Below are 246,792 nucleotides of genomic sequence, written 5' to 3' on the forward strand. Positions count from 1 at the left end.
CCAAGTTTAGCTGAAAAAGTACTATTTAATGCATTCCACACTGTGTCATCTTTGGCAGTTTTCATGAATTGAGCTCAAGAAATGGGAAAAAAGATGTGTTTTTGTAACAATCTGACAGTAAAAAAAAAAAGGTGCATTCCCCTTTTTCTTTTGGGTGCTTGCTTTACTGGTCGCCACAGCAGATCATCTGCCTCCATCTTCCCTAGTCCCATTCTGTCACACCTCACTACAACCATGTTTTTGTTTTTTGTGTCTTTGTTTCTTTCTTTTTTTTTTTTACATTTCCTTTCTTTCATTCTGACTTTTTTTTGTTACTATGGTCTTCCTCTTTTCCTCCTTTCTGATAGCTTCATGCTCAACATCCTTTGTTCACTGTATCCACTGAACAAAGGGTGCACATGTCCAAAAAAAAAAAATTCTGCCTTGCCTCTCTAACTGTCTGTAAATCACTCAACCTGAGCTGTCTCTCCGATGTACTCATTTCTAATCTTATCCATTCTGGTCACTGCCAGTGAAATATTAACATCTTCAGCTCTGCCACCTCCAGCTCTGCCTCCTGTCTTTTTGTCAGTGCCACCATCTCCAAACCATACATCACAGAAGGTGCCTGAAGAAACACTTTAAAACTGATTCTTTGTTGTCTGTTAATATTTGTGTCATTTGAGGTAGGTGTCTTCATTATGCTTGAATGATTTGTAGATCAGTGTTAAGTGGCTTAACAACCAAAATAGATTCCTCTGAAATGTGTCAGGTATAAAGACTGGACTGAAAAAACAAAACAAAACAGCCAATGTCCAAATGAAAATTTAGAAATACCTTCAGAAAGTCTGGAGAACTATTGCTCAAGATCATGGTCACTCTTTTAAAGAATCCTCACATATTGGAAGCAATGGAAACTATAAAGAAATGAGTGATGGCTCAAGAGTTTTGCACAGCACTGTACACGCTACTCCCCTTTACATTGTATTAAAAATTCCCTTTTACCTTTTTAAAAACTGAATTGAACACCTTTATTGTTATTAAATGAATACAACAAAATTGATATCTCCCTAGAGCGCACAGTAGTTCATTAACAAATAAAACAAATAAGGAATTTCATGTCTTTTGTGTTATTTTGTTAAATTGTGTCTTTAAGTTTGTGCAAACCTGTGCGGAGTATCAATAAGATCAATTTTCTTGCCTTTAAATATGGGAGGAAAAAAATTAAACCATGTGCAACGGTGCCCTCTTGTGGTCTCACCCTCCCTTGTATGTTGATTTAAGAGAAGTCCCGCCCCTGAGCACCATCATAACCAATCACTACTCAGATGTTGAGTTGAAGCTTTCAAGCTTTGGGTGCGTATGTTAAAATTATGCTCCTCACTATTGCCTGTCAGGTTTTCACTGGTCGCAACAAACGCTTTTGTTCAACCACTGAGTTTAGGCTAGGGTGGAAAGCGTTATCATTGTCGTCAATATCACCTTTTAAAAATGGCCAAGTTATGCACGACGTGGTTAGAAGAGAATAAAATGCCTGAAGTATAAGCTCAGGGCTAATATTTCCCCATGTAGTTCGCCTCGAGTAACTGTTCTTCCAGCTAAATCAGTGCCACGCTCCTCCAACGTCCAAGGTTGATAATTAGCCCTATAATTATCAGAAAATTCAGCTTTTCTTTTTATTGGAGAAATGAGTGTAGCAGTGTAACTGCGTCGGAATTAACCTGTCAACATAATGTAGCTGAAAGTGGTCGGAGTGTGGGTTTTTTAGGTTTGCTTTAACTAGAGAATAAGGAGTTAGTGATAGTAACGATAACTAAGTTCTAAAACTGGCAGTGACTACTGTAGAACTAGCTTACATTTACTAACGGTTTACTCTCAACGTTACTCTAACAGCGACGAACCGTGAAGTGAGCTGTTTAACCGTTTTCTAAAACCCCCAGAACCCTGTTTACTGATGGCGGTTTGTTGTGGTGTGTGTGCCATGGTGACACAGGGGTGGGTCTTTTCTCCTCTTTAGTTTTGCTGTTTTCAAGGCAACCGACCCATGCTGTGAAATCTGCCCATCATGAAATCCCTCAAGTCTTTTTGGTCATCTCATCTCCAGTATCGACCCATTACTGTGTTTGTACGAGGTAAGTTGTAATGTAATGCTGTTAGATTTCTTCACAACGGTGGTTCTTGCTCTGTGGCTCCCACAGCCCACCAGACTGGCTGGTAGTACTTGGTTGTTTGTATATCTGAACAAGTTTTTTCTTTATAGTACTGGAAGTCCTTGTTGTAAAGCAGAGGTGGTTAGGGGGGAAAGGATATTGATGCTGCCTGAAACTGTGGATCAAAGGAAGACTGTAGATTTCTTACCTGGCTTTCCCAAGGCACGAAGTTATGTTTTTACAGTATCTCTACAGAATCAGCTCCTTTTGGCAGCACTGATATTTGGGATACAGTGAACAGCAAAGTGGGGTGATTCCATGCAAAATCAGTTGCTCCTCCCAGTTGAATTCTCACGATTAGCTGTTGTTTTTAACATCCACTAGAAGTGTCACCACCTGAACCCAAACTTTAGTTGTTTTTTTTCTGTAACTGTCATGGAATATATGATAGTGTTAATACTGAAAGTGCGTTCATTTAGTCTCATTGACATAGAGTAACAGAAACAAGGATTGGTACACTGGATGTTGTATTATCTGATAATTCAATCGTGGAAATTTTAAAAGTATATTTTGGGTAAACTTCCATAGATCATATCACCATGTGCACGGTGGCTGGTTCAAACATGTTTCATTTTTGCCTAGATTTTTAATGCAGGATTACGTTCTTGCTGTGTTTAGGCAATAGCAAATTCTTTGTTAGGTATATAAAGCCATAATCATGGTTAGGGTTCAAATACACTAATTGACTTTTCATTCAGAGCTCTGTTTTCCAGTTTGCCATGGTGACATGCCCCCTCTTTGTCCTCTCTCTGTCCCCTCTTTTGAATGAAAGAAGTGTTGATGCCGTGAAGTATACTTCCTATTGTTTGCTCTGAGGCCAGGCTGGAAGAAACCAATAAAAAAGGCAGTGGTTCCTCTCTGACCTCTTAGTACCATCTGCACCAGTATGTGCTTTAAGTTCTTTGGGGAGAGGTCTTTTGTCTGTTCCTGGGGTTAGACTGAAAACTAAAGAGGCCAGAGCATTTTTTTAATCAAGGCTATGAAATCAGTTGGTTCAGTCAGTTCTTTTAAGTCACATTTCAAAATATACTTGTATAAGAAAAGCCTTACCTGATTTTACTTGATCTTAAGTCCCTTAACATTTGAATTCTGTAATTATTGCTGTTATTATTATTAACATATACTGCTATACAGCTATACTGTACAGTTGGTTTTTAGCACTGCATATTATTATCATTTTGCAAACCTTAGAGACACTGAACAGCAAGTTAACAGCACTACTGGAGTGATGTGGCTTAGGCTGTAGAGTGGGCCGTCTACTAATTGGAAGGTCAGTTGTTCGCTCCGGGGCTATTCCAGTCTGCATCTAGATGTGTCCTTGAATCCCAAATTATGCACTCCTTTCAGAGTGTGTGTGTGTGTGTGTGTGTGTGTGTAATAAAAGTGTTTCAGTCTGTTCATGGGTTTAGCTTGTAGTGTAAAAAAGCCCTAAAAAAAAGTGTTTAGTAAGTGTAGATGAAAATTATACATGCACCAGTCTATTTACCCTTTTGTTCTGCCAGAGGAAGCTGAAAATGTTGTTAGTATGTCAATATTATTGAACTCAGAGTCCGCTGGGAGTATGAAGTAAGAAGGTGCATAAAGATGGAAAACATTGTAACGTACAGGTTACGTGCAGGTAAGGCAGAGTATTGAGGCTGGATAGTCAAAAGCACATGGTCAAAATTAGGTCCAGACTTGTTGCCAGTTCTGCCAAAAAAAATCGCCTTTTTGCTTACAAAAGTTGCCAATGTTTTGCTCAATGAATGACAGCGTATTTTGACACTGCACAATTTAGTCAACCAGTCAACAGTCATTGTGGGCAGTGTATTATAATCTCATAGGAAGAAGTTTCCTAGTTCAAACCCCAGCTGGTGTCCTTCTGCGTAGAGTTAGCCTGTTTTCCCTGCCTTTTTGAATTTCCTCTTGGTACTTTTGCTTCTTCCTACGGTCCAAAGACATGCTTTGGTTAGGTTAATTAGCACTTTTAAAGCACTGAATGAATGTATTGTTAAATATGGCTTGTAGTCTAAAGTCCAATGCCAGAGCATTCCAGTTCAGTAGTATTTAAAATAACAGTAAAAATATTAAATCACTCTCTTGAGCGGCTCCTTCTGCATATTCATCCTGTGTCCTCAGTGCTCCCTGTGCCTCCTAAGGAGATTAGCTGCCATATCTTATTCACTAGGTGTTCCTAAACAGATCGGTGCTCTGTGGGGCAGCTCCACCTACACTTCTGTTCACTGTGTGCTCAAAATTCAGCAAGTGTCACTCTGTGAAAACATATATATTCCCTGTTGATTTTATGACAGCTTTTCTTCTTCTATTCTCTCCTCTTCCTCCGTATCATCTATCCTTTTTTTCTCTCACGCTGTCATTCCTCATCTCTGTCCTTCCCGAACATCCAGCTTACCTGTGCATCATACATGTATTCTTGGCTTGCCTCACCATCTGGTTGTGATTAGTTTGTCTGTAGCACCGAGTTTTTTCAGTCTCGTGTTCTGCATGATGATTATTGTCTCTTTACAATCGGTGAAGCCCCCTGTCAGGGATTTAGAGCAGCTTACCCCATCCCCCCCCCCAAATCTGGCAGCTGAGTTAAATACTTAGTTCTCCTGGGCATGAACATGGAGTTATGAGCAGAGTAACAGGTGAGTTCTTTTTGTGCTTCTTTTTCCTCACCAAAATGAAGCTCCTATAGATACAGATAATGTAAAAGCTTCTGAATTTAGGAATTACATTTTATGCTGTCTTACCTCATTTTAATTTTATTATTATTTCCTCCCATTACATGGATAATTATCCTGGAAGCTCTGTATCTTTTTAGTTTACTTTTCTGGGCTGACTGCATGATTAGTTGAATTATTAAAATTCATAATAATTGTATTTCGACCTCAGTCCTCAGTAGGAAATGTGTTCTTTTAATAATATTCCCCACCTTCTATTTCTCCAAAATGGTTGTAACTAAAGATCTTTATCTGTTCATCGTCTCTCTACTGACATTTGTGATGAGGTAGCAGGTAAAGTTTTTTTGATGATTCTTTCATGTAGAACCTTTTTGTACATAAATGCTGCATGAAAGGAGAGCTGTTGCTACTGTGTCAGCTAAACCGTCCTCCAAGCACTTTGCAGTCACATCAGGGTTTTTGCTTTATCTTTCTTCCCAGTGAATGTGCAAATCTTTCTTGACATCCACAGTTTTATTTCTACATCACATTTCAGACACTTTAAACTGCAAGCTATTGCTAAAGCATCAGTAAGCTTGACTTTCACATACAGTTTTCTTAAAAAATGAACAAAAATGTAATTTGACCACATGTTTGCATGGATTAAATAATAGAATCTCATTTTGTGTGTAAAATCTTTGGTGAAGAAATTTTTATTATGGCTATGAATTAGAGCTGGGCGATAGAACGATAACGATATGTATCGCGATATAACTTTTACTCGATAGAGAAATTAAGCTATCGCGATAGACCTCGCCGCTCTTGTCCTCTTAAAATAAAAAAAATAAAAAATAAAAAAAAAAGGTCAGCCAATCCAAACTAAGTAGCGCAGAGCCGAACCAATCACAGCCGCAGCGTCACGTCGCGTGACTTGTTACGTACAGCACAAGTGCCAAGCCGCACTTGTGTTTGTTTGGGAAGCAGCCAGCGGGTAATGGAGGAAATGAGTGTGCCGACTAGAAAAATCAACCGAGCGTGACCGAAGAGAAAACAGATGATGGTTCCAACGCCGGAGAGATTGTCGAACGGAAGAGCCATAGAAGTTCCGTAGTGTGAAGGTATTTCGGCTATTTCAAGTCTGACAAAAAATAGAGTAGCGTGCACTGTAAATTGTGCCGAAAGCAAGTCTGGAAATACAATAAACTGGTGCATGCGTCACACTGTGCGCCACGTTATTGTTTCGGTGAAATGAATTTCTACAATACTGTTACTGTTAATTCTACTCTCTGCAGTGTTTAAATGCTTACATATACACACAGTTACTGTCCGTCCACACATACGACTCGGTTCTGCTTCTATGCCGCAGCTTTGTTTACTTTTTCCCACCGAGGCTTCTAGACTTCTGATTGGCCAACATTTCTGCACGGTTAGGAATCTAGCGCCACCTGCTGCTTTGGCATGTTCATAGCAGCGTTTTCCTTCATTTCTGCCTTTATGTGTGGACGGGATTATTTTTTAAAACGAAAACGGAAAATCTCCGTTTTCAAAAATACCCGTGTACGTGTGGACGTAGCCTCAGTCTCTGACTGGAAGCGCTAATTCGTCATTCGGCTTTTGTCAGACTAAAGTAACTGTTAAAACTGTTTGAAAAGCTCAGCTATACAACAAGGAGAGATTGAGAATTTCCTTTTAGTTCTCAGTTTATTTGATATTGACAAAAGTTAGTCAGTTTTGTCTGTTATTCTGTAAAACAAACTAAGATTTATTTTTAGAATTAATATTTTGTTTCTAAGTGGAATTGACAATTTAGTAGTCTGTTTCGTTTGTTCTCTTTTGAAACTTAAACGCTTTAGCGGCTGCCTTTTGTGTAGTTTGCAATATTTGCCTTTATTTATCTGAAAAAGTCTCATGTTCCTTAAGTACATCTACCCTGTTGAACTTATTATGGGAAATAAATATTTAAATAAAAACAAGCTGCTGATTATTTCACATTTTACTTGTGAGCAACGGCACATTTAAATCTTACAAATATAGTTATTTGGCTTATATCGTGATAGATATCGTTATCGCCTGAAATGAAAAAAACATATCGTGATATGAAAAAATCTCATATCGCCCAGCTCTACTATGAATCTATTAAAATAAAATGAGCACTAAACTGTCAGGTGATACATATATTTGCATCACATTAATTTGTGGCTTGTGCAGTTTCACTTCAACAGCCTGGTGGGGATTTGGTCCTCATTTGCCTGAAAATTCGTGTTTGTCCAAGAAGGAAGAAACCTTAGAAATAATACCATAATTACACTGTGCGCTCTAAGCAATTCTATTCTGAAATGACTGTTGTTGTAAACCTACCTCTCATGTTGTTTATGCGCAGAGCTGCGTGCTCTTGTTCCTTGTGGTCTAGTTTAAATGCATGGTGAGTTTGCCATGTTGGCCTGTGTGGAGAGTCGCCAGTGATTTGTGTATGAAAGGGCTCAGCGTGATGCGAGTCTGTGCATGCGCGTCTGTGGGTAAATCTGAGTGTGTTTGTGTGTAACGTTTGTATGTTAGTTAAGAGATGAAAGAAGCACCAGGCTTCATAATCTTCTTTTGGTAATCTGGGATATTGATGAAAGAAGCAACCAACCATGGTTACCACTTTTCTTAATGGAAATGTGAGTGCTGTAGAGTGTGTACTTTACTTGCGCTTTGTTTTAAAATGTTAATTGCAAGACTTTGCTTCTGTCATTGATGCATGTTAAAGTCCATGACCCGGTATGCAGTTGTTATTTCCTGACCTGCTGGCTCAAAACCAAAATAATCAAGCTACATCATCATTATGAAATAGCTGTTCTGTAAGTGGAAGTGGAAGTAAGTGATAATTACACAGTGTGACTTTGCTGCTCAAGCAATCAAATCCAAATAGCTTAAAGTTTAAATATGCATGGTCTTGATGTTCTTTGAGACCTGTTGGCAATTAGGAGGACTGCACCACCAAGTTGAACTCAGTTCTGCTCAGTATTAATTGTATCTTTTTATAAGCTTATTGTTTTGGACCTCCACAATGGTCCCAGTTTCTCACGTGGCCCCTTGGGAAAATTAATTGCCCACCCTTGCTCTAGCACATTGAAATGCAGCTTTGGGAGTGAGCCACTGGCTGTATAGCTGTCAGAGATGTTTAACTGCACACTCTGAAAACACAACTTGAGCTCATGTTGTGGAGTTGCCATAGTGAGTGTTGCAGCTCCAAGCTAATTCTTGGGAGACTTGCTATGTGACATTTTGAACTAGCAGACTAATCGAGGATCTGTTACCTGTATACTGTGTTTGTTTCCTGTGAGTTAAGCAACTGAGATGAATTCAGTAGTGTGTGTAAAAGCTGTACGGTGTGAGCAGATGGTACAGGATTTGAGCAGGGGGCAATAAAAAGAATTCTAAATCAGTGGTGTAAACACAAAGTTCATGTCGCCTTAGAAACCGGTCCATACGTGCTGCATTGTAAATATTCTCATGATATCCTAAAATATCACGAGTCAGTGTTTGAACTGCACATTTTCAAAGGAAATAGTCAGTCAACTAAGCTTTAAATAATCAGGAGCCTTTTCTTAAAGGTAGCAGCATCTAGCTGGTAGATTATATGTGTATTCCCATTCTGTCATCTATGATTACATTTATGAACATTTTTAATTATGTATATAGTAAAGGTATTAAGTTTTGAATTTACTGATTATTATTATCCTGGTCAAGTCTGTTTGTGTTTTATTGTCTCAGAGTTTGATCAGTGTTAAAACAGAGTAAAAAAAAGTCGTGTAGATGGCATTAAAAGCTCTCTCCAATGAGTTTGACTGTATTGTTTAGTACAATGCAAATAAAATAAAATACAAGCACTGATAAAGAGAACAGAAAAGCTTTTAGACTGAAGGATTAGACAATTTAGAACTTTAATTTTTGTTTTTTGTTTATTTTAATTGGAAATAATTGCCGTTACCTAAACCAAGCAAGTAAGCAAATAAAGAGTGTTGTAATTTCTTTCTTTTTTCATGGCTTTATTGTGTTTGTTATGTCTAGGATGTTTTTTGTTTGTTTTTTATCTGTGACATGATTTTTTTTTTTTTTTTGTTAAATTATTTCAATGGAAAATAGATTAGGAATTGGGGTTAGCCTCAAATCTTCTGCATTAACAAATCGTGCTACTCAAGGTGTGTTAACCTTGATTCATTGCAAAGTGTTACATGTAGTGAAATAAGTATCGGTTGCTTGTTTGTGTTTCAGGTATTGCATCCAAATGCTTCCTGTTCCTCAGCACTGAAGAGTAATCACTGAGTCTGTAGCTGTTACCTCTGGACTGCCACCAGCTCAATGACTTCTACCGCAATTTGTAAACTTCCTCCACCATGGTTTTGAAAGTGGCTACAGAGCCAAAGAAACTAAAAAAGATGCTAAAGGTTCCCAGGCCTGGCTGAAACAGTAACTGAAGTCAAAACAAAGAACTGAGGGAGGCTGCAAGGTGAATGGAAACAAGACAGAACACCACAGCAGGGGTTCTGTTCTGGACCCCTGCCCCGGTCCACTCCTCACCTAATAGCACTGCTATATCAGAGGATGAGTGGGATGAAGAGGATGAAGAACAGGCAGAAGAAGAGGATGACTTTTTTAGTCAAATGGATGAGAATGGTATCATTGGACTGTCAGAGGCACTTGAAAATGTGGAATTGGAGGAATGCAATTCAGATGGGTGCCCTGGATCCCTCACCCCAGAGGAGGCAGATTATAGTGTGGCTGAGAGGGACACACCGTCTGAGGAGATGATCTACAAGCTGAGTAAGCATCTGTCGCACCATAAACCAACAGAAGAAGATACAGGAAAACTGTCATCCTGTGAGCATTCATTTATAATTTATTAACTTTTTTCTTGACCTTCATTTCTTAGTTTCCACTCTAAAGCACTTGAATACACCTAATTCTGAGACCTGTTTGAATAACAATTGAATAATTGTTTTCATTTTTTTTGTTTTCTCATATTTTATATTTTCTAAAACCTAAAAATAATATGCTTAAGATGATAGAAAACAAACAAATCCTGACAACTGAAAAATGTAAATTCTGTCTTTGTTCTCGAGATACTAATTATTTTGTCATCAGGTGATTAAAAGAGGTCCCTGCTTGTTTGGTTCTACTGTAGAGAGTAATTTACAATTGTAAAATCTTTACAAATACACACAAAATTTTGCCTGTCTCCCCGTCATATTAGTCTCTTTGGGCAATTTTGAGAAGTCAAAACAAAACGGGATTTAGCCAAATCTAGTGAGTAGGATTGTGGTGAACACTGACATTGTTCAGAATATTTTCCTCACACACCTTGACACATAACAGTAACACTTTTAAAAGGTCATCGTGAACAACCAAGGGAATCTTGAATAATGGCATGGATCCCCTTGGTTCTACTCCTCACATTATGTGCCACCTTGGGCTTTAGACAATAAGGAACAAACAAGCAGTTTAGTACAGAGTTGTGGTCTGAGACAAAGCTCTCATCACTACTGATCCGTGAACCTGTCTAAAGCAGAGAAAGCTAAAAAATTGCAGAAGCGCTGGCGAGGTTTTTGGGGAGGAGGGGTCCCCAACATGATGACCTTAAGGGAAACTGCCAAATTTAAAATAAGTTTGGTTGTTGATGGCTGGAGTCATGGAACTGATTGCGCTTGAAGACCAAAGACGGTGCACATTTGTGTGATTCATTAAAACTACACAGTCCTTTGTTGCGCAACACATTTTTTGCTTCCTTATTATTTTTTCATGCCTTCTTCTTTCTGTAATTATAGATGAGTTAAAAACGTGGTCAGAGGATATGGAGGTGAGGCGGAGAATGGAGGAGCAGGTAGCAGAGCATCTTTCTGAGTGGAACAAACACCACGACACGACGAATGATGACAAAGATGGAGAAGAGAGAGGGAGGAGTGATTGGAGTAAAAAGAAATTTGAGCACACTAGAACATCAGGGGAGCTTGGAAGAAAGCTGGCAGGACTCGCTGAAGGATATCGTGATAAAGAAGAGAAAAAAGAGATCAGCTCAGGACAATCTTCTAGCGTTCAGCTGCATGCTGTGGACAGTGTCTCCTGTCCAGCCTCCCGTTCTGCCTTACCCCATCGTCTGCATTTCACTGCCGAGGAATTAAATACTGCCCCAGGAATTGAAGCTGAAACCTTTCCAGAAATAAGCTTTACAGAAAGTTTTCAAGAGTCTAACAGTAGCCACGTGAGCCTCAACTCCAGTCCTCGCTGTCCCGAGATAAAGCTCAGGGCTTCGCCTCAGCCAGCAGCATTGTTTTCTGAACAGGTCATCTCAAATCATTACAGGAGATTAAGTAATGGCCCTGGAAAAGAATCAGGAAAGAGAGATAAGGAGCATAGTCACCCCACTCCCACACCAAGAAAGATAAGGAAGCACTCTCCTGAGGCTGCATATTCAAGAACTCATTCCCCCGGCACAGTCAGGCCCAACAAACAACAGAACACACGTCGTGACAGGGACGTGGTAACGCCTAGAACCAGGAGCAATGCTGTTGCAGAGGACGAATCTAGGTAAAACACATTTTATTAACCATTTTATTTGGGCTTTCTTTTTGCTCTTTTCTATTTTCATACATCACAATTCTCTTTTTCCAGAAAGGGGCCTCTGAGTTACCACACACCAGACTTCTCGAAGGTCGAACCCAGAGTTCATTTTCCCAAAGGCGGTTACAAGCCCCCCAAGAGCAGGTCCTCGTTAACGAGGAAGTCCTTATCACCCGAGCCACCTATAGTCTTCAAATCCCCTGCTGATATAGTGAAAGAAGTCCTACTGAACACCGCTGGTGAGTCTCCTACCTCGCCAGATTCTGACGGACAGGCAACCAGTGCAATCAACGCTATTGTGCCTCAGGAGTTCAGATGCCACCAGCAGGCCACCACACTGGTCAATCAGCTTCAGGTACTAGTAGAGACTAAGAGGTATTTCAGTTTGGAAGAGTTCTCTGTAAAATTACTTTAAACCACTAAAGTTGATTGAGATGGACAGAAGATATCTAACTTGTCCCAGTATTAAAATCAAAGTTGTAGTAATGATGGCTGCATTCTGCTTAGGGGAGGTTCTATTTCTGTGAATACAGGTTCACTGACAGGGTCTGCTGGGACACGTAATTGAAGCTTCAGTAATAAGATCTGTGCTTTTTGTACTATAACAAGTCAAAATGTCATGAAGAAGTCTGAGTTTTTCCAGGTTAGTGTGAATGCCAATACTGACTGGACTTAAAGTACGAGCTTTCATTTCAAAAGGCGAAAACGTCACACAGGACGCACTTAGAATTTAATAATGTGTGAACATCAAACATGGATATGCCAGAAGGGACTAATATATTTAGAAAAAGTCTCATCTCAGCTCCCAGCTCAAGGTTTTAAAATGGGAAAAATAGGGGAAACGCATTTAAACACATGGCACATGAGACTCGTAGTTTTAGGGTGCCCCACTTTATTTCCTCTTTGTTTTAGTGTCACGGTTCAAATCAAACTCATCACAGTGGTGGAATCTGAATAATGGAGACATTTTGTTCATTTTTTTATTGAACGTGAAAATAAGACACCGATTTCTCTTCACTTAGTTTTAACTATAATATAACAACAATATACAAATACATTTTCTAGAATGAATTTTGTTTAATATTATTACCCAGAATGTCACTGTCTGCTGTAGCGTTTCAGTTACTATACTGAAACTGAGCATTAAGACATCCATCCATTTATTTGGACAGCCAACAAAAGCAACAAAAGCAAATCCAAAACCAAAGTACACAGAGATATTTTGCCTGGCTGTCCTCATATGTTCAGCTTTTGTTTACGTTTGACAGCCTCACAGGATGAATTAGACTAAACTGGACCTAAATTCCGCTCCAGTCTTTTAGTCCTCTCTTTTATCGCCACCCCCATTTTTGCTTTATTCCCTTTCATTTTCATTTGTCTCACTTTTTTTTCCTCATGTCACATTTCTTTTGCACTGCTTCTCCTCACTTCCTTCTCCTTTATTTCCTCTGGCTGCAGGAAGACTACGACAGACTGCTGACTAAGTACGCTGAGGCAGAGAACACCATTGATCGTCTGCGTCTGGAAGCCAAGGTAGTTAATCTAGAGATCCAGCTATAATTTATCACCTTTTAATGGTGTGGATTGAAAAACAGTACATCTCACTATCATATGTAATTATTAGTGGTCTAACCATTAAGCCACTATAAAATATTAAAGTTAATACCAAACTTCAAAGTGATATACAACTTATTTACTTAAATTTTAGGCATTTATTGAATTTTTCTTGTCAACAAAGAGTAATTATGTGGCTTTCGATAGTTGAACAGCTGTGAAAGTACTTTCAAAGTAGAGCTTAAAATTTGAATCATTAGAATTATGAAATAAATTCATTATGTCACAACATTTATATGTCTATATTTCATTTTTGCAGGACAGAAATTTAGAGAATCAGCATCCCAGGTCCAGGCAGGCTCAGCGCATCATAGACAGAGCAGTATGTCATACAAATGATTACAAATCTCAGAAAAGTGGGATTTGAAATAAATACAGAAGAGGCAGGAGTAGTGCTGAAGTGTTCGGAATTGGGTCATTTAAAGATTTGGTGGCTCATTTCTGTTTGTGCTGCAGCGCTTCACATTCAGCACTAATTGAAATCAGCTTACTGAACTCCTCACCTCCATTTTCTCCCATCTCATTCATTACAAACTGAAACACCATCTGTTCTATCCTCCCCTCACCCAGGCAGGGTGGGAGGAGTTCCTTTACAACAAAATTTGCAGATATTTGTTAGTAAGTATTTTTTTCTGATTAGACATATGTTCCAGTAGATTTACCTTTTGTAGCTGAGCTTATAACCAGTTTAATAAGAAATCTGACTGGTTCCAGTCTGATTGATGATCTGAATTTAGGTTTTAAGTGGGGTTTTTGTCTTTCTGATTAATCTCTGTTGTCTCTTAATTGTATATTAAAGTGTCCCTGTAGGTGCCATGCAGCTGTTTACTTTTGCAATATGTAGGCTGTGTATGTGTGGGGAAAGGGCCTTCTGAGAGCCGTTAAAGGTCATAAAGATTTACAGCTTTGAGTGACTGTCAAGCTCATTTTCACACTTTGGTTGGCTGATGACTGACTATGTTTAACTCATTTTTTTCCAAACTCTGTTATTCTCCCCTGCCCTTAATTACCTCAGTACCCTCCTTATGTGTTAGTCAGAATAGTTGTGAGGCCTTAGTGAAAGCTTACAACCTGTGGACACTAGATGGGAGTGTTTTCCTGCTGTGTGTATACTGTTTTTTAATCTGACTCGCTTCACATTTCTAGAATGAGAAATTAGAACAAACACTGATCAAAACCTGCTGAAGTCTCATTTTGTATGGGTAAAAGTACTATACAGTGAAACAGTGTGTCTCTTACAAAATGTAGAAGTCCACATACAGACAGGCTAGGTATTAATTATTGAGAACACGTTTGTTTTTGTTTTTCATGTTTCTTCCAGGTTAACCTGTACTCTGACCCACCAAATCCCGGCCACTGCGTGCAATCAGGACTAAACTGCGGTGCTTCAAAGTTGCTAAAATTTGATTTTCCTCGGGCTCAGAAACCCACGACAGATCAGGGTATCTTCGTTTTATTTAATGGTTACTTCTTTGCTGCTAAATCTTGTATTAGTCAGTATCTTTAAACCGGGCAGCTTGCACCACAATTATCTGAATGGAGAAACGACTCTGCAGATATTTAGAATTTTTGGGTGAACTGTCTCTGGCTTTGATGATTGTATACAACAGGCATTGTGTGCATTTTCCTTCTAATCTGTTTGTCCATGTAACAGGAAGTTCAGCTACCGGTCCTACCGAACCAGGCTCTAAGCTTGGACAGCAGCTAGCCAATATTCTGTTCAGCCAGGCCGAAACATTTCTGCAGCAGGTAACTGGCCAATTAAATCTTTAGAGATGAGAATGATCCGATTTGCTGGCTGGTAATAATGGTCATTTAGGAAGTTAATCAATGATAAACCTTTTGATTTTTCATTCAGCTGCAGACGTTTGAGGATCTCCGTAAAAGCAAAAAACTTCAACCTTTTGAACAAACTGAGGTAAAAGCAACAAAAGCACAGCAGAATTCTCTAGGTTTTTAAACATCACATCTAATGGGAACATATATTGAATGGAATACATAAAAGTTCTTTCTTTTAGGGTATGGCTCAGCTTGCCGAGGGGCTCGAATCTTTGGAGAGGGGATACTTGTTGGCGAGGGATGAGCACAAACTCCTGCAGCAGCGAGGCATAGAAATCAGCCAGTTTGACCCAGAACGGTAATGTTGATGTCCAGCATTACATCTGAATACATTTTATATTTTGCATTTATGTGTGCTCATTACTCAGTTGTTTTGATTCATTTTTCTTTTTTAACATGTATGTTATGCATCAGGGAGTTAGAGGGGCTGATCTTTCAGTGTGGGCTGCGTACGGACGAGCTGAAGGAGCAGGTGGAACAGATGCAACCGGATCAGCCCACCTGGATTACTCCCCCCTCTCCACCTCCTCAACCAACCACACCATCTGCCCTCTCTGTGGATGTTGTAACCTTCACTCACCCACAGGTAGCAACAGCATCATTTTATTCTGTGTATGGCCGGGATTATTATGACTCTGTGAGCAGCGTGGGAAAATTGTAATAAACCTAGTCTGTGTGGAGGAGGTATGTGTTTTTAGTGCCCTTGTAGCACAGTGAGTGTAGGGAATTGCATTCATTCACACTCTAGTTACAAGGCAGACATCTGCAGAGTGGTTGATTACCACAAATCAGAAGGTCAGTGGTTAGATCCCAGCTCCTCCAGTGTACTGTTATATGGAACTGTCCTTAGGCAAAATGGAAAAAGCTGAAATTGCACCTGTGAGTGCTGTGAGTGTGTTATACATAACGTGTTTAACTGCTTAATGTGGTTTGTAGTGGAAAACTTGCATTTTTATTTCACAAAATTGGACTATTTTTGGTTTATGATGAAATCCCTGTTCAGGACAGGATCACAGCTTTACCAGACTTTATCTTGTCAATTACTTTTCTCTTTTTCTCTTTTGAGGTCCTGCCTGTGCCTCTGCTCTCTGGGGCAGCGGAAGCAGAAGTGAGCTCAGCCTGTAAAGAGAACGATGAAGAGAAGTCCGAGGGAGAGGATGAAGAAACTCTCTACCTCAATCCTCTGAAGGGCAAAATTAAAAGTGTTGCAGAGGACTTTACCATGGCAGTGAATCAGTGAGTAGCTATATTTAAATGCATCAATATCATGAAATCTGATCAATAAGGAGCCCTGCAGCTGGGACTTTTTAATTATTTAACTGTTTCTCCTCCATCTGTTTAGCTACCGAAGCATCAAGGAGCTTCCCAAACTTCTAGAGCGTAGCCTGAATGAAGCAGTTCTCTCCTCTCCTGCTTTAAGAACTAACATGCAGTCTGAACACAAGGACAGACAGGAAACTGGAAACAATGAAGTCTGGAAAACTCTCTCTCAGAGGTTAGTCTCAAAGTAAAAGGCAAGATGGTCTGCATTTTCACCAGCAGCAGTTTGTTTTTTCTATTGGACAAAAAATTGAGTAAAAAAAAATACACAATTGGGAGGAAGCTAATTTCTCCGACCACTGGACTAAATTCTCTCCAATTATCTGTTAACAGGAATGCACAATCAGACCATCAGGGCTATTCTTCTGACGTGAACAAACAGCAAAACAGCAGGTCCAGTCCTCGCCCGGCCTCCAGCCGGCTCATGATGTTTCCTGTTTTTCGTCAGAGTAACATAAAGAGGGTAGAGGTGGGAAAGTCTCACAGCAGCAGTCTGAGTAGCCTCGGAGATGTAAAAGTGTCAGAGGTGAGGAGCTCCGAGGTTCAGGCTGGGGGCAGGAGAGTGTTTTCTCAGGTCAGTGATATTGATGGTCACTTATCCTGTATCAGTTCGAGTAAAACTGTTGCTTTATTATGGCCTGTATGGTGTATGGTTCTACCAAGCTTGAGTGAAAATGAGCTGATCATTTTTGGATTTGGAGCTGATAAATACTGAACAACAGTTAAATTTTACTAAAAGGAAGAACCTGGTTACATACACATATTGTTGGCACTATTAAAGCAACATACTGTCATATGTCTACACTGGCAGAATACTATTTATTGCATTAGCATTTTTAGCAAATTAGTTAGCTAGGTATAGCCTATTATATATTGTTTTACTCATGCATTTTCCTTGTGCTAATTAATATATTGTATATAATATTATTATTACTAACAAGCTGACAGATCAGCGCTAGTGATGTGCGATACCACTGATTTCCTTTCCGATCCGATACCAAGTAAAATTCAGGGTGGTATCGGCGATACTGATCCGATACCGATACTTTGTACAAAAACGTATTTTATTTATTGTATCTTTTATTGTATCTCAAATTACAGCTTCATAATGATTAAAGGGCATCAGATTACTTGTTCTTATCACTTAATAATGCACAATTATCATATAGAAATAAAAAAACTGAAGTTGTGCGCTATCGGAACATGTTGCCTGCCTGCAGCACTAAAGGACTCCGTGAGAGACGTCTGTCTCACCCTAGCAGCACCTGTCCCTCTCCTCCTCTTCACTTCGCCTCAACATAAGCTCGTCATATTCTGTGATTTGTTTTTGCATAGGCTTAGATTTAACAGTGTCAATTAATGACCAATCAGTGGTTTCTCTATGGGTGACTTCTTAAATACAGCTGATATATAAGTGCAAAATGCTCCCTATATCCTTGGACTAACTCAATCAGTGTATATGTGCACTATTTGAATTGCCTCTTTTTAACATGCCAAAGTTTAATTAGTTTCAAAGTAGCTAAAAAAATAAACTTTATTTAACAGCAGTCGCCTCAAGGTGGTTTATGCTATGAGATAAAGACCCTACAATAATACTAAAATATTTCTGTAATGATTAACAAAACACTTTATTTTACTAAAGATTTGACATATTCGTTGCAGCTGCCTAGTGTGATGATCAGTATTAATGTTGTATAACTTCTGTTTTGTAGGATGGTATCATCTCTCCAGAGACAGACAGCGGGTTTGTTGGTTCAGAGAGCAGCCGTCTAACTCCTGCAACTTCCAGTCCTCTCCACCAGAGGGCATTAGAGAGGTGAGTCCAACTCGGCCTCCCTTCCTCCATAGTGATTTACTGCACTAATAATTTCAGCTCAGGTGCCATCCCCCACCCCATAACACACACAACACATTCTGATGTGATTTTCTATTGTTTTAAAGTGATTGTTTTTTTTTCTTTGATTAAGTCTTCTGTGTTTTTGTTTTTGTCCATTATGGTGCAGCGGTGTTCCAGTGCCTCAGGAAGGAAGCACGAGTCTTCAGACAGGCCGAGTCTTTGCACCATCTCATTTTTCCTCACCGTTGCACAGTCATACAGCTAAAGACCTGATTATGAGCTCCCGACTTAGCCTCAGCCTCGACCAACCACAGAGATGCAGAAGGGCAGTGAGGAGACGCACCTCCTCCTGCTCTCCAAAGCGCTGTGTCAATCTGAGACAACAAAGGGTGGCGAGTGGCAGCAGTGAGTTTGGACTTGAAAGTGACGGCAGTGAGTTTCCAATTTGATTTACTTAGTAATCAGTAGTGCTCTCTCTCTCTTTTTGAGTATTTAAGCTGCTGACCTCCCCTTATTTCTACAGCTCGCATTGACTCTGAAGGTGAAAAGACTGACCAGTACAGCAAATCTATCAATTTCCTCGACAGCTCACACTCAAGCTCTTCCACCACTACTCAGCACCACCTTTGCGATTCTCCACGAGCAAGGAGTTCCAGTCAGAACTGCATGTGAGTGTCTGGATGGGACTTGAAGCAAACAAGTCAACAGTACAAGTGGAGAATGTCCCAGAAACACAAAGCTCTGAGAGTGAGGCAGTAGATAGTCACTCTACAGTGTCGCTGTGAATCCTAATGATTTCTGATGAATGACAATAACTGTTGCTACAATAATGCAGTAACATGATCACGCCAAAAACTAGTTGTAATGTTTTTATTATAATTTTCTTTTATGTATTTTATTACAGAATCGCCTGCTGTTGAATCAGGTTGTATATTAGGAGCTTCTGTTTCCTGCACGGTGTGGTGTTTCTTGTTTCTTTTCAGAATGCGAGTGCACCTACATCAATATTTGCCATCCATTTTTTACCAGCTGAATGGTTTAGTTGCATATTTTCCACAGTAAAGCATTTTAGAGGTCACGTCACAATATTTGGCCACAAAACTTGGTGTGGTATGATAGTGCATTAGTTCAAGCTTACATATGAACTGCAAAGGTGGATTATTTTGTAAAGATCCTTTTTCTGTTTTCCTCTAGTGATGCAGTCCAGATACTGCAGGCTGAGGTAACCAAACTGAAGGAGAGACTAGAAGATAGTCTGAGAAACAAGAAGCCTATCAGCTCTATTAGATCAGCTCCATCAACTCAGGATAACAGCTCTAATCAAAGCTCCTCTTCATCTTGCTTCAGGTTGTTTTTGTTTTTTTCTTTTCAATGCTCCACATAAAACCACAGAGTCAGTCTACTGTGATGGATTATACAGTCACTTGTCTTTGCTGCCAAGTAGGAGCACTAAAAACCTGATTTGTGTTTGCTTGCTTTGGGTGATATTCCCAAATTTTTCAAATTATTCCAGATGTCTAACAACATCTGGAATTTATGACTTTTTATCTGATGTGCTGCACTTTTGACTCTGTCTAGAAAGGTGCTGTATAAATAAAGTTTTATTTATTTATTTAATAATAATAATTGTGGATGCATAATGAACTATGTGATCTTATATTCTACGGCCTGATTTGGAAATTTCATAGTTATGTCACAAGTGAAGTTTTAAGCATTTATAGCAGACTTGCTTTTTGTTGCTTGCTGTTAATTTAGTTTTCTTCCACTTCTCAGGTCTAGAGAGCAGCGGAGTGATGTCAGTGCAGGGAAAAGAGAAACACAGATGGTGGACGAGGTTGCGGAGGAGTCCACACAGAGACGAATAGCCAGGAGAAAATCTGCTATAAACCAACAAGAGCCACAACATGATTACTGTGAGTTCATCGTGATTAACAAATGATCATTAAAATCAAGGAGGGAGACGGAGTGATACCAGTTTATTCATTTCATTTAGCCATTATGAAAGCTTGTATGGTCAAACCGAAGCATGTTCACTCACAGGGACTAACAGTGTCGTCTCCTTTAAGGTTCTCATCCTGTTTTTGATTCTGAAGCCTGTTATGCTCATTAACTCCTATTTTTAATGGCAAGCCCTATCACTTATTGAGTCAGTGTTTTATTTTCAGTGACAAGATCGGCGCTGCAGCCCTGTGCACCACAGCCTCAGGTGTCCAGATGCACTCAAACATCTGCAGCACTAGACAGCTGCTCTTCCCACACAACTACTGTCTACAGCAGGCGAACACAGCACAGTAAGAACACCTACCACACCACTGGAGACACAAAGACAAATTCAGTCAAATACAGCTTCAGAAATTTGAAATTGCAGTGGGACCTGTTCAGACATGTTAAATAAATCCATGTAGGTTCTCAGTCATCTACACTGCAGTCTTGAGGGTTTGAGCTGAGGGAAACCTCTCTCTGTATTGCAGGGAAGCATCCTGTTGTTTCTGTGTCTGAAAAAGGAGATGAACCTGACAGCAGAAGAAGTCAAGCTCCTGTTTGTTCTCAGTGTTTGTCATTTCACAGAGCATCCCCTGAACGTGAGAATGAATGCCTGGATAAACATGTTTGCTAGCAAAGAGGGCAGAATCCAAGTGTCTGAAGTGCACTTTGGTTAAAAACATCTTTAAATTAATGTTAAAGCTTTATCTGGATTAATTTTATGGTTTGAATGAGTCGATCAGCCTCCATAAAGCCTCTTCTATGATGTCTCTGTACTGTCAGGACCAGCTGGTGGCGGTAGAGAGATGCTCCATTCCTCCACTTGCTGCCATCAATGTCCTCTCTGCGGACGCCTCGAATCATACAAAGTCATTAAGCCAGGTTAGAGACCATGAGATGCGTTTCAGATGCACAGAGCACTGAGGTTTAAATCCTTATCAGAAGAAGGATGTACTGTTATCTTTGTGTGGCTAATCCATTATTTCACCACACAAAGACAAGAGTTTAGTTGTGTGGAAATTTATGCCCGATTTCCACTTGACTCATAAATTTAGTCTGCAGTAAATGAAATGAGTGCAATTATTTTAAGTGTTAATGGAGCTCCTGGCCTGCTCTGTGGTTCGCAGACAGTCACAGACTCTCCGACACTTCCACACACATAAAGTACCAGCCAGCCGAGTCCCCTGATGGAGCAGTGGGGAGCAGGTTCTTTGCATCTGCAGCTCCACCTGCACTGCTGCAGTGCATGCCAGTGTGCCCTCCACCACTCCTGTAAGTGCGCTGGTCTCATAGCTCACACACTCATCTGACACAGTATGCAAAAATCCTAAAAGCCTAAAATTTTCATTTTCTGCTTCTTTTTTTGTTTTGTTTCCCAGACTTTTAGATTAACATGCAAATAACAGATTTCATTTATATATCCTTATTTTCTATTTAATTTTAAATTTAAAGATGACAAACTGTGTCCAGAATCCACACAGCATTATCGCCTCAGTCTAAAAACACAGAAGGAAGATTTCGCTGGCTTGACTGGCCAGGTCGTTCCCTAAGTGCACATGGCTGCGCTGAAGGGAGGTTTTCCCTCTCAGCTGAGAGGTTTGCTGGATGAGGATTTGGGGCAAAATAGTGCAAGTTATGTGCAGTTTATTGAACAGTTTCTGATACATAACATTTTTCATATATAGTTTTGAGAGAATGTTACATAGAAACATCTTGTTCTGTCCTGATCCTTACTTACTTTTTACCATCTCCTCAGGTTGTACTCGTCCCCCCTCTACGTCTCTCCTAACAGAACTCCGATGTCTGCCGAGGTCACTGGTCCTGGGGAGGTGAGGAGGAGGACGAAAAGACGCTCACTGTCTGTTGACAGGGAGCGCTCGTTGGACAGCTCACTGAACAAAGCCATCAGAGCAGCTCGACACATGAAACACACCTCCAGGCACATGGCTGGCTCGTTGGCATCTGGACTGCAGTACCAGGAGCTGCTCACTCAGTCCTGCAGCTACTAGTGTGAACTGTCATCACAGGCACTAAGACTGAGAGTCATTAACTCAAAAGCAGCTGCAGAACGAGGCACGAGCCAAAAGAACTGAGTCGGACCAAAGTGAATATCTCAAATCCTCTTTGTAAGTTTTCTTTGCTGATGTTTTCAAAGATAGTTCTCTCCCCCGCCCTGCTCAGGTGGCCAAAGCATGTATTTTTATCTGCTGGTAAACATTACAATAACTCTGTTTACACTATTATGTCTTATAGATCATATTTATTTTCAAACCTATGACGTACTACAGAGACCTGTATATTCTCATGAATTAGTTCTGCACTTTGAGCCATTTCTTGATCATGCGACACTAGTTTTCAGAAATCTGAAATTAACCTCAGTCTTATTTTAGTCGCTGTAGAAATTCATTTTCTGATGATGTAGAAACTCTTTCTGCTGTAAATGAAATGCACTCATGAGCCATGAGCTCAGTTTTAGATGGTCATTCTTCAAACCATAATCATTTGATGTACCAAGGGCCTCAGATGCTGGATATCAAAGGTTTTTTTGTCTGTATAGATGATATATTTTAAAATGCGATGTTCTAGATATGCTTTTTGTACTTTGTTTTTTTTATTTATTGCTCATTTGTGCCGATGTCGATCCAACGTCATTTTCACTACTCCGTAATGAAAAAAAAAAAAAGAATGACTGTGTGTTGTTGTTTGTTTTAGAAATAATAGAAAAAAAGTTCAGTCTTTCAGTATAATGGAAGCCAATTTATTAGACAACCTTAGTACATATTAGGTACACATGGAAGTATTGTTTGTGCTTCAACACTCGCAAACATACAATCCCAATAAGTTAAACAGTTTTTTGGACAGACTAATGTTTCAATATTATCTTCTCTGATAAATAATTTTGATATAAATCAACTGATTTGACAGCGTAAACCCTATACAACAGCAAATTATAATAAAAAAGAAAAAATAAACACAAGCGTTTGCATCACAGAAAACGCATCATAGTGCAATATACAACTGTTTGGCCAGGAAAGAGGCAATAGAAGGAGGAAAGAAAAGTGGCGAGGGGTTTCCAGGGTTTTTCTTTGTTTTGTTTTTTAAACTTGCAAAGCCATTCACCATTGGAGGGTTTTACATTGCACCAGAGGAGGAAAACAGACAAAGAAAATATAGATCTTAGTTCTTTTTCCCAGTGGACCACTAAACAGCTACAGCTAAAACACCACAAACACGGCGGCTTCACATTGGCTTTTTTTTTGTTTTGTTTTTTCGTCAAAGGAAAAGTCACTACTTCACAGTCAGAAAAATCACCATTCAACAGTGAGACGCTAAAACAGCAACATATAGCATATACACAACACTACTCAGTGCATGGCCCAATTAAACATCGTTACTAACCAATGATAAGACTTAATCTGACAGGATACAATACTGAAATACAACTGGCCCTTTTTGGAGGATTATTTATTAAATATCAGCAAGCAACGGCCTTTTTGACATTGAAACGTGACGTCTCTGCAGAGGAAAGGAAAAAGATTGTGGCAAGTAAATACTTTACAGTCTCGGCAGCTGGAGGAGGGATGATTCTGGCTTCTAACAGAGCTCCCTCTTTTCCGACTGACTAAGTGGAGCTCTTAAAATGAATACTTAAAACCAACAGATCTTGTTTTGAGTATCAAAAACTCAAAAATCAATACATCCCTGAACACTTTCTACTTTCTTCTCTGCTAGCCTGTAAGCTCAGTAGCTGGGACCAAGTTTACTTGAGCATACAAACTCAGCGGCCACTTCATTAGTTACACCTTGCTGACACAGGTTTGGACCCCTTTTGCTGCCAGAATTTCAGCAGGCCGTCTTGACCATGCCTACATGCATCAAGCGTCTGCCATATGACCTACTAGCAATACATTTGTGTTAATAAGCAGTGAGAAAGGTATCCCTAATAAAGCGGCCAGTGAAATTGTCTCTTAAACTCTTAAAAATCCTTGAAGAATAGTTTCCTTTTTGTGATGCTCAAAACAAAAAGTTTTTTTTAAGCGCCATATTCAACCACAACATTTACATGCGGCTCTCGGAACATCCACACTGGATACAAACACAGTCGAAGCATGCTACTGAATACGAACATCTCAAATGGGTAAGGGAAGGGTGATAGGACAGACTCCTCTCTGATGAAATATATCTATGCATATATCTATAAATTGCATGGTGACTGATATATTTTTTACAATATGAACCCCTCAGGCTGCACATCCCTCCTCTATCTGCTAAAGGTAAAAGTCACACCATGGAGGTAACCGAAAGAAACGAACAAGAGAAATCATCTACCTTTTACACATCCTAGCAGGTTTCATAGCGTACAATATTACATTTTGGTAATTTCAATTTTAAATGGCCTTCTTTTCTGATATTTAATTAATTTTAAATACGTTTATTTAGTTGCATCCATTGTAAAATATGAGAATACTTGCAACAATTTTATTCTTTGATATAACGTATCTCTCTTTTTTTTTTTTAATTGTCTAAATTTTTTCTCTTCTCAAGCAAGATGCATACACAGTTAATGTGTAGGATTTGGTTGGGAATGATGTGCGGGGGGGGGGGGGGGGAGATGATGTAAGGGGGTGGGAGTAAGGTTAAGAGGAGAGAGACTGATTGGAGGATTTTTAGCTCGTCACTTCCTCGTCTGGTTTGTTCATGGCCTTGAGCTGCTCCAGCAGGCTGGTGGGAGTGAAGATGTGGGTCGATCCTGGAGACACGCACACGCATAAAGAGACACACAAACACAGCGTGTTAGATCTGCACGATTGGAAGGAAACTGATGAAAAATGTGTTTTCAGCTTATGTTATGAAGCCTACTTTTTAGACGAGGACAACCTTACATAACGTTGAAAGTAAAGATAGATCGTAAAGTTATGGAATCGTAATTTGTTAGTCAGCAAGTTAAAATGGATTATTAATATGTATTAAAAGAGTCTTAAAAGTGTTAGGGCGGGGGGGGGGGGGGGGGGGTATTTTCACTGTACTCAAGTGGAGGTTTAAGTGCTTTTGGGGGTTTCCGTTCCTTTTTTGTCTTGAGGAGATTCTTTGTATTCTTTTCTGACACACACATTAAATGCGAAGGGGAAAATAAAGCATTACGCTCACATCACATAAGTCAGAAAATGAATTAAAGGTTAAGTAACTATTTAAACCACTTCAAATTTTGTATACTGGCTATTTTAAGAATAGACTAAAACCTTTCTGGGTTTAGATTGTTTTGCACATTAAAGTGGAACTATTTTGCTTCTCTTTATTTTCTGTCATATATATATACATATATATATATATATATATATATATATATATATATATATATACACACACACACACACACACTGTTACAATTGACATTACATTGAACTGGACATGGACAAACTTTCAAATACTTCAGTATATGGACAAGTAATCCCTGTAATCTATCCTGGGATGTAGCAGATGTTAATTGGATGGTATTTCCAAATACAGTCACAGAAACAAGCTAATTTTGTTTAGCTTTCTAAAAGTACAAAACAGTGGAATTTGAGGCAAGTATGAAGCTGAATTTTCATTGTGGAGCCAGAGCTATAAAATAAAAGCTGTAATATTATATCACTGACACTGGATGTCTTGTATTGATGACTGCTCCAAAGGCTAATGCTAGGCTAATGTGGCTAAATTAGCTTTCTCAACAATTGTATTGTGTGTATCTAGGCAGGCACTTATCCTACCGATAGATCCCCAAAATTGTACTGGATGCTCAGCATCTTTGTGTCCATCAAAGTATGAATTTTGTTTTAAGAATCAGAAATTTAATTTGTAATATGTTTAAGAGATGAACTGAGGAGCTGCAAATAGTACCAGTATAAGATACAAAGATTTGTTTTTTTAAACTGTTAGTAACATAAAACTGTTCTTGCATAGTTCCAAAATAAAGTGGGAATGAGCACAATAGGTCCCCTTTAGTTTCTGGAATTTTTGTGACCTTGTGCAGGAGTATGTAATGCACTACTCTACTCTAATACACTCTCACTCCACAAGCATACAGTCAGATACCGAGTTATTAGGCTGTGTTATAAATCACATGCAGCTGAACACAATGGGAGCACACAGGCGCCACACAACTACTATGACTAAGTTAGCTTAAAGCAGCAGGTGGGCTAGTTGAAAACCTGCAACACCAAATCTGTATTGAGGTTTTGCAGACACGTGACCGCGAACCACACAACGTTAACTTGTCTGCCATTTTGGATGTGTGACAATCAAGGTGACAATGTAGGAGTAAGTGAAAAATGTCACACAGGCCTAGCCACCAGTTTGCAGCTATCTGGCAACCGAAAAAAAAGGAGTATTTCTCATCTGGTTCCGAGTGCTTGCTGGAGGTTAATGGCAGACATTGGGAAAATGATTGCTAAAGACTCAATCAAACAGGCCAACAACATGGGTGAGTAATCCCTGGGTAACCACCTACTAGCGGAAAAATGTGTATTCCCTAGCTAGTTACTAGCCTATTGCTACAGTTGTAGTTTGAATGGAAGCTAGCTACTACTCTTCTAGCTGTAGCAAAACTGTGACAAGTGTGATGCAAGAACAGCTTTTACTTTGAAGTGTAAATGTGAACCTTCTTCTGGCTTCCTTGTACTTTGTCAAAATGATCTGCCGCTAGGCTAGTAGTTAATGAGTATTTCCAGCCAAACTTGAAAAACTAAAGGTGACTGTGGGAACCTGCTAGCAAACAAAGTTTTTGTTGCAGCATTGTCTTTGCAACCAATTTCACCCAGCAAGCACCAGCAACCTCGAGAAACCATTGCCATCCAGTTGGTGGAATATGCATTTTCCCCTATCAGTCCATGACTGTATCACATCCAGTATGATAGACAACTCTCAAGCAATGTGTGCATGACATCATGTGACAAACCCCAATATGCACAATCATGAAAATGTGCAACCTTTATTAAAAGGGCATGCAGACAGCGGAAAAGGTTATAAGTATTTCAAGAAGTCAAGTCATGAAATCCAAAACCAGTGAGCTGACTCCGCTGTCTAACTTAGATTTGAATGGAAATGTGAAAATCAGTAATTCTAATGGCTCAAGGATGGACAGCTGAAGACACATTTCAGACATTGTAAAACTTGAAAGGTGCAGGACTGGAGCAAAGCAAACATTTACTTGTGTCTTAATTCCTGAACATAAGGAGGGTAAACATTTGATTTGATTTACTCCAGACACCAACAGTTTTTGACCTATATTGGTTTGTTTCTGTTGCAAAGCTGCATGTTTCTTCCAGTTTGGCTTGATTAGCTGCTTTACCTCTAACACGTTAACCTGATCCGACGTGGGGGCACGTGAAATGGAAGCAGTTAAAGGCAAAAAAATTGAACAAAATCCCCCAAATAAACAGAAGAGAAAGAGGCAAGTCCATTTCATATTGGGTTAAGGTGATGCGGTGGTTGCAGGAATCAGAGATCGTAAGTGGGGGTTCAAGGGGGTGAGTGGGTTAAAGTTGGGGTCAGGCTAGAATGTCGAATTGGCTTCGCCTGCTTCTCTGCTGTTCCCAAAACACACAGCTTGGTGGGCCATTTTTAGCCCCAGAAACAACACTGTGATGTTACGCTCCAACACCAAAAATTACTGGCATATAATAGCACAGTAAAACAAAAAGACTTGTTTTAGGAAGTAATGGCCATTTTTGCTCAGGAAGCTTTGAATGCAGCAGCATGTGGGGAGGGAGGCTTCATACCGCTTATGGTGAGAGCTGTGAGAGCTTACTGAGAAAACCTTAAAAAAAGCTTGGTTTGTAAATGATATTGCTTTAGCAGATTAGTCATGAGATGGATGTTCAACATTCTAGTCTAATAAAAAACTGCATTATATATTAGCTTTTTACTAATTAATAATCATGAAATAACCAGTCAAAGATATTAATAGAAAAGCATTATGGAGCCATGTTTTTTGGTGATCACTAAGGGATGTAGTCTTTTTATTAAAAGCTCGTTAAAGCATAAAATGTTTTCTTTTTTAACCCTTTGTTCAAAGCAAATCGAGCATCATCTTCTCTCAACAGCCCTGGTTTCACTTAAAAGTATAATGAAAAAGGTCACGACTCCACCCATATGAATACCAGAAGCCACACCTGGTTTAAGTTTGGTCAGTGTGCACTTCAAGGTCATCTCCTCGTGTACCTTTTGATCGCTTTCAGCACCGGTCCCATTTCATATCCCATCTGAGTCCCATCTGACCAGTTGCAATTTTATTACACAAATTTAAACTGGAGGGTTAAGATACAGTTATGTGAAAGAGAAACCGTTTACCAGACTCTATGTGGTGTTGTTAGGAGCAGCTCATGATTTAGCAGCAATAACTTGAAGTAATAATTTTCTGTATGACTTCATCAGTCTCTCATATCACTGTGGAAACATTTTGGACCACTCTTTACAACATTCATGTCACAGTGCTAAAGTAAAGTCCAGGACCCCAGACAACAACCCCAAATACAAATTAGAACAAATGGGTTTGTGGTGCAGGAAGGTATTTATAGAAGTATGACTGGAAGGGGTGTGGTCCAGCTGGAAAAATTCACATAAATTACTTTCAGTTCACTCGTAAGTTCCCAAACAAATGATGGAAGTCCACTGCTAATAACACTAGCTTGGCCAGAGGTTGCAATTAGAGAATAGGCAGTGACTCCTGGGCCTGGCAGATGCACTGAATAGTGATGGCTGAGCTTGGAAGGTAGACGGGAGGAATCGTTATCTAATGTAACAAAATCGATGCCACTGGGAACACCCTTTATGGTGTACAAGGATGGTGTGCAGGAGACGAGGTTGGCAGCTGCCTCTGCCTTCTGATGGTTATGTCAACCAAGGCTAGGTTATCTAGTTCAATGACAATGGATCTCTTGATCAATCACAGAAGAGCCACAGTTACTGCAGATTAGATTTAATAACAACTGAAACTGACTGGAAAGAGTTTGAAGATACTGACTGAGTACCTGAGTGGACCTGCAGCTGCAAAACAAGCCAAAATCATCACTCCTCCACCACTGTGCTTGATAATTGGAATGAGGTGGTTGTGTCAGTATGCCAAACATTGCACTGTGCATAGAGTCCGGTGAACTTTCTTTTTTCACATTACTGTATTAACACACTGGAAAATATCCCGATGCACCAAATAAAAGACAGAATGGAACTATCTCCGACCAATATCAACAGCGGAGTAGGAAATACTGTAACACTGCTCGAGGAGACCACCCTGAAGGGTAGACTCACCAAATTGAAATTAGGTATGGTATTTAATCTTTATTAAATACACCTGAGCTTTTGGCTAATTTTATGCAGCTAAACTTTTTTTTTTTAAATCTTTAATTCATTGTTTGGTTCTCCACACATGTAGGTAACAGGATTTCTGTTGATTGCTGAAAAGAGCAGACTCAAAAGCAAAGACTTTAAACTCACTAATTTATCCATCAGTGTGTGTGTCCAGGTATGATGTTGTCTGAAAGGAGCTGCTTTGAAAGCATTATCAGTTATTAATATATATGTGCTCACATAAACAAGGTGATGTGCTGAATACTAAGACAGAAGATGAGTATTTTGAAGATGTGGATAGTGCCCTATGTTAGGAGGTGTTTTTTTGGGATCTCTCTCTTTTTTTAGGTGGGTTGCTAAAGCATATCAGGTGGAACAATGCTACATTCTCAGACTGTCCGCACAGAGGAGTTGTGACGGTAATACAGAAGGCAAATATTCATATGAATGCATATGAACTTATTTTTGGTTGCTTGGTTTCCTCTGTCACCCAGCTGCCCTGCTTGTCAGCAGATCAACATCATCATGACAACATTCGCTTAAAGTCCAGCATCCTCTGCAGACAGGTCATGAGCCATGTGAGCATGTGATGGTGAGCTGAGTGGACAAAGTCAGGCGGTCAAAACAAAGAAAAAAAATACACAAGGATTAAAAAACAAAAACACACACACAAAAAAAAAACCCAGAAAAGAAATGATAAAGTGTGTCTCTGAAACCCAACATCAACTCAAGGACCAATCCGGAAAGAAACCAGTAACAAAAAAAGGTGTTTGTTTGGTGTATGTAAAGGGCAAATTATAAAAATAAATCAGAGGAACTGATAAAGATGTTGGGGCAGATTAAATCTGGAGTGAGTTTTAAACAAGATCAAAGGGCCTTTGGGTGCCCATCACGGGGCGATTTAATCCACCCTGCAGAGATGATGGGAGGAGGCAGCAGGGATGGGTTCACGACCTCCTCAGGCATGGCCGCTGATCAGCACAGAGTTCAGGATACAGGAAGTGTGATACGCATGCCATCATCACATCAGCGTTGTGAGGATGTGAGCTAAGACTGCTCCAACAAATCTTAGAGTTAATTTAAGTAGTTGAAATGTTAAATGTTTATTGCACTGGATTTGTGGATAAGCTGAGAGACTTTGCGAGAATACACCTGTTTGGAGTTATGGTTTCAGTCTGAAACACATGACGGAGTCGCGGTTGAGTTACTGATACATAGGGAGTCTGATGGAGCAGTCCATGCAGTGAGGAAATGTCGGGGGCATCCATCCCTGAGGAAGTGGGGAGGAGGAGGGTGGAGTTACATAAAACAGTACTGAGTGTTCAAAGAAGAAGGAACAAGGAAGAAAGCCCTTGTGCTGTGAAGGTTCAGAAAGGGCTTCTTTGCACGGCTGCCTTTACTTTTTTCTGTGTGATTTCTCTCTCCCTCCCTCCCAATCTGTCTCTGCCTCACTCGGCTGAGGGCTCAGGGTCCTCAAAGGACACCCTAGTGGACTCTCGGAAGTCGGGATGCTGCAGGTCCTTTAAGAATTTGGTGGGGGTGAGCATGTGGGTGGCACCTGTGGAGGAACAGAAGTGGCTTCACCACTCGTCTCACAGCACATGCCATGCCCCTGCCCTTCCTTCACTCGCTCTCTCCAGAAAACAAAAGGATCAAAAAACAAGCAACCTGTCATACAGAGCACACACACACACACACACACACACACACACACACACACACACACACACACACACACACACACACACACACACACACACACACACACCAAGTAGCACAAACACAAATAAACTGGGAACACAGACACAGAGAAAGACATGGCGTGGCTGCAATTTAAAGACAACAGTTGTTTTTAAAGACAACAGCAGAAGCAGAGCACAACAAAAGACACTTTCAGTTAACATAACAATATAACACAGACTGGCTGGCAAAGCTTCAGGACATCAAATAAACAGTACACAGGAACATGACACAAAGGGGCTACTTTAACACAAAATGCTGCACACAATAATCTACCTGCTATCTGTAATTGCATCCTGCAAAAAAAGCTGCTGCAGTGTAAACCTGTCGATGGGAAATTTCTGTGACAGCAATGTGTGACGTGGGATGTATGCCGCCCTGTATGTGTGTGATGAAATGAGGTCTGCTGCGTTTATAAAACTTGAGCCTATATTTCTAAATTTCCATTTTGTTTCCACAGGCTGAAAAAAGTAAAAATACTGAAATGAAGCCCAAAATATGAAACCGCATTTAATGTTTCAGAAAACTACGTTTATTAGTCTATTCCAGTCAGATTTCCCTCTATACTCCAGACTTTGTTTCTCCGCCTGCCCATCTTTAATGTTTTTTAGCCACGTCCCAGGTCACAAGTCATCTGTGCCCATCAAAGACCACACACTGAATCTTCAGCCTCTCTTTAATCTGAATTAGGACGCAGCTTTTCCCACCTCTCGTGAAAACATGCCCACTCAGAGTCACACCCACTTTGTTTTCAAGGCGATGGATGTGTCTCTAACTACCCACCCCAGCAGCCTACACTACCCTCTGCAACACTACTCACCAATGATGGCTTCCCACTTCCCATTGGCCTGTGTGACCTCATAGGCGCAGCGCATTTCGCTGAAAGACACGCCGCCGATAATGAATACCATGACACGTGGCCCAGTGCGGTACTCTCCGGGTGTCTTGTTCTTGTGCCAGTGGCCGTACCGAGCACTGCCGGAAAACAACAACACAACAATGAAAGTACAGTATTAATACATTCTTTTGTTACTTTATTTTTGTGAAAATGTACAAAAAGAGAAAAAAAAGACAAGAAATTATTCACACAGCAAAAGGACAAGGCCATCAGTCACTTTTAAGTATTAATCCCATAGTAAAGATAACAACAGAAAGCATAACTGAGTGGATCCCATCCTTATGCAAAGGGGGAGCAGTTCATTTTTGTCCACCATGTTTATTTAATCCTGCTCCTTTCTTTTTTAATACTCAGAAGGTCTTCATGAGTCTAATCCATAGATATAGCTCTCCAGGAAGCAGGGGAATCCAAAGTTTCATCCACAGACTGGTAGTTTATCCATTTTCCCCAGTACTTTTCAAACCTTACACTCACACGTGTCAGAGAAAAAGGTCAACTGTTCCATTTCACAGATTTCATGAACTATTTTTATCCTCTCAGGGGTTGTTGAAGATTCTTTATTTAACCAAGTCTTAGTTACTGCTTTCTTACTTGCACTTAATCATATGAACAAGTATCTGTCTTGTTTTTTGAGGTCAAGTGGAACATTCTGCTAATAAATAATACAAATATGTCTTTATCTCTGCTACCACATCCAACTAGTAAGAAAAAATCCCAGAAAATATGAACACGATCTGCACATATATTACCACACATTCGCCAACACTGCCCATTTTCAGGTATTTTACTCCATTTTATTCTTTTGGACAAAAAAAACTTGGTGTGCTCTTCGTTTCTTTATCCAGACCTCTTCTGATAGCTCTATGTTTGCTCCTTTCTCCCAGCTTGATTTAACACACATTGGACGAGACTTCTCTTCAATTATAAGATTAGGTAAATCCTAGATATTAGCTTTCTGGAAATATTATTTTCATTTATATCAAAAATGAATTTAATACTGTCCTTCCTCCCCTGTGGGCTTAATGTTTACAGAAAGTATTTGTATTTCAAATCAGGATAGGTAAATACTTCTGCTGTGAGGGAGGTGAAGAATAAGAAGTTATTCATAGTTAAAGAAAAGATAAGCGCTGGACTTTTACAATGTAGGACCAGAAAAGTTCTGGTAGTATTACTAGCATTAGTTAGGGTTGATTTGGATAAGCAGGAGTTGGTGGCCTGTAATTCAGCGTTAGGAGAGTGTTAGGAATGTGTTCACATGTTGGTGCCATAATCTACACGCCTCTGGCGGCCGTAAATAAACGCTGATTAGTGCATCAGATAGCTCAGGAACTATTTGGCATTTTGGCCAATTTAAACTCGAAGACATTCGAAGGATGGCTGAAGGGCAAAGGACCACAGTACCGTTTTGCCCTCCAGTGTCCCAGTCGCTCTCCACCTCGTGCAATACAGTGAAATTTTAGAGATTTTCCACAGCAGGCAGGAACCTAACCAGACTAAGAAGAACACCGTGAGAGGATAATATTACTAGCTAGAATAAGAAAAACAAGAGTTGAGGTTTTAGAGCGAAGGAAGGGAATGAGCTGCAGACAGGTGGCTCGGTTTGTACCTGCATCACATCACACATAGGCAATTTATGTTCAGAGCAAAAACCAAATAAGCAAGATGAAGTAAAATTTCACCTGCAAATACTTTCTGAACGTAACAGCTGTTATCTGATAGTACCCACAACAAGGTACTTGATGCTGGGTGTGTGTGCAGCTGTGGGGGAGGGACAGTAAAAGAGGCAAGAGAGCATGCAGGATATGTCATGGTCCTGCGACCATGACTCAGTGACTTTATGTTTATGTTCTTTATTGTTATTACTTTCATTATTATTCATGGCTGTTTTGGGATGGTTTGTGTTTGGGATTTTAGACACTGGGTTCTGGGTTTGTGCTCCCTCTGTTGGTCCCTGGTGTTAGTGTTCCCCTGTCTCGTCAGGTTAATCAGGTCCAGCTGTTTCCCCCACCTGTGTGTGATTTCCCAGTGTCTCTTTGTGTACTTATAGTGTGTGATTTCCTCTGCTCCTCGTCGCGTCGTCTGTGTTCATACCCGGTGAATCCCCTGCGTGCGCTCCCTGCTGTTCTCCCTGCTGTTCTCCCTTCATGTTCAGGTTTGCCACTCCCTTTGTGTAGTTTCTCCCAGTTTAGTTCGTCCTTAGTTCTGTTTTGCCATCTCCACTTTATGTTCAGTATTGTCAATAAATCACCTTCACATCTGAGTAAGTGCTGCATCTGAGTCCTCCTTTCCACTCTTCACACGGCCGCTGCCCCGGACCGTGACAGTACGACGCGACCACAAGATGGACCCAGCAGCGCTTAATCCGTCCAGGGAGCTACGGGAGACGCTCATCGATGCCACACAGGAGCTGATTGACCTGTGGCTGGAAAGCCCGGGTGGCACGTCCCAGCGCGCTATAGAGAGGCGGCTACAGCGTCTGGTGACCGGTCTCCCATGGCTGCTGGACTCGCTCTGTTCGTGGGAGCGGGAGTTTCTCCTTTTGGACCTTGGACTTCACCCCCCGTCTGCATTCACTTTCGAGCAGCCCGATGCGGTGAGTCAGCGGGATGCATTGCTTTCCCCAGTTTCCGGGACTTTGTTTTCTGGGGCTATTCAGAGCGGGATGGGAGACTGTATGGATCGCTTACCTACCTTCGTGGTAACGGATCCTTCCCAAGTGGGCGTGTACAAACCCGCTGCAAAACTGACAGACTGTGTCTCTGCCGCTCCTTCTGAGCCAGGACTTTATTGCCATTCTCCGGCTCAGTTCTGTGTCCAACCACAAGCTTCCCAGTCTGTAGCTCAACCATTAGCCTCCCTTAAGCCACAATTTTCACACTGTTTTTCCACCGCTGTTTCTGAGCAGGGAGACAAACTGTTTCACTACGGACCTGTTCCTCAAAAGCTGGCTACATTAGAGACTATTGCTCACTCCGGGGCTTCCCCAGAGGCTGGGTTACTGCCCTCAGCTTACTCTGGACCCCTGGAGGCCAAGATGCCAGCTGTGAACTGCACCGGGCTGTCACTGCCTGAGCAGGGTCAGTGCTCTGCGCAGCTGCAGCCCTCCTTATGTGTGCCGGAGGCCCACGTGCCTACTGGTTTTGTTTCATGTGTGCCAGAGGCCCACGTGCCTACTGGTTTTGTTTCATGTGTGCCGGGGGCCCCGGTGCCCACTGGTTCTGCGGCTGTTTTCGCTGGGGGGCCCGAGGAGCCCGTCCAGCCTCCTGCTTCGCCTGCTGGGGGGCCCGAGGAGCCCGTCCAGCCTCAAGACTCGCCTGCTGGAGGTTCAGGAGAACCTAGCCAGCCTCCTGTCTCGTCAGCTGGGGGGCCCGAGGAGCCTGTCCAGCCACCTGTGGCTGCTTCTCCACCTGTGGCTGCAGCGCCGCCTCCTGCAGTACCATCACCTGCAGCGCTACCACCTGCTACTGCCACGCCTCAGCCTGCAGCTTCAGCCTCGCCTGGTTCTGGTCCAGCTTCATCCTCGCCTGGCCCAGCTTCAGCTACAGCGTCAGCTTCGCCCGGCCCAGCTTCAGCTACAGCTTCGTCCTCGCCCGGCCCGGCTTCAGCTACAGCTTCTTCATCGCCTGGTCCGGCTTCATCCTCGCCTGGCCCGGTTTCATCCACGCCTGGTCCGGCTTCATCCTCGGCTTCATCCTCGCCTGATTCTGGTCCAGCTTCATCCTCACCTGGCCCAGCTTCAGCTACAGCGTCAGCTTCGCCTAGCCCAGCTTCAGCTACAGCTTCGTCCTCGCCCGGCCCAGCTTCAGCTACAGCTTCGTCCTCGCCCGGCCCGGCTTCAGCTACAGCTTCATCCACGCCTGGCCCGGCTTCATCCACGCCTGGCCCGGCTTCATCCACGCCTGGCCCGGTTTCATCTCCAGCTTCATCCACGCCTGGTCCGGCTTCATCCACGCCTGGCCCGGTTTCATCTCCAGCTTCATCCACGCCTGGCCCGGCTTCATCTCCAGCTTCATCCACGCCTGGCCCGGCTTCATCCACGCCTGGCCCGGCTTCATCCACGCCTGGCCCGGCTTCATCCACGCCTGGCCCGGTTTCATCTCCAGCTTCATCCACGCCTGGTCTGGCTTCGGCTTCTGCTTCAGCATCGCCTGGTCCAGCCTTCGTGTCTGCATCCTCGTCTGGTCCAGCCTTTGTGCCCGCATCCTCGGCCACAGCATCCTCGTCAGCATCGCCTGGTCCAGCCTCCGCTTCAGCATCCTCGTCAGCATCGCCTGGTCCAGCTTCAGCATCCTCATCAGCCTCGCCTGGTCCGGCCTTCGTGTCTGCATCCTCGTCTGGTCCGGCCTTCGTGTCTGCATCCTCGTCTGGTCCGGCCTTCGTGTCTGCGTCATCATCTCCGCCTGCTGCGGTCCCGGCTTCCGTGCCCTCAGCCTCGCCTGGCCCAGCCTCGTTTGGGTCTGGAGCTAAACGGCTGTTTTCTGGACCGCTGGCCGGGCTACTGGCCGGGCGCCGTTGCCTGAGCGGCCGCCGTTGCCTTCCGCACGGCCGGTCCCCGGACCGCCGTTGCCTGAGCGGCCGCCGTTGCCTTCCGCACGGCCGGCCCCCGGACCGCCGTTGCCTGAGCGGCCGCCGTTGCCTTCCGCACGGCCGGCCCCCGGACCCTCTTCGCCTGAGTGGCCGCCGTTGCCTTCCGCACGGCCGGCTGGCCTCCTGAACCTTTTGTGCGCCTCCACGGCCTTCTTCGTGGCCGGCCTCCTGAACTGTCCCATCCTGGCCTCCTGTGTTATCGGGCCCCTGGCCGGCCACCTGAACTGTGTTTTGGACTCTGCTCCCCTGTGAGTTTTTTTTTTTTTGTGAACATTTGTTTGGGACTCTGGGGCCTCCGTCTTTGGTCTTGGCCCGGTCCCTCCGTCCTGGGCCCCCTGCCTCCCGCCCGGATCTGGTGGTGTGTTTCTGTGGCTGTCGGGGGCCAGCCCTTGAGGGGGGGGTACTGTCATGGTCCTGCGACCATGACTCAGTGACTTTATGTTTATGTTCTTTATTGTTATTACTTTCATTATTATTCATGGCTGTTTTGGGATGGTTAGTGTTTGGGATTTTAGATACTGGGTTTTGGGTTTGTGCTCCCTCTATTGGTCTATTGCTCCCTGGTGTTAGTGTTCCCCTGTCTCGTCAGGTTAATCAGGTCCAGCTGTGTCTCCCACCTGTGTGTGATTTCCCAGTGTCTCTTTGTGTACTTATAGTGTGTGATTTCCTCTGCTCCTCGTCGCGTCGTCTGTGTTCATACCCGGTGAATCCCCTGCTCTCCCTGCTGTTCTCCCTTCATGTTCAGGTTTGCCACTCCCTTTGTGTAGTTTCTCCCAGTTTAGTTCGTCCTTAGTTCTGTTTTGCCATCTCCACTTTATGTTCAGTATTGTCAATAAATCACCTTCACATCTGAGTAAGTGCTGCATCTGAGTCCTCCTTTCCACTCTTCACACGGCCGCTGCCCCGGACCGTGACAGGATAAGCAGCATCCACACAGACTGGACCAGAGTATAAGGAGGTATTGCTGAATTTATACCATTTTCTACAAATCCAAGGCAGTGAAATAACATAATCAGGAAGTAACTGCAAGAAATGGTTGTTTCTCCATATTAAGGTAAAGCAGCAGCAGCACATCCCTGTTCTTGTTTCTTTTCAGTCCCATCAGACTCATCTTCTGATACAACACCTCCATTTCTCTCTTCATAATTTGAAAATGCTACAACCATGAAATGAGATGCTATGTTGTTTGAAAATACATTTGTGTGTGTGTATGTACCTGACTGCAGTGGTGCTGAAGGAGGCAGAGGAGCGGGTAGAGATGTAAGGATAGTGCTTGGTGTCCAGTTTATCGTCAATAGCATCCTGCAAGAGAACAAAAAAGAACAAAAATAAAACATATCCTTGTTAGCAATATTGTCTCTGTCTCTCACACGTACATGTACACACTTGAAATAGGCAAATTCACATCTCTTAGCAACTTCCACTGCAGAGGTCCACTGCAGAATTAGCTTTGCACAAATAAGATAAGATAGTGGGAAATTTGTTTTGTCACAGCAGGAAGTGGACAGTGCAAAAGTTATGAGGCAAAAATTAGAATACAATAAGAATAAATACAGTACACAACTGTACAGAATAGAATAAAATAAAATACAGTAGAATAAAATAAAATAAATATACAATAAGATAAAAATAGAATACAAATACAAATACTATATACAACTGAGTAAAATACAACGATGACAGAAAGGGGCTTAATATATTCAGGGGTGCACATAAGTGGTCCACAGGTGTGTCAAAATAAAAGCCGCGCACCAGATAAGAAGTTGCAATGCGCGGTTGCGTACATAAGATTTTCTGAGGAGGACAGACATTTGTTTAGAACTCTTAAAGATGTTGAAGAAGCTCCTTTAAGCAATTACTTTGGTGTTCCTCCACCTCCACAGAAGTGTCAGAAGGAGTCCGAACCGCAAAAGAAGCGCGTACTCTCGGAAAAGTGGTTCCAGGAGGTGAGCTGGGTTCAAACAAATGATGAACGCACAGAGATGTGGTGCAGAATATGCCGTGAAAATCCCACTCGAGTGGACAAAAACAGTGCCGTTTATATGTACGCAAACGCGCATTGCAACTTCTTATCTGGTGCGCGTCTTTTATTTTGACAGCGAACGCGCACCTGCGGACCACTTATGTGCACCCCTGAATATAGTAGATGACAACTAGGTGTTTGACTGAGACTGTTGTGGATATATGAGAAGTGAAAAGTATGTAACAGCTACTTTTTAATACATAATTTAGTAATGACTGCATCTATAGTTGAGATGTTTTTGAAACTAAAATACTAAGACACTTCAATGCATCTGCCAGACAGCAGGTTATATAAAGCTCTTTAGTTTTCTTAACACATAATAAAATAAAATGCCTAGAAACACACCTCCATGATGTCCTTGATCAGTGGTGTCCAGCGGGACAGCTGATAGGTCTGCTCGCTCACACGCTCCTTCCTGTCGACCTTTTTCCCTCTGCGGAGGGTGGACTGAGAAAAGAAAGAATAGATGAGGAAGTGGAAATAAAAGACGCTTTCCTTGAGCACTCATTAAAAACAGCACAAACTGATCTGCTAGACGTTAGATAACGAAAGCTTAATGTCCTGATGCTACATGCTAGTCATCTTTCACTTTCTCTCAGAGCTGATGTGAACAGATCTCCAAATGCGTTCATACATTCAGAGTAACGAATAGGTAACTAGTAGCTTTATTCTTGGATTGTATTAGAGTAGCTTTGCATGAGTCACAGGTCAGAATAATCTGCACTTATCTTAAAATGTCTACATTTAAAGACAGCTTTCATCTGATTGGCTACCCCCACAGAAACAGAGCTTAAATAGCAGGTTGGTGAGGCTTCTGTGCTCACAATCAAAACTTTGTGCTTGAGCTGACCATATTAGGAATATCTGCTCTCATCTGCTGAACAGCCAGAGGTGGAAGAACTGTATGAAACTGAGTGTTTAAAGCAGTCTGAAGCCTCAGCTATGAGCGATTCCTTGTACATATGTCGATCTCATTAAAACTTTAGCTACGTTTATTATGAGCATTCACACTTTAGGTAGCATTTATCTGACATAAAGTAGTGATAGCCCCTTTAAGCAATAAGCAACACATGCAGCAGCAGCAGACTAACCAGGCTATTCCAGACAACCTTCTCCCGAGCCACACTTTCCAGTTCCTCCTAGGGGATCTCAAGGCATTCAGAGGACAAACAAGATATATATTTTTCCAGTGTGTTCTGGGTCTGTCAGTTGAGCGTGCCCACCAAACCTCCACAGGGAGACGCCCAGGAGGCATCCTAACCAGGCCCAAACCACCTCAACCAGTTTCTTGGAACACACATGTGGCACAGAGCACAGCCTCTGCTCCACAATCCCTCCTGAGGTCTGAGCTTCTCAGCTGGGCTTATCTCAGTCACCCAGTGGAGGAAACTCAATCCACAATCTTACTCTTTCAATCATTACCCATACTTCATGACCACAGCTGAGGGTTGGATCTCTCAACACAGCAGGTCACTGCAAGCCCCATTACTGCTGACACAGCACCAACTCACATTCCACCTTCCCGTCATTCCTGCATAAAAGCCCATGATACTTGAATTCCCTTCCTGGAGGTAGCCCCCCGCTCCCAAACGACTGACGACACCTTGAGAGCTCCTCCATGAAAATCAAAAACAGGTTTGAAGATAAGGAGCAACCCTGATGTTGTCAAACACCTATTGAAAAGTGTACCGCCTGAAGCCCCATCAAACAGTGCTGCAGTACAGTGGAAATAACCTGGATTCAAAACGTGACAACATAAGAAATTGCATTTGAGATCTCCCCAAAATGTGTCACGCTGTGATTTCTGTGTTGGTTAAGGGTCAGTGATACAGATACAGATACAATGATACACAATCACCCACCAGTTATATAAGTAACCAAATTAACAATTTAATGTAAATAAAGAAAAGCCTAAATACAATATTTTCACAATTCTTTGTTAGCCTGCTTTATTTCACCCAACATCTATGAAGTGTGAAGTAGTTTGACTTCCAGCATCTTAGGCTTTTTTGTCCAAGGGTCAGACTGTCCAAATGAAAAACATCACACAGTTTGTGCTTTAAAGTGAAACGACACAGACAGCTTCTCTGATGGGAAGACTTGTGCTGTGACAGATTACATAATATAAGCAAATTTCCATTACATTCTATTGGCGTTAATATTAAAAGGCAAAAACTACAATACAATTACTTAAAAATTAATTTAAGGAAAGTATTCAAAGTTTAGTTTATAAGGAATTAGGAAAGGATGAGTAAGCTGATAATAAGGAGACACTCACATCTGTGATGATGGGGACGCCCAGGTGACCCATGTTGGTGATGATCTCACTGTCCTCGGGGGGAATCTGAGCATGCTGGATCAGCTTGTTGAGGTTCTCCTCCGTAATGCCTAAGCACACAAATATACACAAAATATTAACAAGATTTGTAAAACAAAGATTGTTTGTTTTGATATCACCAAGTTCCTGCATGTTGCTTCAATAAAACAACCCACAACATTGTTGCATTCATTTTTCTTTTGTATTTTAAATGTTAAATGACAATTAAAAATATTTAATAACGCCACATTTTCATGGCCCACTCACTCACATTAAGTAACACACAAGAATGAGCGTACTCTACTTCCCTTAGATTCAAAATTCAAACATCAGCTAAAGCAACGGCAATTTATACAGATGTATAAAAAATGTTTAAGACAATAATAATAACACTAACTTGTATAAACAGTTTACTAGAAAGTAAATAAATATTTCTGTCTTATTTTCATGTGATTTATATTCAGTCTGTCGCTTACCGTTCTTAAGGAAAATGTAAAGCAGGATGATGCGGATCTTGTCATATGTGCTGACATTGGCATCCAGCAGTATGGGCACAATGGCCCTCATGGGATCTTTGATCTTCTCTCCCTCAGCATCTGTGCCCATAGCCAGATCCTGCAACAGAAAACCTCTCGTTTACGTCTTACTTTAAAACCCCGATCGCTGCACTGTGCTCTTTGTCCTCGCCTCTGCTACTTCCACCTCCTATTCCCTCTGGTTTTCTCTCCTCGTCCCCTCTTTCTGCTTCCGTCTCACCTGTTCCACACGGCAAAGTTTGTCCACTGTTCCCTGGTAATGTTTCATGCAATCCTCAGCCAGCTGCAGGTGAGTGGAGTACTGAAAAAGACAAAACAGGTCAGCGTATACACACGCACACACAAAGAAAGGCATGCACAGACTCAAAAAACACACAAACCTTGCTGAGCTCCTTCTGGTACTGAGGCATCTTCTTCAGCATCTGGGAGAGATCCCTCATCGTGGTCTGTTGAAACAAAAACAACACTAAGTTACACGATTAATGTCCAATAAAGCGGCGATGACGTAAACCACAGGACACCCCTAATGTTTTCACAAAACTTTACATTCATACTCATAGCATCACCTCCCTCCACAGAGTCGGCTTTACCTTCTCTCCGGTGTTCATCCTCTTGCTGGAAGAAAAGTCTTTCAGCTGGCGTGTCACTTCCCTAGTGACAAGAAGACAGTAACATATGAGAATTATTTAATTTGATATCAAAAGCCTGAGTGGAAAATAAAGAACAGAATGAAAAGTACTCACTGGGACACCTCGGCTATGTGTTTGTGTCTCAGGCTCACCCACAGGTCATCGTCTTCATGCAGAAGGACCTCTTTCTCACGTGAGTCTCCGATGCCGCTGGTCTCATATCTGGAGAAGAATCAACCAAACAGCAATGGCCAAATTGACAATAAAAGCAAATGATGCTCAAGTAAAATTTAAACAGCAGCGTTTGCTCATACTTGTAGACGTCATTTTCAATGGGCAGCAGGTCGTAGCCCATAGCCTGAAAGGTGAGCTCGTGCAGGACAGGTGAGACGGGGTCAAATCCCCGATCCAGAATGATCAGCTGTGAGCGAGCCTTATCCGGACCCTACAGAGGGAGACGCACAACAATTAGATAATCATGCATCCGGTCTCGTGTAGAATTCAGCCGTGCAACTGCAACTGCATGCATGATTATTTTGCATTACACACAAGTTTTGTGTGTAAACCTTTATATTCAGCCATGTGTTTTAAAAGCTTCTTTGTCCATTAATTTAAAAAGATTATTCTTTTTGATACAGCTTGTATTATTGTATTATTCAATAACAAAAACTCTACACATGAAGGTTTTAGTTCTACTTTTAAATCTTTCAGATTTTCAGAATGCACTTCTTAAAGGAGTAAAGCCTGGAGAGGATATTTTAGTGCAGTGGTTTTACTGATTACAGCAAACGGAGATCAAGTTAAGCTGTAACCTGATCTCATGGACAGCCCTGATACAGGTTAAAACAACGAGAATATGATGTGCTAAGTGAAAACAATAATAAGCAGGATATTTAAAGTGACAACATTTTGATTTCTCGTGAGCTCACCTCTCCCATGGTGGGGTCATCAGCCTTGTATGCATCAAGTTTGTCCTGAACCAGCTGGGCCAGGGTGGCGTTGTCCTTGTACTCCCTGTCAGACACGGGAAAGTGGGAGGGAAGATAAATAAAGGAAAACAAAGCATGACAGATGTAAAGACATTTTACGTTTTACAACCGCCCCCTGTTTGCTCACCCTCGGTATCTGACAGCAGGATACTCTTTCAGGGTGGCACAGAGCGTCGCCAGCTGCTCGGCCAGCCTCTCCATCACTGGGTTCTTCAGCTGGGTCTTATGAGGGCTGTAGAAACTGTGAAAGGCATCTGGATTGTCCAGAGAATACACCTGCACACACAAATACAAGGAAATGTCGTTTTTTTTCTTCAGCTAACTGTGCTGACATGAGTGTTTCTAGCTTCTTGAACTAATTTGTCTGATATACTTTTTCCTAATGTGCATAAGAAGATTTTTTTTTCCTTCACTCCTAAGTGTGTCTTTGCTTCCCTCTCGGGCGTCTCTCCCTCACAGTGATGATGTGTGCAAGAGAGAGAGAGAGCAGCGAGGAAAAGCACAGCTGTGTTTCTTCATGCTAAGCTTCTCCAGAAACAACTTCCTTGAGAAGCATTAAACTGAACTGCATTTCCAAGACAGAGAGGGAGAAAGGACCCAAGGCTTTTAACATCTGCGTGTGTGTTAATGCGTTTCAGCTGTTACACAAATCGACTGTTTGATCTCAGTTATCGCTTTCATGTTTTCTCCCTCTCTTTTTTCAGTCTCTACCATTTCATCCCCCTGCACTTTAATGTCTTCTCGACTCGATCTTCACCACATCATCCTACACCCTCTCTTTTGTCTTTTACTGTTCCATTATTTCACCTCCTCCCTCTGTCTCTTTTCGTTTCTATCCTCTTCCTCCTCTCTTTTCTCCTCTCCTGCATCACTACCACTCCCTTCTCCCAACCCATCTGTCCACAGTCACATGACCACACTCCTGCGCTGCAGAAGGGCCCCTGCCTCAGAACGGCCACCATTGGCTGCAGCCCACTGTGTGGATGTGAATCGCCCAATTGGGCAAGTCTGTGGGCGGGACTATGAGGCAGCATTTTTGCCTGAAGCAGAAAACCACTGACTCTGAATTAATCATAGTAGACAAGAGGGAAGCAAAGCATTGTGGGCCAAGAAGCATCTTTAGATTGTGAGAGCAAAGGACAGACAGAAAGAGAGAGATGCAGTAAATAGAGGGGTGGTTGCTGGAGGGGAAAATGGGGTAAAATGGTTGGAGAAAAGGATGGAGTAAATGCAAATGAGAGGGAAAAAGCAAAGATAAGAACGTGCACCTGACTTTAAAAAAAGAATCTAGAAAACAGAGAGAGGCAGAGAAGAAGACAAGATGGAGGCAAAGGGTGGGGAAGCAGGTGGGAGGGAGAGAAATCAGTGTGATAAATGTGAGTCTTTCTGGAACAGTCTGGCAGTAAACAGAGAGTCTGGTGAGTCAGCAGCTTTGTGCCGAGTCTCCACCTGAGTGCGTTTCTCTGTCCTCTCGCTCTGCCTCTCTTTAGCCATCCTTGACTCTTCCGACCAATAACCTCGCTGTTACTATTCCTGCCCACATCCTTTGCAGCATTTCTCTCCTCCCACCTGTCTTAATCGATCTCTGCAGCTGCTCTTGCTCAAGCTTTCCATCTCTGGATCTTTCTCCCTCTCCTTCTCTCTCTCTCTGTTGTCACTAACAGACAATAAAACTCAGCTGGGTTTCAGTCATTGTGTAGGAAAGTGTGCTGTGAAATAGCACAAGAAGGCATTAATGGCACAAATCTTGATCTAAATTGATCGTTTATAAAGCCATGCATGTGCATGATTTCTTATATTATAACCTTAGTCACTGCAGATTTCAGTCCCTTTTGAAAAGCCTGATTTCTAGTCCTACACGTAGGTGTTAATGGATGCAGAGTCCCAGAACCATCTCTATAAATGGTAAACAAAAAGATTCATTAGCTATGTTGGACCAAAACCACTGGCTCTGGCGTTTTAGGCAATAGTTAAGGACAATAATGCATATTTATGGACTTTGAGTGGAAGTTTTTGTTCTGCACAGTTCTAAGAGTTTGAAAATGCAGATGTGCTTTAAAAAGCTAAACTGCAATTAGACAGCAGGATTGGGGATTTCTTTTCTTTTGCCCATCACATGGACTTTATTACCTGAACTGCATGCTCAGGTGTGGCTGGTCAGACTGCATGTTAAGTCTGACTTCATTAACCATTTTCATGTCAAAAATGCTCTTTTAAGTCCCAAAGGCATACAAGCACAGAAGATACAAGAAACCATCCAAACTGCTTCACGTCCAATAAACTGATGAGTTGACTGTTCTCCCGGGTGTTACAATAAAGCTTAACATCCAGGCATCCATTAAAGTATCTTAAGATAATATTTTGATGATGATGCCATCAACATTTTTAGGGTTAGTGAAGCTACATGATATATCGTAATCTGCTACCTCATGGTTAGAACTATGGATAGGTTCATTTAAACACATTAGCATAGAGAAGATGTCGGAAGAGGGTTCTTAAAAGACCATTCAGGGACAAGCACAGAGAAATGCTGTCATATTGCCCCAAGAAGTAACCAGAAATGGACAAAGCTTCAGCCAAGTGAACGTCTGAGATGATCACATCGCAACACGAGGTCAGTCATCAATATCTTGCTGCAACGTTTGAATTACTTGCTATGAAAAGCTCCTGATGAGCTGTCTGTATCCTTCAGAAGCAGAGAATGATGTCTTAATAGTTATTGATGCGATTGTGTCTATTCAAGACAAGAGGCTCCTCCAATGCAGGACACAGTTGAAGTTGAAATCAGGGTCATCATCATTTAACAAGTGGGCACAACTTTAATACTGATTATACGTATTGGTATGCAGAATCTTTTTGTAGGGATTAAACATGCTTTTCTGCATTTCATTATGCACCATCACCATGCAGGGCTGCACAGTATGTTTACCTGAGACTCGTAGGGCAAGAAGGCGATGTTGATCTCCGTCAGAGTCTTGACGACTTTGGAAGCCCGGCTCTTCACCAGCTCATTAAAGAGAGGATCGGGGCATGCTGGAAAATATCACATGATGCTTAGTTTCAGTCACATTCACAGACAAATACACTTAAACACCAGAGTTTGAATCGACCTATGATGTCTCTAAAAGATCATCTTTGACTAAACTTCTTCATATTACTTTGACAGAGTGCTTCAATGGAAGCTCGTCCTTCATTTAACATGATGCAGCTTTAGATTCTTCCACTATAAAGACACCTCTAAGGCCAAGGTGACTCTGTTAAAGGGAAACTGCAACATCGTAGCCACTCAGTCTCCTATTATGAAGCTGTAACCCCCTGTAATAGTGCAGGGATAAAGCATATTTAAAGAAAAATAACTACTTTTGTATAGTTCTACTTAATTTGTCTACAAAAAACTGTAAATTAGGGGAATATTTGATTATTAGTACAAAAAGATCCTCTCTTACTTGACCTAATAAAACAGGTTCACATGTGTTTCAAAACAAGAAGACAATAGGTAAGAACTTTGAGGAAACTGTGGGATTAGACGTTGTAACAACATCAACATCAAATTCGTTTTCGTATCTAGGAAAGAAAAAAATTACAACAATTAAAAACCCCTCAACATCCAAAACAGTCTTGTTTAGCAGCATCAACACTATATCAAATAGAAGGTTGTCTGTAAAGTCCTTGTGTGTACTCACAGTCAGTGAAGAAAACATGGGCTGCCTTGTATTTAGATGAATGAGGGTCTTTGAAGTCTGCAATGACGGTGTGGACAGACTGAAGAGAGAGAAACAGGTTAGATGTGTTGCGATGAAAGTTCTGTATTTTAATCTTCAAGATAAGGTGAAGCAAGGATAATCCTTACAATATGTGCATTTTATAATGTGAGCTTCTCTGATCAATATTTTGGTAGCTAGTCAAGCTGCAAGTGTCAGTCTTTCCCTTTCAAACCATGAGCTGCGTTTACATTCTCCAGCGTCCCAGAGTCCGCACTGGCCTGGCCTTCCTGCCTTGGAGAACCCTACCACATGTTACATTTTGAATATTCACTTTCATTTTCCCAAACCATTTGTTAATTTGTGAAGTTATTTTAGTGTAAAAGTATAAGATTGAAATTCATGAATCTAAGGAGCGTGGAAAGAAAAGCGACTGGACTTTTTTATGTTTCTTGAAGACGTTTCAGCTCTCATCCGAGAAGCTTCTTCACTTCTAAGAGAAATGAATGATTTTTTTTTCTCCAAGAAAAATTCATCCATCTATCGCTGCTAAAGTATGCTGATTCTGATTCCAATTATCCCAGTCCAGGTTGCAGGGGCAGCAGTCTGCGCCAAGATGCCTACATCTCCCTCCACCCAGCCACCACCTCTAGTTCTTCCAAGGGAACATCAGCCAGGTAAGACTCACAATCTCTCCAGAATGTCCCAGAGCTGCTCTGGGCACTAATGCTTGGTATTCAGGAGCATCCTAATCAGATACCAGAACTACCTTAACTGACACCTTTCAGTTGAGGGATAACCGTTACTCTGAGTCCCTCCCTGATGACCAAGCTCTGCAGCCTCTCTCTCTCGTGGTCTGCAACATTCAACTTGAGGTATACTGTAAACTCTGTACAACTTTCAACAAATAAAGGAAATTTGGATGTAAAGATAGATCATGGAAACTAAGAAGCATGAGCGATCTTTCTTGACTAAGTCAACAGCTTAATATGGCAGCTTGTCTGATCTCTCTTCTAAAAGTGCATACCTGTTGACAGGGATGTGCCTCTATAGGTAAAAGAAGGAGTATCCCTACCTTCTCTGTGGGTGTAATCAGGTAAATGGCCTCCAGGCTCGGCAGTGGCTCTCGTCGTTTCATGATGTCCTCCACAACTACAGAAACAGGCACAGACATGTTAAAGAGTCGCAGGTACGAACAAAATAAGCCTCGCAGTTCAAAGAAATAGTTAAATGTGATGGGCTCTTACTGGTGATGCCCTCTGTCATGATGTCTGTCATCTTGCAGCAGGATGACAACATCCTCATGCTCAGCTGGTCCACAATCAGAGCCTGGCAACACACGAAGGCAGGAACTACTTTTTATTACTCTCATTACATGTAGCTGACAATAAAACAGTCTTATTCGAATAATCCCTTACAGACACTGTGCAGTGATGACTCAGGTTTATTCACATCCAGGCTTCAAGGTCTTTTGTGTGTCTTAGTTGTTCTGGCTTATTTAATGTGCACCACTGTGATGAAAAACATTTTCCATTTGCATATTTACGCATCAAGATATATATTGTGTATAGGTTTTGTATCCATTTGATATTTTATTGTCTCCTGACCCAGCATGTTTACTTCTTTGTGATTTTTGTATTATTGTACTTGTGTGAGTTATTCGATGGTTTCTAGTTTCGATCCCTTGCCCTTCATGTTTCTCTGTGTCCCCTCTGTTCTGTGTAAGTCTGTGTCTGCATGTTTGAGTTTCCCTCTGTGTCTTTCGGTTCTTAGAGTCCTCTGCCTTATGGTTTATGTCTCTGTGTTTCTTAGTTGCTGTCTCCACCGTGTCAAGTTCGCGTCTCTGTGTTATACTTCCTGTTTTACTTTGAAGGTCCGTGTCTTATGTGAATGCGTCCTGCTTTTCTTGTCTCGTCAGTCCTGATTTCTCCCAGCTGTGCCCTCCTTCTGTGTCTCATTCCCCTCATTACTTCCCAGTGTATTTAAACCTTTTGTTTCTCTGAGTCAGTGTTGTGTCGTCCCTCTTGCTGTGTGGCGCTCCCTGTGAGTTTTGGTTTGTTGTTTCCCAGTTTAGTTTACTTTGTATGCCCGTTTTTCTGTGACCAGCAAATAAAGCTGTGGTTTTGAGTTCATTCCTTGAGTCTGTGAGTCGTGCACTTTGAGTCCTCATCTCCTGCCTGCCACACGGCGTTTCATGACATTTATTATATTTTCTACTGTTGTCTTCTAATCTCTTTGTGGAAAACATCTAAAAAAGAACTATTGAAAATGTAATCTCCTGGGATGGTGAGAATCATTCCTTCCATTGGTCTGCCCAAAAGCCTCTGTTAAATGACTAATAAAGACCGATTCTAGAGACATTCAAATATTTGACTAATAGATTATTTGGCTGGGTATTTCTGCACAGTCTTTACTCAGACACATTTAGCAAATGAGCAACATCTGAAATGGATCCATTTCATCCAATGAGCCAAAATAGTGCAGCTGCTCGAAAAGAACACATTTAGTTGTGTCTCCATCAAGAGTTGACGAAGAGTCTGGAAGGCCTCGTGGTATGGTAAATGCTGCTGCACGTCTTTTAACAGGTGTATGTATAAACACATCACTCCAGTTTTAGCAAATTTACACCAGCTCCCTGTAAAGTATCGTATTGATTTTAAGATTCTTTTACTTTTAAAGTTAAATAATATGGCACCCAGTTATTTAAACGAACTCCTCAACATGTATGACCCCAAAACAGCATTGAGATCGTCTAGCCAGATGCTCTTAGCACAACCAAGGTCTTGACTGAAGCGCAGAGGAGATCGGGCCTTCGCAGTAGCAGCACCCTGGAATAATCTGCCAGAGGAGATTCGTACTTCAGAGTCTATTCAGTCTTTTAAATCGCATCTTAAAACTCACTTTTTTACTTTGGCTTTTAATTCGAGTTCAGTATGAGTACCATCAGGTCTGTTTTATGTTTTTATTGTTAATTCATAGTCTTCTCATTTATCTGTATTTGTTTCTCTATTGTTTTCTCTTGTTTTTAACCGATTGTGAAGCACTTTGGTCAACACTGTTGTTTTTAAATGTGCTATACAAATACATTTTGAATAATCTATGACTATTAAACAGGATTAATGTTATTATTTTACACTAGGTAGTGAGGGCCAGTATTTTCTTTGTCTTTAGATTTTGTTAAAACCCAGTTACATCCAACACGTCTGTGCATGTAAGGCACGCAGTGGTTTTTGTTTTTCAATTTTTTTCCATTCCATCCTATTATTCATCCATTCATGAATAATATGTTTTTCTTGTCATAGGTGTTTGTCTGAGTAAAAAATGTAAAGCAATTATAAAAAGAAACAAACATTAACAAATAAATCTTCTACGGAGCCCCGCAGGGGACATGGGAGAAAAAAAAATTAGGGAGAAAAAAAAAATTAAGACGGACTTTTGCGAGATCTCGCAAAACAAACTCGGGATCTCGCAAAAGTTTTAGCCGCATTCTTCGGAGGCCGCAAGCTCGAAGCCGACCGGGAGGTCGAGGCACGATGTGCCGGGAAAGCGGTGTTCCTCCCGGCTGTAGTAGGTCTCGACCTCCCGTTAGCTTCGAGCTAGTGGGTGTCAGATCTCCAAAAACGTCGGAGCATTTTTGCAAATATGTGATGTCTTGTAAACCGAGCAGGTATCTGACGTTTACACAACTACATTCACGCCTCAAAATATCTTAAAAGTGTATTTTGTGACCCAGAAAGAGTAATATTACAACTAAGTAGCTGCCGCCATTGTTGGAATTCAACTTTTGCGAGATCCCGAGTTTGTTTTGCGAGATCTCGCAAAAGTCCGTCTTAATTTTTTTTTTCTCCCTAATTTTTTTTTTCTTCCATGTCCCCTGCGGGGCTCCGTAATCTTCTAACCCCAAGACATTAACTTTACCTATAAGTTTAAGCTAAACAGTTCATTTACTGCACATTAGAAAAGCTGGAACAAGACACTGTTTGGCAAACCCTATATTTAGTCCCACAAATTTCACCAGTACATTTTTTTCTTTCTTTTACTGACTCAGGTCTAATTTTGAAACATAAGCTACAGATTCAGAGCAAAGTCCAGTTATGCTTCTTTGAAGAGAACTGCTCAATGACTATATTAGCACTTTTTTTAAAGTAATGAACAGGTACAACCCATTCCCAAAAAAAGGTTGAGACACTATGTAAAACAGAATTTATAAGAATAAAATAATATATTTATATTTTACTAAAAAGAATAGGTCCCGCTGGCAGTCAGTTCTACAGCCGGAGTCTAGATAAAAGCTTTCTAATCATCTTGTTTGTTGTATATCAGGGCCCTACACGTGACCCAGAGTGCTGTCCTCTCACCTTCCATTCTCCCTTCTTCTTCACCTTCTTGATAACATCGTTCATAATCTCTGTAAAAGAAAGAAAGAAAAAGAATCATCACAAATCAGATGGGCTCGTTATCTAAGCATTCACCCATCATCCTCTTATACTTATCTCTATGACCTGAGCAGAGATGTTTTAATTCATTTTGTAAGTAAAGAATACACAATCATACAAAGAAAACACAACACACACATTCATGTACCATTTCATCACAGCAAGCTAATATTCACCCTCGGATCAGACAGACTGATGACCTGTCCAGTGTGTGAGACTGCAAATATGTAAAACTCTTAACTAACAGACTTTGGAAAGCACTGACAATAAGGCAGTGAATCTGGAGGTGGCAGATTTAAAGATGCTACGATTATTGTTTGTCAGCGACAACGAGGAACAGGATTAGAAACAAGTACGTTAGATGGAGAGTTCTGTTTGAGCGGTTTGGATACAAAGTTAGAGAGGCAAGGTTGAGTTGGTTTGGACATGTGCAGAGAAATGATTGTCAACGGATGTTGAAGATGGAGATGCCAGGCAGGAGTAAAAGAGGAAGACCTGAGAGGAGGTTTGTGGATGAAGGAGGACAGAGGGTTGGTGTCATGTGGGAGGATGCTAGAGATAGGGTGAGATGGAGGCAGATGATGTGCTAATGTGACAACGAGCAGCTAAAAGAAGATAAAGACAAAGAAGAAGCCAACTCACAGACTTTGAAAAACAGTAATTTATTGAACAAAAGTCAGATTTATTGAAAGTTTTCTCGGAAGAGAGGATTTTTGTACCTTAATTATAATTCAACGGAAACTATTAATTTCTGAAGCAAACCTCCTACAGCCTGGCAGAAAGTGCATCTAGGAAAGGGGTGCACTGAAAGACGAACCAAGAGCATCATAATAATTCAAAATGTTGCATTATGATCATTTTATCTCACGTTTTTTGAATTATTAATCGCTGAAAGTTACATTCGATTAGCCACACAGCCTTTAGTGTGTATCTGCCCAAAGTTAACATGAGAGGGAGAAACGGCAAGAAACAAAATGTTTGTATTATGACAGTAAATCAATCCCAACTTTAAAAATAGACATTTTACTACTACACAACAATTTTTATGATTAATAGAAATTGTGCAGATTGGGTATGAGTGTCAAACTCTTACACCGTGAGAATCACTGGAGTAAAAATCAAGTCTAAAAACAGGAAGTTTGAGTAACTCTTGCCGTATGCTGGGATAGGCTCCAGCTCCCTGGCAACCCTGATAAGGATAAGCAGAAGACAATGGATGTATGGATGGTTAACTAAATTAAACTAAGCCTAAAATAACTGAACCCTGAACTGTTTGATTCTACTCATATGTATTTTAAAATCCAATAATGCTACTATTACAATAACACGCACCATGCATTCATGCCTCCAGTGAGGTTAGCCACCACAGATCTACATCAGTGAATGAATTCTCTCAATGATGAGTGTCTACAAAGACGAGGAAACCCAATAAAGGAAAGCCAGTATCCACTGTGAGGTTATGGCACGATGGCCCTGTTTGTGCCACAATACTGATATTGGCTTGATCAGTATGCCAACCATCTGCCAGCCGTATTAGGATAAATCCATTAAGGGTGAATTACTGTTGAACATCATGTTGGATCACAGTGAATATAAACCGCTAAGCCCTCCCGGCCCCAGCTAAAACCTGCGACCACACAGATACTGATGGATTACCACAGATTAAAAAGGGCCTGAGCAAAAAAAAAAGATGAGGGATGCAAGTGTTTGCTGCCTCGAAAACAATAAGCAGTATGCTCCTCAGAGTCAGATGATGACGCTTTTCAGACAATTGGAGAAATATGCCAGAAGTAGGATGGAAGCATAAAAATTGGAAACTAAAACCAATTATAGTATAAAAGAAATCTAGAATGCATGCAAATAAAGGTCGACTAAAAGTAAATAAGTTATCGTATGTACTATAGCTGAAGCAGACAGAGCTCAGCCTGAACCTCCTGTGAGTGAGACGAACTGTATCTGACCTCCAGTGGGACAGATGGTCTTAATATAGTAGAAATATTCTTGCTAAATGAGAGATTCCCCAACTCAGCTTCAGTCTATTTCCAGCATTTCCTTTGTCCTGTTCTGTTAGCTGCTACGTCAGCCAAGAAGCACTGTGAGTACAAACTACAACCTAAAAAACCTTAAAAAACCTGTGACTTTTACACAGCTGGGGAACCGGGGCTGTCACTGTGCTGACTAATTGCTGTAAAACACTCCAAGTAACAGCTGCAAAATTAAAGCAGGCTCCTTTTCATTCCTGAAAAGTTGACTTGTGTTTCATCCAGCAGCGGCTCCAGGCCACAGGATGAGACACTTCAGAAAACAAAGCAGGACTGAGGATATCCGTGACTCGTCCTCCCTTTTCCTCTGCTAATCTGTTTCCTCTTTTTCCTCTGATAAATGAGCTCAGATAAAAGCAGCTCCAATTATTAAGATAAATTGAATTTTTAACTGTTCTTCGTTTTCTTCCAGGGTCTAAATTCTTTAGTCCATCGATCTCTTAAACATTAATGTCGATTCACAACAAAAGCTTTACTTCAGCTCGATGCTTTAACATTACACTTTCCATATGAACATCTCTTCCTTAGATGCGTCTCAAACCTCGTTGCTGCCATTTCTTAGAAGCCCCCATTGAACCCTTTTTTGGGAGCCCTAAATTTCATTCCTGGCATTTTCCCAATTACTGTCATTGCTTTTGAAGGTAACGTTTTAATATTTATCCAGTTGAATTTAGGTTTGTAAAGGTGAAAAGGTTTGAATATGTTTGCAAGCAGAATATTAGATTAACATTAACTGCAAGGCAGTATATTGATGACATTATGATTGGAGGTTGAGCCCCCTAAAGGTTTAAAGTAATCTCCCCTGGAAGCCCTTCAAGTCCAGTATGGAGGTAGAAGAGTTATAATAAAAGAACTGAACTGAATTACTAAGGGGTTAACAATCCATAGAGGCCAATGTATTTTTGTTACCGAACTATAAACATGCTTTTTAATGCTGAGAAACTGAACATTTTAACATGGGGCTCTATGGATCCAGCACAAGTCACCTCAGTACAACAGTGTCTGTACTATCAAATCAACATCTCTGTGGTTCTACTCAGTGAAATATAGAGCTGAAAATCAAGTACACAACTTTTTCTGGATTATGTTCTGTTAAAAATGATTATAATGTTGATAGATACTAAACAACAAATACACTAATTCAATTTATCTTCTCTTCTGTTAGCTTCAGTTTTGGTTCATTTTTTTTTTCAGTTAAAAGGATGACTAATGGGATTATCCTTCATAAGGTTGAGTGAACTGACCCAGGCAGTCAATAAAATAGAGAAGTTAACTTGATAGTGAATGGACTGCACTCTTTTCTAACTGAAGACTGAAAATAAGTTGGGGGGAGGCGTGACTGTGGATTCTTCCTTTCTGACCTCCTGATAAAGGCACAACAGGAACACACCGGTCAGAAAGAAGGGAAGGGACCTGAACAAACACAAGCAGCAGCTGTGTCAACCAAACATGCACAGAAACACATACACACACATCTCATCTCATATCCAGTTAAACAGGATACAATATAATCACGTCAGAGCAGGGACGAAAGTTCACAATTTCTTTGTCAAACTACTCAAATATAAATGAGACTATGAAGACTTTATTAAATATACAGTTAAGACATAAAACTAAAAAGACTACTAAAATATTACATCTTCAGCACCTCAGCAGACACTTGTTTATCTCAGCAGGTTGCAAGTTTTTAAGAGTTGTGGCATTTTCTTGCTCTCCTACGTCATTAACAGGATTCAAACCCCCCAAAATCTTCTGCTTTTCCGGTAAAGGCTCAGTTATCTTTTGTTTATATTATTAAGCACCCTTGTGGATCAAATGTAGTTTTGCAAATTATCATAATTTGTTTCTAATATTTTTGTAATCTTCAGAAATGATTGTAATCTTTTATAGAAATCACTTTTAAATGCTTAATATGCGTATTTTATTGTTTTTATTTTTTTGCCTTTGTGTTATGTTTTCCACAGTTTTGATCAACACCTGCTGCATTTATATTAGCTATGCACACAAACTGACTTCACTCCTCACTCTGTCTTTAATAAGCAAATTTTATAGAGACCACCGCTGGATATACTGTTGCTTATTTACACGTACATAGTTTCATTTTTAGACTGAACTAAAATCACTTTCACTTTTCTGATTGGTTGCCTCTCACAAACAGAAGGGTTAACAATTAACTATAAGAAATATGTGTTTCTTATAGTTAATTGCTTGATGGGGGGGGGGGGGGGGGTTCTTGAGGTTTTAGAGGCTAAAGGAAAAAAGTAAATTTTTGTTTCTTAAATCTTGAAATTAAAACAAAAAAGTAACAATTTCAACACCTTTTTCAGTAGAAAAAAACTGAAGTAGAACAAAGAAGAAGAAAATTAAAAACAAAAAAAATTCTAATGGAGCCATCTGATTGTTGAGGTTTTCTCTCCATTATTATTTATTTATAGATACATAGATAGATAGATGGGTGTGTGTGTGTGTGTGTGTGTGTGTGTGTGTATGTGTGTGTGTGTGTGTGTGTGTGTGTGTGTGCGTGCGCGCGCACTTGAGTACCTAGATCCTGAAGCCTGGTTTTGGCTCAGTGGGATTAGTTGTTTGTATTCTGACCTAATTTATAATTGTGTTTAGATGTTTAACATGTACAAAATAAGGGAAAGCATACGTCTTCTCTATAAACCCAGACAAACTGAACACAGTTAGCCATATCAAGGAGCAGTACTATGAGCAATGATATTGCCATTGTGTTGATGTACTCTCCAATCCCCTAAGCCTCGACTTGGGCTGACAGTTTCTCCCTTTGCCTCGTGGTTCTCCCCCCTTCAGGGACTTTCACCTATGAGTACATGACCCATTTTTTTTCTCTGGATCTCAGCTTCACAGCAGCATCATTCCCGAGGGAATGTGACACGCTTGATCTTAAAGAGACACGCAGACAAATCAGCACGACTCACACTGAAATGCAAGCAAAGCCTTCACCACAACCCAAACACACAAAAGAAAAAATGAAACAGAGCTTCATGGTCAGAGTCTCACCATGTCATAGGTTTTGTATTTTTAAAAATCAAAGAGTTTTTGTTTGTACATACACTTCAATAGATTACATTAACCAAAAGATTAAAATAACTCAATATTAATAAAAAAAATAGCTTTTCAATGAGGCTAAATGGTTTCTATGTTCCATCTCTTCCGTACACCTTAAGCACCGATATTAACCAGATTTAACAAAACCTAAAAACACTCCATGAGATAACTATTATCTGTAAATGGAAGGAGCTATCCTTCCATTTACAGCCTCTTCAGATTCATCTGCAGTTACGTAACACCCTAAACTGGCCCCAGCCGGCACAAAATGGCTGTAAGGAAAGCAGAAGAAGAGGATTTATGACCTTCAGTGGATAGCAAGTCAGAGGTCAGGAGTGCAGTTCACTGGAGCAAAATGGGGAAAAAAAGAAGGAATGCAGGAGAAAAAAATGAAACAAAAACACAAAGATACTCGACTGGAGGTCCACTGAGAAATCTCCAGAAATCCCCCCGCCACAAATGCTATCTCGGTGGACTGATCTCTAAAGACGTGTGTGGGCATTGATTCACTCTCATGTAGTCTACACACGTGCACCTCAAAGAGTTGTCTGTCACCTCTGTTCCCCTGACAGGAGGAGTGTCTTTGTGGGAAACTCAGCTAAAAGTTACTAATGCAGTAACAAGAACATGAAAGAACATACAAAGAACTCTTCACTGATACCCCGAATTCCTTCTCTGCACTGACGCTATTATAAGCATTGTAAGCTAGCTGCTGTGCAGCTTCCAGAAATCAAATGCAGCTCTAAGCTGATACTGTCATGGTCCTGCGACCATGACTCAGTGACTTTGTGTTTGTGTTCCTTATTGTTGTTATTCTCTTTATTATTCTTGGGCTGTTTTGGGATGGTTTGTGTTTGGGATTTTAGATACTGGGTTTTGGGTTTGTGCTCCCTCTATTGGTCCCTGGTGTTAGTGTTCCCCTGTCTCGTCAGGTTAATCAGGTCCAGCTGTGTCTCCCACCTGTGTGTGATTTCCCAGTGTCTCTTTGTGTACTTATAGTGTGTGATTTCCTCTGCTCCTCGTCGCGTCGTCTGTGTTCATACCTGGTGTAATCCCCTGCATGCTCTCCCTGCTGTTCTCTCTTCATGCTCAGGTTTGCTATTTCTTTGTGTAGTTTCTCCCAGTTAGTTCATCCTTAGTTCTGTTTTGCCATCTCCACTTTATGTTCAGTATTGTCAATAAATCACCTTCACATCTGAGTAAGTGCTGCATCTGAGTCCTCCTTTCCACTCTTCACACAGCCGCCGCCCCGGACCGTGACAGATACCTTGATCAAGGGCAAATGCACAAAACGCCACATCTGCAAAGATGTGGCACCAAATTTTTATCAGGCACTGCAGGTCAGCGAAAACCAGCTGTCCAACCAATGAATGGAATAAATGGAAAGATCGGAAAGGAAACACTACACACCTTTAATGAGAATCTGATATTACTAAACTGCTTTTGTGCAAACACACAGTGCTGACCTACTTAAGCCAGCATTTTTTCCAGTGCAGAAAAAGCAGCAGCTCTTTGTTTTCACGATCCTATAGAAAGAAAAAAAAAAAGCGTGACAAGCCCTAAGAGAACATCTCATACTGATTTTATTAGACTAAGCTAATCATGTCTTACCCGTACAATGTTAAAATGATCATTTTGTTATACAACATGTCAACACATACTTGGTTTTGTATTTTTATCATATTCCCCCTCTATTCTGTTCCTAAAAAATGAAACTGATGTCTCGTCCCTAATACAGCATCATCATTTCTATTATTGGATATTATATCAGCCTTTATTACTATAAATCTGTGGTTGAAATAACTGTTTTGCAATAATTTTCTCTTTTTGCATTTCCTTTCCTTTAGTCCAAGTTCAGTCAGTACAAGACTGTGGCAGGTTTAATTTGCTTTACATTAACTTATTGTATTTGAATCATAATTAAAGTTTAGGAAAATCAGCTTGAATAAAACAATACGATTTCTCTATTTTAATGTTTAACGTATTTTAACTTCTTTTTTTTTTTGCCATGATCAAATAGCCATAGTTAAAATGTGTCTGTTTCTCTGGGAAATTGTGAGATTTTTCTCTTGACCCATTTTGTGACTTCGTGCAACATTAATAATATTTAACCTAATTTCATCCAACCTTTGTCACAAGATATTAATTCTAGTTCTATTGCAGAAACACAAGTGCAAAAATTTAAGAGAGTAACAAGCAAGACAAATTAGGTTTCCTGCACTCACCAGAGAGAGAGCTAAGAAGATGGTATATATATATATATATATATATATATATATATATATATATATATATATATATATATACACACATATACACAATTTTTTTTTAATCCTCCTACAGTTAATTTAACAAATTGACAAATTATCATGAAGCCATGCCATCTATATTTCTTGTTTTTGTTTACATCGCTGGAAGAGGAGAGCATCCAGGCTCTGGTGCTGTGGCGATCTTCCATAAGAAGATATTTCTGTAACGTGGTGTTAAATATGTCTCCACTGTACGTGTGTATATGCATGTAAGAAAAGGACTGAGTGCTGCCGAGAAGAGTGGGAGGTAGAGGATGTCTGCCAGCTCTGACACAGCACTCATCCTCAGCAAAAGAGAACGGAATTCATTAAGATTAAGAGCCACTGTGACCCTGCATTACACAGCTCTATTTCAGCCAGCTCTTCATGCTCTATTACTGCAGTGACATGACATTTCAGAGTGTGTGTGTGTGTGTGTGTGTGTGTGTGTGTGTGTGTGTGTTTTACAGACGCCCAGGGGCTGCAGGCACTGCGTCAGACTGGATCCAGACGTGTGTGTGTGATGCTGTGGCTCAGTGATGCTTCCAAGGTCAATAGAAGGCGCGTGTGTGCAAATATGTGCATAAAAGTCCTTTTCTATTTCACCTTCCTCCTTCCTTTTATTCACACTACCCCAAACAGAGAAGAGTAAATACAACATGCTTCCAGAAACTTCCAAGGAAGAGTGAACTGACTCTGTTTGACATTTTGGGATGTGAGTATATTCGAACTGGAGACAAAACACTTCCTAGCTTTGCTTTGAAGTCTTTTAGCTCTCCATCACACCATTTCTGAACATATAGCTGGCGCAAAATTGATGTAACACAACTGATAAACATCAGCCACTGCCATCAGCATTGTCAACCTGGCATTATAATACATCTGTGCATCCCTACAGCACGCAGCCTCTTGAGTTACTTTTTAGTTTGTCTTAAAAAATAAAAGGCAACATCAGGGCTCATTTTTGTATCCATTTTGCACCCAGTGGAGCAACAAATTTTAGTACCGTTTCATTTCATTGAGCACAAACAGACGGAAGAAGTGACAAGTGAATGTTTTGAGTGGTAAAAGCAAGCAAACTGGCGAAACGTATATCAAAAATGGTTGCCTGGCTTGCTAATTACTTGATCAAATCTCACCAAAAACTACATTTTTTGATCAAAAACCAAAAACCATTTTGAGTTGTCACACCACTGAGCAGCACAATTTTATATCTTCTGACAATAAACAACCTGATAGCTAAAAAAAAAACTGCAGGGTCACCATTGTGACACACTGGAGGAGATCCTTGAAATGATCTAATAAGAGCAGCAGCAGCCCTGAAAACAGTCTGAAGGCAGACAAGAAGACTACTTTAAAAGGGAGTGTGGTTACCACAGACATAATAGAAAGATACTGAAGTAGCAAGTTTCATTAATTACCAAATTATTATTATTAAATCCTTTTTTTTTTAAATGAGACATGATAAATATCACATAATCACAAATTAAGAAAATGTGTGCATAACTAGTTGCAGACAAAGAACCTGTTAAAATATTCCAGTTAAATCCAAAATTGTAACTTTGTAATCTTTTTGTAGCTCGTTCTATTCATATCCAGTTAAGTATTTGAATACAGTTTTTCAAAAATCAGTCTGAACAAGACGTACAGTTAATGCTGAAGCGTCCTGACATTGTAAGTCCTGTGTTTAAATCAAAGGCTCAGATGTAGGCAGGCAATCTTTGCAGTAAATAAACATCATAAAATGCTGCTCTCTTCAGTTCGCTGAGGAGTACCACCCCACTTTTTCATATTAGATGCAATAGTGAGCAGATACAGAAGCATGCATATGACCAATGTCACCACAGTCAAGCACAGACTGAATTGTGGATTATACACCGATCTATTTGTATTTATTTCTATAAAAATATCCAATCTTTGGCATCAGTTTTCTTGAAAGGTGTTCCACATGATTTTTCAAAGTGAGTCTAGCTTCCAGACACAGTTCCAGAAGACTTGAGGTCTTATGCTACCTCAGTGTGCCACTTTCTCTTTTAAGGAGGCTGTCGCATTAATTAAACCTGAAATGGCTGCATGGCGATGACGAGTATGTATGCTGGTGCCAGTCAAACAAAGTGGTTCACAAACGTTTTCTGGTGCATGGTACTTCAGAAGGAAAAAGAAGTTTACATCACACATCCCGGAGATTTTATCCATTATAAACAATAAAAAATGTCTAATTTTGCTTTTGAAAGACTTTTCCGGTTCACATGTCAATATATTCCTAGTCAAGATACTGACCCCATATTGCTCCCATCCATCAGAGTGTGTGTGCGTGCCTGACAATGTTAGAAAAAGACCTGTATGAATTTGTATGTGCAACTGGGTGAATGGGACATATATTAGAAAAGGCACTGTATAGGTAACGTTTAACGTATTAGCTGCTAAAACTTTTGATCACTTTCCCTAACAAACTAAATCATTCAACTTCCCTTTTCATTTTTCACCTGGTTGTCTGTGTGCCACCTCTGGGGCCAGCCCCGCAGTTTGAAAACCACTGATTTAATAACTCTCCACATGCTTTACAAGCCAACTTTGAGCACAAATGCACAGGTAATGAGAGGTGAATAAATAATTGTAAAGCTGTCTATGGTTACAGAAATATTTCAAAATTAACTGGATTTAAAGGATTTAAACAGTCGTCTGGTGATGTAAATTGATTCCAAGGTCAGTTTCTCAGTATATTATGGTATTTATCATGTTACACAATAACATATAAAGTACAGCTATGAAGCATTTTAGCATCTGCTTGAATGACTGAATGAAAGGCGGAACATTATTTGTCTGGGTCAGCAGGTTTTCCTTGAAAACCTTCAAAACATAATAAAACCCACTGCATCTGACCCCATAGACATCACCATAAAGTATATAGCTCAAATACAGAACACCGCCTCGCTCTAAACACTGCGTTCCTTCAGTTTGAGCAGCTCATCTCTTTCTAAATGACTCAGGTCACTGCTGACTGATGAGGTCCTCGTCACTCAGCCTTATTCTCCTTCTGCTGCTCTCTGGCACTGATGTTCATATACAGCCATGAAACGGGGAGGGTGAAGCTCAGCTTGCTGCCCATCCCCCCCCCCCTCCCTTCATTCTGGCTGCTACATCAATTGCTGCAGAGAGAGAGAGAACGACAGAGAGCCCGCGATGGTGTCACCCTCCCTCTTTCACTCTCTGCCCCCACCAATCACAGCCCTCGCTTCACCTTAGCCAAACGTAGAGCAGGTGTTGCCTCCCTGCGTCCTTGTCTTTACTGGGAAACATGCACGCAGTGTTTACATTGCTCAGGAAAAAGATGATTCACTCGGCCTGCCTTCAGCTTTTCACAAACTGGGTTATGCAATAGCCAGTTACAGTGTTTAAATAATTAAAGAACGCGCGCAGATAATTGGCATATGAAGCTGCATTGTGTAATGTAGTAGGGCGTGCAGATGATATCATTTCTATCAAAACTCAGTCTTCTGGCCTTGTATTAAAAAAAATGTAGACTAACTTACAAAAATGCAGGTCTGGGCTGAGCTCAGCCACAGTGCAAACATCCAGCATCAGGCTCAGAATACTTTTTATAATTTAATACTGTACTCTTGGATTCAAAGTAGATGTGAAGTTACTGATGATCGAGGCTCCTCTTTGTGACAATGCACAAATCCTTTCACTTCATGTCAAAGAACAGAAAAATATACTAATATATATACACTAATATATATATATATATATATATATATATATATATATATATATATATATATATATATATAGAGAGAGAGAGAGAGAGAGAGAGAGAGAGAGAGAGAGAGAGTGTTTAATGAGATGGGGTGGGTGTGAGCCAGAATTCTGCAGCAGCACCAGTGAGGCAAATATACCTTAGAGCACAGCTGGGTGTAGCTTAAGAATTTTCAGATTCCAGCAATGTCATGACCAGAAAGTGACACATTAGCTCCTGGTACAGAGCAACTGTGTGGATTTGTATTAGTGAAATGTGACACCGAATCAATACTATGAACAACAGACGCCAAATGAAGCAAATCCTGCAGCCGGGGTAGGGCACGGTACCAAAAAAAAGAGGAGAGAGAGAGAATGAGCAGCTTGGTGTAAGAATTTAGGGACGAACTGGATACATGGCTTCACATTAAGACATCTCTATCAGGTTTTATGGGCTCGTTCCTGAGCCTTTCGACGACCACTAACACTTGCACCCAGTTGAACCTCCTGCGCCTCCACCATAGTCAGGCCTGTTTCATCACAGCACACCTACCGCTAGAGCACCAGCCCAAATGTAATGAGCCGAAATGACACAATCGGATACTGAACCTTGAGTTAACAGTGTCCTAATGATGCAGGGTTACACAGACTGCCGGTGCCGCACCGACTCTACTCAAAGGGCACGATGACTAAAAGCCGTCCGCGGAAAAATATACAAAAAATGCGGAATTTCTTGCGCAGCGCCAGTTTTAAGGCAACTTTCACGACTCTGGTGCACTCCGCCATTAACGTGAAGCGGAGCATAGGTGGTGCTCTCCGGCTGAGAAAGGGTGTTTTACGCAGCTGAATTATGCTCCATCGGATGGGGTGAGGCACTGCTGCAGTCGGGGAATCCCACGGATCGAGACCGCTAATCTTCATTCATTTTGCAATAAACAGCATCGCATTACATTGTGTTGGCTATTATTAGCTCGCCAGCGTGTGAACAGTACGTGCATCCTGCATGTTGTGGCACAATATTCAGGCAGAAACAGATCGGGATGCAGCTCACAGGCAGAGGCAGATTAGTCCTTAAATAAACGTAAATTGTGTCTAAAAGGGGCGCACACGGGCTTCATTACTCTGTGGCTTCTCATCCCACCGGAGGAGGATGCCAACATCTTCTATTAGTGGGCTAATCATCGCTTGTCAACAGCGTTTTATACGCTCTGTCGCTTGAAATGCAATTGCGCATCCGCGCCGCAGGAGACCAACGAGACGGAGCAGCCTCTGCAGGGCATCCAGTGCTTCCTCACTACACCTCTGCGGTTTACATCGGGATACAATGGAACATCACCTTCACCGTTATCATCGTCACCACTCAGATGCACTAGCAGCCACCCGCATCCTGTCCCCCCCGCTCCCCGGCCCTTTTCTTTTTAAATATATACTCGCTCTCTGGCATATACACAGCTGAATCGGGGTGCAGCAAGACCATATCCCGCACAAATTCTGAGCACCATAAATTAGGAGAAAAAAAAAGTCTTACTTTCGCCGACCACCGCCTTTAATCCGATAGGTGCCATGATGCTGCCTCTGAGTGCTGGACCGACTGATTACCCTCTGCTTACTCTCTCTCTCCTCCTCCTCCTCCTCCTCTCTGATCGTGTCACACCGCTGCGGAGGAGCCTCCACTTGGAAACGTCACTGCGTATCCTTCCGCATCATCCACACTGGTGATGTGCGGACGTTTGGCTACAGCTGTGTGTATTAGCTCAAACTAATTCCTACTAAAGACATTTATTTGTTAAGCCTTACCCGCTCATTTGTCCAAATAGAATTTAAAGATTCCTGCAAAATACCCTTGTTTTTCACAGAACCTGAAATAAATACATGATAAGAAAATAAAGTAACCCTTCATTTTTAAACAAGTTTTAATGCATATAACCTTAAGCAGATGGCACAATAATAGATTCATAGTTTTATATATATAATAATATAGTGAATCATTACATTTATACAGGAAGACAGTGATGTGCAAAAGTCTTGTGTCATTGATTTAGTGAAATGTGCAAACATAAATGGTAGTATAGTATAAGACAAAAACACAGTATACACAATTCTAACAAGCTTGAAAGTCAATATTTGCTATGACCTTGCAACTTTGTTCTTCATAGACTCTTAAAGATATTCAAAGAAAGCTTGCTTAAGTAGTCTTCAATAATAGTTCTCCAGGCTTCTTGAAGGGCATTCAAAGGTCTTCTTTGGATGTTGGCTGCCTTTTGACCCGTTCTCTGTCAAGATCATCCCACACTGCTTTAGTAATATTGGGGTACAGGTACCAAGCCAATCCATGACTGATAGAATCAATATTACTAGATACTCACTGTTTACCTTTGATGACTGCCTCGTACATACTAACGATGATTTGAACCAACAGTTTGAAATTTGGATTCATCACTCCATAATTTTCAGTTTAGTTCCTTTGCAGTTCATGCACAACTCAGCTTTTCCCCTTCTTTAGGAATGGCTTCTTGATAGCCACCCTTCAACTCTGGCCATGTCTAATGAGCTTTCAGTGAACGGTAAATGGATGAACTGAAGGACAAGAAGTATCTCTTATCGCCTGTGTCAGAACCTGAGAGCAAGAACAGGTCGCTAGTACCAAAGTGTCTAAAGATACTGTTTAAAATTGGTTCTTTGCCAAGCTGTCTGTTATGTGTAGACACTGGTTCATCCCCTTGAGTCGTGGGCCTTTTTTACGCTTAAATCATTCATGTTGATTCATCAAGTTAAAATTAACGTTTCAGAAATGAGGTATTTTTGTTTCTTTGTTCCTTTTCCCCTCAGAGTAGCCTATAAAAGTTGTAAAAATCAATGGGGACCACAGCAGACATAAGTTCTCAGCTGTTTGACAAACTGCATTCATAAACTGTACAGGTGAGATGCAAAGAAGACCAGACAGGTTTTTTTTATTAGAACTAATAAACATAATAGTCGAAGAAAAACTGGACCATAAATTTATCAAAAGTACCGGAACACTCAGCACATCCAGTAAGTTCTTAATAATTAAATTAAAACCTACAAAAAGACACAATCAGCACATATAGTTCATTCAGTTTAAGCAATGTTTTCACTAAAATGCATGCTCACAAAATGTTGTGTCTCACTCCCATTTCTTATTGTTGCATTTAAAGCTCTATTTGGAAGATCCAACCATGCAAAATATTAGTTTTTGCCATTTGTTAAGTGGTCTTAAACTTTTGATCAAATGGTCCAGTTTATTGACTCTAGTAAGCAGATGTGATGCATTGCAGTCTCCTTTTATGACACTTTTACTTCACTTTATTTTCAGCTAACTTTTGGAAGTTGCAGAGCTTAATTTTCAGCCTTCATTGCTGATAAAACCATAAATTCATAGACTGTTTCAGCAGCATTAGAGATCATTGCATAAACGTGAACAATTTAACATCCAGCATTTTAGATGGGTTTTTTTTAAAGGATCAACTCGCTTACTGAAATATTCAACATGTTTGGAAGAGCTGGTTTGGATACTGGCCTGCTTCAAAATTATAGTAAAGAAATATGTTTTCCACAAGGGGGCAGCATTTATCTGTGTGTGGCAAAATGCTACTGGGTCCAACCATAGACTCGCTTTCAACGTTGAGCCCAAAGCGCGCACTTCAAAGAGCCTTTAGTTAATTTCTCCTGATTTTTAATCACAATATAAATATCATGAAATCATTAAAAGAAACATTTTAAAGAAACTTACTAATAAACGCACTAAGGTTGTATTTAAAAATGACAGATGTTAAAACATCTGTCAAGTTTAACATTATTAAGTTTGCTGCTACAAGCAGACACTCTCGCGTACAGTACGCACTGTGATACTCTTAAGCTCCTGGTTCTGGCCACACCCTTAGCACAGCCGACTGAACACGTTGGACCAGTGATGACTCCCAGAGGGTGTGTCCCGCTGCTGTGAAACGCAGCACTGTTCACCAGCACGTCCTCCTCCTCCTCTTCCTCCACCGCCTCCTCCTCCTGTTTTTTAGAAAAAGCTGAAGGCGCCCACACTCAACGCACCAACGCCAGAACAGTGCTCCTCTCTAAGGGGGGAAAGTGAGAGAAATTCCCAGAGGGTTTGCCCGGAGACTGCTGGAAATTTTCCCCTGGAGTAAAACCTGCCGAGTTAGGATACTTAGAGGATATCAGAGGCTCTCCTGTAACCATGGGGGACGTGGTTTCCTCTCACCTGGATGAGGATAGGCGGGAGATGATTACAGGTAAGATGAGTACCGTTGCGCGTTATAACAATCTTATTACAGAGTTTTGACCATGTTGTTGCCTTTAAGAAAATCGATTTATATTACTTTTATCATCTAAACTGCAGAAATCAAGTATAGACGGTTACTTTTGTGCCACCGCCTTGTAGGTGTGCTTTACTTGAAGGCTTCCCATGAATCTCAACTCCACTGCAGCCCTGTTTCTTAACTGCGGTCAAGTGAGCCCTCACTTACGAAGTCGCAGTCAAGCTAGCCGCCCCGCCAGCCGCACCGAAAATGTGGTTGCACTACTCTTACGTATATTACGGTATGGGTGAAGACCGGCTTAGAAACGCAGTGTTTTGTGTCCTGACACTATTTTACTTCACAATCCACTCCCATTTTTAGTGTATCTCCACTTTCCCCCCTGTGATCCACAGCCCAAATTACTGTATGATTCAGAGAAAATTAACAATAAAATTTACCCAATTTACTCAACTATACTTTTAATGTCCTCATCTTTGACCTCAGATTACAGGAAAACTATAAGAGGTGACGCAGATATTTCACTGGATTCTGACTCTAGGCTGTCGCCACTCTTCACCCTGTGATCCACAGCCAAAATTACTGTATGGATTTTGAGAAAATTCATAGCAAAATCTTCCCATTATGCTTTACTGTACTCCACATATTGACATCTTTGAGCTCTGATTACAGGAAAACTGTAAGAGGTGACACAGATATTTCACTGGATTCTGACTCTGGGGGACCCCCACTCTGCACCCTGTGATCCACAGCCAAAATTACTGTACGGTTTTTGAGAAAATTGATAGTAAACTTTGCACAATTTACTCTACTGTACTCTATATATTCTCATCTTTGAGCTTAGATTAAAGGAAAACTGTAAGAGGTGACGCAGATATCTCACTGGATTATGACTCTGGGTGACCCCCACTCTGCACCCTGTGATCCACAGCCAAAATTACTGTACGGATTTCTGATAAAATTAAATTACATTTCTCAGATTACTGATTTCTCATATTACTACTACACAGTTTAGATACACTCAACAAAAATATAAACGCAACACCTTTGTTACTGCTCCCATTCCCCATGGGATGGACGTAGAGACCTAAAATTCATTCCAGATACACAATATAACCATCCCTCCCAAACAGTGGTCACAAATCAGTCCAAATGTGTGGTAGTGGGCACATCTGCCATATTGAGATAATCCATCCCACCTCACAGGTGTGCCACATCAGGATGCTGATCTGACATCATGAGTAGTGCACAGGTGTACCTCAGACTGCCCACAACAAAAGGCCACCCTGGAATGTGCAGTTTTGTCTCACAGCAAAATGCCACAGATGCCACAAGCAATGAGGGAGCGTGCAATTGGCATGCTGACAGCAGGAATGTCAACCAGATCTGTCGCCCGTGCATTGAATGTTCATTTCTCAACCATAAGCCGTCTCCACAGGCGTTTCAGAGAATATGGCAGCACATCCAACCGGCCTCACAACCGCAGACCTCGTGTAACCACACCAGCCCAGGACCTCCACATCCAGCAGGTTCACCTCCAAGATCGTCTGAGACCAACCACCCAGACAGCTGCTGGAACAATTGGTTTGCACAACCAAACAATTTCTGCACAAACTGTCAGAAACCGTCTCAGGGACGCTCAACTGCATGCCCGTCGTCCTCATCGGGGTCTTGACCTGACTCCAGCTCGTCGCCGTAACAGACTTGTGTGGGCAAATGCTCACATTCGATGGCGTCTGGCACGTTGGAGAGGTGTGCGCTTCACGGATGAATCATGGTTCACATTGTTCAGGGCAGATGGCAGCTGAGAATGTCCCAGTTCTTGCATGGCCAGCATACTCACCGGACATGTCACCCATTGAGCATGTTCGGGATGTGCTTGACCGGCGTATACGACAGCGTGTACCAGTTCCCACGAATATCCAACAACCTCGCACAGCCATTGAAGTGGAGTGGACCAACATTCCACAGGCCACAATTGACAATCTGATAGACTCCATGCGACGATGTGTTGCACTGCATGAGGCAAATGGTGGTCACACCAGATACTGACCGGTTCTGGGTCCCCAGACCCCCAATAGCGCAAAAAAACTGCACATTCCAGGGTGGCCTTTTGTTGTGGGCAGTCTGAGGTACACCTGTGCACTACTCATGATGTCAGATCAGCATCCTGATGTGGCACACCTGTGAGGTGGGATGGATTATCTCAATATGGCAGATGTGCCCACTACCACACATTTGGACTGATTTGTGACCACTGTTTGGGAGGGATGGTTATATTGTGTATCTGGAATGAATATTAGGTCTCTACGTCCATCCCATGGGGAATGGGAGCAGTAACAAAGGTGTTGCGTTTATATTTTTGTTGAGTGTATCTAAACTGTGTAGTAGTAATATGAGAAATCAGTAATCTGAGAAATGTAATTTCTCACCCTGACCGGTTGAGGCAGATGGCCGCCCCTCCCTGAGCCTGGTTCTGCCGGAGGTTTCTTCCTGTTAAAAGGGAGTTTTTCCTTCCCACTGTTGCTCATAGGGGGTCATATGATTGTTGGGTTTTTCTCTGTATGTATTATTGTAAGGTTTAACTTATTATGTAAGTGCCTTAAGTTGACTATTGTTGTGATTAAGCACTGAATAAATAATGTCTAAAACTGAAGTTGATACTTGAGGTGGTGTGTGAATGACATTTTGAAAAATTTAAATTGTGTGTGGAAAGACATTTCTTGTAGTTAAGCAAATACTTCAATGAACTCATTTTGTTTGGTAATGGAATAGGATTTAATTTTATCAGAAATCCGTACAGTAATTTTGGCTGTGGATCACAGGGTGCAGAGTGGGGGTCACCCAGAGTCATAATCCAGTGAAATATCTGCGTCACCTCTTACAGTTTTCCTGTAATCTGAGCTCAAAGATGTCAATATATAAAGTACAGTACAGTAAATTGTGCAAAGTTTACTATCAATTTTCTCAAAATCCGTACAGTAATTTTGGCTGTGGATCACAGGGTGCAGAGTGGAGACAGCCTAGATTCATAATCCAGTGAAATATCTGTGTCACCTCTTATAGTTTTCCTGTAATCTGAGCTCAAAGATGTCAATATGTAGAGTACAGTAAAGCAAAATGGGAAGATTTTACCATGAATTTTCTCAAAAACTGTACAGTAATTTTTGCTGTGGATCACAGGGTGCAGAGTGGGGGTCACCCAGAGTCATAATCCAGTGAGATATCTGCGTCACCTCTTACAGTTTTCCTGTAATCTAAGCTCAAAGATGAGAATATATAGAGTACAGTAGAGTAAATTGTGCAAAGTTTACTATCAATTTTCTCAAAATCCGTACAGTAATTTTGGCTGTGGATCACAGGGTGAAGAGTGGAGATGGCCTAGATTCATAATCCAGTGAAATATCTGCGTCACCTCTTACAGTTTTCCTGTAATCGGAGATCAAAGATGTCAATATGTAGAGTACAGTAAAGCAAAATGGGAAGATTTTACTATCAATTTTCTCAAAAACTGTACAGTAATTTTGGCTGTGGATCACAGCATGCAGAGTGGGGGTCACCCAGAGTCAGAATCCAGTGAGATATCTGCGTCACCTCTTATAGTTTTCCTGTAATCTGAGCTCAAAGATGAGGACATTAAAAGTATAGTTGAGTAAATTGGGTAAATTTTATTGTTAATTTTCTCTGAATCATACAGTAATTTGGGCTGTGGATCACAGGGGTGAAAGTGGAGATTAACCAAAACTGGGAGTGGATTGTGAAGTAAAATAGTGTCAGGACAGAAAACACTGCGTTTCTAAGACAGTCGGCACCTATACCGTAATATGCGTAAGAGTAGTGCAACCACATTTTAGGTGCGGCTGGCGGGGCGGCTAGCTTGACTGCGACTTCGTAAGTGAGGGCTCACTTGACCGCAGTGTTTCATAGAGATAATAAGTAGGTTTCCGATGTTGCAGCATGTTTGTATAAGTTATGGACTGACTGCTATTTAAGTCTCAGATTGCTCCACAGAGTGAGCTGGGCAGCAGGTCTGGGCGTCTATTAAAGTCATGCGAGTAGAAGAACAATACAAAGACTGAGATACTTCAATGGATATAACGTGATCCCTGTCCTAGAAGTAGCTTGGTGATGCGTTCGAGTATCAAAACCACTTCAGGAATTTGGGAAAAACTAGTGTTTTTTGTTTTTGTTTTAATGCATGGAGTTCAATCTTCCAGACTTGTCATTTCCTAAAACTTTTGTATCAGGGTCATTTCAGCCTCAGCTGGGATGCCCCTTTAGTTCAGGGTTGTAATCCTGTTTGTGTGCATACGCTGGCAGAAGTACTCCTATGAGGAAACCCAGAATTATTCTCTAGAGGCTCAGGCACCGAGTGTGTTTGTTGGATTTTCCTTTTGTGAGCAGAAATAGAAAAAAAGTGGGAAGAATCACCCTGTTAGAATCTGGCTGTTGTAAAAAAAAAAAAAAAAAGGTAGTTCACATATAAAAGGATAAATATCAAATGTAACTTCTCAAATATGAGGGGTTTTGTTTTTGCCTTTTGTGTGACTTTGGGGGTTCTGGCCAGAGAAATACATGTTTTCTGCTGTCTTATACTGATCCAAAGTTGATCCAAAGATGTGTGACATTCAGAATGAGCAGAAACTGGGCTTTAGAAAGTACAAGCAAGGTGTTCAATGTGAAAGTTCTTGACCTTAGGAACAAAGCAATCTGGTCTTACTGGCTTTTTGGAGCCCTTAGCCACATGTGCTGGTCTTCATTCTTGAAAGGCGCTCAGTCAGGTATCATCATGTGTCATAATGTAAGGCTTGTTAATGATAAAATATGTTAAAACTATAAAATGTAGGGTCCACATGACTGTGGAAAGCTGCGAAGGTAGAAAATATGACATTTAGCTACATGCAGGCCTTCATCGTTAAAATACGCGAGTACAGTATTTCCTGCTTATGAGTCCACTCAGAAAAAGATCCATATAAAGAGACTAGTCAGAGGGAGAGGGGAAGATAACAAGTGAAGCAGGTAGAAACATGTCACAGGCCGTCTGACTCTCACACACACCCCTCTCTGTGTTGTTCCTGCCAGTATCTTCTACAAATCAACACAGTAAAAACACCCACGTCAACAGAAGACAAGTGAACACCTGTGCATGTCTTTAAAGAAAAAAGAAAACTTTCTTTTTATCCAGGTCCCACTTGTCGATGTGTTTGCACCTTTTAAGTTCGTGTGTGAGACAGGGTAAAGACCAGTCAGCGTTTTTGAGTCAGGAATCTTGTTGTGTCTAACTCCCACAAAGGCAACTACTCAATGATCTCCTCCCCTATAGGACCCACACAGCAACCCCATGTGTGTGAGACACATGCAAATCATAACTGCCTGCTGACCCACATGTTCACCCATCTATGGTCTGCTTAAGGCAGAAATAACCAACAGACTCAAACCTTGGCCTAGATATGTGCTGCCTACTATCAAACCCTTGAAATATAAGCGATCATCCTCAAAGAATAAGTTAGTAGATTAATCGTTTCACAGCAGGTTTTAGATAAAAACAGCCAAAGAATTAGAGTCAAATCCAGTCAGCTGTTTCTGGTGATCAGCTGACTTTTCTGGATCGAGTCACAGTGTTCACCTTTGAGGAGCTGCACGTGTTGCTCTGAAATTTGCTACAAATGAAATGAAGATGGTAGCTTTGATGCTAAACATTAGCATGACAGCATTGTTACTTGGAACAAAAAAAAAAACTGTTCAAAAATAAAGTTAAAATAAAAAAAATGTATTTATATTAGAGATCAATAGAAAAAGAACTAACACTGCAGTAAAAAAGATAAGAAGCTAATAGTTAAATTCAGCAACAAAACATGAACTTTGCCATGTGAGTGACACCGCCCTCTTTTGCCAACATGACGCAAAACAGGTAATTATAAAAAGGGACAACATGCCTAACTCAGGCACACCTCAGACTGTTTGTGCACACGGTTTTATAAATCTGTTGAAAATAATGTTCACGCTCATGTCTGCCTTTTTTAGTTTTATTAGTATTTTACCATTTTTATTCATCTACTCACCTATCTGGCTAAGCCTTTTGATGTTAAACAGTGGATGATGATTGATGATGACGACGATGACTGATAATGATTGATAATGATAAGGATTGGTGCTTGATGACGACTGATTGTTATCAATCATCATCAGTTGCTGGCAATGATTGATGATAATGAGGGTTGGTAATTGATGACGACACTGATTGACAATGACGACTGATTAATGATAAGTGGTGATGATTGTTTTCTTTCTCTCCCTTCACAACAAAACTGTAAATCCACTCCTATAAAAAATGCACAATTTGGTTTTTAAGCACCGACAGAATTCATATCCAACTCATCTTTATTAATCATACATTTATTCCATAAATATTATATTTGCCTTAGGAAATTGTAATTATTCTAAGAGAGCCATGGTATTCAAAGAATCCTGAGCTCAAACCTTGGGCATACTAGCAGAGGAGAACTTCCAGTTGGGAAAAAACTTCATAAATCTTATTTTGGAACAAAGTCAGCAAACCTTTTAAGCCTTCTTAAATCATGTTTTAAGGGTTGTTGTATACACACAGTTGTTATGCCCCAGTGAGCCTGAGAATTTAAGTCAATTTAGATAATGCTCCAAAATAGCTGCAAAGAAGTGCATGAATGCATTTCAAGTTGGCTGCAGTTTCATTACTTATTGCCTGAAAGAATTTGTCACTGCAAACTGCTTTTCCTTTGCTGTTCTTCGGTTTTCCTACTTGGAAAGATTGTGGGCCCTGCTGTCCTTTGCTAATCTTAAGCCCACTTCAGTGTACATCTACTGAACAATGCCTTTTTGTCTGCAGTGTCCTTCTGCCATCAGTTCCTCCATGCTCTTGCCTACTGTTATTTGTTATTCATTACAAATGCACTTAAAAAATTGAAGGAATGAAACAAAGGTTTACATCAAGGTCATGAATCTGGGTTATGGGCTTAAGATTTTAAGTAAGCATAGGAAGCACTGATAGAGAGTCTGTAATTCTTATACAAGAAAAAAAAAAGAAAGCTAAAATATGTGGTTTTTTTGTTGGAGGTATTTGTGATAAATTACTTTCCAGCTCAGAGTCTGAAGCTAACCCTAACCATTTCCTGTTTCATTTAATCCTCTAAAAGGACATGCAAACACTGGAAAATACTTAAGTATGGCGTATAAAAAGTACCAAAAGTTCCATTTTTACTCTATTCCATGATGTCACATGTAAAGTAAATAGCAAACAAGAGATGGAGGAGGGTTGTAACAACTATAGCACATGGCTATACAGTTTGAATGAGAGAACCGAGTATGTATTTTATGATGTGGGCTTTGTTTTAATTTCTAAGTGCTCATTTACAGCTTCCTAGTCTGCTGATTTTGGCTCAGCAAGGCGAACGGTGGAAAGTACCAACTCTCTGCAAGTTTGCAGTGGAGGCCACAGTAACCGGAGCGTAATCTAGAGGAAATTTAGCCAGGATAAAGAGAGTTTCCATCCAAAATCAGATATCCTCTGCATTTTTTCTGAGACTAACTGTTCTGAAGGCAGACCCTGTCTGATAAACCCACCGAGGATGAAGAAAAAAATCCTTCAATAAAAGGAATGGAATGACAAACCTGACGAGAGATTCAAAGCCATCGTCTGGAACAATTTAAAGTACTTGCTGATGTTTAGTTTTTCCAGGTGCCTCGCTATCTTGCAGCCCCTTAACCTGCCCTCCCCTCTCATCCTGGTATGTCATGGTGTTTTTAAATGCGTGTCCCTGTCCCCAGTCTCCTCCGCATTCCCTCCATCTATCCTGTCCTGTCAGCTCTTTCCTTCCTGCTCTCCCACTGCAAGCTGGCTCCCTCCTTCCTGCGTCGTTCCTTCCATAAACAGATCATAGTCAACACTATATGCTGCTGAATGAGCCAAAGACACTGATCAGCTCGAACACCAACTCTTTTCCAGCATTAGAACGTGGGAAAAGCCTTTGTCCCCTCCAGCAGCTTCTCAGTCTATTTATTAGGAAGCTGAATGACGACAGATAACAAATCTCGAGGATATGTGGAACACAGAAAAGTCTTTCAGCAATACCAGGAGGCTTTGCTTTTATACAAACAAGGACTTACGCTAACAGATATATTCAGAACTTAATAATTTGATATATACAAACGATGAAGAGAAAGCAGCTGCCATTTACTGGCGCCTGAGCAAATGTTGTCAGGTTTTGGTTTGTCCAGAACCTCCAAACTGCATTAACAAATGTGCACTGTAGTCTGAAATGCTCAAAGAAGTTACAAATGGTTCGTTTGTGTAAACTTAAATATTCCTTTTAGAAATTCAAGTTTGAGTTTAAATATCAGATTTTGAGATGACTTAAAACAAGTTAAAGGATCATTTCAGAGTATTTTTTCTACTGTATTGTGCACTTACCTAATAGTATTTTTTCATGAGAGTTGGCATTATTTCAAGTTATTTGCATAATAAATTATGGACGTTGGCTGAAATATAATGCATGCTCTTTTTTTTTTTCTTTTTTTTTTTGGCCTGTCCCGTTTGGCTCTTTTGCCATCAGAATTGTTGTCTAAAGGCAAAGAAAGATGCCCAACGGATTTACTTTACCAAACTGACCATCCCAGCCTTGCCGTAATGGTCCATTTGATTCACCTTTTATTGTTTATTTTATTTTCACTTACTGAATACGGGACAGACTTGACTGGGGGAAAGAAGGGGAGAAAGAAAGAGGGAAAGAGAAACAGCTGAGAAGAGGGACGGGGGAGAAGGGCAAAAGACAAAAACCAACCGAACGGGCAGAGAAAAAAAAATGCATATATCAATCACCTGTTGAGAAAGAAAAAAGAAAGCAAGCAGAAGAGAACAAGAGTAATAGAATAAACAACATCACAATGATATATGGGAATATGACAGTAAATACTAAATATTAAACATTATTGTGCAGCACATAAGATCAACAGAACACAGTGTGCTTTGAGGTAGGAGCCAAAAAGGGTGTAGTTTGTGGGTGTGATCACCCGTATGTACACCTGTGAGCATGGACGCGCTTGTTTTTAAAAGGTTCCTTCATGTAATAATCTGCTAGAGGGTGTGGGGGGGCCACAGCCCCGTCCTCCAGGGCATGAAGCAGGTATGGAGATCAAAACTCCAGACATCCAGAGGCCCCCAGAACACAAGAGACCAAGGAAGACCAACAGAGGGGCAGCCGCGCCACTGTCCCGGAAAGAGCTGAGGAGAGTCCCAGATGAGGGCTCACTCAGCAGCCGCGGAGCAGAAGCCAGGGGGAGTTGCAGTGACGCGCCCGTGAGCTCCGCCGGCAGCCAGCTGTGCCTGAGTGACTGAGCCCCAGGCCGAGAGGCCGGGGGCACCCCACCTCCAAAGTGGCCCGAGCGAGCCCCAGGCTCCGATAAGCGGCCGCCAAGGAGTGAGCCGGTGTGTACCTGGACGCCCATCCCCGGACACAAAGAACCACCAACGCACCGATGTCTGAGGGGGTCCGCCACTGGCAGGGGAAGTGGTGGTAGGGGGAGATAGGCCTCCAAACCTTGGAGGGCCTGAGATGTCCCCAGAGAGGTGGCGCCTGACACCCAACCTGACATATAGACACAGACATACAGGCACACACAGATACAAACATCCATTCCCACCCTCATGCTCTCATATGCACTTACTCCACACTCAACCAACGTGGAGACAGACATAAAGAGACGCTGTACACACGATCACACTCCCCAAGCGTACTCTACAAACCGGGTCTAGGTGCCCCCGCCCCTGGAGGGGGGAACTGCACCCAGAGCCAGGTGGTGTTTCCCTTTTCCCTGCGGTGGGGGGAGGCAGACCTAGTCCTAGCCCCCTGCTCCAGCAGGTCGCAGAGAATGGGGGTGAGAGAAGACTCCAAACCTCCCTCCACCCGCTCATTGTAGTGTTGATGCATGTGTGTTCTAAGGTGCATTTAAAACCCAGGAGGGCTTGGAGCTACCTGCCAGAGAGCAGCAGGTAAGCGCATGGTCCCTCCTGCTAGCCCTCAATGTCTACGTGTATTTAACATTGAGAGGTGGGCAACGATGCCAGGGGTGGGGTGTACACCCTGATGGTACTTTGGACTCCGTGTATCGTGCCCACCCCCAAGATCCTATATGTATGTGTAATGAGAGTGTGAGTAATGTGAATGTCTAAGTTGTGGGATAAAATTGAGGCAGAGGCAGCCAGAAGGGGACAGAGGGGGGGGGTAGCCTCCTCTGCACCCTGGTGACATACCCCTACTCCAAGGCCCTGCATGTGTGGGTGGTTGTGGTGGAGCAGGAAGAGGGAGGCAGCTGGAGATGGGGAGGGAAGGAAGGGAGGGGCAAGTGACCCCTCCCTGGGGCCAGCTCCCCCGCTGACCCCAGTATAATGCATGCTCTAATATACAGTGCTGTTGCTACATTTTGCTCTCAAGTTACTCAGGTTGAGTCATATTTACATTTTGCAAAAGTTTTGATTCACCAATCATTTCTTCATAATTTGTTTACAGTGAGGCAGACTTTCTTGTAAATGAATGTGATCTTGAGCAATAGCTCCCCAGGTTCTCTGAAGGCCTTTCAAAGTTTTTCTTTGTTTTTTCACTCATTTTCAGCCCAGTCCTTGTACCTTATCATTGTCAGAGGAATTTCTTTCCTTTATTGTTGTTGATAACACTGATTGTTCAAGCACAAAAGCAGCTAACAGTGTTGTGTCTATATGTAACAGACAACTTCGTAAAGGACGAGTTTTAAATTGTATCTTTAGGCATTTTATTACTAGTAGCCTGTCGCAAAAAGAAAACAATCAAAATAATTTATTCCTATTTCTCTAGTTGAATCTATGAAAGATGCCGAAGATGACAGAGCAAAAGAAATAGTATTTTTCCACCAAGAAGGTGGTTCCCTAAGAACTGTAAGCCAAAATTCATAAGGAAGGGAAAGTGGGAGAAAAGGCTGAGAAACCAAGTTATGAATTCAAATTTGTCATCAATATGTGCAGAGGAGGTCAAAAGAGAGGTGCAACAGTGAGTTTCTACAGCCACCTGTAAAACACGGTGGAGGCTCTGTACTTTAGACAGTGTTGTTGTGGAATTATGAACACAGAAGAGTACCATCAGGTTTAGATCCACTATTCAACGCCACCTGGAAATCATCTAATCAACAGCAGCTTTGTTTTTCAGCATGACAATGACACACAGTGTCAATGCACTAAAAGCATATCTGGGTAGAAAAAGTGCAATGGAACATTATCAGTCATGCACTGACCTCCCAAGAGCCCATAATTAAATCCTTGCAATTAAAGCAATGTGGGAACATCTCGACAGAGGATGGAGCAAAGGGCAGCCAACATCCAAAGGAGAGCTTTAAATGACCTTCAAGAAGCCCGGAGAATTATTCCTGAAGACTACTTAAAGCATTTCAAAGGCAGCTTTCCTCAGACAGTTCAGGCTTTGTTGAAGAATAAAGGTGGTCGAACCAAATATTATGAAAGCTACATAGTGTAAACTAAAAATACTTTCATTTATTCATCATAACTGTAGCTCTTTGTTCGTGTTCCTCCTTTTAAAGGTTTGTGTGTGTAAAACCAATATTTCCAGCGATGCAGTCGTTCCATAAACTTTTCTTTTGATTGATTTGACTTTTCTTTTGTCTTTTGATTTAAATGTAACATAGTTTAAATTCAGTACGATTAAAATGAAATTGAACAAAGTGTTGCTTTAAAATGTATGTAATGACTGAAGTAATACTTCAGCTGTGAGTCTGTTAGAGCTTCACTTAATACAACGGTTTGTGCCGATCATACATGAGAGGTACCTCTTTGTTGAGCTTTGCCTGAGAATCGCTATCTCAAATGTCCACTTTACATTTTATTATATGGGAGTTTTCATAAAGAACCGATAGCAGGAGTAAAGGTTGAGGCCTTTAAATAAGCAAGTGAAAGAGACAGCGTGCCTTCACATGAGAACAGCAGCTCTTTATCTAACCCAGTTAATTTTTGACAATGAAATTTAAACTGCAGCACTGGTGACTTTTGAAAAACATGCTTGGAATAGAGTGAACCAGTCTGTCCTTTCAGGAATTTAATTTCTTTTCTCTCTGACTTGGGTTGCCAGATTCAAAATAAAGTATTAAGCATTTAAGTAGTATAATTAGGTCAATTTCTGACTTTATAAATCTCTAAAGTTACCTTGTGAAAGAAAACTGCAGAACTTATCTTTTGTCCTTCTACTATAAGACATAAGATAGATTGTGTTAATCATGCACTGGTGCAGAAGACGACGCTGATTTTGTGTGTGTGTGTGTGTGTGTGTGTGTGTGTGTGTGTCTCTCTCCCCCTGCAGCTCGGACCAGAGAATGGATGAAAGAGTTCAGCCAAGTGTACGAGCAGCAGTATGCAGTCGCCCTCTTCAACAGCGTCCGCTTTGAGATAGAAGGAGGAGGAGGGACGCAGTCTCAGCTGCTTCACAGAAAGGTATGACACTTGGTCATTCAATGGGAAAAAAACAAATAAAATAGTGGCCTCCACTGGCCCCCTCAGACCCCCTCTGTTTATATTTCTGAACATTTAATAAAGCCACAAGAGACAGCCTGGTGGAATAGAGCGTGGAGAGGTGGAGGTATGCTCTGGATAGGAGAGGAATAGAAGTCAGTAGAAGCAAGACAGAATGCATGTGTGTGAATGTGATGGAGACGCGTGAAACAGTGAGCCCTGTGGTCAACCATCCAAAGCAACAGACAGTGCTAAAGAGATGAAGAAGAGAGGAGAGCACAGGCATGGTGGAGCAGGTGGAAACGAGTGTCAGGAAGGATATCAGTAAAAGTGAAAGAGAGGTTTACAAGATGTTAGTGAGACCGGCCATGACGTGTGGTTTGGAGATGGTGGCACTGACAAAAAGACAGGAGTTAAAGGTTTTATTGGGAGTGAGCAGGATGGACAAAGTAAGAAATGAGTACATCAGAGTTTTGGCATTGTTTAAACATGCACACAGGTGGGACAGCCAACAGACTTTGATGATGCACACAGTGCATGAATGAGGTCATCTTTGGGAATGTACAAGGACATTACCTAATGAGCAAGCCCCCTGCTTTATTTCTCAGCGGTCTTTGTGTTCCCTATTATCTTTGTGGTCACTTGTTGAAGGCTGGATTTTTTTTTTTTTCTTTTAAATCCATGTTTTCTAACTCTGGAGGGAAAGTGGAGCACATTTTACACACGAGCAGAGGTGCTGTTTCTCTTATGCAGGTTCATCTTTTCTGGTCACTGTGTGGGAGTCAGCTGCTCGTGTGATCCAGCACACAGCAAGAAACTATCCTGTTTCAAAAGACTTTGAGTTATTAAAATACTGGACTAAATGTGTAAAAAAAACTTTAATATTTAACTGTAGTGGAATCTATTTGAACCCCCTTCCTATTTTTTAACTTATAGATAAATACTTGATTGGTTTCTGAGCTGATCGGGCACTTTTACCCTCCCACTCGCCACCACCAGTGACCCTGCCACAAAATCCACGTAAAAGTCTGCAGCTGTTAGCAAACAGAAGCCAAGCCATTTTATAATCATCATTATGTTTTGGGCCTATCGTTTCAGTCGCTCGGAAGCAGTAAGCCTTTGTTTTTTCTTCCTATCTGAGCAATTATTGTTTAATCCAAGACAGGAAAACAAAGTGGGTGGTGTATATCCTTTTGTAAACATGTTTCAGTAAAAAAACAAAAGAAAAACAAAATGAAAACTCCACCCTGTCACGTTTGGAAAAACCTGTTAAGCGTCAAGTTGATTAGTTATGGGAGATTGTAACAACACCCAGTTGTCTCAATAATGCACAGTATACACACCTGTTATCCTAAGGTACAGTAACGCATGCAATCTTTTGTGTGTGTGTTTGCATTTTTCAGGACCCTCTGGCAGGTTGCACCATCTTCTCAGGGAGTCTGTTTCAGTACCTGGAGGAGAATCGGAAATGGAGGAATCGTTTTGTCTTTGTGCCCAAGGACTACACCATAAACCTCTATGAGAGCAAAGCTGTGAGTAAAGCTACTTACGGCACTCGACCTATGTCCGGTTAGACAATTTGGTCACCTGCATGAAAACCATTTCACCACCAACAGGCACACGAACGGGGACTGCACCCAAAATTAACCATCAACTGCGCCGGGTACAAGGCCCTGACGTCAATGGAGGAGTACATGGAGCTGATTAATAAAAGTCTGCCAGGTTAGAAAATAACACACAATATACAGTTGTTAGTCATCAAATTCTGAAATGACTAAGCCCCTTTTAAGATGCAAAGGGCTCAAAATGACTCTCTCTTTGGGTTTTTGTGGTGCTATGCCCACATTGTTTAAGAGTTGTCCACCACATTGGACATAATAAAACTATGGCTTGTAGATATAAAAAAGAAAAAAGAAAAAAAGAAAGTGAATCCACCATCTGGTTGGTGAGTGCTTCCTGGAGGCTGCTGGCAGTCACTAGGTAAAATCAGTCTCAAGGAGCAGTGCTGTACCAAAAACCTCCTTATGATTGCTTTCGTCCCTAGCAGATTGTGACCATAGTTATTTCTAGTTTGCATTGCTCCATTCAGAGTTGCTGGTGAGCATTTGTAGGTGAGTCATCGTATTCAATGCAAACTAGCCAACTGCAGCAATCTGCTAGCAGCCAGAGCAAGTGCAAAGAGGTATTTCTAACTTGTTGGGGAATACACATTTTTGCCTAGCAACTGGGGTTTCCCAGGAGTCATTGACTCGACTATAAGTCTGTGGGACTGGGACCTTATTCGTTTAACCCTATAATGTGACCATGATTGTCCGTACATCTATAATGGTGGAAAGTTATGACACGATTAGCGTGTCTACAAAAATAAATACTTATGTCATTAGTATATTTCCCCCCCTCCACAGTTTGTCGGATTGTTATAGTAATATTAAACATCATTATTTCCCTCTCCTAAAGTGCTTTTGAAATCTCAATTCATCATCTGGTCCATTGCAGGTGTCAAGGCCAAAGTGGGCAGTAACCCATTCATCAAGTGTGCAACCGGGTTCCCCCTCATCCTGTGGCACCCATACGCCCGCCACCACTACTTCTGTGTGATGACCGAGAAGGAGCAGAAGAAGTGGCACGCTGTGCTGCAGGATTGCGTCAGAGACAGTAACAATGGTAACAATGCAAACACAAAGCAGCACATAAATCGGAAGTGACAGAAACGACTAGAAAGCCAGAGGCTGTGTGAAGTTAATGCAGTTCGGATCATATGTACATCTTCTGAGCATGAGCAGTGTTTCTCTCTCTCCACCTTGGCAAACCTCTCTTCCTCTGTACCTTTGTTGGCAGTTCCGATGAGGGTGTGTGTCACAGTGTGAAGCTTTTACATGCCATCTGAGTGAGCAGGTCGATCTGTGCACATGAAATGCTGAAGGAATGGGGTGTATTTGTTTTGTAAATGTTGTTGCCATTGGATCAGATCTACACTCTGTGCATCATTTACAGTCAAGATGAGCATCTGAAACGCTCAAATAGTAGACAACATTAGAAACACAAGAGAAACAATTCTATGTTTGAGAGAAAAGTAGCTTTCTGGTTTGTTTTCTAGGCTATTTTTGATGGTTGAAGTGCAGAGTATCACATAGTATTGCCATATCATTTTTTAGCACATTATCAAATTTCTACATTATGCTTTCTAAAGAATATTGCCAAATCATGCTTAAGCACAAGGTCAACCCCCAAAGTCCCATTCCAATTACTTTGTGCCTTAAGGAAATGGATAGGTACAACGTGTGTGTACAACTTGAGGGCTAACACGAAGCCACAAAAGACAGAAAAACACAACTACTGCCAGTTTAGAATAATTGGATGTCCTACGCCTCAACATGCATGTCAGAAGAATTTAGTACTCTGAGGAAACGCAGCTACAGGGAAGACTAGCTAACTAAAGCTAACCTATACCAACGTGCTGCTGCCCCAATTCATTTGTGAAATATTTGTAGTTAGCCTCAAGTTTCCAAACACTGTAACTCATATGTCACTATTTAGAATGAATTAATGAATAAGTTGAACTGAAACTCATTGTTAAATGAGAAATTTCCCCACTAAGACATTACAATACAGTTGCTGCCTTCACTGAGATCCTTTTCATAGCTTTTGTTTGAGCTTTATGGTGTTCTGGAGGATACAGCACTGTTGGCACTTTTAGCATTTCATTTCACAGTGAAAGGATTGTCTAATTAGGGTGGATGACTCCTCTTCATATTAGTTTCTTTCTTGCAAAAGTGTGACTCATGTGTCATTGTTATTAAGACAGAGATGAGACATCCTGGAGGATGTGCAAACAACAGTGTAATACATTTTTGTGTGTGTGTGTGTGTGTGTGTGTGTGTGTGTGTGTGTGTGTGTGTGTGTGTGTGTGTGTGTGTGTGTGTGTGTGTGTGTTGCAACACTTGGCTTTCCAGGACTATTTTGAGATTTACGTTTTGGAAGCACCGTGATATAAATGACCCGCCTTCTTCCAATAGTTAATTTGCACATTGGCTGCAAAGTCGAGCTCTGATTGGCAGGAGGAACACGGGCACCAGTTTCTGTGGTATGACTGCACATGCATGCAGTCTTACATTCAGCGTGCCTCACTTGAGATGAGATTGTATTTTTCATTTTTTTTCAAAAACAAACTTGAACGATTTGCTGCTGCACTGAAAGTGATCTAGCTTGTTTGGATCCTCTCGGTTGGCAGAGCATGCAGTTAAGTTGTCCCTACTTGTGTTTTAAGTAAGTGAGTGCATTGATCACATTAGGTGTCACTGTAATAATCAAGTCACTTGCATCAAATCACTCAGCAGAAAGATGCCAATCACCCGTGTGTATAGTTTGTACAGCTGTATCCAATGCAACTTAAGCAGTTCTGCGTCACGATTAATGCAACTAAACTTCGTTCACAGAATTTAAAATACTAAATAAATGGCGCCAAGATCCTCACCGGGCTGACAAAGTTGCTCAACCTGATTCAGTTTCTTTCAGGCTTGGCAGAAGAGCCAACCATTTTGCCAGCCAATCATGTTGCATGAATTCAAGCGTTGTGCTTAACCACACAGTACGATGCTCACAGCTGTTTGCATTTGTATTCATTTAAATACATCCAGCGTGTGATGTATTTAGTTTCTCTGTACCTTCTGTTCCAAAAAAAGGAATTAGAAGTCAGCAACTGACTTTTTTGATCAACTCTGTACCAACTCACCTGTTACTCCCAAACACTGCCTGTCTGGGCATGCTCAGTAAGTGTCAGAGTCTTTGCCGCACATTCCAAGGTTGGGCTTAGCGAATATGTTGTAAGCAGCACAGGGTCCCCGTGGCTGTTAAAGGTAACCTCGCTGCTCTTTGGGTGTGTGAACTTGTATTCATGTTTTTTCTGCTTTGTGCACACATACTGCTTCACTTCAGTGCTCTGAGGACAACCAGATGGCATAAAAGACTCTGCTTGGGAAGAAGGATATATGGTTTTCTGTCTTGACCTTTGCCCTTTTAGTTCTTAGTATTCTCATTCAGTCATACAAATAGACAGTAGTTAAATGTCTCTCTTTGACATATTTGAAGGTAGAGTTTACATGTATGTACTCAAGTTTGAAATTATGACCGATTTAGGCAATTAAGCATAAAACAGACCATATTAGTCACGGTACAGAGGATAAAATGGTATCAGCATAGATGCTACATGCAAAGCTGTCCTTAACGGAACACAGACACCATTCAGCTGGCTTTGATAAGCGGAAACCACAAGTTAAAATGTTCACGCTGACACACCAAAGGCATATTTAAATGCACTAAAGTTCTTGTTGCTTTAGCCCTAACAATTCTTCTATAAAACAATTGGGTACTGTTTTGCATCACCTTAACAGGGTGATTTGCAAAGCGCCCTGCTAATCAGCTCCTTTAACAGGTGACATCATCACCAGCACATGTCATTGGTCAGCATTTTAAGCTCAGTATTATACTACTATGCTGCTGAGAGATGGACCTACAGCAGCTGGATGTTCTCACTGTGTCAGAGAGGCTAGTGATGTAACGTGTGCATGCATGAAACCAAAAGCTGGTCTGAACATGTTAAAGTGACTACACACCAGTCACTTTGACACATTTTACACACCAGTTCTGCTACCAAGATGGGATGTGGCAATTCACCCTTATAATTGAGCTATCACTATAAGAAATCAGCAGCTAGGCATGCTTTCAGGCACGTTGTCAGTTCATTCATTTTAAATCACAGAGTTCCAAAGTTAAACGGGACCCACACCATGTAATTATGTTCCTGATTTTCTGTCATACATCTGTACTTTTAACAATGGTGGAGGCTGATGCTAAACATGGAACTAAGGCACACTGTGGCATTGCCACCTAGCTGTTGTTTAAACCTTCAGTGTATGAGGGGCAGCCAATAAGATGAGGTTGAAATTTGGTGCCATCACTGACATCCGGTTAAACTGCATAAAACTAAAACCTCAGGACTTAAAGATTTATTTTAAAGACACACTTAAATGTGAGAGTTTGGGCTTTTCTGGAAAGGAAACCAAGCCAACGTTTCAGTTAAGTGATAAAGGAATACAAAAAGAAATCTGTGATAAGGAAAAAAGGACAGGAAGTCAGGATGTAGAAAAGTGAGGAAAGGGTCAATTCAATCTTTACTTCAAAAGAGTATGAGAATAAAAATACAGGGATGGAAATGAGCATGAAAGGTCCACTTTAAGGTGTCACGTCATGCACTCAAATGTAGTGTGCAACCACAGTCTGGGTCCTCGAGTTTCAGGAAAGAACTGTCCCTGCCCCTACTCCACTGTAGTTATCCTCATAGAGAGTAAAATGTGGTAATGACTGAAAGTGGACCTGGTAGAAGACTACCCTGTGTAAATCCAGAATTTTATTTTTACTACACTAGTTAGAAGCAACTAAAAGCACTTTGATCTCATCACCATTGGTCTCAGTTTATAATTTTACATTATTTTTGCATCTCAATGATTTAAATGCAAATCAAGATATTTCCTGATGATTCAAATTATTATTTCATCCCCAAATTGGTTTAGTTTTGTTGCTGTTTGACCTGCAGAAAGCTGTCCATGCTGCAGGGAATCACAGTCATATAGTCAAAGCCTGCTTCAAGCTTCCCGCTAGAGAACCATCAATCGTGGCCAACTCTCCACACCCACAGCCTCCAAAACCAGTCAACCATCCTCTGCTCTGATCCACAGACCACAGACTAATTAACTGAACAAGAACAGACCTACAATGGGAAAATTCAGAGAACAATAAATCCAGGTTTATAACTAAAGTAGAAGTTAAAGTAGAAGAGCATGGCGCTTCTCTGCATGCAATGTAGTTCAAAATAGAGGCATAATGGATTACATGGCACTGTTACCATACATCATGCTGTGCCAACATGCAAAATGAACAAACGCAAGGCCTCCTGCATTCACTGCTGCTGGCCTCAAGAGTTTAAAATGGCAGGTTAGGACCTATTCAGTCATGGTTGTGAAGTCTGCAGCTGATGGTATGTTTCAGAGAGTGTTTACTGTACTGTGGGTTTGGCTGGTTCCACGGGTCTGCACCATATGGGGAAATCCTACTCATGCATGTCAGTGGAAGCAGCAGCAGCAGCAGCAGCAGCAGCAGCACTTTGACTCAAAGAAAGAAAGGAAATGTTGGAAAACCTCTTTATTCTGAAGCCAGGTGGTCTGAAGATGAAGTCTCAGATCCTCTTTGACTTGTCGAATAAATAAAAAGAGAGACACATTTGTCAAGATGAAGGCCTGGGAACTCAACTCCTGGCTTCTGCTACAGTCCCGTCAACCAGAGCATGGTGAGAAAGGCAGGGAGGGGAAATGCCTTAAATAAAAAGAGCGTGGTAAGTGCTGCCACATGTGCTATTTATACATAGTACACATACACACAGAGCAAAGAAACTCTAATCTACTCCTTGATCTAGCTTGGTTCAGACACATGGCGAATGTGTAGCGGTTTACTGGCCTGGCAGATTGTCCAGAAATATTTCTTCTTTCTCTTGGCACCAGCAGGACATTTCTCTTTAAAAGGGCAACAAACTGGGAATGCAGCAAATTTACTTTTCAAGAAAATCACACTGGTGATGTGGTCCCAGTGCATGCCTTTAAATATTAAGAATAATACTTAAGGGGGCAAAAAACCTGCCATCTATTCTTTAACTTCATCTGGTACGCATTTGTTTAGCTGCTCATCCTGAATGGGGTGCATTCTCATTACTGTTAGCAAGCTAAGAGGAGTTGACCAGAACGTCAGGGATGCATTAGCTCATCCAGTTCATGATCTATTGCAGTTCATGTGCAGTTTAATTCCCTGTAATGTGTGAAGAACAGAAAGAATGTTACAGGTTTTGTTGCCATCAGTTGGCTTTACAAACAAATTCAAATAGTTTGAAATTAGAATCACTGAGAAGTCAAGGCCCAGAACAAATGAATGTAATTTTACTAAAACCTTACCATTGCTCTTGAGGAGTGGTGGCTTTTGTGAATTGTGGAAGGACAGACTGATGACAGATGCCTCACATTCGCATGAGCTCATTGAATGATCTAAAAATAACGACATCATGACATATTTCAGATTTCTTGCTTTGAGGTAGGGCAGATAAGACTGTGTAGGATGTACTGAAATATCTAATGATCTGTGATACAGTAACATTAGGGACTGTATTGAGATGCAGCTTCTCCAATGTCCCAGTGAGGGAGCCATTTTATTATTGGTTTCTACCAATATTGTGACAACGCGTCTCATATAAGTGAACACTGGGGCAAGTTTTTAAACATAATTAACGAGGTACATTTTGCATTTACCACCTACAGAATTTAGGTAAAACTTTCACCAGCAGGGGCAGCATTTCACACATGGGTGGGTTGAGATGTTCTCAGCTGTGTGCTGCTATTTAACTGCCATTTCTTTGAGCTACCCCCATTTCCTCAAGGGGCTTGGTCTTTGGCCAGGGCATAGTTGTAGATAGGAATATGCTGGTTAAATAAAGGTTACCTTGACTCACTACACCATCTGGTGGTACAGATCAGTATTACACAAAAGTACAGCCCGGTTCAACCTCAGCTAATATCTCTTCGACGCAATACATAAACACTTTTGGCAAAGTTAAAGCAATCGTAGCTTTGTCAGTCATTCTTTTGGTAGTTTGTTACTCTGGATTTAAACAAAACACACGTACCTTTAAAAAAAAAAGAAGAAAAAAAAAAAAGCCCAAGGCAGCGGGTATGATGTCACCCGGTTGATGACTGAGTAACCACAAGTTGTGTGTCTTATACTTTTGAAGAGTTGCTCTAAGCTGAACTGGGGGACAGTTAAATATCAGGTGCAGCATAATAAACACCTGTGCGCGCTTATCTAACCATCACCCAGAAGGGAATGCAGCTTTATCTTTCAACAGCATGCTGGCTGTAGAAGAAAAACTGAAATGTGAAAGAAAAAAAGGACCCTACTTCATCTCTGGATCATGAACGCCATTTGTTGTTAATTACCTTCATTTAACCGTGATGTGAAAATGTTTGACATTAAAAATTACTGCTACGAGCATGGCCTGGGATCAGATGAGCAGAATGACCCTAGTCTGTTTTTAACAATGGGAAAAACTGGAGCTCGTGGGGGAAAAACCCACACATGTACATGAAGTCCACACAGAAGGGCCCTACATTTCAACCCTGGGCCCTCTCAATGGCTATTCACTGAGCTTTAAAAGGCCAAGTGGCTAGTTATTATCGCTACATTAACATTTTATGGGTATGATTACAGTTGCTGTATAAAATCTAGCAGTCTTTTTTACTAATTTAGGGTTGTCTATTTGAAAAATATCCATTTTGCTCTATCACATCATATTTTTTGCAATTGTAAACATGATCCAGATATTTTTTGCTTTATCTGTGAATGCTTTTTCACATCTAAACAACAACAAAACTTTACTGATTTTCTGAGAAAGGAATATTTGTATTATTTTGGTATGAAATTGTGACAAGGCAAGCGACGGGCACATCATTGAGTTTGTCGGGCGAGTGTTGAAAACTTCCAAGCATCAACTACGGAAAAAGAGGAGCTTGGGTTTCAGAGGGAGTCACTGAATCACTATGATGACTGCTACTTCTGTTTAGTCAATATTTCTGGATACAGTTACAAAACTAAATCATCTATCAGTTGCTCTAACTTGAGACCTGTGCTGCATTCAGATGAAATAACACCTCCCATATTTACCAGCTTAGTCTGACTGACTTTGAAGATCAGTATTCTAGTAGCCCATCTCCCTCCCAAAGTTATTCACTCAGCAGCTGGAAGCGACTGAGTTGCTGGAGTCAAGGCCATCCAAATGGTCTTTTTATGGACACCGTGAGAAGGATTTTATTCTGTTCTTATAAATGAATGACGACACCGTTATGTTGATGTTGAAGGTCTTTTGGGGTCAGTGGGTTGTGAGTGTAACGAAGGCGAGTGGAGGCTGTTCAATTATAGCTGAAACGCCAGCCTAACATGTGTCCTACTGCTCAATGGCAATTACTTTACATCCGAGGTTATTCTGTCCAGTTAAAATAAACCTTTTGTTTATCATTGAATCAACCACTTTCTTGAAAACAGCAGAAATTGTATTTTTCCACACGGCGACAGTTATCACCTGTCTGGTAAACCATAAAACAGCGTTTCATTGCATTTCACATCCTAATGACGGCTTACCACCTGTCAGCATCGCAGCCATCTTAACTTAGTGCCACCATTGTGCTTCTAGCTTCAGTGCCCAATGACTTCTCATTAAAAGGTGCCAAAACAAACCAGGGACCCCGGCCCTCAGCTTTTCATCAGAATTTGTTCGCTGAATGCTTCCTGTCTGGCTCTGCCCCTCCCCCTCCTCACTCCTTCTTGGTAACTTCCTGTCTTTGTCAACCTCGTCTGAGTCAGCCACGGAAGAAACACTCACATGGGGATGGTGGGCCTTGTGCACTGTAGACTTCACAGACAGCAGTTCACTACTCAGGAATGCTCGGGCTAACAAACCATTCATCCATTTGTAGAACAAGACACTTCGCTACTTCGGTTACCTCATTACTGACACTTCAAGACAAGTCAGCGTCACGGAAACAGTAGGAATAAACACTGAGAAAGATGTTTTGACAGGCTCGAGTACACAGACAGGTCTTGACAATGTTACACAGTAATACAGTTAAGACGTCACCTGATTTTTAATATATCAATGGTTGTAATGGCTGAGTTGGCACAACCTGCAATCATAAACATTATTGGTATAAATTCTACTGGCACATGTAAACATGAGGAAATTCTTGTATTTTTTCCTACCAGCTGATCTTTCTCTTAAGCTGAACACTGGTGTCAGCAAACAACATGGCCTTTAATGTACACCACCAAGTTTGTGCAGACTTAACAATGAATGTGATGAAACCTGATAGACTTTAAAATCCAATATATATTTTTTATAAAGTTTTTTTAGTTTCTTTGTTTCAAAAGGTGAAAAAACTTAAATATCAACACAGATATTTAGATATTTTATACAGTTAGTATGTGCATAGTTTTTAAAAAGTCATGGAGCATTTAGGGTTGATCATTTTATTAGAAAATTCTATATAACTGCAGTATATCTATTTCAAATAATGTGATAAATACTAGTTGATTTTGTCATAAATAATAGTACCAGACTTTGATCATGTTTAAATATTTAAAACTAAAACATAAAAAAGAACAAATTATACTTTTTTAAATGTATTTTTTTCCAATCTTGGCTCAATCAAGTAAAAGTGTTTACATGTTCTGAGTCAGGAAGCAGTACCTTGCAGGAATGGGGTCAGCTTAACCCACCACACCTTGGCCCTTGGCTCCACTGATGATGCAGAAGCAGCAGACAGCAGGCTTTGGATATTCTGGAAATAAAAGTTGTGCTTGGGCTAAAGGCCACATTGATTTTCTGCACCATGTTGTAGTACAAAGTGGTGTTGCTTGAAAGCAGAGCCAAGCTGTAGCACAACTTTAGCCGATATCTTGTCAACATAGGTGTTTTTGACAAAGTAACAGCAGTTGGTTCTTCACATTCTGTTTTAATGAAACATTCTGTGACATTTTGAATGTATTTTTAAAGACAGAAATTTACAATATGTAATTTTAATGGAAGCCTAGTTGGAAAAACAAACAAACTGTAAATCACTTCCTTAATTACAAAGGACTGCTTCTTTCTTGTTGGCAACAGAGAAAACACAACTGAAACATTGGTCACTTTTATTGAAAGGGAGAACTGCTCTGAATAACAAGCTGCTAATTACAGGGATGTTTTATTCCACACACCTGTTTATACTATTGTGTGGGATTCATGACTTTCCGCACTCAGTCCTTTTATGCTCCTTGACAATAAGTGAGAGAAGCCGCGCTTGACTTCAGCTCCGGGTGTATTTTCATCACACCAGCTACAAGATGAGAACAAACTTCCTAAAAAATGCACGCATGTGGCCGAGTGCTTTCTGAGCCGTTTCTATTGTCCTGTCAACTGCGAGTTGTAGTAACTATAGCAACCACATGAATCTGTCCTTCAACAAACCAGCTACTTCCTGTTTTGAGAGATGACACACTCCAGGAACCGTGACTGAATATACCGCTGACCAAAATTAGGCTCCCAGACTGTCCCACAGAGTGACTCAGATGTGATGGAAACAGTTTTTGTTGGTGTTGCAGAAACTGTTGCGATAAAGCAGCACCACACCCTTTATTCTGCACTACAAAGACATCATCCAGCACCCAATTACTAAGACACTTTTCAGTCTGCTGAGTATTCTCATGAATAGAGAAAGGATGATATCTTGTTTCTCAACTTTTGCCCATTTCTTCCCTGCCCCCGACAGGTCTGCCGGAGAACTGCACTGTTAAGACGCCGGCATTCACCGACGCTGTGAGACTCCACAGACAAGCCCGAGGACAATACGGGACCTGGGATATGATGTGTGGAACACCACCACAGGTTAATCACAAATAAATCGCAATACCATACACATTTCCACAGCACCTACAATGAGTTATAGATATTTTATATACTTTGTGACAGTAAATAGTGTGAGCAGATAGACTAAAGGCCTTGTTCTGCTCTGGAGAGTCACTTTGAACTGCGGTACCACTCTGACCAGAACCTTCAACACACAGAACTGGTTAATGTGCTGGGAAACAGAACAAGGACTACTGGCAGTCCAAGAAGCCTATAAGACTGTTTATGGAGAGGATGTGGAAGACTGGCACAAAAGTAACTAGCAGTAGGGAAAATATGTAGGCCTGAGGCTAACTGCTTAATCACTAGTAAGTGGATCGTGGGGATCCTTCTCTTAAATAGATTAAAAATGCTGAATGAGTCACAAAATGCAGTCGGGCAGCAGTCAATATACCTGGCTGACTTATCCAAGTCAGACATTATCCCACAGTTTTATTTGGCCCCCAAAAATCCGGTGTTTCGATGAGGGGGGTTTATTTTTTAAATCATTTCTGTTAAAATGGCTTTTGTCAAGTCAGGCAACACAGAAACTAACTGCTGAAAATGCTGACCTGTAATCATAAACTTTTTGTGCACTACATAATGCCACAACCTGGGTATCTAAACCCTTTACCAGTGGCTGACGTTGCTTGTGGATGTCAAATTAACATAAATACATGTGAAAAAAAACTCCAGAATGAATGATAAGCACCTCATTTCAGGAAGTTTAACTCTGCTCGCAGATTCTGTCAGGGAACAGTTTTCCGGGGCCACACCTTAATTTCTTTCTGTGCCGCTGCTCTGACACCAACTCAAAATATCAAGACTGCTGCAGGTTATGGTTAAAAGACATTTTCAGGAGCAATTCATCTTTCTCTGCGAGTAGCTCAGAGTGCAGGTCAGGGCTATAGGTGAAGCTGTTGAGAGGCCACGATGACGAATGAAACACACACCCTCTCCTCACATCAGAGAGCAAGAATGCACCTACACAAATCCTTCAAAGAGGCCAAAAACACCTCAACCCACATACCAGCAATTAAAAGGACCTAGTCTCAGTCTTTGCCAGAGCCGAGTACAGCCCTGTGTTTATGGCAGCCACCTTTTAGCTATAAACACTTTCAGTCTGAATGTCAGTTTAATATTTAGTTTTCCTGAACATTACAGTGTTTACTCCATGCCACATGGACACTGAATAGAAATGTGACATAGATGTAGGTTGGGCTTTTCTACTGTTAAGGGGCCAAATGTTCCTTTTATTTCAGTCTAACAGAGACGCTGGCATTAAGGCTCATGCACGTAATGCTACAAATACTTTGGATAAACATCTAGAGGGAATTAAGAGAGAAATACAGCCAGTTTATGCAACCACTTTTATCCTTTGCTACAAAAACCAACTAAAATAATTCTGAAAAAAACCTTTTGCAGAGTCAGTGCCTCCAGGTAAAATTTCCTCGTTGTTCCATTATGTAAAGTTCAATGTTTTCAGGCCTAATTTCCAAGTAGAGATGGAGCACCATGGGTAATACAAAGGAATCCTTTGTATGGGTTCAAATGTTTTCTTAATTGAAACAGATGGCAGGGTTATGTCTCCAGGGTATTTATTGAGATGTAGTCAATCATTTTTCTGATTCCCATTATATAGCTTGGCTTTTTACATTTATTATAAGGGAAAATATGAAGCAAACACTCACCAGTACCTCTGTGGTTAAGATTAACCTTCCACTAATAAAAGCCATGCACTGTGATGCTAAATGGGCTGTTTGAATTTTCTAAAGCAACTTAAAAACATTAACTTCTACTTAAGACCAGTGGTGTCACTGAGCCAGTAGGAAATGTCGGGGGGGGGGGTGACAAAATCTGCCCCAACACCCATTATATTCAAACAATCCAAGTGGCTGTGTGAAAACAACAAGCAGTGAATGCAGCACACAGGTAGCTGGAAGCGGCATTAACAGAGAACCATCAACAAGCCATAAAGCATGAAACAGGCTCACTGGGGAAATATAAGTTGACCATAACTAGGGTTGCCAACCGTCCCTTAAAAAACGGAATCGTCCCGTATTTCGAAACAAAAGTACACGTCCCGTATTGAGCTAATAAGGGACGCACTTTGTCCCGTAATACAGTGAGAATCAAAAGTAGTCTATAAATGTTAATGGAATTAACACTTTGTTTGAAAACATAATTCCCAGCCCCTCTCCTGCTTTGTGACCAATGAGCTGACAGCACACTTACGAGTATGACAATTCAGATTACCGCTCATCTCATTGGTCAAGGAAAGGTCGCTTACGGAGAAAATACCGGAAGACAACAGATGACCACAACAAGAAGCATGGCCAACAGGGAAACAAACGCCGACACTGCGGTGCAAGTCTCGGACGACAGTACACCTAAAGCTGGACATACACTGTGCGATTTTTTCAGTCACGTTATTCAGCTCCTGCTCAAACTGCACGATTGACTCGCAGGGGTTAAAAGTTGGTAGGTCACGATGCAGGTCTCACACTATACCGCCCGATGCTCTGATGCGACCTGAGTGCTCACACTGTGCCTCCATAACATGAAGGTTATAACAGAAAATCTGTCGCTCTCTCTCTCTCCGTCTTTCACTCACTCACACAGACACACCACCACCATCAACTTTGCTAAATTGCTAATGAAAAACATTGATCGGGCAGCTGTGACTGAGCAGCAATGTAAATCCAACTATTTTCACGGTTGTGTGCCTCCATTGCTTGTGTCCAGATCACACGCTGCACAGCCGTGCTGCTCCATCTTTTACACCAACGTTTACGTGTTTGCGCGCGAGCAGTGTGAACGGCTGTGGTGACACCCTCACGAGCGATTGATGATCGGGAGCTGGTCGTGAGGTGTTAATCACTTCTCGTTACCCCACGTATACTACACGATGCACGATGAAGGCCAAAATCGGTCCGATCACTCAAAAATCGGCTCAAAATGGGCCTAAAACCGCACAGTGTGAGCCCAGCATTAGAGCAGCAATGTTTGTTCAGAGAAAGGGAAGAATGGGAAAAGGAAAACACCTGGCTGGAAAAAGTTAATATGGGCATGTGCAGTGAATATCAGCGCTATGTGGCCAGAAGTGTGTTAATATAATTTATTTTGTGTAATAAACAACTGTAAGGATAGATGATTACAACAAATAGATGACTAATACATAAAAGTAATACATAGATGAATAATGATGATGAGTTAAGATGCCTAATCATGGGAACAAGCGGGTTTACAAACAGGAGCAGCTGATTAGCATTAAGCCAATTGTACTAAATGCACTAAATGAGCACTGTTACAAGAATGTTTTTCTTTCTATTGTTTTCTATAATTTTAAGTTAAGCAGGACAGAGTTCTTTTAAAGAAAGATTTACTTATATTCTCAAAAGTTAAGCATGACAGGCTTCTGTTTAAGAAGGAGACCTGTTTTATTGTGTTAATGTTGTCATTTTGAGCTAAAAATAAATGGCTAAATGATCATTTGTTTCACATGTGTTCATATCACAAAGAATACACATCTACTTAAATCAAATTCAAGTGAAATGGTTAAAAAAATAATTTCACACACAAAAAAAGAGCTAGAAAATTCACCACACTGGGAAGGGTGAAGACAACTGGGTCACCCGGCCCTGGCCACGAGGTGTCCCTTATTTATTTTTCAGGGAGTTGGCAACCCTAACCATAACTGAGCCATTGTCATTGTTATTAGTGGTGTGTGCTGTTAGCTTTATGGTTTACTTGCAGGCCTACAAACGCAAACAGAGGCAATGAATACAGTTTGCAAGCAAACATTTACTGACCTTGTTGAACTCATGGAGGCACAGAGAGCCTAAAAATCCCCTCCAGGTGTCGTTCAAACTTCACTGGTGATACAGCCAGAACATCAAACTCGTTCTCCCACAGAACAGGCCTCCAGCAGTATACTCATATTGCTGGTGGACTAACTCCTCAATGAAATGCTACGTTAGCAACAACAGATTAGCATGAAGGATCAAATCAGAGGGGCAGGGCTTTAGTGGTTTAAATTCAAGGCCTTTCACAAAAGGGCCAGAGTTACCATGGTAACTAATTGCAGGTATATGTCTAGGCTAGCTATGAGGGTTTTTATTTGTACTGTATTTCAAATATTTCTCTGGCAGTGTGCTAGTGCTAGTTTTTGGCAGTATCCCTTTAAAAATATCCAATTTTAACTTACTACAGTAAATATAGAGACAAACATGGAATAACACCCCAAATAGCATCAAATGTTTGGTCTAAATGTAGCTTTAGACCAAAATTTTGACTCTGACTGCCTCATCTCACTCTGGTGTATGAAATTCGGGCTACATCTGATCTGGTGTCGCACTTTATATGTGACTGCATTTGTATCCCACATTTTAACCAAAGACGCAGACAGAACAGCAGTTGAAATAACAGTTAACAGTTTGAACCGTTATTGCGACAGAAAAAGCAAAGACCTTTACTTTCCATTAATGCTTGCTGTAGGATGACTTCTTTCATTTTAATCTTGATATCAGTGAGCCTGTTTGAGGTTGAATAGGGTCGGCTTTTATGGCCATTTAAAGTCAAGTTATACAGTGAAGGATAACATATCAGCAATCAGTAGAGCAAATATACTACAGAAAGAAAACGCTGCTGGATTTCAGGCTACAACATATCTGTTATTTGTAAAGCCCGCTGCGTGGAAAATCTATGCTGCTTTTGTCTGGCTGTTCATTACCCAGCAACATAGCCATCACCAAATATTTAGTTTAGCTTAGTTAAAGCATCATGAAGGATCTGAGCTTCGTGAGTGTTTGTCAGTTGTGAGGGCAGTGCCAGTAAAAGCAGCCTTCCTGCCTCCCAGTGTCCCACTGTGTTCATGTAGCCATACAGGAAAGAGGAGCTTATTTTTAGGCTCTATTTTTTTGTTTTGCTTTAGCTGGTTGGCATATAGTAACTATATCATCCTGCTGGCTGTGGACAGGCAGATGATTTCATAATTCATAGTATGAAATTTTTGCAAGTCAATCTAATTATAAATCTAAAAGCGTTTATTCCACGTGTTGTGTGTGTGCAGATTTTGGCTAATCTGGTGATGGAGACCCTTCACCCTGACATAAGAAACATGATCGTCCCTCGCCTGAAGGGGAAGATGCAGCAGAGGCAGAAGAACTGGATGCTGGTGAGTTTCTGTCAATCTGTACAGTAAACTTTAAAAAAAAACACACAAGTCAACCAGTGCAATCCATTTATGCTCTTGAACTCCTCCAGATATCGGATGCCGTGTACAAGCAGGTGTTGACTCAGACCACCGGGCAGTACGAAGCTCTGGTTGAAGCCTGCGAGGCCCAGAGAGGCCCACTAGACGCCAGGCTGCGAACCGATATGGACCAGATCATCACGTCTAAAGAACATGTCAGCAGCAAGATCCGAGGTATCAGCAAGAAGATATTCCAGTTTCAGCTGCCACAGACATAAAAAGTACCCCAGCTAGATTTCCGTACACTGCCTCAGTTTACATCCTCACTCGTGTGTATGCAGGATGCTGTTGAAAATGGTTCACTCGGTACTCGCTGTGACTTGACACGTAACCCCCTCGATCACAGATGTGTGCTCTATTGTTCGCCCACTATTTGACTCAGTGACATGTAGCTGTGGATTCTCTGAATCAGCGGTTTTGGCAGAGAGGAGTGATTAGTCTGATCACCGCATGCTCAAAATTCTGAAAACCCTTTTTGGACATTTAGTAACAGGTCCTGTAACTCTGTAACTAAACCTCCCTCCTTAGCAGGCATTTTCCACTTCTTCTGGCGTTTGCACATTGTTGTCACAGCTTGTTTTGCCCACTGTAACTTACATATTGCTTGGCGTGCTGAGCTCTAAAGCAGCAGAGTACCCGGTCTTTGGCGCAGGCTGGTTGTTTCCTTCGTGTGTACCATTTCCCACTGAGCTCCCACTGAGTGGAGGAACTGCATTCCTTCACCAGCACTGCAAAGGCCATTTCTGACTTTGTAAATCAACTGAGCAAAATAACAAAGGGTTATGTAAGGGATGTGAGGCTTATGCATGGCTTCATCAGGTGTAACTGTAGCTATGATCTATTTTTATATTTATATTTTTTAGCATCTGCAGTTGCATTGCGTTACACTGGGTAGAAAACCATAAAAACAAAAGGTGTGGCCCTTCCATGGAAGCAGCATTAGTGTGTTTACTTAAATGTCACCACATGCATACCAACCATTTCAACGACCAAATAATATCTCTGATATTGTTGTGACTTTCTAGCACAGCTCATTTGAAGTCGGTGCCACACCTTTGTTTTTCTTGTCATCAGCATGCGTCGCTTGTTTACAAGCTTCAGTAACTAACTACTTTTTACCCCTTCTTCCATCCTTCTATTGCTTCTGTTGTGCAGCTCTAGTGCTGCCAAAAGCAGAGCAGATCCTGCGGACCAACATCCAGCCCTACATCAACTCCATTTTGGAGGCGCTGATGGACCCCACTAGCCGAGGTTTTGCCGAGGTCAGGGATGTTTTCTTCAGGGAGATGGTGGAGATAAGCAAGAACTCACTCAACGGAGGGGGCAAAGAAAAAATGGGAGAGGTTAGTGCCTGAAAAGGCATGTCCAACCTGCGTTATCCTAAATCAGAAGTCAGCCAAGTTGTTGTTAACTTTCCCTCTCCTTGGGTCAGTTGCACTCACCACATTGCTCTTCTCTTTCTTTCTTTCAGAACATGGAAAGGCTGTCAATGCTTGCCTTCCATCCAGTGAAAATGCAGAGCTGCTACGAGAAGGTGGAAGAGCTCAACCTGGAGGGACTGCAGCAGAGGTTCGACGTCTCCAGTCCATCTGTGTTCATCAGCAGGGCTCAGATCCTTATGAGGGAGGTAAGATGCAACAACCCTCCTCTGTAATATGATGGGAAATATTAGTTTTAATCACACACTCCTGTCAGGCTCTCTGACAACACTCCCTGCTCCTCAGTAAGCTATAATACAGCAGCATCCACACTACCTCTGCTGAATTGTCTACCGCCACCTGCTGGCCAAAAAAAAGAATATGCAATTTGAATCTGAGTTGTGGCACACCTAACCTTTTTATAATGATTTCATTTTGACAGCAAATGGACAATGCAGTGTACACATTTGAACAGCTGCTTAACCAGTCGTTAGAGGCCCAGGGAGACAGTGACATGTGCAAGCTCACCCAGAGATGCCAGGACAGAGTTCTCAAGGTAAAACACGAACACATGGAAAGATCAAAAGAGGAGACGGTCAAATACACATATATATATATATTTTAAAATGATTCTTATATTGCTCACAGTTTTCAGATTAGATATTCCAGGAAAAACCTGTTTGTGTTAATGATGTTTGAGTCCATCAAAGTTCAAATGAACTCAAAGCAGGTTAATTTGATGACTGTCTAAAGAGGAGAGGATTTTACAGCAGCACAGAATAAGTGTTGAAAGGTCTGAATCGCTAAAGGTAATTCATGTCCCTAAGCTATGTTTGTGTTTCTGGTTTTTCCTGTCAGAAATATGACTATGACAGCAGCACGGTGCGCAAGAAGTTCTTCAGGGAGGCTCTGCTGCAGATCATCATCCCCTACATGCTGCAGCAGCTCGCGCCATCCTGCTCACCTGTGAGTAACACTTGAAATAAAAGTGAATGAACTGTCTTACAAACTTTTCCTTACATATAATTACATATAATTTATGGGATTTGAAGGATAAAAACTGTAAATAATAAAACACAAGATGCCATACAATATATGAGTGGGTTGCAAAAGTAGAAAATTTAGTACCTATGAATCACCAAAGCAGCAAATGTACATTTGAGGGGGAAAAAAGGCATAAATATTGACTCAGAGGGAAAAAAACAAAAAGAAAAAAACCTGTTGTCATCCTGTTTCCCCATCCTATTTACTTCATCAATATGATGCTTGTGTCTAATCTAGAACCAGTCCCATGACTATCAAAAGAAATTCAGTGATTAATTTTTGTCTCACAATAGCGTTCAGTTTCCAAACTAGAAGACAAGTTCTCATAAATCACTTAAAGAACAGGTTTTGAACTGGCACCAGAACTAGCGACAATCACTGAATCACGTCGGTGGAAAAAGAGGTAGCGTAGTTAAATGGCTGCACAGTAGGCAGACGTGTTTCTAAAAGGAACTTTTGCCATGAGTAATGCTTGAAGCTTTTTTGTGAACTGAGAAGTTTTCAATCATATTTCAGCCCTGACCAGAGAACAAAAGGACTGTCTACTAGAAGTTAGAGAGGGGGATCTCCTCTTCTGCAAACATTTGGACTATCCCAAAAACTGCTGCAATGGTCATCAAAAGATGTCTTTACTGATAAAATACTGACTCGTCATTAAGGATACAGGGAGCACATAAATGTCGTCTTTATGAGGGGGAAAAAAAAAAAGAGTTGAGGATGCATTTAAAGAGCATTTTTGAGAGTTATGATTTCAGCCTCACCTGCTGACCAACTAAAAGGATTGGTGCTAGAAACGACATCCTGGTCTTATTTGAATTCTGTTTCCTTAGGAGCTGCCTCGTTTCAAGGAGCTAATCTTTGAGGACTTCTCGCGTTTTCTGTTGATAGAAAATATGTTTGAGGAAGTGGTGCTGCAGTCTGTCTCCAAAGACATAATGATGGGTAAGGGCCAGGATCAAGATTTAGAAACAGTTTTCATGATGATGGCATCAATGGATAGCTGCAGTAATAACATGCCTTACCTTTTTCCCCCGTGTCCAGCTGTAAAGGAAGCAGCTGTGCAGAGGAGGCATAACCTCTACAGGGACAGCATCATTCTGACCAACAGCGACCCCAACCTGCACCTGCTTGGGGAAAACCCCCAGGTGGACTGGGCCACCAAATTTGGCGGTGATGAGCCGGAGGGCTCTGTCAGCAGTGCAGATGAAGGAAGGGGTTTTGGGAGAAGACGCAAGCAGGTGGTGTCAATGATACAGCTGGACGGGGTGCCTCTGCCCTATGAGTCCTGCTTGGAGGTCCCAGGGGTGGAGCTGATCCCTGAGGAGGATGCTGAGAGCAAAGAGGAGGAGAATGAGGAGGACCAGTTGGGAAAAGCAGAGAACCTCAGCCCCAAGTCTCCTGATAGCGTGAATGAAATCAGGGACTTGATTAATCCGGTGGTTGAGGTGGCGGTGCCAGTGTCCAAGGAGCAGAGTGAAGTCACCAACAAAACAGAGGCGACCACTGGCAGCATCAGCGTGGAGGATGGGGTCGAGGAGGGCGTGACTCACGTCACCACTGTGGTGGAGACTGTTCCAAAGGGGTCTCTGGGAGAGAAGACGTCCCCACAAGCAATCCTCCAGCAGCTGGTAGCGAGCAAGAAGCAGGAAGTTGATAAGGAGGAAGCAGCCATCCAGAACGCCATCGAGGAGCTAGAGATAGCAGTGCAGGAAGATGAAAGTGAACAGATTACAGAGATCTCTGCAGCCGAATCAGATAATGAGTCCTCCCCACCACTGGTTACAGACTCCAGCTCACGTGAGGACAGCGGCTTCCAGTCACCCACCAGCGAGGGACCAGTTGACAGCGAGCCTCAGCCAATCACAAATGGTCTGAATGGAGAGGAAAAGATAGTCGACCCTGTAGAAGTGGAGGTTGTTTTATCATAAGAAGACATTCCACGAATAAACTGGAGAAACCTGCAGAGATGAATGGCAGCATGCATAAATATTGAGAAGCTGAATGAATATGGATTGTATTTAAGGGGTTAAAAATGCCTTTTCTTTGTTGCTGTTGATATTGCACACTCCAGAACCCAGTCCTCCAGTTTTTTGACACGTATATTTGGTGACTGGTGAGTGTAGACTTTCTTCATATTCCGCATGTGTCAGTAAAGTCATATCCAATCCAAGTTTTGTTTTTTTTGTTTTTTGTAATAGCAGGAAATAATTTGAATATCTGTAACATTAAATGCTCTTGTAATTACAACTTACACTTTACTACAGGTAATCGGAGCCTTGCCTAATGTTCTTAGCCTCTATCTGGTCAGCAGGGGGTGCTACAGCAATACTTTCTTCTTCATCCTGATCTGTATTTATCTATTTTTTTGTAAAATGTTACTTTACAAGCATGCAATTTGTTTACTTTATGGCCTTTATGTTTCAATGCATTTCAGTACAAACAGGCAGGGAATGTTAAACACAGCTACAGTAACTTTAAAACAATGGATTTGTTTTTATTTTTAAACATTTAAAAAATAAAGCTTCTTGAAGAACCATCAACAGCTCTGGAGGAAGCCCGCTTGATTATTAGAAGGAAAACTTGGCTTTAGTGATTCTAGATTATCACTTGCATCAAATATCACATCTTTTATTTAAAATCATCCATCTAACATCATACACACTGCTGTAGTGATCTCAAGCTGTAAATTTAGCTTGTGTTTTATGTGACAACAGATAATAGGTTTTAATTCCAGTCTGTTTGGCAACCCTACAGATAACCGTTTATTTTAGGGGGGTATAATTTGTTTATAGTTTCTATGAGTGGTTTTATGAAAAGAACTTGTTAATTTGGTACTAAAGGGGGGAAATTGAAGCTCTGTATGTGCACAACAGTATGAATGTTGTTGAATTTAATGTTTTTGCCTGATTCTGCCCTGATCAGACCTGCTATGTACTAACTGAAAGACTCAAGGTTAGACCTGCGTGCGATTTACATTTTAACACCCAATAACTTTTTTTTTTTTTTAATTCATAAGAGCAAAAGAACTTACACATTGTCAATCATTACTTTTCGAAAAGACAACACCTGTCTTTAGACCATCGATTCCCTTTGAAAGAAAAAAAAAAAAAAAAAAAAAAAAGGAAAACAGGGTAGAAGGAGGCAAAAGCAATTAGAAAAATGGGTTTTTAACTATGGTAAGAAATGATTAGACATTGGGTTGATAGTCCATGTATTACAGAGTGTCCATATTTAGCCCTTTTCTGTGTGTGAGACACTGACCAAGTCGTATTTTTCCATTAAATCCTGAGCAGTTAATTTAATATTAATGTAACCATTTTATCTAGTCAGGACCCAGATTCATTATTTCCAATGGAGGGCTACCTTGTTTTTATTTATTATAAAACCTGTGTGGATTATAACATTCAGGTGTAAACAGTTTTTTTCCTGTTTGTTGTACTTACGTTTACTTAAAATATGTATCGAAATGGATGAATAAAAAAACAAACAAAGCAAAACACTTTATCGGCTTCATTCTTTATCTCTTTATTCTTTTTTTCAAAGACAAAAAAAGAAGCCATCACCAGAAAAAATCTTATTGATATGCAACAGTAAATAAAGCAGTTGAACAAATCTGTATAAGCCTTTAGTGTCAGTGATTTTTTTAATCAGTTAAAAGAAAATATTACCAAAGATAGGAACTTCTGAAACGTCTCAACTGTCAGCTTCAAGGCACTTTGCTTTTCTGATTGTGGTTAAACAATTGCTACAGAACCACATGACCATGAATAATAACAACAAACCAAGATGACCTTTCACAAGGTTTTACAAGCGAGAATCACATGTATCAGTTCCTCATACGGACTCCAGCGCAATGCAATTCTGTCTCATGACCCGTGACTGTAAATGTCTGACTTAGCTGAAAGTCAGCTTTAAGATTTTAGTCCAAAACACTTGACAATCAAATATCAAGTTCCATCTTGAATCATTTGGCAGCAAATGGAAAAAAAGAGAAAAGAAAAAACCCAACCCTAAACAAAACAACAACAACAACAACATAGCTTCCTAACACACCACAATCTGTGCAGACTTCCCATCTCTGGGTTTTGTGTTATCATTCTGTGGGTGATTCCAGTGCATTTCTTCTTCTTTCTTTCTTTCTTTCAATTGTTTAGATTTTCAAGATAATTTAAAAAATAATAATAATTAAAAAAGCAGAATTGAACAACACTCCTACTTTTCCTGGAGATTTAAAAAAAAAAAAAAAAAAAAAAAAAAAAAAAAAAAAAAAAAAAAAATCATTTTTCCACAGGTATTACTCACACAGTCTGCTGACTTAAAAGTGAAGCAGAACTAATACTAGGACTGAAAAACTGAGTGTTTTCTTAACATTATGTACCTTTAACAGAAATGATCTATTTGTTAATTAGGGAAAAATGTTAAAATGTAGCATTTTCTGTTTTCTGGAAGCTTAAAATGATTTTCAGTTTCTATATCCAGATGAGGTTTAGGCAAAGTTTAGTGTCATGTGGCTCATTCTCCACCAATTTTTCCATCCTTCGAGATCCTCGGATAGTAAAAAGTAAACTTTTCTTTATTTCACTATTAAAATGTCTGTGCCATCACATCCGACCTAAGAGAGGAAATGAGATAAAATAACCGAGGACCGACCCCGTGATGACCCCGAGGAATATCCAGGTGTTATAGGACATGACGCACAGCATCAGCATGTAGGCCAGAGACACCTGCAGCATGTGGAGGACCGTCTGTATGATGTGCAACAACCAGCTGATGAAAAGAAGAGGGAGAGGGTTATTTACAAATAAACTAATAAGTCAAATACATCGTTCAGGTCTCGACATTCAGTCTGCCAATATGTGATGGTCTCAGTTTGCCACACACTTTTGTTTAATACCGCCCAAAAGATAATAATAGTTGTAATCTAGGATACACCAACAAAAAAAGGGTGTCACCATGCTATGGAGGTTACCACCATGCCACAACCATACAGTTCAAATAGATGCATTTCTGCATTTTATTCAGTGATTTGCATTTCACAGTACGATCCATGATAAAAAAAAAAAGTTACTAGAAATGACTTGCTTACCTGTTCCTGGTACTTTGAGGTGTAACGACTGATGCTATAGGGGTCAGTGAGGATTCAGAGGGGCTGCTGTCCAGGACAGAGATGCTGTCGCAGTGGGAAGATGGGGCGTCGTATGGAGACTGAGGCTGGGTCAGCTTGGAGGGATTCCCCAGCCACAATCTCCACACTTTAAGCACCTCGTAAAAGACAGTCAGAAGCAAGACCACCAGCACTGACACCACCATCCCTGTAGGTACAAAAATACAAAATGTTAACTCACAAAAAAGTCACTATTAAAAAGTACGTTTATGCAATATGATGATGATGATGAAGTGAAATTTATTTCGGTCAACAACAACAACACAGAATATCATTTTACATAAAAGTACTCAATCCTACAGTAACCGACAATGGAATAGGCTGAAGGCTTGTGGCTTATAATTATCCTGTCCTTTACCCCATAGGAATAATCAAATCCTTAACCAAGAAAATAAATAGCATTGATAAATAAGTTATATAACAGTTTGAAAAGAAATCAATGATAAATCAAGAAATTAAATCAACACGAAGTTATTCATCAAACCAAATTTCCGTAACCTTGAATGATACAAATTTTTAAATTCTTCCTGAAAAATGACAAAGAAAAACACATCTTCAGTTCATCATTAAGTCCATTCCATAATTTCACTGCCAAAACCGACACACATCTATACTTAACATTGAAATACCTAAAGTGAGAACCAAACTTATAAGACCCCCTCAAATCATATTTTCCATCTCTTAGTTGAAACATACTTAAAACACAAATTAGAACATTTTTCATCACTCGATATATCATTTCTAAAGTTTTAGAATGAATTTTAACATAGATGATCCTACAAAACACTGGTTGGTGGACTCCCTATATCCAACTTTATTATTCTAATAGCTCTTTTTTGCAATTTAAAAATTGAATCCAAATATGTTTTGTATGTGTTCCCCCAAATTTCTGCACAATAGATCATATAAGGCAAACAAAGGGAAGTATACAATACATAAACGCAGTTCTTATTCAAAAAAAATCTCTTGTTTTATAAAGAATAGAAACAGATTTGGATAATTTCCGTTTCACATGTTCTATGTGGGGCTTCCAACAAAGTTTATCATCAATAATTACTCCTAAAAATTTTGTCTCATATACTCTTTCAATTTCAACATTATTTAAAGTCAGTTTTACTTTAATATTACTTTTACTACCTCCAAATAACATAAATCTTGTTTTACTTTCATTCAATGATAGTTTATTAAATACAAACCATCTATTTAACTTCATGAGTTCTGTTTCCACTGTTTTCAGTAATTTCTTTATGTCCTTTCCAGAGCAAAATAAGTTTGAATCAACAGCAAACGCCACATATTTTAAAGTATCACTGGCTGTACAAATATCATTTATATCAAGTAAAAATAACTTAGGTCCCAAAACAGATCTTTGCGGAACTCCACAAGTTACTTTTCTAAGTTTAGATTTCATGTTATTAATACTCACATATTGGAACCTATTATTCAATAGGTTCCTTTGAATAATACATCATTATTTTTGCTACTTTCAGATTTAGACTAGATTGACACCAACATCTGTTCACTTAATGCGAAGCTCCAGCCAAAAGCAGGTTCATGAAAAATACAGAGGACTGGAAGCATTGAGAAAACAATACATTTTCTCTACATATAGCTTGAGAACATTTTCCCTGCTTCCCCTGGGATACATGAGGGGTATCTGTTCTGGCAACTCCTCTACAACCGTAATATTTTAGTATTAAAATTTTTTTTTTCACTTTAACAACTAATTATAACCCCTTAAACATCTCCTTAATGTAATTAAATCTAATCCAGATCCACTTCAAGGCTGGCATATTTGGACAAATGTAGAAAGGGGTTGGTGCACAGTCTTTCAAAGCTGTTTAAAAACTAACTTCAATTAATACATTTTTGGTTCCTGCGACAAGTTTAAAAAAAAAAAAAAAAAGAAACACTTGACAAAAAAAAAAGATAAATCTGAAGCAAATTTTATCAACCTGTTAAAAACAAGTTTGAACAGGTTTATTCAAGCTTCAGTTCATGAACATGGTAGATCAAGTTTGTATAGTAATGTCAGCAATATTACAGAAACACTCCACCGTCATCAGAAATAAGTATTTGAATTGCACCACACAATTTTTAAATCCAGATGAACTGATTCTAAGGCTTTTTCGCAAGACTTTAATACTCTGCAGCTTACCTGCAGGGCTGTGCACATCCCAGAAGTCAAACAGCAGCGTCACACTGCTCGAAACCCCAAAAGTCATCTAAAGAAAAATGAGAAGGGTATTAGGAGTTGTTCACTGGTAAAGTGGAGTTTAGGGCCAACATTTATACTGAATGCAGTGGTGTCCAATGTTCCAAGAACAGTCCGTACAATAGTACTCAAAATATTTCTGATTACAGAGTGAAAAACAAAGAATTTAATTTATACTACTTTGCACAAATATGCTGTATATACACACACACATGATTTTGTCTGACAATTAGAGGACATACTGCCCCACAAAGGCACACTTTGTTCAGCCTTGCTGCTGTGGATATGGGCTGACAGAGGAATGCACGGTCTGTGGCTCTTACTTGCTCAGCAGCACAGCTCTATCCCTGATAATTCACCACCTGTCTTGGCATAACTGCCTCTCACCAGCTGCAAACTAGCAGATCTCAGTTAGGCATCAGCCTAGCTGAGATCTGCTAGTTATAAAGTCTGGAAATGATAAAGTTCCAAATTTAACAGAGCTACACTGGCTTCCAGTGTCATACACACTGACCTAAAAATTCTCGCCTTAGATGGTCTTGGATCATTGTCTACCACTTTATCTCAGGGCACTCTGAAATCCTCCAATGACAAACTGTTAAGACATACGATATTTCTCTCAAAAAAAAAAAAAAAAAAAAAAAAAAAAAAAAAAAAAAAAAATCTGGGAGCAGCTTCGGCCCCTCATGCCCCCAAACCACCGTTTGGCTTCTTTCTCCGTGACTCCATATCTCTCTCTTTCTGCCTCTCTCCCTCTTATTGCTTCATCTTCCTCATAAATGTTTTTATGAATTTAGATTATCAAGCAAAGCACTGAATGGAGTACCTCACTCAACTTTAGGAAAGCCTTCAACTATTGAGGGGAAGACCACGAAAGCCTTTCTAAATATGGTCACACTGAAGTGCACAGCATAGCTGTACATTAGTTGCATGTAGAATTACACAAAGCTTTGTAGTTTGTCATCTACATATTGTAGTTGTGTGTCACTGATTGTTTAAAGCATTTTTAAAAGAAAAAAGTCTACTGCAGTTATTATTTGTGCCTTCTTTCTTTGTGAACAGTCTCCCTTTTCTGCCTAAGCTAACCAATGAACAATCAACCCACATACAGCTTTTTGGAGGACTGCACACAAGTACATTTTCATATCCTCTGCATATTCGAAGACCTACACAAACAGATACCAATGTGGGACCATAAACACTTCACAATGTCATTACGAAAGCGGCACCATTGTCAATGGGAAACTACCTGAAAGGTTCACTAAAAGGTGGAAAACAAGAACCGATCTGAGCCATCCACTGGAGCCAGTTTTCCCAGTTTTAGACTTTGCTGGTGATCTTGCGTAAAGTATAACCAACTGTAATAGAAAACTGATGCCCAACAGAAAACCGCGCATTTAAGCCTAAAGCCATGTGTGATGATGCAATTTCTGATATGTAAAGTAAATGGGGACAGTTAACTATGCAGATGAGTCTGGTTATCTTGGAACTCGTCCCAGCAAAGACAATGCAGTACAAAAGACTGTCGGAGCAAAGGATTATCTGCTTTATCCGGAGGCCAAATCAATAAGCTTAAGAACAAAGGTCCATCTGTCCAACAGTAACCAGAGTTGTTTTGTTTGGTATTGTGGCCACTGGCTGTGACGTAAAAACAATCGATGCCTTAATCCTCCTTATTTCCTGGACTTCTAAAATTTCAACTATACAGTCAGGCCAGATGACCAAGTTCAGAAGTGCAGTGCTGATAATCAAACATCCTCAAAGTTCTTCCCGAAACAACTTGGTGGACGAATGTGATGACCCCTTGTTAGAATATGGCCCTAACAAGGGAGAAAGCACAATATGAAGTACAAGACAAAGCATAGAGGGAAGGATTTTATTTTCTACTTTTTCCTCTTCTCTTTCCTGGTGGCAATAATGGTTTCCCCTCCTTGAGCCTTGTTCTGCTGATGGTCCCTTCTTGTTACAAAGGAGGCTTGTCCTCCCCACCATCCCCAAGCGCTTGCTCATCAGGGTTCCAGCTCACAAAAATTGTCGTTAAAATAAAAGCTCTTTGAGATGACCCTTGTTGTGAAGTGGCAATGTATAACTAAGACTGACTAGATGATGAACCCTAATTAATTCCATCATGTACATTCCTGTCTAGTTGTGACATTCGCAAAAAAAAAAAAAAAAAAAAAAAAAAAAAGACAAAGCACGGCAGGCATCCTGGAGGTCAGATATTTGGGCAATCACATCATGTAATGGGGCCATTATGCTTACTGTTCCATTCGACAAAAGTCATGTCATATCCTCTGGTGCCGGTCGTTCACCTCTCGATTAAGTGACTAATGTGACAGGTACAATGGAGGCCTAAGAAAAGAACCAAGTTGACTCTTCTTACAACTACTGTGCTATAGAAAACCAAGTAAAGGCCTCTCGGCCTGGGGCTCGGTCACTCAGGCACAGCTGGCGGCCGGCGGAGCTCACGGGCGCGTCACTGCAACTCCCCCTGGCTTCTGCTCCGCGGCTGCTGAGTGAGCCCTCATCTGGGACTCTCCTCAGCTCTTACTGGAACAGTGGCGCGGCTGCCCCTCTGTTGGTCTTCCATGGTCTCTTGTGTTCTGGGGGCCTCTGGATGTCTGGAGTTTTGATCTCCTCCATACCTGCTTCACACCCTGGAGGACGGGGCTGTGGCCCCCCCACACTCCCTAGCAGATCGTTACATGGAGAAACCTTTGGAATACAAGCGTGCTGATCCACACAGGTATGCACACGGGTGTTCACTGCTCGTAGACCCAAATTACACCTTTCTTGGCTGCTACTTCGAAGCACATCTGTCCTGCGTGCTGCACAACAACATTGAATATTTAGTATTTACTGCTGTTTACACTTAGCTAGATTAATGCGATGGTGTTGTGTTTAGTATGTTGCTTTGTTTTGGGGTTTTTTTGTCTTTTTTTGCTTGTTTTCTATTCTTCTCTCAACAGGTGATCCAGGAGATTTTTATTTTTTTTCTCCCCCCCTTTCTCACTGTCCCTCTCCCCTTCTGTTTTTCCTTTCCTTCCTCTTTCTTTCTCCCTTTCCTATCTCTCACTCATGTCTGTCCCGTCTGTAACATCTGAAAATAAAATATAATAAATAATAAAAACAAAGATCGACCAAATGGACCAATACGGCAATGCCACGATGATCCATTTGGCAAAGTAAATCCATTGGGTATCCTTGTTGGTCTTCAGACAACAATTCTGATGGCTAAAGAACCAAATGGGACAGGCGAAAAAAAAAAAAAAAAGGAGAAAACCAAGTAAAGCAGTCAAAGGATAATCCTATATTGGCTCTTAATCTACAAAACATTTTACTCAACATGGTAGTGGTCTATCACAACAACTAGAACCAGCAGAGTTACACCCATCCATCACTGACACCCTAGTCAGGCTGTCAAATACCCTACTGAACTGAAGTAACCTCACTCCACACCGAAAGGTCTCAAACACCCACAAGGTTCAAGCTAACCCAAGCACCACTTAACTTCCTATCCAAGTTTTCCTTCCTTTATGTTTTATCAAATTAAGGATTTTTGGAGGTAAAACGCAGTTCCACAGAGAAACAGTGTATAATCAGAGCCAAAACTGAACTATGAAGCCATCTGTACATGAATAATAACTCAAAATTATTTAGTTTGGGTTTTAACTTCAGAATTCACCTTCATTCTGAAGCCCTAACCACACGTGGTTTGTTTAAAACTGGTCTGATCAGCTACCCGACTGCTCTCCTTGTCATCTTTTTAGTGAGCTCACCTTAAGCTCAAATCTTAGTAATTATGGTACTGAGTGAACTGTACTCCGTTTAAATAATGAACTAGCCTACAAAAGCAGCATCCAATTTGTGATAAATGTAGTTATTATTTTAAAGGCAAAAAAAGAAGAGCTAGAAAGAGCTGGCTTTGCTGCACAGTGAGAAACATTAAATTTACGTCTTTATAACTTCTTTTAATGTGAAACGGATACATGGTGGCCAAAGTTTCCATTTAAAATGGCACAGGACAGCAGAGGTGATAAAAAAAAGTCGAAGTATTTGACACAATGAAAGAACGAGGGGAAAAATCAAATACAGACAGCTTGAGTCAACAATCCAACTGGGGGCTAGACTCGGAAAGCACTGTGAGCTTATCTTTCAAATACACTTTGGAAAAACCAGGTGTTTGTTTTCAAGGTGACAGTTGGGACTGAAAATGGTGTAATTAGTGCTGCTACTACAAGCACTCAAAATGACTGTATTCTGCACTTTTACACGAATACAGAACAATTTCCGAGTCTCAAAATGTGCTTTCACTATTTAGGTTTAACCGATAACTTTCATTTAAAGGTTATTTAGGGTAAAAATATCACAACTGCAATAATACTACTCGTTTTAGTGGACCTATAGTTAACAAAAGTCACTCGGGTTTTATTGGCATAAATGCACTAAAGACCCTAAAGCAATGATTGAGCTTATTTTAAATTCCAAGTGCATAAAGCAGCAGCACCTACATATGAATTCACATCTGCAACTTGCATACCTAAACTGATCTGACCCGAATTTATTTATTCTCAGAAATCGACACTTTAAAAAGAAAACAGCACAGGTGACATAATGTCCAGCTTTGGATGACACTGACAGCAAGGTATAAAGTTAATCATATGGTTACATAACACTGACGCTGTTGTTTTAGTGTTTTTGTAGTAGACTTTTAAAAAAGGGGTCTCAGTAAGCGTCCCTTCTCATTAGCTTAACTATAAACATGATTCAAAGTAAAGTTAACACATCTTAGTTTTTAAAAGATGAGTTATCTCCCAGACTTACGCCAGGTCAGACGGTAGTAGTTTGTAGTAGTAGTTTCACAGCAGATTATTTCATATTTTTTTAATGGCTTTATTAGATGCAGTGTGTCAGAAACCAGTAAGTACTGCTTACACCGACTCCCTGGGTTCCCTGAAGTGTGCATGACGTGTTTTCCTCACACTGAGTCAGTGCCACACATTAACCAGCAAAGAAACGTCTCAAATGCAAAACAGCTTATTAAAGTAGCACATATGGCGTATGCTAGACCGCTGAGTGACAAAACAAACACACACAAAGAGAACTCACTCGCATCCTGACGAGCTTGCTGCGCTAACGTTGACACCACACTTTCAGCGGTTATTGAGCGCAGCTTCCATCACAGATGAGTCTCGGTCCGGACATTCAAGCACGAGCCATTTCCACATCATCGGCGTGCATTTCTCAAATATGCCTCAACAGAAACAGCCAGTGTCCCACCTACTCAGCCCAAAGACGCTATGTATGTAGCCTGTGGTACCACGTGACTTCGCCTAACAAACCACGGTTGACGGTTAATGTAGTTTTTCAACATGTAGGGCGAAGGCAAACATCCTGAGTGCGACTGCGCAGCCGAAATAGAGAGTCCCGGATAAACAACCGTTACCCTTCAGATTAAAGAGGGCGGCTACAACCCCCAAATATTTGAGTTTAAAAACGAGTGAAATAAGACCGCTAACTGAGCAGAAATCGAAGCTTTTAAAGCGTTTAATGAATATGTATTATGCAGAACCAATGACTGTAGAACGCTGTGGTCATGTGACAGACGGAAGCAGCTCACACGAGGACACATCTAAAACCTGCAGAACATCGGCACTCGAGGCCTGTAGTTGCCCACCCCTGCTCTAGACCATCACTCTCATACACTTCTCTACCATTCCTGACTTCCTCATGCAGTCCCACACTTCCTCTCTTGGCACCCGTCATAGCCTTCCTCTAGAATCCACCAAGAGAGTGCATCACATCTGCAGTTCTTTTCCTCAGCATGACCCCGTACTGTTGATGTATACATGTTTGTCTGGAACAGTTGTCTCTTGCAGGGACCACCTGTGGTGGACGTTTCTGTCATTTCAATGTTTATCTATTATTTATTTACTTTAGTATGGATGGCAGTAGGGGAGGTCTTTATTAGTAGCCAAAGCTGTTAAATCATGTGAAAACACTATTAAAATGGAGATATTTATGCCCTTGTTCACATTTTTCAAAATTATTCAGTTGACCAGATTGCAGTCTTTGCTGGCCGTTTCTGGCCCCACACCTTATGTTTTGAAACCCCTTCCATAACATTAAGTCTGGCAAAATGTTCAGGTGTAATAGTAAACAGTCTATTTTTTATACAGCAGAAAACTTTGTTTTTTCACAGAAATGTGGGTGGATGTAGTGCCTTGCTTCCCCTTACCCCCTTACTTTGTCGTTCTATGCAGTACAGCTTTGATTCTGCACTGTAAGCTGAAACTGTACATGTAATGGTTGAGGTGCAACTATATCCACACTGCACCTGTAAACAGCTCATATAGTAGAAAAATACAAAACTGGACACCACTCATCAATATATGAGGGGAGGGGGGAGGGATGAAAAGATAACATAACGAGGGGTTTCATAAAGCTATAGTACCTTTTGGTGAAGAGGATTTGAACAGAATGAAGGCTGGTAAAGGCAGCATGAAATGGCTTCAGAAAAGGAATTGCTCAAGTTTTTTTCTCCTAAAACAAAGAGTTTAAAACAAAGTTCAGCAGGTCTACAAAGTCCAGTGTCTTACTGTTTTTGAAAGCTACATCTGTGTACATCAAGTGCACTTTGCACAGTCCCGCCAGACACAAAGCAGGAGGAGCATGTCCTGATGTCCTCATAGAGAAGAAGAAGGTAGTCCACCGCAGGCTCATGTAAATGTTGATGGGTATCCAGATTGTTTAAGGCATGCTTTCACAATAATGCAGAGCCACAAGATTTCTGTTATCAGAAACTCATGCTGTGATTTGAAGCGGAGTGGCAAGATAAGACGAAAACACACGAAGAGTCACACAAACATTCAGTGCAGATGTTGTGCTTCAGATTTTCAGGGACATTAGGCATTACTATGCCTGGAGGATGTGGATTAAATTTTTTGTCATCAATATATGACAAAACATGACAAATGTATGCAACTACGTGGAACTGTAGCACTGAAGTCTATTTTGCTGTTATGAATAAAATGAGAAAAGAGTTTTTATACGTGCAAAACAAAAGGTTTGGTGAACAAATATCTATACATACAACAGAAAATAGCAGACATTTGTGCAATGCTAAGATCATATTATGGTACAACAACATAAAATCAATACAAAATACAATAGTTAAACCCCACAAAAAAGGAAAATATCTCCACTTTTACAGATGTTCGATCAGAAATTGGCTTGAACTCAAGTTTGATTGAAGTTAAACTGCATTTTTCTCTCTCTCTCACACACACACACACACACACACACACACACACACACACACACACACACACACACACACACACACTAAATGAAGTGCTGAGATGCCCAGATGTGTTAACATCTGCACTGACTGACACACTCAAATCACCAGAAGAAATTTAAGGCAACAAAGGGGAAAAATAACATAAATCATCCTGATGCAAACCACATGCATCTTCAACCTCCGTTTATAAGTTCTGCTCAACAGAAAGGAAAGAAATACATTTCTAGAGCGGACTTCAGCTGGTGAATCACAGAAACAAGGACTAAGTTAGGTGGGTCAGTTAACATGGATGGTCGTTTTAGTCTCCAGTTTTAAGAGCAGGCTCAAAAGAGATAAAGCCTGTACCGGTATCACCCACAAGGGGGCAGAGTACGGCTTTCGGTACTGCAGACCTCATAACCAGCTACAGGGAAAATGAGGCTCACGAGACAAACTTCCTCTGAATACAAAAGTGGTACGGCAAGAAAAATATCTTAAGGAGCCAATGAAAGGGAGACGTAATGAAATAAAAAATATAATAAATAATAACAAAGTTTGACTGCACTGCTTTGTGGAAGCGTTTTTGATTAAAAGGCCTTTTCCTCTTAAAATCTAATTTGTATTTAATTTTCCTCTGGTCTGTAGTGCTGTTTATCCATCACTATTGATTCGGTGTGAGATTCCCAGTTTCCGACATATCAGCTCTGCAGCCGTCTGCTTACTCTTGGATTTAATGGAACTGAATGGCACGACACCTTTGGAGCTAAAAGACACACACACAAAAAGAAGAAGAAAAAAAAACATGAAAGAAGGAAAATATCCATCCATCCATTTTCTGCCGCTTATCTGGGTTCAGGTTACAGAGGCAGAGGTCTACCCAGAGGCACCCAGCCTCTCATTGGGTTCTTCATTGCATTTCCAACCAGCTGAGCAATGTAATCTCCCCAGCGTGTTCAGGTTCGCCATGGGGGCCTCTTCCCAGTAGGACATTGTGTAAAAAAATAAAATAAAATAAAAAATTCCAGAACTACCTCAACTGGCTCTTTGTGATGTGAGCTCCACATCCTACTGCTATGGGAGAGCGCAGACACCTTTCAAATATCTGTTATCTCATTCTTTGGCTTACTACCCACAGCTCATGACCACAGGCAAGGGTGAGAATATAGATTAACTGGTAAATCGACAGCTTAACTTTTATGCTCAGATCTCTCTTCTTCAAAGCATACTGGTACGGCCCGTACCACACCCATCCCTCTGTCAATCCCCCGCTCCTCTATTCCCTCACTTGTCGGTTCAAGACCCGGGACACTTACACCTGTCCCTGACCCAGAGTGCACACTCCACCCTTTTCCGGCTGAGAACCATGCCCTCAGTCCTGCAAAGTGCCTCACTGCCTCAAGACACATCATCTACCAACAGCAGAGAGGTGATCCTGAGGTCACCAAACAAGAAACCCTCCACCACTTGGATGGATTTATAAATTAATAAAAGTTATGAACAGAATCTGTGAAGAAGGGCAGCCAAAACCCATCGAGAACGCATCGGAATTACTGCCAACAGTGCAAACCACAGCCCATAACAGCCTGAAAGATAAGGAATAGCCACATCATGACCTGGTGACACAAAACAAATACCCCGTCATGAGCAGTTTCGTTTAGGAACAATTTTATTTTCTATTATCTACATCTGCAAAAGAAAAGAAGCAGCTTAGCTGTTGTGGAGGCTTTTAATGATTACATTGTGAGCCTCTCGTCATTTGTCGTTGGATGCTTACTTCTGCAGAGGGATATGGTTGGCAAACGTTGACAGAAGAATGATGGCAATAGACAGTAGAATAAAAGGTTTAGGACTTTGTTTGAGAAACTGGCTCATGATTGCTGATGACCTTTTGAAACGTATTATTTTAAACATTCCATGTAGCTCCATAATAAGGATATTTGAAATCGGGCAACTCACATCAAGATGATTTAGATAAAAAACAAACAAACAGCACAACAGACCAGAGGAAAACTACTGAATGAACTGAATTTGAATTTGCTCCTTGAATTATTTTAATCAGTTACTCAGCCGAGTGGTTTCCCTAAGGACCTACTTATCTTTATAACCATTCTGTGCATTTAAAAACAGATTTTGATGTGAAAAGAAGCTGTTATCACAGGCATCACCTGTGACTGTGTATTCCTCTTTTTATATCCATGATGGAGGCAGCTCTGCCTGCACGACGACGAGGACAGCAGAGACATGTACAAAGAGCAGCGGACCACACTAACAAGCGCATGTTTGGACCCCCGGACCCCCCCGCCCCACCACAAAAAGGCCAGACTGAAAGCTTTTAGTTTCAAGGCATCACAGATGCAACATCATGTTGGAAATAAAAACACAACAGACGTGTCCAACGACTGATTATTCTAAATGCTGTATAACAATCTGAAATACTTTTTTCTTTTTTTTTCTTTAGGCACAGTGATGTTCACCTGACATTATCTGCTGGGACATGAGGAAAAATTTAAATTCTTATATTCATTATAAGAAATTATCCCCTTTTTAAAAAAACAAACAAAACAAAACTCAATGCAGGACAAAGAATCAATCCTTGGGGAGTTTGAAGCATCCATCCTCTTTTCATCCACCTTGTCTCTGGATTCGTTTCGAGGCGAGTGCAAACAGGTGTAGGTGGGAGTGGTCACAATTCTTCATCCACCTGTTTCTTCTCTACTGTCTACTGTTGAAACTGGAGTTGGCACTACTGCAGCTTTCCTCATAACTAGGTGGGGGCTCTGGAACACACAGAGGCAAAGAAAAGTAAACGGGACTAGATAAGAGTTTAAGGTTATCTCGGAATTTTACTGTGATTTAATCTACTAGAGATTATAGGCCAGAAAATGCAAAACACATTGCTTAGTCATTTTGGGGAGTGGGGGGGGCGCTATCATGGCTTCCATGAGTAGTAGTGAAGTCGAACTCTGGAGCTGAAAATGTGGAAGTGCAAGAAACTGCAGACCCTTTAATGTCCACATTAAGGCTGGCTGCACATTTTAAATACCCAACTATACAGCATTACAACAGTTTCTTCCTAATCTGGAGTATTTTTATTGTTATTATCTGACAAATTATGTGGACTGCTGTGAATGGAGCCTGGCCGATACAGGACTTTATAAGACTGGTATGTACAGATATTTGGTGATTTAAAAAACAACAACCCAATATCGGCCAATATTTTTAAAACTTGAAGCATGATGATGATGCAACTCATAAATGCCTAATTAGCCATTACACCTTGCAGGTGATTGTCTGGGTGTGGTAGGTTTATTAAGTACTAACCATGAGGGTAGTCAGTAGTGCTGTACTCTGGAGGGAGAATGAGTGAACAGGAAGTGGGGGTTGGAGCAACATTTCCCTCAGTGAAGAAAGGTATGGTGGCTCCTGTGGACAAACAGAAGAGCGGAGCAGATGCATCGGGGGGATTGTGGCTAGGCGGCGCTGCCGCACCTGGTGCGTAGCTGAAGGCGCTGGGAGACATTGTGACTGCCTGGCCTGAGGGATCCTGCTGTGAGTGACTCTTTGTGGGAAGTTCCTCACTGGTAAAGCCTCCTGCACATATATCATCGCCTCGATCCTCCTCTGCTGGCGGAGCGCTGGGCATCACCCCTGCTGCACCTGCTGGACTGGTGGGTGTAGACCTCGTCGGAGACTGGTTTAAAGCGATGTTTCCGATATAGATAGGCAGAGTGACAGCTGCTTCAGGATATCTTAGTGACACCTGTAACACAAACAGAGATCCGTGAAGGGAGCAGCGGGATCAGTCCCTGTTAACTGTGCATTACTCACAGCTAATTTATTTTTTATATTCCCCCCACCCAAGTTGATCCTGTGTCTGTAGAATCTATTCTTTAAAAGTTACCACCCCTTTTGGGTACCCTTAGCAAAGACCCTTTGTTTGTGTAGAAAAGTGTCTGACACCAAGAATTAAAAGCACGTTTAATACATGCAGCCACCATTTTAACAGCTTAGAAATGACACGAGCAGATTACTTTAATAAGTTCCTCTTAAAGCAGCAGCACTCAAGAACACCAAGAAACTGCAACCTGGAAAGTTTTGCAAATTGCTTCCCCTGGCAAATCGAACCGTTTTGCCAAACTTGCAATCATACTTCAATGTAGCACTGAAAATGGTAAAAAAATATCTGAAATGATGAGTGGGGAAGAAAAAAAATATCAGATGATCTGCTATTAGCTGCAATGGTCATTTGCAAAATATCATCATAGAGGAATTTCTGAACTTCTTCCCACTTCAAAAATCTATTGTGACCTACTCATACTTTCACCTTGGACAATCACATGAATTTTTTTGATTCATTTGGATCCTACGATAATTTACTTCTTAAGGTCAACTGTCCATTAAAAGCTTCACTGCTCTATAAGACCTGCAGCTCCACTTTAGTTATTTCCTAATACTTAGATCCAAACTTAGATCCAAAAATAGCTCAGAAAATGAAAAGTTAGAATCTTTATTTGATATTTAAATATTTAGGGTCAAATTTATTTATTATTATTTATTTTAAATGACTTTTTACAGTTAACTTGTAGTACCTTCACAGCCCACCAGATGGCTGCCATCAACACTCTGTGGTCTGATTCAGAAACAATTAGGACGGCATAAAGGAAGTAGAAAAATGAAAAGCTGGAGCTGAAAAGCTTCAACTAACATATGTTAAACCTGCAAAACTGCTATCAACCTGGTATAACACACACACACACACACACACACATACACACACACCTGAATGAAATAGATGATGTCTATAAGGTTGCAGCCTGTCAGTTGTGACTGAGGGAGTGGAGGAACGATGATCTGTTCCTTCCACTCTGCATGTTTTCCTGCCTTCACTTTCGCTCCCTCCACCTCTGCAATGGTCCGTAGGTCTACCACAGGCTTGTTAGTCTTGTAGGCCACTCTCTGGTGTGACAAAGTCAAACAATTAGAAGCATGAAAAGATGTAATGGCAAATTCAAACCGCTTCACACACCACTAATGTGAAAGCTCGCAGGATAACTTACTGTTCTAGAAATGATCAAGATAACTGTTTTTATCTGAGGTAAAACGAATTTTATGTGTGTCCACATGAAAAGATTTGTTACTTGAGTGGAAATTCTGGTTTATTCTATTATTATAGAAGGTCTAAGAGTTCTCAGTCCTTCTTAAAGATGATTTACACGAACCAAGGATGAGTTAAGAAATACTGATATAACTGTCTACATTTAATAACATACCTGTACGAGACTGGCCAGTACACACCCCGTGTCCTTGCCAGATTTGTTGTGGATCTCGGTGAATAACTTGATGACCTGACCGGGGATGTAACCCTTCATGTCACTGCAAACTTTCAGCATCACAGTCCCCGACTTCACCAGGAGGTAGTTGAACTTCTTGGTGGCCACAGCAGAACTGTGATACTGAAGAGGCAGAGTTGTTGAATAAACGTCTGTCTGTCTGTACGTTGGCAGTAATTAAAAAGTTTGGCTAGCAGAAGCTGTGCAGACTCTTTATTGCAGGATAAACAGGAAACTGACAGTCATCAGGAGAAGAGACTTGATTATGAGTAGGAGGGAGAGAACCCTTTCCTGCTCTGCAACGAAATCAAATAAGCTTCGACAAAGATAAAAGTTTATTAAATAAAGAAATGCATTACAGCATTCTTTTCAATCCAGTCCTAAATGCACTGGGCAAGAATCAAAGAGAATAAAGGTGAGATCAAAGTGAAGGAAAACAAATGTGAATCAAGCACTTACAGCAATGTCTGGAACCTCATTGAGGTTAAGCATGTTGAGTAGGTAGAAGGGCTTCTGGATTTTGTAGTCCTTGGAGAAGCGTGGCGTGTCAATAGTCACCTTCACTCGGTAAACTATTTTCCCAAAGGGTCCCTCAAAGGAAGTTGGGACAGCAGCTAAGCAGGAGATTGTGGGGAAAGAAAACACAAACATGAGTGACATTGGGAATTTCAATCCAACCCACATCAATTTCTCAATAAAGCTGTAACTTACATCAAATTCAGAGGGTCATACCTTCACCGTACAAGAAAGCTAACAAGCTCAGTAAGACAGAATTTCCCCCCCAAAAAGCAAAAACTGTCTCCATAGGTGACGACTAAGTGGATCACAGGTAAACTATGTGATTAAAAGTCTAACATTTTCAAGTTCTCATACAACCAATGAGTTGTTATATTGCGGCCTGTAAACTATGGCGGGCAGAAACAGCCAATAAATAACATCACATTAAATGTATGAAATTATTTCTACATCTATTTCTGTATTTTCTACATTTTGCTTTTGCATTTCCACAAACTTGTTTGTTTCTGGTTTACAAAGTGTACTTAAGGAGTCAGCATTTCACCTTTGGGTGACTGACACAAATCAAAGGAAATGGCTGCCTCTGGTTAGGAAAAACAAAGAAGTAAATTAGACTGAAAACAATGCTGTTAGTCAGAACTATTGCAATAAAGCAAAAGTACTAGAACAGTAATAGAAAGTACAAGAAATATTTTTTAAAAAGTCATACAAATGTATATATTTCGATGACTAATTTGTGCGAGGGATTCAACGAACGACTCGATAATTTTTTTTCTTTTTAGCATTTTCTATTAAGGATTAGCAAAAACTTTCTTTTAAATTGAAAAAAAGGAAAAAAAGAAGTTTAAGTTCAATACATTTAATTGTAAATTTAAGTTAAAAAAAAATTTAAAAGAAGGACAAAAAGGAAAATTAAATGTAGAAATTCTAGAAAATGTCATATTAATGTGGCTACACTTTATTTTTTGTAGATATTTTCCCCTAGGCAGAGACTGAGCTGAAATCTGTATGCATTCCCTTGGAGATGTCATTAAACTAAGCTTTCAGATGGATTCCTGCAGGTGTCCTTAGTGAAAAAAGGACAGGCCATGTGTCTCAGGAAAAGGACAGTGAAGAAGTGGAAACTGTGAGGGTAAACATAGGAGCGTAGGAAATTCAAGAAGAGGAAAAATAACAATTCTGGGGAGACAGCAGTGAGATAGACAGAAGGGGAGAGATGTTCAGATCCAGTGAAGAGGAAAAAACACCCAAACAACAGGTTCAAAACCTGTTCATGGAGTAATCTGTGTATAAATTTCCAAGCAGAACGCACAGCAAAAGAGTTTAATGTGGTGTCAAAATAATGGCAGAGCCCCCTGGCGCAGTCTCTGTTCTAATGTGTTCCTTGATCCTCATTCAGATGTTAATGCCAGCTGCTCCAGGGACTATCTGCTGCTGCTGCTGCTGCTGTCAATAAGAATTAAGCAGGAGAGGCAGATTGTTGTTGTTTGGTTGCAGACAGCTTGGCAACTAAAATGGAGCCATCACTGGCTGACATCAGGCCGAATTTCCCTGGGGAGTGGGCTGCTCGTGGTTACTGAAAGTGGCTAAGGGTTGTAGAGCCTGTCTTGCTCCTTGGAGTGCAGACAAAATCCATAGACTGGAAACATAAGAGCCTAGAAATAACTTGGCGATGTCAAAGCCCTCCTTATGCAATGTCCGTTCATCTTTTGACCTTAAAGTGGACCCATTATAACTCTGTGTTACTCACAGTTCAAAATAATCCTTATTTAACCTACACTGAGCCTTCGTTCAGCTCCTTAGCTGATTTAACCCTCTCAGGCTCAAATTAAACTTTTTGTTGCTAATGCACAACCAAGTCCTGCAGTGGTACTTCTGAGTAAAAAAAACTCATAAAATATGTATGTTGGGTAATCAGGTTGTTGGTTTTTAACTGTTGCAAATCGGCAACGCCTGCCTCGAGAGGGTTAAACAAGTCATTTGAGCTTTTCAGCCTTTTAAGCCAACTTTCTTCTAATTGGATGTCCCTCTAAAACAGGTTTGAATAGCTTTAAGATCCCATCTCTTTTATGATTTTCAGAGCCAAGAGTAGAAGAAAAACTGTGTGAAACAGAGCATTTTGTATAAGCTGGAGACTCCATTTGTCCTTAAGAGTGTGTAGTGCCAAAAATTTGCAAAAATAAGCCTCCTCACCAACTGTCATGTATGTATTTTGATTATTGGTGACACTGTTTTTGCGGAAGATTCATTTTTATTATGATGTCTTTTGTGACTATTAGAGAAACTTTGAAAAGAATAACAAAGAAAACTTGCTAAGATATTATGATAAATGCTCAATTTTTAAACCACATGTTACAATTCAGGTAGACTCTTTTTTACCATAAAAACTCTTAAGGATCACACTGTTCATTTTAGGGTTTGTTAGCCTCTCTGAGGTACCAGCAGGGGGCAGCAGGAGCCTCTTTATCCTTCAGTTAGCCACCTCTCTGCCTGATATTTAACATGCCCTTCCCTGATGTTCTCAAGACTGGTGGGCTGAAAGGAGGGGAGGACAAAGCACGGAGGCATGAAGCCCAATTAAACAGTGACTGCACAAAAGGAGAGGGAACTAAAAATAACCCCCGGCTACCCCCCTTTGTGTGTCAGCCTGTGCCTCAGAGAGGGTGTAAGATACCAGACAGATTGCACAATGTGTGGCCTTACAGGTGCCAAGAATGTTCAGCTGATCTTTAGGGTTATTTACACACTGCAATTTTGTTATCTATCATGAGCAAAAAAAAAAAAAAACTTTTAGTAGCAATAAAAGTATCAGGAAATGGCGTACCACTCCTAAATCTTTAAACACTGATTACGTAATGTTTTTCCATTCGCCTACACACAAACTGGACCTTAACTGCTTTGTCGACAGGGGTTATCACACCTGCATCAGCATGCACCCTTCGCTGAACTGACCTAGATGGGTGATAAAACAAATCTAAGAAAACTTGTTACGGGAAGTGAGGCGGTGCTGGGCACACAGAAGAATGACGTTTCACTCACCTGGAATAACAAACTGGAACGGGAAACTGTGTTCGCCCACTCCAAGGACACCTGTAAAAAAAAAAAGGTTTACATTTATAATGACGCTTTTCTCAAAACACAGATTTTAATAGATCCATTAAGGAGGAGAGAGGCACATACTAATAAATATACATATGCTAAAATCATTATAGTAAAATTAGTAGACAGAAAAAACTGCAAATTAAAGTGAATGTGCTGTAAAATCTCATAATTTATGTCCATATTCTTTCATTAACTTTTAATTTAAGGACACGGCGTGCTGGCTGGGCTCACCTGCTTTCCCAGCAGGATGAGGTTTCTGAGACAAAACAGGCTTTAGCTGAGACGATTACAATTATCTTTTCTAGTGACTTAGACTATTAATGGTTAATAATAAGAAGTGATAAACTGCTGGGTGACACAAGTGGCAAGGTTCGAGGTTCTCTCAGCAATCATTTAAAGGCTTGGCGAGGCAGCAGCAATCAAAGCCAAGCCTTTTCCTTCCATCCCATCACATCTGCAGGCCAGCATCAGTGTGACAAGTATGACCGTTTGGATTGAAGCTAAGATAAGAATGCTCCGTGTTTTTTTTTTTTATAGCTAGCAAATTCCTAAAACAAAAGCCACAGCCCTGAGCTTTATCCTCACGAACTTTTATCTCTGGTTTAAATAAATACAATAAATAAATGTTATTCAAACTCAATCATATAAAGGGTCAGTTTTCCAGAAATGGTTTAAGCCTAGTCCAAGACCATAAACTTTTTTTCCCCCCTCAGTGAAGTTCAACTCTCACCTGAAACCTGCTGGGAGAGGTACACATTTGGTAAACTGGTGCTTACAGCCAGATGGCGCAAGTGAGAGTGGCTGAAGATGAACTACAGCGCATGTTTACTGTAATGAAGGAAAATGTAATCGACTGTGGAACAGCGGGATTCACTGATGTCTTTTTTTATTTGTTTTTGGACAACAATGGAGCTCCGTGGCGCAAAGGAAATGCAGATAAAAGCTCCTGGCCTGCACAGGAAAGCTCATTAGAATGATTACTTCTTTGTTGATTTTGGCCTTGACATGGGGTTTGTTGACAGTATGGAAAAGAAAGAGAATATCCAGTCTCATCTGTTAGTTACTGGTATAATCAGAATCCCACGCAAAGAAAGATTTATATTAAAAGGCAGACAATATTAATTATTTTTCCCATCTCTACTTTTCTCACGTTTTTCATGTTTAAATAAGCAAATGAGGCATGAGATTTAAATAAATTTGCATGATTTTCTACAGCAGAAATCAGAACGACACATAAATCCACATTAAGTTGAAAATTGTTGCTTCGCTCTGTCTAGTTGTCTAGGCAACGCTCCAATGTATTTACCACCAGGCACTGTGTCAATCAGCAGTATCTTGTGGTCTCACTGGTAGCTGTTCAAACAGTTGCCTGAAAGTTGAGGGAAAGTTGATCTCAGGTCTCAGAAAGCTGTTCATCCAAGTCTTCTTCAGTCGCCAGTTCAGGCCTGTATGCACTGTGTATTCTGACACCTGTCATCAGAGCCAAATTTGAGCTACAATAGCTCGTCTGTGCATCACTGAGCCTGGGCCGCCCATCAGCCTGTTGCTGGTTCACCACTGCTGCTTCCTTGAACCAGTTTTGATAGATACCACCAGTGCACCGCAGGAACACCCCACAAAAGCTGCAGTTGAGGGGATGCTCTGACCCAGTCGTCTCCAATTTGGCCTTTTGTCAAACTCGCTAAAATCCTTAAAATTTTCCATTTTTCCTGCTTTTAGGACAGAATATCTCCTTTGCTCCATTATATATCCTACCCACTAACCAGCGACATAATGAAGAGATAATCAGTGCTATTAACTTTACCTGTCAGTGGTGAAAACATTGTGCCTGATCGGCGTCACTATAATAAATTTTACAGAAGAGAACACACAGAAGAGAGACGCCTCTAGGGTTTTTTGTCTTTTGCACAAAAAAAAAAAAAAATCAGAGTTTGACAATTTTGAATAACCTAAAAACCAAAGTGTAGTAAAATAAACATGTCAAAGTGCATCTCATCTTATTAGCCTGAAGACAAGTTACCCATAATTTAACAAATCGCACAACTGTTGCCTGTAGCTAGAAAGAAATTCTATAAAAGAAATCAGCTAGAAAGAAATTCTGATTGAGTTCAAACTTATTTTTCACATGGGCCATCATCACATGCACCGTTTACTTTACAAGCTCAGTTAAAACTAATAACTAGATCATAAGGAAACAAAAATCGCCTTTATGTCCCCATCACACTGAGAGCACCTTGAGTCAACCAGCTTATTAATTCTGTAGATGAGCTGGCAGCCCAATTAAATTACTACAGATAGCAACATGTCCCACCTCATTAGGGACGGGCACAACATTTTCCCCTTCAGTCTACGTTTCCTGAGGGAAAGTGCTCAGACTGTGTGTGTGTATGCGTGTGTGTGCTTATCACTCAGTCCTGTTTACTGCTAATAGAAACAGTCAGTCTTAACACTGCAGTGCACACACTGCATGCAAACTGGGCCAGGACCACACGAGTGAAAGAATAAAAGACTCTTTAAAAGTCACAAATGAGGAACAACATCAATGATTATCATTATTTAACCTTATAATAATAATAACAAACATTCATTCTGCTATTAAAACCTAGCAGGACCTATTATCATAAAGAGATTATAAAGTGAGGCTCCAAATGGGCCAATCAACTTGCCTCAATATAGGTTTTTACTGGCCCCAGATCAGTGATAATCCTGAACCCTGTGTTTATTCTAGTTTACTGTATTTTTGTTCAATACCAGTTTTTGTTTTAATCAACTTCATTATTTGCTCTTTTTGGTTAAATAAAGGTTGGATAAATGAAAATAAATATATTTGTTCATCGATATTTTGATCAAGCCCCATGTTGTGCGAGATACTAGGATGACTACACAGACCTGAACTGTGACTATTTCATGTGGTTCACACAGTCTGTGTAGTCAAGGACACAATAAAAGAAAAAAAAAGATAATATTTTGCTTTTAGTGTCACCTAAGAGCCACCAATTCTCCCCGACACAGCCCAGAGGCTCACAAATATTTTGATATTTTTCAGATGACCTTACAAGGATACTTTATAAGGAAATATATATATTTTTTAGCTTTAATTATCCATCTAGATGATCTCAGTATGAAGCTTCCAGGTTTTTTGTTTTGGGTAACACTAAAACTAGGCAACCAAGTCATGATAACTAAAAAGAGACATTGCTAAGATGCACTCATGTTTTAGTTAGCAGGTGTAGACAGCAGAAAGAAAACAGTTCTGGTATTAAACTTCCTACATAAAGGTTTGTGGATTTTCTTTGAGTAACCCGGTCAATAATTTCTAGACCATTTTTTTCCGAATGTATTTTTTGGCATTTTAACATCAAAAATCCTTTTACTTTATGCTTTTACAAAGAATGCAAATGTGTCTACAACACAAACACCAAAACAGCCTTGATGCATAAATGGCAGCACAGACCAAAGACATAAACTGACAGTGGGATAAGCAGTCTCTTTTGAAAATACAGAACTACTGTTGCTGCTACTACCTTGGATTACTCACTGTAGAAATCAAAGTTTTTTAAAGTTTAAAACAACACTAGAAGGGTTTTTGGCACAAACAGTGCCTTTTTAGTAACACATTTATAAACCTAATGAAGAAGAAATATTGTCTTTGCAGAAATGCCAGTATTAGTAAATAATACTATTAAAAAACTTCCACGTGGCTTTGTCCTAAACGTGTTCTAAATATGAAGCTCTCACTTTTTAAAGTCAGTGTCCATGAAGAGCTGCTGATGTAAGCGGTCTTCACTCCCCTAACCGCCAAGCATCTGTGGCATACCACATTATCAACCAGCCACAGCGAGGGTCGCTTGCTTTGTAGAGTGTGTGTGTGTGTGTGTGTGTGTGTGTGTGTGTGTGTGTGTGTGTGTGTGTGTGTGTGTGTGTGAGAGAGAGATGATCTTCTGTCACCCTTCCTCTCTCACTCTCCCTCCGTTGCTCGACCCTTGGGGGCGAACCAGACCCTTTATGGAAGAGAGCGAGATATGGGAAAACGGCAGAGATAAAGAGGAACTCCGAGAGAGGGTGTGTCATGAATTATTTATGACCTTCTCCTTCTGGTGCCTTACGTTTCACAGTAAGGCTTTAAGTTTAACTATTGCTTCAAAGAACTTCCTGCTTTCAACGTCTCTTTCTGTTATTAAGAGGAAGATAAAAAAACTAAAAAAAAACCTCAAACCTGCCCTTCATTAAACGAAAACTCACAGATTCATGTCCCAGTTATTGGGATTAGCACTGAATCAGCACCTGGGTTTTGGTGTCAGTTTCAACAATAAGTAAATAAACAATTTCATTTCATTTAATAAAACTCTTAAATATAGCAGAAAAAAACTTTATACAACTAAAAGCTGTAAATAGAAGAAGTAATAATGATCTACGGAAGAATGTTTGCATGCAAGACCACTACATTAAAACATTTTTAACCTCGCAGCTCTCTGTTAAGGAGTCAGAGTAATATCTGACTGTGCCAGTGTGAGAACTGATGGTCTTCATCTCACAGCAATTTCTTTAACTGGAGGACCACGCTGGTACAGATAGCCCAGGGTCACACACTGGATAAATTAAATAAAATGTGAAACACTAAACTCCAGGAATTTGGGCGACATGACAAAATAACTTTTACTATCACATATTTGCCAGAAGGCCTGAGTCTTCACTTCAAAGAACAAGAACCTTCTGTTAGAAAATATTTAATAATTTGAAAGGAATTTATTTGGTCGGTGCGTAGTTATAGTGAAAACGCTTTCTAATAATACACTTCAAACCGTATTGACTTTCCTCATGTACTCATAAGCACCACTGCATGAAATGCAAAGAACTCAGAGACAAATCTTGTTTATACAATAATAATAAATTCAGAGGTTCAAGGCAATAAAATTAGATATTCTTTTTTTTTAATCAAGTTAAACAATAATACAGACTCATTACAGCTGTTCCTCTTCAGCTGTACCTCTAAACCTCATCCCACATTTACCAAAATCATCTTGATGACCCCAAAGCCTTTGAGAAAGTTTTCGTAGTGGTCTGGGTCTACTTCATGAACTCTGCTCTCTACTTACTTACTTACTTCAGGATTTTCTGGTAAAGTTTATTTATTAAGCGCTTTTCATAGACAGGTAGTCACAAAGCGCTGTACACAAAGATTAAAATAAACTGTACGATAAATAGCAAAATGCACGTCCAACTAGAACGTCCAACTATCAGTTGAAGGTCAACACTAGGGGTGGGTTTTTATAATCGATTCATCGATTAAAATCGATTCTGGCTTGGATAACGTAAAATCGATTCATTAAAATCCTGAATCGATTTTTTTATATAAATTTATTTTGTCCGAAATGCCAGAATCTCTGGTGACATCTCACAAAATTTCAAGAACCACCAAACAGTAAATGAGAGCAGGTACAGGGATTCTGCACATAGACTTAAACACAGGGCGTGACCCGCGGATCAGAATCAGTTAGATGTCGCCTTTCTCACAGTCGGGGCTGAAAGCCGACAGCTCGCTGATCCGGGTCCGCGCTTTGTGTTCACGCCCTTTATGCGCTGATTCTAAAGCTGTTAGTTTGATCTCTCTCCCAACAATATTGACCGAACCAGCAGCAAAAGAAGATCCAAACGCTTCACATAAACATCGTCATGAATTCACTCTTTTACTGTTTTGCTTCCATTGCGATGCGCAGCTCTCTCTCTCTCCCTCTCTCCCTCCCCCTCTCCCCCCCCTCTCTCGAACAGTTTCGCTTTCTTCATTATTCGCTTGCTTGTTACACAAGTCTACTGTTGCTTACAGCGGTGTCGGCCGCTGTTTTTTCCCCTTTTACATTCTTCCGAAAAGAAAACCTCATTTCTGCTGTTCAATACTGAACAAATTGAAACTTTTTAAAATTATTCAAAATGCAAAATGCTTAGCCATGTCTCTAATAAAACCGCTGTAACGTCAGAGGTAATGTTGATTAATTAATGGTTTTCTTTCGTTTTTGATGTACTGCAGAATATTTTTATAAAATCCCAGGCCAGGAAAATCACCTACATGTTTTTATGTGTTTTATCTTCAGCTACTTTGACACAAAGGCATCTGCTGTGATGCTCACACCTTGGATAAAGTCTTGAGAGTGTCAGCTTCCTTTTTATAGATACAAAAATATGTAAATGTCCTGATCTGAATTATATCTCTGACTGTCAAAATTTCCCAGATTTAAATCGAATCGAATCGAATTAAATCGAATCGTGGATCGAATCGATTCGGGACCTTGTGAATCGGAATTGAATCGATTCTAGAAATCAGTGACGATACCCAGCCCTAGTCAACACCACCTGTGTTATGCAGCAGGACAATGATCCAAAACACATCAGCAAGTGCACCTCTGAATGGCACCAAAAAGAAAAACAAATCCACAATGAAGATTTTGGAGTGGCCGACTCAAAGTCTGAGCCTAAATCTAATCGAGGTGCTTTGGCATGACCGCAAACAGGCCGTCCATGCAGCTCTTACAAAAACTCTCCAATGTGGCTGAATTAAAACTGAATTAAAACAATTCAAAGTGAAACATTTGTTGCCATTTATCATAGATGCTTGATTACAGTTCCTTTTCCCAAGGGCGGCACAGCCAATTATTAGGTTTATGGGGCAATTACTTTTTCTCTTATGACTTTTTCACTTAGGATATGCGTGTTTAGATAACCTTTTCCTTTTAAAAATAAATCAAAATTTAAAAACTGCATTTTGTATTGACTCAGATTATGTTTGTTATTAATAAACGAATTTGTTTCATGATTTGAAAATTTAAAGTCTGACTAATGTTAAAAAGAGAAATCAGGAAGGCAGAAAACACTTTCTCACAGTGCTGTATGTATATATTTTTCTTTCTTACAACATCAAAGCTGCTATGTTAATGGGTGAAGTGGGTGTGCTCATGTTTGTGTCTGCACAAACATTTCAAGATTCCTGTTCGACTTAATTTTCACCTCCCAGAAACGCCCTGCCTGACAGCTGACGAACAGTACGTGTGATTTTTCTCACACAGGCGAAAACAAAAAATGGCCACAGTCTGCTTCTTTTTTTTTTAAATTATTATTATTTTCTCTTGTTTTTAATGTTCTGTGTATTTGTCTACTTTAGTTTTGTTTGTGTTGGTTTCCTCGTCTTCTCTTTTTCTTGTTTCCTGTTTTATTTTTGGTAATGACTTTTGCCAAAGGCATTCGGAGGATGGAGGAAAGAGGAAACTTCGGTCTGCTTGAAGATAATCAAACTTTCTGCCTCTCATTATTTGTGTCTATAAAGTTAATAAAACATATATCTTGTCACTTTAATTAGAAGTGGGGGCGATCGTGGCTCAGGAGTTGACAGTTCGTCTTGTAATCGGAAGGTTGCAGGTTCGAGCCCCGGCTCCGACAGTCTCGGTCGTTGTGTCCTTGGGCAAGACACTTCACCCGTTGCCTACTGGTGGTGGTCAGAGGGCCCGGTGGCGCCAGTGTCCGGCAGCCTCGCCTCTGTCAGTGCGCCCCAGGGCAGCTGTGGCTACTATGTAGCTTGCCATCACCAGTGTGTGAATGTGTGTGTGAATGGGTGGATGACTGAATGTAGTGTAAAGCGCTTTGGGGTACTTAGGGACTAAGTAAAGCGCTATACAAATACAGGCTATTTACCATTTAGCCACTTTATTATGTACACCTTGCTAATAGGTAGACTGCCTTTTGCCCTAAGAGCAGCTTTAATCCTTCATGGTATAGACACGATGCTGGACCCATTCCTCACAGATTTTATTCGACTTTCACATGATAACAGACTGCACACTTGTTGGCTGCACAATAAAGCAAATGACCCATTCCACCAGATCCCAAAGGTGCTGGATTGGATTGAGATCTGGTGACTGTGGAGGCCATTTGACTGTAGTCAACAAAATAAAAACAGAAAAAAAGCACTTAATCATGATGTGAACCTTGTGACATGGTGTATTTATTGTGACGATAGCATTCATTAAAGGAAGGGTACAGTCTGCGCCATTTTGGTGGCGCTTCTGAGGCCACTATTATAGATCTTGGTTCACTGGCACAGTATGTTAAACCAGTCATCACTAATCTGGGAGTTAAAATAGAGGCAAATCTTAAACTTGAAAGCCAGGTCAGAGCTGTTGTAAGATCTAGCTTTTTTCATTTGAGGGAATTAGCCAAAATAAAGCCTATCTTATCGAAACAGCATTTTGAGACAGTAATCCATGCCTTTGTTACTTCTAGGCTGGATTATTGTAACGCACTTTATTTTGGGGTTAGTGATGCGTCCATTAGGCGCCTGCAGGTTGTGCAAAATGCTGCAGCACGTCTTTTAACTGGAACAAAAAAGTTTGAGCACATTACCCCAATTTTAATTTCACTCCACTGGCTACCTGTACATTTTAGGATTGTTTTTAAAATTCTCTTATTTGCTTTTAAATCTCTTAATGGCCTGCCCCCCCCCCCCCCACCTCTCGGAGCTACTACAACCATATACACCTCCCCGTTCCCTTAGGTCCGCCAATCAGCAGCTCCTTAAGGTACCAAAAACTAAGTATAAATCTAAAGGTGATCGTGCTTTTGCTGTAGTTGCTCCAAAGTTGTGGAATGATCTACCCTTGCATGTTAGGCAGGCCTCTTCTCTCTTGACTCAATTTGTTTTGACATGTTTCAATTTATTTTAGTTTTTTAGTTATTTATTTTATCTTATCTCATTTTAATTTTCTTTACTTATGCTTTTAGCATGTACAGCACTTTGTGAACTCTGGTTTTATGTTAAAGTGCTTTATAAATAAAGGTGGTATGGTATGGTATAAAGCGATGGACATGGCCAGCAGCACTCAGTTTCAAACTCGGTTCATTTGGTTCTAATGCCTCTTTTCCACTAGCACCTAGCGGCTTGACTCAACTCTGTTAGTTAGTCTTCCATTACAATTGAGTGCCACCTCAATATGAACGGGGTCGTTACAGCAAGGCAGTCCGAAAGTCCTGTGACATCACTTGTATGCGACACAAACACAACACAACAATGGTCTAGCAAGTCTGGCCATGTTCCTCTGATCTTTGCCTTTTTTTTTTTTTTTTTTTTTACCTATATAGTGAAATAAAATAAAATAAAAAAATCCAAGAAATACTGAAAATACAACTCTTCAATCTGAAATGTTGAAAAAGTATGAAGTAGCATAGCAAGCACCTGAATACTATATTTAAGTAAAGTACTTGACTAAATCTACTCTCCAGCATTGTGTGGCTGAAGTTTCTATCATGCGCTGAAGAACGCAGCCCTGAGAGTTAAACATTGAACTGTTTGCTGTTTTAACCAGCATGGACTGCATGCTCTAATGCCTGCTATTGTGTCCCACAGTGTGATTTGCATTTACAACAGATTTCATGCATGCGTGGCACATTTCACCTTCTGTTTATGGGCTGCAACACATACAAAAGATGGAAGATCGTACTCGCAAAAGAAGGTCTTGTAAGCTCTTATTTCCGTAGGCAGGAGGAACAGCACAGTGCAGCACAGCATGTTGGTACAGAGACACTCAGGGGAGAAAAATACTCTAACCTGCTCTCTGTGGGGGCTCTCCAACCGTCTCATCAGTGCTTCTTGACTCTGATTGGCTATGTCTCACCTCAGAGAGGAGACAGGCTTCAGGGGACTGTTACTCTGAGTAACTCTTCATTAGGCTGCAAAAACTAGGGTTGTGCCCGAGGCACACCAAAGACAAGGCAAAAATTTCAAAGCCATCTGTATGCATATCTGCAGAAAATAACTTTTACGTTGTCTGGAATGATCTCAAAGACAATTTTGATTGTATTCTCAGTAGAAAGCACTTTTGACACCTATAATTTTTTGCTGAGCAGGACTAGCTTACACTTTCACACAAACATACATTCTTGCTACCCAAGGATCTGATGCTGAGATTACAGACGACAGTGTCTCATTCTCGCTCTCTGATGTGAAGATGAACAATAAAAGGAAAATGACAGAGAATGACTTTGATCTACTAAAAATGACCCAAGTTATGTTGGTTGTGTCACACTAAATGAACATATAATCGCTTGAACATAAAAATGTGTAATCACGTTGTGCACAGGTGCATGCATGTCAGCCTACAGGGGAAAAAGATGATTTCTAAACAATGTGATCAACTGTTTAAAATGGCTTTAAATATGTGAGCAATATTTATACAATCTACAAGCTCAACCACTGGACTGGGTGCAGTTTTGACTGTTTTCCCACTCTTAAACTAGTCGATCGGTCAAATTCTTTTCCCCTGTTAGAGGAAAGCAAAAACCTCTGAAGGCCACTGTAACATTAGCTCTATTCCAGAAGATTTTCATTAAACTGAATGGGGTAAAAAGCCAGTCGCCATGAGTCAAGTCTTACAGTTGTGCCATGACAAGGAGGTTCTGATATTTGTTGGGATATAGGTTGGGAGATAAATCTGTCATCAGCAAAGAAAGATGCAAAGTTCACATACTCTAATGATCATATCAGTGTTTTTTTTTTTTTTGACTTGGAGTATATTCTTTTTTTAAATGATGATTTATTTTGGGGCTTTTTTGCCTTTATTTGACAGTTTTGCATTGAAAAGCAGACAGAAAAGGGTAGAATGAGCAGGGGAGGACACACAGCAAAGGGCTGAAGGTCAGCCTCAAACCTGGGTCACTGCATTTCAACAATAAGGTACATGGGAACCTGCTGAACCAGTGAGCCACACCTGCAGTATGTCCACTGCTTTCAAGATACAGGTTTGGTCTTACTGTCGTGCAGATCTAAGCAGCATATCCTTAAGTTTTTTCATAGAGTGCACATACAAATAATGAGCAACAGCTGCCTAGAAAAAAGAGCAAGTGTATGCCAATGGTTTTTAACCTCTCTAGAAGTGTGATAACCTATCAGAGTGTGAAAATATTGATTTACCTTTCTCGGCAACAGACAGCGTGCTGTTTAAGTACTGTTCCTCCACATTATATGCTGTGCTGTTTGCTGTGTTGGAGACCCCACAGGAGCCATGACAGTTGACCTTGATGGCTGCAGAGAGAGGACAGAAAAGAAGAGTCAATCTTCTGTCTTAAACAAATAGTTTATGATCAATCACAAAGTGTAAAAAAACAAAACAAAGAACCCCACCATTGCTTTGCTTTGCTACTGAAATCTCCCATTAAATTTAATTCAGGATTCTTTAAGTTGCATGGCTTTGTTGTCTAGTGCTTGTGGATAGATGGTGATCAACACTAAAAAGCTTGCCAAAGATATGACACTAACTTGCACAATCCAAAAATTAAATTAGCTAGTTTGAACCATTATTCAAACAAATTAACGTTTGTCTATGTGGTTCTGAATTAAAATTTTCTGTTTTGAGGTTTGTTATCTATACGTAGCTTCCATTAACCACACAAGGTGAATGTCAGCGAGTCTTGCAGCAGTCGCTGTCTGTGAAAGTGCTGAACCTCGGCCTTGACTCATTTCATTGTATTTCTTTGGGGCTTTTTGTGTACTGACTTTTTTCCCCTCTCTTTGTGTTTTAAAATCCCAACTAGGGAAAATAAATAAATGCATACACTTCTTTTTATTTATTTAATCTACTAAAATGGATAAAGTAAAATTATCTCCATGACTTTTTAGTTGACAGAAATCTAAACTGTCATCAGAAAGCAGCCAGTGTTTATACAAGACAGGATTTTGGCAATCGTTTTCCTCTTCTGCGATCCATATGGACTGCTCACCTGCAGGGAGCCAAAGCCCAGTCAAACGTGCCTACAAACAGAGACCATAAAGCTTCCAGTACAAATAAATCTCGTCCCTGTCCTTTAGATTCTGCATTCTGCACAAATATCCATTAATAGAGAAGAAATATAACCATAAAACAATTTTTTAAAAAGTGTCCCGTTCAGCATCCATCTGTGCTTCTTGCACTGTATGTTTCGATCTTTGGTGGGTTTGTTTTATGCCTGTCCCGGACCATTTTTCAACCAAGCAGTGTTTAACCTATGTATAATCTCATTCATGACAGCTATATGCTGTTTTTTTTTTTTGGAAGACTGCATGTAAGCACCAGTGCATGGATTTTGAAAATCCCTGTCTTTAGACTCTGTGCAGGGAAACACCTATGTAAACAGACACAACTGCTGTACCATATATAATATGCTGGATAAGCAGTTATGAAAGTAGATGGATGGATGGATGTTCTTGGAAAAAGTCCTCTTATCTTACTGCAGTGAATTCAGGCAACACTGTATAAAAAATACAGACCAGCACTGATTAGCATAAGAATGACTCACAAAGAGGGGACACTCTACTAAATCACTGAGGGCCTGTCCTGTTGGTTGTGTGCATTCTGCAGCAGTGATAAATAATCTGTCAGAACAGGCTGTGAAAAGAGTCTGAGTAAACAGATGGCAACCAGAAACCTTATTAGGGAACTGTTGTGAAACTGAAGAGGGTTTTGTATATAAAATGATGGTCGCATCAAGTGTGACTAGTTTGGATTATAGCACTGCTTCTGCTTTAGCAGGCAAATCCACAACTGGGTGTTTGTTGTGATGCAATAGGCTAGATAAATCACAATGTTACAGCACAATGACTGAATGTACCTGGACGAAAAGCAGTTCAACTAAACATCAGCCCACAGGATGTTGTAACTGAAAGAAGGTTCCGCTCGCTCAGCGCACAGGAAACCGTGTTATCTTTTCACAATCCTGTATCATTTCTACTCTGCAAAAAAGTTCACACTGATGTGACTGACGTCAGCAACAATCAACTGTCAAGAGAGACAAAAACTGTTTAAGTGATTCTCAGGAACACGCTGGCCTCAGACTCCAACTCATACACTCAAAAAAAAAAGTGAAATTGGGTAGTTATTACATTTACAAGAGTTTCTATGGTGAACATAATAAGTTGTGTATGAGCTGCATGAAATTCAACAACTTCACGCTTGTTAAATTTATTTTTGTTGAGATGACGTCACCTAATCAAGCAAGAGTGGTTAGTTGCCTGGACAAGATCACGCGAGATTTCAAACCCCAGGAAAATCACTGGGGGCTATAAGAAGCAGAAAAGCATACACACACCACGTGTATGCTATTGCTATTTATTGTGCTTTGTGACAGCTCAGTGGTGCGGTGGACAGCACTGTTGCCTCACAGCAAGAAGGTCCCGAGTCCTTTCTTTTTGTATGGAGTTTGCATGAGGAAATGAAAATCCTCTAAAAACATTCACAAACACACACTCAGAAACACTACCACTGAGACAGAAGTTAGAGGATTACACAGAAGGATGGTGCATCTGCATCGCCTTTTCATAAAGCAGATAGAAGGGCTAATGTCTCACGATGACACCCAGCTTTCTTTGCTTTACATTTTTGTCAGAGAGCCACAGCCACTGATCGCAAGGTCGGTGGTCCAATCCCTGGCTCATCCAACCTGCATACTGAAGAATCTTGATGCAAAATAGTTTCCATTGGAGTGGGAATTTTAGGTTACAAAGTGCTCAGGCATATAAAATAACGTATGAGTGAATGAGGCTTATAGTACGAATGCACTTTGTGTCCACAAATTAAGAAGAAAAGCACTTTACAAGCAATAGTCCACTGTACCTTTTCATTCCATTAAAAGTGTAAAACCTAAGCGACTGGCCCTGTTAGATTTGTATTTCTGGCAATGTTGGGAAGTAACTACTACTACTGTACAAATACTTAATTACTGTACTTAAGTAGGAGTTTCAGGTACCTTTAGTTGAGTATTTCCTTCTAACAACTTTTTACTTTTTTACATTTTTAAAACGGGCTCGCTTTTGGTTTAAGTCACTTGAGGGGTATAATTTCACATCACTGCGGGCCTTCAAACATTGATGTGGTTTGAGCCTCAACAGTGAACAACAGGGCTCCAAGACTGGCAGTGGTAGGGTTTCACTACAATTTTTACTTGTGTTATTCAATAGCACAAGTCATAAAACGTTTTTAGCATCTAAACGTAACACATTTTTAAGATAAGATAAGATAAGATAGAACTTTATTAATCCCTCGGGTGGGTTCCTCTGGGAAATTCGACTTCCAAAAAGCACAGCAACGACCGAAGTTACAGTCACAGAATTGTTATATATATATATATATATAAAAAAAAAAAACACCCAGCACGCCCCTGCGGGCGGTTTATCCTTCAAGCTCGGGTCCTCTACCAGAGGCCTGGGAGCTTGAGGGTCCTGCGCAGTATCTTAGCTGTTCCCAGGACTGCGCTCTTCTGGACAGAGATCTCCGATGTTGTTCCCGGGATCTGCTGGAGCCACTCGCCTAGCTTGGGAGTCACCGCACCTAGTGCTCCGATTACCACGGGGACCACCGTTACCTTCACCCTCCACATCTTCTCGAGCTCTTCTCTGAGCCCTTGGTATTTCTCCAGCTTCTCGTGTTCCTTCTTCCTGATATTGCTGTCATTCGGAACCGCTACATCGATCACTACGGCCGTCTTCTTCTGTTTGTCTACCACCACTATGTCCGGTTGGTTAGCCACCACCATTTTGTCCGTCTGTATCTGGAAGTCCCACAGGATCTTAGCTCGGTCATTCTCCACCACCCTTGGGGGCATCTCCCATTTTGACCTCGGGACTTCCAGGTTATACTCCGCACAGATGTTCCTGTACACTATGCCGGCCACTTGGTTATGGCGTTCCATGTATGCCTTGCCTGCTAGCATCTTGCACCCTGCTGTTATGTGCTGGATTGTCTCTGGGGCATCTTTACACAGCCTGCACCTGGGGTCTTGCCTGGTGTGATAGACCCCAGCCTCTATGGATCTTGTACTCAGAGCTTGTTCTTGTGCTGCCATGATCAGTGCCTCTGTGCTGTCTTTCAGTCCAGCTTTGTCCAGCCACTGGTAGGATTTCTGGATATCAGCCACCTCCTCTATCTGCCGGTGGTACATACCGTGCAGGGGCCTGTCCTTCCATGATGGTTCCTCGTCTCCCTCCTCTTTCTTGGGTTTCTGCTGCCTGAGGTATTCACTGAGCACTCGGTCAGTTGGGGCCATCTTCCCAATGTATTCTTGGATGTTCGTTGTCTCCTCCTGGACTGTGGTGCTGACACTCACCAGTCCCCGGCCCCCTTCCTTCCGCTTAGCGTACAGCCTCAGGGTGCTGGACTTGGGGTGAAACCCTCCATGCATGGTAAGGAGCTTTCTTGTCTTTATGTCAGTGGCTTCTATCTCCTCCTTTGGCCAGCCTATTACCCCAGCAGGGTACCTGATCACGGGCAGGGCGTACGTGTTGATGGCCAGGATCTTGTTCTTACCATTCAGCTGACTCCTCAGGACTTGCCTGACCCTCTGCAGGTACTTGGTGGTTGCAGCTTTTCTAGCGGCCTCTTCATGGTTCCCATTCGCCTGCGGGATCCCCAAGTACTTGTAACTGTCCTCTATGTCTGCAATGTTGCCTTCTGGTAGTTCAATCCCCTCAGTTCTGACTACCTTCCCTCTCTTTGTTACCATCCGACTACACTTCTCCAGTCCGAATATATATATATATACATACACACACACACACACACACACACACACACACACACACACACACACACACACACACACACACACACACACACACACATATATAAATACAGAAACAAATATAAATAAAATATACAAAGGGGATAAATAGAATAAATAGGAATAAAAATAAAAATACAAGTGAATTGCACATTTCAAGTATTGAGTCTATTGCACTGTTGACTATTTACAAAAAGTATTGCACAAGGTATTGTACAGTGAGGTGAAGAGGCACTACAGCTTAGTTGTTCCCCCCCTCCTTTGTCCTCCTGTCTCCCCTCCCTCTCCCCTCCAGAGAGGAGTTAAACAGTTTGATGGCGTGTGGGACAAAGGAGTTTTTAAGTCTGTTAGTTCTTGTCTTGGGGAGAAGCAACCTGTCACTGAACAGACTCTTCTGATTGTTTATGGCCGTGTGCAGAGGATGCCCAGCATTGTTCATAATGTCCATCAGTTTCTTTAATGTCCTTTTCTCTGCCACTGTCACCAGAGTGTCCAGCTTCATGCCGACCACAGAGCTAGCCCTCCTGATCAGTTTCTCCAGCCTGGATGAGTCCCTCTTTGCTGTGCTGCTCCCCCAGCACACCACAGCATAGAAAAGTACTCCAGCAACCACCGACTGGTAAAACATCCTCAGGAGCTTCCTGCAGATGTTAAAAGACCTCAGCCTCCTGAGGAAGTACAGTCGGCTTTGGGCTTTTTTATACAGGTGCTCTGTGTTGCATGACCAAAGTTTAGGTTTTTGCCAAACCTAAACTAGCAAGTTAATAAATAAACCAGATATGAAAGCTCTCAAAGGGATGCAAACCTGGATTTCTTAGTCATTATCCCAGGAAGTTGTACCACCACCACCCCAAGCCTCCATGTGTAGAGCCTGTTCAACAGCTGCTTTAGTAGCAGCTGGAATATCAGGGTACCATAGGACAGCTTGGGGAGAGGCATCTGACAAAGCTGCATTATACAATGCATTGGGATAAGAACACTTTGATCATGAATGACAGTTGTCAGCACTCTACACTAAATCAGTTAAGATCTCCACAAAAAGAGGAAAAAAAAAAAAGCATAAACACAGACTGTGCTCTAAACAGTATTCTACCACAGACTGTTTGCCCAATCACAGGCTCACACACACCCACGCAAGATTCAGCTCTGGTATCTCACAAAGACACACACACTCTCTCTCTTTCTGTCACACTCTCAGAGTGGCAGATGGCTGAGCTCTCCACACCGCCAGGGCTGCTGGCACAGTTTCCGGTAAGAGGGAGGGCTTTTACTGTTAAAAATAAAACCTCCAAAACTGCAGCTCACTAAACGAGGTGGTGCCCTTGAGCCATGCAGACTAAGTCCACTTACGGTCATGAATTAAAACTCATTGTGCTCCTCCAGCTATAAGCCTTATTCATGGAAATTACAGACACATTCATTCTCCCCTGTTAACACAAAATGTGAGCAGTTATCACACGTCAGAAATGAAAAGCAGAGTGATATGACAGAAAAGAGATCCACTCATACCATGAGATATTATTTACAGATGTCTGCTGTGGAAACATTAAAAGCTCAGCCTATGAAAGGTCAGCGCATGGGTAATCTGTTAATATTCACAGTAGCAGCAACAGGAAGAGAAGCTGCAGCAATAATTTTGTTATGAGAGAGAAGCAGCTCTGGCAGTGAGACCGAGCGTCTGCTGCCTGACAATGGGCACGCACGTGGAGCCAGATGGACCATGAGCAAAATTAAGGCACTTAGTACGACACAAATATGTAGACACAAAGATGATGTGTCATCAAGTTCCACCACAGAATCGCAAAAAAATACCTTAAACTTTGGGCTTGTCTGGTCCCTTAAAAGATTTAAAGAGACGAAAAATTATGCAGATATTAGTGACAAATGAAAAACGATTACTAGGGCTGCACGATTAATCGTTAGAAAATCGCGATCTCGATTCATACTTATGTGCGATCTCATTTCCAAATGACAACGATAAAAAAATAAAAATAAAAAAAAAGACGATGACGATTGTACCGCATTTTGATCCGGGACGTAATCTGCATGAAAACAAGCGCTCACTCCTCCTGCTCAACAAATGACAAGGGCGGAGCCTTATACCACGTGATACAGAAGCTGTGCCGTGTGATGCTAAAATTAGCAGGGAAAAAACAACGGAGAGCACGTCAGGGATGACGAGAAAGTGACAGGAGAAAATCCGTCCCTGTCAACCACCCAAACATCAATAACGGGAACCTTATACAGCGCTTCCCTATACCCGTCGAACTCCCGCAGGCACAAAGAAATTACGGAGGCTATCACTTATCACCCGACCAAAGATATGGCTCCCATCAACACTGCAAAACGAGGGATTTAGGAAAATGATCAACACCCTAGACAAACGCTACACAGTGCCATCCTGCAACTATTTTTCTATTGTTGCACTACCTGCTCTATACACGCAGTGTCAAGCAACGGTGGAGACGGAATTTCAAGCAGTACAACATTTTGCGGCAACAACAAAACGTGAGACATTTGTTGTTTTTATGTTTATTTATTGTTTTTATGTTCAGTCTCAACTGTTACGAAGTTGATGTGCAGTTAATAAGTGCAATAAATATTTATACTGGAAAAGAGAATCGTGAGAGTATCGTGATCTCAATTCTAAGCCAAAAAAATCGTGATTCTCATTTTATGCAAAATCGTGCAGCCCTAACGATTACCCTTATCAACCACCTCCTTCCTTCCTCGTTTATCGTTGGTGCTGATTGGGCGCTCAGCCACTCCTGCATGCATATAATAAATGGTAAAATTGGCCTGCATTTGTAAAGGCACAGAAAGAAGAGGGGTTTATTGGTCCCCCTCTTTCATCAATGGCAGCCTTTCCCCTTAGTTGTCTTTTGCATTTTTATCTTATTTGTAGTAGTTGCAGTAATCCTTTTCAGATTAACTGCAGCAACACTGTGGTAACTCATATGCTAAGTTCCTCTGAATTGTGGATTTCAGGGGCTGTGAAACATTCTTATTTAATACCTGGAAGAAATGTTATTCTCTGTGAATAATCCATCGTAGTATTAAGGTAGGTTAAATGCCGACTAGAAGCTGGTGGTTAGGGGCAGCACCTGGGAAGCCAAATCCAGCTCTAAGCCCCTGCCTTGGTCAAGGGCACCGTGATCGGAGAATAACCTGTTTCTGATGGCGGGAGCTCGCAGAAGAAACTAAACAAACCTACAGACCATGCAAACTCCACCAAACCTGGTATGGGTGAAACTCAGGGCACCTTTGCTTTGAGGAAACAAACACAAGCGACAAACCACCATACTAGCTTACATATATGTATGTGTTAATGTTCATAAAATCAAGCAGGTTAAACTGCCACCATGACGTCACCTATTGATTTTGGTGTCCTAATTATGGAGCTTCAACTTAGTACCAAGTTAGCAGTGGGAGCCATAGAGTATAGAGGTACAATATAAAAACATATCAGCTAATTAGTGTCAAGTAGGACTTACAGTAGCACTCAGACAGCGCAACTCCCACTAAAGGGCAAGGGTTACACTAAAACTTTGATGTTTTATGATGTTTTTATTACAATATGGTGATGTCAGCCTGTTATGAGGGATATACTGAAAAATATATTACTCGGTTAAAATTTCAACGTCAACTTTAATCTTGGGCGTCGTTTTCTTTGTGAGTATTTATTACACGGCGTGCTGCGGGGAAAAGCCTGTTCTAACGTTTGAGTCTACGGTTTATTTTTTAGCACGTGGCGGCTCTTTCTTGCTTCTCATCTGTAAATAATCTGCATACTCTTTCACGTGATTCAGTTTATTTTGAAAAGTCTCAACAGGATCTTGAGCTTTATTGTGAAAGGTTTATGTGGAAAATAAACAAGCGGACACGTGATGGTTTTACCATCTTTGTTGCTAATGACAACGCATAAAAACAGGCGCTTGTCCGTCAGTAGTGTGGTTACATTAAATATAAGAGAAAGAGAGAACTAATTAATATAGCCACTACAGTGACCATCAAAACGATGAAAACATATTGCCATAAACAGCTTATTTTGCAACACCACGAAACAAACGGTAGCGTAAAATGAAACTATAGATGTTTTTATATCGTCATCCGATATATATCGTTATATCGAAAATGTGAAGTGAAAAAATTGTGGGTAATATAAATTTTCTTTGATTTTCACATTTGGTGGGAATCAGCCCAAGCTGTTATTAGTATCTACGATCACACAACATAAAATATTGAAAACTGTGGACACTAGATTGCTAACGAACCCGAAGCACAAAACTCTCAGATGTTCTCTGAAGAAGTCCAGTTCAGTGCCTCCAATTTAAAGATGTGGGGCCTAGCAGACACTGATTGGCTGCCTGTCTCCGGGCACCTTCCAATAAATGCAGCAATGTCTGAAGTCATTTACCTTTTAAACATCCAGATGGATATACTTCAGGAGCCAGCCTCGAATGGACATTATGGTTTTTGGCACTTCCGAGTTCCAAGTTTAATTTTTTAAAGAGCATTTGATGACATTTTATTGGCAAAATGAGAAGATAAATCCAGCTGCAAAGACGCCTCAAAAAGGACAATGTGTTCAATCGCAATATATCAACAGTGTGACTTTCTTTTATTCTTTTGACAGGCTGTCAAAGATGGGAACTTTTGCTATCATTTCCAAAGGACAATATGGCAAGCACATGTGAGACACTCCAGATGTAAGGATATTATTACATGACTATACCGTCGGTATTCTGTAGGCTTCTTCACAAACTTGAGAGGTTTAAACACTGAAATCCTGAGACTTACAAATTTTTAGTCTGGTTCTGCAAAGCTGACAATCACTTTAGATATGTCACTACAGGAACCTGCAGTTCTTCACCAGCCTGTAGGCCTGAGGGAAACTGACACTCAATAGTAAGAGGGAAGCATGCTCTGACTCAGCAGCTGTCTGATTCTGATGCCAGCACGGGAGTCTCTCCGGGGCTTCTTCATGGCTCAATGAAGGTGTCCGTAGGCAGAGATGATCTTGGTGTTACTACTCATTAGACTGCACGAAATAAGACTGTGTAGGCAGATAGATCCAGTAAATAAGCTCTAAGCGACAGCATTTCTGGATCCACCATGACCTACATCAGATAACAGCCTGATAGAAGAAAACATCAAACAGTGTGCAGGTGAGTCATGAGGCTGTGAGAGGAAAGGTGTGGCACTGTAAAGAGTGAGTGGTTGAGTTGAGGAAGGTGACCAGAACAAATGCTGTTTTATGCATTTGTGCATTTAGTAGCAGACCCAAACGTTTTTAGCATCTAAACTCGACACATTTGTTGCCAAACCTAAACTAGAAAGCAAAAAAAACAACAAAGAAAAACAATAAATAAACCAGATATGAAAGCTCTCAAAGGGATGCAAACCTGGATTTCTTAGTCATTATCCCAGGAAATTGTCCCACCACCACCCCTAGCCTCCCAATGTGTGTGCCAGAGCTCAGGGCAGGTTTCTACCTGTCCATGTCAGGCACAGCAGAAGCATTACGTCAATAACTGAAAGGCATACTTCTGGAAACAAAGTTTTATCTGTTATTAAAGCACACATGCTTCTGAAGATTAATTTACTCATGTACAAATTATATTCCATATTTCTTGGTCAACTTTGACATGTCCTCCTACAGGGTACTGCAGCAACTTTATTGCAAGATGAGCGCATTCTAGCAGATTTCAACATAACCAGTCAGGCAAGGTGTTTGTCCCCAAGCAGGTCACTTGTCAAACAAACCATCGCTCGCAAATATTTTATTCTTGTTCTCAGTAGCCTATTTTGGTTTTAGTCGTGGAAAATGCAGCAAGAGGACAATACTGGTTGTGCAGGTCTGAAAAGTTCAGGGCTTTCATTTACAAGTATTACAAGATACAACCCAAGCAGCCTCTTTTTTTCTCTCAACAAGAAGGTTGATAATGTGATATCAGTGAAGAAAAGCAATATTTGGATAGCTGCTACCATCCAAATCTCTGATTTAGAGGCTGATTCAGGGACCTGATGATTGACATTAATTTCAGCTTGTAGCTTCAGAGTTATTTCAAGCTGTCCTCTGCTTCTACGATTTGTATGCCTCTGAGACACATTCTCGCCACACCAGCGAGTCTCTCAATGTAAGCAATGACGACATCCAAGGAACATCTGCTTTCTGCACCACCTCACCTGTTGACTGATGACTTAGAAAATGCACGACCTGAAGCTTCTTTTCTTTTCTTTTCTTTTCTTTTCTTTTCTTTTCAGGAGACGTGTTGTAATGATAAGATTACCTTGTTCATGATTACCCTGATGAGGCCTATGAGATGAGGTGCATAGGTTTCACAATAAAGTACTTCTATATGCTCAGATATATACCACCCAATCAGAAATTACTACTTTCGGTCGCTACTGTTTTCAACTTGTTTGTAAATGTTTTCAGTGCAGTTTGTCTGTCTGCTGGCAATAATAGTCAAACACCTACCAGGCCCAACCACACAGAACATGGAGACATGAAGCATGGACAAAGGAACCCGTTGAATTTATTCCAGATAAAGACCACATTCAAGTGCTTTCTCACATCTTTTGTTTCTTTAGAACCACAAATCACCGATGACGCTCCAGCTTTTCTTTTCCATCCTCTCAGATAATTTTGCCCTTCGGGGGAATTTCTAACCAGCTAAACAATGCTCCTGTTTCCTCTACCAGCAGGTTTCCCAAACAAGGAGTGGCATTATTTTCTGGTCAACCTTCTTGGTAGATTACAAATAAATATGCAACACAGACTAGGAAAAGGCAGCTGAGTAACAAATGTTGAACCTCTCCAGGAAACAGGATAAGATCATTAAGTCACAGCATGCTGTCTACTGCTTCAGTGCATGGGAAAAATTGCTCAGCTTGAGGGTTAGCGGGAAGGCATGCAGTGAAGTGGGCGGACAAAGGTAGTTTCATATTTACACTGATAACAGAGTCTGGTTTCACCTGTCATACAAAAGCACAGAGGAGCCCCAGTGAGCGAGTTTAGGTCCAGAAATGATCAAGGACAAAGCAGACCGAGAAAACCCTCAGCCTCTCAGAGCTGGAATAAACAACTATTTTATCCTGAAGTAGGTCAGGAGTTTGAATAAGACTACAAAAGGCTGTTTGATTTGCAAGAATTGGTCAATACTTCCTACATACTCTATAAAAAAAAAATTCATTTCTCACCTATACTGTACATTCCAGCAGAAGTATAAAGGCTTGGAAACTCCCCAGGCAGTGCCTGCGTGACAAGAGTTTAACATAATGCTACAGCACGATGTTTCAAACTATCCAATTTAAAAAAGAAAAAGAAAAACACTGTTCTCAACCTAATTTGAAGACTAGATTTGACTATGGATTTTTCTGGCAGATTATCTTACTTGCCGACTAGTCTAAAAGTCAGAACAGCCAAAAGTTAAATATTGTACAAGTATTTTGTGTGTATTTCAGAGCCATTTAAAACTGTATATAACTTTATCAGGTAGCCATTAATCAGTATGATGTGTGTTGTGCATAACAGTGCACAAACACAGTGCCAGATAAGCCTGCAGAGTGTAACTCCCTCCAGAGAGGGAGTCAAAGAAAGCAGGCAAAGGAAAGGCAGCAAGCGTTTAAATTACCCACTCCTCCAACTCAGGGAGGTAGTGATCAAAAATAACAATACAGCACTCTTTCAAAGCCCTGTAATTGAAATGAGTGCACTTTCAAGCATGGCTTCCTGCAGGTTACCAAATACACATCTGTACTTAATGTGGTTACACATTACTCTGATCACTATGCCATTTCACGCTGACAGCGTTTGCATAACTGCAGTGTCCAAAGCAACATTTTTCCCCTCACTGGGCCGTGGGCCATAAGATCACAGTTTTACCTGTTACGCAGGCACGCGCATGCACACGCATGCACACGCATGCACACGCATGCACATACACACAAACCCAAACTATACTTCAAATGTTTAAATTGTGACAACATATTTCTTCATGAAAAATCTTAGCTTGTTTTGAATTCGATGACAGCAACGCGTCTTAAACAAGCTGAGACAGGGCAACGAAAGATTGGAAAAGTAAGTGGTACTACAAACACTTGGTTTAGTAAGACAATGCTACACCACGCACACTACATCTATTACAACAACTTGTCTTCATCGTAGATGAGGTGAACCGATTTACATCAATTTAAAATATTTGCCCCATCATAAAATGATAAATACAACAAAGACGACCCAGGACTGCTGAACAGCTAAAACCCCGATAATATCAGACAAAAATGGGTCAACAGTTCTATCCCAAAAGTCCAGCAGCTGGGTACCCAGATGTTTATATTCTGTTGTTTAAAAAAAAGAAAGAAAGAAAGAAGATGTGGTAAACATTAACCTGTCACAGTTTTTTTTAAAGAATGTGTTGCTGCCAACAAACACAAAAAGCTCTAATAGTTTTCTTAACATGACACATTTTCTCAGTTTAAACATTAATATGTTTAAATGTTTGAATAAAATACAGATTTATAGGATTTGTAGATGATTACTTTCCATTTTATTTGTATTTCACACAGCATCCTAACTTTTTTGGAAATGTGCTTGTATTTCTTTCTTATTATTTTTATACAGCTGCTTAGCTTATTCAGAAAAAATAATTTATTCCTTATTTTCTATTCATCTAAATATGCAGAATAATTAGCAAGTGACAATTAAAATGGATTTAGTGCAACTTAAGACACACTTGTGCACAATGCAGATAACACTGCTAGAAGAAAAACGATGGTGAGAGTCTAGGCAGGCAGCTTGTTTCAGCTCTCTCTCTAAAACAAACCGGAGGTGGATGGGAACAGGTGAACAGATCACCCTAATTCACAATTTAGTTTGTTGATCAGATGTTTGCAGCAGTGCTCTTTACTCTGCCTCTTTGCTGTACTAGATATTAAAAAGTGAGAGAAAAAAATCTTCTTGATATATCCCTGAAAACCTCTAAAGCTTTTTGTTAAAATCCTTCCATTTTCTTGACAAACTCCAGAAGTCACAGCCTCTTAACCGCAGTGCAACCCAGTAATCTGATGCTACAGTTATACTGTCATTAAATCTTTAAACGCTCCAAACAATTAGTCCCTCTCACTTTTCTGTCGTCTCCCATCTAATGCTTTCCGGTGAGAGATGTCAAATAGAGCCACCTGATCTTACAAGCTCTTACTCCCAACTGTAAGGGAATCCCCTGCAGCAGAACAGAGCTGCAAGACCGGGCAAAAATGTTGCAGGGCTGCTCCAGTGAGACTAAGATCAAAGCAATGCACAGTCTGTTATCACGGCATCTGATTACACCTTTATCAGGGAGTTTTCACTCACCTATGTAATGGGAAAGGTATTGCTGTCCGTCTCAAATTTGTTCTGTTTACCGCAGTTATGTCTGTGTGTGTGTGTGTGTGTGTGTGTGTGTGTGTGTATGCGTTTGAGTTTCCTCAACACACCAATCCCTGCCTATGTTTGCATGCACGTGTAAGAGGCTTATCCCTGAAAAAGTTACATCACAAAACTAGAAAACCTGTAATCTCTGCTCTGTAATCCTCGTCCCCAGGTTACCCACAAACTTTCCATCTATCACAACCATAACAGACACTCTTCTGTGTTTTGGCTTCCAGAGCAACAAAAATGTTAACGATGCTTGCACAAGTGGAAGCTGGATTATCTTTGAATGGCATCTGGCAAAAATGATATTAATCACTTTTATTTCATTGTGTTGACAGCTGTATGAGGTTTTCTGTTGGATTTAAATGTGCAAACACTGCCTCTCTACCAGCTTAGGATGAGTTTTGATGGTATCTGTGTCAGCAGGGAGCTACATTTAACCATCCGCTATTCCCGCATGACAGCAGTGTCCTCAGTTGACCGGTGTTGTGCCAAAAAGTGATTGTCTGCCAAAAACTGATTTCCAATGTTTCTGTGTATTTTTTATGTGTAATATCTTTACGTATGTTCGTAAATAGACTTCGGTGAACAGGGTTTACAAAGGGGTTATATAGAGAATTAAAACAATATCTGTTTTTCAAGTATCTTTACAACTCTCTGCTATTGTACTTACATTATAACCAATCCGGTCCTTTATCCCCACTTAAAATATTTTTACGGAAATATTGTAATATTTGCTGCCATTTCTGCTGTCCTCTTGGCCAACTTACTCTTACAAAAGACATTTTTAATGTTAATGAGATTTTTTTTTAACTGGATAAATAAAGGTTATATAAAAGTCACTGCCAAAAACTGATTGCGGCTTCTACCTTGTTACACGAATGTTGTTTGTGGCTCAAGATGACTTTATGTCATCCATGAGGGATGCATTTGACATATGTTTCACATATTATAGCCCAACAAGTTACTTATAGCAGTTTAAATACGAGCAATCAGTTTTTGGCACAACACCGGATCGCATTTTACAGCATGGCTCCAGATGCAAAGTCTGTCTCAAAGTTTTGTCTTGAAACAAGGTTTATCTTGAAACTAAAAAGGAAGGGAACGGTAAGTGACGGAAGTGATGTTGTAGGTGACGTCAGACGCCGGAGATTTTGGCGGAGAAAAAGCAAATGGTAGCATAGAGTTTAACAAAGGTTTTCCAAGCTTCAGTATTACCAAATATACTAATCAATTGTCATATAACTAACAACATCTGTTTTATCATCTCTAACACCCTGGAGGACAACGGGGAGAGTTTAGACGCTCTCCAAGATTACATCGACCGCTGTTTTCAAGATTTAGTAATGCATAAGGCCCAGAGTGCATCTTCCCCGGCCAAAATCGAGACGCCGTCATCGAAGAGAAGTCGCCAGGCAGACTCCCCCGGTACAACATCGCCTGCCGGCAAAGACATCGCAGAAATCCTGGAGTCAATCGACAAGCGATTGTCCAGTTTCGATGCGAGGCTGTCCCTGGTGGAGATTTTACACCGGGAATTTAAATCTCTGAGAGAATCCCTGGAATTCAGCCAGCGGCAGGTGGAAACGCTTGCCGCTGAAAATGCCACGCTACGGGAGTCGGTTAAATCTCTCACCGATAACGTGACCCAGCTAAACATTGAAAATAAAAAAATAAAAGAGTCCGTTATCGATCTACAAGCCCGTAGCATGAGAGATAATCTTGTGTTTTCTGGTATTCCAGAAACTGCCGGAGAGGACGCAGAGGCAACGGTGAAAAGCTTCATTAAAATCCACCTGAAGCTGCCGGAGGACACCGTAAAGAACATCGACTTCGATAGAGTACATCGCTTGGGGGGCGTGCGGTCGCGGACCGGGAGACCACGGCCTATTGTGGCCAAATTCAGTCAATTCAAACAGAAGGAACAGGTGAAGAGTCGCGGCAGAGAGCTGAAAGGAACGGACTTCAGCGTGAACGACCAGTTCCCCAAAGAGATCCTGGAACGACGCAAGGTCCTGTTCCCAGTTCGACGTAGCTTCATCCAGAAAGGCTCCCGTGCTGTCATCGCCGTGGACCGGCTCTACGTGGACGGACAGCTTTACCGCGACCTCGGCACCACACCGTGGTTATATTGACTGCACTCCAGATAAGAACCCGCTACACTCTTTTCTTATTCATTCACACTCTCTCCTTTAACATGAGTTTAAGCTAGTAATATCAATATGATGTCATAGCAGATATAACACCGTCACCCTCCGTCATTGCTTTAATTGGAATGTTTCCGTTTCGTTTCTTTTTTTTTTGTTGTCGCTCACAGTTCATGTGGTTTCTTTCTTTCTCTTGTCTTTCACTGCTGTGGTCACCTACTTCCCCACTCACCTACAAACAACACCCTCTATTTCTCCATATTTTCACAACACGATCACGCAAACACATCAGCTCAACGGCAGCACATTCACAACAGCCTCACAGCACGCACAGACTTGCAGGACACATAAGCAAGCCACGCTTGTTCATATTAGTGAATATTCACACACATAGTCAGACTTATGGAGTCTCTCACCACACTTCTTTTTCTCTTTCTATTTACAAACAAGGGATGTTTCCATATTCTCTCCACCTGTCTAAACGAAACACCCAGCATACATCATTAGACATACACGCACAATTAAGGGCATGCTGAGGTTTGTCACATGGAATGTAAATGGAGCTGGCACCAGAGGAAAGAGGTTAAAAATATTTAACCAGCTTAAAAAACTACAGGCAGATGTTGTTTTATTACAAGAAACTCACAAACCTGTCACAGGTTTAAATGAACTTAAAACACCTGAGTTTCCTAACGTGTTTGCAGCCGGTTATAATTCTAGACAACGGGGAGTAGCAATTTTAATACATAAAAATGTTAATTTTACAGTACTCGATACAGTTATAGATCCAGAGGGCAGATTTCTAATTATTAAACTATCAATATTGAACAAAAAACTATGTATTGTTAGTATATATGGTCCAAATGTTGATGAACCCTCATTCTTCCACGGTTTTTTTAGTGCACTCTCTGAACACCTTGATTGCACACTCATTCTTGGCGGTGACCTCAACCTTGGACTAAATGAAGAAATGGATAGGCTCAACACAACAGGAACTCAGCGTAATTGGCAGTCCACAAATATAATCAAACAGTATATGAACGACTTTGGTCTTTGCGATGCATGGCGCTCTCTTCACCCCACCAGTAAGGAATATACTTTTTTCTCGCATGTTCATCACTCTTACTCTCGTCTGGATTATTTTTTGGTCAGCAGCTCACTGCTGTGTGACATTTCAGACACTGAGATTCATCCTATAGCTGTCAGCGATCATGCTCCTGTATCTTTAACACTAATGCACAAGAATAATACTACGCCAAGTAAAAACTGGAGATTTAATATATCACTACTTAAAGATGAAGACTTTATTAAATACTTTAAAAAGGAATGGACTTCATATTTAGACTTTAATGACACTCCCGGAATATCTGCTTCTGTTCTATGGGAAGCAGGGAAAGCTGTGATGAGAGGTAAAATAATTTCTTTCTCATCACACAAAAAGAAAGAAGAAAACAAAAATATTCAGGAATTAGAAAAAAACATCAAATCACTAGAAGAAGCCTACACGTCCCACCAAGATCAGGAAACATTGAACAAAATATGCAAAACAAAACTAGAATTAAATGAAACTATTAATAAAAAAACACAATTCCTTATACAAAGACTTCGCTTGCAGAATTTTGAACACAGTAACAAATCAGGTCGATTTCTAGCTAACCAGCTAAAAATAAATAAAGAAAAAATAACTATATGTGCTGCTAAAGATTTATCGGGGAACACAATATATGATCCTGGAAGAATAAACAACATTTTTAGGCATTTCTATGAAACTTTATACTCACCACAAATAAACCCATCTAAAAATGAAATTGATCTGTTTCTTGACAACGTAACTCTTCCAAAATTACTAGACAGTCAAGCAATGGAACTGGATTCGCCACTGACGCCAAGTGAACTCCAGGAAGCCCTGATAAGTATGCCTAATAATAAGGCTCCAGGTCCAGACGGCTTCCCTGCAGAATTCTACAAAGAATTCTGGACAATTTTGGCACCAGTATTCAACAGCATGTTGCAGGAAATCGAGGAAAAGGGCAGACTACCACCAAATATGAATTCTGCCAACATTAGTCTCCTGCTAAAACCAGGCAAAGACCCTTTATTTCCCTCAAGCTATCGTCCAATTTCTCTTTTAAATGTAGACCTTAAAATAATCTGCAAAGCTCTCTCAAAGAGATTAGAGAAAATGACCCCCCTCTTAATTCATCCTGACCAAACTGGTTTCATAAAAGGTCGGCACTCCTCAACAAACACTCGTAGATTACTTAATTTAGTAGACTACTCATACGATAAAAACATCGAAACCATAATATTATCTCTAGATGCAGAAAAAGCATTTGACAGAGTTAATTGGACATTTTTATTCGCAACTTTACACAAATTTGGTTTTGGAAACTCTTTCATAAACTGGATAAGAATATTATACAATTCCCCAATGGCTCGTATCAGAACAAATGACCAGACATCCTCCAGCTTCTGTCTCCTGAGGGGCACCAGACAGGGATGCCCACTCTCCCCTTCACTTTTTGCAATTTTTATCGAACCTCTAGCAGCAGCATTTAGACAGGCTACAACAATTAAGGGCATAAAATGTAAGAACATAGAACATAAAATCAGTCTCTATGCGGATGATGTGTTGCTTTTTCTGCAAAACACACAAACCAACCTCTCTGAGGTAATTACTTTAATAAACTGGTTTTCAAGAGTTTCAGATTATTCAATTAACTGGCCAAAATCTACAGTTCTCCCCATTAACTGCTCCTTCCATAATTCTTCCTCTGCCCCACTGCAATCCGGAAATATTAAATATTTAGGTATTAATATCTCTCCTAAGCTTTCAGACTTAACTAAACTAAACCACATCCCACTTCTAAAGAAAGTAGAAGGCGATCTGACTAGATGGAAATCTTTACCCATATCACTCATGGGAAGGGTCGCCACTATAAAAATGATGATCTTGCCAAAAATAAATTACTTATTTTTGATGATCCCTAACAAACCATCACAAGATTGGTTCAGATCTCTGGATTCATATATTTCCAAATTCCTTTGGAAAGATAAACCCCCGCGTATTAGCTTAAAAACGCTACAAAGAACCAAGGATAGAGGAGGATTAGATCTGCCTAATTTTCACCAATACTTCTTAGCCAACAGGCTTCAGTTCATCTCAGAATGGTTAAAACATACCTTCTTAGTTGAGCCCTGGCTAGATGTTGAACAGGCACTATGCAAGGATCTAGAGATTTCAGACCTACCATTTATTAGCTCAAACATCAAAAGACATGAATGCTTTAAAAGTATCAACATCAGCTTTTCTCTAACAGCATGGTGGGAGTTTCTAAAAATAACGGAGTCTTCATTAATCCCATGCAAACGTACACCTATCTGGAATAACCCTGACATATTACAAAACAATAATATGATTAATTTCCCAGAATGGAGTTGTAAAGGAATTAAATACTTAGAACATATATTAGAGGGAACAGAATTTATTCCATTTGACAGACTAGTTGAACAATATGGGATCAACAAGACAAGGTTTTTAGAATATCAACAAATTAAATCCATAGTAAAAAAGAAATTTAACCTCAGTCAAGTTGAATTACAAACACCACTAAGTGCGGCACATTTTCTTACTCTTAAATCCCCCAAATTATTATCTAAAATATACAGAACACTTTCTAAATTAGATGAATCAATATCCCTTCCTACTGCAAAGTGGGAAGCAGATTTATCAGTCAACCTAGACCAAAACTTCTGGTCTCAGATTTGCTTAAAAACTTTTAAATTAATTAAAAATCCCAGTCTGCAATTAATACAATACAAAATACTTCATAAAGTGCACTATACAGGTCATCGGATGTTCAAGATGGGCTTTACATCTTCCAACAACTGCTCACACTGTCAAGGCAATACACCAGACAATTACATCCACGCTCTTTGGTTCTGTCCACCAGTGCAAAAGTTTTGGCGCGAGATATGTGAAGACTTATCAAAATGTCTGAAATGTAACATTCCAACTTCCCCCTTAGTGTGTCTACTGGGCAGCTTAGATAATGTCACTTCAGAAAAGAATATAGCCCATATGATCTTCACTGCCCTATGCATAGCCAAGAAAACAGTCCTCATGAACTGGAAAAATAAAAATAATCTTAATTCTAACCAATATAGAAATTATCTATTAGATTACATTAGTCTTGACACAGCCTCTGCCACCACATTAGATCAATTGCTCTGGGCCCCTTTTATCAGCTCCATCACCTAGTGGGGGTGGGGGGTCATAGTTTGGTCCCGCCTTCACTGTTGTGATTGGTGAGGGGGTAGGGACAGGCTTAGGGCGTCGGGGGGGTTCCCCGGAGGCATCTTCCTTGGGGGGCTCAACCCGGGGTAGCGGTCACGTCCGGTTGGGGGCTCTGTTGGCTCTCAGGTGACTGTTTCCTCGCGGCTGCGTGCAGCGGGGCTAGGGGAGGGTCTGTGCTGACGGACGTGGGTTACTGACCTGGCAACCTGGCTGCCCCTGGGTGGGTCCGGGATGGGCGTGAGGTTCTGGGGGCGCTCCGTCTCTGGGCTGGGGCCCGGGCCGGGCCTCGGGGGCTTGGGTCCTGGTTGGTGTGTTGCCGGGGTTGTGGGCGGGTGGGTGCATGGGGGCCCGGCCCTGGAGCAGGGTGCCGCCGGTGCGTCGAGCCGCCTGGGGGGCTCTTCAACTGGTGGGGGGGATGGTCACATCTTGCAGGAGCTTTCTTCTCTTCAGGAACTCTCTGCAGGAGGGGGAGATACAGGAGAGGTGGAGGAAGATCTCAGCCTGGGCGTTTACCGTCTTATGTAGTCTGGAAGATGTGTGGATGGTGGGGTGGGTGCAGTTTTCTCTGTGGTGGGGTTGGGTGGACTGTCCAGGGCTCTGTGGAGCCGGGGGGCGCTACTGCACTGGGCCCCGGTCTGATGGGCCTGGGCCCCCCTTCCCTGGCGGGTCGCGGAGGGTGGGAGTGCCTACTGGGGTCAGCGGGGGAGCTGGCCCCAGGGAGGGGTTACCTGCCCCTCCCTTCCTTCCCTCCCCATCTCCAGCTGCCTCCCTCTTCCCGCTCCTCCACAACCACCCACACATGCAGGGCCTTGGAGTGGGGGTATGTCACCAGGGTGCAGAGGAGGCTACCCCCTGTCCCCTTCTGGCTGCCTCTGCCTCAATTTTATCCCACAACTTAGACATTCACATTATTCACACTCTCATTACACATACATATAGGATCTTGGGGGTGGGCACAATCACGGAGTCCAAATCACCATCAGGGTGTATACCTCACCCCTGACGTCGTTGCCCACCTCTCAATTTTAAATACACTTAGTCATTGAGGGCTAGCAGGAGGGACTATGCGCTTACCTGCTGCTCCTTGGCAGGTAGCTCCATGCCCTCCTGGGTTTTAATTGCACCTTAGAACACATATGCATCAACACTACAATGAGCGGGTGGAGGGAGGTTTGGAGTCTTCTCCCACCCCCATTCTCTGCGGCCTGCTGGAGCGGGAGGGCTAGTAGGAGGAGTTGGCCGTCCGACTGCGGTCTGGGGTGTGGGGCCTCCCTGCTGCTGCGGAGTCGGGGTGGTCTGCCTCTCCCCACCGCAGGGAAAAGGGTAACACCACCTGGGTCTGGGTGCAATTCCCCCCTCCAGGGGCAAGGGTACCTAGACCCGGTTTGTAGAGTACGCTTGGGGAGTGTGATTGTGTGTACAGCGTCTCTTTATGTCTGTCTCCACGTTGGTTGAGTGTGGAGTGAGTGCATATGAGAGCATGAGGGTGGGAATGGATGTTTGTGTCTGTGTGTGCCTGTATGTCTGTGTCTATATGTCAGGTTGGGTATCAGACGCCACCTCTCTGGGGACACCTCAGGCCCTCCAAGGTTTGGAGGCCTATCTCCACCCACCACCACTTCCCCTGCCGGTGGCGGACTCCCTCAGGTGTCGGTGTGTTGGTGGTTCTTTGTGTCTGGGGGTGGGCGTCCGGGTACACACCGGCTCACTCCTTGGCGGCCGCTTGTCGGGGCCTGGGGCCTGGGGCTCGCTCGGGCCCCTTTGGAGGTGGGGTGCCCCCGGCCTCTCGGCCTGGGGCTCGGTCACTCAGGCGCAGCTGGGGGCCGGCGGAGCTCACGGGCGCGTCACTGCAACTCCCCCTGACTTCTGCTCCGCGGCTGCTGGGCGAGCCCTCATCTGGGACTCTCCTCAGCTCTTACTGGAACAGTGGCGCGGCTGCCCCTCTGTTGGTCTTCCATGGTCTCTTGTGTTCTGGGGGCCTCTGGATGTCTGGAGTTTTGATCTCCTCCATACCCGCTTCACACCCTGGAGGACGGGGCTGTGGCCCCCCCACACTCCCTAGCAGATCATTACATGGAGAAACCTTTGGAATGCAAGCATGCTGATCCACACAGGTATGCACACATGGGTATTCACAGACGAGGACTAAAGCTTTCTTGGCTGCTGCCTCAAAGCACACTGTGCGCTGTCTATCTTGCGTGCTGCACAATATCGTTTATTATTTAGTAAATATTGATATCTATGACTAGCTAGTTTATTGTGATGGTGCTTTGTTTTCTCTATTATTATGTTGCTCTTTGTTGTTTGCTGTCTCCTCTGTTTGTTTTTTTTTGTTTGTTTTTTTTTTTTCTCCATACAGGTGACCCAGGAGTTCTTTTTTTTTTTTCTCTCTCTCTTCCCCCCCCTTCTCACCGTCTCTTCTCCCCTTTGGTTTTCTTTCTTTCTCTCCCCCTCTTTCTCTCATTCATTCCCCCTGTCCTATTTATTAAAAAAAAAAAAAAAAAAAAAAGACAAAGGATGAACTGAAGCTCTGCCATCACGTAATGTCGCATACTGCTGTTTCTGATGTCATTTAGAAAAAGAAAAAAAAGAAAAGAAACTAAAAACAGCACTTTAAGATCAGGATATTTTAGTTGTTTAATGAAATGAATTTTTTCTAACTTCATCATCTGGCTGCAATGAACCACAGAAAACTTAAAGAGATTAGACACGTCATCACACATCTGTAGTCATTACAGAGGGTTTTAATTAAAGTTGTACTGCACTGTTTTTTTAATCCAGGTGCTTGGTTTAGGGCAGTGGTTCTGTGGCATGGACTTTTACATGGACCTTAAAACAATAATTCAAAACCAATTTTTTTTTTTTTTTAATGACTGGGAGATAAGAATTTAAGTTTCTGAAACAGAGAAGAAAAAGCTCGAGGACCCTCTCTTTACACAAATATTGACTCGGCCCCAACCTTAAAGCATTACCTTTGATGGCGTGATTAGTCATTTAGTATCAGCCAACACCAGGAGTGACCTTCGGACCCTGTTCAACACCTCTTAAGGGACCATTGGAGTTAATCACACAAAGTCAGCTGACCGCTGTGGATGTGTTTGAGCTGCTGCTATAGTTACTTTATTTGCAGACACAACAGAGGCAGCTTTCTCAGTGGTCCCATTCAGAGGTTTTTGGTCGTTTCTAACATTTTTCAGGGAAAGCTTAACACCTACTATTACTGAAAGCCAATACAGAGCTGGGTAAGGCTTGTGTTGTATCACTTGGGTGTGGTTAAACACTGACAAGAAAGAAGAAGAAATACATTTGAGCTACAAACCATCCTGCCATGCACACTTTTTCTCACACCCCTATAAATTATATAAATGCCTATCAACCATAGCTATATATATAGATATTTGAAATTGCACAATTATTTTAAATGAAGGAAAGCAGAACATCTCTGTTCAAGTACCGAATGTCCTGATGTGAAGAAAGCAATGGAAAAGCAACAGGGTGAAAAATATTTTCCAAAGATGTGGTAATAATTACACCTTACAGCATTTCCAGTCAACTCGTTACCTGAATAATATTTACAAGCGGCAACATGGCTAATTTCTATATGCAAAACAAGCACATGGATAATTAGCTAATCATTTCCTAATTATTGTTACAACTATTCATCCAAAATTCTGGCATCATCATGAAAAATGCTGTCAATTAAATGGAAAAACCTGATTAACAAACCACAAGTGTCTCTGCTGATCTGTCTGTTTGTCAACCATGACTGTCATGCAGTGCTATGCAGAGAGAGGAGATACTTAAGGTATCATTTGACATCTAAATTCTGAAAATTCAGCACTGTAGGCAGCGTACAGAGGGAGTAATTCTTCCAGAAAGGAAGGGGGCAGCATACTGTGACAAATATACTAGTTTATTCTTACATACTGAAGAAGAAGAAGTCGGAAGGCAACAAGGACAGGAAAAACTAAAAATAGCACAGCAAAAACCAAACTTTGTTCCACAGGGTAAAATGTTTGTAACTTACATTAAATGTTGGTGCTAACATAATGCCACAGAAACATTAGTAGACAACTCGTCAACCAAATATAAGGTTTTAAATAAATGATGTGCCAACATGTCAGTGTTTAAAGACAAACCTATAATACAGGAATTAAATAAGTTCATGTTAAATTAATATTAAATATTGCATCAAATGTAAAGGAGTTAATGTCTAAGTACGTGGGATGATAATCTTGGACAGCTACCTAGGGATGGGTATCGGTATCCGGTGCCATGATGGCACGGTTCTGTCATAAACGGTAGTAACCAGACCGAAAAGCAGCGCACATTTCAGTGCTTTTTTTTCCTGAGATGTGATACACTTTGGATTCCAGCCAATCATTTTGCCTTTCCGAGGATAGTAGGCGGGCCCAGGTACATACGTTCTTTTAGAGCAGAGTTACAGATTAAAAACGCCCAAGGCGAAGTGGTCAAAGTCTGGCTGTACTTCACAGCAAAATATGCAAACTCAGCAGCCTGCAACAAGTGCTTTAAGCTGATACTGTCAAAGGAGGTAACACCTCGAATCTGATGAAACACCTGGCAACGCATAGCGTTTTTTTAAAAGCCGAGAAATGCACCGTATTTGATAGCTTGCTGCGAGACCTCACACCAAGCACATCTTCTGCGGGTGGGTTGCCTGTTATTGGTCCCGGAGTTAGCAACATCCCCCAAGAACCCGAAGAGGAGAGTCCTGGCCCCTAGCCCTGCCAGTGTAGCAGAAATGATGACAGGTGATGATGGCAGCAGCAGCTGTTCTTCTCTGCGTGAGTAGCTTAATGTTGTCCATGTGTAATTTATGTTGAGTAGGCTAACCACGTTATTACATTAATGCATGTAAGGTGAACTAGCAAACACCTCGTAGTTACATGCGGCTGTCCTCTTGTTTGATGGCAGATACTCCCTTCACCCTGGCCAAAAAAGCTAAAATGACCAAAGAAAAAGAGGGATACAGTTAAACATGAGAGGTTTTTGGAAAAAGTTTGTGTTCTTCATTCTTTAAGCACCGGTTCGAGCACTGTTTAAGCACCGTTTCAAAAGTACCGGCTTGGTACTGGTATCGGATAAAACCTAAACGATACCCATCCCTACAGCTACCTATATAGCACTTTTTAAACTCTATTTGAGCACTCAAAGCACTCTCTTACCACAAACGTTTTTCACACACATATTCATATAAGTACTTTATTTTTTTTAACCCACTCTGTTCACACAGAGTTCAGTATCTTGCCCAAGGATTCTTCAGCATGTACAATAGAGGAGCCACGTCCACCTCGTATTCATTGATATAAAATTGGGTATTGAGAAACATGTAATTCTGTGGCTAAGTTTCTACTAATACAATGGCAGGTCTGTGCTAAATCCCCGCACTTCAGTTTTACAGCACTTCTCATGCCTTGTTCTCTTGTTTTAAACCACTGATATGGCGGCAGACCATTTATGATGTAATCAGTTTCTGAAGCACAACCAAAGATTTCCCAACTTTTTAGATTAGATCAATTTTATTCATCCAATGTCAATTAAACATTTACTGATGGCAGTTACAAATAACCATTGGTGACAAAAGCTAAATATGTTGCAATCTCATCTTAAAGATGAAGTGGCTACCAGCAGAAACAAAGGATACCTCTGGATTACATATGACCCAGATTCAAATACATCAGGTGGTGACCCACACAAACAAGGACTTGAATGTCCACTAGCAACCAACTTTCACCTACAAAGCGATGGGCTAAGAGTGGGTATATTATTAAGGTTAATCTCATTAAGTGAAAATTGATGTGATGTGATGTCTTTTAGACCCCATTCCTACAAAACTGCTCAAAGAAGTCATGCCATTAATTAATTCTTCGATCTTAAATATGATCAACCTATCTCTAATAATCGGCTATGTACCACAGGCCTTCAAGCTGGCTGTAGTTAAACCTTTACTCAAAAAGCCATCTCTAGACCCAGCAGTCTTAGCTAATTATAGGCCAATCTCCAACCTTCCTTTCATATCAAAAATCCTTGAAAGAGTAGTTGTCAAACAGCTAGCCAGTGTTGGGGAGTAACGAAATACATGTACCGCCGTTACGTATTTAAAATACAAAATATGAGTAACTGTATTCCGTTACAGTTACCGTTTAAAAAGGTGGTATTTAGAATACAGTTACTTTGTTGAAATAAATGGATTACACGGCGGTACTTTCCTGTTTCATATTGTGGCGGGTCAGGACTGTTTGGGTTTTGTTTGACAGCAACGTTCTGTTGTTCCAGGTGGCAGCGTTACGGTTGCCATGGTTACAGGGTGACGCTCTTTCTCTGCGTGTTTCTTGGGTGAGAGAGCGGCTTTTTGTTGTTGTTGTGCTAAGCTAATAGGCAGAATGCTACATGCTCTAAAGAATGTAGCCTCATGGGCAGTGTAGTCCGTGCTGCAGGGAGAATGGACTGCCATACCCGTTATGTGTCTGTGAGCGCGAGGAGGGAGAAAAAGGAGAGTGGAAAAGTACGAGTTAACATCGAGCAGAAACAGGAGCTGGAAGCATGTAAATATAATAATAACCACTGCAGCCAAGAAGAATGCCTGACGAGCCCAGTTGTAAGTAAGCTATTAAGACTCGATTGTACGCTGTGTTCGTGTTTTCCTTCAAAACAATAAGTTCCGTTGGAGCAGCCTTTCAACGCCTCTCTCTGTCTCTCGCTAGAAAAGTTGACCCAGACAACAAGGTAAAGCTAGTTTTCGGCTACGAGCCCGACAGGGAACCAGACGTATTAGCCAGAGGTCCCTTTAATATGGTTCGGAGCCGCAGACCTTCAGTAACAGTAATAAATCACAGCAATAGTACATTCACGTAGTTGTAAAAAGCATGATAATATATTAAGTAATCCAAAGTATTCAGAATACGTTACTCTCATTGAGTAACGTAACGGAATACGTTACAGAATACATTTTGGGGCATGTATTCTGTAATCTGTAATGGAATACATTTTAAAAGTAACCTTCCCAACACTGCAGCTAACAGATCATCTGCAGAGGAATGGCTTATTTGAAGAGTTTCAGTCAGGTTTCAGAGCTCATCACAGCACAGAAACAGCTTTAGTGAAGGTTACAAATGATCCTCTTATGGCCTCTGACAGTGGACTCATCTCTGTGCTTGTCCTGCTAGACCTCAGTGCAGCGTTCGATACTGTCGACCATAATATTCTATTAGCGTGATTAGAACATGCTGTAGGTATTACAGGTACTGCACTGCAGTGGTTTGTATCATATCTATCTAATAGACTCCAATTAGTGCATATAAATGGAGAGTCCTCTTCACACACTGAGGTTAATTATGGAGTCCCACAGGGTTCAGTGCTAGGACCAATTCTGTTTACATTATACATGCTTCCCTTAGGCAGTATCATTAGAAGACATAGCATACATTTTCACTGCTATGCAGATGACACCCGGCTCTATCTATCTGTGAAGCCAGATAACACACACCAATTAGTTAAACTGCAGGAATGTCTTAAAGACATAAAGACCTGGATGGCCGCTAACTTTCTGCTTCTTAATTCAGATAAAACTGAAGTTATTGTACTCGGCCCTGAAAATCTTAGAAATATGGTATCTAACCAGATTCTTACTCTGGATGGCATTACCTTGGCCTCCAGTAACGCTGTGAGGAACCTTGGAGTCATTTTTGACCAGGATATGTCCTTCAACGCACATATTAAACAAATATGTAGGACTGCGTTCTTCCATTTGCGCAACATCTCTAAAGGTAGAAATATCCTGTCTCAGAGTGACGCTGAAAAAAACTAGTTCATGCATTTATTACTTCCAGGCTGGACTACTGTAATTCATTATTATCAGGATGTCCAAAAAACTCGCTGAAAAGCCTTCAGTTAATCCAAAATGCTGCAGCAAGAGTACTGACAGGGACTAGAAAGAGAGAGCATATTTCTCCTGTTTTGACTTCCCTTCATTGGCTTCCTGACAGACACTATCTCTACTTTTAAGATTAGGCTTAAAACTTTCCTTTTTGCTAAAGCATATAGTTAGGGCTGGACCAGGTGACCCTGAATCCTTAGTTATGCTGCAATAGACGTAGGCTGCCGGGGATTCCCACGATGCATTGAGTTTTTCCTTTCCAGTCCCCTTTCTCACTATGTGTTAATAGACCTCTCTGCATTGAATCATATCTGTTATTAACCTCTGTCTCTCTTCCACAGCATGTCTTTTATCCTGTCTTCCTTCTCTCACCCCAACCGGTCGCAGCAGATGGCCCCGCCCCTCCCTGAGCCTGGTTCTGCCGGAGGTTTCTTCCTGTTAAAAGGGAGTTTTTCCTTCCCACTGTCGCCAAAGTCCTTGCTCATAGGGGGTCATATGATTGTTGGGTTTTTCTCTGTATCTATGAAGCGCCTTGAGGTGACTTTTGTTGTGATTTGGCGCTATATAAATAAAATTGAATTGAATCTTACTACAAACCGCTAAAACTAAAAATCAACTTCTTACCTAACAGCTACTAACTACTCTAGCTTTAGCTTCTTTGCTATCCTGCACTAATTCACATTTTTTTCCACTTCACTTCTGCTCTTTTCAGCTTCTTTTCTTACTGCATAGCACAGGAAGTGGGGCGGCTTTTTAAACATGGGAAGAAGGGAAGTGATCAGGGGTGGGTTTGATGCTTATCAGTGGGTATGACACAGCTGTGGGGCTAGACAGCATGCTGGTTATGGAGGTCAAAATATGTTATAATTACCACAGCTAAGTCTCAGGGCAAAGGGAGCAGCTGGTGCCAAGACCCCCAGCCGGGGGCTCTACTTCTATGGGCACAGTAGTTTGGCTGATGAAGTGTGTCTCAATGCCACCGGCTCACACTGAAGGGCAGCACTCTGAGTCATGAGTCATTCTCTGAGTGATCATGTGTCACGTTATTCGTTTCAGAAAAAAAGAAACCAAAGTTACTGTCAGATGTATTAACAACCCTGCTTTTCTTCAGAGATAAGAGTCATAAAGCATGTGGAAATGTTACAGCTGCCTAGCAACACAAAGAACTCTAGAGAAAACCTGCTTCAAATTTTTAATTTGAATAAGTAACTGGCTAAGAAGAAAACTACTGGAAACAACAAGCAATCTGTCATCCTCAACACTTGGCTTGAACTCGAGAAAACGTACAACCACTGCAACCAATGAATCCAATCCAACTTTAATTATTGAGCACTTTAAAAACAACACGGTTGACCAAAAAATTGTGATAAAAGTTAAAAACTATACATTAAACAGACAAAGAAAGTTAAATAACAATAAAATAAATAAATAATAATGACTACCAGCTAACTCTGGTACTACTCCTAAAACTCCTTGGAAAAAAGGTGTGTTTTTAAAAATGATTGAAAAAACTCAAGTGTTGGTGCCAACCTAATATGGAGGGGCTGCTTATTCCGTAATTTGAGGGCCACAACAGTGAACAGCAAAATGAAAACAAACAAACCCACAAAAAAATTCCATAATTTGCAAAAAACAACTATTCTGGTTCAGATTCTAATAAATCCACACACCCTGAGAAACAATAATACCTTTTCAGACTGTTCTCTTAGAGTAGAGGTATCAACATGAGGCAAGTCAGAAGACTCAGGCCGAGTCACGGGTGTCATTATGTACCAGCGCTGACGATAGCTGTCATATTTAAAAATAATTTAATTTAATAATTTAATAATAATAAAGTTAACTGCATTAAAATTGCACATAAAATCATAACTAATCCATGTTTAGGGTTACAGACTCACTCTGAATTTCATTCAGCCCTTTCATTTTTCAGAGACTACACTGCTAAAGCAATAGAGCTGTTCGATATAACGATATATATCGGATGACGATATAAAAACGTCTATCGTTTCATTTTACGCTACCGTTTGTTTCATGGTGTCGCAAAATAAACTGTTTACGGCAATATTTTTTCATTATTTTGATGGTCACTGTAGTGGCTATATTAATTTCTTAAAGTTCTCTCTTTCTCTTATATTTAATATAACCACACTACAGACAGACAAGCACTTGTTTTTATGCGTTGTCGTTAGCAACAACAATGTTAAAACCACCGCGTGTCTGCTTGTTTATTTTCCACATAAACCTTTCACAATAAAGCTCAAGATCCTGTTGAGACTTTTCAAAATAAACTGAATCACGTGAAAGAGTATGCAGATTATTTACGGATGAGAAGCAAGAAAGAGCCGCCACGTGCTAAAAAATAAACCTTAGACTCAAACGTTAGAACAGGCTTTTCCCTGCAGCATGCCGTGTAATAAATACAAAGAAAACGGCGGCCGTTACAACTTATGTCTAAAAATATATAGTTTCATGCATCAGTTAAAACACTCGACTCCAGGTACATGACGCGCCGCTGGAAACACTTCACGTAAGTCGAGCTGCCCGAGATTCACAGAATTTACAGAGAATGTTACATTTTTGTGATTTAAATCGTTATCGGACGATAGATGTCTTAATATCGGGATATGAGATTTTGGTCATATCGCACAGCCCTATAAAGCAAGATGCTCGCTAAAAGCTTTCACCTTTCTTCTGTTGTTACTTCTCTTCCAATCCAGTAAACCAGACTGAGTCACTCACACAGGTGCAGGTAGACTGGTGTTATTATGCAGACTGCTGAGGAATTATTGTAATTACCGCTTTGTTTTCTGTAGTCACTGTAGTCTGATGCATTTTTGGAATTAAAACAGATATACTGAGACTGACGTCTGGGTCACAGGCAGGAGGAGAAACCCAAATTAGAGAAATGAGAAAAGCCTTGCCACTAACTAAACAGTACAAAATGTATAAAAATTGATATAGTGAAAAATTCATAGTGCCTTTTATTGCATGGAGTTTAAGATATAAGAGTTTACCTGCGTCACCTGATCTTTCACTGAAATCAAAAACCCACTGAAGACTCTGTGACTCCTTCACGCCCCATGGCTTTTCTTTCCCTTAAATTTTCTTAATAAATTCACAGCCAAACGGTTTGATGCTCTATGTACAAGTGAAGACACGCCCAGGATGGAACAAACATGGCTGTAAAACCGAAAGCAATGCCAGAAAAAAAAAAAAAAAAAAAAAGCAGAATTAATCATCTAAGTGTGAGATTGAATGAGTGAAGGAGTGGAACATTTGCTGGCTGTGCAAAAAAGCAGCAGAAATTGCAAACAAAAAAAACGTCACCATGTGATCAACAAAACCACAGTTCTTACAAACAGGATAAAACATGAGTGTGCAAGTGCTTGTGTGTGTGTTCTTGTGGGTACACCATGTGGCGTGCTTTCTTTACACAAAGCCAATGGTTTGTATTACCGCAGATGATGGTTGGGTTACAGTGAATGTTTGCTCTCCTGCTTTGTTGGAAGCTAAGTTAACATCCACTAATGTCATCTGAGAAACAAAAGAACGACACAGTTTTACATCTGATTGCTCTCAAGTGACTTCTGTGAAATGACTAACTTCCTGATTCACAGTTTCTGTTCATTCTTGCTGTCATGCAACTTTACATTTTATTTTCCAGTGTTTGATTGAGTCCCACATGAGATAAGATGTACTTGCAAGCTATGAAATACAGCAACATTTCATAAACCATGCTGCCAAGATCTATAACTTACTCTCTGTTATGGCTGCACGATTAATCGTTAGAAAATCGCGATCTCAATTCATACTTATGTGCGATCTCATTTCCAAATGACAACTATTTAAAAAAAAAAAAAAAAAAAAAAAGACGATGACGATTGTATTGTACGCATTTTGATCCGGGACGTACTCTGCATGAAAACAAGCGCTCACTCCTCCTGCTCAACAAATGACAAGGGCGGAGCCTTATACCACGTGATACAGAAGCTGTGCCATGTGATGCTAAAATTAGCAGGGAAAAAAACAACGGAGAGCACTTAAGGGATGACGAGAAAGTGACAGGAGAAAATCCGTCCCGGTTAACCACCCAAACATCAATAACGGGAACCTTATACAGCGCTTCCCTACTCCCGAACTCCCGCAGGCACAAAGAAATTACGGAGGCTATCACTTATCACCTGACCAAAGATATGGCTCCCATCAACACTGTGCAAAAGAGGGATTTAGGAAAATGATCAACACCCTAGACAAACGCTACACAGTGCCGTCCCGCAACTATTTTTCTATTGTTGCACTACATTTTTTGGCAACAACAAAGTGTGAGACATTTGTTGTTTTTAATGTTTATTTATTGTTTTTATGTTCAGTCTCAACTGTTACAAAGTTGATGTGCAGTTAATAAGTGCAATAAATATTTATACTGGAAAAGAGAATCGTGAGAGAATCGTGATCTCAATTCTAAGCCAAAAAAATCGTGATTCTCATTTTATGCAAAATCGTGCAGCCCTACTCTCTGTTCTCAGACTCAACAACAGAATATACAGTGTACTTTAGTTTGAAATACAAGATTAAATAAATACATAAATAAATATCTTACAACAATCGCACCAGCAATTGTGAATGTGTGCTGTTGTAAATACTTAGCTAAAAAGTAACTTGACAATTTTCAACAGGCTTTATAAAATGAGATCCGGTCATTCAGAAACCAGGCTTTACTTCAAACCACAAAGACTGTCCCTTTCCTTTAATATCCCAGGCCCTGCTTTACAGAAGCCAAGGTCAATCCTGTCCAAAAAAACAGTGACCTTGGAATTAGCCTGGGAAGGAAATGAGACCTGACAGCTGTAGGTATTTTCCCATCAGAACAATATGTACTAACACCACCCTGTTCCCAGGTCTTCCAGTAATGGGGAGATAATGAAAAGCAGCACTGGGCTTTCAACCAATCCTAAAAGCCCAAACAAGCTTGAGCCAACGTGACATGATGGTCTAAAGATAAAGGTCTCTTTTCCAGTCTCCTTTCAGAAGTACATGACAAAAGTAGTGGTGGGTTGCTGGCTTTGAGCTGCCATCACTCTTCTCACCTGGGAGCCTCAAAACAAGCGCGGTCTGACTCAAACTAACTGCAGTCACACTCGGGCAGATTGATGAAGGTCTGCAAGAAAATGTAGTCTCATTCAATGTAGCAATAGGGGACTCAACTCCTCTGGCTGCCACCTGGCTGAACTTTGGTCATATGAACATGTCCAAAGGCTTGGTATGAACCAAGGCTGCTCAATTTCTGTTTCAAATCTTTGAGGTTCTAGATGGACTCTGACGTCCCACTGACTCAGTTTTAATGCTGTCTTAAAGCAGCAAAGTCATTTTGAAGATGGCAGCTGACTGTGAGTAGTCACAAACCGGGTCCCTGTTTTCAAAATAACCACGATGACACCTCAAGTTCACTGCGCACAGTCGCAATAATTTTGGTTGTGATGCCATCGTGTTCCTTAATGCATTAGACCCCACCGTTTTCAAATAAATCATTAACAACTAAAAAAATGATCAAAGCTAAATTTTAGTTAAATAACAATCAAATTCAAATTCAAATTTTATTTGTCACGTACACAGTCATACACAGTACGATATGTAGTGAAATGCTTGGACAATCAGTATGACAAATTCTATCTCATATTTCCTTTATCTGCAAAACTCAAATACATTCATGTGGTAGCTTCATACCCTTTCAAATTCAATAGGTAGGTTTCAACTGGGCAGGAGTGTTAAGTTCAACATTATGTGTAAAAAATGTGTACAAGCGGCTATTTCATGCATTTCCATCCACACATTCATGATTCTGCTATTACAACTGTCTACCTGAGCATCCTAATCAATGGAAACCATTAGACAGTGTTTCTATCATCAATAATTGAGTGAGGCTAAGAATTTGGCCTCAGCAATATCCAGCACTCTAGAAAGCTTGTATTTGTCTATTATAACCCCTCAGTGTTATTTCACATCACTGCTCGGTAACAGTACACACCAGATTCACAGTGCAATTTCAATTTAAGTCTTACAAATGGCTCACAAGGGTCATACAGTGCCAGCATCTACTGGGTGTATGTAATGGATAGTATGAGCAGTGTATTGGCCCAGAAAACATAAAATCAAAACTTTATTGATATAATGCACACAGCATAAATACAGGTCACACAATCCAGCTCTGACAAACAAGCCTGCTGTTTTTCTAGTGCAAAATTTCTCAGGAAGGATTCTTCCTTGAATGGGCGTTGTTGATGTTTGAGGCAGGAAACAGCAGTGGTCATGAGCACTGAAGTGAAGAGAAAATCAACAGATGACTGAAGAGAAGCAATATCATAGTGTTTTCAACTGCTGCATTAGTACACAAACAACAGAGACCAAATATTTGACTCACTTGCTTAGTTTAGCAATGAGGATAAAAACTTTTCAAGTAAAAAAGGTTTGCTGTTTTCTTGTTTGGATCCTTGTGTATATTTTTATTTGGGTGAAACTGTCAGAAGAAAAGGTCCCAGGAGTAAACCCAATCTTAATCTGCACCATTACTGCAATTACATGTAACGCATGTGGAAATGGGGGAAACTATCATCCACATCAGACATCCTTAATCAGATAAGTGCAGATAATGGATTAGACAGAGAACAGAATCTGAGCGACCAGACGACACAAGATTTACAGTAATGAAGCCAAATGGCTCAGTTCTATTCTCTCCTCGGGAACGATACCCAAAACAGGAAATTGTCACCCCCAAACAAACCACACACTTCAGCTTAATTCAAGTCATCTGACTGATGCAATGATCAGCAGGCTCTATCGAGAGGGCATGATGTCACTGGACACATAATGCAGACTCAGCATTTACAGTACATTAGCAGTGCTCGCTGAAAGCCCAAGATGGAGAAGAGTCTTCTCAGCTGGAGCACTTTTGCTAAGAGATCAGTGGAGGAGCCAGTTTAAGGGGCTTAAGTAAGATAAAAAAAAAGCTCCTGAAACGTCCCATGCTACAAACAGATATAAACAGTCACAGCAGATCGTACACATTTTTTTAATTTGCAGTGAAAAAAATGAAAATGAAGATGTTGGAAAAAGTAAATGCATTTTTCTGAGTGCAGATAACTGAAAGCACACTGTGGTCTCGCACTTTGCTAAGAAAACTACAGGGAGATGAAACCAGATTGACAGACCACCACATCAAACACCTGTCTGCATGCTCTTCTTAGCACCGAGGACTCTTATTGAGCTTTTCGCTTGCCTCGGAGAAACTCTCCTACTGTCTGCATGCTTCAAGGACAGCCTACATCCAGCCAGCAGAGCAGGGTTTAATTTGGGGAACGACAGCCGGTGTCAGATAGAGACGAGCTGCCGCTGTTACACCTTACAGTGTAACAAAGCTCAACGGGAGCTTTTGACCTCTGCTGCAAACCCATCTGCTTGAGGTCATTCTGTGCATTATGGCAAATTAATCTCACTATGTCAGGTGTAAGGGGTGACTGTGGAATGAACAGAAAGACAGGAGGCTGACCTGGAGGTGGCAGTTGAAGATGCTAAGATTTTCACTGGGAGTGAGCAGAAGGGAAAGGATTAGAAATTACTACATCAGAGCGACTGCTCAGGCTGAGCAGAGGTAAGGCTGGGATAGCGTAGACATGTGGGGAGGAGTAATATTCATCAACAAAGGATGATGAATATAGAGCTGCCAGGCAGGAAGAAAAGGAAAAGACCACAGAGAAGATGCAGGGATGTAGTGAAGGAGGGATAGTATGACAGAGGATGATGCAAGGAGTAGGGTGAGATGGAGGCAGGTGGAGCAGCCAAAAGAAGAAGAAGAAGAAGGTGCACAACATGCAGGAAATGTGGCCAAATAACTTTACAAGAATTTAAATAGATTTCAATTTCATTTCAATTTCACTGGATTTGTCTAGGATCTCATACCCGATGCATTTTTGCCTTTCCTGTGCGGTCCTTGTGGATGCTGTGCAAAGGAAACCGGGTCCGATGCACTCTTTGCACCTAAAGGCGTCCCATGGTGAGATCAGGTTACCCTTGCTAGACAGACTTTCCAGTCAAAATTAAAAAAAAAAAAAAAAAAAGGCCACGTCACCAAGGCTCAACTCCCTGCCAGAAAACCATGGGTTCCTCACTTCCTCCATCTCTCCCCATCTTTTACAGGTAAGATTAATTTGAATAATATTTAGGTTAAGCAGCTGCATTATGTTTGTGGAATTAATGAATAATCGAGATTATACTGATCATGGCGATGGATAAACTTATGAATTTTTGCTATTTGCAATTCAAATGTTCGGCCTGTAGTGCTATTTGCCCTCCCTCCTTGTTTTGGTGCGACTTTCCGAGTTCTAGCCTGCAGACACGCGAGGCTCCGCACATCAAACCAGTGTAGATCAGTGGATAAACTGCACTGCAGGCTATTTAAACTTTGTAAAATACAAGACGCAAGGGGACATATTCCCAGAGTTTCACCCTGTCAATTAACATACCACTGTGCAGGGACGCCCACTGTAAGAAGAGCTTTCAGTCAAGATGATGACTGCTCTTCCTTATCTGGGAAGATTACCCTCGAGGATCTCTTTACACACAATGGATTCTTTGTGTCTTTCCAGGAGCTGCTTCCCACTTAGCCCACTTTATTCCCATTATTAACAGTTTCTTCAAGTTTGTCTAAATTAATAAACATTTCCAAATCGTTTCTATTTGACGCTTGTATACTGAAAATGCTCCCAGATGACTAACACCTGATGTTCTGCCTTTTTTTTTTTTTTTTTGGGGGGGGGGGGATTTCTGTCAAATTCGAGGGTTCTTCAAAAACAAAACACAAGGAAGCAACAAGCAGGATGTGTGCTTTAAACGGCCTGATAAGAGTACCAAACAGCTGAGCTGGCACAGACAACAACAGCGGCGGTGGCTGCTGGTGTCGTGTGGGAAACGCTCGGTCCACTCCCAGAACAGCGGCACAAAATCCCCAATACATGTCCGACGCGACCGCACAGTGTGGTGCCTTGAACAGACGAAAAAGAAAAGCCACAGCTGCGCGGTGCTCTGCTCTCCCCCACGTCCACCATCACCGAGGAAAAGTTTATGTACACCAAGCCTACATGCGCGCCTCGCTGAGCCTGACTGAGAGAGGCACGCTGGGAGGAAGAAACGCTCCTCTCCGTCTTCTGGGTTTCGCTGACGGACAGCTTACCTTTGAAATGCAGCGACTCGGTGGTTCGTATCTTCACCGTCCCGCTTATAGACTCCCCCGGACCGTAAACCACCTTGTTGTTGGTAAAAGTAATATCAAATTCCTGAAGCTTTCCCATGGCTCTGCTCCTCACTACTCCGCTACTTCCTCAGCTCTGCGTATCTCTGATGCTGCGCTCTCACCTGCTGCCGCGAGCTCCCTCCTCCCCACCTTCCTCACTCGCACGCCCGTGACGTCACGTTGACCTTTGATAACAGATGCGCTCATGTGTGGTTTAAGAGAAGATGATTGTTTGATATTGTAAATAAATGACCAGACTTATTTTTTATTTATTTATAATATCAACTATAGACAATAAAGCAGGAACCTTCAGGGCTGTGAAGTTCCAATAACTGCAGTTCCTTTACTGGCCACTAGAGGCTACAAATGTGAGTCAATTTCCCATGTAACAAATGCCCAACTTTACAGCATTACAAAGCATGTTTTCAGCACTGTGTTTTGACTATTGCCCCCTGCTAAGAATTGTACAGTGAGCAAATTCATTTATAACTCATGAATCAGGTCACTGGAGCAGCTTGATGTGTTTGCTAGGCCACCTCCACTATCTCGCGTCACTGAGCTGGACCTCTTGACCATGCATGCGGTGTTGGTGTCTTTTGGAGGATTTTAAAACACTTTTTTGGGTCAAATATTCTTGGACACAGATCATCCAGGTAGTTTCTCCTCTGGTTTTCTTGCCTCAAAGTTGTTGTTTTTTTAATTTTTGAATAGTATTAATTAGTATGGTTGTGCTTGTGCTTGTGCGTCATTCACAAGGGCAAGAATGGTGAGAATAAATGGATGTCACAAAACAGCCACGAGCATTCATATTCATTACAGGCCTGATAGTTGAGTGAGGCACGATAGTTCCCATTGAATATCCAACACTGTCTTTGTTTGAGTTATCATTCCTAATTAAATGTAACACTGGTATTAACCCCCTAATCTATCTGCTTTTTAACTAAATGTTAATTTTTATTTATTTTAAAGTTTACTTATTTATATCTGTGTTCACCCATATCCACCCAATTTATGTTCCCAAACTAATTATTTATTTATTTATTCATATAAGGTCTACTAATTAAAAATGTGTTAAAGCATCAGTATATTGCCTTTGGTTAATTAGTGACAGAATTAAAAGAAATGCCGTTTTTTGCAGGTAAATGATGATGCAGTGTAGATTTGTGTTTTCTCTTTAAATCTTGACACTTCCACAATGAATAAAAGTATAGTATCATTATTGTAAACAGTATTTTGTAGGTGAAAAATCTGAGGAAACGTTGCAAACAAAACATTTAAAAAATCTGTTTTGTTTTTTGTTCTTTGTTTTTAAATTTTCTTTGTTTTGTTTTGTTGTCTCCCTGAATGGCCCTTTAGGGATTTAACAACACTTGCAAGTGTTTTATCCTGCTGGATAAAAATGAAAATTACCACTTGTGCAAATGACATTCTACCTGCTGGGTTGTTTAAAAATGCTCTCTCTGCCATTGGCCCCTCTATTGTAGAGATATGCAATGCCTCACTTTTAACAGGTGTGGTCCCTACGTTCTGTAAGCATGCTGTTGTTGAGCCGATATTAAAAAAGAGCAGTTTGGATCCAACTCAGCTTAAGAATTATAGGCCTATCTCCAAGCTCCCATTATTGTCGAAAATTCTGGAAAAAGTAGTTGCAGATCAGCTTACCGCTTTTTTAGAAAAACATGACATTTATGACAAATTTCAGTCGGGTTTCCGTAAAAGTCACTCAACAGAAACCGCATTACTTAATAATAATGGATTGGATTTATATAGCGCTTTTCAAGGCACCCAAAGCGCTTTACCATACCACTATTCATTCACTCTCACATTCACACACACTGGTGGAGGCAAGCTACAGTTGTAGCTACAGCTGCCCTGGGGCAGACTGACAGAAGCGAGGCTGCCATATCGCGCCATCGGCCCCTCTGGCCAACACCAGTAGGCAAGTAGGGTAAAGTGTCTTGCCCAAGGACACAACGACTAGGACAGAGAGCCCAGGGATCGAACCGGCGACCTTCCGGTTACAGATGCGATTCCCAACCCCCTGAGCCACGGTCGCCCCGTTAAAGTCTCTAGTGACATTATGATGTCAGCTGACTCCGGAGCATCCTCCATCATGGTTTTGTTGGAGTTGACATCTGCCTTTGACACCATTGACCATACCATCCTGATTAACAGGCTCCAGGACGTAGTCGGTGTGTCCGGTCTGGCTTTGAAGTGGTTTCAGTCGTACCTCTCCAACAGATCTTTTAGTGTTTTTGCAAATCAGTTTATGTCACATTCTAAGGATCTGACTTGTGGGGTACGGCAGGGTTCAGTTCTGGGTCCTATTCTTTTTCTTTTGTACATGTTACCTCTAGGACTTATAATTAGGCAGTTCCCTGAGGTGTCTTATCACTTCTATGCTGATGATATTCTGCTCTATTGCTCTTTTAAGCCGATGGAAGTCCTGTCCTCTTTAATTAAATGTTTAGCTTCCATTGAACAGTGGCTCGGGGACAACTATTTACAGTTGAACTCTGAGAAGAACATTAATTATTGCCCCCGACAACCAGATATCTCTAATCAAACAGCATCTTGGTTCTCTTGGCTCAGCTGTTCACCCGAGCCTCAGGTGTGATCTTTGATTCTGTCATGTCCCTAGAACAACACTCTCGCCAGTCAATTAGGAACTGCCTTTTTCAGCTAAGAAACATCTGGGGACTGTGAACTTTGCTATCTAAATCTGAGTTAGAAATGGTTATTCATGCTTTTATTTAATCTCGCTTAGATTATTGTAACAGTCTTTATCTTTGTTTGAGCAAAAGGAATCAGTTAGTCCAGAATGCTGCTGCAAGGCTTTTAACTAAGACACGAAAACGAGAGCACATTACACCAGTGTTACGTTCATTACACTGGCTTCCAGTACATTTTAGAATTCATTTTAAAATCTTGGTACTGACTTTTAAAGCTTTGAATTGTGATGCCCCTGCCTACATTTCTGATCTTTTAGAACCCCACGCTCCCTCTCGCAGCCTGAGATCATCTAATCAAAGGCTGTTGGTAGTCCCACGAACTTGTTTTAAGACCAGAGGAGATAGATCTTTCAGAGCGGTGGCCCGCAGGTTGTGGAATGCTCTCCCTCCATTTTTATGTTGCCTTGATTGTATTTATTCTTTTAAAAAGCAGCTTAAGACTCTTAAGGCTTTTAATTAGATTTGTATGTTTGATTATTGATGTATTTTATGTATTTCTGTTTTTACATTACTGTGAAGCACTTTGTGGTTTTTATCCTGTGAAAGGTGCTATGTAAATAAATTGATTTGATTTGTTGTTGTTGTGTGAACCATCTTCTAGAGATAACTGCTAGAATACCTCTATGAATGAAAGAAAGCTGAAAATGTCTGTATGGTACTTTCCAGAAAGGAGGTTGCATCACAGTGTCTGAGAAATTTCCAAAGAAGAGCTGCATTCCTGAACTTCGCATGTACTGAAGTACACCACGACACAAAAGAAAGCTGCTGGGGCTCTCTTATTTGTGCTTCCTGCCTGAATCAGTGTGCGGCAGTAATATGAGTGAATAGTCATTTGGGCATACGCAACAAGTAGACAGAGGCTACATGTGAAAAAATATAAGGTTTCTGGAAAGTCTTTGGCCCAAGAAGAACAAATCATCCAATTTGAACAAAATAGTTCACTGACACTGACAACACACTCCTCAAAATTTGCATAATTTTGATTTGGTTTCTTTCCCTATAACAAAGTTGAAACGCACAAAACCCAAGAGGAGAATTAGCATGAATTCAAATTAAAACCCTCCCCACTGCTCGCACAGTTTCTGTTTCAGTGCATACTTCCTCTCTCTGAGACGGTACTTCCCATCCCTGACTATACTTCCTGTCTCATTGTGTAGCTTCAGTGATGTGATTAGAGCTGTATATGTAAATGTTTTGATCGCGTTTGTGTATAAAAGGCTCACAGATAAGACCGTCTGTACTGTATACACAGTTTTTTTCAAGAGGCTTAATGTGTTGCATTTACCACAACAGAAAAAATATCGTTCCTCTTCCTCTACAGTCATGCTTGTTGGGTTAATTGGTGAACTTAAATTGGTCAGACGTGTGGATGTGAGAGTTCGTGGTTGTCTGTCTCTCTGTGTGAGTCTTGTGATAGATCTGTCGCCGCTATATCAAGCCTGTTACCTAACCTGACCTTACAGTTAATACACTTTTAAGAATGAAAATTAGGTTGAGCTTGTTGCTAGTTGGTCATTTAATGCCAGATTCATGCCTCAAATACCTCGAGAAATATACATATTTTCTAAATGAAATTATTTGCTGAGTTATTCACTTATGTATTTATTTATTTATATTTTTAAATTTGGCTGTTTTAATCCTCCATACACACAGGCTGGTTTTATGCTCAGTAAAAGAAAAGTGTTCCCATGACAACAGACAAAACACCATAGTTGCCAAGTTACTGCCTGTATCCATGGAAATCTGTTATGTGGTGGCATCTAATATAGTTCAAAGAATCTCATTGTTTCTTCTTCTTGTTCTCAGTTTCACCTTGTTTGTTTACTCATGTTGCAAAAACAGCTTGGATCGTGAATCATTTTGACGGTGCCAGGCCGCAAATGAGGCGATTGCATGTCTGTAAGTAACATGATAGGATGTTAACACCATATGTTAGGTACGCCCAGCATCACCTGAGATGGATCCATGTGGGTGTAACTCACCATGTGCCTGCAAAGATCGTGGTTCCCCCTATTTTGTGGTTAAATCCTTAAATATTTTAAAAACCACACCACTCTTATCCCTTTATAAAGAGCCAGCTAACAAGTCTCCGTAACACGTTGACCTCTGACTGGGTAAATTACAGGTTTTGATTTGCTGAATAAGATGCGGGTAATGAAAATTACTCCAATAGCTCCATCTGGTGGACAAGTGCAAAAAGCTTCAACATCTGGTTTATTATTTTAAGATTACTATTTTTCTGTGATTCTGCTAACACAGATCAGACTTATTGCCTTAACTATAGTGCTGTGCAAAGGTCTTGAAGGATCCCTCATTACTTTATATTTTGCTTGGAAAATTGGAGATAGGAGCAGTGATTTGTTCAATCATATGCAAACATAAATGGAAATACAACTCTCTTAGGCAAGATTTCTTGTAATTTCTTAAACCAGTCTTCAGGAATAGCTCTCCAGGCTTCTTGAAGCACTTTCTAAAGCTGTTTGTTGGAATATGGCTGCATTGTGTTTCATTTTCTGTTGAGATGATCCCACAGTGTATCAATAATGTTTAGGCCCAGGCTCTGGGGTGGCAGTTTTTTGCTTCAATTTTCATAAATCAAAATTTCACAGTACTGGCAGTAAAGTTTTATTTAGTGTTTACTTTGGGAAGTGTTTAATTGGCTATTGTAGTAAACAGAGGACGAGTGTCCCTGCATCTTTTTGCCTTTGTTAACTTGCTTGGTCTGATCCTGAAGCATGTCAGCTCCCCCACTGGAGATATGCTTGGCCTGTGATTTCACATGCAGCCAGGCAGTGTATATGCTTTGTCAGTTCCACTCGTCAGTGGAATGACAGAGGCTGTGCTCAACAAACCCGTCTTTATAGCAACCGGTCCCTTTCGCAGTAGCTTATCTACATGAAAACCACATAACACAACACATCGAGCAAAACTATCAAAGGCTTCTGGGTCCCACACCACTTATTTGTGGAGAGATCAGGTTGGCAGAATGTACTTTGGCTAGTTTGTAAGTGTTTGGAAGGAGGAACTGCTATTTCAGATTTGTATGGTTACCAAGATGGTTGCCCCAAGCCACCTTAAGTAGAGAGAAATCAGATGTCTTACCAGTGGTAAAGCAAGATAGGGCAAGCTTGGAGATCCCATATGAGCCCAAAAGTAGCAGCTGCATCACGTTGATACTTGAAATAGGTATGCTATCAGGATGAAGGAGTGGTATCTCTGGCAGTAAGTGGGTAAAGTGGCAGTACAGCCAGCCTGTTCCACTGGAGGCAAAACTGGATAAGAGTAAGGCAAAGCCAGACTGGATGATACATATGATGCCAGCTGAGGTTTAGGCACTCAGCAAGAGTGCTAACAACAAATTCACTAATATGTAAGGACATTTCTACAACAGTCATACCAATGACAAGTGAAGTATATGGAGACTTTCTGACATAAATAGATAAGAAGGCAATCATAGCACCATTATCTTTATTTCATTCCTCAGCGGTTACAGATGGAGCACAAGTTTAAAGTAGCAGTTATTAATAGTTTAGGGAGCATAGTGAGCAGTAATCGTTTGCAGCAGTATAGAGGCTCAGAGGAAAAACATACATCTACTTCCAGGCTTCTTCATCTTGTAGTGAATCCTTTTACTCCAGTTCAAGTTAACTCACAGACAGGTCTGTGTTGCTTTATACATTTTATATATATATTATCTATATTATACAAATTATATAATTTTAAAAAAGGCAGCACTTTTCTACTACTTGGCTCCTTTTTCTTCTTCCAATAGGCAGGTTATGGCGATGGCCTTCGTCACTGCATACGGGTCACAGTTTGCTGCGGGACGGCGGTCCTCAAAGTACCCTTTCTTCTCTTGCCCCACCTGCCGTGGGATGCGGATGCTGGCACCTCGATTGGCCACTCCAGCAGAGAAGTCGTGGATGCTGGAGGTTTCGTGGAGACCTGTGAGGCGCCTGATGTTGTCCTTGCCTTCATGAGGGTCGTACACACGAATGTGCTCCGGGTGCTTTTTCCCCAGCTTATCGATAGCCTTCTCAATGTACCTGCCATCAAAGAAACATGTATTTTTACTGAAGTTTCCATTTATTACTATGTTTGAGAAGGCAGTATGTTGAGCATCAGTGAACAGTTGTTTAAGCATGATTAGTAAAGATTAAGACAGCATCACTCTTTTCTTCATATTTGCTTCTAAGAGGACATTATTGTAATTTTTAAATACAGGTCTTGAGCAACAGTTTTCCAGGTTTTCTGAAGGTCTTTCAAAGTTTTGCTCTGGATATTGACTGCTTTTTAAAACCATTTTATAGTCAAGTCCTTGTATTTGATCGTTTTCAGAGAATGGTTTTTTTTGTTTTTTTGTTAAGCCACTGAAGACTTTTATCTATGAATCTCACTTAAGGGAATAACTTATTTACACTACAACTTAGGAAAGAACCAATTTAAAATTGTATCTTTGGGTAATTTGTTACTAGCAGTCAGTCACTTAAAAACACACATAATTTCTTCCCGTTTCTTGAATCAAATTTATTGCATACATAGAGTATCCAATAAAGTATCTGGTGAGGGGATATAGTGCTGCATTTTATTTAATTTAAAGAAATACTTAAAATAAAAAATAATAAGAAAATACAAGCTGTTTTTAAGCTTTTCAAATGTGCCACTGGTCCTCCTTTTTGTAGTACAATGAAGAGCTTTTGTATGTGTATCTTTTGAAAGTCTGGAGTTTACTTACTGCAGTCCTCCTTCTTCCCTCATCTCCTTGGTGCTGACATTTGTGTGGCAACCAGTCCCGTTCCAGTTGCCCTTCATGGGTTTGGGGTCCAGAGTTGCTACAACCCCGAAATCTTCACAGACACGGTGCAAAAGGAAACGTGAGACCCACAAATGGTCCCCCATCTCGATGCCCTCACAGGGGCCCACCTGGTATTCCCACTGAAGCCAGAGAAAAAGAAAGATGCAGAGACAAGAGGGAAATGTTCGAGGTGAAAACATTAACACTGTTAATAAATGATACGTTTAGCTAACTGCAATTTGATAGTTTTTTTTGACTGTTAGAAAACAAAGAAATTATAATGAGTAACATTTGCTAATGGCCTAGTATTTGCTTGGAAATCACTTGTGAATTATATTTATGTTTCATATTTATCTGTGTATTAAATTTCAGTTTTTTGAGCTCAGTGTTTTCTGCGTCATTGAGCTCATTTTTCTCTGAAGAATTTTGTTTTGTAATGTTGTTTTTTATATTTTTTTAGGTAGGTTGTTTTGAATGTTTTGGCTGCTGTACCAGAGTATTTCCCCAGGTTCTGGGATAAATAGCTTGTCTCATAAATATGTCATATGTTTGTAATATATAACAATATTTAGTCATCGTATTGTATCAAATTAACATTGTCTGAATTAACTGTAAAGTCATAACTAATGTTTGTATGTGGTCATTAAATACTGTTGAGCCATCCACTTTATTTGGACAGCTAATAAATTGTAAATAAAGTTGTAGCTGACTTTATAGTCACTATGACCTATACTTGTTTTAAATTGCATTTCAGTAGGGAGGTTGTGCTGTTTTGCCTTTTGTTACTTTCTCTTTTGCTATCATTTTATTTTCTGTTTTAAACTAGCTGGTTAAGTTCAGGAATTGTGGTTCAAGTTTGGGGTGAGACTGTTTTCTTTATTGTGTGGCATCACTGGACTGTAGCAGCGTGAGTATTTCATAGAAAGCCATGTTATGCGTGGTATGTTGGGGAGGTGTACCCATCTACCCATCTCAATGTCACAAAACGTATCTCGTCGATGCAAAAAGAAAAATGCAATGGAAACAAAAGAAATGTGATGCAACCTTTTCTGGGTGTTATAAAAACGAAACAAGAAGCTAAAAATCCAACTGGCAGAAATCCAAAGCAGGAGAACTAGAAGATAAGAATAGTTTTTAATTATTTCATGTTTTTCTGAATAAAACAACTCCGTGATGCCCTATAATGAAAAGGCTCATTGAGTAGTAATAAAAGATTTATTACTAACCAAAACTCAAGATCGCAGAAAAGTTAATGGCATAAAGAAACACAAAATACATTGTAACCAGTGATTAATAAATATTACATACATTTAATTAGCTATGTTTATTATAAAGTGCTACTGCCATGTATTGGAGTAGTACTTTCACTTACCTGAGATGGCATAACTTCAGCATTAGTACCGCAGATTTTGATCCCAGCATAGAGGCAGGCCTTGTAGTGGCACTCCACAATGTCCCTTCCATAAGCACTGTTGGCCCCCACCCCACAGTAGTAAGGACCTGAGGACACATGATGACACAAATGAAAAACCACAATATCAAGATACACTGTATGAAAACTGTACGACGGCTATAAACATTTAGGTTCTGAGCCTATAAAAAGTGCATTTGTGATGCTTGTTTTCAGACAAAAATTACAAACATTTACAATATGAAGTGTCTGAGAAATGATTTGTCTACTTCTTTTCTAACTTTACAGAAATCCTTTGTATAGCACAGACCACTGTGCTAACTTGAATAAAATAATGATAACATGTGGGAAAGAGAAGTGTGGTGCTCAGAGAATCTGAATGGATTTACAAGCTCCTTAAGAATGTGAAAGCCTTTGTTAAAGTTTAGAAACGTATCAGCTGTGCTAGTCTACTTTTGGTTTTGTTCCTTTTGTCTGATTTCATACCCTGTCATTCTTGGAAAGTGTCTGTTTTGTTTCTGAGAAATTCTGTCATTACCTCTGCTTCTCTGACTTTAAATGTAAATGTGTATCATTTTGTGGGATATTGCTTCACTCCACACTCTCCGTGACCCAGATAATAGCACAAGGATTTACCACAAGCTGGCAATGGGGTTGTCACTGCAGTATTTGTATAAAAAACAGTAAAAAAAATGACAGCTCGGTTACCTTGGGGTGCTGGGAATCCATTTGGAGGCCAGCTAAATGGATGTCCATCTGTTCCCAGAAGTGTGTACTCCTGTTCCATACCGAACCAAATATGGTGCTCTTTGACCTTTTCCATCACTTTGTTGCAGCTTGCTCTGTGGTTAGTTTCTAAAATAAAAGTCAGAGCAGTCTATTATTATGATCTTAGACGATGTTAAGGGTAAAAAGCATGGACTGAAAAAAATGTACCAGCAGGTAAACGGTTGTACTTCAGGACCTCACAGAGAACCAGTTTATTGGGGTCAAGGTTGAATGGATCCCTGAACATGCAGACCGGGATGAGGTACATGTCACTGTTGGAGCCTTCGGCCTGGTAGGTGCTTGAGCCATCAAAGTTCCACTCAGGTATTTCTAAAAATAGAGACTTCTTATTACTCCTCTGATTAGGCGTCAGTGTTCACATTCTTTTTTAAAGTGAAACCTGATTAACTTGATAACTACGTTAATAGAGATGTCATGGAAAATTCCCATTCATACTATCTGCTTGGTGAGATCTGGCCCTGTTACTAAAAGTAGACACAAATAAATGTAACAGGACAATGGGGAAAAAAGACAAACATAAAAGAGCACAATTACAGTAAAATGTGCCAAAGTTCTCTGGTAGCGAAGACAAATTAAGAAAAGACAGCGAGCACACTAACTTCTCAAGCTTAGACACACCTGGAATATTCTATTTAATAATAAATCAGTTAGATTTCAGTGAGTTTCCACAGTGGATTTACTTCTTTCAGTTTATTTTTTTCATTTGAAAATGTTTAGCTTTTATTTAGTTCTTTTAAGTTTCTGTCATGGCTGTGTGAAGGCAGGAAGGAATCTCAAAAGCAGGACTCACAGAGGCAGACGTAAACTCAAAACACTCAGCTTTATTGCTGGATAACAACAGAACAGAAAACTAACTAAACTGAGAATACAAAACAAACTAAACAGGCAGGCGAGCTAGCAAAAGGAACACACAGTGTAAATTTAGCAGGGGAAGACGCAGATACTAATCAGGACTGAGAGGAAACAGCTGGGAGACATGGCTGACACTGATTACGCAGACAAGACAGGGAGAGCACAAAACTGAACGCACTGACATAAGACATAGACCTTCAAAGTAAAACAGGAAGTACATGACAGACACAGAGATCCAGACTAGACAGTGAGCTTAACACACTCATGAGCAGACATAATAACATCAAGGACAGACGGAACACAGATACGTGGGACCAGGGCAGGCACAGAACAGAAACCTAACAAATGGCAAATCATAATGAAAGACATAACCAGAATAAACAAGAACATAACATATTATGAAGAAACAAAACACTGAGTCCTCAGACATGACAGTTTTAGTGTTGCTTTCAGTTTTTTTAATTAATATTGTATGAATGGGCATGTGCCAGGTGCACCCCCATAATGTTTTGAAAGCAGTTGGCTCACAGTCTTGTAGACATTCAGAGTCTCAATAAACACGTCAATCAAAGCCTCATCGGGCAGGTTGTAATAACAAATTGAAAGGGTAGAAAAGCTGCCCTTCACTATAAAGCTAATTAAACATTAAGTTTTAGACTAAGTGCCTCTCACCCCAAAAGGTTAGAGCTTATTAAAAATGCCATTCACCTTCTATGCTTTTTGGTTCTGTGTCTAGAGTTCTCGTCTTGTTCCGAAGTGTCTCTCCAGTGCCATCAATCCAGATGTAGGTGACCTGGCATTTCTGTCCTTGAGGCAGGCTCATGTACTGCTGCCGCACAGTTTTGTTGAGATGAGAGCTGGATGACACTGATGCCATTTTCACCTTCAATTGCAAAAGTGGATAATTACAGTAACAGATGGCATTTTTTGACTTTATGGCACCTTCAATTTCCATGTTGTGCTTTTTTTTCTTCCCATAACAAACCTACAACTATAAGGTTTTTTCAAAGTTATTAAAATGAACCAGCGGCATTACTTCACTTGTCAAGTCTCACAAGATTAATTTTCCACATCTAGTTATAGTTCCACATGAGTTTGACACTCCTGATTTCTAGCAATCAGTTTCAGAATGTAAATATAGTGCTATAAGGTATTTAACCAGACACCAAGAAGATAAACATCCAGGGCTTGAAACACATTCACAGACAACCTCTGAGAAATAAAAGAAAACTTAAAGTATTTGAAAATAATATAACGTAATCAGTGATGCACATAAGCATATGGTATCTAACCCTAAACAGGAAATTGGACATTATTTCACTTATATGCTACTCATAAGTAGGTCAAACACATTTGAACTTTATCTAATGTATTACAGTTATAATTTGACTAAACTGACTTTTATATATATATTTTAGGTTCTGTCAGTGCTGCATTCGTCAACAGATAAAGTTGTTGATGTAGAGTGAGTAGTCTTAACAATTTCATATACAAGTAGCTGCTTTGTTTTAATTTACCTTCATTCCTTTTGTTTCCCTACATTTATTTGTATGATGTTAATTACATTTATTGATGTTTTATTACATTCTTGTCTTAAGAATGTAACTTTTAATCAAATATGTCTTAATAAAGTTTTTAGTAACTATTTGTGATAAAAAAAATGTTTCATTGTTATACTTTCAGATACTAACAGGGCAACTTTAAACATGAAAATTAAGAAAAAAGTAAGATCAATCTCTTCCCTTTTTTAGTTATATCTTAATATCTTAATAACTGGAAAACAGTGGCATACCATTCTCAAATTTAAATGAAGCAAATTAAACAAACAAAAACAAAGAATTATTTGAACTTACTCTTTTACAGTCGGTTCTTCAGGTGAAGAAGTGTCTAGCTTCCGAGTCAAGTTTGAGAATGAGGTGCCTAAACCTGTTTGTGGTATTTAGCCAGAACGCAAGCTAGGCTGCTGATGTCACCTGTTACGTCCTGACGTAATATGGCATTTAAATACTTTGTGTGGGGTTGTCCATGTAAGCAGCAAACACATACAAGAAAAAAACACATACACTATAATGTTTTGATCAGTCCACAACAAATCCTGCAAGACTGTAAGCGCCTTCAGTACAATCTTTGACAGTATTCCTGCTTCTCTTCTATGGAGAAACAAACCAAATGGTAAACATATTACATTTATACTGTACACACCTCATGTACAAAGCACTGACCTATAAGATCCAAGTATGTGCCCCTATCCAGCCAAACGAAAACAGTGCACAGGTATAGCTCAGGGTATCACAAACTCCCATGGAAAACAGTAACAAACACCCACCTGATGAAAGGCCATCTGCTGATAGTGACTGACTGCTGTTTGCTGAGCTGAGGGTCTTGCAGCTCACTGAACACAATTAGAGACCAGAAGCTGCTGCTGGCTTCAGTTTCCGTCAGGTTGGCTGTTCTGAGATCAGGCAGAGGGGCAGAAATTCAGCAACTCTAACAGAAAAAGAATTAGTCACATGGGATCCATTGAGGATGTATTGAAGTGTGTGAGATGTAGATGCAGAACAGGCCAAGAGCATAAATAAGAAAAGAGATTGTAGGGCTCACCAGCCACAAGCAAGCAAATTGCTCAGTTGGCATTATTGTAAGACAACGTTTACTTTACTTGATATTGGGTCTGAAAAAGTAGCACTTGTCTCTGATATTTGATGACTACAGCAACCTATTGCTCTGATATTCTTCCTTGTATAGAGAAGACCACTTGTTACTGAAATACAAACAAAACCACATTTTAGAAAACAAAATACTGGTGGACACCAGTAGATGCACCTGTGGTATAAATATGAAAATCCTAGGTGATTTTCAGAAATTGACCTTAACCTTGAGGTTGAGGTTACAAAGTAAGTCTAAAGGAAATGCATTTTATAGATATGTCTTTTCAGTCAAATTAAAAACAAGTTTAAGGAGGGATTACCACATTGCCTTAATGAGACGATCTCATTACTGTGAGCCATCTGCCTTCACTGTGTTGTGTTTGTGTTGTAATATGTAGTGTGAACTGAAAAACATCATTAATACAACATTAATATCACCATATTAATGTAGCACAATAATTCTGATATAAACAAAACTAACCCCTCCCAAAACAAACAAACAAACAAACAAAAACAAACAACTAGATTGCTAAATGGACTACTATGGATGGATTACTACAAGCCTCATTTGTTACGTCTGGCGCGGCAGACGTGTGGAGTTCGAGAGTAGGACCCAAGATGCAACTTTTGACGAGAGTGAGCTTTATTTTATAAGGTGGGTGAAAACAAACAGCAAGGCGAGAATAAAACCTAAACCAGAAAAACTAACAAAATAAACCTGAAACCAAAAACAGACATGCAGGGATACACAGAGCAAAAACATAAGCCGGCGAGCGATCACGCAGACAAACCAGCAAAGCGCACACAAAAACACAGGGCTTTAATACACACAGGGCAATCAGAGAATGGGAAACAGGAGGGGGACACGGCTGGCATTAATTGAACATAACAAGACAAGGGGAAGCGAAACTAGAAACACTGACAAAAGAAACAGACCTTCAAAATAAAACAGGAACTCACACATGCAAAGACACAGACTAAGAAACACGGACTTTACACAGAGGAATACACAGGCAGAAATGACTAAACACTAAACTGAGGAAGAACAGAACCGAAAACCAAAGAGCAAGAAAACCAGAACCAAAATACATCACAATAATAGAAAACACAAAACGCTGGGTCAAAAGACCCGAGATCATGACATCATTGCCTTCAAGCCTGTTTAACCTAATAGTCACACAGAAGCATCAGGGGTAACTCAGGGTTCAGTTTCTTGCACTAGTATGCTGCAAAGATTAGCTCTATCTCTCAAGCCACAGGAGAAGCATACCTACTAATCAATGAAACTTTATTGTTTAATGGGCATGTTGTTTATTTCTTGTCTAATGAGTTGAACCTATAACAAAGTGCTACAATATGTATTTTTTAAAACAAACTTATTGAGCTACTCAGTCCACCTTTAACGTATCTGTTTTGCCCTGTTGTGGCATGAGGAAACAAGTTCTCAATAACTGGAAATGAGTTCACGACAGTGCTGATATCTGTCACCGTCAACAATTTTTATTTCAGCACTCACTGACGAGGACTCTGTGCTAAACTGATATCCTCTCCATTCACAAGACGAATTCAGATCACCGCACTGTTCTCAAAAATGGCCATTTTCAGAAAAGCAATGCTGTCTTCAGCCCCTCAAGCAACTTATTACCTTTGCCAATAGGGTTACACCATCTTCTCAGTTTATCTGTTTGATTACTTAGAAGAGTTTCATTAAAATTTTAAAAGAGATTTTGTTTTACAAGTCTGCAATGATTGTGAGAAAGAAAGGTTTAGTCATAAGTGATTTTTTCTCTTTGCTTGTTACTGTATCTAACAAATAATAATAATAAATAAAACAGCTTAAGCAAAAATTATTTTTGATTTGTTTTTAAGCCAATTCAAACCATATTCTGTATTTGCTAATTTTGCTTCCTATTTGTATTGCCTTACTTTATTTATAAATATTTCTGTCATGCCAGAGATGGAGCTCTGGGGACGGCAGCATTAGTCTGTGAGTCAGTAGTGAAATACAGCATAAAATCTTAGATTAGTTACTCTTAATGTCTGTATGGTATACTCCTGGTACTCAGAGGATGAGTACTGCAGTGCCAGAGTCAGTTCAAAATATCTTGACAGACGTGAAAAACAAAAAACATTCCCATCAGCTTTCTCTATGTAAATGTCAGCATGTTTGAGATTGCTGCGAAGGTTGCAGCAGGTTTCTGTTTGTCTTCACCTTAAGACTCAAGTTCAGCCTGAGAGTCATGCACAAAAGGAAAGTAATAATCGCTACCTCGGTCAAATATGATAATCCCCAAAACGGGACATACAGGTTAGACATCTAGCTAGATACAAAATGTGACGCCACCTTAAAATAGACATGTTTTTTGGGTGAGTAATTTAGGCGTGTGCTCAAAACTCATCAGGCTGAGTGGATGTACACTTCACTGGTAACTGAACCACTGGAAATAATTGTTTATGATTAATGGATATAATCATGAATGCGTCCACCAATCATTAAAGTTGAAGTTTACATCAGTCACACGGGCGTATTTGGCATGGACGGAAGGGACACGCCCCCACCAATATCCAGCGATTATTGAATTGTCCCCACCAATAATTTGATCTATTCAAGTAAAGAAAATCAAACCCGATAGAAAGGGGAAAAAACGATCTGTCAACGTCTCATTCACTCAGCGGTGCAGAAAGAGTTAAATTACGTCCTCTACTGGAGTCCTACCTCATGTGACAAATATGGCCAATGTGATTGGCTGTGCCTTTCAGGGAGCTGTGTTTAGTTTTAGCAGCGGCAATCCTGCGCTGCGAGGAGGATGGCAGCAAAAAGGAAGATCCTGGATATAAGTATTTTTCAAAGAAACCTACAAGTCACTTAAAGCCAAATTAACTCATAAAATGTGTCCGTCACAATAACGTTACAGGCTATGCTAGGCTTTGGCCCACATCAGTCTAAAATCGTATGTAACCACGATTAACGTGTTTTGGAAATTAACTGCACAACAGGCAGCACTATTAGTTATCTCAGTCTCAGAGTAGCATTTCTAATTTTGATTGAAACTGTCAGAGAAAACGGCAGCTTTGAGCAAGTCAGGATATTAGTTTACAGAGGCTGTTAAAATTATATGTCTAACATTAAAATGTTGGTGACACAATAATTTAATCCTAATGGCACTGACATATTCATAGGTTAATTTTTGAGACAAAATGTCATGAGGTAGTCATGATTTTGCAAATATCCACCTTGTAGTGCAGTTTGCACAAATTGTTTTAAAAATGCACTCACCCTGCAAACATTACTGATGAGTCAAGAGCTGCACAAATTGACAGAAACACTGAAGCAGCTTATTGTCATGTATGTCCTATTTGTCAGGTGACAGAGGCAGCTCTGCCATGTTGTAGCTCAGACAGAGGTGAAGAGGCGAGGTCACAGGTGACTGACTGATGATTTAGTGCTATAGATTAACTAGTATTTATTATCATGACAGTTGTTAGGCTGCTGATGTAAATTGATTCATTAGTGTATATTTGACAAAGAATCTGAATTCCCATGTCTCACTTTTTATATGGCACGAATCAATGTGTTATTTTATCAGGTGGCAATATGTCCTAGTGCAGTCAGAGGGGAAGAGCCAGGGCCAAAGGTGAGGCACATCAAGCACAGAATAATAATTGTAATCTGAGGATAAAATGCATGTACTGAGGCTGAAAGAAGCTTCAGTGCTCTCAGAAGACTAAAAACATGGCTAAGGTCAACAATAACTCAAATGAGATTAAACAATGCTGCTGTATGTCCACCAGGAGAGACTGGACAGTATAGATGTAAAACAAATATGCCAGCAGTTTATCTCAGTTAACGAGAGGAGCAGGCATGTGTTTGGCTCCTTCACATAGTGGACATTGAGTTGTTGTGTGGGACACCAGTAGTCCATGTCTGTTGCTGTAACAGTAGTTCATGTTGAGAATAGAAAGTCTCAGCTCACTGATTTGATCGGGGCAATAGTGCCTAAACTGTTGCATAATTTTGCTGAGAGATCTTTTACTTTGTGGTCATCTTAGATGAGCAGTTTTATGGACAAAAACCAGCAGGTCATTCAGTGTTCCCTTAGTGCTAATGTATCAGAGATGTTGGTGTACTATAACTGAAGTAATGATGTTAAGTCCTTAAAGTCATATTCTTTTATTGTCATGACTGTATGTGAAGCTATTTTTATTTTTGTATGATACCTGATTTATATGGAATATGGCTGAAGTAAACTAAAGCCTAAAATACTTAGTCAGTCATTTGTTTAATAGTAACTTAACATTATATAATTCACATATAAAACTATGAATTGTGATTTTAAATTGTTTATAAGCACGTAGAATAGGATATGTAGGCAAGTATATTTCTCCTCTTTTTATTAAGAAGCAAAAACAAAAAGGAAAAAAAAAAGAAACCGGGCAGGGTTCGGTGGTTGAATCATCCGTCCCCACCAATGCCAAAACCAAATCTACGCCCTTGATCAGTCACCAATCAGACTTGCAGGAAAACTATCAGCTTTCAGGTTGTCACTTCACAATTATCAAAAAAATTAATGTTTACAATATTATTATGGAGATATTGAAAATTGTACAATTAATCTATAACTTAGTCTGAAACAATAAATGTACAGCAATATTGATATTTCACAAAAATCACAATTCTCATTGACATGCAGTTATTGTGACAACGATAAGGGAAGCGGCCTAATGTGTACATAGAAAATATTAAACTTAGGACCAGTGGCGTGTCTAGAAAATTTTTGTTGGGGGGGCCACGTAGGGGCACAGATTTGGAGAAGGGTGGCAGATGTAATTGGCAGATAATGTTAAAAACAATTCTACCAACCGTTAACCATAATTCAATAACCCTATAAACCTAATAACCGAATGCGCTTTTAACTCTTATTAGAATGAGATTTTAACCACTACGGTGCAAAGTTTTTAGATACTGTGATGATAAAGAACAAGAGATACAATCAGTCAGTGTTTATTCAGCAGTCAAGGACATCAATATTTGCATAGTATTTTACTGACATGTAGTGCACATATGTTTTGGGCAAAAACATTTTTGTATATTAAAATACAAACATTTTTATCATACAATTAGCAAATTAGCCAATGCCAATGCAAAACCAATGCCTATTAAAAAAAGAAGATAATCTTCTCACAAACTGGTGTTTGATTTTGAAACAGGAAAAAAGTGGGGAAACAAATGAAAAGACTAACATTTGAATGAAACCTGAAAGCAAGTAAATACTTTCTATGCTGCCTTATGGTAAACTTTGGTAATATTGATGTATAAAGAACAACACTGGCTGATGATGAAATACAGTCAGCTGGCATGATGACACTGCCAGTATTAACCTGCAGGGCTGGACTGGGACAGAAAATCAGGCATTTTCACTACAGACCGGCCCACCAGGTATTAAAGCCATAAAGCCTTTGAATGAAAACAAATGCTGTTGTGACAGTGATGTACACTGTCTTGTTGGTATATGTATGATTTCTATACATTTTACGTCAGATAAAAACTTTGTTCGCAAGATTCAGATAAGTATTTAATAAAAGCTAGATATTTTAAATGAGAATAAGAAAGAAAAGTATTTCTTTGTGCCCCCCTCTCCCTGTTAATGCCCTACCTGGCCCCCTGGCAAAACTTTGCTAGATCCGCCCCTGCACAGCTATCAGCTGTCAGCTACTTAAGGCAAGGCAAGGCAAGGCAAGTTTATTTGTATAGCACAATTCAACAACAAGGTGATTCAAAGGGCTTTACAGAGACATTAGAAACAAGAACAAATAAAAAGCATGATTTAAAATTGATTAAAACAAGCAAATAAACTAACTAACTAATTAACAAACAAACAAACAAACAAACAAACAAAACAGTATATAAAATCAAAACAGATAAAATTAGAACAGTAGATAAAATCAGTAGTTAAATGTAAGTTTTGAAATTTAAGCTTAAAGTGTGGATTTGGTGCTTTATTCAAATGCAGCTGAGAACAGGTGAGTCTTCAACCTGGATTTAAATAAACTGAGTGTTTCAGCTGATCTGAGGCTTTCTGGGAGTTTGTTCCAGATATAAGGAGCATAAAAGCTGAATGCAGCTTCTCCGTGTCTGGTTCTGACTCTGGGAACTGATAAAAGACCGGATCCAGATGACCTGAGGGATCTGGATGGTTCATACTGGGTCAGGAGGTCATTGATGTATTTTGGTCCTAAACCATTCAGAGCTTTATAGGCCAGCATCAGAACTTTAAAGTCTATCCTCTGACGGACAGGCAGCCAGTGTAAGAACCTCAGAGCTGGACTGATGTGGTCCACTTTTTTGGTCTTAGTGAGGACTCGAGCAGCAGAGTTCTGAATGAGCTGTAGTTGTCTGACTGATTTTTTAGGTAGACCTGTAAAGATGCTGTTACAGTAATCAAGCCTACTAAAGATGAATGCATGGACTAGTTTTTCCAGGTCCTGTTGAGACATCAGATCTTTTATCCTTGATATATTCTTGAGGTGATAGTAAGCTGACTTTGTTATTGTCTTAATGTGTTTTTCTAAGTTTAGGTCTGCATCCATCACTACACCCAAATTTCTCGCCTGGTTTGTGGTTTTTAGATGTATAGATTGAAGTTCTCTGGTGACCTGTAATCGTTTTTCTTTGGCGCCAAAGACTATTACCTCAGTTTTGTTTTTGTTTAGCTGGAGAAAATTGTGGCACAACCAGTCATTGATTTCCTCAATGCATTTACCAAGAGCCTGTACAGGGCCTCGGTCTCCTGGTGACATTGTGATATATATTTGTGTGTCATCTGCATAGCTGTGATAGTTTATTTTGTTGTTGTTTATAATCTGTGCCAGTGGGAGCATGTAGATGTTAAACAGAAGGGGTCCCAAGATGGAACCTTGGGGAACTCCACATGTGATACTTGTCTGCTCAGATGTGAAGTTACCTATTGATACAAAGTATTTCCTGTTTTCTACGTATGTTTTGAACCAGTTTAGTACAGTTCCTGAAAGACCTGTCCAGTTCTCCAGTCGTTTGAGTAATATGTTGTGGTCAACTGTATCAAATGCTGCACTGAGATCCAGTAAAACTAGGACTGACATTTTTCCACTGTCTGTATTCAGACATATGTCATTAAACACTTTGGTCAGAGCGGTTTCAGTGCTGTGGTTCTGTCTAAAACCTGACTGGAAGGCATCGTAGCAATTATTCTGTTTTAAGAAGTAACTGAGCTGTTGAGAAACTGCTTTTTCAATGATCTTACTTAAAAACGGGAGATTTGAGATCGGCCTGTAGTTGTTCATTTGTGTCTTGTCAAGATTGTCCTTTTTCAGTATAGGTTTGATTACAGCAGTTTTTAGTGATTCTGGAAACACACCTGATAATAAAGAAAAGTTGACGATCTGTAACAGGTCTGACTCTAAAGTCTTTGAGACCTTTTTGAAAAAACTTGTTGGCAGGACATCTAAACAGCAGGAGGAGGAGTTCAGTTTACCTAAGATGTCCTCCAGGTCTTTGCTGTTAATAGGTTGAAACTGTTTCATGGTGTTTAAACAGTTTTTTGGTGGACACAGTACATATCCTGGATCTGCTGTTGATGTACCAATTGCTTGTCTAATTTTTTGGATTTTTTCAGTGAAGAATTTGGCAAAGTCATTGCAGGCCATGGTCGAATGAAGTTCAGCTGCCACTGACACAGGGGGGTTTGTTAGCCTGTCAACTGTAGAAAATAAGACCCGAGCATTATGGCTGTTTTTAGTGATGATGTCAGAGAAGTAGGACCTCCTTGCATTCCTCAGTTGTAAATTATAATTGTGAAGTTTCTCTTTATAAATGTCATAATGAACCTGGAGGTTTGTTTTTCTCCATCTGCGCTCAGCTTTCCTACACAGCAAATCCAGCATGTCCAAATTAACACTGTCGGATTTGATTTCAACACTATTAAAGTGTCTATATGGGTCCACACCAGAGAGTGTTAATTTAACTCTTTTTGGAGAGTTGGTACGTTAACTCTGATTTAGTGTTAAACACCAAATCTGTCTGGAGTTGATAATTTAACACTTGGTGTTAAGAGTTTATATATTAACTCTCAAAGAGTATTTTAGTTTAACTACGTAAGAGTTATCTTCTAATTCATTCTAAAAAGCAGGAATTTTACTGTTCTGAACTTCTAGAAATTTCTTTTGGAAATAAACATTTACTAAAAAGATGCAATGGTTTTTGAAAAACATTTATTCTGAACTGTGCACCACAATTTCAAAACATTTTCTGAAAGATGTAACAGTATACATGTTCTCACTTTCATTAGAATGTTGTTTATCAAAAGGTCTGACATGGTAAATGCAAATAACAGCATTCTCATCACTTATTTCTTCGATACAATATGCATGTCCTTCATTCATCCCTTTGTGGAACTTCAACGCACTTCTGCTCTCCCCCATATTCCATCTTCACAAGCATATCCTGTGCAGAGATTGAATAAAAATTAGTTGACACTAATTAATGGCACAAAAAATCCAGTAAACAATTGCAGCACAGTAAAAAAAAAAAAAAAAAAAAAGGAATCCTCTTTGAGCCATTACTTGTGTAAAGTATTTTCCCAAAAGACAAGGACACAGGCAACCGGTAATACTGAACTAAATGTAAAAACCTCAACCTTTTTAATTTTTACCTAAACCGTGTGCACAAAACTCTGGAGGGATCTAAATGCTAACGTAGAATCCAGTCAGGACGTCTGCTACTGCTGTTTGCTCGTTTTTTTTTTATGGGCGATCGTTTTCAGGCTTCAAGTAGCACCATTATACCAACATTTCACAATCTAGACATTGTTTTAGGTGTATTTGACCAAAAGTTTGACTGAAAATTCACATGCAAGCTTTTTTTCAAGGCTGTGGTATTTGCCCGCAAACAATACCTTTCAGCTAGCTAAAACAGAATATTATGCTATCAGCGAGCAACATGGCTAATGCCTTTCACACAGCTTTGTCTCAACTCCAAAGAGCCACAGAAGTAAAAGCTCATAATAATAATTGAAACAATCTTTGAAAAAATGACTTACCAAGCATGGCAAACAACTCAAATATGTAGAGCAAAATGTTCTGAAACGGCTTCACTTCAGCTTCGATTGGAGCCGTGCTGGGGGCGGAGTCTGTGAATTTACTCTGTTGGTGTCATAGCCCCTCTAGGAGTTCAGAGTTAAGAGGTCAAGAGTTAATGTTTCCATTGTAACACCTCCAGATTTGACAGAGAAACACTCATTTTTAACACTCGATTTTAACTACTATCATTTTACACCTCAGAGTTACATTAAAAGAAGGTGACTCTGCTTAGAGTAAAATTAACTCTACTTTTGCAAGAAGACTATTAACACCAAAACATTTAACACTTTTGAATTTGCTGTGTACACTCTCTTTTTTCTTTTTTCACCAGTGTGGAGTTTCTCCATGGAGACTTTTTCCTTCCAGAGATAACCTTCACCTTAATGGGAGCAATAGTGTCCATTACATTTAACATGTTAGCATTGAAGCTATTGACGAGCTCATTGACTGACCCTCTGGACAGGTCAGGTGTTAATGGGAAGACCTGGTTAAAAATTGCACTACTGTGTTCAGTTATACACCGTTTTGTGATCACTGTTGTTGATATATTTGTGTGGGCTGAGATTTTACTTTCAAAGAAAACACAGTAATGATCAGACAGGCCCACATCAGACACAGTAACCTTTGAAATGCTCAGGCCTTTGGAGATCAGTAGGTCAAGAGTGTGTCCTCTATTATGTGTGGCCTCTGTTACATGCTGAGTCAGCCCAAAGTTGCCCAGAGTGTTACTCAGGTCTTTAGTCCCTTTGTCCTGAGGGTTGTCCACATGAATGTTAAAATCCCCAGCAATAATTACACAGTCAAAATCAACACAGATCACAGACAGCAGTTCACTGAGGTCATTAAAAAAGTCTGTGCAGTATTTGGGAGGCCTGTAAACATTAAGAAACACAACTTTGGATGGGGCCTTCAGCTGTAAAGCCACATATTCAAAAGACTGAAAACTTCCAGGAGATAGCTGCTTACATTGAAATGATTCATTAAATAAGACAGCAACCCCTCCTCCTCTCCTGCTCGCCCTGACCTCACTGATAAAACTGTAGTTAGGAGGGGTCGTCTCGATGAGAACAGCTCCACTGTTACTTTGGTCCAACCAAGTTTCAGTTAAAAACATAAAATCAAGGCTGTGCTCAGTGATTAAATCATTAATTAAAAATGTTTTCCCAGCTAGAGATCTAATGTTTAATAAAGCCAACTTAAGTGTTTTAGAGGCATTACTTGTCCCCTCGTGTTTGGGAGCAGTCTGTGGCACACAAGGTATGTTTACTATATTTAAAGATCTTTTAGAGTGCAGCTCTCTGTGTTTTGACCAGGCCACATGTCTCCTGTCACCTAAAAGTACAGAAATTTTAAAACCTTCTAGTAAACAGGGTCCCAGCTTCTCCTGGGAAAAGTCATCACTGCCATAATCCTCACAGCCCGGACCCTTCACACATCACGCATCAGACTGCGGAGACAGGGCATGAAGAGGAACTAAGGGGGGCGAGGCTGGGCAATGTGACTTCGATTGCTCTGTTGAGGGTGGGGCTCGATGGCGAACCTTTGGCCACTCTGGTGGGGGGTTTATGGGGGACAAAAAGGGATTGGGACGGGGGGTAGATCTGAGCCCAGCATTGACCCGCTCCATCATCTCCTCAGTGAATTTCAGGTGTGGGGAGGAGGGAGAAAGGGAGGGGGAGGAGGGTGATGGCCTGTCAGGGGTTTGGGGGACTGGGGAAGGTCGTGGTCCCTTGTCCTGGTCGTTGGTGTTGTTGAGAGAGTTGGAGGCAAATAGGGACCCCTCTTCTTGCCTTAGATGTCTCTCCTTTCTGAGGCTCTTCCTCAGATGCCATGGATGTCTCTCCTTTCTGAGGCTCTTCCCGGGTGGGGGCAAATGGAGCTCCTCCTCAAGGTTTCTGCTGGGCTTTGTCTGTTCTTGGAGTACTGTTTGTTCCTCTTTATGAGATAACTCCTCGTTTATCTCAGCCTTGGCACCAAGCACGGATGGATGACGTATGGAATAAAACAAGTTGGAGGTGAACAGTTTCACCCCTGACTTGTTAAAATTAAATCCATTTGCTTTGAACAGATGCCTGCGTTCCCAAAAAATATTAAAGTTGTCGATAAAGTGCACTGAGTGGTCAGCACATGCTGATATAAGCCATTTATTCAGTGTAAACAACCTGCTGAATCTCTCGTCTCCTCCTCTGACCGGCGGTACAGGTCCACTGATGAATACAGCTGCATTCAGAGAGTTTACAGTATTTAATAATCCAGTAAAGTCCCGTTTCAGAACCTCCGACTGTTGTTTGGACACATCGTTTGACCCTGTATGCAGAACAATGTTTGTCACAGTTGGATATTCATCTGCAATTTGAAGAATTCTCTCCTTCAGGTTGTTGACCATATCGTTAGGAAAGCAGAGGACTTTAGTGTTCTTACCGCACATCCTTTGTACATCCTTTACGGCAGAGTCACCCACAATCAGAGTTTCAGGCCTAGCCTTTAGCTTTCCCTGTGGCCTTTCACTTTTCAACAGATTTTCAGACCTTATTTCGCTGCTTTTAGATGGATGGTTGTCCGATATAGATCCAGGGTCCTTTGATAGTGGAGCAAATCTGTTCTGCAGTTTCACATTCAGTTGTTTTGGAGGTTTGTTGTTAACCTTCCTATTCACGGTTGTCCAGTCCTGTTTCCTCCCGTATATAGGGGTAGAAGAGCTTCTCTGTCTCGTAGGAAGTGAAGGCCAGTCGGTTTCAGAGATTTCAGCTCGCTGTGCCCTGCCTGTGATACGTCCTCCCCCTTCCAGGAGACATGATTTATGTCTTGGTTTTGCACCAAGACAGTCTAAGGGGGGATTATCACTTGAGGATTTATAATAATGCACAGAGTCTACTTTCTTGGTCATGTTATCTGTGCTCCTTAGCTGTGTACTAGCTTGCTCATCGCCATTGTTTTGAATCAAAGGCAAGGTTGTTTCATTTCCACACAGTCCATTTACCTCCACGTTTACTTCTAAGCGATGAATTTTTGTCTCCAGTACTGCAATCTTCTGCAGGAGGCTGTGGTAGTCATCTGTGGAGAGGGAAGGCATCTTGTTGCTAGTTAGCCTAGCGGTTAGCACCTTTCCAGGCTATTGAGGCTGCTCGGTGCCCAGACGCTGTAATCAGGCTTCAGCTGTGTCTAGGCCACAGACACACGGAGCGCTGAGGACAAGGTAACCATAAAATGTTGCTGTTTCTGTTAAGAACACTCTAGTCCTAATGATCTACAAGTGTCCAGAAGTTATCGCAGGTAAGCTCACACGGAAAAAAGGGAAAAAATCAGCATAAAAATCAATAAAAATCAATATAAGAAGCAAAGCATTCAAGAGCAAAGAGATGAAGCGTCCACACTCACAAAGGGGAGGAGCTTCTTTAAAATGATATTGGTGTTATTTGTCTCTCAGCAACAGTTCATAACTTCCCTTCAACTTATCCATGTCACCTAAAAGGTAAACTTGTTTCTCCATCTCCAGGACATCTCCTGGATTCATCCTCATGTTTCCCTCTCACCACATATCCAAACCGATATCATGACCAGCAGCTTTTACAGCTGTGGCTCCAGCAAACATCAGCTGATACTAGAAATTAATATTAAATAAATTCTAACAACAGCTGATCAAGCTTAAATGTGCTGCTGTTGTTTAGCGCGACATCCGCTGGTTTCCTGTTTCTGGCGCAAAGTGGGCGATAAATAAACAAGAGAGAAAAGCCGATCAGCTGATCATTGATCAGTTTCATGATTGAAGTAGAAACAGAAGAGGGAGGGGGGGGGGGGTGAGAGAAGAGGCAGCTGTGCAGCGTAAAGACAGAATAACTCCAGCTTTGTGTCTTTTTCCATTCTAGCTAAAGTCCGGGTCAAACTGCGTCTCTTCTCAGCTTAATATTTTCTCTGAATGAGGGACCATTCCATTTTTAAGGAGCCGTTGGCAACTCTACTAACTAACCTTATGAATAAAATAAAGTTCACTATCAGTAACATCATAGCAACCGAACAGCTGTATAGAAACTTCGTCATGCTAGCTAGTACGCAGTACGAGTTATTGTAACTGGCTGTAAAAAGTCAGTACAACGAAAATAAACTCTACCTAAACTTGGTTTATATCTGACCCAGATAGACTGCAGGTCATAACTTCTTACCTGAAGTTCAGTTCACCTGACACTCGGACCGGCGGCTGCCTCGGGTCTCTCCTCCTCCTGCCTCCCTATGGGCTCAAAATGTGGTCATAAATATTTTGTACTTGTAAATCGGTTTTGTACTTGTAAAAAAGATTTGTATGTGTAAAAAAAATTTGTGTGTGTAAAAAAGATTTGTGTGTGTGTAAAAAAAATTTGTGTGTGTAAAAAAGATTTGTGCGTGCGTAAAAAAGATTTGTGTGTGTAAAAAAGATTTGTGTGTGTAAAAAAGATTTGTGCGTGCGTAAAAAAGATTTGTGTGTGTGGAAAAAAAGATTTGTGCGTGCGTAAAAAAGATTTGTGTGTGTAAAAAAGATTTGTGTGTGTAAAAAAGATTTGTGCGTGCGTAAAAAAGATTTGTGTGTGTAAAAAAGATTTGTGCGTGCGTAAAAAAGATTTGTGCGTGTGTAAAAAAAGATTTGTGTGTGTGTAAAAAAGATTTGTGCGTGCGTAAAAAAGATTTGTGTATGTAAAAAAGATTTGTGCGTGCGTAAAAAAGATTTGTGTGTGTGTAAAAAAAGATTTGTGCGTGCGTAAAAAAGATTTGTGTGTGCGTAAAAAAGATTTGTGTGTGTAAAAAAGATTTGTGCGTGCGTAAAAAAGATTTGTGTGTGTGTAAAAAAGATTTGTGTGTGTAAAAAAGATTTGTGCGTGCGTAAAAAAGATTTGTGTGTGTAAAAAAGATTTGTGCGTGCGTAAAAAAGATTTGTGTGTGTGTAAAAAAAATTTGTGTGTGTAAAAAAGATTTGTGCGTGCGTAAAAAAGATTTGTGTGTGTGTAAAAAAAATTTGTGTGTGTAAAAAAGATTTGCGCGTGCGTAAAAAAGATTTGTGTGTGTGTAAAAAAGATTTCTGCGTGCGTAAAAAAGATTCGTATGCGTAAAAAAGATTTGTGTGTGGACTTAGCAAAAAAACCCCTGCAAGTTACAAGTACGAATTTTGACCCTATTTTTCTTCCTTTCATCTGATTGGTGAATGTCATGTCAATCACAAATGTAACAATCCAATCAGAGAACAGATGGGTTTGGCTGTCGGAGGGGCGCTTTTTTTGAACTGCAGGTCTTTGAAGGGAATAAATGCCCTTTTACATGCCAACCCAGCGTTTTCCTTCATCACCACGAAGGAAAACAGTCTGTGGTCGTCCGAGTTTGGTGATTTTTGTGTCACAGGACTACGTGTTTAATACAGGGACTTCCACAGCCTTTTCAACAGCGCTGCGGACCGCGGGGTGGGGGCGGGCAGTGTTTTGGAAATGACAGTCTTCATTACAAAGCTTTCTTCGTTATGAATTAGCATACATGTTTTTATTGAACATTTGAAGAACCAGCAAAAAAACCCAAACTCTTGTAGAGGACATAAAGTCAGAGATAGAAAAGACAAGGAGCAGGTGCATCTAGTACAGGTAGAGCTGCTGCAAAAACCCACAGAGCCCAGCAGCCAGCAACAAATTCTGGATCCTTTGGTTTTAGTTAGCAGTTAGCATTAGCAGCACATCCTGTGTCCGATGTGAAGGGACTTTTATGCTGCGCGCTGTGACTCACAGCAATGGTCCCGGGTCAGCCCTGACGTTGTGTTAAACTAATCCTAAAGTAATAATGTTATTTCTAACCACTGATATACCACAACTTTTTCCTTTCAACAGCTGCTGAAAGTTAGGGGACCTACCTGCTATCGGATATTTATATAGAGATTACCCTTCAAGGACCTGCAGTTCAAAAAAGCGCCCCTCCGACAGCCAAACCCATCTGTTCTCTGATTGGATTGTTTAATTTGTGATTGACATGACATTGACCAATCAGCTTAAAGGAAGAAAAATAGGGTCAAAATTCGTATTTGTAACTTGCAGGGTTTTTTTTGATCCACACACAAATCTTTTTTATTGTTTTAGCCACCCCAGGTGCCACCCCAGGTGGCACCTGGGGTGGCCAGTCTGGTTGGGGGGTGGCCACCCCGCTAGACACGCCACTGCTTAGGACCTTCCTACTTATATTCATCTCTCCTTTTTGTTCCTAACATGTTTGATGTTTGACCTTTTTAGATACAAAACAATACTAAATAATGATTTAATAATTTGGGTAACAGTCTGCTGTGCTGTTGACCTTTGGCCAGTTAAACCTAAAATCTGAAGAAATTCCCTCAGGATTCCCTGATGACTTATATACAAAAGTATACCATAATGCCTAAAAATACGTATATTTATTTATTTCTATTATTATGATTTCGTTATTCGCAGGCTATTACTTTAATTAACTATTCGTTAGTGTAACTAACTATTATTATTCCAGCATTTACTTTACCTTAAAGAATACAATAACATCATTCTTGAGTTTTTAGATTAGGAGTAAAAATTAGATTAGGAATGAAGTTTGATATTTAAAAAAATCTTTATTTATTGTCGAGTTTCAATATTCAAATATATAATTGAGAATTAAAATTGAACATAATGAAGCTCCGAGCATAAACATTATGATGTTATCTTGTTTTTGTCCAGTATTTGTTGAGCCCCATTAAACATAGACAACCAAAAACATTTTTAAGGCTGAACATGAAGCAAACTGCAGCCAACATGAACCCAAACAAACCAGGTAAACTCGTCAGGCCGTGAAAATGAAGATGAAGCCACCTGTACAGCCAGTCGTTTCCTTTAATGACAACACTCTACTTACAGACAGGTTGAGCTGATACTATTAAACTACACAAAAGAACTTTTGGGCTCAGACTCAAAGAACAAACTTGATGTGCAGCATTCGTTTGCATGGTTTTGTTCTTTGTTGTAGGAAAACTGCAGCTTTACAATTGGAGTACCAACCTTTCAGGAACCAGAGATGATGTGCAAAAGACAAAAACGCTACACCCTGTTTTTAAAAAGTGTCTTTCTATGGCTCAGCCACAGGTCTACAGTATATTAGCCAGATGTCATGTGTCTCGTGGTATTTCAGTGACACCTAACACTTACCAATCCCATCTCATGAATTTTGGCCATATCTCAATCACCAAACATCTGTAAATTATCCATAAGTAGCAACAGTAACAGTAGGCTCAAATGTGCCCACTTTCAGAAAGGTGTGGAGTTAGCTTTTAATGTGACATTATGAGTAAGTCCTTAATAAATAAGGTGTAGCCGCAAAATAATGACATCAATTTCAACAAAGGACACTAACTTAATGCTAAATAGCTGCCTAATAATTAAATTAACAAAAGGAAATAATGGAGCCAATGCTTTCAGGCTGAAATATCTCATTTAGGATTTGAATAAAATAAAATCTATCCTGTCTCCACAGTCAAACTGACATTATAGTTTGAAAGTCAAATCTTGACTTTAAATCAACACTCAGTTTATTCAACACTTTGCCATCTATAGTGCATTTATACTCTTTAACAAGCAGCAGCTTTGAATGCCTCTTAGGTAACACACATTTCATTTTATTTGACACACAGTGCACACAAACCTGAAATGGTTTGTCTTGTTTGAATTAAAATGAAAGTACCTTGACTTCACTGGAAACACTTATTGCACAGGATATGCAAGAACTAGATTTACTGCCTCCAACAACCAATAAAGTTGTTGTTTACATGGAGACTTTCCAGGGTAATAAGTTGTTCCCCAGATTTAAAGGAATAGCCTATAATACAAAATGACAATATTTTCCCTGTTTCTTAGGTGCTACAGCACATGGGTGCTGTATTCACTTTTTATGATATGGGTTAGAGTTTGGGGCTATAGACGAATTAATGTGTAACAGAACATAGAACACGTGGATCTGTGAAAATGATGCAACCAGTTACATCCATTTCTTTTCTGAGTTATATCTAATTACTAAATGATTCTTTGCAAGGTTACATTTACACTTTTACACTAAATCACTTTGTCTAAGGTAAGTTTACTTTTGTGCAGCTTTTAGTATAAAGATCATAGCTTCTTAGCCTTGATTTGGTATTTGACAGTACTGTAGGAGACAATTCATGCTTCAGGAAACTAGGAAAAATACACATTTAAACAGTTAATCTTACACACATAAAAATACAAATATTATAACCAAAACAAACAAACAAACAAAAATGGTATTCAAAGCACCTTGAAAGGCATAGCTCAAGTACAAATGAATGATAGAGGAAACTAATACTGGCAATACCTTAAGTTTGACCTTTAAATCTCTTAGCAGTTGGGACTTTTGCTTCTTGACTTGCATCAGAAAGACGCTGCCAGCTGCTCTTCCAAATGGTAAGACATGGTTGAAATGCCCAGTAAAATTAAAAGCGAGAAGCCCCAGATCAGGCTTGCGGGCCAGGTCACGCTCAGAAGTCCCTACTCTTCAATAAGTGTCCTTATATGTCAAACTTGTCTCTTTTCTTAGGCCTTTCTCACAATGCGGCCGCACTTCCTCAGGTCCCTCATTCCTCTATTTGTCCTGACCGATTGGATGCTTGCCCTCCAGGCTCCCTGACAAACACGAGCACTGAAAGGAAATACAGAGAGTTTGAATGGAAACCTCATTAAACTTAGACAATCCAAGAAAAACGGGTGTTGTGGGGCATCTACAACATGCCGCACAACACTTCAATTCTGTTCAGTTAAATTTTATATATACAACAACAGTTGCTTGAAGGCACTTAATTTTAAAAGATAAATGCTCTAATATTAAAAAGAAACAAAGAAAACCCCAATAATCATATGACCCACATGTGCAAGCATGTGATTGATTTAAGTAACAGATTTAAAAATATCATTAAAAACAAAGGGGTTTTTAATGATCTTGTATGTGTTTTTTTTTATTGTGATTGATTGTCTATCTATTGCAGGTTCGAAATGGTGACAGAAATGTTCTTTCTGACCCAAAATGACTTTTCATCATTCGTTACAGATATGGTCGACAGATTACAGTCAACCAAGACTGGTGGTTGTGAATGTTTCACCAGCTGCTGTGTGTGTGAACATTTAACACATTATAGCTTTAGTTTGGTAAGTCATTTACAAGTTCTGCAAAACCTTTCTTTTCTCTGATCTCCCCCCGCCCCTCAACAGCCATTTACTAAAAACTATCAGAGGCTGCAGGTGGTTAACACTACTGATTGATTACCGCCATTCATACACTTAAACACACTCACACATACCTGGAACTCAGCAGAGGTCGGTCAGCTCGTTTGCGAGGCTTGGCGCTCTGTCTCCGGTACTGCATCCAGCCGCAGACCAGGTCGTGCGCGATCATCACGTACAGCAGGAAGATGAGCACGGCGGGATCCATTCAGCCGCCGTATGACACGCGGCTGGCGCGAATGAAGCCGGGGTAAACGAGAAGCGGGGACCGCACGAGGCTGCGGGTGTATGATCTTGTGCAGGATGGCAACTGAGAGATGGATGACTAAGATCCAGAAGGGGGCTGGTGCCCAAGTTGCCCTGTGCCCACTTTAGGCACTCAAATCGCAAGACACGAACGGCTACCGCAGTGGTCCCTCGGATTACATCCATGATAGCACAACATCCTCCAGAACCACCCCGAACATCCGAGTGAAGCGGTGGTTTCTGTGCGTCTCACGGGCAACATCTGAAAGCCGCGGTGACAACTGCAAAGAGGGGACCTCGGAGGATGTTGCCGTAGAGACGCGACCGTTGCTAAGGGCATGCTGTCGTCATCCCATCTGAACGAAGCATCTGCACCCAAGAACACATTATTGCTTAGGCTGTTATTTATCCTTTGACACACGGGTCATGCAGCAATTAAGTCTTTTTTTATTTTTATATGTTAGTAGTATATTATTCACCTTATATAAATATTTAAGCCACACAAGTATGTGTAATTTGCTTGCTTTCACTTCAACAGTAAGCAATCTGAATATAGAAACCATAAAATATTTGTTACTTTGAAATTAAATGAATGACGAGTCTCTGAAGTGCCACATTCTGTATCTTGTGCACAAAAAATATTTACCCCGTGAGAAGTTTTTATGTGGTGAGCACATTATAAGAACCCACCAGGTAATTACAGTGTACACAAAGGATTAAAAAAAATTATAAAAATTGGCAACTTGACCTCAGAGTAATTTCTGCAATAATTTTCAGCAAATAGGTTTTTATTTCAAACACCACATAAACAGTTTCATAATCTCCCACATAAAAGGGCTATACACTCCCTGGCCACTTTATTAGGTACACTTTGGGAGTATCATGTTGAACTCCCTTTTGCCTTTGTTCTTTATGGCATAGTTTCAACAAGGTTATGAAAACATTTCTGAGAGATTTGGGCCCATATTGACATTATGGCATCAACGGTTGTTGCAGATTTTTGGGCTGCACATAATGCAAAACCTCCCATTCTCCAACTGCTTTATTAGATTGAGATCTGATGTCTCTGGATACCATTTGAATACAGTAAACTCATTGTCATCTTCAAAAAAAAAGAGATATTTTTAATTTTGTGACGTGGTGTGTTGTCCTGTGAATGCAGTCATCAAGTACACTGTGGTCATTAAGGCATGGACATGGTCAACAAGAATACTCAGGTTTTTAAACAATGCTCAGTTGATACTAAACTGCTCAAAGTGTGGAAGAATATATCTCCCACATCATGCTGAACCATTAATACAAGGCAGGTTGGATCCATGCTTTCACATGTTTACACCAAATTCTCACCCTACCATTCCAGTATTTCAGCAGACAGCTGAAGGTGTTCATATTATACAAATATTGATAAATGCACGATAAACTTTCTTGGCTTTCTGTACAAGCTAAATTATACTATGGCTTACTTGTATTTTTAAAGAAAGCAATACTGGTAAACACACCGCACTTTTTTATGCTCAGTTGCAGTATCCAGATGAAATACATAATCATGCTACACGATTCTCAACTAACCACAATTTAGTAACTCCTCGAGTTAAAAGTAACTTTTTGAAAAACTTACTGGAATAAGTTGCCTTGTGCAATTAGAGAATTGGCTTCTATTCATAATTTTAAAAATCACCTAAAAGCCTATTTAGGCAGTTTTTAATTTATTTGTAAATATTGTAAGAGGGTAATGTCACTTGTAATGGAAATTGTGTATTTTGTTTGAGTGTTTTTTATATTTTTTAATATTTACATGCTTATATTTTCAGAATTGTAAAACCTTATTGTGGATGTAAGAGCCAAATTATGTGGATATTTTGCATCCAACTCATTGTGTAACATTTTATTCGGTAGTATTTGACGGTTTGGGCCCCAGGAAGACCAGCAACCACTGTTGTGGAAGCTAATGGGGTTCCTTATAAATAAACAAATAAACAGCAAGACTCATCACTCAGGCAACATTTTTCCAATCTTTTGTTGTTCAATTTTGGTAAGCCCATGTAAACTGTAGCCTCTGTCTCCTGTCTTTAGCTGTCAGATGTGCCACCTGGTGTGATCTCCTGCCGCCGTAGCCCATCTGCCCTAAGGTTTGATGTGTTGTGTGTTCAGAGATGCTTTACTGCATACCTTGGTTGCCTTCCTATTAGCTTGAAGCAGTATGGTTATTTTCCTCTGACCCTTGACATTAACAACAGAATTTCACCAAGAGAATTCCCTTCTCTCTCTCTATGTATATATATATATATGCATATATATATATATATATATATATATATATATGCATATGTATATATATATATATGCATATGTATATATATATATATATGCATATGTATATATATATATATATACGCATATGTGTATATATATATATATACGCATATGTATATATATATATATATACGCATATGTATATATATATATATATATATGCATATATATATATATATATATATATATATATATATATATACATATGCATATATATATATATATATATATATATATATATATATATATATATATATATATATATATATATATAACCATTATCTCTAAACCACTGAGATGCTTGTGTGGGAAAATCCTAGCAGATCAGCAGGAGGCCCATCTCGTACCAATGACCATGCAACATTCAAAGTCACTTAAATCACCTTTCTTCCTGATTGTGATGCTTGGTCTGGACTTCAGCAGGTTGCCATCTCCATACCTAAATGCCTCAAGTTGGTGCAGCGGCTGGCTGATAAGATTTTTGTGTCAACAAGCAGTTCAACAGGTGTACCAAACAAAGTGTATATCCATGCAGTTTCACTATTAATCAACACTGTTAGCTAACAACTTCACTGCTAGCTACTTTCACCTTTCTATTTCAAGTAATAAATATACTGTTATCAAAAATTGTGTTCATTAAAACTTGTATTTCAACTGTTACTCTGTTCGCTAACAATTCAGCTGCTAATATTTAGCTGCACATATCAAGGTAGACATTTTTGTTTTAGATATGTTTTACTCATAATTTTAGCTAGGTTTCACAGTCTTTTTCAGTTGTTTAGCAAGCTATTTCATTAGCTTCTACATACAACCTGCCAACAACTATTTACCTATACTTTTAGAAGCTAACAATGTTGTCAGTTAGCCGTACTTTTGGCTAGCTATTCAGATGACCGATTTACTCTTTTATATTTTCTACTGCTTATTGATTAATTTATAATTAACAGGTAATTCACTACTCAAATCTTTAAATAAATTATAGGTTTTTTTTTAATATGATTTCAGAAAAAATCTTTAGACCTACTTCCTGCATACACCAGAAGTACTATCTGAGATCAGAGAAAAAAACACTGGTCTTGCAGTAGTCATCATTATTTATTACCAGAGCTCAATCACAGCTTGTTTTAAAACAGAGTAAAATTAACCCTTCAGTACATCTAAAACATTGCATTACTCTAACAATCTTTACAAACACTAGCGCACCTCAGCGTCCACTTAAATGCAACTTTCTCAAGGCTATAACCTGCGTGTTTACAGTCTTTTCTCTTTTGTCCACAACTTTCCTTCTTTTTGAACAACAAATTAAGAGTTTATGTCCCTAATATGAATTGGACTCCACTTACATATTGCAACTCAAGGGTTCTGATAAACTCTAATAGTTTCAAACTCCAGTGGCCCATTTATTCTGTTATAAACATGTAGTCTCTAGGTTGAAGCTGGGAAAAAAAAACATATGAACAGACAAAGTTATATTACTTTTCCATATGCTGAGTATTTATTCCCACAACTAGCAAATTATTTTATCTAAAATAGGAGTGCCCATTTTAGAAGATAAAAAGGGGGCTTAAACTACTGAAATCTTTCTGCTGCTTGCACTTAAAATTAACTTATAACTGTTCGAGGTTTCTGAGACACCTAAAAGGATCTACTTACAGCCATTTCTGTCATTCATGGGCTGTGCCCAGTCTTGATTTAGAGAAAGTTCATTTTCATCCAAAACACATTAGACCTCCTTTTGTCTTCTTTCCATCCACAGCCAGAGTCACATCTGATCTGAGGTATCTTCACCAATTAGGCTTAGCTTGGTTGGTCAGTGTGTGAGCTATGCTTGCATATTGTGTGTGTGATGTATGGGTGACATAAGTAGTTCTCCTGCTGTGATATCACCTTTTTTCAACAAACCACCTTTGGGTGGCAGAACCTTTGTACCTTGAGTCTCATTCCACCTCCATTTCTCTGGTGTTACAAGAGACCTGCAAAAACATAAAAAGGTCAGACTGTTGTGAAGTGAAAATGTCAATTTTGGATAAACTGCTACATGAAAGATAACTTCTATTTTCCGTTATTTTGACCATTAATTTCATGATTTATTAACATATTTATGAAATTCAAACATGAAATAAAGAAGCCTATAAAAAATTTTTTATGTTCATGTACAGCCTCTGAAGCCAAAACCCAGTGAATCAGCACTTTGGTAAGAAAATGTATGAATGAGAGATTTAACAGGTGGCGACAGATAGGACTTCAGCAGGTACCATGTTACTTTGTCTCTGGTGTTTAAGTGCTAGTTTATATGAAGTATTCTGGAGTTTATTTCTACCATCTGGTGGCAGAAAAGTCTATAAAGCTGCCTCTTATAGGGATTGGAAATCAAACAGCAAATGTCATATTAAATACTCACAGAGACATTATTGAAACCAGCTGCCATCTGGGTTTTGGGTCTGCGGAACTGTAACATGGTCCTGCTGAAGTGAACTCTAATTAATTATTAGTGATTAATTAAGACACATTAAGGTAAAAATCAGCATTTTTGATCATATGGGCAATGCTTTTGTCCTTTTGCTTTCTGACAAGTGTTCTTAAGGGTCTGAATGTCAGATTTACTCACTGTGAGGTCTGTGTCATAAGACTCATTAGTGAAACCAGCAACAAATGAGGAAGGTGATGTCTGTCGTGTTCGCAGGTAGAAAACCAGCAGGCCGACCAACGTGCCGATGAGCAGAAGGACCACAATCACAGACGCCGCGATCCCTCCTGCATTGTTTCGGTTTGGGGAGGCTGCAGCACAGATGGGAAACATTTAGTATTTGTCTCATTAATGTAGTGAAGCCAAACTTTACATTGTAGTTAGAAATTCAGTCAAATGGTTGAATGGTTAAAAAAAAGTGCTGAAAAACTGAATATTATTAAAAGCATATTAGTTCTAAATTCACTTTGTCAGTTAGGAAATTTTATTTTTTTTTTAAAAAAAAACCATCTTAGCAGTGACTGCTGCTTTTTAAATTTCTCAGCACTGAATCTGAGCATGCACATTGTGCAGAAACATTAAAAACCTCTAATACAGTCTGCAATAGTTTGAATAGAAATCTGGGAGTTCTGCTCATACGTTTTATTGGATCTGTGACTTTGTTAGCACAGTTGATCCCGATGGTGTATTCGATGTCATCCAGAGCTACCACACCTGCTGTACCTTTGACGCCTTCAAAAACAATCTGTTTACAGGAAAAGTAAGATGACAGCAGAGATTGCAGTAGGTCGTACATGCTTACATACAACAGCAAGTCACTAAGTGTATTCAGCCATTTGTTATAAAAGTGAGCCTGACCTGGTATTTCTCAGTAGATGTGATGTCGATGTCAAAACGTTTCCACAGTCCAACAAGTTCGGTCTCAGCCAGCGGGTTGAAACGACCTTCGGAGAGTCTCCATACTTTTAGCTGGCAGTCCGCTGAAGTCATTCATAAAAAAGGTTAAAAATATTTACAGGTAAATGCATTCAAAACTGACATAAATTGAATATGTTTTTTCTTTCTTACATGACTGGCTTTTATAGACCCAGAACTTCAGGCAGGTGCCCTTAGTAGGGGGCAGGTGAGGGCTCAGCAGTAGAGCGTTTTGACTCACTTCTGTCCGATTGCTGCTTGGAAAGAACAGGAAGTGACCTTGCAGAAAAGAAAAGAAGGGTGTTTTGAAAAAGAAGATAAGAAGTGTGACTTTGCAGCATCCGCCAGCTATCTAGTTGTTTGTTTCTCTCTGGTTTTACCTTTTTCTGTGCCCAAAGTGTGGTCGTCAAGTGGGATTGGGTAGTGACGTTCCATCTCTGCACTCGTCAGCTCCCAGTCCAGTTTGTCTATGGTCATGTTCTGAGTGTTGCTCCAGCTGCACATGCCTCTCTCCATACTACACTTGGAACCTGGGGAATCTAACAAAATAAATATTACGCTATAATTGTGCAATATTGAGTAGGATAAAATATTATAGAGGAGGTAGTCATGTACTCGGAGTAGTTTTTGAAAACTAATATAAGGCCTTTATTTTAGTGGGTTAAAGACATAAAAATACACCAGTGCAAATTGGCTTACACCTTCTCTAGGTGGTACTGTAGGCAATTGTGGTTTCACTCACCGCAGGAGTGCAACACTAAGTGCATTATTTTCTTTGGCCTGTGGCCAGTGGTGAGTAAAAGACTTCTCTAGCCTTTAAGAGCATCATCCAGCCTCAGACTTAAAAAAAACCTGTTCTAACTCAGCATAGTGTAACCACAGAGTAGTACAGACACACTGAAGCCACAATTTTAAATATGCAGCACAAAATGGAAGACAAACAAAAATATGTCTAAAGAATGTAATATTTTTAAGTCATTTTTACTGTAGTCTTAAAGTCTTAGCGGGATCCTTGGTTAAAGCCCATGAGGAAAAGTATCTAGATACATAGAGCTGCGTGCTGCTTTTACTGCAGTCTTAAAATCTGTAGTGATTTCAATCTTGATGAGGCATGTCAGTACAAACCTTGATTTTCACAGGGATAATGTGAAAGAAAGATGTCATCGATTGCAATGCAAGTGTCTTTCCCTCCAGCTCCGACAACCTCAAATTCCAACTGCAGAAGAAAATTACCACAAAATAAGCTTTGAACAGCGGGCACAAAGTCCTTAGATCAAAAGCTACTGTGCAAAAGTCTTGAGGCACCACTCATTTCTTTGTTTTTTGCTATGAAAACCTGAAGTAGTTGCATGAAGATTCACTGTACAACACAAAAACACAATTTGTAGAATTCTAATTGAAAGCCATTATTTGATATGACCACCTTTATTCTTCCACACAGACCCTCAGTAATCTCTTTAAGTAGTTTTCAGGGATAGTTCTCCAGGCATCTTGAAGGAAATTAAAAGTTATTTCTTGGCTTTCTTGGATCTGCCTTCGTTTTTCTCCAAATTCTCTGTCAAAATGATCCCACATTGCTTCAGAAATGCTGAGGTCCTGGATTTAGGGAGGTTGAACCATGATTGATAGTGTTCCACTGTGTGTTTTTCTATCCAGATTGTCATTGTCACGGGTCTGTGACCCATCGTTTCTGTGTTTGGACTTTTGATTTTGGTTTATTTAATATTCTGAGGTTAAGATTCTGTTCCTTGTTTTGGTTATTATAGTTGTTAGCCTTCTGTTTAACATTTGTATTCTTAGGTCACCTTAGTTTTCTTATCTAGTCTTTACATTTCTGTTGTCAAGCCTCCCCTCTGTTCCATGCCCCATGTATAGTCATAATTCTGTAGTTATATATTTTCAATGTGTCTCTTGCTCTCTCTCTGTTTAGTCAGTCACGTCTCAGTGTTTGTTCCCCTGTCTTGCCAGTTAGATTATAATCCAGCCGTGTTCCCCAGGTGTTTCCTCTCTGCCCTGATTCCTTCATGTATATATATTGTCTGTGTCTTTTTGTGCTCCTTGTGATGATCTCCCTCTTGCTGTTTGCCCCGTTTGTTCAGTGCCTGCAGTGTATGTTTCTAGGAGAACCGGTCAGTTAAGTTACTTAGATTTAGTTATTTGTATTTTCCAGAAATAAAGCTGTTAAGTTCAGTCCTACATTTGGGTCCTAACCTGCCTGCCACACACAGCGTCATGACACAGATATGCTTTTACTGCATTGACAGTGTGTCTGGGATCATTAGCATGCTGAAAAATGAAGCTGTTGCCAATCAGATAATGATTTTTTTCCCTATTAATTAAGTTCATAGCTCACAGATACACCTGCTGTAGATACTTATCTGGTTTCCTCAGATTTTTTAAGTGCATAGTGCACACCATGCCAAAGTTTTCAGCTAATGGCATTATGGGAATCACTTTGTTGGTGTAAAATGACTGTTTTATGCCTTTCAAACTGTGTTATGTGTGTTATGTGTTATTCAGCTAAAGAAAGTGGAACAAATGATGTGTCTAGAAATGCAAACTAAAATTGGTTCTTTGCTGATGGGATGACAGTGAGATGGCTCGAAATTTTTGCACAGTATAGAGAGAGCGGAGAGTGTGAGTGACTCAGGCAGACTGCTGAAAATTGAATTCACACATGTTCATATTTTTAGATAAATGAGTTTATTAAATGAGTAGTTTATTTTATGTGAAGGATAAATTAATCACATTAAAAGTGGCTTAAAAAGTCTGTATCTGCCTTCACACTTACCTGCCAGTCCTCAAGGGAGCTCGAAATGTTGCCATAGCCATGACGCCACACATCTCCTTGATTCAGGTTGTTTGTAAATAGCTTGACCCGCTCTCCCTTCACTGGCTTCATATACACTGTAAGAGAACCTATGGGACACACTCCATTAGTTTAACTTTATGTGTGTGTCTGTGTTTTCCTCTGTGAAGCTGGCCCACCTGGATTCACTCCTCCCATGTGATACCAGAAATTTAGACACTCAGTACGGGTAGTTCCTTGGCGAACAGATGAGGTGAGGACTGCAGTGCTACCTGAGGGAAGGATGCTTGCTCCAGTGTTAACAACCATGTAGAAACCTGGATAGAGACCATACAGCGCATGAACACAATTCTCAATTTCTCAGTCTCCTGCATGTATATTCTAATGTTAAACAGCAGGGGTGTTTCTCACCCTGTTCAGTCTCCAGGGTGTGATCAAGTTTGGGCCCATTTGATGTGGATGTGTATCCGCTACGGTGGAGCCACTGATCTTTACTAGAGCTGGTGTACCCACACTGTTGGCCTTCAAAGGAACACATCCTTGGGTTGGTACAGGGACCCTCCAAGAATGCCACATCGTCAATGGCAATGAGTCCATCATAGCCAGAGCGAACGGCTTCAAACATCAGCTGTTGATGAATTGGAAGAGAAGGAAGATGTTATTAACTATTCCTATTAAAAAGCCAAGTTAATTAATGTGTACAGGGGATTTTAAAACAACAAATACTGGACAATGTCATTGACAGAAACTTGATATCTATGTTTCAGATGAAACATAAGCATAAATAAGCAGACAGAAGTAAATTAATAAAAACATGCACAAGCAACAAAAAATACAAACATAAGACAGAAAGCTGGCATAAGTGGGCATGGCATCATGGTAAAAATGATAAAGAAAAATTGTGGGTCGTTATACATATTTAAGATCTTTGGAGGTGAAGAGAGGTTCAGCTGTTAAAAAATTGACCAAAATAATTTCTGCACTTCACTTGTACTCAGTGATGAGTTAAAGGGAGATGTGGTCTTTATTCTTCATAAAAGCAAAAAGCGTCAGTGCTGCATTTTAAACCAGCGGCAGGCAGGATAGGTCTACCTGTGAAGGGCATCTACTCCCTTACAGCTGCAATGATGTTTTGTTTTACCACAAGTGGGCAAAGTTTCTCCAAAAACTCAAACCATTTGTTTAAAATCAGTTTCACTTTGTGTCAGCTGGGATAGGCTACAGTACCCATGACCCTCAGTTGGATAAGTGCTGAAGAAAAAAGGATGGATTTCCTTGTTTTAGTAATTTCACTGGTGCTGTGTGCAGTCATTACATACATGAAATTTTGAGATCTGGTGCGGTACTGGGCATTGTGCTTCATGCCAAACATTTCCACGAGCTCCACTGTGGGTCCACAGGACCATCTCAAAACCTTTGTTATCTATTAGCTTCACATTCAGAGTACCTGGAAGAAAATTATCAGAGATTTCTAGTTAAAGGTTTGTTTTTCTTTTTTTACTGAAGAAACAATCTTTCATTCTAAATTTACATATTAAATTCTTTTAGTCAAATTATCATCACCTGCATTTGGCCCATAGACTTTGTAGAAGAAGTAAAGGCAGTAATCTTTAGGACCCGGTGACTGTGGAAAGGAAATTAAGCGTCCAAACAAACCGTGCAGGTATGGACTCCTCATGTCCACGACAAGGCTTCTGCCTGAACATCAACAGACAGACAGGTCGGCATCAGACACTGACACAGTATAATACCAATGACATAATGCTTAGCAAAATTAGTATCTTCACTTTCAAACTTGTATTATATTTATGGCAACTATTCAAAAGAAATTACATTAAATTATTACAAAGTACTTTTACTGTGCTTTCCATCATTTATCGACAGGGACTGAAAGGAGTTTATAGCAAAGAAACATCTCTCAGCTTTGTGACAAGAATAACATCCTAAATGTCAGCTGAAAAAATCAATTAACAAGGACCAATCATTACTGACAGCAGTTAAGAGCATTACACCTGCACCAAACCACACTGAGGGTTTTCTAATAGAGAGAGTGAGTCTGTGGAAAGGATTTAAAAGTATGTACATCTGAGATGCTCCCTGATTAAAAGCCTGTATAAAATGCTAGATTAATTTATTTGAAATAAGCTTACCAACACTGATAGTATGGTCCATCCCACTGAGCATTGTCCAGTCAAAGTTGTCGCTGCTGTCCTGATACCATCCACACAGTCCTTCTTCAAAGTTACATGACAATCCTGGGCAAACACACACAAAACTGGTTGGTTTAAGCAAGTGCTAGACAATTAACTGGAAAAACTTTAAACTGAGCATCATAAATTATGTAAATTATAAGTAGATATTAAAGTTACCTGTTGGAGACCATGGATAATAGTCAACATGACAGTCACTAAATTGGACATTTTTCACTTTAATCTTGGAGCACTGACAAAGTTTCTTAGCGTGAGCTTCAAAAGCAAGCTGGTGAAGATAAAACAAAGCGGTCTAATGAGTTAAATAATATTTTAACTGTTTCATTGTTTGATTTTGTGTTACAGAAAAACAAATAGCATAGCATTAGCTTAGTCAAGCCACAAAGTGAAACTCAACATCAATTGTGTCAGATCAGCTGATCTCAAATCCATGAGCAGATGGTTCAGCTTATACTTCCTCTGAATGTGCCATTGGCAGATTTCCTATAGAGTGTGTTGCTTAAACCTCCCAAAACTCTCTTTTCTTTTGACTATAGTTTTCAGACTGAAGTTAAAAATATAATAATATAGCTCATGTCATGTGTACTGTTAGAGCGATGGGCACTCATGTTAAACAAGGTAAATATTTTAAATAATGAGGTCATGTTTAATCTCGGGCTTTGTATGATGACCTCACTGAAAGCTGATATCATCAAAGTGGCACAGAAGCCCCACCCAGCTACTATTCAAATTTTCTGTTTATGAGAGTCAGCCAATGAGAAGAGGAGTTGTATCTCTTTAGTTGAGCAAAATGATAAATACCTGAGCAGCAAGACTAAAGTTAAGCTGACCTGGAATCGATTTTTCCTGAATCCAATGAGTATGTCAGCGTGTTGCCAATTCTCTGCCTCTGGTCCAGTCTTCCCATTAAACTCCCACAATGTAGGCCCCGTGCCCATTGAGCTGTCGATCACTCTGACGGACAGATCACCTGCAGCAGAAAGATGCAACCGGGGTTATTTACAGCATACCAAGTTTGTGTTCTGGAAAGAATAAAAAGATTTGCAGGGCAACAACTTACCAATATAACTGGGTTTCCCAGTTAGTGCATAATCAAAGCTCATGCTACAATTGGGACCAGTGGGGCCTAGGAGGGGGGTCCGTGTTTGGGCTTCAGTCAGCTGCTGGCCTGGAGCTTTGGCTACATACAGAAACTCCTCTGACAGATGAAAATAGACCCATGGGAATAAATTGTACTATGAAATTAGCACTAAACAAATAAATAAATGAATACCAGAAAGAGCTGTCTGTACCCTGGGCTGTGGAATTTTGATATAGTACCCAACCTTGACCCCCAAGACTGGTGTCAGTCCACCCAGAGCTGCCCTGAGAGTAAGAGAAATCACCTGCAGAAGAGGTTTTTGAAGAAACAGCAGTTAACAGCAGTGATTAAAAATGCAACCATAATCAGCAATAACCTTGTATATTACATGTTCCATGCATGAGACATTACTTGTAAAGTTTAGGAGCAACCAAAGCAATAAACACAACCTACTTAATTTATTTTTGAAAATTAGCAATGAAATTGTGTAAAATACAAGTTAATTATTTACCAGCAGACTCTTTTAAGTATATTAACCTTCTTCTTGAAATAAAATAGCTATTATTAATAGAGTTGGGTTAAGTTTAGGAACACCCTGCTGGAATCAGCATCACTTCATTTCATAAAATCAAAAGTCTTATAATAATTTAAAACTTTGCAGACCATTTTAAAAAAGTCAAACCGAATAAGCAGGATGAATACACTCACCACATTTAGCTTCATCCTCTGCTCCTTCACAGTCAATATGAAAATCACACAACTTATCCGGTTCAGCACATGGATTTTTAGGGGGACCAGGGAATGTTTCAACAGAAGTATTATCTATGGAAGAGATAATACTTCCATAGATGAGCAAGAGTCATTCAACGACACAAGATGTTTATACTTATTCCCTGCAGATGTTTTTTCTCAAAGTTAAGACAATTAAGAAGCTTACTGCTTGATAAGCGGCATTCGGGAGACAAAACAATGCTGTCAATCGCGATACCTCCATATGCAAAGTTTCTGATTGCTGCCATAATCAGGATCTATAGGGAGAAAATAATTCAAAAGAGCAGATTAGCTATTTTATATTTCAACTAAAATTCTCATCAGTTACACTATAAAAGAGGTAAAAAAAACAAAAAAACAAAGCCCAACAACAACTAAATCGCTTATTTCCAAGCTGCTGGATTTTTGAATTTTGTGAGTACAAAAATACTAAATTACATTTAGTAGTCACGTAAACTCAAATTAAAAGAGATGTTTTCTTTTCTTTTATTCTTCATTTGTCGCATGTAAACTGTTCTTTTCTTTCTATTGAGTATTACATTCAGATCTCAAATGTTTTTTATTTTAAAGTCAGAAACTTTTGATTTTCGATTATTTATGCGCATGTAGAAGCTGTACGCTAGAGCTGAGAAGCTTTGGTTTAATGCGATCTATAAAATGTTGTTGTTTGCTTTTTAGGCGATGTTATATTCATTTTAAATGTTTACATTTAAATGTTATTTTTTAAATATATTATATTATGATATATTTCTTATATATATTAGTAGAACAATAATGAAAAAAAAAAAAATATATATATATATGGATTTGTGTGCATTAATTACATAGGTACATGGAGACCCAGTATTGCAGGGTCTTTACATTATGATATAAAGCGGCTTTTGGTATATTACATGGAATTGAACTGAACTGAATAATCACCATCATTTCCGTTAAAGTAAATTAAAGTATATGTGAAAAGGTAAAAATATTTTCCCTCATATTTTAATTATTTAAGCTTAAAGTTAAAATTTAACCACTGTTGCCTTCACAACATCAACTTCCCTCTGAACTATTTCATAATGTTCATGTATTAAGAATTTAAAGTTTTCTGTGTGGAAAAGTGTTTGATTAAACGATGACTCCCAGCTATCCTTAATTGGCTCACCAAAACACCAATCTCAGTATTAGCAGTAAACATTACATAGATTACTGTAGTGGCTTGGATGAATCATCTCTTATCAAATCATCGCACCTCCGAGCTACATGAATTTCTGTGGCCAGACTTAACTGATTCTGTAAACTTTACCTACTTACAAAAACCTAATTTTACTGATCTTTACCTTATGTAATAACTTCTTTGCTATTCAGGGTTTGTTTTTTTTAAGATTTGTAGTCGTAACCCATCAATATCCCTATTTTAGAGTTGGAATGGGTGAAGCCCAGCTTCCCTATTACGGTTATTAATTCACCTGTGAGAGGCACTTACCTGGAAAGTGACGTTGGTGACAATCTCCACCTCTGCCTTTACCCAGAGATCACCTAGAGAGCCACCTCTTTCCCACACTGGGTAGATATATTTATCTGCAACCAACACCGTCAAACCCCCCGACCTCGGCCCAAACTGGTGAGTGTACATCACCATCTACAACAGGCAGGTGCAGTAAACTCGTGAAATTAGGAATTGAATTCAAATTATTGTTAACAATGTTAATTTAAAGATGAGGGATGAAAAAATGCTTTTCTCTCCAGGAATTTAAGAAAGAAAGAAAGTGTACTTTATTGATCCCCATGGGGAAATTACTCTCTGCATTTAACCCATTCACTCAGTGAAGCAGTGGGCAGCCATTGGGTGCCCGAGGAGCAGTGTGTAGGGACGGTACCTTGCTCAGGGGTACCTCAGGGTAGGCGTTCAGTGGATTCAAACCACCGACCTTCCGATCATGGGGCCACGACTCTACCTACTGAGCTATCCCTGCCCTCCTCCCCCCCCCCTTTTTTTTTTAAATAAGAAAGTATACTTTAAAAAAAACAATAACCCTTATGTGACTGTTAATTCAATTTGTGAATAACATTTTCCACATCTTTACCTTTTCAAAGCATTTGAATGTTTCAGACTACTGTGAAACAGTAAAAGTAAAAGCCGCTGAAGAACGAAGGCATCAGTTTTGGACTCACCTTACAAGGATGTGAACTGTTGGTGGGTTCAAGAGAGTGACTTTGGAAGGAGGCCCAGTCCCTTTTGAGACCCTCATCAGGGACCGTAACATAGAGAAAATGACCTGAAATAAAAACAATGACATAGTATTTTTTTAAATCTGCCTTTTATTTCTAATACAAAAGCATTTCAAATACTAGCAGTAAGGAGTAATAGGATAGCTTCAGTATCAAAAATACAAAAGGGTCTTCTGATTTGTCTGAATATCATACCTGATGCTGAGTTACTAGAATGATCTCTGCCTGGTCCTTTCAGAGGATCTGTGTTGGTGATCTGTGTCTGATTTGTCCTTACCCATTTCAATGATGAAAGTGACCTTAGGTCCCAAATGCACAGGCCTTCCTCAAAGTCACAGGACTCATATTGAGCTGGGGACGCAACAAACAAAGACGGAACAAATAGTCATCATCATGAAGTGTACTGTCCATAAAAGATGGACATGGTCATCGTGGCAACTTTTTTAAAGCCTTAAACCTGGTTTATAAATATAATTTAAAAATACATACCGATCTTTGCCCAATACCTGTGTTGCCTCTCGATCACAAGCAACCTCCTTCAAGCAAACTCTGTTTTACAAAGTACTGAGTACAAAATCAGGTTTTTTGTTACTGGGAAACATGGCAGCCATTCCAGCCGCAGCACTTTGTTGGAGTAATTTTGCTTAAAATATTAACATGAAGACAGTTTGGTCCTTACCAATAAAAAGCTCCTTTTGACAAAGATATTTAATGTAAGATGATTCATTCTGATTTCAGCATTTCTTACAAAAGCTAAAAGATGATATTGATATGAGTCGCTTCTACAGGAATGTTTATTCTGAGGCAACTGAGCAAAATACACAAGAACCGCTTTTCCACTGCCTTATATAATAACACATCTTCTTTTTGCAACCCAAGGCACTCATGATTATTTTAAATCGTACTGACAATGGATTTGGATTTGTTGTTCCTTGTCAGTTTTATTATTTTAACCACGTTTTATTATTCCTGTTGACAAAAGTCAGTCTGTCTTCCAATCTGAACTAAACCTGCCACACACTGTTGGAGACTGAGTTTGGAGTTTTAGCTTGATAACAATAAACAAAGAAGTGCCATAGAAAAAACAAATGCATCTTAGCAATATTTTCACACATGCTTGAAATTATAATTGTAATTACGTTTTAATTTGTATTAATTGCACAGGCCTATTACTCTATGTCACTTCTGCTAAAAGGGACAAAGGACCCTGTGCACAGGTGTCCTATTCAAGAGCAAAGAGCCGCGTGTCATTCACTGATGATATGATGATGACATTTTTGGTTAGGTCAGCTGATGGTTAGGACTACAAAAGTGGTTTTAGCACACTGATCAAAATACATGGTGGTGCTACACCACCATGTAAAATACGCTTGTACACACCGGCGCATCGACTGGGACTATAGCTGTGTCTGAACGTACTTCCAGTGACATTTGCAGACATTTTTTTAATTTGATTGAACTTTTGTGAACAATAAGTCTGTTTTCCCCACCAATTTTATTACTTTGTATTGTGACTAAAATATTCCTACATATTTATTATGGGATTCAGGTGAAATTAGATTTCTCACTGCAGTTGAGCTCATCAGATCCATCACCACAGTCATCGCTGCCATCACAGAGATGGCGCTCCTCCACACAGGCCTCGTTGTTACACTTCACCATCCCTGCTGAACAGTTTCCCCCGGGGACTGGTGCTGATGATCAAGAGAAAATAAAAAACTATCACTTATGAATCAGTTTACTGGAATTAATTGATTGTAAAACACTCTGCAAAGACTTGAAAAAAGGCAGGGACAAATGGGATCTTTTGAGGGGCTTACAGGGAAGAGCACAGTCTAGAAACTCCAGCTGGTCTATGGCCACATCTCCTCTTTGTCCCACTGACCGCAGCGAGTGAAGACGGATTTGAAAAGTTGAGGGAATCCGGCCCAGAAAGATGAGAGCTTCCCTCCAGGCACGAACACTGGAGGCCTCAGGACGCCAAACAACAGCCTCTTCACCACCTGGGTAGAGGACAGATGCCCACAAGGGCGTAGATCCCAGACCGGTGTTACCTACAGTAAAAAGTAAACATTAAAGTATTCATTAGCACGACAGCTGCAGGGGAAATACATTTTATCTTTAAAGATTGTTAAAGAAACATTGTACATTTTTAAAGGTAGGGCTTGTTATGACCAAAAACAGGACTAACAGAGAGAGACGGAGAGGAAAAAACCTGGTTATCTAAATATATGACATGCAGTTATTTGCCATCATTACCCGAGTCCCACAGGAAGTATCTGAGGCGAAGGCGACACGTTGTTGAAGACTGATTAATCTCTGGAGAGATTAAAACTGCAGTGTGGAGCAAGTCTTCATTCACTGCACTGATTCCCATGAACCAACCTTTGTAAAAAGACATATTGATTAGAACATTTTAAGATATTACCATTCCAGTTTAATGCAGGATGACTCTCTAAAATACTTGCAATAATACAGCTTTGACTATAAACATGACAATAAAAAAGACTGTACAATACCTATGGCTGTGCCGGTGGTGTAATCGGTGGACGGTCCACTGTCAGGCACTGTTTCCCCTCTCTGATGTCTCTCCCATTTGTATTGTGCACTGGGCGACGTGTCAGCCCATCCACACATTCCTTCATCCTCAAAGTCACACACAAACCCCTTTCCATTGTAGCCTTTCACAGGGGTGACAGAGCATTCAGTTGTTATAATACTGTGTATTACAGGAGAGGTCTTCCACTAAGAAAACTATTTACCCTACCATAATTTGGAGTAAAATTTTCCTGCTGTGTAGGTATAAAATCTAGAAATTGTGACCAAACCTTAGAAACCGCTAAGTTTTCCCGTAGCAAGCAGATGCCACAGATGCAAAATCAGGGTCTTTTAATTTTTATCTTAAATATGATGATTATTTTTTTTGAACATAAGTGACCAGCATCTCAAAATTAGTTAAAATTCCCCTTTCAGAATGTCAATAAAACACAGAAGCTTAATGAGACCATAATGATCATGTAACATGATCACATTGATATAGTCAAGTCAAATCTATGGGTGATGCTAATCATATAATCACATTTTATGCTTAAGGACAACAGATGGAAATTAGCCCTTGGCTATAATCTGGTATGTTTACATTCATGTAATTTTTTTTACATTTATGTTCAATATCATGCACTGTCCTAAATACAATAAATACAATATTCAGCATACTCAGCACTGAAGCATTTTCCAGTTTTTGAGACAAATCTGACAAGAAATGGCAAAAAAATAAAATAAAAATCCGATTATAGATGGGACTAAATTACATTTTTAAAACTTACCACAGCCTTGCTCATCACTCCAGTCTGGACAGTCTTGCACAAAGTTACATTTCCCCCCAGGAGCTTGACACGACTGAGCTGAAGAGCCAGCAGCTGGATAAGAATATGAAACACAAAATTCTTTTTTTTTTCTTTTGTCCTGTGAAATTACACTTGCTGATCAAGGGTGTATGAGATGGTCAAAAATCAGACCAATGATCACTATGGACTGCAAAAAATAACTGTAGCCTTTCCTATTAAAAGACAACAGGTTATTAGTAGAAGCCTTAACCTGTCAGAGCTGATGTAAATATGCAAATATCTTCCAGCCAAAGATTGAAAATACTCAAATATTTTCCATCTTTGCTTCTGGGTGTGTGACTCAGGCCCAAACTCTCTCATGACTCAAAGGTTTACAACCCATCTAATGCCAACAGGCTCAAAGACCGCAGAGAGGTAATCAGGGTGACACCATCCACTGAAGGCATCTGTCCAACCAAACGTCTCTGACTAAGACTCAAGACTTTATGATTCAGTAACCTAATAGCTAGAAAATAGACAGGACACCAGACATTTGATTTTTGAGTCTGAATATCCCAGAAGACATCACATCATCATTTTGTTAGAAAATAAATCACACATGAAAGCTCACATTTTTAGTAAGGAGTTATTACCTGACATCAAAAATTACCTCAAATATTGAAGTCTTCTCTGGACTCTTAGAGTTGTGAAATACTCAAAACCCCATTGAGCATTTCTTTATCCTTTATATTTGTGATATTAAATATTAAGGTTAATTATATGTTCTGTCTCAACATGTCTGTTCTGTCTGTGGATCTTTAATTATCAGATGGAAAACAAATGCCAGGTTGCCTAAATTCCCAAAGATAGCAAAAACCTCCATAGCAACAACAGTTGTGCATCTGAGACTGAGATGAAAGAGAAAATCTTTCAACTGCTTGTGGCTTCTTTATCAAATACTAATTTTTTAGTTTTTTACTGACTGTGGCTTGATTAAAAAATCCAAAATCAACTGACTTGTCAAGACATTATTTCAATCTATGTGTAGCAGGGCTGCACAAGTTCAGTTTGGAATAGTTAGCACCATTATTGCTGCACATAATTAAAATCTAATTGAAGGTTTTCTTACCCCACTGCAGAGCCCACAGCAGAATGAGCGCTAAGCTCCTCACATGAAACATCTTCTTTTTCTCCCTTCTTGCACCACATCAACCTGCAGAGACTTTATTGTTGACTCTGACCTCTTCTCTGTGCATGAGAGATAACAGTTGGACTTTAAAATCACCCATCATGCAACAGCAGTCAACAATTATAAAATAATCTCCTACAAACGATGGCGGATGTCCGGACATTGCTCATTTACTTGCCGGATATAGAAATGCAGAGCAAAGCAGATGCAAAGTGCAGTTTACGGAAGCGATTTTAGCTTACCTCAGTCATGCTGCATAGGTATTTAAGACAGAAACATGGGCAGCATCCTGCTTTAAGTCACGCATGCATTACTCCAACATCATTACCTCAGTAGATTCATTTATCTTTGTCTTTATTAATAGGTGCAGTTTATAACACTGCATTCTAGAATCCATTGGTATTCAAAGGCGCTCACGGTTGACTCAGTGACAGGAGAGGTGCCCGGATCCTGTGGCTCTGAAACAAGCCCAAATCATCACCCCTCCACCACCATGCGTGGCAGTTGGTATAAGGCATTTGCCATTAGCCATGTTTGGTTTTCTTCAAATGTGGCACCGCACATTATGACCAAACATCTCTACTTTGGTTGAGTAAGGTCCTGAAGACTTGTGGTGTGTTTACGTGCAATTTTGCAAATATAAGATGTGCTGCCATGTTCTTTTAAGAGACCATGGCACGCCGGGGCAATCCTTCCAAAGAAACCATACATGTTCTTTTTACAGTTGTTACATTTAACATGTTAACTGAGGTCTGTAGAGTCTAAGTTGTAGCTGTTGGGTTTGTTTTATATTTCTCTGAGCGTTGCACGGTCTGACCTTGGGTCGAATTTACTGAGGTGCCCACTCTTGGGAAGAACGTGGCGCTGTGTTAACACTTGAAAGCTCCGACCGGGAAAATGCTAAATCTTCTTGGAAGAGATGCTCACACTTAGTGATGATCAATTAATCAATTGCATCAGATTAGGAGCACCTAGCTGCTACTTACCATGGAAGCCGTAAGGATACTTAGTCCTTCACAGAACTGCATTAGAGCCCTGTGAAAAATGTCTTTTTCTTTTTTTTTACATGACTGTCTATTTTAAATTAAACATTTGAATGCATTTTTATCCACAGTTATCTTTACTGATTATTAATATGTATTTTCTAACACATGTTATACATTGTGAATTGTGTTTCAGGTACTGTTTGAACATATGTAGAATAAAAAATGTGTTGTCAGGTTTCTGTCCTGGCATAAATATGCTGTGGATCATATGCTGTATAGAAAAGTTATACATAGTTTCCAAATCTGAAAATGGAAGCCAGTGTGGAACAGCATTAAACCAGTATTGTTTGTTATGGCAGCAAGGGGCCACCTTGCTTTAGTTCACCTGCTTTATGAACGCAGTAAACCTATTCCTGATAAGTTTATGGCCTCAGTCACTAGTTTAAGTCTTATTCAGTGTTCATTTTGTAAACATTTTTTCCCCATAAAGCCATAAAGTATGACATGCTTAATTTACAAAACAAACAAACAAACCCTCAATTCTGTTAGGTCATGGATTTAGAGAAATTTGCAGTTGATTGAGAACTGCCAACTGCCTGACCTCCCTACTGAGTCACTGAGCTCATCTCCACTGTGTTTGTGGTGTTGGCCCATTTTGAAGCATTTTAATGGAATAATCTGACTAATAATGTGTCTTTATGTGTGATACAACTTACCCAAGACGTTTGTTCTTCAGTTTTGTTGAGTGAAATTCTAGTATTTTATTAGTCTCTACAAGCACTAATTAGCATATATCTGATAATTAAAAAGCCAACAGATGGCAATAGCCTTGGTTGCAAACACTTCCAGGCTTATGGAAGTCTATGGGAAAATTGGCTTGTTAAATCTGACCTGACCTCAGTGAAGATGTTCCTGATGAACTTATGATCTCAGTCACTTATTTTCAGTTATATTGCTTAAAAAAATGCAAGTCATTTTGTAAACCTGTCAGAAATCGAGAGAAATACCTGTGCTACGCACACTGGGTAAATATCAGATGATATATCAGAATATTGGATTTTTGGGTATATATTATAAATATTGGATCCTATATGTCAGAATGTCAGAATCATTTCAGAATACTTCAGCACAATGGTAGTAATCAGGAGCATCAAGTTCATTTACTTTTATCTAGCAACTGTGCCCATTTTAATCAACAGTTTACAGCACGCTGGAATCTGGACCATAGCTGCTGTAAAAAGTAAGATAAGCAAAGAGATGGGGTGTTGTCATTTTTCTGCTCTGCAGGAAAGAGGCACATAATATAAGCACACATTTCACAATAAAACCCCACATCAAAACTTGTAAGATTTGCTTTGTAACTTAAATTTCCAAAGAAATTTATGAGGGATCATGACTCTAAAACGAGTCAGTGAAGGAGAGGCAGTAATCTGCAAAGCCAGCGCAGGCAGTCATTTATTTTAAATGTTTCCACATGACAAATTCATTAAATTATTAGCTACACTATGAAAAGCTGTTATGTTTTACACAAGGAAGGAAGGTGAAAACTTAAAGCTGTTGTATTAATAAAAAGAAAAATCCTAAATGTGTTTAGCCTGATAACGAAGGGTTACAAAAAAAATACATCAGTCCAGGGTTACAGGGAATTAAGTAGAAGCTGTTTAAAGTTTATTTCAGTAGCCTTCATTATCCCAGGTCACCTCATAGTCTGGATACCGAACCTTGAGTTTCTCAGTGGTCACTGCATGGTTTGCTCTTCCGAATCCCTGTGATCAAAAAAGACACATCAGTGTTTCATCAGAAAGATGAAATAACATTTGATTTAAACCACTAAAAAAACCCAAAAACCATCATTGTATTCATACTTTCTCAGTATTTACAGATCAGAATCACCCACCATGGAGTATCCGTAGACATGGATCTTCTTGGCCTGGGGGTCATGTTTGATTCTCCCTCCTCCTATACACTCACAGTCCAAGTGCCCGTCCCTTTCCAGCTCCTCTGCTACCTTCTCATAGATGTCAGCTGGGAAAAGGATGGATACAACTCAGAAACAAAGTTTTTGGAATATTTTCTACATCAAAGTATGAATTATTGCCTTAGAAAATATAGCTTGGTGACTTAGAGTTTGTAACTGGAGTTTTATTTATAATTTCAAATGCCTGCTTGGTATGTGGATGTGTCCATACAGTGTTCATTGAGTTTCATGAGGTTGGTCAGCTGTTAAATAAAATTGCATGTACTGTGCTTTCAGTGTTGTCCAGCAGAGAGCAGCACAGACCTGTCATTACTAAATGCAAAGCCATCAGTATTGCATTCATAAAGTCTGCGGTTATCCTGAAGGCTGCCTGTTATTATACAGTGTTTATAATATTTTGTGCCGCTCCATATTGTGTACCAATACTACATAATAAGCACCAATGGATTACATAAACATCCCTTCATTACAAAATTCCAAAGCCAAAATGAGGCAGTCGGTCAATGAGTGCACAGACATGTAAAATATACATTAGATGTAAAACAGTGTCTTTGCTTCCCCTATAGAAACAAGGAGCACAACAAGCTCGTCGTGCAGCTCATAGGGAGGAGAAAAGGTCAAAACTGTGAAAAAGTGAAAAGCTGAGCCTGAGGAGAAAGCGCAGGCACGGTGAGGCCTTAATGTATGGTCTGCACAGAGCTATCAACGACAGGCTGGAGGTGGTGATAATTCCTCCTCCACAATATAAAAGAGACAAAGCGGAGGAAAGGTGGAGGTTGGGTAGGGGATAGGGGCAGAGCCATGCATAAAGTCTACAGATCTTTTGACTGGTTGGGGAAATGTGGATTCTCTAGGCCGCACTTTATCTGTGGCATGAGGGATATTTGAGCATATTGTGGCCGTGTGCTTGAGCCACACAGAAATTCTTTGTTCATTTCTTAGTAATGTTTGCTTAATGTACTTACTAATAACTGGGTAATAGAAACAAAGTCTATACATTTTACTTTTTCCATTTAATATTTATATTATGAATTGTGTTGAATAGAAAGAAATCCATATAAATTATACATATTTATATTAGAATAGCAATTTAGAGTAGTAGTAGATAAGATATTACCCTGACAAAAAAAAGAAGTAAAAATGATGCTGCTGGCCAACAGGCTGACCTTAGAAACTGTGCTGAAACTTTGCCTTGTGTTGGCCAAAGACAAAGGAAAAGGAAAGGGAGAAGGCATGTTAGGAGGCAGCGAGACTGAAGGAAAATTAGGAGTGTGAAGGAGAGAGCAGGGACTTTAAGTGTAGAAACTGTCTGGTAAACAGAGAGCATTTATGAATGGGGGAAGATTAGTAGATATATTGTGTGTGCAGAAAAACAGCTGGAACGGAAGCGAGGCCAGAAGCATTGGAGGTGGATCGAGATAGTTCTACTATGGTGTAGATATGAAGTAAAATAGAGTAGAGGTAATCTTGACAAGAGTATATGAAGAATGTTGTGGAGGTGAAGACTGTCAGACAGGATTATGAGTTTGAAGCTGGAAATTGAAGGCGTGATTCTGAAGGAGGGCGTGAGTGGATATTAAAGTAGACTTCAGTGGACATGCAGGAACAGAGGCGATAAGGTGTTAAGGAGAGAAATGTTGAACGATAGATGGTGGTGGATATGCAAAAAGGACTGGGATGGCTGTGGTAGACATTAAGAAGAGGGTGGAACACAGAGTGATGCTTTTTACTTTTTTTTACTACGTACAGCACTTTGGTCAACCTGTGTTGTTTTTAAATGTGCTTATAAATAAATTGATTGATTGATAGGATTGAGTGAAGTAGCAAAAAAAGAAAAAAGAAAAAACAAAACTTAAAAAAAAAAATAGGGGAGGCCTAGCTGGAAGCAGCTAAATTGAACATGTTAAGATTATTTTTGGCGTGATCAGGATGGGACAGGGATATAGGGGGTGTCCAAATTCATGGGCTGCATCCTCCTGAGGCCGCATGTGTAGACGGATTACGTCACAGCGATGCACCAAAGGCTGTCCAAATTCGTAGACTCCGAATGCAGCCGACAAATGCGTCCTCCTTTTAGTTTTAATATTACTCTTATTACTTCTACTTACTCGCTTTGGGGTTCTTAGGGAATAGAAAAGCGCTATACAAATACAGGCCATTTACTCTTTCTGGGTCACAAAATAAACTTTTAAGATATTTTCAGGTCCAGTTTGTCTGTTTTTTCCCTTTTAAAATATCTCACCTGTCTCTCTTGCATTTACTATACCCTGTTTTGCACTGACAAAAACTTATCTTTCCTTATGATGGATCAGAGTCATTGCTTCATTCTCTCTCTCTCTCTCTCTCTCACACACACACACACACACACACACACACACACACACACACACACACACACACACACACACTGATTTCAAAGTGAACATAAGTTCAGGGAAGAAATCATGTGCGCACACCTGTGGACACCTAGACACATCCTAATGTTGGTTATATGCGGAGGTAGAACAGGAAACTATGGGGAGGCAGATTCAAATTATTATGAAACTCAAAATAATTAATTTTTTAATGCACCACATCATCAATGGGCACAATTGTTAGAGTGTGTCTTGTGACAACAGTATAACTGTGTTTATATGAACTTATTTGGGTTCTCTCTTTTGCCAGTCCCATCTAGATGGGGTTAATTAAGCTGGTTATAAGTAATATTATTATTTGCAACATGGTCCCTCCCTTTATCATCTCATTTAGCAGGAGATACACTGGTCACTGTCCTTCATGAAAGGACAGGGAATAATGCTGTCCTACAATTCAGAGCAATGCACTGTCCAATCATCATTAAAAACAAACAAAATATCTCACAAGTGATGCTGATCAAGCGTGTTAATTAACAGCATGCTATCCATGTTGTGCAATGACCTGCGGCCATGTTTTTAATGACAGGTTGTTAAAGCTTTGGATGAATTCTGACTATGGCCACAACAAAACAGCCACTGGGAGGGCAACTGTTTATGTCCATCGTTTACATACAGTCTGTAGGTATGGCGAGGGTAGGAGGACAATCAAGAACAACACGGAGGTGGGAGACAGGTCCTCGAGATGAGTCAGTATTAGGACAGAAGCAAAGCTGGGTCATCTGTTTGTTTGTTTGTTTGTTTGTTTGATCTCGGGGGTACATCTCTGGTACGTCCAGGTGCAGATGGAGGTGTATTTTACGCTTAAAACAGAGCGCTCTGAGCGTTGTCCTTACTCACCGTGGTACTCAGCCCAGCCGTATCCTCGGACTATATCCACCTCCGAGTCGTCCCCCTCCTCTCGGCTATGAACACGGATCAAGACGTACTTAAATACTCCGGAAGGGTCGATGTCTGCCTGCGGTATGTTGGCCATGAGAGCAGCCGCCTTCGTCTGTGTGCACATGTCTAAACTTCTCAAGGAGCACACTAGCAAAGCAAGCAGCAAGCGTAACGCTCGGATTTTCCAAACAAGCTTCGTGTCTATGCGTAGAAACTAATACGGAAGTAACACATTTATATCTCTATATTGTAATCTGGACGGGAATGCAAAAGCTATAAATCATTGCAAAATAAAAGACATCATCTAGTTTCCTTCTAGCACCGCCATAATACAGCTAGCCGGCAAAATCAAGTTAACTTCCGGTATGACCCTTCGAAATAAATAATACTACGACTTACTATCGCCACCATTAATAATAATAATAAACATACAGATATTCCATACGTCTTATGATGTGTAATCTTTTCATTGTTTTATTTCTTGCTGTTCATGGAAAAGCTATGGAAGAAACTGTGAAAATTCCTTATTAGAAATGTTTTAAAACTTAATTTTATTCTGAAGGCAGTTCAAACATACCGGAAAAAAGAAATGCATTTTGGTATCTGCAGTCCAAATGAATATTTTAAAGGGCAATGACTTTTTTCCTACAGTCATTGATCAGAACAAAAAACATACAAAAATGCAGAGGGTTTAAATTTGGGGTAGAAAACATATCATGTGAAAGATAATGATAAAAGTAATTATTTCATAATTCTAGTTATAAACAAATGTTATATCAAATATCAATATATATTTGTGGTCAAATGTTTACATACACTCATGAGCATGAATGTCATGTGATTTGGTGACCATAGAGTTCTTTACACTTCTTTTTTCCAGGGCGCAATGATTGCAAAGTGTATATCCTTAAGGACTTTAAAAAACAAGAATTGGTTGAGCTTATATTGCGATTCGTCGATTTTCTTAACAGGCTGTGGCGTGGCCTGGTCAAGCCAACTGGCACTGTAAAATCTACAGCGGCACTTATTAAAAGATCTGAGCCTATGAATCTATTTGAGTCTGTATACAAGTCCTGTTATGTTTTCATCGTTGCAATCTTGCTGTTCATGTTGGTGCCACGTAGGGCTGCCACAAACGATTATTTTTGCAATTAGTCGACTAATCAGATTATGCATCCATTGGACGTAAAACGTACAGCTTATTGCACCAGCATGCATCTGCTCTTATATAACTATCATTAGCTTACAGCTTTAAGTGTTTAAGGTGTGTGCTAACTAAAAATAAAACAAGATGATAGTTTCGGTGAAGTTTAATAAACTCAGCCGTCTGCTCCTTGCTATCTAAAACATAACGGGACACCGGAGTATATTCTCGAGCACCTCACACTTCTGATAATCAGTTGTCTGCTTGATGTTTATTCAGCTGTGTAAAAACGATAACTTTAATCTCAGCCAAACCGATTTACTCAGGAACAAATAAAATACAAAAAAAAAAAAAAAAAAAAAAGCCAAACAATAACACTTAAGTTATCTAAGTGACTTATATATATTGTATATATATATATATATATATAGTGAAAGACTGTGGTGAGTTTGAAAACTATTTGCCGGGAGTCCGGTGTTCTCACGGGCGCTAGTGAGCCTTGCCCCCGGCTGACTATCGAGCTGGTGGGTAACAGACGTCTCCAAAAACGTTGGAGCGCTTTTGAAAATATGTGGTGTCTTGATAAACTGAGCAGATATTTGAGGTTTACACAGCTACATTCTCGCCTGAAAATCTGTTAAACATTTATTTTGTGACCCAGAAAGAATAATAAGAGTAATATTAAGATGAACTAGCTGTCACCATTGTTGGAAACTAAGCTGGGCCGCATTATGAATTCTGGGACACAGCTTCTTCTTCTTCTTCGGAGTTTAACGGCAGCTGGCATCCTTGTACATGCAGTGCTGCCATCTTCGGTTTCAGCCCTAGTGCCAAGTGAAGGGTGGATTTGACAGAGAAGCAAAGGACAACTGCTGCCCACCTACAGTAGGTCATTGGATAATATCTGTGGTCAAATGCCTTTCTGAGTCAAATAGCAGCAGATATTCACAAAATGCATTTAATATTTTATTCAGCATGACTTGAAACTTGCATCAAAAACTGGGTTCGCTGAGGTCAGAGTAAAGGAAGCCGAGGGCCATTTTCCAGTAGACTTCCAGTGTTTTTGAGCGAGTTGCCACCTGCTGGCCATTAAAAAAGATGCACTTTTAAGGCACTTTCACGTTGGCATTGTTTTTCAAAGTAAAGTCAGAGTACTCACTGTCAGCTTTAAAGTAGTTTACGTTCACAGCAAGTTAATGCAGTGGTTTCACTCATTTTATACATACCACTGAATTATAGGTTAAAGCAGCAAACTGTATAAACATGTTAAAGTCAAAACATTTTGTATATGTCATGTTAAAACTTTTGCAGTCAATGAACAAACCACAGTTTACATTTAGCACTAGTTAAAAATAAGTCAATTGGTGTAAAAAAAAATTCAAAAGCAAACTATGGTATTATATAACAGAGAATATGCTTAAATTAAAACTTAAATCTTGCTCCAAATCTTCCTTGTCGGGTCAGTGTTCAGAGCAAAATGAAAAAACAAAACAAAAACCTGACATCATTTCTTAGCTAAATTGTGCTTTCACTGCCTCTTTTCTTATTCTGTCCATTATAAACTCTAAATAAGTAGAAGGAAAGCACTGCGGCAAGGAGCATGACAAAAAGAAAGATGAGGGATCCCCACACTCCTGGGGTCAGGGCCTTTCTCAGCTCCAGTTGCTCTGCTGGCAACAAATTGCTTAAACTCAGCATGTAGCCCAGAGCCCAACCCACCATGGTGTCAGCAACCTGCAGGGTCAGCAACATAATGATGTGAATATATTTGGATCAACTCCCATCCATTTGCAATGGAGCATTGACATGTTTTGTTTTTAACTGGAAAGAGATAATAATCACCTTCTTCTGGAAAGAAATGTGTGGGAATGTTGTGTCATTGAAGCCATATCCTCTCAACATGAGAGTATTGAGAAACACAGAGGCAGCACAGTAGTAATGCAAACGGGACTTTTGCTCTGGAGCGAGAAGCATCATCTGGAAAAATACAATAAATATTTTCACATGCTGCCAGAAACAGATGTTCTGGATAAGTAAAGCATGAATAGAAAAGGTGATTACTTGGGTGAAACTCATGCTGCACACTTTTTTGGTCACATCCTGTAGTTCCGAAGGAGAGCTAGCAGTTATGCCAGTGACTTGTTGAAGGAATGAGTGAACATAGAAGAAAGCAGAGAAAGCCTGAAAACAGAAAAGGGAAAAGAAAAAAGCTTGTATGTAAAAAGTGATACAGCTACAGCACAACAATCAAATAAAAGTTAGCCATGTTGAAAGGCAACCGTGTAAAGTTAACTATATTCAGCAACGTCAAGCAACTGCAGAGTTGATTGACCTCTGACACAGTAGGAAACGCAATAGAGGGTTACCCAGGCAACCGGAGCCTGGAATTAATACTAGTGGCCAACCATCAGGGTCATCCTGTGTGGATGGAACTTCAAGATATGTTTTGATTTATATGTACTTACCACCAGTACAGTTAAATGGTAGCTCACCCTGGATAGAATATAAATGCGTTCCACTCAAGATCGCGTTAGTGCGACATGCCTTCTCTTGAATAGAACTATGGGGTATCTAAAAAGGCAAAAGCCAAACACAAATGATGCCTTTGAAAAACTCAGCAGCAATGTCTCTTTCCAAAGATCAAAACCCCTTCAAAATGTGTAAGATTTGTGAGGAGGTCACATAGGAATCATTTTAGAAGACATCTCTACCATGATTGTTCACAAAATAATAAAACATTGTTTAGCAGCTCTAGGTTTGAAGCAAAAAAAAAAAAAAAAGGACCAATATAAATATAATTTTTTTTGTTTTGAAACAAGACTTGACGGCTCACTGGTAGAAGCTGGTCTGCTGGAGATAGTCCACTATTGTTTCCTTGGTTTATGCAGCGTTTCAGTCCAGGTGAGAGCGATAACACCAATCTGAGATTACATACCACCTCTATGTAGGCGGTTTCACCATTCTGATATTAGTCCTGCTATGGTGGCATGATCAGTAAATTTGACAACACACCTCTGTGATGTGCCAGTGTTCAGGATAAGAGCGATCTCCCACCCTGATATTCTGGGATCTGTTACTCACGAAACCTACAGCAGCATTCTTACACTGGAGTTTTCCAGATTTAGTTGTGGAGAGCTATGATGACTGCATCCTCCGTTGACATGTTTGCTTGATATGCAAATTGTTGTAGGTTGATCAGCGGGGAGGCCCGTCTTAATGTGAGAGAGGATGAGACTCAAAACATCTGGTGATGTTCGAGGTTAGAATGACTTGGCATGTAGGGCAGGTGTAATTTGATTACCAAACTACACCTGAGAAAAGGTGTCACTGTTCAGGAGGAAAGCAAATGTTAATATTCAACTACCCTTGATAAACAGACCTGTGCTTATGACAGCATGGACAGGAACAATCTTGAATGTATAGTGTGGTCTGCAATGATGTTACTTTCAGAAACAGTATAGCAGCTTTAAAACATTAAAGTTTTGTGAAAAGAAATCTGGGATTGTGGCGGCACCTTTGACATACAGGCTGAGCTTTAAGTTCAAGAAAGCATTTGTTCTGCTTCTCTTACCATGAAACCTCCGGTGACATTTGGTTGGAAGACTTTGTCAAATGAGCACTGGGAGAAGGGACAGCTGTTGAAGGAGAAGACTTCAGACACGTTACCCAGACAGTATTCATAGTGTCCGCTGCCATGTACTGTCACAGAAGCATGAGGGTCGTAGGAGCTGGGTTTGTACTTTACTGTACATGGAGAGTCGAGTATACTGCTGAGCTTCACCGTCCTGCTGTGGTCTGCAGGATAGCAGGGGTGAGTGACAGACTGAGGGTAACCCTGAGACTGAGGAAGAGGAAACATTGAGTACAATGATCTTATATACATTATACTGGTGATTTTATTGGAGAAGTTGACCTTAAAAATACATCAGTATAGTTAGATATGTTCCTCTCTACATAGCTGCATGTTTCTACCTTAACTTGCAGCTGACATTTACTGAATAGAGTTCCTAGTAACTCATTTTAATGTGTGCCAGTTTTAAAGCCACATACCTACACTTACGTTATTCTATTATAGGAGTGAACATTTCTGTGTTACAAAGCTAAAGTCTAATACTACGCATCATATTAGACTGAAGCCAGGGAGAACCTGAAGTGGCGATTTCAGAAAAAGAGTTTCAGAATCACTGGGCCTGTCCCCTTCTTCATCATTTATGTATTTGGCCGTCTGTGTTCGCATTATTACCCAAGTGGGTTTTTTTTTTTTTTTTTTTTTTTTTTACACTGTGGTTAGAAGAATAACTAAGTGACATTCTCTAAATCTCAGCATTTTGCTGATTGGCTCCGCTGCAACATTCCTGGTGCTGCTTAGAAAGTCTGGTTCTGGCAGCAGCAACATCTCAGCTCTATTCTTTGCTCCCTGTAGTCATTCTGTGTTTTTGTGGCAAGATCTAACATTTGGTTAGGCCTAGTGACTGGTTAGGTTTGGGATGAATCTTGTTTTGGATAAATTGATTAGTTCATGTATAAAAGTAATTGATGTAAAATCCTGAAAAACAGTCATTTTGTGGACAGGATTTTTCTTTTGAGCTTTTCTTGTGATTTAAGTGTCACGTTACACTACCTTCATTATATGGGCCAGCAGTGTCATGAGGAACTGGTCCTTCCCATAGCACAGGAAGCTGTGTGTGTACAGAGTATACTCATGACCATAAAGGCGCAGCTTCATCAGATCGTCTTTGTTCTCAATTTTTTCCTGAGTAGCAAATGTTATCTGCGTGGACGCGCCACCCAGATCGAGAGCTCCCACTGTCGGTCTGCTGGGGCTGAACCAGTGCCCCTCAAAGCCATACTGCAAAGGAACAGTCACAAAAACCTGGCTTCATCCAATGTTTGCATCTCTGTTTTGGAAAAGTATTTACAAATTAAACTAATGCCTTACTGAATATATAAAGCCATTTTCAGAAAACTTGCAATACAAACGCTCTCATAATGTTATCAATTTGCTGGTGAAGTTTCACAGTGACAGCAATAACTGACTTCTAGTCTCCTCATAAATAGTATTGCAGATTCCTACTGATTTTCACATTTACACACTTGGATACCTTAATAAAGTTCTCTGAGAGATAGTTAACTGTAACCCATCCATATGCCCCCTCTTCTTTGCCACTCAGTATGGCTGCTCCCCGGTAGTCGAAAGGGTAGGACTGGATTTTTTGTCCCACTTCCTTCAGAATCTGAGTGGACAGCTCTGGACTAGATAAACTGAACAAGGAAAAATAAATAAAAACAAATATAATCAAGATTTTTAGTGATAAGACTTTCAGCAAATCATTAGGAAGAATGATGATCATGATGATAATTATGAACACTTCATTATTAAAAAACAAAAAAACAAAAAACCTTCTGCTGTAAGCTTCAGGCACAAGTTTTAAAACTGCAAATCAGGGGTGTCAAACATAAGGCCAGGGGAGCAGAAATGCCCACCAAAGATTTACATTTACTTAATTGCTTCATAACAGAAAAGGCAAAGAAGAAATTAAATAATAAAGTTACTAGAAGTACTATAGAACATTATGATTTTTTATTTATTTTTAATCTGTTCATTACCTCTGCATGAGACAAATATGCAGACAGGAACTAAAGAACAGATTAAAGTCAAAACTAACATTTAAATTATATGAAATCTTTTCCAGATATTTTCCAAGCTATAAGTCATCCTTATGAGGTCTTTAGATCTCCCAGTAAATTTAAATTAAAGGATGATGATGATTATGATTATTATGATTATTAGAGTTTAGAATAAGCTGAAGTCAAGATTGTGTGTCACATTAAAGTTTAGTGTCAGTGCTACATGAAAAACATTTTAGTAAACATTCATGCTGATACTCGTCAGTAAAACCCACAAACAAAACAGCTCAAACTATAAAATGAGGTGGTGTATTTGTGTATGGAAATGCATTTGTGACAAAACAGCTTTTAAAACACATTTGCAAGAATCAAATGATTTACGCACGCATGCAAGTTAGACTGAGTGACTGTCCAGCTGTTTTCCGCTGCATATTTGATTGAGTTATGGTACACATACAAGGACAGGAGGCCTTCTTCCAGATGTTTAAATCCATACTTGATAGCTGCCTAAACCCAATCAGGCAGTTTTGCTGGCTGAACTGAAAATAAAAAGATGGATTCCTGTCTGCAGGCAACGTTAAGCCACTAAACCAAATATTTGAATACATTTAAACTCTTCTCGATAATGCTTTGCATTTTCAACACTCATACCTTCAATTTTATCTACATGTCTGAATGCCCCGTCACCATCCCCACTCAATGCTCTTAACTTTATAGACTTTGGTTTGACCCCATTGCTGCATGCCCTCCACCAGGCACAATAGAACTGGTACAAATGTAAAACATATCCTGCTCAGGATACTAGAGATCAACACATAAAACAACTTTACACTGTCCAATCAATTCTCTGTGAACTTCAGTGTGTGGATATTGAGGGGATCTACAGGTTTTGAGAGACCCTCAGATGTGTTTGTCTTTCCAATAAGAAATGCAGAGGGAGGAGAGGCTTAAGTGCTTGCAGGTGGCTACAAACACTTTTAAGGTAATTTCCTTATTTTAAAATAACATAACACAGCCAAATTATCCTGAAACACGTGACTTCAGCCCTATGAAATTTGCAATCACTGCTTATTCCTCGTGTTTATATTTTTTCATCCTCAGACCATTCAATGCAACAAGGGTTGCCGCTAAAATAATCTGGCTAAAACAGTCTTAAATGAAGGATTACATTTAAGCAGCTCTTTTACAGAAAACACGTTATGATGGTAAGAAATTTGCAAGAGAGAAACTGAATCTAGGGGAGACCATTTTTGGTGGATACCTCATTTTCTGAAGCAGGACCTCTTAGTCTATTATCCAGGAGTCAAACAGGGCTATTCACTGCATGCCAACACAACTGACAACAATTACACATTGTAGGTGGCAATATCATGAAGCTGGTTAGGTTTGTCCAGTGGAGTCATTACAACAAACAGTGCAACAGCTACTCTGAGAACTCTTAAACAACATTTAGCTTTTTTCACTTTTCTCTGATTTCTTCTGCACTGTAGAAACTTGCTATAGTTGGCACAGAAATAATTATATTCCCAACACATTCATCTCCATGAGATTCATCTTGTTTAATGAATGTGTAAGCCGGTTAAAAAGGCCAGTATGGATTGCCATTTTAGCATTATTACAAGATTTACTTGGAACAGGATCAAAATTAAGGTGATGCATAACTAAAACACATGGAAACAAAACAGACATGACTTACTGCAGAAGCCTCATGCCGGCTGTGGCTCCCAGGTACACAGGTGTGAGCTGGTGCTTGTCTTTTGGGATGCTCTTCACTGCGTGATCCAGACATGCTTCTAAGCTTTGCCCTGCTGCTCCCGGTTGACCTGCATAACTTGCAATTCCTTCACCTGAGCGAATGATGAACATGTCGAACAAACAAAATCTGTTTGATAACATAATCAACTTGGTGTAATATTCACAAAAATCAGTGTTAGCAATTGTGACCCATATCCTTGTGGTGCTGCAATACAAAAGAATCCAACTACTATCCCAGCTTCCCAGCCAGCTGTATGAAAATCTGCTGAATTGTGTGTGAAATTTTAAAATATTAACGTTATCTAAAGTCACAGAATAAGTAATATTAAAGCAAGTTATCTGCATTAACTCAGAAAAAAAATGATTTGGGAAAAACACTTTATATTTAAATAAGAACGCATATTTCCTCCTCAAGACATCCATCTACAAATCCTTTCTTAGGATCGTTTTATTATGAAACATGTCAGCATAAACACCGTGCTCATGAATGACAAGGGGGGAAAAGTTGTTTAACACAGGAATAAAAGCCTTTTACAGGGCAGGAGTGGCAAACCACAAAGCTCAACTCTGACTCGATCCTGACTGTTGCTAGGCAAACATTTGCTTTGACATCAGTGCAGTGATGCAATAAAAATGACTCATTCAGAAAAAAACTCCATGCAGACTTTCCCACAACCAACTCATCATTAAGATTTCCACTATTTCTCAATTATCAACCAAGTATATAAATTACTATGTGGTGTAATGAGAGTACTCTTCCATTAGATGAAAGGTAAACTGCATGTATATTGTTATGAAATAATGTGATGAACTACACCTAATAGGTTTAACTTAAGAGTAGTTCATTTATAATGAATGTATAAAGTTATGTTGAAACTGGTTAGTCTTCTTTGTTAGCACAATAAAGGCTACTTCTCATTAGATCACTCAATACCGTGAATGAATCTTAGGCAGACTATTTCCTGCTGTGTGGGAAAGAACAGCTGCGGACAAAAAAAACAAAACAATATCCTGACCTCCTTCTTCCAAGGTTTGTGTGTAAAAATTGCGAAAGAAAGAAAGAAAGAAAGAAAGAAAGAACCCCCCCCCAAAATGCCTTCAATTTCATTGATGTTTTAATTACCATTCAAACTTTGAGCATCTATTGTCCATATGCTATACAACTTTTGCATATACATAACTTTTCCATTTGTCTAAACGAACTGCACCAACTTCAAATGAACGTATGTGTCAAACAAGTCTGCACGATTTCCTGCAAATATTTGTTGCTGTAAGCACCCTTTGTTTTTCAAGCAAAACTCTACCAATGTTTTTGGTGTGGGAAGTGCTACTTATGATACCTACCCTCAGCATGACATTTGCTATGCTGGGTGACCACGGCTGTGCCATTTTGCTTATTTGCTGGCCACTTGTATATGTATAAAGATGTGTGTGAGGATCCAGCATCCAGGACAATCCCATACTACAGAGAAGGGAAATTCAGGAGAAAAAGCAGTGAAAATACATTTTTTCCACCCTTTACAAAGATTTTTGTGGCAACCGCTTTGAAACAGACCTCAAGTTAATATAGCAGAGTAGCAAAAATGACTTTAAGGATCGTGGCGATGTGACCTTCACCATCTGGCTAGAAATGAGGTCAACTGGCAATCAAAAGAGCCTTATGGATTTTATATTGTACAAGATCACATGTTTGCTTTGAAAACAGTGATTCAACTACTAATCCAGCAGTATAAGATCTTTATAAAATAGGACTTTGATGTCCTAACATGTTTTCGTCTTCTTTTAGCTGCTTCCTTTAGGGGGTTGCCACATCTGCCTCCATCTCACCCCATCTGTAGCACCCTCCCCGGTCACACTAACTCTCTGCATGTCCTTCATCCATGAACTGCCTCTGATTTCTGCATCTGTTTTCCTACCTGGCAGCTCCTTTAAGTATCCTCTCTCTCCCCCTGCACATGTATAAAATATCTCAGTATCCATAATACATTTTTATTTTATTTTAAATCAGTTTTGTGTTTGTCTGTGGAGTCCTCTTAATGGAGTTGTGCAATGCAAATACTACATCAATCCACACTGCTTAAATAATACAAAGTTTTGGCCCTATGAGAAAAAAATGAACAAGTTCAAGGCTAATGAAAATCATTATTTTAAATGAGTCATTTCATCTAAAAATCAACATGGACCATCTGCTTGACCCTCTCCGAACAACAAACCAAAGTTTGGACACAGAATAATTTCTGTAAAAGTTTAGCTTCAGCTCTTAAATACTTTTATATATTAACTTAAAAGGCATCCTGTTGCCCCACTTTCAGGTTGTTTTATTTCACACTGAAATCTGAGGTAATGGTTGAAAATTAATGTCACACATACTATGAAAGATAAACCTGAATTTTAACTGGTTTTTAAATGAATCAGGAGCTACAATTTGAGCTACACACTTCAACACAAAAACAAGAGTAAAAAACAAACAACAACAACAACAACAACAACAACAGGCCTGCACACAAAAAACGAGATGAGATAAAATGCTTACGTTTTTGTTTTTAAATACTTTTTTCAGCCAGTTTTTATTCTGGATTTGTATTTTTAGGGAAAATAAGAGATGAACAGAAAAAGTTGTAAAAATTTGCAGATTTCAAATGGAATGACCTGAGTGTAAAATCCATAAATTGAGGAGTAAGACTTTAATAGCATAAAGCATCAACTAAAATACATTTTAATCATTTTCCTTACTTTTAGTTAAATGCACTTCATACACTCCAGTTGTGCTGCCTGCCATATAAACTGCTGTGTTACAATTGTTTTTACTCTACTTGTTTGTGCAAGCCAAACAATTAGTATCTGCAGAAACAGAACTTCAGACATCATCTTATATGCCTGCATGTCACAAGACCAAGACCCATCACGGGTTACTTTAATGAAATGATCTTTGCGACGCATAAATGTTTCACAACTGCATACGTGGTATGACATTTCAATATATGGTTAGAGTGATTTGAAGACAAGCAAACAGCATCCCAGCTTTTTGGAAACGGAGTAATAAGAGGCTTAAGTATGAAATTCTGGAAAAAAAAATGCCTATAATTTGTAATTCTAAGAAGCCAAAACAATGGAGTCAAATTATATTTGGAATTTTTTTTTTTTTTTTTTTTTTTTAAACAGTGTGGGTGCTACAAGTTATCCTGAACTTGTAACATTAACACAGATTCAGCTGTGCTTCATCATAATTTTAGGATCATGCTTTATGCTACAGTATATGCTCACAGCTGTTTGTAAAATGCTTTGTAGTATAGACATTTAAAGGAAAAGTTTATGCAGCCAGACAGATTTCAATTCTGAGCTCAGTTGCAGGTCTGCGTTGTGCTGCTGTGGATCAATAAATATCAAATCATTACAGCTTCAATGCCTTCTGAAAATAAAGGAATCTGGAGAGTGTGCTGAAATCTGCCCACCCGGGAACCCATGTGACCGACAATGCAAAGGGAAGGGACCACACGCGTCTCATATCAGTGCTGCAGGTGAACGGCAACAATGTACAGACATGTTCCTAATCACCCCTAATAATAATTCTTCATTACTGCTGTGCACTCGGCTGTGAGGAATCCCAACACATGGCAAACAAAACACGAGACGCTCTAATTGTCTGTTCAGTCCTTTCAACACACTGTTGCATTTGTCTCCTCGGAAAAAAAGTAGAAGAAAACCTTTGTACTTGCTTTCTCAGACTGGATTCCCACGTTATTGCTGGGTGGAAGGGGAGCTACATTATAAAAGGGAACCATGGGATATTAAGCTGGTGACACAAAAATGAGGGATCAGCAGTAACAGAATTTGGTGTTGAATGGCTCTGCAGCAAGCCACTTGCTACTGACACGGCCCTATTGGGCTAGAAAAATTAAGCATAATATAAAATGTAAATTCAAAATATGGGGCCATAATTAAACATAAAACAGAGCTTAATCCGGACAATAAACAAGAGTAGTCACTGGCTGTTACATCCAGGTATCAAGGCTAATGTCCTCGAATTCCCTGGTCCCACATTTAATTTTTTTTAAATTTTATTTATTGAATTTATTTTTTTTAATGTACCACCTGTTTCACACCCTTCGCACAACACACTGACGCGCACCGATCCGACCTTACCCTGAGCTCAGGTTCCTCCTGAACATTCTCGGTGGAAATAGTAAGGAGGAGGATTCCGGCAAGTCCAAACACCAGCAGCGCGATCGGGACAAGGTGAGCAGACCGCTGAGCCATGAAGCGAAAGCGTGAAACGCAACTCCTCTCTGCGCCTGCAGGACACTCAAGCGCCTACCTACTGTAATAGCGTCCAACTGGGAGAAATGGCTGGCTGCCAGATAACCGGAGGAGTAGTTAAAAAACACTACAGAAGTGAGACATCCAGGAGAAAAGGAGTCTTTAGCTACCCAATCCGAACAGTGCATGCTGGATTTGTTTCCAGATCAGGCGGTGTGCCCATGTGTAAATCATTCGAATGATTTACTGATGATTAATTGAGAACACGCAACCCGGTATACGTCACACCAAGAGAGCAACAGCTACAAGTGCAAGCTTATAAGGAAGTATATTACGTAATATGTGAAAAGGTTAGTTATTGAAAAAAGTTATTTATGCGTTTTTTTTCCAATAAGGCATTTTATTCTTATCATAATAATAAAGCTGCAGTGTCAAACCTATGAAGTTTCCAAATGTATGTAAATTTGAAAAATGTTGCTTTTGTCTTAAGTTGCAGTCTGTTTTTAGTTTCGCCTCTCTGTGATTTATCAACATGAATTTGCAACATGAATATGTTTTGGTAAATATATCAGAAAAATAGCATGTCTGTCCAAATATATGTAGATAAAATTCACCTGTCTTAGTGTACAATCAAACATTTCTTCACTGCTGATAGAGCTCCAGATTTGCCTTTCACCAGATGTCAACCCAACTTAAAATCAGTGAGTAGTGCTTCGTACCACCACCAACAAAAGAACAAAAAAAGGAATACTGTGTGGAAGAATATTGGATCAAGAGACTGGGAGCTCGTTATCAAAGGAACGCAAAGTAAAGATATCTTAGTTTTCCCTTTGTCACCTGTATTTAGATCAGTGAATGCAAAACACCTTAGGTATCATGTCAGTCATGTGGATATTTGTCATAATGAAAAATGCAAAGTGGATGAGCCACTAATAAATCGGCAGCAACTGTGTGATACTCTGTCAAATGGTCCCAAATCTCTGAGGAATGTTTCTATGTTTCTACCTATGCAATCTATGAATTCCATTTCTAGAATTAAGCCATTCTGAAGGCAAAAAGGAGCCAACCCAGTACAAGCCAGGTGTACCTAATAAAGTGTCCTGTGAGTGTATATCGTCACAAAGAAGAAGTGGAGTGGAAGTTGTACTGTCTATTTTTATCTGCATTTATCACACTTTTAAACCTTCTCAAACGTCACTACGTCAGCATCTATTATATCCTGTCTCAATCCAAGAATCTGTATAACTCCACGATTTTGCCTCGATAGGTCTCTTATGTCTTTACCACCAGACAGATATCTTGACCGATCATGTTGACTCAAGGTGAGTCTCGCCGCTGCAGCTCAGCCAAAGGTCCACCTTACCAAAGCCAGATGTCAACACTTGCGCCTGCTGTAGCTCATATCAAATCTGGCTCAAGACACATATTTACCAGTTCCACAACTGCCATAAATGCCAAAATGAGCCCAGATTAGATGCAAATAAGTCCACTATATTCTTCATCTGCTACATTGCCTTGTGTCCTGTATTGTATTTTACTTGAGAAAGCAAAGTCAGACCTGAATTTAAATGCCAGCCAAGTCCTTTTCAATGTGCCTCTACTGAATGGGAATGGCTCCAAGGCTACTCGAACCATGGAAGGAAAAATGTTTTGCCATGGCCAGAGCTGCAGAGAATGGAGTGGCCTGCTGTTCATTTATATTCAGCAGTTAGCTTGGGTGGAGCTAATGACTAATTGCTGCTCAGGCACTTTATTGTTAATTCAACACAGAAAGGAAAACATATGATTCATAATTATTTAATCATGAATGGAACTGGGTGGTTTAAACTGACAGAAATCCTAGTTTCTGGACTGAAGAGCTGCAGAGCTGGTTGTTTTCAACTAGTATTTGCATTTGAATAGGTGCAGCCTTAAACCCGACTTGCAAATTGTTCTCTGCTGAATGATGTCTTTTCACCAGAGGCCTATACTTTGTTTGTACAAGTGCTTTTTTAAAGTCTATTTTTTGCTGAAATCCTTTTTTTTTTGACAAGCTCTAAATTTAGCAGAATACATAATGAGTTATTTTGAAAGAGTTTCTGAATATCATCTCTCCACATTATCACTCATAGCACAAATTGTTATTGCTGCATCATTCACTGTCAATATTCCATATGAGTTTATCTGTCTTCAGGACGACGTGAGATGTAAATGGCACATGGAATAAATGCAGCACTTTAATGCATATAATGTATCACAAAGCTAAATCATTCCCTCCTAGTGACTTCACATCAATAGACATGGCACATTTATTGCCATTGTGACAAATAATAAAATACCATTATCTTTCCATTCCTTGCATAGCTGGACTGGCCATCGGGCATACCGGGCATTTGCCCGGTGGGCCGCTGGCGATTTTTTGTTTTTATGGGCCGATGGTTTTTTTTTTTTTGTTTTTTTTTAGGAAGGGTATATATAATGAAAGGTGTTGGATTGGCCAATTGGTCATGATCGACTCTGGGCTGGACCAATTACAGCCGAGGAGGCTGGCTGCACCCTCCCCCTTCTTTAGCAATCACGTGATTTTCGCGCATTGCATGCCGGGAACTCGTGGCAAAACAATCCAAGTACCGCATCAAATGCAAACATTTGCAGCACCGCAAAACGTTCATTCTCCGGTTCCAATACCTTCTTTTTTTTTCTTTGCCGCACAAAAAAGGAATGTACAAAACAAAAGGAGAACAATGCCGGTCCGTACAAAGACAGACTCGACGAAAAGACAAAGAAAAGATACGAGGAAAAAATCAAAGGAGTGAAAGAGTGGACAAAAGACGTCAGCGTGCTGCCCAACTTTCACCACGCTCAGATTTATAATTATACGCTTCTTGGAGTGAGTGCATACACTCATGAACTTTAGTAACTTCAGGTCACTGCAACAAGCCCAGGTACAGTTTACCGACGGCATAGCTGGACTGGCCATCGGGCATACCGGGCATTTGCCCGGTGGGCCGCTGGCGATTTTTTGTTTTTATGGGCCGATGGTTTTTTTTTTTTTGTTTTTTTTTAGGAAGGGTATATATAATGAAAGGTGTTGGATTGGCCAATTGGTCATGATCGACTCTGGGCTGGACCAATTACAGCCGAGGAGGCTGGCTGCACCCTCCCCCTTCTTTAGCAATCACGTGATTTTCGCGCATTGCATGCCGGGAACTCGTGGCAAAACAATCCAAGTACCGCATCAAATGCAAACATTTGCAGCACCGCAAAACGTTCATTCTCCGGTTCCAATACCTTCTTTTTTTTTCTTTGCCGCACAAAAAAGGAATGTACAAAACAAAAGGAGAACAATGCCGGTCCGTACAAAGACAGACTCGACGAAAAGACAAAGAAAAGATACGAGGAAAAAATCAAAGGAGTGAAAGAGTGGACAAAAGACGTCAGCGTGCTGCCCAACTTTCACCACGCTCAGATTTATAATTATACGCTTCTTGGAGTGAGTGCATACACTCATGAACTTTAGTAACTTCAGGTCACTGCAACAAGCCCAGGTACAGTTTACCGACGGATGGGTACAGGACCTTGAAATGCACCGTGTAGAACGAAAGACTATTGTACATATCATAAGTTTACCAGTCTCACAAATCGTCTTCATAAATACACATCCATTAACAGTTTATTAATAGGACCTTTAAGCTCAACGGTAATTAATTAGTAGTGGAAATAATTTCTGGTAGTGTAACAGTGTTTATGTGGTATTATTCCACTTGCCACAAATATCAGTGTAATGGGGAAACAGCGCCCCCCTCTCGGTGTGGCTGGCTGCAGTAATCGCTGCCAGTCTGCCGTACGAGCCATACGAGAGGTGAGTTGTATTGTTCCGCACACAATATAGCTAAGTAGTACAGACACATAAAACATGTTTGATTAGCTGACGAGCACCGAGTGTAATAAGTGCTTAGTGGACACATGTCCAACACCAGTTTTATGTACTTTTCATTTGTTTATTAATGTGTGAAACTGTATGCTAAAGCGGAATGCTAATGAGATGTTCTGCCGTAGTGTGCTGTGCGGAGTGGTGTGTGGCGAGCCTGTGCACTGATAATACACCGTTGTTTCCATTCAGGTACATCATTTGTTGTTGCTGTTATTTTATTGTATATTAGAAATTGTAATATTGCTGCAGTAATCGCTGCCAGTCTGCCGTAGCCATACGAGAGTGTGCTGTGCGGAGTGGTGTGTGGCGAGCCTGTGCACTGATAATACACCGTTGTTTCCATTCAGGAAATAAAGTGGCAACGATCGATCAGAGACTCCTTGTCTTTTTAAAAACACTACACAACGCAGAGTCGAGGAGTCTGTTTGGGCCGAACTGTTGCAGCGGGATGAAGCAGAAACCGGTTACAGTAGCATTACAGAAATGTAGCAGTGACAGTAATATTGTATGCTGTAATCGCAATGGACAATTAGTGATACAAAACAACTGTTTTATCCTGTGAATAAAAGTTTATGTTTTTGTCAGTGTACCATGGTTATAACAGAAGCGAAACGCAATATTGTGTCAGAACAATTCACTATTTATGCACAATAAATAAAGGAGCATAGCGCGACAATTTCTGTTCAGCGCCAGACTTGCATGTAACCTATATCACCAATTATGTTAAGAAACATGACGTATTAACTACTACAAAACTCTGACCTTTGTGGGAATGCCTGGAACAGACTAACATGTGAGCTGGAGTGTTCTGAGACGTTATATTTGGTATATCCAGACCATCCGTCGGCTCTTACTTCGGAAACATGGCTTAAAAAATTTCACTTCAACGACGAAATCCGATAAAAAAAAAAACGATCTCTTTACCCGTCGACTTCCTGTGGCTGTCATGCGACCGGCTATTGCAGTTAATAATAATACAACAGCTTCTTGCCATTTTTTGGGTTTCTTTTTATCGCTGTGTAACTGAGTTCAATTGAAAGCCTGCGTGCGCTAGTACCTCTTGCCACAAGTTCCCAGAATCCTTTGCGGTTTTATCCCTGAATGACGTCACATTTTCAATCT

The 246,792-nt window shown here is 40.2% G+C and overlaps 9 protein-coding genes and 1 long non-coding RNA gene across 16 annotated transcripts; 2 read left to right on the plus strand and 8 right to left on the minus strand.

Annotated features, from left to right (window-relative positions):
- Positions 1 to 1,544: 1,544 nt before the first annotated feature.
- akna (AT-hook transcription factor) lies at positions 1,545 to 23,319 on the plus strand. Of its 5 annotated transcripts, XM_085463207.1 has the most exons (25): positions 1,545 to 1,610; positions 1,997 to 2,111; positions 9,092 to 9,697; positions 10,642 to 11,401; positions 11,486 to 11,789; positions 12,893 to 12,967; positions 13,308 to 13,370; positions 14,370 to 14,490; positions 14,703 to 14,797; positions 14,907 to 14,966; positions 15,067 to 15,185; positions 15,302 to 15,473; positions 15,954 to 16,123; positions 16,230 to 16,382; positions 16,541 to 16,781; positions 17,920 to 18,023; positions 18,211 to 18,476; positions 18,568 to 18,712; positions 19,239 to 19,391; positions 19,818 to 19,957; positions 20,210 to 20,335; positions 20,516 to 20,626; positions 20,811 to 20,909; positions 21,155 to 21,299; positions 21,784 to 23,319. In XM_085463207.1, the coding sequence occupies exons 3-25, from the start codon at positions 9,331 to 9,333 to the stop codon at positions 22,034 to 22,036; spliced, it is 4,242 nt and encodes a 1,413-aa protein (XP_085319333.1). In that variant the 5' UTR covers positions 1,545 to 1,610; positions 1,997 to 2,111; positions 9,092 to 9,330; the 3' UTR covers positions 22,037 to 23,319. The 5 variants fall into 5 exon arrangements, with proteins under 5 accessions (XP_085319333.1, XP_085319336.1, XP_085319332.1 ...); XM_085463210.1 differs by having other exon boundaries at positions 1,552 to 2,111; positions 21,480 to 21,831; XM_085463206.1 differs by having other exon boundaries at positions 1,554 to 2,111.
- stxbp1a (syntaxin binding protein 1a) lies at positions 22,770 to 63,989 on the minus strand. Of its 2 annotated transcripts, XM_085463212.1 has the most exons (20): positions 63,876 to 63,989; positions 51,133 to 51,182; positions 48,022 to 48,103; positions 47,850 to 47,926; positions 46,757 to 46,835; positions 46,003 to 46,106; positions 43,201 to 43,349; positions 43,014 to 43,098; positions 42,399 to 42,529; positions 42,199 to 42,306; positions 42,046 to 42,106; positions 41,836 to 41,901; positions 41,676 to 41,756; positions 41,396 to 41,534; positions 40,881 to 40,990; positions 38,948 to 39,049; positions 37,796 to 37,881; positions 31,915 to 32,069; positions 30,755 to 30,912; positions 24,648 to 24,777 (listed from the first exon to the last, which is right to left on the minus strand). In XM_085463212.1, exons 1-19 carry the CDS (start codon positions 63,910 to 63,912, stop codon positions 30,803 to 30,805), a joined length of 1,812 nt encoding a protein of 603 aa, XP_085319338.1. In that variant the 5' UTR covers positions 63,913 to 63,989; the 3' UTR covers positions 24,648 to 24,777; positions 30,755 to 30,802. The 2 variants fall into 2 exon arrangements, with proteins under 2 accessions (XP_085319339.1, XP_085319338.1); XM_085463213.1 differs by lacking the exon at positions 30,755 to 30,912 and having other exon boundaries at positions 22,770 to 24,777; positions 63,876 to 63,988.
- A 2,344-nt stretch (positions 63,990 to 66,333) lies between these two features.
- On the plus strand, positions 66,334 to 102,388 carry niban2a (niban apoptosis regulator 2a). The gene is made up of 14 exons (XM_085463214.1): positions 66,334 to 66,612; positions 79,008 to 79,138; positions 80,560 to 80,688; positions 80,773 to 80,878; positions 81,653 to 81,820; positions 91,552 to 91,667; positions 96,739 to 96,843; positions 96,933 to 97,095; positions 98,077 to 98,264; positions 98,393 to 98,548; positions 98,782 to 98,895; positions 99,198 to 99,305; positions 100,214 to 100,325; positions 100,425 to 102,388. The coding sequence occupies exons 1-14, from the start codon at positions 66,558 to 66,560 to the stop codon at positions 101,309 to 101,311; spliced, it is 2,538 nt and encodes an 845-aa protein (XP_085319340.1). The 5' UTR covers positions 66,334 to 66,557; the 3' UTR covers positions 101,312 to 102,388.
- Positions 102,389 to 102,892: 504 nt separating this feature from the next.
- Positions 102,893 to 115,676, minus strand: slc31a2 (solute carrier family 31 member 2). Of its 2 annotated transcripts, XM_085463217.1 has the most exons (5): positions 115,286 to 115,676; positions 111,872 to 115,146; positions 106,706 to 106,772; positions 104,470 to 104,695; positions 102,893 to 104,150 (listed from the first exon to the last, which is right to left on the minus strand). In XM_085463217.1, exons 2-5 carry the CDS (start codon positions 111,875 to 111,877, stop codon positions 103,985 to 103,987), a joined length of 465 nt encoding a protein of 154 aa, XP_085319343.1. In that variant the 5' UTR covers positions 111,878 to 115,146; positions 115,286 to 115,676; the 3' UTR covers positions 102,893 to 103,984. The 2 variants fall into 2 exon arrangements, with proteins under 2 accessions (XP_085319343.1, XP_085319342.1); XM_085463216.1 differs by having other exon boundaries at positions 111,872 to 115,676.
- Positions 115,677 to 115,681: 5 nt separating this feature from the next.
- arrdc1b (arrestin domain containing 1b) lies at positions 115,682 to 171,741 on the minus strand. The gene is made up of 8 exons (XM_085463215.1): positions 171,545 to 171,741; positions 133,944 to 134,054; positions 122,930 to 122,980; positions 119,834 to 119,988; positions 119,315 to 119,497; positions 118,824 to 119,000; positions 117,366 to 117,804; positions 115,682 to 116,821 (listed from the first exon to the last, which is right to left on the minus strand). Exons 1-8 carry the CDS (start codon positions 171,660 to 171,662, stop codon positions 116,757 to 116,759), a joined length of 1,299 nt encoding a protein of 432 aa, XP_085319341.1. The 5' UTR covers positions 171,663 to 171,741; the 3' UTR covers positions 115,682 to 116,756.
- Positions 171,742 to 177,787: 6,046 nt separating this feature from the next.
- LOC146705527 (glutamine synthetase-like) lies at positions 177,788 to 184,118 on the minus strand. The gene is made up of 7 exons (XM_085463218.1): positions 184,037 to 184,118; positions 182,892 to 183,066; positions 181,479 to 181,640; positions 181,251 to 181,397; positions 180,504 to 180,631; positions 179,072 to 179,271; positions 177,788 to 178,382 (listed from the first exon to the last, which is right to left on the minus strand). Exons 2-7 carry the CDS (start codon positions 183,058 to 183,060, stop codon positions 178,079 to 178,081), a joined length of 1,110 nt encoding a protein of 369 aa, XP_085319344.1. The 5' UTR covers positions 183,061 to 183,066; positions 184,037 to 184,118; the 3' UTR covers positions 177,788 to 178,078.
- Positions 184,119 to 200,505: 16,387 nt separating this feature from the next.
- On the minus strand, positions 200,506 to 203,854 carry LOC146705528 (uncharacterized). The gene is made up of 2 exons (XR_014921377.1): positions 203,253 to 203,854; positions 200,506 to 202,597 (listed from the first exon to the last, which is right to left on the minus strand). It is a non-coding gene; the product is annotated as an uncharacterized LOC146705528 (long non-coding RNA).
- A 3,793-nt stretch (positions 203,855 to 207,647) lies between these two features.
- mamdc4 (MAM domain containing 4) lies at positions 207,648 to 222,740 on the minus strand. The gene is made up of 29 exons (XM_085463219.1): positions 222,657 to 222,740; positions 221,528 to 221,620; positions 220,721 to 220,882; positions 220,461 to 220,586; positions 220,022 to 220,255; positions 219,770 to 219,895; positions 218,397 to 218,552; positions 218,145 to 218,248; positions 217,456 to 217,611; positions 216,154 to 216,244; positions 215,925 to 216,038; positions 215,428 to 215,520; positions 215,196 to 215,333; positions 214,966 to 215,105; positions 214,295 to 214,403; positions 214,076 to 214,180; positions 213,489 to 213,623; positions 213,245 to 213,372; positions 212,337 to 212,553; positions 212,105 to 212,242; positions 211,908 to 212,035; positions 210,242 to 210,332; positions 209,497 to 209,655; positions 209,270 to 209,395; positions 209,060 to 209,181; positions 208,841 to 208,946; positions 208,343 to 208,512; positions 208,136 to 208,199; positions 207,648 to 207,707 (listed from the first exon to the last, which is right to left on the minus strand). The coding sequence occupies exons 1-28, from the start codon at positions 222,706 to 222,708 to the stop codon at positions 208,143 to 208,145; spliced, it is 3,576 nt and encodes a 1,191-aa protein (XP_085319345.1). The 5' UTR covers positions 222,709 to 222,740; the 3' UTR covers positions 207,648 to 207,707; positions 208,136 to 208,142.
- Positions 222,741 to 225,128: 2,388 nt separating this feature from the next.
- On the minus strand, positions 225,129 to 229,331 carry phpt1 (phosphohistidine phosphatase 1). Its single transcript, XM_085463220.1, has 3 exons — positions 228,932 to 229,331; positions 225,600 to 225,727; positions 225,129 to 225,468 (listed from the first exon to the last, which is right to left on the minus strand). The coding sequence occupies exons 1-3, from the start codon at positions 229,095 to 229,097 to the stop codon at positions 225,376 to 225,378; spliced, it is 387 nt and encodes a 128-aa protein (XP_085319346.1). The 5' UTR covers positions 229,098 to 229,331; the 3' UTR covers positions 225,129 to 225,375.
- A 1,720-nt stretch (positions 229,332 to 231,051) lies between these two features.
- On the minus strand, positions 231,052 to 242,043 carry entpd2b (ectonucleoside triphosphate diphosphohydrolase 2b). Its single transcript, XM_085463221.1, has 9 exons — positions 241,644 to 242,043; positions 238,845 to 238,962; positions 237,442 to 237,592; positions 235,220 to 235,379; positions 234,739 to 234,966; positions 233,689 to 233,958; positions 232,179 to 232,298; positions 231,960 to 232,094; positions 231,052 to 231,851 (listed from the first exon to the last, which is right to left on the minus strand). Exons 1-9 carry the CDS (start codon positions 241,755 to 241,757, stop codon positions 231,633 to 231,635), a joined length of 1,515 nt encoding a protein of 504 aa, XP_085319347.1. The 5' UTR covers positions 241,758 to 242,043; the 3' UTR covers positions 231,052 to 231,632.
- Between the last annotated feature and the right edge of the window lie 4,749 nt (positions 242,044 to 246,792).

This window comes from Copadichromis virginalis, linkage group LG7 (assembly GCF_057382275.1).
Source record: "Copadichromis virginalis isolate Kocher_CV1m ecotype Utaka linkage group LG7, C_Virginalis_male_GT1.1, whole genome shotgun sequence".
NCBI classification, from domain to species: domain Eukaryota; kingdom Metazoa; phylum Chordata; class Actinopteri; order Cichliformes; family Cichlidae; genus Copadichromis; species Copadichromis virginalis.

What these genes read in the sequence shown, in the direction of transcription:
- akna (XM_085463207.1), top strand. Translation starts at nt 9,331, where the DNA reads ATGGAAACAAGACAGAACACCACAGCAGGGGTTCTGTTCTGGACCCCT. An exon ending in GTTGCAGAGGACGAATCTAG is followed by an intron (nt 11,402 to 11,485) that starts GTAAAACACATT and finishes CTCTTTTTCCAG; the next exon opens with AAAGGGGCCTCTGAGTTACC. An exon ending in AGAGCCACAACATGATTACT is followed by an intron (nt 19,958 to 20,209) that starts GTGAGTTCATCG and finishes TTTTATTTTCAG; the next exon opens with TGACAAGATCGGCGCTGCAG.
- LOC146705527 (XM_085463218.1), bottom strand. Translation starts at nt 183,060, where the DNA reads ATGGCATCAGTGTCATCCAGCTCTCATCTCAACAAAACTGTGCGGCAG. An exon ending in GTACAACCGTTTACCTGCTG is followed by an intron (nt 181,398 to 181,478) that starts GTACATTTTTTT and finishes CTTTTATTTTAG; the next exon opens with AAACTAACCACAGAGCAAGC. An exon ending in CTGAAGTTATGCCATCTCAG is followed by an intron (nt 179,272 to 180,503) that starts GTAAGTGAAAGT and finishes CTCTGGCTTCAG; the next exon opens with TGGGAATACCAGGTGGGCCC.
- slc31a2 (XM_085463217.1), bottom strand. An exon ending in GGATGTGCACAGCCCTGCAG is followed by an intron (nt 104,696 to 106,705) that starts GTAAGCTGCAGA and finishes TTGTACCTACAG; the next exon opens with GGATGGTGGTGTCAGTGCTG. An exon ending in CCTCAAAGTACCAGGAACAG is followed by an intron (nt 104,151 to 104,469) that starts GTAAGCAAGTCA and finishes TCTTTTCATCAG; the next exon opens with CTGGTTGTTGCACATCATAC.
- stxbp1a (XM_085463212.1), bottom strand. Translation starts at nt 63,912, where the DNA reads ATGGCACCTATCGGATTAAAGGCGGTGGTCGGCGAAA. An exon ending in TCTTGCCCTACGAGTCTCAG is followed by an intron (nt 43,350 to 46,002) that starts GTAAACATACTG and finishes TTGTGTGTGCAG; the next exon opens with GTGTATTCTCTGGACAATCC. An exon ending in TTCAGCACCACTGCAGTCAG is followed by an intron (nt 32,070 to 37,795) that starts GTACATACACAC and finishes GTTTTCCGGCAG; the next exon opens with TGCTCGGTACGGCCACTGGC.
- niban2a (XM_085463214.1), top strand. Translation starts at nt 66,558, where the DNA reads ATGGGGGACGTGGTTTCCTCTCACCTGGATGAGGATAGGCGGGAGATG. An exon ending in CTCAGATCCTTATGAGGGAG is followed by an intron (nt 98,549 to 98,781) that starts GTAAGATGCAAC and finishes TCATTTTGACAG; the next exon opens with CAAATGGACAATGCAGTGTA. An exon ending in GCCAGGACAGAGTTCTCAAG is followed by an intron (nt 98,896 to 99,197) that starts GTAAAACACGAA and finishes TTTTCCTGTCAG; the next exon opens with AAATATGACTATGACAGCAG.
- entpd2b (XM_085463221.1), bottom strand. Translation starts at nt 241,757, where the DNA reads ATGGCTCAGCGGTCTGCTCACCTTGTCCCGATCGCGCTGCTGGTGTTT. An exon ending in GCAGCATGAGTTTCACCCAA is followed by an intron (nt 232,095 to 232,178) that starts GTAATCACCTTT and finishes GTATTTTTCCAG; the next exon opens with ATGATGCTTCTCGCTCCAGA. An exon ending in ACATTTCTTTCCAGAAGAAG is followed by an intron (nt 231,852 to 231,959) that starts GTGATTATTATC and finishes CTGACCCTGCAG; the next exon opens with GTTGCTGACACCATGGTGGG.
- mamdc4 (XM_085463219.1), bottom strand. Translation starts at nt 222,708, where the DNA reads ATGTTTCATGTGAGGAGCTTAGCGCTCATTCTGCTGTGGGCTCTGCAG. An exon ending in ATCTGATGAGCTCAACTGCA is followed by an intron (nt 218,553 to 219,769) that starts GTGAGAAATCTA and finishes TTGCGTCCCCAG; the next exon opens with CTCAATATGAGTCCTGTGAC. An exon ending in CACCCTGGAGACTGAACAGG is followed by an intron (nt 212,243 to 212,336) that starts GTGAGAAACACC and finishes GTCTCTATCCAG; the next exon opens with GTTTCTACATGGTTGTTAAC.
- phpt1 (XM_085463220.1), bottom strand. Translation starts at nt 229,097, where the DNA reads ATGTGCACACAGACGAAGGCGGCTGCTCTCATGGCCAACATACCGCAG. An exon ending in CGGCTGGGCTGAGTACCACG is followed by an intron (nt 225,728 to 228,931) that starts GTGAGTAAGGAC and finishes TCCTTTTCCCAG; the next exon opens with CTGACATCTATGAGAAGGTA. An exon ending in ATGTCTACGGATACTCCATG is followed by an intron (nt 225,469 to 225,599) that starts GTGGGTGATTCT and finishes TTTTGATCACAG; the next exon opens with GGATTCGGAAGAGCAAACCA.
- arrdc1b (XM_085463215.1), bottom strand. Translation starts at nt 171,662, where the DNA reads ATGGGAAAGCTTCAGGAATTTGATATTACTTTTACCAACAACAAGGTG. An exon ending in ATGAGGTTCCAGACATTGCT is followed by an intron (nt 119,498 to 119,833) that starts GTAAGTGCTTGA and finishes CTGCCTCTTCAG; the next exon opens with TATCACAGTTCTGCTGTGGC. An exon ending in TACTGGCCAGTCTCGTACAG is followed by an intron (nt 119,001 to 119,314) that starts GTATGTTATTAA and finishes TTGTCACACCAG; the next exon opens with AGAGTGGCCTACAAGACTAA.